This window comes from Oncorhynchus keta, chromosome 19 (assembly GCF_023373465.1).
Source record: "Oncorhynchus keta strain PuntledgeMale-10-30-2019 chromosome 19, Oket_V2, whole genome shotgun sequence".
Lineage (NCBI taxonomy): Eukaryota > Metazoa > Chordata > Actinopteri > Salmoniformes > Salmonidae > Oncorhynchus > Oncorhynchus keta.
Genome location: NC_068439.1, coordinates 41,373,226 through 41,661,583, shown reverse-complemented (window position 1 = coordinate 41,661,583; position 288,358 = coordinate 41,373,226). Strand labels below are relative to the sequence as shown.

The 288,358-nt window shown below is 42.8% G+C and overlaps 3 protein-coding genes and 1 long non-coding RNA gene across 8 annotated transcripts; 3 read left to right on the top strand and 1 right to left on the bottom strand.

The window, feature by feature from the left end:
- Positions 1-4,243: 4,243 nt before the first annotated feature.
- Positions 4,244-17,751, top strand: LOC118397766 (uncharacterized). Its single transcript, XR_004828483.2, has 5 exons — positions 4,244-4,458; positions 15,013-15,158; positions 15,826-16,016; positions 16,152-16,228; positions 17,261-17,751. It is a non-coding gene; the product is annotated as an uncharacterized LOC118397766 (long non-coding RNA).
- Positions 17,752-23,394: 5,643 nt separating this feature from the next.
- LOC118398317 (TGF-beta receptor type-2-like) lies at positions 23,395-53,257 on the top strand. Its single transcript, XM_035793527.2, has 7 exons — positions 23,395-23,663; positions 31,010-31,160; positions 31,871-32,061; positions 34,027-34,799; positions 35,455-35,596; positions 51,589-51,713; positions 52,079-53,257. Exons 1-7 carry the CDS (start codon positions 23,591-23,593, stop codon positions 52,268-52,270), a joined length of 1,647 nt encoding a protein of 548 aa, XP_035649420.1. The 5' UTR covers positions 23,395-23,590; the 3' UTR covers positions 52,271-53,257.
- A 23,536-nt stretch (positions 53,258-76,793) lies between these two features.
- On the top strand, positions 76,794-172,922 carry LOC118398316 (dolichyl-diphosphooligosaccharide--protein glycosyltransferase subunit STT3B-like). Of its 2 annotated transcripts, none has more exons than XM_052470593.1 (16): positions 76,794-77,276; positions 125,785-125,893; positions 130,671-130,958; positions 141,277-141,342; positions 147,355-147,454; positions 150,827-150,925; positions 152,674-152,820; positions 156,625-156,673; positions 156,992-157,146; positions 157,820-158,031; positions 160,957-161,144; positions 164,074-164,245; positions 164,589-164,762; positions 165,215-165,328; positions 165,914-166,120; positions 172,271-172,922. In XM_052470593.1, exons 1-16 carry the CDS (start codon positions 77,020-77,022, stop codon positions 172,301-172,303), a joined length of 2,370 nt encoding a protein of 789 aa, XP_052326553.1. In that variant the 5' UTR covers positions 76,794-77,019; the 3' UTR covers positions 172,304-172,922. The 2 variants fall into 2 exon arrangements, with proteins under 2 accessions (XP_052326553.1, XP_035649419.1); XM_035793526.2 differs by lacking the exon at positions 172,271-172,922 and adding an exon at positions 166,365-168,184 and having other exon boundaries at positions 76,795-77,276.
- An 892-nt stretch (positions 172,923-173,814) lies between these two features.
- On the bottom strand, positions 173,815-274,529 carry LOC118397694 (oxysterol-binding protein-related protein 10-like). Of its 4 annotated transcripts, none has more exons than XM_052470590.1 (13): positions 273,941-274,529; positions 262,476-262,651; positions 257,203-257,282; positions 253,433-253,504; positions 249,660-249,860; positions 241,617-241,842; positions 237,319-237,449; positions 190,782-190,931; positions 188,090-188,585; positions 181,957-182,143; positions 179,002-179,184; positions 176,196-176,349; positions 173,815-175,818 (listed from the first exon to the last, which is right to left on the bottom strand). In XM_052470590.1, the coding sequence occupies exons 1-13, from the start codon at positions 274,204-274,206 to the stop codon at positions 175,726-175,728; spliced, it is 2,415 nt and encodes an 804-aa protein (XP_052326550.1). In that variant the 5' UTR covers positions 274,207-274,529; the 3' UTR covers positions 173,815-175,725. The 4 variants fall into 4 exon arrangements, with proteins under 4 accessions (XP_052326550.1, XP_052326549.1, XP_052326551.1 ...); XM_052470589.1 differs by having other exon boundaries at positions 190,782-190,934; positions 273,941-274,528; XM_052470591.1 differs by lacking the exon at positions 273,941-274,529 and adding an exon at positions 267,336-267,644 and having other exon boundaries at positions 190,782-190,934.
- Positions 274,530-288,358: the final 13,829 nt, after the last annotated feature.

Genomic DNA, 288,358 nt, shown 5'->3' with positions numbered 1-288,358 from the left:
TAGCAAGTCAATAACACAGTAGAAAAAATGGGCAGTCTATATACAATGTGTGCAAAAGGCATGAGGAGGTAGGCGAATAATACAATTTTGCAGATTAACACTGGAGTGATGAATGATCAGATGGGCATGTACAGGTAGAGATATTGGTGTGCAAAAGAGCAGAAAAGTAAATAAATAAAAACAGTATAAAAACAGTATGGGAATGAGGTAGGTGAAAAAGGGTGAGCTATTTACCTATAGACTATGTACAGCTGCAGCGATCGGTTAGCTGCTCGGATAGCTGATGTTTGAAGTTGGAGAGGGAGATAAAAGTCTCCAACTTCAGCGATTTTTGCAATTCGTTCCAGTCACAGGCAGCAGAGTACTGGAACGAAAGGCGGCCAAATGAGGTGTTGGCTTTAGGGATGATCAGTGAGATACACCTGCTGGAGCGCGTGCTACGGATGGGTGTTGTCATCGTGACCAGTGAACTGAGATAAGGCGGAGCTTTACCTAGCATGGACTTGTAGATGACCTGGAGCCAGTGGGTCTGGCGACGAATATGTAGTGAGGGCCAGCCGACTAGAGCATACAAGTCGCAGTGGTGGGTGGTATAAGGTGCTTTAGTGACAAAACGGATGGCACTGTGATAGACTGCATCCAGTTTGCTGAGTAGAGTGTTGGAAGCCATTTTGTAGATGACATCGCCGAAGTCGAGGATCGGTAGGATAGTCAGTTTTACTAGGGTAAGCTTGGCAGCGTGAGTGAAGGAGGCTTTGTTGCGGAATAGAAAGCCGACTCTGGATTTGATTTTTGATTGGAGATGTTTGATGTGAGTCTGGAAGGAGAGTTTGCAGTCTAGCCAGACACCTAGGTACTTATAGATGTCCACATATTCAAGGTTGGAACCATCCAGGGTGGTGATGCTAGTCGGGCATGCGGGTGCAGGCAGCGATCGGTTGAAAAGCATGCATTTGGTTTTACTCGCGTTTAAGAGCAGTTGGAGGCCACGGAAGGAGTGCTGTATGGCATTGAAGCTCGTTTGGAGATTTGATAGCACAGTGTCCAATGACGGGCTGAAAGTATATAGAATGGTGTCGTCTGCGTAGAGGTGGATCAGGGAATCGCCCGCAGCAAGAGCAACATCATTGATATATACAGAGAAAAGAGTCGGCCCGAGAATTGAACCCTGTGGCACCCCCATAGAGACTGCCAGAGGACCGGACAGCATGCCCTCTGATTTGACACACTGAACTCTGTCTGCAAAGTAATTGGTGAACCAGGCAAGGCAGTCATCCGAAAAACCGAGGCTGTTGAGTCTGCCGATAAGAATTTGGTGATTGACAGAGTCCAAAGCCTTGGCGAGGTCGATGAAGACGGCTGCACAGTACTGTCTTTTATCGATGGCGGTTATGATATCATTTAGTACCTTGAGTGTGGCTGAGGTGCACCCGTGACCGGCTCGGAAACCAGATTGCACAGCGGAGAAGGTACGGTGGGATTCGAGATGGTCAGTGACCTGTTTGTTGACTTGGCTTTCGAAGACCTTAGATAGGCAGGGCAGGATGGATATAGGTCTATAGCAAAAAAAAAAAAAAAAAAAAAAAAAATGAGCCAGCCAGTTAACGTTAGCTAGCTGGCTACACTTTATCTTGAAATTAAACCACTTTCAAAATTAGAAATGTATAATATTGGAAAATGTAGCTAGCTAACGCTAGACTATCTTACTATCTTACAACATGCATGATGGATGCGTCTCCCTGTCATGAATGCCATGCCACGGTTGCCCTTAGTTTGAAGATGTAATCCTGAGACAGATGCTTTCTCAATTTCTTTAGCTATCATACTCTAATTCCACTGATATCAAAACTTGATTCTCAAGAATGTGGAGAGCAACACTTATGCAGCTCCACTACACAATACATTAGCTGCGTTCGACAGGATTACCAACACAGACTGACTTGCTCAAATAGACCCACTCATTATCTCAGCCAATCATGGCTAGTGGGAAGGTTGCTCACTTTTTCTGTGGCTTAACCATAATTTAACAATTGTATTCATATTTACAGATGGCATGCAAGTTTGTTATTAAAGCACATGAAAGTTCACATGTTTGATAAGGCATTTCTCGCCCGAAAAAATATTTTGATTAAAAAAATATTAGGTTCAAACGTCTCTTCTGTGAAGTCGTGACTTGCGACATACGCCTAGTTTCCTGAATCGGGTCACATATGTTGACGTTGGGGTGATGTTGGAGATGAAGAATGTGCTGAAAATGTTTAAATGTCCCTTTAAATCTGTCCCAATACCCTCACATCCATGTGTTTTTTAAAATTTGACCTTTATTTAAGAACAAATTCTTATTTTCAATGACGGCCTAGGAACAGTGGGTTAACTGTTAACAGTGGGTTAACTGCCTGTTCAGGGGCAGAATGACAGATTTGTACTTTGTCAGCTCGGGGGTTTGAACTTGCAACCTTCCGGTTACTAGTCCAACGCTCTAACCACTAGGCTACCCTTCCACCCCAATACTCCAGCAAAGTTAAGGTTCTGTCTCCTTTAAGGTGGTGGCAGCTCAGTTGCCACTAGTTTTAGTGTTTCAAAGCACTTAATTTTAACAGTGTTGTTTGTCTAAGGGGCAAACCTCCAGGGGATTAGTTAGTCTCACTAAGATATCATATTAACATTCCATAAGTCATTACATTGCAGGAAATTAACATTAAAACAGACATTTTTCTCTCCACCGTCAAGTGGCCACTAAAATGTTTTGCAAATCTTGCTTAGGGCACCCAAAAGGCTAGAGCCGGCCCTGTGCAAGCAAGTACTGCATGCATGTATGTATGTATGTGTGTGTGTCTGTTTGTCATATTTTTAACATGGTATACACGATGTCACAGCTTTCTTCCTGGGAAGGAGAGGTGGACCAAAACGCAGCGTGGTTATAGTTCATGGCTCTTTAATAAGACAACTCAAACATGTACAAACTACAACACAATAAACGTGAAAACTGTAACAGTCCTAACTGGTGCATAAAACTCAAAGACAGGAAACAATCACCCACAAAATACCCAAAGAATATGGCTGCCTAAATATGGCTCCCAATCAGAGACAACGATAAACACCTGCCTCTGATTGAGAACCAATCCAGGTAACCATAGACTTACCTAGACACCTAAAAGAACACAACCCCATAAATCTACAAAAACCCCTAGACAAGACAAAACACATAAATAACCCATGTCACACCCTGGCCTAACCAAAATAATAAAGAAAACAAAGATAACTAAGGCCAGGGCGTGACACACAGGCACACATATATGTATAACGCATGTGCGGACATGCACACAGGCAAAAACACACACCCACCATAAAACATAAAGGTTTGCACACTATAAACAAATCATATTTTATACAGGAAATCTCCTCAATGGGATAAACACAGAAATATTACTACTATGAGTATATTATGTCATTTTTATTGCACTGCAATGAAAGGCACCCATACCTTATTGTGTAGAGAGGTAGAGACGACATCTGTAGAGAGTTCATAAGGTCAGGTCTGAAGCATGACATCATGGCTTAAGTATTCCAAGCGAAAACATATGCTGGCGAAGCCCAGCAATAAACCAGTAATTTATGGTGTTAATAGTGGACTTAACCCCTGAGTACCACCCATCAAACCAACACAGGGGAACATCAAGGAGCACTCAGCCAGACCACTCACCACCTCTAACTGTCCCCCCTCTGATGAATAATAGCTATCCTCAGGAAGAGAGATATGCAGGAGGGGGACAATGTATCAGGGGTCCATGTGAAAAAGTGCTAGTAAAGCAAGTAAAGAAGTTATGTAATGTTGTCATTCATTTGCTGACAGACACAGCTGTATTTTGGCTGATCGATCATTTGTGTGTTATGGTAAATGGCACAGTGAAGGGTGTAAAAACGTCAAGAATGTGGCAGAATTGTAAGTCAAAGAGGTGTTAAATTCTTATGTTTTGTTTGGATGTGTACTTATCCTAACTTCTTTTGAAGTCATTGCCATCTATTTTGGAGCGTGTCATTTCAACTTTTGCCTTGCTATAGGTATTGTGGCCATAATAACATGTTTCAAGACCAGCGAGCCACAAGCCCAGAAGTTCAGAAGTAGCCCAGAGAAGGAGAAAAAAACAGTCCCGCCCTTTCTGAAGATTTCCTGTTTCATGAAAAGTGCATACATACTGTCTGACTCATATACGGCAAGTTCTGCCTGCACTATTTACTTTTCTAACCGGACGCTGCTTGAGACACGTGAGAACAACAAGTAGACCGGAGAAAATCTGAAGAACGTCTCGAATTAAAGTCTGGATATTTACTTTTATCCAGGCTTTAGTAAATGAAAAGAAGAGGAGTTTATAGTCCGTTTTTAAATGGAGCTACTTCGTTTTTCCACTTTCTGTTGGGGAACGATAATGTTTGGTAGTATTCTGTTATAACAGAAAAGTGAGTTATATGTTTATTTAAAGTAATCTATGAATGTTGGTGGTTGGTTAGTGTTATCGAGCTGAACAAGTAATTATTGAAACATTTATGAGGTTGTTGTAATGAACGTTGACACACGTTTCTTCAAAATTGTCATTCATTACAGTCCTGCACTACTCCTACCGAGTGCAACATGAGTATCACGCCCTGACCTTAGTATTCAATGTTTTCTTTATTATTTTGTTTAGGTTAGGGTGTGACAAGGGTGATTTATGTGTTTTTGTCTTGTCTAGGGATTTGGCAGGTTTATGGGGGTGTTATTTTTTATCATAGGTACATTTCAAGAATTTCAGGAAAACTAACAGGTCTGTTAGAGACAGAATTCTTACTGGTTGGTAGGTATTCAAATACTTATGTCATGCAATAAAATGCAAATGAATTACTTAAAAATCATCGTCTCTCACAGTTGAAATGTATCTATGATAAAAAATTACAGACCTCTACATGCTTTGTAAGTAGGAAAACCTGCAAAATCGGCAGTGTATCAAATACTTGTTCTCCCCACTGTACATAACACCTAGACTATTAAACACTACCAAACCCCTAGACAAGACAAAAACACATAAAATCACCCTTGTCACACCCTGACCTAACCAAAATAATGAAGAAAACAAAGACGGTAGGAGTGGTGCAGGACCGTACTGAACGCCATTGTCAGATTTCTAAAACAAATCTCAAAGAGAATAAGAATGCAGTTTAAACCATTTCCACCCGGAATTGGCCCTATCATCTTGGCGATCTCACTACAAAGTTACAGGGTCAGGGAGGCCAATCCTTAGGGAGACATCCCGACCCTACAGCACACCCAATCTGATGAGATTTGTTATGGAAGCAAGACAACAACAACCAAACAACATCAATGCACTTCTTCCTTTTATAGCCAGACATGTGAAGAAATACATTAGCATATTTACCAAAGGCCCCAGGGGACCGGTAATTAAAAACCAAAATCTAAAAATAAACAAAAATAAACAAAAAAAATTACAAATCAAATTAGAATTACAACTCTGCATAACTCCATAAAGAAATAATTGTATCCCATAAGGTAATGGTAAATAGACTAGAGACAGGTGTCCCTCATTCAGGGACAGAGCTCTCTCGCTCTCCTTCTCATGGTCACACATAGGACTATTGCGAAAATATACATTTCTTACTAATTATTAGTGTTTACATAACCCATTTAAATCTCACCCAATGTGATCAGGCCTCACCAGGAAGCCAGAACAGAGGGAGGTTATAGGTCAGTCAGCCTTATTAAGTATTTTCTTTCTCTTTTCTTTCCCTGGTCTTAAAAAAACCCAAATTAAAACATTTCAAATACTGCCATCATCACCTGTTTGGCAAAGTTGAAGTAGGCTGTGATTTGACGATAAAGTAACAGGCACCTCATTGACTATATGTAATGTAGGACAAGCCAGTTAACCTAGTAATATCATCAACCATGTGTAATTAACTAGTGATTATGTGAAGATTGGTTGTTTTTTATAAGATAAGTTTAATGCTGGCTAGCAACTTACCTTGGCTCCTTGCAGCCACAAGATCCTTTTGACACTGCACCCGCACAACAGGTGGTCAGCCTGCCACGCAGTTTCCGCGTGGATTGCATTGTAATCGGCTTCCAAAAAGGCTGATTACCGATTGTTATGAAAACTTGAAATCGGCCCTGCCGATTAATCGCTAGTCCTGACGTATGGTCCTAGGGCTCAAGTCCTCACAGAGAGAGAGAGAGAGAGAGAGAGAGAGAGAGAGAGAGAGAGAGAGAGAGAGAGAGAGAGAGAGAGAGAGAGAGAGAGAGAGAGAGAGAGTACTTAAATTCACAATGGGCATCGGTCAAGACAGGAGAAATACTCCAGATATAACAGACTGACCTCAGCCCTCCAACACCTCTGTCTTTCTGACCAACGTTTACTTTACCAGGTGAACAAAAAGTTTTAAATTACAGTCAAACAAACATGATAACTTCTGTCCACAGGGAGACCACTTTAATTAACATGATAACTTCTGTCCACAGGGAGACCACTTTAATTAGTCGTGACCCCTCGTCCCTTTCGTCAATTGTATAAATCTATTTTAGAAGAAGACGGAAGTGAAGACGTAAGTGAAGATTAAAACCCCTAGGGTTTTCTCGAGTCTACAAGGACTGTTTGGTTTTGCCAAAGAACATATTGTTCCTACTTGATCACGTGTAATGTGATTCGGGCCTTCAGAAATCCAAACCCCCAAATATGTTATCTCTTGTTCTATGCTGCCTTGTGACCCTGCTCTACCAAATAGTTTACTAATGTGGCATATGAGTTTTTTTATCTTTTCATGCTAATAATCAGTAACATGTGTAGTAGTCATATCGCTTTCGATTCTTCCTGTGTCCCCAATAAATATAATACTTTCCTGTTATACATTTTGCCAATATTGCCCCTACACTCACTTTTCCGTATTTTTCCGCTACCCCCTCAATATCCATTTTGATAGCAGGTTTAAAACCTGCAATCAAAACATACGTACACATTTTATCAATATCCTCACATACCCAAGCTGTGTACAAATAGCCAAACTAATATACTATATAACAGATACTCAATGAGTATATACTTCATAATATATACTATTAGTTCATTTTAGTATACTGTAAACAAACGGTAACCTTTCAGCTGAGCTTTGCATGTCTACCCGGAAGTTGATGCTGTTGCTATACGCAGCCTCTTGCTAGCTTGTTAACAAATTACTACAACAGGTGTTTGAAAATTCAGACGGTTCAGAGTGTACACTGGCCACTCTGGCCGAGGAGCAGGATTGATCTGAGAATGACGTGAATAATCAAGTCAATAAATGCAGGGTAGTTAGATTGCATAGAGTTAATATACAGGCAAGTTTGATGTATTAGTAGCCAACTAATGTTAGGTAGCTAGCTAACATATAATACCAGTAGATAGTGCTATAATTATATGCTATGCGGTTCATAAAGTTAGTGTAACTAACAAATTGTCATAATTAGTTGAAACAATGAATTTGTATCGGCTCTCGCATATTTCCAGTCAGCGGGGAAATGCTGCCAAATTTATCCATGATTGGATTTTTTCATATTTGAGCCGAATTGGTAGAATACTTTTGCGCTTCTTTTAGTACATCTATGGCTTTGCTACAGTTGACCTCTTCCTGACCGTGGTCAGAGTGTTTAGATTTATTCACTCACTCATGCCAATTTAACCATTTTCCATGGTAGTGATACCCACTTCCCCAGAGAGTAGTTGTGGTATTTGAGCCTTTTAATTGGTAAAGGTTTTGATACCTTGTATTATAACCAATCCTGGAATGTCTACCAATTTACTACTGGAGAATATGTGTTCCTTTATTCAATCACACAGTGCAGCCAGTCGAGCTGATAGGGTCCTTCGTCCGTCCATAATATAAATCTCTCGTCAATACACACACTCAGGAAACAAAAACAAACACACAAAATGAACAGTATTTGGTTAGGAACGTCATTCATTTCTTATAATTTGAAAAGAGTACATTTTTCTCCATCAGAATACTTTTGAATTAATCTATGTCATTTTAAATGTTGTACCCATATGGTAGTTCCTCCAATGCACGTTTCCGTGTAGGGTTTACATTTATATCTAGTTTCCCAATCATAACCAACTGTTTAGCAGTACAATACATTTTCTTGTAGAATGTTTTTTTTAAATTTCACATATATATATCAAATCTGCAGGAATATTTATGTTTGTCTATCTCAGGATTGTGCCCTGGAATCACATGACTCGTAGTTGTATCATATCATCCCATGGCCGCTTCTCTGCTTCAACAGAGTATCACAACCCGTCTCTAACCAGGATACTTCTCGAAAGATCCCAATCAGAAATGTCCCCTGCTCCTTCAGAGTCACGCTGCTTCAAAAGGATGTTTGCCCTATAATTACTTCTAAGACATCCCCTATTCAGAAATAACTCTACAACAATAACATTTCTAAATAGGGGTGTTTTTGCTACAAAAAAGACATAATGTGCACAACCTGTTCTTAGAACAGGATTTTCTATAATGTTTCAAAGAAAATCAGTTTCATCCGTATGTCACTCCCTGGCCATAGAGAGATTTTTATTCTCTATTTTGGTTAGGCCAGGGTGTGACTAGGGTGGGCATTCTATGTTCATTTTCAATGTTTTGGATTTCTGTGTTTGGCCGGGTGCCACGACTCCTACCGAAGGTGGCTCCCCTTCCTGTTCGGGTGGCGCTCGGCGGTCGTCGTCACCGGCCTACTAGCTACCACTGATCCCTTTTCTTCCCCCTTTTCTATTTATTAGTTGCACCTGTGTTTAGTTTAGGATAATTGGTTGGGCTTTATTTACCAGCCAGCCCACCTGCTGGTTGTGTGGAATTATTTTCAGTGTACGGTTGTACACGACTGTAGGTCACGGTTGTCCGTGTGTGTGTATTTTGCTGAACTGTTTCAGTTCCCCGTGTTTGGGGCGTTTGTTTGGGTTGGCGTTGTTTCACCGTTGTGGTGTATTAAAAGTAGCGCTACCCTGAACTCTGCTTCCTGTGCCTGACTTCTTCTCCACTACACCTCGGGCGTTACACCAGGTGTGGTTCTCAATCAGAGGCAGCTGTCTATCGTTGTCTCTGATTGAGAATCATACTTAGGTAGCCTTTTCCCACCTGTGTGGTGTGGGTAGTTATTTTCTGTTTAGTGTTTGTTTCACCTGACAGAACTGTTTCGGTTGTTCTCTTTGTTCTTTTGGTTATTCAATGTTCAGTTAAATAAACAAGATGAACACTTACCGCGCTGCACCTTGGTCCTCACCTTCTTCCACCAACGGCCGTTACACCGTAATTTATTGTCTGTTCAGAATTGCGTATCCACTCACTAAACCACGCCTAATGCAGCTCCTGCTGTGTGCAGTTTAACATCAGTCTCCTCGGGAGCAAATCCCATCCTCGTCACCAAATTGTGGTAGCAATTCTATAGGAAGAGAGAGACTGCAGATTCTTTCAAACTACAATTGTAAAACGTTTTTGAAAATGAAGCAACCAACCTTCACCAAGAATGTTTCAGAGTTGAAACCTTCACAAACATATTCAGGTCTCTGATTTTATAGAAAAATACATCATGTTTTATACATGGCAGTCAACAGACAGTATATAAAAGGCAATTAGTTGTCTGTGCAGATTTAAGATAGCACGAGGCCAGTTTGTATCAGGTTTGAAAAAACACTAGCATATAACAAGAGACAATTCTTTAAACAGTAAAACACGGGATAGCATGACCATTATGTAATTTTTCACGACAAAATAAAGCCCAACCAAAGGGAACATTCCTTTTGTCTGTTTCACATATCCTTTACAAAGTGAAATTGTCAAGTCTCACAATAATGATACATTCCTTCACGTAGTCTGGACTGAGAGGTGAGGTTAATGTTTCACTGTACTCACTGATGTTCACTGGTGCGTTCTGAGCCTTCTCCTGTACTCCCTGTTCACCCACGACTGCGTGGCCACGCACGCCTCCAACTCAATCATCAAGTTTGCGGACGACACAACAGTGGTAGGCTTGATTACCAACAACGACGAGACGGCCTACAGGGAGGAGGTGAGGGCCCTCTGAGTGTGGTGTCAGGAAAATAACCTCACACTCAACGTCAACAAAACTAAGGAGATGATTGTGGACTTTAGGAAACAGCAGAGGGAACACCCCCCTATCCACATCGATGGAACAGTAGTGGAGAGGGTAGCAACAACGCAGCCACTGCCAGCTAGCCTACTTCAGCAGTACTGTATCATTTTAATCATTTTAGTCAATAAGATTCTTGCTACGTAAGCTTAACTTTCTGAACATTCGAGACGTGTAGTCCACTTGTCATTCCAATCTCCTTGCATTAGCGTAGCCTCTTCTGTAGCCTGTCAACTATGTGTCTGTCTATCCCTGTTCTCTCCTCTCTGCACAGACCATACAAACGCTCCACACCGCGTGGCCGCGGCCACCCTAATCTGGTGGTCCCAGCGCGCACGACCCATGTGGAGTTCCAGGTCTACGGTAGCCTCTGGAACTGCCGATCTGCGGCCAACAAGGCAGAGTTCATCTCAGCCTATGCCTCCCTCCAGTCCCTCGACTTCTTGGCACTGACGGAAACATGGATCACCACAGATAACACTGCTACACTTACTGCTCTCTCTTCGTCCGCCCACGTGTTCTCGCACACCCCGAGAGCTTCTGGTCAGCGGGATGGTGGCACCGGGATCCTCATCTCTCCCAAGTGGTCATTCTCTCTTTCTCCCCTTACCCATCTGTCTATCGCCTCCTATGAATTCCATGCTGTCACAGTTACCAGCCCTTTCAAGCTTAACATCCTTATCATTTATCGCCCTCCAGGTTCCCTCGGAGAGTTCATCAATGAGCTTGATGCCTTGATAAGCTCCTTTCCTGAGGACGGCTCACCTCTCACAGTTCTGGGCGACTTTAACCTCCCCACGTCTACCTTTGACTCATTCCTCTCTGCCTCCTTCTTTCCACTCCTCTCCTCTTTTGACCTCACCCTCTCACCTTCCCCCCTACTCACAAGGCAGGCAATACGCTCGACCTCATCTTTACTAGATGCTGTTCTTCCACTAACCTCATTGCAACTCCCTCCAAGTCTCCGACCACTACCTTGTATCCTTTTCCCTCTCGCTCTCATCCAACACTTCCCACACTGCCCCTACTCGGATGGTATCGCGCCATCCCAACCTTCACTCTCTCTCCCCCGCTACTCTCTCCTCTTCCATCCTATCATCTCTTCCCTCTGCTCAAACCTTCTCCAACCTATCTCCTGATTCTGCCTCCTCAACCCTCCTCTCCTCCCTTTCTGCATCCTTTGACTCTCTATGTCCCCTATCCTCCAGGCCGGCTCGGTCCTCCCCTCCCGCTCCGTGGCTCGACGACTCATTGCGAGCTCACAGAACAGGGCTCCGGGCAGCCGAGCGGAAATGGAGGAAAACTCGCCTCTCCCTACGGACCTGGCATCCTTTCACTCCCTCCTCTCTACATTTTCCTCCTCTGCCTCTGCTGCTAAAGCCACTTTCTACCACTCTAAATTCCAAGCATCTGCCTCTAACCCTAGGAAGCTCTTTGCCACCTTTTCCTCCCTCCTGAATCCTCCTCCCCTCCCCCTCCTCCCTCTCTGCAGATGACTTCATCAACCATTTTGAAAAGAAGGTCGACGACATCCGATCCTCGTTTGCTAAGTCAAACGACACTGCTGGTTCTGCTCACACTGCCCTACCCTGTGCTCTGACCTCTTTCTCCCCTCTCTCTCCAGATGAAATCTCGCGTCTTGTGACGGCCGGCCGCCCAACAACCTGCCCGCTTGACCCTATCCCCTCCTCTCTTCTCCAGACCATTTCCGGAGACCTTCTCCCTTACCTCACCTCGCTCATCAACTCATCCCTGACCGCTGGCTACGTCCCTTCCGTCTTCAAGAGAGCGAGAGTTGCACCCCTTCTGAAAAAAACCTACACTCGATCCCTCCGATGTCAACAACTACAGACCAGTATCCCTTCTTTCTTTTCTCTCCAAAACTCTTGAACGTGCCGTCCTTGGCCAGCTCTCCCGCTATCTCTCTCAGAATGACCTTCTTGATCCAAATCAGTCAGGTTTCAAGACTAGTCATTCAACTGAGACTGCTCTTCTCTGTATCATGGAGGCGCTCCGCACTGCTAAAGCTAACTCTCTCTCCTCTGCTCTCATCCTTCTAGACCTATCGGCTGCCTTCGATACTGTGAACCATCAGATCCTCCTCTCCACCCTCTCCGAGTTGGGCATCTCCGGCGCGGCCCATGCTTGGATTGCGTCTTACCTGACAGGTCGCTCCTACCAGGTGGCGTGGCGAGAATCTGTCTCCTCACCACGCGCTCTCACCACTGGTGTCCCCCAGGGCTCTGTTCTAGGCCCTCTCCTATTCTCGCTATACACCAAGTCACTTGGCTCTGTCATAACCTCACATGGTCTCTCCTATCATTGCTATGCAGACGACACACAATTAATCTTCTCCTTTCCCCCTTCTGATGACCAGGTGGCGAATCGCATCTCTGCATGTCTGGCAGACATATCAGTGTGGATGACGGATCACCACCTCAAGCTGAACCTCGGCAAGACGGAGCTGCTCTTCCTCCCGGGAAGGACTGCCCGTTCCATGATCTCGCCATCACGGTTGACAACTCCATTGTGTCCTCCTCCCAGAGCGCTAAGAACCTTGGCGTGATCCTGGACAACACCCTGTCGTTCTCAACTAACATCAAGGCGGTGGCCCGTTCCTGTAGGTTCATGCTCTACAACATCCGCAGAGTACGACCCTGCCTCACACAGGAAGCGGCGCAGGTCCAACAAGGCACTTGTCATCTCCCGTCTGGATTACTGCAACTCGCTGTTGGCTGGGCTCCCTGCCTGTGCCATTAAACCCCTACAACTCATCCAGAACGCCGCAGCCCGTCTGGTGTTCAACCTTCCCAAGTTCTCTCACGTCACCCCGCTCCTCCGCTCTCTCCACTGGCTTCCAGTTGAAGCTCGCATCCGCTACAAGACCATGGTGCTTGCCTACGGAGCTGTGAGGGGAACGGCACCTCAGTACCTCCAGGCTCTGATCAGGCCCTACACCCAAACAAGGGCACTGCGTTCATGCACCTCTGGCCTGCTCGCCTCCCTACCACTGAGGAAGTACAGTTCCCGCTCAGCCCAGTCAAAACTGTTCGCTGCTCTGGCCCCCGATGGTGGAACAAACTCCCTCACGACGCCAGGACAGCAGAGTCAATCACCACCTTTCGGAGACACCTGAAACCCCACCTCTTTAAGGAATACCTAGGATAGGATAAAGTAATCCTTCTCACCCCCCTTAAAAGATTTAGATGCACTATTGTAAAGTGGCTGTTCCACTGGATGTCATAAGGTGAATGCACCAATTTGTAAGTCGCTCTGGATAAGAGCGTCTGCTAAATGACTTAAATGTTAAATGTTAGCAAGTTTTAAGTTCCTCGGCATACACATCACAGACAAACTGAATTGGTCCACCCACACAGACAGCATCGTGAAGAAGGAGCAGCAGCGCATCTTCAACCTCAGGAGGCTGAAGAAATTCGGCTTGTCACAAAAAGCACTCACAAACTTCTACAGATGCACAATCGAGAGCATCCTGGCGGGCTGTATCACCGCCTGGTACGGCAACTGCTCCACCCACAACCGTAAGGCTCTCCAGAGGGTATTGAGGTCTGCACAACGCATCACCGGGGGCAAACTACCTGCCCTCCAGGACACCTACACCACCCGATGTTACAGGAAGGCCCTAAAGATCATCAAGGACAACAACCACCCGAGCCACTGCCTGTTCACCCCGCTATCATCCAGAAGGCGAGGTCAGTACAGGTGCATCAAAGCTGGGACCGAGAGACTGAAAAACAGCTTCTATCTCAAGGCCATCAGACTGTTAAACAGCCACCACTAACATTGAGTGGCTGCTGCCAACACACTGACTCAACTCCAGCCACTTTAATAATGGGAATTGATGGGAAATGATGGGAAATATATCACTAGCCACTTTAAACAATGCTACCTAATATAATGTTTACATACCCTACATTATTCATCTCATATGTATACGTATATACTGTACTCTATATCATTACTGCATCTTTATGTAATACATGTATCACTAGCCACTTTAACTATGCCACTTTGTTTACATTCTCATCTCATATGTATATACTGTACTCTATACCATCTACTGTATCTTGCCTATGCCGCTCTGTACCATCACTCATTCATATATCTTTATGTACATATTCTATATCCCCTTACACTTGTGTGTATAAGACAGTAGTTTTGGAATTGTTAGTTAGATTACTTGTTGGTTATTACTACACTGTCGGAACTAGAAGCACAAGCATTTCGCTACACTCGCATTAACCTCTGCTAACCATGTGTATGTGACAAATACGATTTGATTTGATTTGTTCAACAGGCCATACTCTTCCAGTGTAGGAAATGTTCATATTAATATGTAATATATTAGATGAGAAGGTTCGCCTTTCTGATGTTTGTTGGCCTTTTGTTTGTCTGTGTATTTGGAGGGAACTGTCAGTTTCCTAAGTCAAGCAAAGTTATCATCTTCTCTGGGTCAATACAGTTTAGGCCCATTTAAGAAAGCAAATAATGACTGGGGTTCAAGCCAAAACATTTAAAGGTCATTTCTATTTGAGCCAAATTCTGCAGCGTTTACCTCGAATGCGATCGCCGCGAACACGGTAACATTGCCTTTAAAAGCTGTATTTGAGCGCAATCAAATGGAATCCCGGTGAAATGTCTTATCTTGTCAAAGTGACCTGTATTACTTTGGAATGGGGAAGTAAAAGAGCTGCAGTGAAGCGTGAACATATTTGACGACACATGAGTAACCTAAATGGACAAACTATTGACTGCTGTACGTAACCATATCCCTTTATAAACAATCAATCTAATGTCTTTCCCCCTATCTCTTTGTGTCTCCACCTCAGTGGCCTCATCAATGACTATGCTGAAGCTGAAGCGTCTGTGTAAATTCTGTGACGTTGAGTCTACCAGCTGCATGGGCACACTGTTTGACCAACTGTAGCATCACAGCCATCTGCCCCCATCCAGAGGACGTGTGTGTCAGCATTTGGTGAGTGACCACAGTACCCCTCAGTTGGAATGACCTTTAAACTTGACCTTAGGAGAGAATGCTGGGTAGTGGGTACAGTGACACACTATGAGCATGGTAATGTGTGACAGAGCAGAAATTAATCATCTTGTTTGGTGATTTGTAATTTAAATACGACTTTTGCTGTGAACAAGGTTTATTTAAGTAGCTAAACCCAAAAGTGCCCCATCCACTAATCCCACTAAAGAAAGGGGAGAACTAGATTTGGCCTCCTGTTCGAAGCTGAAGGCAATGCCACATTATCTCATTACATTTATAGCATTCAGAGCTGAAGTCAGCTGAACTCCTAATGCCATGTTCACAGCAACACCTCTTAAAAAGGCTTTCACGACATACGCTCCACACCACCCAGCAGGAGACCTGAGTATCCCATTTGTAGGTCCATTTGTGCACCTTCAGTATTATTCACTGCACGTGTATTGGTATTTTGTAACTGGGGGATACATTCTGTACAACCTAACCCGACCCCTGTATCAAATCACTACCATAATGCTTAGACTGTGTTTTGTTAGTTTTCAAAAAGTTACTTTCCCTTTTATTACTGTATTTATCACTAGCTTAAATTTTCTCTCTGTTTGTCAAAAATGAATTGGAGTGGAACTAATTGCTCCTGTTGTCTTGTTTCCAGGAGGAAGAAAGACGACAATGTCACCATAGACACGATATGCCACAACCCAGCCCATAAGCTGCATGGTCTGGTGCTGGAGGACTATAACAACAGCACGTGTGAGATGAGGGAGAGGAATGACATGTGCTCCTAGTTCTTCATCTGCTCCTGCTCCGAGGACGAGTGCAATGACCACCTTTTCTTCCCCCCCTGTGAGTCCCTCTGTAGTGCTATGTCACCAGCTATGTAGTGCAATGTCACCTGTTATGTCATCCTCAAGGTTGCCTTTTGTAGGCATTATGATTGGTCATGCGAGTGCAACAACCGTGTCTTCTTCACCTTTATAGGGCGGCAGGTAGCCTCGTGGTTAGAACGTTGGACCAGTAACCGAAAGGTTTCTAGATCGTATCCCCAAGCTAACAAGGTAAAAATCTGTCGTTCTGCCCCTGAACAAGGCAGTTAACCCACTGTTCCTAGGCTGTCATTAAAGTGTATTTTCTTAGTCTAAGTAAAGTGACAAAGGATGGTTATAATGCTTCATGACAGTGTCATAAAGTGTATTTTCTTAGCCTAAGTAAAGTAACATAGGATGGTTATAATGCTTCTGGATGTTGTCTTAAAGTGTATTTTCTTAGTCTAAGTAAAGTGACAAAGGATGGTTATAATGCTTCATGACAGTGTCATAAAGTGTATTTTCTTAGTCTAAGTAAAGTGACAAAGGATAGTTATAATGCTTCATGACAGTGTCATAAAGTGTATTTTCTTAGTCTAAGTAAAGTAACACAGGATGGTTATAATGCTTCATGACAGTGTCATAAAGTGTATTTTCTTAGTCTAAGTAAAGTGACAAAGGATGGTTATAATGCTTCATGACAGTGTCATAAAGTGTATTTTCTTAGTCTAAGTAAAATAACACAGGATGGTTATAATGCTTCATGACAGTGTCATAAAGTGTATTTTCTTAGTCTAAGTAAAGTGACAAAGGATGGTTATAATGCTTCATGACAGTGTCATAAAGTGTATTTTCTACACGTTATTTAAAATATGATTTTAAAAAACATGACTGGCAGTGAAACAACTAATTTCAATAAATGTAGGTGTCATAACCAGCCATAAAACAACACAATATATGTCACAGTAGGTCTTAATATATGGGTCATGACAGTGTAATGACCATATTATGACAGGTTATGACAAGTTATGTCATCTGTTAGGACATATTCTGGCATGGTTCTGACCATGTCATACCTTGTTATGACACTGTGTGTCAAGTAAAGTGTTACCTATATTGTTATCTGTTGCTGTATTTGCATAGCTTAATCACATATGCATTTTGCTTGCTGCCGATGTTTAATAATTGTATATTCATATTGCAATTTATTAATATTGTAACCTAATTATGCTTTCATGTAATATCATGATTGTTATTATTGAATATTTCTCTGTCTCCCAGCAGAATTTTATTTATATACCAACTATGTTACCCATCGGCTGGCCAGTCCTTAACCAAAGCCAATCAAGACAAGAATCACAGACTAATGTCAACTCAACTGTCAATCATATCAACTGTACTGTGATTCCATCTGAACAACTTAGCATGCCATGTACCATCATCTGAATATAGAGACTCAGGTCAGATGCATTCGCATGATGGATGACTGGTGGATTGCGTTGAGCCGTGGAGTGAAAGTTTGTACACGTTTTGTATGTGCTACTGCTAACATTGGCAGTCGCGGCCTGTATTGTTTTTCCATGAATGTGAAATATAATGCCATATTTCCATTCATTTGGAAGACTACTAATATAATAAATACTGTACCTCACAGATCTTGGAACTGTCTTACTTTGTAGATATAGAAAATGCGAAAGACCTGTAAATGTTTTGTTGTCATTTGACCAGTTGCAAAGAAAAGAGAAAGCATTTCAAGCTTCAAATCATGTCTTGAAAAAGTCATTTTGTCCTCAATAATTATTATCCTGGACAAAAAAAAAAGAGAGTATTTTCACAAAATTATATTTTCTCTTGTTCTTTGTTTGAGCATTATACTGAGCATTGGACCTATTGGAATTACCAATGAGGAGTTAATCAGTAATTACAGTATTTGGAAACTCCAGAAGAAGGGTTCTAATTCTGCACTAGACAAGACTCGAAACACCCTCATCGTGGTTAGGAGCTTTAGAGAGTGTAAACAACACTAAAAGAGAAGATATTTAATTCTGCACGACACGGGACTCAAAACACCATAATAGTGTTTTCAACCTTTTCTGGGTTAGTGCTCCAAGTCTCTGGCAAGGTGTTGCACAACACTTGATTAAGTGGCATTACAACATACCACGTCATGTTTCAGAACACCTCAGGATGAATGTTTCAGTACACCTTTAAAGAGAAAATGTAACAAAATGTCAATGTCATATTCATCATCTCCAGCACCACCCAAACATCAACATATGTGAAAATTGTGTTTGTATGTTTTGTAGTAAAAAAGATAGAGGAAGATAAGTGTTTCCAAGACATCATCAGTAAGCATTGTGTGATTTTAACCAAATATGTGTAGGCATTGCCTAATTGTCTATTAATTGGTTGATGATGTCAATGGAAATGTCACGCCTTGGTCTTAGTATTTTGTGTTTTCTTTAATTATTTGTTCAGGCCAGGGTGTGACATGGGTTTTTGTTGTATTTCGTATTGGGGTTTTTGTAGTCATTGGGATTGCGGCTGAGTAGGGGTGTAGCATAGGTTTGGCTGCCTGAGGCGGTTCTCAATCAGAGTCAGGTGATTCTCGTTGTCTCTGATTGGGAACCGTATTTAGGTAGCCGGGGTTTCACTGTGTATTTCGTGGGTGATTGTTCCTGTCTCTGTGTAGTTTCACCAGATAGGCTGTAATTAGATTTCACGTTGCGTTTGTTGTTTTGTATTTGTATGAGTTATTTCATGTATTGCGATTGTTTCATTAAAGACATGAGTAACCACCACGCTGCATTTCGGTCCGACTCTCTTTCTACAAACGAAGAACGCCGTTACAGAATCACCCACCACACGCGGACCGAGCAGCGTGTTAACAGGCAGCGACAGCATGAGCAGCGAAGGGAGGACGTTGTGGACAGCAGAAGTATGGAGTATACTACGTGGGAAGAAATAGACAGGTGGGCGGTCGACCCAGAGAGAGTGCCGGCGCCCGCCTGGGATTCGCAGGAGCAGTGCGAAGAGAGCTATAGGAGAATGGAGTCAAAGAGAAAGACACGGCAGCGACAGCATGAGCAGCAAAAGGAGGATTAATTATTCGGAGAATGGACATGGGAAGACGTGTTGGATGGTAAAGGTTGTTACACGTGGGAGGAGATACTGGCCGGAAGAGATCGCCTCCCATGGAAACAGGTGGGGGCACTTAGGAGAGCAGAGGCAGCCGGAGATAGGAGCCGACGATACGAGCGAACACGGTTGGCAAGGAAGCCCGAAAAGCAGCCCAAAAAAAATTATTGGGGGGGGGGGCCTTACAGGGAGTATGGCTATGCCAGGTAGGAGATCTGTGCAAACTCCCTGTGCTTACCGGGGGGCTAGAGAGACCGGGCAGGCACCGTGTTATGCTATGGAGCGCACAGTGTTTCCAGTGCGGGTGCATAGCCCGGTGCGGTTCATACCAGCCCTTCGTATTGGCCGGGCTCGAGTGGGCATCGAGCCAGGTAAGGTTGGGCAGGCTCGGTGCTCAAGAGCTCCAGTGCGCCTGCACGGTCCGGTCTATCCAGAGCCAACTCTCCTTGTTTATCGTGAGGAGCCAAGGTGGAGACCAGAACCAGAGCCGGTGTTAGAGGTGAGCGAAGCAGAGACTGTGAAGGAGTTCATGGGGAAAGTGGAGGAGAGAGTAATGAGGGAGTTGCTAGTATGGTGCTATAGGTACGATATTCGTCCGACGGAGTGTGTCGGGGATTTAATGGCACCTGGGTCAGCGCTCCATACTCGTCCTGAGGTGCGTGTTAGTCGGCTGGTGAAAAATGTGACAGCCTCACGCACCAGGCCTCCTGTGTACCTACCTAGCCTTGCACGTCCTGTGCCAGTCCTGCTCTCAGGCTCTCCAGTACACCTTCACGGTCCAGTCCATCCTGTGCCACCTTCACACACCAGTCCTCCGGTAGCAGCTCCCCGCACCAGGCTTCCTGTGCGTGTCCTCGATCCTGTAGCACCAGTTCCAGCACCACGCACCAGGCCGTCAGTGCGCCTCACCTGTTCAGCACAGCCAGAGCCTTCCCTCCCTCCTGCGCTACCGGAGTCTCCTGTCTGTTCAGCGCTATCAGAGCCTTCCTTCCCTCCTGCGCTGCTGGAGTCTCCTGTCTGTTCAGCGCTATCAGAGCCTTCCTTCCCTCCTGCGCTGTCGGAGTCTCCCGCCTGTTCAGCGCTATCAGAGCCTTCCTCCTCTACAGCGCTGCCGGAGCCTCCTGCCTGTTCGGAGCAGCCTGAGCTGTAAGTCTGCATGAAGCAGCCAGAGCTGCCAGTCTGCAAGGAGCTGCTAGTCTGCAAGGAGCTGCCAATCTGCAAGGTGCTGCCAGCCTGCATGGAACAGTCAGAGCTGTCAGCCTGCATGGAGCAGTCAGAGCTGTCAGCCTGCATGGAGCAGTCAGAGCTGTCAGTCTGTATGAAGCAGCCAGAGCTGTCAGTCTGCATGAAGCAGCCAGAGCTGCCCGTCTGCAAGGAGCTGCTAGTCTGCAAGGAGCTGCCAGTCTGCAAGGTGCTGCCAGCCTGCATGGAGCAGTCAGAGCTGTCAGCCTGCATGGAGCAGTCAGAGCTGTCAGCCTTCATGGAGCAGTCAGAGCTGTCAGTCTGTATGAAGCAGCCAGAGCTGTCAGTCTGCATGAAGCAGCCAGAGCTGTCAGTCTGTAAGAAGCAGCCAGAGCTGTCAGTCTGCAAGGAGCTGTCAGTCTGCATGGAGCAGCCAGAGCTGTCAGTCTGCATAGAGCAGCTAGATCCGCCAGTCAGCCATGATCTTCTAGATCTGCCAGTCAACCAGATTCTTCCAGATCTGCCAGTCAACCAGTCTCTTCCAGATCTGCCAGTCAACCAGAATCTTCCAGATCTGCTAGTCAACCAGAATCTTCCAGATCCGCCAGCCAGCCAGGATCTACCGGAGCCGGCTACCTGCCTGAGCTTCATCTCAGTACTGGGCTTCCACTCAGTACTGGGCTTCCTCTCAGTACTGGGCTTTCTCTCAGCACTGGGCTTTCTCTCAGTACTTGGCTTCCCCTCAGTTTTGGGCTGCCCCTCAGTCCCGAGCTGCCCCTCAGTCCCGAGCTGCCCCTCAGTCCCGAGCTGCCTCAGTCCCGAGCTGCCCCTCAGTCCCGAGCTGCCCCTCAGTTCAGTGGGGTTCTGGGTGAGGACTATTAGGCCATGGTCGGCGGCGATGGTGGATTATCCCAGGACGCGAAGGGGAGGAACTATGACTGTAATGGAGTGGGGTCCACGTCCCGAGCCGGAACCGCCACCATGGACAGACGCCCACCCGGACCCTCCCTATGGTTTTGAGGTGCGTCCGGGAGTCCGCACCTTAGGGGGGGGGGGGGGGGTTGTCACGCCTTGATCTTAGTATTTTGTGTTTTCTTTAATTATTTGTTCAGGCCAGGGTGTGACATGGGTTTTTGTTGTATTTCGTATTGGGGTTTTTGTAGTCATTGGGATTGCGGCTGAGTAGGGGTGTAGCATAGGTTTGGCTGCCTGAGGCGGTTCTCAATTAGAGTCAGGTGATTCTCGTTGTCTCTGATTGGGAACCGTATTTAGGTAGCCGGGGTTTCACTTTGTATTTCGTGGGTGATTGTTCCTGTCTCTGTGTAGTTTCACCAAATAGGCTGTAATTACATTTGTGGCAGCTCAGGTGGTGGCAGCTCAGTTGCCACTAGTTTTAGTATTTCAAAGCACTTAATTTTAACAGTGTTGTTTGTCTAAGGGGCAAACCTCCAGGGGGTTAGTTATTCTCACTAAGATATCATATTAACATTGCCTAAGTCGTTACAAAATGTATACATTTGCTGGAAATTTGCTTTAAAACTGTAAACATTTCTCTCCACCCAATGGCATAATGGGTATAATTGTAGGAAATGTGCTGTAAAACTGCACATTTCTTCTCTATGCCCATTACAAAATGAGTAAAATTGCAGGAAATGTGTTATGAAATTGCAAAGTTTTCTCTCCGTCATTGGCAAAAATGTGTAGAAATGTAGAAAACTTGCTTTAAAACTACAACATTTTCTCTACGCCCCATGGCAAAATGTATAGAATTTCAGGAAATTAACATAAAAAAATGAATTTTTTCTCTCTCCTCCGTCAAGAGGTGGCCACTGAAATGTTTTGCAGATCTTGCTTAGGGCACCCAAAAGGCTAGAGCCGGCCTTGTGCAGGCGAGTGCTGCGTGCATGTGTGGTGTATGTGTAAGTGTGTGTGTGTCTGTGTGTGTATGTCATATTTTTAACACAGTATACACGCTCATACACATGCACACATATGCATGCACGTGTAACGACGCGGCCGACGCACCTGCCCATAGGTGCCCTATGGCCCCTACTATATCCACTATATTAACGTCGTACAATTGGCCCAGCGTCGTCCGGGTTTGGCCGGGGTAGGCTGTCATTGTAAATAAGAATTTGTTCTTAACTGACTTGCCTAGTTAAAGAAAGTTTCAATTAAAAATGAAAATAAATAAAAATTCATGCATGTTCACACACACACAAACGCACACAGACAAAAACAGACACTTGCCACAAAACGTAAAGGTTTGCACACTATAAACACATCCTATTTTATACAGGAAATCTCCTCAATGGGATAAACACAGAAAAATAACTATTATGAATATATTATGTGACTTTTGTAGCACTGCAATGAAAGGCAGCCATACCTTATTGTGTAGAGAGATAGAGACGACATCTGTAGAGAGTTCATAAGGTCAGGTCTGAAGCCTGACATCATGGCTTGAGTATTCCAAGCGAAAACATATGCTGCAGAAGCACAGTAATAAACCAGTAATTTATGGGTGTTAACAGTGGACTTAACCCCTGAGTTCCACCCATCAAACCAACACAGGGGAACATCAAGGAGCACTCACCCAGCCACTCACCACCTCTAACTGTCCCCCCTCTGATGAATAATAGGTTTCCTCAGGAAGAGAGATATGCAGGAGGGGGACAATGTATCAGGGGTCCATGTGAAAAAGTGGTAGTAAAGCAAGTAAAGAAGTTATGTAATGTTGTCATTCATTTGTTGACAGACACAGCTGTATTTTGGCTGATCAATCATTTGTGTGTAATGGTAAATGGCACAGTGAAGGGCGTAAAAACGTCAAGAATGTGGCAGAATTGTAAGTCAAAGAGGTGTTAAATTCTTATGTTTTGTTTGGATGTGTACTTATCCTAACTTCTTTTGAAGTCATTGCCATCTATTTTGGAGCGTGTCATTTCAACTTTTGCCTTGCTATAGGTATTGTGGCCATAATAACATGTTTCAAGACCAGTGAGCCACAAGCCCAGAAGTTCAGAAGTAGCCCAGAGAAGAAGAAAAAACAGTCCTGCCCTTTCTGAAGATTTCCTGTTTCATGAAAAGTGCATACATACTGTCTGACTCATATACGGCAAGTTCTGCCTGCACTATTTACTTTTCTAACCGGACGCTGCTTGAGAGACGCATGAGAGCAACAGGCAGACCCGAAGAAACCCCCCGAAGAACGTCTCGAATTAAAGTCTGGATATTTACTTTTATCCAGGCTTTAGTAAATGAAAAGAAGAGGAGTTTATAGTCCGTTTCTAAATGGAGCTACTTCGTTTTTCCGCTTTCTGGTGGGGAACGATAATGTTTGGTAGTATTCTGCTAGAACAGAAAAGTGAGTTTTACGTTTCTTTTTTTAAAGTAACCTATGAATGTTGGTGGTTGGTTAGTGTTATCGACGTAATCAAGTAATTATTGAAACATGTATGAGGTTGTTGTAACGAACGTTGACACACGTTTCTTCAAAATTGTCATTCAGTTTTTTTGTAGCAGGTGGTCAAACATAATCCAGCCATAAAACTATACATTTTAGTGGAAGGCCAAATTTTCAGCTCATTTGAGCTAAAACTCGCAAATATATTAGCTGGTGTTACTACAATTTGTATGCATAGAAGTATTTAATGTATACAAACTACGCAGTCAGTGTTGTTCAATATCAGGAATTCAGGAACGGTGGTACGTTTATACCCAAATCCTCATTTTTGTACTAAAGTGGGGTTGGAATGTATGAACATAATGTCTATGTTCAATGATTCAAGTGAGCACTGGTATTTTCCAAGAGGAACTCACATCAGAAAAGCATTTGAGTGTGTAGAATGATGTTTTTGTAAAGAGGAAGTAGGTACAGTATATGTTGTGTGTTGAAGGGGTTGCTTAACACAGTGGGAGGAGGTTTAGCTACACCACCTGTTGCAGGAGAAAACATGCATGCTCGTCCGACCAATGGGACTTTTCATTCTGATGTGCGTTGTTGACACTGGATGTTGGAATTATATTTGGTCTATCATTTGCAAGGTAGACATATCAGAAATTGCCATCTATTTGCCTCTGTCTCCAACTCCAAACATGTCCCAATGGTACCAAACAGCGTTGGTTTCTTATAATCCTCTCTCCCCCACATCTGCAATTATATTTTGCCCTGGGTGACAATTACCAGCATTCATCCACACCATAGCCCGCCTCCTTGGGCTTAAATAACATACACTTTGAGAGGAGTTTTTCTAATGATATAATTACTCCTAACTCTACCACCTCTCACTCTACTACCAGCTCTCAGCCCAAGTTCATTCTTAGCTGTTCTGTTATAACTCTATAACACACTACAAACCACTTCAGGCCAAATTCAAAATTGTACTCCTCTGCAGAACTTAACTGTAATGCCTTTATTTGTTTGCTTAAGATTTAGCAAGTCAGACATGTATACTGCACCCTAGAAATAGCAATAACAGAATATAGCCTAGTATCCCTCTGCAATATCCTGACACCATGTTTACTTCACTGGCTGTACTGCCTTATGAATGCTGCCAGCTGCAGTGGATGTGGCTTCTCTAGATCTGCTCCAGTTACCCTGGTTTTCAGACTTGCAGGTTGTATGATCTGCTCCAGTTACCCTGGTTTTCAGACTTGCAGGTTGTATGATCTGCTCCAGTTACCCTGGTTTTCAGACTTGCAGGTTGTATGATCTGCTCCAGTTACTCTGGTTTTCAGACTTGCAGGTTGTATGATCTGCTCCACTCTGGTTTTACAGGTTGTATGATCTGCTCCAGTTACCCTTTTCAGACTTGCAGGTTGTATGATCTACTCCAGTTACCCTGGTTTTCAGACTTGCAGGTTGTATGATCTGCTCCAGTTACTCTGGTTTTCAGACTTGCAGGTTGTATGATCTGCTCCAGTTACCCTGGTTTTCAGACTTGCAGGTTGTATGATCTGCTCCAGTTACCCTGGTTTTCAGACTTGCAGGTTGTATGATCTGCTCCAGTTACCCTGGTTTTCAGACTTGCAGGTTGTATGATCTGCTCCAGTTACCCTGGTTTTCAGACTTGCAGGTTGTATGATCTGCTCCAGTTACCCTGGTTTTCAGACTTGCAGGTTGTATGATCTGCTCCAGTTACCCTGGTTTTCAGACTTGCAGGTTGTATGATCTGCACCAGTTACCCTGGTTTTCAGACTTGCAGGTTGTATGATCTGCTCCAGTTACCCTGGTTTTCAGACTTGCAGGTTGTATGATCTGCTCCAGTTACCCTGGTTTTCAGACTTGCAGGTTGTATGATCTGCTCCAGTTACCCTGGTTTTCAGACTTGCAGGTTGTATGATCTGCTCCAGTTACCCTGGTTTTCAGACTTGCAGGTTGTATGATCTGCTCCAGTTACCCTGGTTTTCAGACTTGCAGGTTGTATGATCTGCTCCAGTTACCCTGGTTTTCAGACTTGCAGGTTGTATGATCTGCTCCAGTTACCCTGGTTTTCAGACTTGCAGGTTGTATTTCTGTTGCTTTAAGCCGCAGCTCTACTCCACCCTGCAGATTGGGAACAGCTACAGTAGGTGTTTTGTCCTGGTACAGGAGTACAACATTCGCTCCTAAGTCAGTAGCCTTGATATTCTCTGGCATAGAGTAATACAGTATACTACTGCACTGTGAGGAAGTTGGAGGGAAGAGAACCATATTTGCTCTCTCTCCTCTACCGAGGAGAAAGAGAGAGAGAGAAGGTTGATTATTTTAACATGGTTGGTCACGTGACCTGACAAAGTGGCTCTATCAGGTTCACCCCCTGCCAGCCGGTCAAACACAGCGGAGACCCAAGCGCGTCCCAAATGGTGCCCTATTCTCTATATAGCAAACCACTTTTGACCATTGCCTGCTCAAAATTAGTGCTTTATATGGGTAATAAGCTGTCGTTTTGAACACAGACCCAATCCTCACCCATTTCGCTTGTCTGAACTTAGCTCTCGGCGACTGGAATTCTTCAAGAGGAAATCCCTGAGCTGCACATGCAGACAGGCCTAGATGACGGTCAATAATGCATTTTCACTATCGGTTGTGTCACGAGGACGCTGCTGATGCAAGTAAAAGGTTGAGCTTTCTCTTCCTATTTGTGCAGTCTATCATACTTAGACTTGTGGTTATGTGGTAGTGACGTCATTCAGTGTGTAAGATCTCTCCCTCCGTCTCTTTTCACTTCATTTCACCTCATCTCTGTTTTAACAATTAGGAGCATCTGATTTTGGTCCGTTTCTGGTTTTATACATGCTAAAGACACTCCATAAAGGTCTGGAAGGAGAGCAAATGGAGGGAAAAAAAGGGAGTGATCTGGCAGTTTGGGTGCAACATCTCTCTCTTTCTCTTGCTCTTGCATTTTCTTTCTCTCTTGCTCTCACTTTCCAACCCCTCGGTGAGAAAGTCCTGAAGATTGTTGGATCCTTCCTACCTTACCAAAGTGGACTGTTTTGGGGCTATAGTTGATTTTATGTTCAAAATGTGCTGTCCACATGTTATTGCGACAATTAAGTAACAACAGAGAAACATTTATGTAAGGTAATCAACCGTTCACTGGCGCCCTCCAAAGCAAATCTCTCTGAAGTATGATTAGCTTTTGTAACAGGTGGACAAACATAACCCAGCAATAGTAAATTACACATTTTTGCTGGAAGGGACCATGTTCCTCTCACCAACGATACAGTATGGCTATTCACTAAAGAGACCGTATGCGTGTCCAAAATGGCACCCCGTACACCCTTTATAGTGCACTACTTTTGACCAGAACCCTATGGGCCCTGGTCAAAAGTAGTGTACTATATAGTGAATAGGATGCCATTTCACACGCAGATAGTGTGTAAAGTTGGACCAAGTCTTCATATGATAACACGACCCCTGTGGGGTTGGGACTGAATAATGCTTGCACACATAGATAAAGTCGAAGAGAGATTTTTTTATTTGTTTAATTTAACTAGACAAGTCAGTTAAGAACACATTCTTATTTACAATCACATCCTACCCCAGCCAAAACGGACCAATTTTGCGCCGTCCTACGGGACTCCCGATCACAGCCGGATGTGATACAGCCTGGAATTGAACCAGGGACTGTAATGACACCTCTTACACTGAGATGCAATGCCTTAGACCGCTGCACCACTCGGGAGCCCTAAAGATAGAGATAGAGATGTCCTCTCCCCATCTCGCAGCCAAAATATCCCTGTTCCCACATACTTCACTATGGTGATTGCAGTGAAAACAGAATTCCCTCATACTCATTGTGATTGGAAGAGTTAGATTCCAGTTGTTGCCATGTGTCTGAGATTTGTATTCTCTTACATCAGCCAAACAGTAGCATACAGTCTAATGGTTATCAGGAGCAGCACACGCAGTGCAAAGACAGGTAGATAACCAATAGAATTTATTTGGGAGTAAAACATGAGCACGCACTCACACACGCAAATCAAATCAAACTTTATTTGTCACATGCGCCGAATACAACAAGTGTAGACTTTACCATGAATGGCTTCTCTTACAAGCCCTTAACCAACAGTACAGTTCAAGAAGAGTTGAGAAAATATTTACCAAGTAGACTAAAATAAAAAGTAATAATAAAAACAAACACAATAAGAATAACAATAATGAGGCTAATACAGGGGGCACCGGGTACATGTTCAGTGTGCAGGGATACAGGCTAATTGAGGTAATCTGTACATGTTGGTGTGGGCGAAGTAACTATGCATAGATAACAAACAGTGAGTAGCAGCAGTTTACAAAAGGGAGGGGGGTCTATGACTTGGGTGACTGGAGTCTCTGACAATTTTATAGGCTTTCCTCTGACACCACCTATTATATAGGTCCTGGATGGCAGAAAGCTTGGCCCCAGTGATGTACTGGACTGTTTGCACTACCCTCTTGTAGAATCGGTCAGATGCCGAGCAGTTGCCATACCAGGTGGTGATGCAACCGGTCAGGGTGCTCTCGATGGTGCAGCTGTTGAAGCTTTTGAGGATCTGGGGACCCATGCCAAATTTTGTCGTGCCCTCTTCACGACTGTCTTGGTATGTTTGGACCATGATAGTTTGTTGGTGATGTGGACACCAAGGAACTTGAAACTGTCAACCCGCTCCACTACAGCCCCGTTGAATAGTTAATAGGGGCCTGTTCGGCCCGCCTTTTCCTGTAGTCCACGATCAGCTCCTTTGTCTTGCTCACATTGAGGGAGAGGTTGTTGTCATGGCACCACACTGCCAGTTCTCTGACCTCCTCCCTATAGGCCGTCTCATCGTTGTTGGTGATCACTGTTGTGTCGTCAGCAAACTTAATGATGGTGTTGAAGTCGTGTTTGGTCACGAAGTCGTGGGTGAACAGGGAATACAGGAGGGGACTAAGTACACAACCCAGATGGGCCCCAGTGTTAAGGATCAGCGTGGCAGACGTGTTGTTGCCTACTCTTACCACCTGGCGGCAGCTACCGACTTCATGGCTACCGACGTGAGTGCCACGGGGCGGTAGTCATTTAGGCGGGTTACATTTGTTTCCTCGGGTGCAGGGACTATGGTGGTCTGCTTGAAAGATGTAGGTATTACAGACTCGGTCAGGGAGAGGTTGAAAATGTCAGTGAAGACTCTTGACATTTGGTCTGCGCATGTTTTGAGTACATGTTCTGGTAATCCGTCTGGCCCAGCTGCTTTGTGAATGTTGACCTGTTTAAAGGTTTTGTTCACTTCGGCTACCGAGAGCGTTATCACACAGTCATGCAGAACAGCTGGTGTTCTCGTGCATGCTTCAGTGTTGCTTGCCTCGAAGCATGCATAAAATACATTTAGCTCGTCTGGTAGGCTCTCGTCACTGGACAGCTTACATCTGGGTTTCCCTTTGCAGTCCGGAATATTTTTCAAGCCCTGCCACATCCGACAAGCGTAAGAGCCGGTGTAGTAGGTTTCAATCTTAATCCTGTATTGACACTTTGCTTGTTTGATGGTTCGTCTGAGGGTATGGCGGGATTTCTTATAAACATCCGGATTAGTGTCCCGCTCCTTGAAAGCAGCAGCTCTAGCCTTTAACTCAATGCGGATGTTGCCTATAGTCCATGTCTTCTGGTTGGGATATGTACGTACAGTCACTGCGGGGACGACGTTGTCAATACACTTATTGATGAAGCCGATGACTGAAGAGGTGTACTCCTCAACATATTCCAGTCTGTGCTAGCAAAACAATTCTGTAGTGTAGCATCCGTGTTATCTGACCACTTCCATATTGAGTGAGTCACTGGTACTTCCTGCTTTAGTTTTTGCTTGTAAACAGGAATCAGGAGGACAGAATTATGGTCAGATTTGCCAAATGAGGGCAGTGGAGAGCTTTGTATGCATCTCTGTGTGTGGAGTAAAGGTGGTCTAGGATTAGTTTTCGTCTGGTTGCACATGTGACATGCTGGTAAAAATGTGGTAAAACTGATTTAAGTTTGCCTGCATTAAAGTTATCTGCCACTAGAAGCGCTCCTAGACTTTAAAACACACACATGCGCACACACACATTTATACACTCTATTTAGTTATCTCTTTCGCTGTTTCTCTCTCTCTCTCACTCACTCACAAACACACACTCTGACATTATCTCCTGCTTTTTGATGTTCACAAAGTGAATTGGCAAGACGGCAACTAATCAAATTTGCAAATTAGAGACTACTCGACTGAAAGACATACTGATGTTCAATGTTCCCTTTGCTTGTTTTTTTTGTTGTCTGTCTAGCGGTTGTCTCAGTAGAGATGACTATCAAGCACACACAGGCACTCATCACACCACTGAGTCTGAGTCAAGTCTGAACACGACCATAGTAGATAGATGGCACTGCAGAATGTGCTGATTGTTCACCCGGTAGAATTTGCGCTCGAGGGAAATAGTTTTACATATGGTTGAAAAATGGATGTACCATGTTACACTGTAATGAATGAATTGGAGAAGAACACATGAACACAAATGCATCACTTGCTTTGAAAACTCTCTTTTGGAATAGTTATACTTAGAGACGTAGTACCGAAGGGAACATTCCTTTTGTCTGTTTCACACATTCTTTTCAAAGGGAAATGGTCAAGTCTCTCACTAATGATAAATTCCTTCACGTAGTCTGGACTGAGACGTGAGGTTAATGTTTCACTGTACTCACTGATGTTCAACAGGCCATACTCTTCCAGTGTAGGAAATATTAATATGTAATACATTTAGATGAGAGAGTTCGCCTCAGTTTCTGATGTTTGCAGCCTTTTGTTTGTCTGTGTAATTGGAGGGAAATGTCCGTGTCCTAAGTTGAGCAAAGTTATCATCTTCGTTGGGTCAATACAGTTTAGGCCCGTATATGAAAGCGAACAATGGCCCGAGGTTCAATCCAAAACATTTAAAGGTCATTTCCATTTGAGCCAACATCTGCGGCGTTTACCTCGAATGCGATCTCAGCGAACACGGTAACATTGCCTTTAAAAGCTGTATTCGAGCGCAATCAAATGGAATCCCGGTCAAATGTCTTATCTTGTCAAAGTGACCTGTATTACTTTGGAATAGGGAAGTAAAAGAGCTGCAGTGAAGAGTGAACATATTTGACGACACATGAGTAACCTAAATGGACAAACTATTGACTGCTGTACGTAACCATATCCCTTTATAAACGATCAATCTCATGTCTTTCCCCCTATCTCTTTGTGTCTCCACCTCAGTGGCCTCATCAATGACTATGCTGAAGCTGAAGCTTCTGTGTAAGTTCTGTGACGTTGAGTCTACCAGCTGTACGGGCACAGGGAACTGTATGGCCGACTGTAGCATCACATCCATCTGCCCCCATCCAGAGGACGTGTGTGTCAGCATCTGGTGAGTGACTACAGCGCCCCTCATCATCTCTCGTTGGGAGTTGGAATGGCCTTTAAACTTGACCTTAGGAGAGAATGCTGGGTAGTGGGTACAGTGACACACTAGGAGCATGTTAATGTGTGACAGAGCAGAAATGAATACTTTTTCTTTGTCATTTAAAAACTACATTTGCTGTGAACAAGGTTTATTTAAGTAGCTAAAACCAAAAGTGCCCCACCAACAAACCCCACCAAATATCGTTGTGAAATTTGCCTTGTGAATGTAAAAAAAGAGGAGAACTAGATTTGTCCTCCTGTTCGAAGCTGAAGGCAATGTCACATTATCTCATTACATTTATAGCATTCAGAGCTGAAGTCAGCTCATCTCCTAATGCCATGTTCACAGCAATACCTCTTAAAAAGGCTTTCACGACATACGCTCCACACCACCCAGCAGGAGACCTGAGTATCCCATTTGTAGGTCCATTTGTGCACCTTCAGGATTATTCACTGCACGTGTACGGCGGTATTTTGTAACTGGGGGATACATTCTGTACAACCTAACCTGACCTCTGTATCAAATCATTACCATAATGCTTAGACTGTGTTTTCTAAGTTTTTAAAAGTTATTTTCCCAGTTATTACTGTATTTAATCACTAGCTTAAATGTTCTCTCTGTTTAATAAAACTTAATTGGAGTGGAACTAATTGCTCCTGTTGTCTTGTTTCCAGGAGGAAGAAAGACAACAACGTCACCATAGACACGATATGCCACAACCCAGCCCATAAGCTACATGGTCTGGTGCTGGAGGACTATAACAACAGCAAGTGTGAGATGAGGGAGAGGAATAACATGGGCTCCCAGTTCTTCATCTGCTCCTGCTCCGAGGACGAGTGCAACGACCACCTTTTCTTCACCCCCTGTGAGTCCCTATGTAGGGTTATGTCACCTGTTGTGCAGTGCTATGTCACCTGTTATGTCATGCCTTTTGTTGGCATTATGATTGGTCAAACGAGTGCAACAAACGTGTCTTCTTCACCTTCTGTGAGTCCCTATGTGATGCTATGTCACCTGTTATGCCATGGCTGATTGTGTTATGTAGGCTAACTATGACAATTGATCATATAGTTTAATAACACTTTTGACGTAACTCACACATGTTCTTCGACCATATGTTGTACTAAACAATTATGCAATTCCTTATTAGGTTGTCATGTAAGGTGTCACACATGAATGCTGACATGTGTGTACTGTTGTACACCCACCAAATACAAGATTGCAAAAAGGTTTTGCATCGCCGAGGGCTTTTGGCTGTAGTCTTTCGTTACAATTTTGGAATCAAATGTATTTTGACTACAGCATCCAAGCAGTAATAACACAGAGATACATTTTCCAGACTTTACTTTCCCGGAGCCCAAAGTTAAAAGCATCCCGCACACCGGGAACATCAATGTCATGGAAATACATTTCCCCTCACTGCGGAAGATGGATAGCTCTGCTGCACACGGTCTAACTTCATGTTCACCACACAACAATGAATGGTGAAAAACAGCTCGTGCATGTATTAATACAATTGATATTCTCAAACCTGGCCCTAAGTGGTGTTAGTAACTAGGAAGCTTTCCTTTGTGGGCCGTATCTACTGAGAGATGGCAGAGGCACAGGGACAGGTTTGTTGTGACGGATCTCCTCTCTCTCGCTCTTCGAAAAAGAAAACAAACTCCGCTGAGGCCACGGTGGAAGATTTCAGACATGTGGTTTCCTGTCTGAAAAAAAGGAGCGAGTGAGTGAGGGCTTGACGGGTACTTGCTGTTCTCTATGCACAGAAACATTCGTAGACATACAAACACACACAAATGCATGCGCACACACACACGCGCGCACGCACACACACAATCCTCCACTGCCAAACATGTTCCTAATATCTCTGTCTGTATTTATAGAACCCCAGCAGCACTTGTCACATTCTGCCTGTTCAGACAACGTGTTAAGGACTCATTTACGATCCTTTAAATCCTAACTGATCTGGGATCTGGAATTGCACGTGACATGTTGTGTTTTATTATGTTTTTACGAGACTTCTGCCAACCCCAGAAATAGGATCATAAACATAGCATAAACATAAACGTTCACCAGATTACTCTGTCTAGCAGACACCGACATCACTCCTTAAAAGTATAAGAATCAGACATAGACTAGGTCTATAAAGGGAACACAATATGTGGTTGACTGGGGCATGGTTCAGCCTATTTGTGTGTTTAACAGACCAGCAAGCTAACTTCAGCTTCATAGCTTCGAGATGCTTACTGACATTCCTCATGGAAATGTTAGGTTCCTCTGCTTTGCTGGAAAGAAGCAGGCTACGTTGCGCGTAGCTAGATGCTCTGAGACGATATAGCTACTTGGCTACTTCCTATTGATTTCCTAGTGCTGAAGGAGTTGGAGTGTAATGTACAGTATGACGTTCAAGTGCAACTGAAATGTCAAACATCAAAGTATAGGCTACTGCCCACATCATGTATCCCATATAGTCCTTTGTGGTCATTGGTTTTTATGCAGTGGGCTCTTAAGTTCAATAAACAAACAGACAATTCTTTGATCTTCACCTTCATGGCCAGTCCAGCTACTCATAGTGAGTGAAAAGGTCATTGTGAAAATATGCTCAAGTTTCAGAGTAGATTATGATGGCTGAAGACTTCTAATAATTGTAGAGGTGGATCATTTTAAAAGTATTGTAGAATATACCTAACTAGGTGGTGGGCCTACTGTATGTTACAGAATAGGTATATTCTACAATATTTATACTGAATAGGCAATGTATTGTATAACTAATCTATAACATCTACCTTGTTGTCTCTTTTTCTCTCGTCTTACCTCTCCACCCTAGACTCCCTAGATTCCCAGGTGGTGTCGGTGATCCTGGTCAGCCTGGTTCCTCTGCTGGTTCTGGCCGTGCTGGTCATCACATCCTTCTATTGGTACCGCATCTACCACCAGCGCCGCGCCGGTGCCAAGCGCAAGAAGACGCCGCTCGACTTCAGTGATGCCCACGCCATCATGATGGACGACGACGGCTCGGACAGCAGCTCCACGCACGCCAACAACCTCAACCACAACACGGAACTCCTCCCCATCGAGCTGGACGCCCAGGTGGGAAAGGGCCGCTTCGCCGAGGTCTACAAGGCCAAGCTGAAGCAGGGCGCCACTGGAGCTGGCGAACACTTTGAGACCGTCGCCGTCAAAATTTTCGCAGACGAGGAATATGCCTCGTGGAAGAACGAGAAGGACATCTTCTCGAACGCCGACCTGCGCCACGAGAACGTCCTGCACTTCCTGACCGCAGAGGACCACAAGGTGGAGAAACAGTATTGGCTGATCACGGCCTACCACCCCCGGGGCAACCTCCAGGAGTACCTGACGCGCCACGTCATCAGCTGGGACGACCTGTGGGTGCTGGGCGGGTCGCTGGCAAGGGGCGTGGCCCACCTACACAGTGACCACACGTTGTGTGGACGCTACAAGGTGCCCATCGTCCACCGGGACATCAAGAGCTCCAACATCCTGGTGAAGGGGGACCTCACCTGTGTCCTGTGTGACTTCGGACTGGGTCTGCGTCTGGACAACTCGCTGTCCGTGGACGAGCTGGCCAACAGTGGACAGGTACAGGTTCTTCCCTCCTGTCTCTCCTTTCAACTCACAGTGCATCCAAAATGGTACCATATTGCCTATGATTAGTGCACTATATAGGGAATAGGGTGCCATTTCAGACTGGCTTACTTACTCATGGGGGCTCCTCTTCTGGACAACAGATTAGTAATATCCATAGAGCAAGTGCTGCTCGGCCTTTTTGTTTTATTACAGTAACTAGGTAAACAGGCCTGATGGAGTTCTAATAGAACCATTAGACTGTTGTACAGCAGTAGGACAGGTTCATTGTGACTTTGTTATGAAACGTAGTCATCGTGAGCTTCTTTAGAGGGTGCCCCTTTGGTATCTAATGCACCCATTGTCTCTTCGTAGTGTCTTATAATACAGTGGGGGGAAGAAACAGGGAAGACATGTATCCGACCAGGCTGTCAGTTAAAATTGCAGTTGAATTGTAGTGGTACATGGTACTGTACAGTACTACCTCTGGAAGCAATCATGCATATTCTACTGTAAATAGCATTAGAATCGAGTAGAATATAACAGAACAGAATACAATAGAACAGAACAAAACAGAGTAGAATAGAAAATAATAGAATAGAACAGAACAGTTTTGATAATGATCCACTGAATAGGCTAACATCTTGTCCTTGTTGGTCTTACCCTACAGGTGGGCACTGCCAGGTACATGGCCCCTGAGGTGCTGGAGTCCAGAATCAACCTGGAAAACATTGAGTCGTTCAAGCAGACAGACGTTTACTCCATGGCCCTGGTACTGTGGGAGATCACCTCCAGGTGCAATGCCATTGGAGGTAAAGTAACACCACATGACGTCTGACCAATCATGTGACTGAGCTGCTTTAGACTGATTGATTTTAATTTGTGACCTTGTGTAAGTGATATAGAGTAGGTGTACTTCTCCGTAAAAGGTGCCCGCAATTGTAGTCACACATTCCTGAAAGTCCTTCAGGACCTTGACAAAATGTCTGTACAAAAATACAGGTGTTCACTGTTAAATAATCACAGGTTTGTTTATCTGAAGTTATTCATGACTAGGGCTGTTACGGTGACCGTATTATCACCACACCGGCAATCACAAGTCAGGGCGGCAGTCAAATTCCACTTGACCGTTTTGTCACGGTAATTAGGCTTCTCCAAGCTCTGATGCTGCCGATGGTAGGTTACTAATGACCAAACTTGCTAACTGCCAAGTACCCAGCACTCTATTGTCCCTCTAATCACTCTGACACCAATGAAAATGTAATCGAAAATCGAATCAAACAATTAATGACGGCCCATGAGCTCATGTTGCGCAACATTTCTATAGGCTATGCAATTGCGTGAGGAAACAGAGGGATGGCCTTCATTAAAAAGAGGAGGATCCCATCAACTTTCAATAGGCTAGGCGTACTATATTTCTTTCTCAACTTTCCTAATATGAAGCACATTGCTTCTCTTTACAACAGGAGTGCAGCCTACCTGGCTGGCATAAAAATAAACCGTGGGAATAGTGTCCTCCATTCATTATTTAAATATACTGTAGGTGCATGATAGAGAAGTACATGATAATGGTCCATTCTAAATCAATTTCACTCATATATCGTTTAGTATATGTAAAGACAAGATTAAATCAAGAATAGTCTGATGGGTCACAATATTAGCCTGTCACTTGTGGATGATATATTATCCCTTGTGAATGATGTCCAGCTTAAGACAAGGATCAGGGCATGCCTTTTTTTTGCAACTTTTTCAAATCATAATCAGCAGAAGTCACATACCTAAAACCCCAAACAGCAAGCAATGCAGATGTAGAAGTTTTTCCACTGGCTAGGAAAGGCAGGAACCTAGGAAGAAAGCTCTAGGCTCTGAGGGGTTGCCAGTCCTCTACATGGCCATTCATTCCAGATTGTTTTTCAAGATGTTCAAGCGTTGATAGATTACCAGCAGGGTTAAATAATAATCATAGTGGTTGTAGAGGGTGCAACAAGTCAGCACCTCAGGAGTAAATGTCAGTTGGCTTTTCATAGCCGAGCATTCAGAGGTCAAGACAGCAGGTGTGGTAGAGAGAGAGCCAAAAACAACAGGTCCGGGACAAGGTAGCACATCCTGTGAACAGGTCAGGGTTCCGTAGCCGCATTATGAACAGTTGTAACTTGAGCAGCAGCACGGCGAGGTGGACCGGGGACACCCAGGAGCCATGATCCTAGGGCTCAGGTCCTCTGGGAGGGAGGGAGAGAGGGAGAGAGAGAGAATTATAGGGAGCATAATTAAGGTCACACAGGAAACCAGATAAGACAGGGGAATTACACTAGATATAACAGACTGACCCTAGCCCCCCGGCACATAGACTATTGCAGCATAGATACTGGAGGCTGAGACGGGGGGAATAGGGCCCCGTCCAACGATACCCCCGGACCGGGCCAATCCGGCAGGATATAAGCCCACCCACTTTGCCAAATCACAGTTCCCACACCACTCGAGGGATATCAGCAGACCACCAACTTACTACCCTGAGACAAGGATGAGTATAGCCCACTAATATCTCCCCCACGGCATGAGCCGGAGGGGGTGCAAAACCGGACATGATGATCACGTCAGTGACTCAACCCACTCAAGTGTCACACCCCTCCTAGGGACGGCATGGAAGAGTACTACTAAGCCAGTGACTCAGCCCCTGTAATAGGGTTAGAGGCAGAGTATCCCAGTGGAGAGAGGGGAGCTGGCCAGGCAGAGAACGCAAGGGTGGTTTGTCACTCCAGGACCTTTCCGTTCACCTTTGTACCGCTGGACCAGACTACACTAGGACCTACTGAAGAGATGAGTCTTCAGTAAAGACTTCTGCATCTCTCACATGGACAGGCAGACCATTCCATAGAAATTGAGCTCTATAGGAGAAAGCCCTGCCTCCAGCTGTTTGCTTAGAAATTATAGGGTAAATAAAGAGGCCTGTGTCTTGTGATCGTAGCATACGTGTAGGTATGTACGGCAGGAACAAATCGGACAGATACAGTTGAAGTTGGAAGTTTACATACACTTAGGTTTGCAGTCATTAAAACTCATTTTTCAACCACTCCACAAATTTCTTGTTAACAAACTCTAATTTTGGCAAGTCGGTTAGGACATCTACTTTGTGCATGACACAAGTAAGTTTTCCAACAATTGTTTACAGACAGATTATTTCACAATTCACTGTATCACAATTCCAGTGTGTCAGAAGTTTACATACACTAAGTTGACTGTGCCTTTAAAACTTCTTATGGCTTAGATCCCGCTAACGGGATCGATATGACAACAGCAAGTGAAAGTGCAGGGCGCCAAATTCAAAACAACAGAAATCTCATAATTAAAAGTCCTCAAACATACAAGTATTTCACACCATTTTAAAGATAAACTTGTTGTTAATCCCCCGAAAGCACACCAAACGATTATGTTAGGTCTGCACCGAGTCACAGAAAAACACAGCCATTTTTCCAGCCAAAGAGAGGAGTCACAAAAAGCAGAAATAGAGATAAAATTAATTGCTAACCTTTGATGATCTTCATCAGATGACACTCATAGGACTTCATGTTACACAATACATGTATGCTTTGTTCGATAAAGTTCATATTTATATCCCAAAATCTCAGTTTACATTGGCGCGTTACGTTCAGTAATGTTTTGCTTCCAAAACATCCGGTGATTTTGCAGAGAGCTACATCAATTTACAGAAATACTCATAAATGTTGATGAAAATACAAGTGTTATGCATGGAACTTTAGATTAACTTCTCCTTAATGCAACTGCTGTGTCAGATTTCAAAAAAGCTTTACGGAAAAAGCACACCATGCAATAATCTGAGTATAGCGCTCAGAGACCAAAACAAGCCATACAGATATCCGCCATGTTACGGAGTCAACAGAGGTCAGAAATAGCATTATAAATATTCACTTACCTTTGATGATCTTAATCAGAATGCACTCCCAGGAATCCCAGTTCCACAATAAATGTTTGATTTGTTCAATAAGGTCCATCATTTATGTCCAAATACCTCCTTTTTGTTTGCGCGTTTAGTGCACAATCCAAACTCACGAGGAGCGAGCAAGTCCAGACGAATGTTCAGACGAAAAGTCATCTTAAAGTTCGTAGAAACATGTCAAACGAAGTACAGAATCAATCTTTAGGATGTTGTTGTCATAAATCTTCAATAATGTTTCAAACCGGAGAATTCCTTTGTCTGTAGAAATGCAATGGAATGCAGGTCGCTCTCACGTGAGCGCGCGTAATCAGCTCATGGCACTCTGCCAGATCCCTGACTCAATCAGCTCTCATTCCCCCCTCCTTCACACTAGAAGCCTCAAACAACGTTCTAAAGACTGTTGACATCTAGTGGAAGCCTTTGGAAGTACAAGATGACCCCATAGACACTTTATATTTGACAGGAAATGACTTGAAAAACTACAAACCTCAGGTTTCCCACTTCCTGGTTGGATTTTTTGTCAGGTTTTTGCCTGCCATATGAGTTCTGTTATACTCACAGACATCATTCAAACAGGTTTAGAAACTTCAGAGTGTTTCCTATCCAAATCTAATACTAATAAGTTGCATATATTAGCAACTGGGCCTGAGTAGCAGGCAGTTTACTCTGGGCACCTTATCCATCCAAGCTACTCAATACTGCCCCCAGCCATAAGAAGTTAAACTGCTTGGAAAATTCCAGAAAATTATGTCAAAGCTTTAGAAGCTTCTGATAGGCTAATTGATATCATTTGAGTCAATTGGAGGTGTGCCTGTGGATGTATTTCAAGGCCTACCTTCAAACTCAGTGCCTCTTTTCTTGACATCATGGGACAATCAAAAGAAATCAGCCAAGACATCAGAAAAACAACTGTAGACCTGTAGACCTGGTTCATCCTTTCCAAATGCCTGAAGGTACCACGTTCATCTGTACAAACAATAGTACACAAGGATAAACACCATGGGACCACGCAGCTGTCATACCGCTCAGGAAGGAGACGTGTTCTGTCTCCTAGAGATGAACGTACTTTGGGGCGAAAAGTGCAAATCAATCCCAGAACAACAGCACAGGACCTTATGAAGATGCTGGAGGGAAAAAAAGTATCTATATCCACAGTAAAACAAGTCCTATGTTGACATAACCTGAAAGGCCACTCAGCAAGGAAGAAGCCACTGCTCAGAAACCACCATAAAAAAAGCCAGACTATGGTTTGCAACTGCACATGGGGACAAAGATCTTACTTTTTGGAGAAAAGTCCTCTGGTCTGATGAAACAGAAATAGAACTGTTTGGCCATAATGACCATCGTTATGTTTGGAGGAAAAAGGGGGATGTGGGGGTGCTTTGCTGCAGGAGGGACTGGTGCACTTCACAAAATAGATGGCTTCATGAGGAAGGAAAATTATGTGGATATATTGAAGCAACATCTCAAGACATTAGTCAGAAAGTTAAAGCTTGGTCGCAAATGGGTCTTCCAAATGGACAATGACCCCAAGCATACTTCCAAAGTTGGGGCAAAATGGCTTAAGGACAACAAGGGCAAGGTATTGGAGTGACCTCAATCCCATAGAAAATTTCTGGGCATAACTGAAAAAGCGTGAGCATACTATTGTTTGTACAAATGAACGTGGTACCTTCAGGCATTTGGAAATTGCTCCCAACCTCAATCCCATAGAAAATTTCTGGGCATAACTGAAAAAGCCGGAGCATACTATTGTTTGTACAAATGAACGTGGCACCTTCAGGCATTTGGAAATTGCTCCCAAGGAACAATTTCTATACTAGTTCTATTTCTGTTTCATCAGACCATAGGACTTTTCTCCAAAAAGTAAGATCTTTGTCCCCATGTGCAGTTGCAAACCATAGTCTGGCTTTTTTTTATGGCGGTTTCTGAGCAGTGGCTTCTTCCTTGCTGAGTCAGAAAGTTAAAGCTTGGTCGCAAATGGGTCTTCCAAATGGACAATGACCCCAAGCATACTTCCAAAGTTGGGGCAAAATGGCTTAAGGACAACAAAGTCAAGGTATTGGAGTGGCCGTCACAAAACCCTGACCTCAAATCCCATAGAAAATTTCTGGGCATAACTGAAAAAGCGTGAGCATACTATTGTTTGTACAAATGAATGTGGTACCTTCAGGCATTTGGAAATTGCTCCCAAGGATGAACCAGCTCTGTCAGGAGGAATGGGCCAAAATTCCCCCAACTTATTGTGGGAAGCTTGTGGAAGGCTTCCTGAAACGTTTGACCCAAGTTAAACAATTTAAAGGCAATGATACCTTGAAATCAGCCCAAGCCTCAACAGGAAGCCAGGGTTGAGAGGCTAGCACTGGATTAATATAATCAAATTTTGTGCGTTCTAGTCAAGATTCCAGCAGCAGTATTTAGCACTAACTGAAGTTTATTTTGTGTTTTATCCTGAAGAGTAGAGCATTGCAGTAATCTAATCTAGAAGTGACAAAAGCATGGATTAGCTTTCTGCATCATTTTTTTTTTAAGTTTGCGATTTTTGCAATGTTACGAAGATGGCAAAGCTGTCCTTAAAATGTTCTTGGTATGTTCGTCAAAAGAGAGATCAGGGTCCAGAGAAATGCCACGGTCCTTCAAAATTTTATTTGAGACAACTGTACAACCATCAAGATGAATTGTCAGATCCAACAGCAGAGTCACACACCTCATGTAACCTAGTCCATCCAGTTTCAAGTTTGGGGGGAAAAAATTCACCATAAATATGCACCTTTATAATAAAAGCATTACATGCATAATTGCATTTGCACTCACTTTTTAGAATGGAGTTTTCCTGCTAATGGAACAGTTGCACTTATAGCCTACGGCCGTGTACAACTAAATTGACATAAATAACTCTAAATGAAGCATGTAGAAATACCTGTTTCTTTGTTATACGCTCAACACAGAATAGCCGCCCTCAAATCGTTTGGAGAAATTGTATTCTTCATACTATAAAATAATGCCACAGATTTGTATTTATGTTCTTGTACCCCTTTTTCAATGTTGACTCATTGCTGCAACTCCCCAACGGGCTCGGGAGAGGTGAAGGTTGAGTCATGTCTCCTCCGAAACATGACCCGCCAAACCGCGCTCCTTAACCCGGAAGCCAGCCGCACCAATGTGTCGGAAGAAGCACTGTTCAACTGACGACGTAATCATCCTGCAGGCACCCAGCCCGCCACAAGGAGTCGCTAGAACGCACTGAGCCAAGTAAAGCCCCCTCGGCCAAACCCTCCATTAACACAGACGACTGTGGGCCAATTGTGAGCCGCCCTATGGGACTCACGGTCACGGCCGGTTGTGACACAGCCCGGGATCAAACCCGGGTCTGTAGTGACGCCTCAAGCAGTGCCTTAGACCGCTGCACCACTCGTGAGGCCAATGCCATGGAATTCTAAGCAAATATTGCCTGCTAAATGATGAACTAGTATAGCCCACAGCCATATGGCATAGCCAGACCAGGGCCTAACATAAGGACAACTCAGAGTATGCTATTCTGTTCTTCTGTAATAGACTACATTTTCTTCATATCATATTTCTTCAGTCTAGTCTATAATAAATAAGGGATTTATTGTGATGGTGTAGGCTATATTTCATTGATTTATTAAGACCTTTTAAAATGTAGATGTTCCAAAGGTCTGCATCAGTGGCTTGTAGGCTGTGCGTGGAAGCCAGGAGATGCTACATTTGTTTATGTTAATTCATGGTAAATGACCTTGAGACCAGCATTTATTTGCTTGACAATCACCGGCTGACAAAATGTCATGATGTCCACAGCACTACTCATGACTGCTTAAAGGGGCAATCGGCAATCGCTACATCCATTTTACCCATTGATTCTTGAAGAATATAACTTATGTCATGAGCGTAGTTCAACAAGCCAAAATATAAGCTTGTTTTACTCCAATGTGTGTAAACAAGTTAATGTAAACAAACACTATATAGCCTAAAAAATGGTCAGTCCTTGCATCCATAGGTCTTTCTACGAATTTAGGAGTCGTTACATTTCTCCAGTCCCATCCCTTAGCTTTTTACCAAAACGGGTGAGGAGTACGTAGAACAAGAAAATATCCCAATTCCCCAAGGGCAGTTATTGGGAACATTGCCCTGTGTAGGGTGCTGTCTTTCGAATGGGACGTTAAACGTGTGTCCTGATTCTCTGTGGTCACTAAAAATACGATTGCACCTATTGTAACCTGGCCCTCATACCATCATGGCCACCTAATCATCCCCAGCTTCCAATTGGCTCATTCATCCCCCCTCCTTTCCCCTGTAACTATTCCCCAGGCCATTGCTGTAAATGAGAATGTGTTCTCAGTCAACTTACCTGGTAAAATAAGGATAATAAAACAAATGTGGTGTGGGAACCATTTCAGAGAAAACAAATTGTGTCAAAAACATAATTCATCCTCAGGTAGTTCATAAATGAACAACAGCCTTCCCTTATCTAATGACCCTTCTTCCTGTTTGCCATCTCTCTGAACAACACGGAGAGGATATGAGAAATTAATATAATTGGGTGACTATCCAATGGGCATCCTACGGCAAGCCACATGGCCATATTTCATATTTTCAATCCACTCTGTGTCACTGTGGTCTACTTGGTCTTGCCGGTGATCCTGTTTGACCATTGTGTCAGAACGTTGTTCGATCAAATGTTAGTGTTGGTGCTCGCCTGCTTCCAGCATGGCCATTTCCTGTTTTCCCTTTGGTCCCTAGTGGTCCCTTGAACACCGTCAGAGCAGTAGCGCTGCCCCAAAGCCCTCTGAAGGACAACATTGTGGAATGGTCGGGCCTGTTAGACCCTTTCACCTTTTCCTCCACTGGCAGGGGGTGAAGAATATGTGTGCCCTGTGGGTACACCTCTGAAATGAAAATAGTTAATTTCCTGTTTTGCATGGAATGAGCAATGCACACACACACACACACACACACACACATATTGAAAGTACTATATTCAGTTCCATGGAGGGGCAATATTGGTCTTGTTTACATGAGGATGTGCTGTAGCCTAGAGTAGAAAGCATATTTGTGGTGATGATGATGAGTTTTAAGGGAATCTAGGCCCATGATTGGCAAAAATGCGTAGTGGCTTATGGTTACATTGGTCCTACAGAGCAAGGCATTCCACTGAGTAGGACAACTCAGAAACCGCATGAGTGGTTATATTTTTATGTTCGTTCATTCATTTGTTCACTCGCTCGTCCATTCATGAACTCATTCATTCACTTATCTCTCTCCAAACATTCAGATATTCAGTCGTTATTGTGTCCAAAAACTTCTCTCTCATTTCAGCTTCAAGGCAGTAGACATTCTTTACAGACCCAGGTCGGTCACTATGTCCTCAGGCCTCCTTTATCTAGGGCACAGAGTCTCTCTCTCGCTCTCTCTCTCAGCAGTCTCTTGTGCTGAAGCATATACTCTTACAGTAATAAATAACCCCCCCCACCGCATGATTACATTACATACATCCACCATGCATTTAGCTAGTCTCCCACCTTGATACAGCAAGCTGCCTTATCTTGTGTAAAAGCGTTACTGTGCCGCACTGACCGTTTATGTTTGGATATTCCCTTGGGGGCAAAATGTTTGCAGAGTTAGAATGACTATCTTATCAAATCTTCTATGTCAGCGAAAGTGGCACTCACATAACCACAGCACATTCATTTTTGGACCACTTGTCATCCGTTCAATAAAAGCTTCCCGTGCTATCATCCCAGCTCGGTGAGTCAATCTTGATGGCATAAAACTCTGCTCACCTGAGAACACACACACACACATACACACCCGATGGCATGAAACTCCTCTCAACTGAGAAGACACACACACTTCCCTCTTCCCCACACACAGTCAGACTGACACATCTCAGTGCATCATTATAATGAGTTGGGAGGTGAAGCCGCGTTGGCTTCCCTGTCTGTCGTGTTTGCTTCCCTGCCTCAGCCGCCACCGCCAGACAGATGTCAGAACAGTTCCTGTCGTCTCACTGCCTTATCTGGCAGACTGCCACATAACACAGGCAGTCAGTCAGCCACTTTGTCACAGTTTCGGGGCCTTTTGTATAATCTGGGATCTGTCACGCTGTCTGTCACGCGGTACGAATGTGCCTGTCTGTCAACAGGGCCAGTCGCAAACTCCGAGGAGGCAGCAGCAGCCAACACAATGCACTCTTTATCCTCTAAAGTAAAAGTAAGGACAAGTAAAAAGAGAAACTCTGAAAGAAAGTAATAAAGACAGCGTCCCGGGGCCGTCTTTTTCCCCGAAATGTCTCTCCCATATAATTTGCAGGGCTGGAATTAGGAGCAGGAAAGACAGGAGGGTGTTCCCAGGCGGGGTCAGGGAGGAACGGTGGTGTTGACCATCCCACTATAGGATAAATGCCTTCACTCCCCTGAGGGAGAAGACAGGGTTAGAGTAGAGTAGAGTAGAGTAGAGTAGGGCGGCTGCTATCCAGATGTCATGGCCTCACCTCAAGCCTGAATGGGCCCCACGCTGTCTGTCTGCCTGGCTAGCTGTCTGGCAAACTGTCTGTTTGTCTTTTCGGTCTGTCCTTACCCTTACAGAAAAACCACATGATTTCACATGAAATTTCACCTGTGAACTCATGTAAAAACGTGTTTTTGGAACACTTTTCGCGTGTCGTTTTGTGTTATCACATCTTACTTTAAATGTTGTCACATGTTATCACCTTAACTTCACATACATGTAAGAGCATGTGATCACATGAAAACGTGTTTTTGGAACACTTCACGTGTTCATGTGAAATTCATGTTTTTTTCTTCTTTCCGTAAGGGTATGTCTTTCTGTCTGGCTTGCTGGCTGGTTTTCTGTCTGTCTGTCACCCAGGGCTTTAACAACCTGTGAGGAACAGAAAACAAGTGTCAGAGCCATCGCCACACGCTTTCATCTTAATCAAAACCATCAGAAGAGAGGAGTATAATAGAATAGATTATCGTTCTCCAAGAGGGAGGGGGAGAGTGTCAAGCTGGATTGTCAAACTGTGACTCTTATTGAGACTACAGCTGCTCAAACAGATTCCTGCTGCTGTGTTGGCTTCAGATTGGGAAGCAGACTTTTGTTAGCCCTATGAGGATCTGTTTTCTTGAATTGTTTAAGATGACGGAAATCCTAATATCTACCAGATAGTGCACAAGAAATTAACCACAACAAAGTACTGTATGATGAATACCACATTCCTATGTGCCTGAGGGGTACTGTATATCTGTGGGTTTACATTGGTCATTCTCTCTTCCCCTTTTCTTTATCTTATTTCAACTTTGATGTGAACTGGCATGTTCTGGTTCAGATACACTCAGGTGGTTCAGATATACAGTGGCTTGTGAAAGTATTCACCCCCCTTGTCATTTCTCCGATTTTGTTGCCTTACAACCTGAAATTAAAATATATATATATATATTTTTTTTGGGGGGGGGGGGTTGTATCATTTGAAACTGACAAGAAATAAGACCAGAAAAACAGAAAACTTGAGCGTACATAACTATTCACCCCCCCAAAATCAATACTTTGTAGAGCCACCTTTTGCAGCAACTACAGCTGTCTCTTATGGTATGTCTCTATAAGCTTGGCTCATCTAGCCACTGGGATTTTTGCCCATTTATCAAGGCAAAACTGCTCCAGCTCCTTAAATTCAGATGGGTTCCGCTGGTGTACAGTAATCTTTAAGTCATACTACAGATTCTCAATTGGATTGAGGTCGGGCCTTTTACTAGGTCATTCCAAGACATTTAAATGTTTCCCCTTAAACCACTCGAGTGTTACTTTAGCAGTATGCTTAGGGTAATTGTCCTGCTGAAAGGTGAACCTCCGTCCCAGTCTCAAATCTCTTGAAGACTGAAACAGGTTTCCCTCAAGAATTTCCCTGTATTTAGCGTTATCCATCATTCCCACCAGTTTCCCAGTCCCTGACGATGAAAAACATCCCCACAGCATGATGCTGCCACCACCATGCTTCACTGTATGGTGTTCTCGGGGTGATGAGAGGTGTTGGGTTTGTGCCAGACATATCGTTTTCCTTGATGGCCAAAAAGCTTAATTTTAGTCTCATCTGACCAGAGTACCTTCTTCCATATGTTTGGGGAGTCTCCCACATGCCTTTTGGCGAACACCAAATGTGTTTGGTTATTTCTTTCTTAAGCAATTTATTTTTTTCTGGCCACTCTTCCATAAAGCCCAGCTCTGTGGAGTGTAAGGCTTAAAGTGGTCCTATGGACAGATACTCCAATCTCCGCGGTGGAGCTTTGCAGCTCCTTCAAGGTTATCTTTGGTGTCTTTCTTGCCTCTCTGATTTAACGCCCTCCTTGCCTAGTCTGTGAGTTTTGGTGGCGGCCCTCTCTTGGCATGTTTGTTGTGGTGCCATATTCTTTCAATTTTTAAATTATGGATTTAATGGTGCTCCGTGGGATGTTCAAAGTTTTATATATTTTTTTATAACCCAACCCTTATTTGTACTTCTCCACAACTTTGTCCCTGACCTGTTTGAAGAGCTCCTTGGTCTTCATGGTGCCGCGTGCTTGGTGGTGCCTCTTGCTTAGTGGTGTTGCAGACTCTGGGGCCTTTCAGAACAGGTGTATATATATATAATGAGATCATGTGACAGATCATGTGACACTTAGATTGCATACAGGTGGACTTTATTTAACTAATTGTGTGACTTCTGAAGGTAATTGGTTGCACCAGATCTTATTTAGGGGCTTCATAGCAAAGGGGTGAATACATGTGCACACACCACTTTTCCGTTTATTATTTTTTATTTTTGAAACAAGTTATTTTTTAAATTTCACTTCACCAATTTGGACTATTTTTGTATGTCCATTACATGAAATCCAAATAAAAATATATTTAAGTTACAGGTTCTAATACCAAGGGGGATGAATACTTTTGCAAGGCATTGTAATAAGGTGGTTCAGATATACTCAGGTGGTTCAGATATACTCAGGTGGTTCAGATATACTCAGGTGGTTCAGATATACTCAGGTGGTTCAGATATACTCAGGTGGTTCAGATATACTCAGGTGGTCCAGATATACTCAGATGGTTCAGATATACTCAGGTGGTCCAGATATACTCAGATGGTCCAGATATACTCAGGTGGTTCAGATATACTCAGGTGGTTCAGATATACTCAGGTGGTTCAGATATACTCAGGTGGTCCAGATATACTCAGATGGTTCAGATATACTCAGGTGGTCCAGATATACTCAGATGGTCCAGATATACTCAGATGGTTCAGATATACTCAGGTGGTCCAGATATACTCAGGTGGTCCAGATATACTCAGATGGTTCAGATATACTCAGATGGTTCAGATATACTCAGGTGGTGGCATGCTTGCTCAACCACAGGGTACAGTTTGAACAGAAGTCTCTAGAATGAGCCATAATAACAAACATATGACTGGGGCTGCACAGTAACTTAAACAGGTCAGGCTCTGAACCAGGAAACCAGACTGAGACCTGATGGTTAATAGCATGAGGGAGAGAGAGGCAGTGTGGTGATGAGATCCAATAAAGACACAACAGTCTGGCCATGAGTCTAAACCTATGGAAACATGTCTGAGCTGCCAAAAATGTACTGTATTAACATTACACACCAGCAAGAGGAAGTCAGTGGGAAACACCAGAGCGGGAATGTTGAGACATTTTCTTGATTCACTTGTTGAGACTATTTCAGACTTTTCTCACGTCCTATGACAACTCACAGTGAGTGATGCAGACAATATGTCAGTTATCATCAAAGGTGTTCTTAGCAGTTCTAATACAGGTATGTGAGTCAATAGGAAAGTGATATGCTTTAACCCGTTAGACCCCAATAGAATTCTAGAATGCTGCTGTAGTTTCTGAGAATTTTCGAGATAAAACTCATTTTCTCACACATTTCAAACAAACAGACATAGCTCAAAAACAAAGAACACGTGACAATGACAAGTTAACATACTTTTAAAGAGCACAACCTCTTCTTTTATATGACACCACATTCATGTCAATAGGGAGAATTAGAGAATTAGAAGGAGCATACTTAAGGTCACACAGGGCACCAGATAAGACAGGAGAATTACACCAGATAAGACAGGAGAATTTCACCAGATAGGACAGACTGACCCTAGCCCTGCAGCACATAGACTATTGCAGCATCGATACTGGAGGCTGAGACAAGGGGGGGCCCTGTCTGATGGGACCAACCAGGCGGGATATACCCCTGCCCACTTTGCCAAAGCAGCCCCCACACCACTCGAGGGAGATCACCAGACCACAAACTTACTACCCTTAGTCAAAGCTGAGTATAGCCCACAAAGATCTCCTCCACCGCACAAGCCTGAGGGTGCGCAAAACCGAACAAGAAGATCACGTCAGTGACTCAACCCACTCAAGCCGAGTATAGAGGGGGAAAAACCTGGCACGACGTGTCGCACCCCTTCTAGGGATGGCATGGAAGAGCACTAGTAAGCCAGTGACTCAGAATCCCAGTGGAGAGAGGGAAGCTGGCCAGGCAGAGACAGCCGTCACTCCAGTGCATTGCCGTTCACCTTCGCACCCCTGGGCCAGATTACACTCAATCATAGGACCTACTGAAGAGATATGTCTTCAGTAAAGACTTAAAGGTCGAGACCGAGTCTTTGTCTCTCACATGGATAGGCAGACCATTCCATAAAGATTGAGCTCTATAGGAGAAAGCCCTGCCTCCCACTGTTTGTTTAGAAATTCTAGGGCCTGCGTCTTGTGACCGTGGCATACGTGTAGGTATGTAGGGGCAGGACCAAATCGGAGAGATAGGTAGGAGCAAGTCCATGCAATGCTTTGTAGGTTAGCAGTAAAACCTTGAAATCAGCCCTAGCGTTAACAGGAAGCCAGTGTAGAGAGTAATATAATCAACTTTTTGGGTTCTAGTCAAGATTCCAGCAGCCGTATTTAGCACTAACTGAAGTGTATTTAGTTGTTTTATCCGGATAGCCGGAAAATAGAGCATTGCAGTAGTCTAATCTAGATGTGACAAAAGCATTAGACTTCTGAAATGCTCTACTCTCCGGCTCCCCAGATAAATAAAGGGTGTGGACTTAGTGATTCATATGGCATATTTTGGGAGCTCCTGTTTTAGCATTAAGACGATAAACAAAATTGCACAATTGTTTTAGAAATTGGCTCCCACTCGTGCACTCGTTACAGTACCCAGATCCTCTAACGTTATTCCTTTACTCGCTTAAATAATGACAGATGGGTGGGCGGGTGGATGGATGGGTGTATTTTTCTTAAACACTGAAACGAGGGAAGTCTTCTTGTCAAAACAGGATGCTCATGCCTGTGGAGTCAGCTGTTGGCCCAAGCCGTGACCTAGCGTCCAATTCCTGTCTGTGTGCATCTGGACTTCCTGCGAGGCCTCTCTTCTGGGCAGGGACCGCCCGTTTCTCAGCTGTCAGACAGAATTCACTCAGAATTGAACAGTATTACAGAACTGTACAGGGAAACAGCTCATCAGCTTTAAAGGGCCAATGCAGCAAATTTTATCTCAATATCAAATCATTTCTGGTTAATAATTAAGTACCTTACTGTGATTGTTTTCAATTAAAATGGTCAAAAAGAAACAAAAGTAGCTGGCCTGAGCTCTATCCGACCAAAACAGGCAGACATTTCAGGAGGTCTTTCCAAACAGCTCTTAAAAGGGCATTATCATAATTTTCACAATTTCACAGTATTATTCCAACCTCATAGTGTGTAAATATATATAAAACACAGGACAATCACGATTTTGTCTGCACTGGGCCTTTCAGTTTCTTAACAGGTCAGCTCGTCATTGGTTTGATTGATTGTGGGATTGTGTTAAGCGATGGGAAAGGTTTTCATTAGGATCCATATACTACTGTATTTCCATGTCTTCATTCTATTCACGATGGCATTATTAAACTAATGCAAAAGTGAAACAATAGTTACTGTACAGGTATTCATTGTGGAAATATGTATTAATACCACAGTGCCTATTGGCCCCTGAATAACCGTGTTGTTTTCAGTTGGCTCTGTCTCACGCCTGTTCCGTGTCATTGTACAGGAATGTTTTTGCGATATGGCGCTATTGAGGATAATTGACTTACTCATTTTTTTTATCGTCGGAAATCTCCCTGGAAAATGACTTTTAGTTCCGTTTCAGCGCTCGAGGTTCTCACGCAGTTTCCGTCAAGCTACTTTAATTACCCCTTTTGGACTTTCTGAAACTATTTTTTTATTTTTATACAAGAGCTCCACTCTTCATAGTACTCTTGAGTTTGATTTGTTGCTCTACCCAATTGACAGATCAGATCTATCTAAAGATAAATAGTTCTCTGCATCATCCCAAGCCAACTCTTTAATATTCTGCAAGAGTAAACTTTATTCCGGCGTAGGGCTTGACGAGTATCTTGGATGCCACGTTATAAGATAGCTGACACTGAGCCAATGCTGAGTTGGTGAGTTGTTTCAAGCACACTCTCAACGAGCCCAAATGCAATAATATTGACTGTTTTTCCTCCGGCAGGTTTTCCCTGGCCCCTCATCCTATAAACCTACGACATATGTACCTTTTGGATGTCTGTGTCTCTCTGTTTCTGTTTGCGTATACAAACCTTATTGTCGACTTTCATGGAAAATCATATAGTGAGGGTAGAGCTACATTTGAATATAAACAAAACAATACATGGCTCTGTGTGTGTGTGTGTATGTTTCTGAACCTACCTCCATTAACCTGTATCATATGTATATTTTGACATCTGTATCTCTCTGGCTCCTGCCTTAAATGTACAGCTCTGTGTGTGTTTGTGCACAGAGGTGAAGGACTACGAGCCGCCCTTCGGTAAGGTGAGGGAGCACCCGTGTGTGGAGAGTATGAAGGACAGCGTTCTCAGAGACAGAGGAAGGCCAGAGATCCCCAACAGCTGGATCAACCACCCAGTAAGTAACAAGGCCTGCTTTCATTATGCACTCACTGTCGCATCCTTACACACACATAGGACTAAATACGCACACACACACACACACACACACACATACTGCAGGTGCATGATGCACACAAGCGCAGAATAATTATTGCATAATTTACTTGCGCATTCCTCTTCTTCTTTTTTTTTTTGTTAACAATAACGAGAATTAAGTCGAAGTTGCCCCAATCACGGATACAGGTTCAGCAATTTTTTTCATAGTATAATCTGATCTTTGATCTGTGATTAGGGCCAACTTCTCTCTCTCTCTCTACCTACTCCAGTTTCTGTCTACTACTGCTGACTGTGTGTCTCTGTGCTCCACTGCACCTCCATCAGGGCATCCAGGTGGTGTGCGGCACCATAGACGAGTGCTGGGACCACGACCCCGAGGCCAGGCTGACTGCTCAGTGTGTGGCCGAACGCTTCAACGACATGGAGCACCCAGACAAGCTGTCTGGACGCAGCAATTCCGAGGAGAAGATCCCCCAGGATGTCTCTGTGACGGAGATTGAAGAGATTGAGAAGTAGGAAGTATGCCTCAGAAACTACAATGCCCCCTGCTGGGGAGGCTGATAACTACAAGCAACCAAGCAGCTGAGAGAGATCCAAGTGGAGAGTCTGTGTATGTGCTCTGTGTATTTGTCCTGCTTGTGACTCCGAGGAGCAAACAGATGGATGTGGTGTGTCATGCATGTGAAAGGTAACAAAACTGAACCGACCAATCAGAAAGGAAGTGATCGTGTTTTTAAAGATTTACAGCAGCTGCTCCAAAGACGGATCAAAGCCATGACTGGACTGGGGAAAATATACAGCTTTCGTAACTAAATGCTGTTTGCACTTTATTAATAGCTATGCATACCAAACTGTGTATATTCCGTTACTGTATATTCGTGATGACAATACAGTGCAGTTATAGGAAAGAGGGTTGCCAATGTGGAAAAGTAAGAGAGCAGTCAATACTGGTAACACTAATAACATCTTAGCCAGTTTTCGGACTGGGTGTTTTTGACATTTTTAAAGGTGGCATTGGATGACAAAAGGGACTGGAGGATGGCGCAATATAAAACAAAAACAAAGGTGAAAGTTTCATTTCATGGAAATGATAAAAAGGACCGAGCTATGAAATAGAAAATGATTCCAGGCCAATAAGCCCAGGGGGAAATGCTGATATCATATCCCAAGGACTATGAACTGTAAACTAAAGACTGAATTCAAGCCCTAGATGAGAAAAAGGGGAATAGAGATATTTTACTCAGAGGAACCCGGAGCTAAATGTAAATGTAAAGTGTATTTAATCAACGGAGAATGATAAAGGGAATCAAGCTATCATAACAAAAGGACTGAACTGGAAGTACTGTACATGGAGTTTCTTTCCAGCAGTAACTGATACAAGACATTTAAATATAATGACAAGGAAGGGAACTTGATCCTTTCTCAATTAAAGATCTCTAAACCCTGTCTATGTATAATATTAAAAGCCTTCATTAAAGATTTTCAGTATTCTACTCTTTTAAAGATGGCGTCTTTTCATTTTCTTGGCGTAGGATTAAATGTTTCTCTTTTTCTTGCTGTCTTGTTAATCACCTCGACCTAACTTTAGGTCTGCGGTTTGATTGAATAACCTCAGGCAGGGCACGTCCATTCTCTTTTAGCCAAAGGGATACCGTGTCTTCAGCTTGATCTCTACCCACAGTGTTGAAGGCTCACAGTGTGTGGACTACTCCAATGTGTGTACTACTGCCGGACAGGATATTCAGTCAAACCGCATTACAGTAACATGTTAGTTAATTTCACTGCCACTCTGAAGTGGAGTTCTATTTCCTCTCGTCAGAGTTTCCAATGCTGTCACTGGTCTACCAGACTGTAACACAAGGCTCTCTTAATTTGGCTCAACCTTTAGGTCATATCAGGACATGTTTTTGGAGGCTGTATGCTGGTACTTGAATATTGCCAAAGCTCATTTCAACAGCAGTAAACATGAAAAACAGGTGACCTCCAATTCATGATTTATCCCCTGCCTGTTTAAACTACATTGCCTTTCACTGAATATAAAATTGCATGTCTGCACCTCTGTAGAACCACACTGTGAATGTGTGACAGACAGTTCCTTATCCATGACCCCTTGGTGTTTGGGAGCTGTTTGTTAGGTTAGAGCAGGTTTAGCGCACTGAAACCTTCCTAGCGCTGACAGACCTTTGACCTTTGATCCCATTCCCAGCCGATAGACTCCGTCAGACAGTGCAGGTATGTCTCTGCCTGGGCCTCCGCAGCAACTGCCCTGGTTTAACCTAACGTATGTCTGCTGTTCCCCGCGTCCCCTAGCAACGCGGTTGAAAACAAGCTCCCCTGCCAAGACAAGAACCGCCAACAAGGAGCTCACTGCCCGGACTCCCCTACAAATCATCTCTAATTGGGGAATGCACGTGAATTATCTGCTATAGCACCAACGAAGAGGCGGAGGGCGGGGTGTGTTCGCAGCCGCCGCCTTGCTAAATTCAAGGTTAGAAGCCTCGGCTCTCAAGCTATCAATTAGAAATTGGCAAGTGAGAACTCGTAGCTTTGAAGTGCAGTCCTATTATATTTAAGCTATATAAATGGAGGCCAGGCTGAAATTCTCCCTCCAAAATACATTTACATACAGGCTGAGTAAAAGGCCTACTGAAAATGTATAGAGCTGTGAAATGAACTGACTGGACACACACTGGTTGAATCAACGTGGTATCCACGTAATTTCAATGACAAAACATGGAACCAATGTGGAATAGACGTTGAATTGACGTTTGTGCTCAGTGGGAATGCAGTTGGAGGGTATCAGAAGAACATTTCTATTCCTAGACCCTCTGTTTATTGGGTGTGTTTCTGTGAATGTTATATAGCACCCCTGGCACTGTCACAGTGTGGGCTGAACTACAGACATTACAAATTGGAATCTGGACTAAGCCTGGGGCTATTACACAGATGACAAATGATTAACTGTTTTTCATTAAGAATGGGCCAGATGGAACCCAAACGTAAGTTTAGCATGCATTTTTCAATATCAAAATAATGTTTGCTATGCTAAATATCCTGAGGCACTGAGGCAGGTGAACACAATCCTCTCTGGAGCTTAAAAATACAGTCTGAGCCACTAAAAGACTAAAGAGGATGTTTTTCCCACTGACAAAAACATTTGTTTATCTTACCAAAGGGGGAAAAAAGGAACCTCTTTGATTTAGTGCCAGGTCCAAATAAGCTTTTACTCTTTACCTCATGAGCCACAGAGTATTGGCATGGATCCCCAGAACAATTATGTTCGGCTGGGGAGAAAAACAGCCATAACATCTGGAATGGTACACTCCCTCACTGTCTGGTTCTGAGAAAGCTGCTAAGCATCTCCTTCGGACAGAGCGCATCCCAAATAGCATCATATTCCCCATATAGTGCACTACTGTTGACCAGAGCTCTTTGGGATGCCGACTATTTCTGAAGTAAATCCTCTCACCCCGTGTGCGTTGCTTGGTCCATCAACATGAAGACTTATTTGAGTCAGTGAAACCTGTTGCATGTGTCTGCCTTGTTACTGGCTACATCTCGAAGTTGGCATGCTGCCCTGAGAAGAGGATCTATTGACGGTACTATGTTGATTGATGCTTTATGGGAAACTGTCTTAACTTTACTGCAGCATAGTTGTTTGATGCCGTATTTGTTATAGGGCTTTGTATTCTTTTTAGTACGGAACTGGCTGACAGACTAAATAAGAGTTACGGTTAAGGAGATGCTTGGGCTTAAATAGCTTGCACTTAATTATGAATGGATGAACGAATGAATGAACGAATGAATGAACACGTCATTGTCCCATAGGGAAATTTGAATGCCTGTGTTGTTGCCAGACACATTTCCCTATGGGACAATAAAGTATTCATTCATTCATTCACTTGTTCATTTATCAAAAATGAAGCGCAAGCTATTTATGTCCAAGTTTCCCCTTAACTGTAACCATGACCCAGTTACACCAGCCAGTTACATACTTAAAGAATACAAAAAGTGTCAGTGAAGAGTGAAATAAAGTGCTAAACCGAAATGAGTGTTCCCTTTTTGTTTTGCTTATACTGGCAAAAAAAAGTTTCATTCATATTTTAGCATTTCGGCCTCCTTGGCTCCTTTTATGCTTTAAAAAAAATATATATATGGTTTGTTTGCAAGTAACTATTGTTGAACCCTATAACTTACCTATCTATATCTACCTATTCCTCATGTTAACTAATGTAAAAAATAAACACATGTGCTTTAATACAAATGTATATATATATATATATATATACATATATATATATATATATTTTTAAATATATATATATATATATATATATATATATATATATATATATATATATATATATATATATATATAATTTTTTAATATACTATGTCAATCTATTTTCTGTTGCTAAATAGTCTGAACAGTTGCCAGTAAGGCAGGCAAGCAGTTTTGAGTTATGAGTTATGAGTAACAAAACCATAGAGATCCTATTAAATTATTCGAATGAGTAATTCTATTGACAAAAAAAAAGACATTTTCAATAGCGTGACGTCATGTGCCAAAATGATTGACTCAAAAATGCACGAGTAACCGAGCTGCATATTTTGTTAAAGAAACACATGTACCGGAATGAGGAACGCCAAAAATAATACGTCATAAACCATTGCATTCAAAGGGCATTTTGTTTGACATATCAGAGCAGCTTTATTTAGCTCCCGGCACCTTGTTTTGAGATCTGTGTTCACAAACTTTGCCGTCTGTAGTCTGGCCAGCAGACAAAAGCCATGGTCATTTTAGGCTGAATAGGCCTACAGCTAGTCGGTCATGTATCAGGGTAATATTGGGTTGACAAAAATGGATGACCCATGAACGTGCAAATAGTTCTGTGCGCCAGTGTGTGCAACAAACCGAACCAAACTATGAAAGATAGCAACCTAGCAATGAAGGGAAACATTTGGAAGCGATGATTCAGCAAGAATTTAAATACTCTTTGCACCCTATGCTTTATCATATGAATATTACTTTATGAGTCCCTTTATCAATCAGCATCACACATTTTTCTGTACCACATTCACGAAACATGTTGAAGTAGCCTTAAAGCCTTCACTGACTGAGGACTTTCATAGTGAGAATAATAAAACATGTAAATGTGCTTATATATAATTCAGTAATCGATGCAGGACATTAATCAATGCAATATTCATAGCAAATATGATTATTTCATTATGAAATTTGATTGAGGATATTCTTCTTGTAATGTGTATTTCACCCAATAGAGGGCACAGTTGTCCTATTGGACATTTCCAAATATCTAAAGCATCGGCAGAAGATGTTGTTTAAACACAGTAGTACTTGCCTCCTTAATTGTCAGGAAAATAAAATAACTGTATCCTGTTTGTATACGACATTGTGTGCATTTTCATGACTTGCATATGTCTCATGAATTAGTATTAACGTAGGGGCTGAGGTAGAGAGAAATGAAAGACGTTTTCAACTCTAAATGTCTTACTCAGCCACTGACCAACCAAACAAACACTGGAGTCATTCTGTGTCCTGGTGAGTCATAATTGGAATGGCACCCTTTGGCACATACTGATGTAAACACACACGCACACACACACACACACACACACACACACACACACACACACACACACACACACACACACACACACACACACACACACACACACACACACACACACACACACACACACACAGAGGGACACTGTTTTTTTCAGTATTACATCACCATGCAATTCCACTTACCCTTTAACATTGCTGCCGGGCACAGTATAATATTTCACATAAACGCATGATAACTCTTTGCATAAGAGTTGCTGAAATACGAAACCCATCACTCCATACTCCCAGCCCTCCAATCACAGTGTTCACTAACCCGATTAACCCTTTGAGTGGGTGGCAAGAGAGGGCATGGAAACAAACACTCGGCCAAAACACAATTTCTTCACATTTCTGCTGATGTATAATGCCAAGCACAGCAGGAAACAAGCTAAGGCCAAATCTGCAATCATCCAGACATGGGGTTACCATGGCAACTCGTTGTACATCATCTGTCATAGCAAGCTGATGTACTGTATGTGTTGGTGAGAGTAACAAACAACCGCAGTGAAGCTCGATCAAGAGTAGGGAGGACAGCGTACACAAATAATTATAGCACAGTACAACTGAATATCAACTCATGCAGTGCGGCTTGGTTGGGTTGTGTATCGGAGGACGCATGACTTTCAACCTTCGTCTCTCCCGAGCCCGTACGGGAGTTGTAGCGATGAGACAAGATAGTAGCTACTAAAACAATTGGATACCACGAAATTGGGGAGAAAAAGGGGTAAAATTATTTATATATATATTTTTTTTATTTAAAAAAAGAAGCCCTCCTGTTCTCCACTCATTACCTGTATTAACTGCACCTGTTTGAACTCGTTACCTGTATAAAAGACACCTGTACACACTCTCAATCAAACAGACTCCAACCTCTCCACGACGGCCAAGACCAGAGAGCTGTATAAGGACATCAGGGATAAAATTGTAGACCTGCACAAGGCTGGGATGGGCTACAGGACAATAGGCAAGCAGCTTGGTGAGAAGGCAACAACTGTTGGCGCAATTATTAGAAAATGGAAGAAGTTCAAGATGACGGTCAATCGCCCTCGGTCTGAAGTTTGCCAATGACCATCTGGATGATCCAGAGGAGGAATAGGAGAAGGTCATGTGGTCTGATGAGACAAAAATAGAGCTTTTTGGTCAAAACTCAACTCGCCGTGTTTGGAGGAAGAAGACGGATGAGTACAACCCCAAGAACACCATCCCAACCGTGAAGCATGGAGGTGGAAACATCATTCTTTGGGGATGCTTTTCTGCAAAGGGGACAGGACGACTGCACCGTATTGAGGGGAGGATGGATGGGGCCATGTATCGGGAGATCTTGGCCAACAACCTCCTTCCCTCAGTAAGAGCATTGAAGATGGGTCGTGGCTGGGTCTTCCAGCATGACAACGACCCGAAACACAAAGAGTAAAGATACTAAAGATGCTCCGTAAGAAGCATCTCAAGGTCCTGGAGTGGCCTAGCCAGTCTCCAAACCTGAACCCAATAGAAAATCTTTGGAGGGAGCTGAAAGTCCGTATTGCCCAGCAACAGCCCCGAAACCTGAAGGACCTGGAGAAGGTCTGTATGGAGGAGTGGACCAAAATCCCTGCTGCAGTGTGTGCTAACCTGGTCAAGAACTACAGGAAACGTATCATCTCTGTAATTGCAAACAAAGGTTTCTGTACCAAATATTAAGTTCTGCTCTTCTGATGTATCAAATACTTATGTCATGCAATAAAATTCAAATTAATTACTTAAAAATCATACAATGTGATATTCTGGATTTTTGTTTTAGATTCCGTCTCTCACAGTTGAAGTGTACCTATGATAACAATTACAGACCTCTACATGCTTTGTAAGTGGGAAAACCTGCAAAATTGGCAGTGAATCAAATATTTGTTCTCCCCACTGTATTTTACCTTTAGTTGATCAGGTTGTCCTACTGAGACTAAGGTCTATTTTATAGATGAGCCCTAAATTACATACATTACAGAAAATACAGAAATGCAAGCAGAAAGCGAAGACACAGTCATAAAAAACAAACACGTCATCAGTAATAAAGTCCATTAGCTTTCTGAATTTCCCTAAAGGCACCAAAACAACACACTTAAGAACATTTTGAAGATTGTCCCACAAATAAGGTGCAAGAGAAGTAAAAGCGGATTTATCTAACTCAGGAGAGACCAAAGGATTTTCCAGAGTTAGCCATCCCTGAGTCCGGGTGTGGTAACACGTATGTTTAGTAAAGATGTTAGGTCCAGTGGGACTTTTTTTTGTAAAAGTGCTTTATAAATGAAAACATAGCAATGTATCAACCTAAATGACATCAAAGAGGGCCAACCAACTTTCTGGTAGAGAATGCAGTGATGAGTACTAAAATTGTCGCCCGTAATCAAACACAGTGCGCTATGATGAACTGCATTTAACGGCTTTAATGAAGTGGCAGCTCCGTTCATATAGATGATGTCGCCGTAGGCTAGGACCGATAGGAACGTCGACTGAATAGTCTACTTTTTAGCGAGTGGCAGGATCCATTTCTAAAGAAGAAGCCCATTTTTAGTCTCAGCTTCTTAATCAACCCATCATCTAAGATTTATAAAAGACAGCTTTTCATCTATCCAGATGTCCAGATATTTGGACACCATCCAAAGTATACAGTGCTTTTGGAAATTATTCAGACCTCTTGACTTTTTCCACATTTTCTTACGTTGCAGCCATACTCTAAAATGGGGGGGGGGGGTTCACTCATCAATCTACACACAATATCCCATAATGACATAGCAAAAACAGGTTTTTAGAAATGTTTGCAAATTTATGAAAAACAAAAAACTTAAATATCACATAAATACATAGAAATTCAGACCCTTTACTCAGTACTTTGTTGAAACACCTTTGGCAGCGATGACAGCTTCAAGTCTTCTTGGGTATGATGCTTCAAGCTTGGCACACCTGTATTTGGGGAGTTTCTCCCATTGTTCTCTGCAAATCCTCTGAAGCTCTGTCAGGTTGGATGGGAAGCGTCGCTGCACATCTATTCTCAGGTCTCTCCAGAGATGTTAGATCGAGTTCAAGTCCGGGATTTTTCTGGGCCACCCAAGGACATTCAGAGACTTGTCCCGAAGCCACTCCTGCGTTGTCTTGGCTGTGTGCTTAGGGTCGTTGTCCTGTTGGAAGGTGAACCGTCACCCCAGTCTGAGGTCCTGAGCACTCTGGAGCAGGTTTTTATCAAAGATCTCTCTGCACTTTCCTCCGTTCATCTTTCCCTTGATCCTGACCAGTCTCCCAGTCCCTGCCACTGAATAACATACCCTCACCATGATGCAGCCACTGCCATGATTCACCATGGGGATGGTGCCAGGTTTCCTCCAGACGTGACGCTTGGCATTCAGGCCAAAGAGTTCAATCTTGTTTTCATCAGACCAGAGAATCTTGTTTCTCATTGTCTGAGCGTCCTTTAGGTGCCTTTTGGGAAACTCCAAGTGGGCCGTCATGTGCCCTTCACTGAGAAGTGGCGTCCTTCTGGCCCCTCTACCATAAAGGCCTGATTGGTGGAGTGCTGCAGAGATGGTTGTCCTTCTGGAAGGTTCTCCCATCTCCACAGAAGAACTCTGGAGCTCTGTCAGAGTGACCATCGGGTTCTTGGTCACCTCCCTGACTAAAGCACTTCTCCCCCGATTGCTCAGTTTGGCTGGGTGGCCTGCTCTAGAAAGAGTCTTGGTGGTTCCAAACCGGAGGCCACTGTGTTCTTGGGGACTGTCAATGCTGCAGAATGTTTTTGGTACCATTCCTTTTGTAAATAAGGTATTTAGGTTTTTTATTTGTAATACATTTGCAAACATTTCTAAAAACGTGTTTTCGCTTTGTCCTTATGGAGTATTACATGTAGATTGATGAGGAACATATTTTATTTGATAAATTGTACAATATGGCTGTAACGTAACAAAATAGTTATTTTTATGTGCTCTAAAGCACAACATATACTTAGTCTTACTTGCATTCAATACTCATTTCAGGTCAATAAAGTTTTTCTGTAATACAATTAAGGCAGACTGTAGTTCAGATAGAGCCTGGTCAACCCTGGAGGCATTAGCACACAACAGTATTATCGGCATACAACTGCAAGATAAAATTTGTCACAGACAAGTCGATATTGTTGATGTAAAAAAGTAAAGGACGAATCGACCACTGCGGGACACATTTGGTAATATCCAGGAAACCTGATTTAACACCACCAGTAGATACACATTGAGTTTTATCTGTCAAGTAATTTTTAAAGTAGTTACATGCAGCCTGGTCCAGGCCAATTGAGTTAGCAGTGAGTGATCAACACTATCAAAATACTTTGACAGGTCAATGAAGAAGGCAGCGCAATGTTGCTTTTTATCCATACAGTTAACCACATAATTTACAACTAGCAGCAGAGATAGTGCTATGACCTGGTAGAAAACCCGACTGATGTACAGTACCAATCAAAAGTTTGGACACCAACTTATTCAAGGGTTTTTCTTTATTTTTTACCAGTTTCTACATTGTAGAATAATAGTGAATACATCAAAACTATAAAATAAAACATATGGAATCATGTTTGCCAGCAGCATACCACCCTGCATACCACTGCTGGCTTGCTTTGAAGCTATGCAGGGTTGGTCCGGGTCAGTTCCTGGATGGGAGACCAGATGCTGCTGGAAGTGGTGTTGGAGGGCCAATGGCAGGCACTTTCCTCTGGTCTAAACAAATATCCCAATTCCCCAGGGCAGTGATTGGGGACACTGCCCTGTGTAGGGGTGCCGTCTTTCGATTGGGACGTTAATCGGGTGTCCTGACTCTCTGAGCTAATTAAAGATCCCATGGCACTTATCGTAAGAGTAGGGGTGTTAACCCCGGTGTCCTGGCTAAATTCCCAATCTGGCCCTCAAACCATCACAGTCACCTAATAATCCCCAGTTTACAATTGGCTCATTCATCCCCCTCCTCTCCCCTGTAATTATTCCCCAGGTCGTTGCTACAAATGAGAACGTATTCTCAGTCAATTTACCTGGTAAAATAACAGATAAATAAATAAAATGTAGTAACCAAAAGTGTTAACCAAATCTAAATATATTTTAACATTTTGAGATTCTTCAAAGTAGCCACCCTTTACCTTGATGACAGCTTTCCACACTCTTGGCATTCTCTCAACTAGCTTCACCTGGAATGCTTTTTCAACAGTCTTGAAGAAGTTCCCACATATCCTGAGCACTTGTTGGCTGCTTTTCCTTCACTCTGCTGTCCAACTCATCCCAAATCATCTCAATTTAAAATCTCAAATATATTTTGATTTGTTTAAACACTTTTACTACATGATTCCATGTGTATTATTTCATAGTTTTGATGTCTTCACCATTATTATACAATGTAGACTGATACTGTACATTTAGAAAACATTTAAAAGATAATAAGGATCTTAGCTGAGAATGAATCCCTCAAATATTTTAACTAGGCAAGAAAGTTTAGAAATAAGATGATAATTAATCATATTAATAATATGATCTCCCCATAGCTATAGGATCATATGATGTTTAGTTGATGCTCTTCTAGGCATTGCCTCAGGCTTGTGCTGCTGTAGCAGTGCAAAGTCAGTTAGGTAGAAAAGCTACAAATCGTAAGTTAGTTGATTTGCCATTAGGATAAGACTCCCAGTCAGCCCGAACCCAGGAGAAACAGAGATGCGAAACAGATGATTCTACAGAATTAAGAGCCATAAGCCCAGTTCTTCGTTTCAGACATGTTGTTACTGCTTTCTTGTGGAGAAGGAGAGTCGGACCAAAATGCAGCGTGATGATGATTCATGATATTCTAATGAAGGAAAAAAACTATACATGAAGAAACTACAAAATAATGAAATGTGAAAACCGAAAAAGAAAGACAGGAACAATCACCCACAAAACACTCAAAGAATATGGCTGCCTAAATATGGTTCCCAATCAGAGACAACGATACACCTGACTTTGATTGAGAAACACTCCAGACAGCCATAGACTTTGCTAGATAACCCCACTAAGCCACACACCCAACACCCCACAAAACCCCAAGACAAAACACACCACAATAAACCCATGTCACACCCTGGCCTGACCTGAAATGAAGACAAACACAATATATTACAACCAGGGTGTGACACATGTCTCTTTGTTTGAATGGGGTCAGAGGATGGAGGGATAAAGGAGAAGAAGAGAGAGAGTGCTGCCCTCACTTCCTCTGTCTGTGTGGACTATCAAGTTAATGTGGCTTGTCCAGTCACTTGAATAGAGGAAGGACTTACCAAGAACACAGTCGTTGCATCATTAATTAAATGCCCCCACAGTCTACAAGCAGGTGACACAGCAGCACTGCTGTGAGGGAATGGTATCATGTTATCACTTTCGGCCACTGCGTTCTCGTGTCACAGACGCATAGTCACTAGTGAATTCACTGCCTAGCTGCCAGCCTTGTTGGCAGACAGCCTAACCCCCCCCGCCCTTCTTCTTTCCATCGCTCCCTCACTCATTTTCTCCATGAGGCCGGCTCAGTTTAACTTAATTTCAGAGATGTGAATGGTGCACTGTGAGACGGCGGAGCTAGGGCAACCGGGGAAGAAATGATTAGACACAGCAAGGCCATTGTGACACGGTCTGGGCCAAGGGCTGTTCGGTATTGAGTCTCAGTTGTTGCATGGCTTTTTGATAACACATTTTTTTTTTTTACAAACCCAGGCCTGCAGGTTATTCTGACTACAAATCGTGAGAAGACTGTTTTATTAGAAACCTGGAAGAGGAGTGGTCGGTTTCAAGAATGTATTCTGAATTTGAACCTTGAATTAACCTCTACAATCCTACATTTTGTATCATTATGGGAAGGCACATGGCACATTCTTTCACTGTCAGCTAAGGAAAGACAGAGGAAAGGTAGAGGAAAAGTAGGCTGAAGGGTTCATTCATGTATTGTGTCTTTGGTATGTATTATTCTCTTTGACCTCTAGAATGGCCTGAAGGGGCCCCCTTGTGGCCACTTAAATATTATGCGTTCCTAATACAGGTAACTACCCCAACACTTGCACACAAATTGCTTATTGCCTTCTGGCTCCTGCAGTTATCTCTGTTTCATTACGGTCAATACACCTTCACTAACAACCTTGCTTCCACCTCTTGCTAACAGTCTGGTTTGTGATATCCTACTGATTAAATGTCTGAGGTCAAGTACATGTTAGCTGTCAATGCTATCATTCATTCACATTCTTTTTCTATATCATTGACATTGACTTCAGAGTGAAATTTGTCCTTAAGGCCCCCATGCAGTCTTTGTAATTTCATTTTTTTATCATCACTATATGTCTAATAAATCACTGTATGTGTTAATTTAATGAGAATAACTGTACAATCATTTATATCCCTGAGCCTCCTTTGGCCCTTGAAATGCTCATTCTGACCTTGTGAGCATTAGGAAACAAATGTGAATATATTTGCAGTACCAGTCAAAGGTTTGGACACACCTACTCATTAAAGCGTTTTTCTTTATTTTTAATATTTTCTACACTGTAGAACAATAGTGAAGAAATGAAAACTGTGAAATAACACATTTGGAATCATGTAGTAACCAAAAAAGTGTTAAACAAATCAAAATATATTTTATATTTGAGATTCTTCAAAGTGGCCACTCTTTGCCTTGACGACAGCTTTGCACAATCTTGGCATTCTCTCAACCAACTTTATGAGGAACGCTTTTCCAACGGTCTTGAAGGAGTTCCCACATATGCTGAGCACTTGTTGGCTGCTTTTCCTTCCAACTCATCCTTAACCATCTCAATTGGGTTGAGATCGGGTGACAGTGGAGGCCAGATCATCTGATGCAGCACCATCACTCTCCTTATTGGTCAAATAGCCCTTACACAGCCAGGAGGTGTGTGTTGGGTCATTGTCCTGTTGAAAAACAAATTATATTCCCACTAAGTGCAAACCAGATGGGATAGCATATCACTGCAGAATGCTGGCAGCCATGCTGGTTCAGTGTGCCTTGAATTCTAAATAAATCCCAGACAGTGTCACCAGCAAAGAACCCTCACACATAACACCTCCTCCTCCATGCTTCACGGTGGGAACCACACATGCAGAGATAATTCGTTCACCTACTGTGCATCTCACAAAGACACAGCGGTTGGAACCAAAAATCTAAGACTCATCAGACCAAAGGACAGATTTTCACCGGTCTAATGTCCATTGCTCGTGTTTCTTGGCCCAAGCAAGTCTCTTCTTATTATTGGTGTCCTTTAGTAGTGTTTTTTCCCCAGGACTTCGACCAGGTGCTTGCCTACGGAGCTGTGAGGGGAACGGCACCTCAGTACCTCCAGGCTCTGATCAGGCCCTACACCCAAACAAGGGCACTGCGTTCATCCACCTCTGGCCTGCTCGCCTCCCTACCACTGAGGAAGTACAGTTCCCACTCAGCCCAGTCAAAACTGTTCGCTGCTCTGGCCTCCCAATGGTGGAACAAACTCCCTCACGACGCCAGGACAGCGGAGTCAATCACCACCTTCCGGAGACACCTGAAACCCCACCTCTTTAAGGAATACCTAGGATAGGATAATGTAATCCTTCTCACCCCCCTTAAAAGATTTAGATGCACTATTGTAAAGTGGCTGTTCCACTGGATGTCATAAGGTGAATGCACCAATTTGTAAGTCGCTCTGGATAAGAGCGTCTGCTAAATGACTTAAATGTAAATGTAAATGAAGGCCTGATTCACGCAGTCTCCTTTGAACAGTTGATGTTGACATGTGTCTGTTACTTGAATTCTGTGAAGCATTTATTTGGGCCGCAATCTGAGGTGCAGTTAACTGTAATGAAATTATCCTCTACAGCAGAGGTAACTCTGGGTCTTCCTTTCCTGTGGCGGTCCTCATGAGATCCAGTTTCATCATAGTGCTTGATGGTTTTTGGGCACTTGAAGAAACTGTATTGACTGACCTTCATGTCTTAAAGTAATGATGTACTGTCGTTTCTCTTTGCTTATTTGAGCTGTTCTTGCCATAACATGGACTTGGTCTTTTACCAAATAGGGCTATCTGCTGTATACTACCCCTACCTTGTCACAACACAACTTATTGCCTCAAACACATAACATTTTATTTTGACAAGGCACACCTGTTAATTTAAATCATGAAGCTGGTTGAGAGAATGCCAAGAGTGTGCAAAGTTGTCATCAAGGCAAAATAATCTCTTGAAGAATCTCAAATATAAATTATATTTTGATTTGTTTATCACTTTTTTGGTTACTACATGATTCCATATGTGTTATTTTATAGTTTTGATGTCTTCAATATTATTCTACAATGTAGAAAATAGTAAAAAATAAAGATAAACCCTTGAATGAATAGGTGTGTCCAAACTTTCGACTGGTACTGTAGAGACCACCTCCTTACCCAAATGAACAGTTATCGGTCTATTATAATCAGATCACATTGTGACATCATGATGTGGGCCAAATGTTCCATCCCTATCAGACCTCAGGATAAGACCCAGATGCAGAACGTTCGAAAGTCATAAAAGTTTATTACAAAAACAGGGTGCAGACAAATGACAGGTCAAGGGCAGGCAGAGGTCAGTAATCCAGATCAGTGTCCAAAAGGTAAAGAGAGGCAGGCAGAATGGTCAAAACCGGGAAAACTAGAAAACAGGGTCTAGAGAGGAAAAACAGGAGTACGGGAATAACGCTAGTAGGCTTGACGAGACACACAGAAAACACAGGTATAAACACACAGGGGACAATGGGGAAAATGGGCGACACCTGGAGGGGGTGGACACAAGCACCTGTCACGCCCTGTCCTGAGATATCTGTTTTCTTTATATTTTTGTTAGGTCAAGGTGTGACTAGGGTGGGTACGCTAGTTTTTGTATTGTATAGGGTTTTTTGTATGTCTTGGGTTTTTGTAGGTCTAGGGGATTTGTATGTCTATGGTGGCCTGATATGGTTCCCAATCAGAGGCAGCTGTTTATCGTTGTCTCTGATTGGGGATCCTATTTAGGTAGCCATTTCCCTTTGTGTTGGTGGGATCTTGTCTGCGTGTAGGTTCCTGTCAGCACTTATTTGTATTGTTCGTTTTGTTAGTTTGTTCAGTGTTTCATTCTTTAAATAAATATGAATGTACGCATACAACGCTGCGCCTTTTAATGAACGTGACAGAAGATCCCACCAAAAATGGACCAAGCAGCGTGTTCAGGAGGAATGGACCTGGGAGGAGATTTTGAATGGAGCAGGACCCTGGACGCAGGCTGGGGAGTATCGCAGTCCTAAGGAGTAGATAGAGGCAGCGAAAGCAGAACAGCGATATTACGAGGAGTTGTACCAACGAGACAAGCATGCGAGGCAGCCCCATAAAACATTTGGAGGGGGCACACGGGGAGATTGGCTGAGTCAGGTTGGAGACCTGAGCCAACTCCTTGTGCTTACCGTGGGGAGCGTGTGACTGGTCAGACACTGTGTTACGCAGTGAAGCGCATGGTGTCTCCAGTTCGCATTCATAGCCTGGTGCGCTCTATTCCAGCTCCTCGCATTTGCCGGACTAGAATGGGCATCCAGCCAGGATGGATGGTGCCGGCTCAGCGCTCCTGGTCTCCAGTACACCTCCGTGGACCAGGATATCCTGCGCCAGCTCTGCGTACTGTGTCTCCGGTGCGTCTGCACAGCCCAGTGCGTCCTGTGCTAGCGCCCCACAATTGCCGGGCTCAGGTGAACATCCAGCCAGGACGCATTGTGCCAGCTCTACACTCCAGATCTCCAGTGCACCTCCACAGTCCAGTACGTCCTGTGCCTCCTTCCCGCACTCGCCCTGAGGTGCATGTCACCAGCCCGGTACCACCAGTGCCGGTACCACGCACCAGACCTCCAGTGTGCCTCCAGAGTCCAGTACGTCCTGTGCCTCCTCCCTGCACTCGCCCTGAGATGCGTGTCTTCAGCCCGGTACCACCAGTGCCAGCACCACAGTCCAGAGCTTCCGGCGACAGTTCCCAATCCAGATCTTCCGGAGACAGTTCCCAGTCCAGAGCTTCCGGCGACGTTTCACAGTCCGGAACCTCCATGACAGGCCACAGTCCGGAACCTCCAATGACGGCCACAGTCCGGAACCTCCACCGACGGTCCCCAGTCCGGAACCTTCACCGACGGTCCACAGTACCAAAACTTCCTGTTTCCGTCACAGCTGTCGTGATTTTATTTATGTGGTATGACTTTACTCGCATAAAACCTGTGGATGTAAACTTGGTTAGAGTGTGGAAATATCATGAAAAAACAGGAAAATCATGTTTTAATTGCACTGCCCCTTTAAAACCGACATGGAATCTGTTTTGATAATTTGTCATCATGATTGATGTAATTCAGTGGAGCAGTCTTTTGCTCTTCTTGTATAGAATATTGCTGTCTAGTTTTGGGGGTGTCACCCAAGTAACATCCCATAAATCTGTTGTTTTTCAAATTAAATGGCAAGTGTTTGGAAGCTCAAGAATGTCAGAGCGAGGCTATTTGTCAGCCGAGGCAGCTCGGAAATTGGGAGGCACACTTGTTTTCAACATCTGAATCCTAGTTTTGTCCGTGGAATGATGTCAGGCGAAGTTCAACTGTTTTTCGCATGTAACGTTTCTCATTCCTGAATTGCAGGCCATCAACCCCAGGAGGCATCATGGGAAGCAGCTAGGTCCTAAAGACCTTTTAGTAGTATAGGAAGGCTTTTTGTTAATGGCTGTGCTCTGTAGTGTCCTCGGTCTTTGAAGCATCAGCTGTGTTTTTGTTTCAGTTGCCCTGACTAGCTGTGTTATTATTAATATAGTTTGAAAGGCAGTTGCATGCTTGATCTTGACCAGAACAAATTGTTTAAAGGACATTACAATTGAAAAGTAAAGCTTCTCAGATCTTTTCAGTCCTCAATCGTGGTCTTTTGCAACCCTTTGTTCTACGAGCGTATAGTACTCCTAACTAACACAACCCATTTTGGGGATGGCTGATATGATATTGCAAGTATGTCTTGGCATGTCGGGCAAGCCAGAGTCCGTAGTCTCACATTGTCAGCCTACTACTATGCAAAGTGCTGTAAATCTGTCCAAGTGAGACTATGGTCAACGTGACTCACTCTCAGACATACACACTTTCAGAGTAAATTTGCCCGCTTACGGTTGAGTGAATGAATGAAAGCTGCCAAACAGGGTTAAGACAGTTGATACCCACATATTAACACCAGAGCTCCTTTGGCTTCCTGCCCCCTTTAACACCACTTTGCATAACCAAAGGTTGTTTGTGTTAAAAGGAAATGAACAATGCTTTCGCGAAATTGAATTAGTATTACGTTGCCATAGAAACGTGATTTTCATTTGGGCAGGATTAACAGAGCATTAATACACTTGTATTTATTTTTGAACCTGTTCCTACCTTTGTAATACATGAGTAGAACCCAACTGTAGGTTGACTATGTGGACGTGTTGAAGAGGACACAACAATGGCTTGCATTTTTCTGTTGTGTCTGTCTCTATTTCATGCATTTTTACCTTGTAGAGTACTATAGGCTTTCCAGGTCTGTTTTCTGTTTTTTACATTTTTTGTTTGTTTTCTTGATAAAATACGGTGTCTTCGGTCAGCATAATTAGAGATACTTTTTCCACTGGTGACTGTGATGCACAGCTGCATATGCTGTGCCGTTCCAGGTACCCCTGTTAGAACAGGTACCCCTGTTAGAATAGGTAGAGCTCATTAGAGTCAACAGGCTCTGGAGCAACGCATGCTGCTTAGCCCATTATACTGTTAAAAGTCCCTGCTTTCATACATAAACATTGAAATAGTTTCCAACTCGATTTGGTAAATTGTCGAGCTTGTATAATAAGAGAACGAAGCTGCTAAAAAAGATTCTAAAGAATAGACTAAACATCTGGCTTTGTTATAAACCAATGGGGACAAAAACATCCTGTCTCTGTGTTTTTAACATGCAAGTGATGTTCGTTAAATTATTAGCCTTTTTAAATGATCATTTGGTAAGTCGCTTGCTGTGTGAAACCCCGACAAATTGCTTGAGCCGATCGATAGATGTAAAGAATGGTACTTCTACTCCAAAGCTCTCAGACAGACTATGTCTGTTTCAAATACCCATTCATTTGGATGGTATTGTAGTACCACCAGCAGGCCTCTTTATCTTCTCAACCTCAGAGCAGACCCTGCTTATCCCTTATGAGCCAACAGACAAATAGAGGATCATGACTATTTTCAACCAAGTGTTGCTCACCACCGATGACTGTAAATCTTTGTGCTTTGCTTGAGAGCCAAGAGCAAAGGGGGCCTTTTTGCCCCCCTTTTTATGCTTACTTGTGTACACATGTGAGCCATAACAAGTAAGTTATGAACCTCAGATTGCTCACTCAATTTTAAGCCCCCAACCCGCCATCTTGAACGAGAATGGCTTTCCAAGAGAAGATTCCAAAAGGAAGCTGAAGAGCGAAGGCCCAGCTGAAGTCCCGCCAACTTGAATCTTCGTATGCAAAGCCAGTAAACAAGAAACAATGAAAGAAAGAGAGTAACAAACATACACTCAAGGCTCTCTCTCAGGAGACAGAAGCAAGCAAATCTGCCCTGTCCGGCATCTGGACCCACAGCAGCTTGTTTTCATCTGTGCTGTGACAATGCAATTGAAACTATCTTCACAGCATTGTATTTTTCATAGATTTTATGGAGGCTAATGTTACTGTTGTGGAATATGCAGGCATTTGTGATGAATGAGAGACACTTTCTCTAGCTGAATTCGACCCTTTGGCTCTGAGCTGCAATAATAGCACACTTATGCAGTGGTTTGTCTGTATTATGGACCTAATCCGATTCTGGTCTACCTGCAAGGCATCACACTATCACTCTTTCTTCAATACTGTTCTCTCTTAGTCTATTATTAACGTTTACAGTCAGTAACGTATACCACACTGAGGCGACACAGATGTTGCATTGGAGGGAAGTGAGTTGAATAAAACGATTGTTAGATAGGCTATCTATTGAATTATGTTCATATCGTATTCTTCTTTATATCTATTAACATTCAATGTTTCTCAAGATCGCTGTTTAAAAAAATGATATTCAATGGCCTTATATTTCGTAGAAAAGCCTACTTTGTTATTGTTCAGGGTAAAATGCTGTGAAGAGATATTTTCAAGGGCAAGGACTGTGTATTTTGACTTGAATGATGAACCTAATATAAACATAGACAGCCAAGTATGCAACATATACTCTATTCCAGCAACGTGTCAAGTTATACCTTTTTTAAAATTTATTTATATCAGTTGAATATAAAGTGGTATGCATTATAGTAATAAGTACTGTTATAATACCCACATTAGTTTTCCCTCCAGGGATGTAAACTACCCATGAGTCTTTCTTGTCTCGTGGAAAATATTGTGATGAATGTGTTTGATTTTGCACAATGTTATATCCAATATTATAGCCTTTAAATCATTCAATCTATTGATCTTCAATCAATCGTATCACACTCAATTAAAGAAACTCACCCATTTTCTCTGTTGATGCCTCCTTATGTAAAAGGTGTAGAATAAAAGCGGTAAACTGTACTATCCAGAGAGCTACAGTGCATTCGGAAACTATTCCAATTTTCCCACGTTTTGTTACAGTACAGCCTTATTCTAAAATGTATTAAATACATTTGGATCCTTATCAATCTACACACAATACCCAATAACAGGTTTTTAGAAAGGTTTGCAAATGTATGAAACATTTAAACAGAAATACCTAATTTACATAAGTATTCAGACCCTTTGTAAGAGACTCGAAATTGAGCGCAGGTGCATCCTGTTTCCATTGATCATTCTTGAGATGTTTCTACAACTTGGAGTCCACCTGTGGTAAATTCAATTGATTGGACATGATTTGGAAAGGCACACACCTGTCTCTATAAGGTCCCACAGTAGACAGTGCATGTCAGAGCAAAAACCAAGGCATGAGGTCAAAGGAATTGTCTGTAGAGCTCCGAGACAGGATTGTGTGGAGGCACAGATCTAGTGAAGGGTACCAAAACATTTCTGCAGCATTGCAGGTCCCCAACAACACAGTGGCCTCCGTCATTCTATAATGGAAGAAGTTTGGAACCACCAAGACTCTTCCTAGAGCTGGCCACCCAGCCAAACTGAGCAATATGGGGAGAAGGGCCTTTGTCAGGGAGGTGACCAAGAACCTGATGGTCACTCTGATAGAGCTCCAGAGTTCTTCTGTGGAGATGGGAGAACCTACCAGAAGGACAACCATCTCTGCAGCACTCCACCAATCAGGCCTTTATGGTAGAGCGGCCAGACGGAAGCGACTCCTCAGTAAAAGGCACATGACAGCCCACTTGAGTTTGCCAAAAGGCACCTAAAGGACTATCAGACCATTGGAAGCAATATTCTCTCGTCTGATGAAACCAAGATTGAACTCTTTGGCCTGAATGCCAAGCATCCCGTCTGGAGGAAACCTGGCATCATCCATACGGTGAAGCATGGAGGTGGCAGCATCATGCTGTATGGATGTTTTTCAGCGTTAGGGACTGGGAGGGATCGAGGGAAAGATGAACAGAGCAAAGTACAGAGAGATCCTTGATGAAAATCTGCTCCAAAGCACTCAGGATCTTAGACTAGGGAGAAGGTTCCCCTTCCAACAGGACAATGAGAATGCCCCTCTCCACACAGATGTGATTACTACTTCTGAGGGTTAGCGCTTGAGGCAGTCACCTCATTCAAGTACTTGGGAGTATGGCTAGATGGTACACTGTCCTTCTCTGAGCACATATCAAAGCTGCAGGCTAAAGTTAAATCTTTACTTGGCTTCTTCTATCATAGTCGCTCCTCTTTCACCCCATCTGCCAAATTAACCCTGATTCAGATGACCATCCTACCCATGCTAGATTACGGAGATGTAATTTATAGATCGGAAGGTAAGGGTGCTCTCGAGCAGCTAGATGGACATTAACCATTCGGCCATCAGATTTGCCATCAATGCTCCTAATAGGACACATCAGCGCACTCTATACTCCTCTGTAAACTGGTCATCTCTGTATACCCGTTGCAAGACCCACTGGTTGTTGCTTATTTATAAAACCCTCTTAAGGCCTTACTCTCCCCATATCTGAGATATCTACTGCAGCCCTCATCCTACACACACAAAACCCCTTCTGCCAGTCACATTCTGTTAAAGGTCCCCAAAGCACACACATCTCTGGGTCGCTCGTCTTTTCAGTTCGCTGCAGCTAGCGACTGGAATGAGCTGCGACAAACACTCAAACAGCACAATTTTATCTCCAGCTCTTCATTCAAAGACTCAATCATGGACACTCTTACTGACAGTTGTGACTGCTTCGCTTGATGTATTCTTGCTTCTACCTTTTTGCTGTTGTCTGTGCCCAATAATGTTTGTACCATGCTGTGCTGCTGCCATGTCGTGTTGCTACCATGTTGTTGTCATGTTGTGTTGCTACCATGCTGTGTTGTCATGTGTTGCTGCCATACTTTGTTGGTGTCTTAGGTCTCTCTTTATGTAGTGGTGTGGTGTCTCTCTTGTTGTGATGTGTGTTTTGTTTTATATTTTATATTTTTAATCCCAGCCCCCCGTCCGCATTTTGCATTTTGGTAGGCCCTCATTGTAAATAAGAATTTGTCTTAACTGACTTGCCTAGTTAAATAAAGGTTAAATAAAATGACCCTAAGTACACAGACAAGACAATGCAGGAGTGGCTTCAGGAGTTTCTGAATGTCCTTTTGTGGCCCAACTAGAGGCCGGACTTGAACCCGATCGAACATCTCTGGAGAGACCTGGAAATAGCTGTGCAGCAACGCTCCCCATCCAACCCGACAGAACTTGAGAGGAACTGCAGAGAAGAAATCAAGAAACTCCCCAAATACAGGTGTGCCTAGCTTGTAGCGTCATACCCAAGAAAACTCAAGGCTGTAATCGCTGGGTCTGAATAGTTATGTAAATGTGATATTTCAGTTGATTCATTTTAATACGTTTGCAAAAATGTCTAAAAACCTGTTTTTTCTTTGTCATTATGGGGTATTGTATGTAGATTGATGAGGAAAACTATTCAATCAATTTTAGAATAAGGCTGGAACGTAACAAAGCTTGGAAAAAGCCAAGGGGTCTGAATACTTTCAGATACTTGCACTGTATACCTAAGTTACACAATGATGTCTTTGCTGGGGGACAGATAGTAATGAGAACACATGGCCAGTGACTTGAAATCACTGGTCACTTTAATAATGGAACACAAGTCACTTTAATAATGCTTACATATTTTCCATTACTCAACTCATATGTATATACTGTGTTCTATTCTATTGTATTTTAGTCTATGCCGCTCCGACATTGCTTGTCCAAATATTTATATATTTTTAATTCCATTTATTTACTTAAGATTTGTATGTATTGTGTGTATTGTTGTGAAATTGTTAGATATCACTGCACTGTTGGAGCTAGAAACACAAGCATTTCACTACACTATAACATCTGCTAAACATGTGTATGTGGCCAATACAATGTGATTTGATTTGATCTTCATTAATACCCATGCCCCAGCAGAGAACATCCAAGGGCAATAGAAATATCACTTCACATGAAAAATTATTCATCTTCACAATCTTACGGTCTCTCTCTTGTCTACAAGACAAGACAACCCATTCCATACCTTTTAACCTATCAAAGTCAACTGGGTTAAAAGGTACCTCAAAAATCCTCATAGTTTCTGGAATATTATACCTAATTTTGTTTTTCCAGAACTCAGAGGGCTTTTTTTTTGACTACAATGTCCATATATTGTGGGTACACTTCCTGTGAAATAGGCGGGTTTTCACAAGCAGGCTTTAATGTGCTGGGCTTTGTTGTATAAACCCAACTTTTACCTCATAAATGTTTTATATGGAACAATGGGTCGATATTACATAGAAACAAGATGTTATTTTACCGTAACTGGTTCTCGAAAAACATTGTCCTTGTCAGCCAATTAGTTAGTATTATGTGGGAATCTATATATGCAGAGAGAATTTATGGAAATACTTTCAAGCAAGGAATATGACACTGTTATTAAAGCTATACCTAGTGGGATAAAAACTTTACTTCAGAATAATGCATATTTTGGAATATCTCCTATTGTAAGCGATATCCAGGTGAATGGCATAGGTCTACTAGATACGAAATTCAACAATCGTTTATTAAGGGATATTTTCTACAGGAAGTCTATTCCCTCTGCGATATTTTGTTGGGCTTCATCGTTTGATGTAAACTGGCGCCATGCTTGGCTCACTCCACACGCATTTATGGTGATCAATAAAGTAAAGGAGATCTCCTTTAAGATTATCCATAGATTATATTCGTGTAATGGCTTGTTTTCTAAATATATACCTGACGTTACCAGTGAATGGAGTTTTTGTGAACTAGAAACTGAATCTATTGAACATTTATTATGTCATTGTTTACATAGTGAGGTGTTCTGGACTGATGTAAAACTATAATATCTTGGCCACAAAATGCATACAACCTTTGACAATTCTAAGTTTGACATATACCACACTGATTCCGCAATTGAACGTGAGTATGTCATAAATCTCTTAATTTTATTAGGAAAAATGTTCATACACAAATCAAAATTTATGAAGAAAAAGACCCTTTTCTTATTTTTAAAAATCTGATTTGGACAACTATTTTTAGAGTCATTAAAAAGTATATAAAACAAAAAGCAAAAAAATGTATTCACTACATGTCTGTATTTGAATTGATATAATGTGGATTTTTTGTTTTTTTGTTCTCTTATTTTTTTGTGGAATCCCTCTGTCTGTTCTGTTTCGCTGTTTAATAAAAAAAACAATACATTTCCATGGTTTCATGTTTGTGATTTTTATTTATTCTTGTTGCCAAATACTTCATACACAAACAAAAATTCCAAAATTCTATCCCAAAATTACACATTTTTTTGATTGAATTTAATGATCTTGTTAAGACATTATCCCTAGTAAATAACAACTATAATAACATCTTCCTGAATCATTATAATTCGTTTTTTTTTTCAGAGTGAATACAATTGCACTAAAATTGTTTATTTTATAAATGATTTTATTTATATTTTTTGTATGTTTGAGTATTTTCTTGTTAATACCTGTGTTTTTATTTTATTTTTTAGACGTGTTTGATGTAGCAATGTAAGTAGATTTTTGTATTATGAATAATAAAATATAAAAAAATACATTTCCAGGGTTTTCAACGTTCAACGTAGGTTCTGATATTTCATTGGTAATCAATTCGGTCTGTTATCATAGTACTTGCGCGGGATTGGTTTTTGAATATCCAACCGCTCAGCAGTCTTTGGCTCCGCCTTGTTGTACCTGTCGTTCTGTGAGAGGCTGTCAGGGTTTTCTATTGTCCCGCCCATTCCATCCCATCTGATTACATTTTACAAGAGCGTGTGCGATGTAATGGTGGTTGTCACTGACGAACGTGAATAAAAAAAAGCCGGTGGACACAGTGAAGATAAGGACACTAAACCACGTCAAAAAACCTTGGCCGCTGTACGGGAATAGCGGGAGATAGTGGAGCGTGCTCACTACTCTTTCAAACGCGACCGACGCCGCAAACCACGCAGAATATGGCGGAGCAGCACACAGCCACGGACGGCAAGCACAAAGCGTCTCCGAATGCCGGGGGATCGCTGCATGGTAACAGCCGACCCAACGCCGTGGGTGGAGGGGGGAAAGGAGGCCTCTCTGGCGGACTGGCACAGCCAGCGGGGTGGCAGTCCTTACTCTCGTTTACTATTCTTTTTCTGGCCTGGTTGGCAGGCTTCAGTTCTAGACTTTTTGCAGTGATCCGGTTCGAGAGCATCATCCACGAGTTCGATCCATGGTAAGTAACGTTAGCGAACTGCAGTATTAGCGAGCCAAAGCTAACGTTGGTTGCGTTAGTCAATAGGATTGCTAGCCAGAAGCGGAGTCATGTTTGCTGCTGTTCTAGATTGGTTGATGCCTAGCTTCATTGACTGTATTGTAATGTCTCGTGATCTGTGTCTCCCTGACCTCATAATGCTGTTTTTGTAGCCAACTTTCATGGCGCACAACTTCCCGGTTGTAAAACTTTCCCTGCTTTCTCCCGGACGGTCTTTGAAAAATGATGAGCTAGCTAATAACGAACCAGCTACCGTTATATAACTAACACGGGACAACCTGCAAATCAACAATTTGCTCAGTGTTATGAATAAGCTGACAGATTGTTAGCCAGCTGAATTAGCTAGGCAAGCAATGTCCTGAAGTCAGAACTTCCTGGACATTTCCTCATGAGGAATAGGCCTAGAACTTTATTTTTCTTGTCATTCATTCATTCACTCATTATTTTATTCACTCACTCATCAAAGTCGGGTATCCTAGTCAAAGTCGAGGTTATCGTGGCTCCAAGAGGACAGTCAGTGCCACTTCTCACTTCAGGTACAATATTGCCAACTATGTTGATCTGCGTCTCAGGTTTTTAGAGTTTTATTTATAGCCTCAAACATCCGACGTTTGTGGTAATTATCGATACTTTAGCATATACATGCAAGTACAGCTCTTTACAATTTTATTGGCCTCCTAACATGAATATGTGGCCACTGGCCAGCTTGAATATTTGGGCACTGCCAATTTATAATACAAATCAAGTTAACGTGACACATTTTATGACAGCAGGATTAAAACCCGGAAGCCAGGGGTGTCTCCCCTCGGTTTGTTCTTTGTAATCTCTACACACAATAGCGGAATAATCCTATCTGTCCAAACGGCTGCCTGCCCTGCCATTTTTTTAAAATCAGCATTGCAGTGTCCCATTCAAAAACCACAGCTGATTGTGCTTTTATTTCATGTTGAGTATTGGCTAATAACCCACACTGTTGTTACTGTAGTGGCACCATTTAAGTATTGGTTAGTAGTGTACATGATTGCACAAGGTGCAATAATGCCCCTACTGAAGTGAAACATCTGAGTTAATGCATTACCTTAGATGAAGTGCATGTTACTCTGCCTAGGCAGTGTTAGTGTGCACTTCTCTTTTAAATGGATTTGGGCAATGAGCCCTGCATTTACTTCTCCAAAGTCAGATGCCTAGACCTATGTGTGTGTTGTCTGTATCAAGTACCTTCAAGTATACTATATTCAAGGACTTCCTCAGCAAAATTGCAAGGAGACTCAATGCAGAATTGCAGTGAGCCCTGAATAACACCCTATGGGCCCTGGTCAAAAGTAGTGCACTATATCGGGAAAAGGGTGCCATTTGGGACAAGTCCAATGTAACAGGATTGCATTGTTTTGGCATATGTCTGATATGCTGCCTAACTGACTACCTTGGGTGGTCACATGGTTCCCTAGCCTCTCCATGGTAAATGGTTAGCTAGCTGTGTGGTTTACTAGGTAACCTGAGGACGGTGGGAAGATTATTAACCCATCTATCAAGCTCTTCCGGATGTCTTATTTGAAGCAGCAGCTTTTTTGTAACCCTCTTGCTATTCTTATAGGGTTCATTCAGAGCTTTCCTCAAATCAATTCTCTTGCATGACATCAAGTTTGTGTATAGCCTTGTTCTGTTAAAAAAAAATATATATATATATAAATAAATGTAGCATCCAAATGCTTGTGATCGATACATCACCAAGAGCATTTTACCCGACCGCGAGAACAGAATGCGGAGATTGGATTTGTCAGCAGTGTGCCAAGCTAATATTGAAATATGCAAACATTGTTTGTGATGGAACAGTGAGTGGCATGACAAGAATGTTATCTTCATCCCTGCTCTCGAAGACCAGGTTATTTCAGATATAGTATAGTCAATTTTATTTGCCTTATCTGGTCCATAGGCTACAGTTTTCAAACACCATGATACGTCAATCAGTGTCATGTTTCGTCTAGAAGTTTGTCATATTTTTATTGATTGCAGCTGACAAAACATCCCTTGGATCATTTAAACAATTACAGCACATCTCACTTGTCAAGATGCTGCATTGACTGACTGAGGGGATTGCAAGCGCGTCATTGAGCTTACTGAAACTCAAACCACAAGGTTGCAGTCCAAGCGATGGCCTACACACCATTTTTGGGGAAATGACACCTCTATTGCCAGGCGGCAATCCCTATTCTGCCAGGACAGATGTGCCCAGGTTATATGGGTGAATTACTCGGGCCTTAGGCCACAGCTATACCCTTTCATTACCCTCCAGAATGAAGATCTCCTAGGTGGATTAAACTGAAGCAATGCTTTCCGAGCTCTCTAGCAATCTCTTGTTGGTGTATAGGCCAGCTGCAGTGAGAGTGGCAGAAGTCATCAGTGATAATTGGTATTACAAAGAGTAGCCTTTAGATCACCCTTCTATCTACCTTTTCTCTTTGAAATATGCGACAAAGGTGCTACTTTTCAGATGTCCTCTAAATCACCCTGACGAGACGACGGTGTTTAGTGATCCCCCATAAGTCATAAATAAAGATGCACCCGGTGCTCATGTATTTCTTATGACACAGCCTAACGTACAACGTTCTCTTTATACAAATGTATCATGCACATTTAATGGCCTCTGAGCTGTCTAGGTAGAACCTGTTTTCAAGGTCCCCCTCGGCAGCAGACAATATGCCAAATGGAGTTGTTTCGTCAAGCTATTCGATCTCATTATTGGCTTAGTCATCAATGCCCCCCCATCGTACATGTATCAAAGCAAATTGCTTGAAGCAGGGAGAGTGCAACTCCCCGTGAACAGTTACTCTAATGCGTTATGTGGTGAGGATCTGATTCTGATAGATGCATCTAATAGAGGCTTGGCTGAAGAGTATCCCAAAACCTACATTTATTCCCTGCAGCATCTCCGCCGCAGCCATCTGTCCAACAGGTAATGCAATATGCAGTGCCCGATTTTAACTGCAGTGGGTGGCAAACTTTGTACAACAAATGTTCAGAATCCCTATAATGCATTGTTTGGAGCACAGGGCAGGAGGCTTGATTTGATGCCCGCCAATGAATTTGGGCCTACCGGAGCTGTGGCTCATGAGTTCCAGTTGAATTTAGCCTACATCATCAAATGTAGCCAGAGGCCAGAATTGCATATACCTCAAGAAATGGGTAATTAACCAAGGAGATTGATTTTTTTATTTTTTTTGTGTGATTAAAAGCGTCATTTAAACACTGGATAGTGAGTGCTCATGTTGAAAGAATCTATACCGCTTCAGAATCTTTAGTGTTCTTAGCATTGGATCACTCTACCCAACCTCTTGGAAGTGACTCATCGAATAAAAATCAGATTCATCCTGATGATCATTGAATTGACATGTGAAAAGGAACCTTTTGTTGGACTTGTATTGACACAGGGCAGCTTTGTGAGCTCGCTGTGTGTTTCTGTGAAGCACATTTTCAATGCCAAAGCTGCTGTTCTGGCTTCCGTTAGACTCCAGTCCCAGGCATAACCAAATTCATATCACACACCCAACACGGAGGTAATGACCAAATACACACTTTTATTCTCCTATTGTCTTCAATCATGGCCCTCGATGCTAGGCTCATGGTTAACTTCCATGGGCAGGGGCGTTGGGTGAAGAGATATTGCTGACGTATGTGGTTGTGGCAGCACGTGTAGGCGCTGAGCTGGCAGGAAGGAGCTTAGAGCTCAGGGGAGCCATCGGGGAACACAAAAAAGCCCTGCTGGCATATAAACATTTGTTTGTTTTTGTGTTATTTCATTCACATATACACTGCGGAATCTGGCAACCCACGACAAAGCACATGCATTCCTGTTTTTGTTGATTTCTACCTCGACTTCTGTCTCATTGAGTAAGCCTCGTGCTGTTTTTATTTTTGTTACGAATGCGTATAGTGTTAGACTGGGTTTTGTGGAGTCGTTCTTGGCTACAGACAGCAACAAGGTCCTCTCATCCATACAACCCTCATTGCAGTTCATGAGGATGGTTGACGCTATGCACAGCCGGGATGGGGATTGTGGTTGAGTTAATTGCACGGAATTGGCAATCACTGACGTTCCCCCATTGCTATACAAATTTAAATATACATAGGTGTGACTCTGAAAGTGTGCTCTGCGTAGGTTGCAACGAGAGCCTCTTCCTGACAACAGCCCAGATGCCACGCAGTTTCGCCGCGATGGAGGACACGCGTGTGTGTGTGTGTGGGGGGGGTTACTGACCTAGTGCAATGGGATAAAACGTATCGCTTGCAAAACATGTATGGGAGTATTCTGCCAAGATATCCCCAGGCTTGTTTTTCTTTTACATCTTCTCCCTCCGACTACACACACTTGCTGGACTTTTAACTGCCATTTTAAACGGCTACAGTAGGCCTACAGTCATTTTCAGATATTTTTGTATTTTTATTTTTATGTAGATCCACTTGACCTAATAGCTGGAGTGTTTGCTAATGATTAGGCTGGGTTTCTGTATAGCACTTTGACATCTGCTGATATAAAAAGGAGACTTATAAGCAATTGTTTTGTTAACTTTGTCTATTAAATGTTCTACCTCTCTTTCCAGCTGTCCTTTTTGATGCAGATTTAATTCTCACGTTGCTCCCTGAGAGGATGGTTCGTATTCGCGCAGTGCTGAATAATTAACCTTGCGGTGTATTTGAAGTCCACAACGACTTAAAAAAAAAAGAGAAGAGAAAAAAGTGTCAACTTCGTTTGCCTTTTTATCTGGGATATTGCTCATCTCTCTGGGATGGACTTGATGGGCGGAGGCCTGATTGTGCTAGAAGTTCTGACAGCCATCGGTCGGTGGGGGCAGAAGGGCACCTTCACTGACTGACAAGAGTCAGCAGTTTCACTATGGGAGAACGCACCTTTTATGGAGCGAAGGGGAAGGAAGCAGAGAAAAAAAAGTTGTCTATGGCCATTCAACCAGGCTGGAGAAGGTAGTGGAGGGGTCAAATAATCAATTGTCCAAAAAACTAATTGGCATAACTTTTGGAATTTTTTCCCTTCTTTTTGTTCATTGGGCTGGGAATCCAGTGGGAGTTATTTTCCGAAGTTATAAGATTAATATTGACTTTCTTGTAAGGCCGATGGGGTTGCCTAGTTAGAGCAGAGCTGCTTTTAATAAGATCAAGTGTTTAATCTATCTTGGCTGAGAAGTTAAAGCTGAGCGCTTAAGCGTGTTTTGTTTGTCTTTCATCCATTTTCATATTAGCCTACAGCCATTCTGTAACTTCTTACAAACTTGCTTTTGGAAGGCCTTAGGCTGCTGTTTTGAGTTTTAAGGTTGATCGATGGACTGAATGCAAGGATTATTGTGAAGGTTAGGCCATGGTTTCTCTTCGAAATACAGACGGTATGATTTTCCATGCTGTTTTTGGGTTGGGGGCAAAAACCGCCACTGCTTGTACCTATAAGAAATCTAAGATGTGTCAAATGATATGCAGCTCAGGGCTATAGCTTTGCATTTGGTTCGCCAACTTGCTAGCTTAGTGGCTAGATGTCAAGCTTCGTGGTTACAGCAATGACATTCTAGCCGAAGTACCAGTATCTTTAGCTAACTTTCCACTCCTTGTCATTGCAAAGTGACTGGATTTTCTGCCATCTTAAAATATGAACATTTCTATCATTAATGAGCTTGAGGGGTTGATCCTGATTTGATAGCCGTGAGGGTTATCTTTCAATCACAAAGATTATGCAAATATTGCTAAGCAACCATTTTTTTTTTTTTGTTCAGACTAAACCAGTCCGTGTCAAGTTACCAGGTTACATCTAAATATTGCAATTCCAACCACAACCTCTGTCTTTTGCTTGGCTTTTAAGCCTCAAAATAAAACTTGTTAATGTTATTTCCAACAACCAATGAGTTACTCTGCCGTAAATCCAGCTGCATATTGAACATTGCCAAAGAGACTTGCCTTTTAGCAATGACACGGAGTGGAATGTTGACTAAAGACTCTAGCCTGGGTACCAATTCTATCCCCTCTTGGATCAAGATCCATGTTGCCTAAATTGTTTTGTGCGTCGCAAGTGTTTTTGTAACATTATTTTATTGGAATTTCACAATTTTCACCCATATTGAGATGACAGAGCAAAAAAAAGCGGCACATACCGACACACACCCGCGTACATGTATACAATCTTCCTCTCCCCGCCATTCTCGCCCCTATCCCCGTCATTGCATCTCTCAATACATACATTTTAAATGAACATACAGACAGAAATTAAACACAAGCTCAGTTCAAATAAAGAAGTTAGGTCCAACACACAACTGTGGTGATCTGTTTCAGAATTACACTGTACGTTCCAAGAAAATCCTTGCAGCATAATAGCTGATAAATCAGCTTCTAGATAATTTAGATAAGGTTACCATACTTTGTAGAACCGACCTGTTTTTGAATGCAATGTACATGTCAGATATTCCAGTGGCACCCATTCAAATAGTATCTTATGCCAGTCTTTAATAGAGCGGACCCTCTCACTAATCTGCTGTAAGAGGATGTTTTTCCTCGCTGCAAAAGTAAGGAAAGAATGCCTACTAGGAGACCTGATGAACCCCCAAAAAAAAAAAAAAACAGAACACTAGACCAGTATCTTTAAAACATTTGGAACATGACTGTAAACTATGTGTTAGGGTGCTTTTATCAGTCTTACATTTAAGACACTGAGGTGAGGAGGATGAGGGTCTGAAAGCATGTCTGATTTGGAGTTATATGCAATCTGTATTTATTTTTTATTTATTTCACCTTTTATTTAACCAGGTAGGCAAGTTGAGGACAAGTTCTCATTTACAATTGCGACCTGGCCAAGATAAAGCAAAGCAGTTCGACGCATACAACAACACTGTTACACATGGAGTAAAACAAACATAGTCAATAATACAGTATAAACAAGTCTATATACGATGTGAGCAAATGAGGTGAGATAAGGGAGGTAAAGGCAAAAAAAGGCCATGGTGGCAAAGTAAATAAAATATAGCAAGTAAAACACTGAAATGGTAGATTTGCAGTGGAAGATTGTGCAAAGTAGAAATAAAAATAATGGGGTGCAAAGGAGCTAAATAAATAAATTAAATACAGTAGGGAAAGAGGTGGTTGTTTGGGCTAAATTATAGGTGGGCTATGTACAGGTGCAGTAAATATGTGAGCTACTCTGACAGTTGGTGCTTAAAGCTAGTGAGGTAGATAAGTGTTTCCAGTTTCAGAGTTTTTTTGTAGTTCGTTCCAGTCATTGGCAGCAGAGAACTGGAGGAGAGGCGGCCAAAGAAATAATTGGTTTTGGGGGTGACTAGAGAGATATACCTGCTGGAGCGTGTGCTACAGGTGGGAGATGCTATGGTGACCAGCGAGCTGAGATAAGGGGGGACTTTACCTAGCAGAGTCTTGTAGATGACATGGAGCCTGTGGGTTTGGCGAAGAGTATGAAGCGAGGGCCAGCCAACGAGAGCGTACAGGTCGCAATGGTGGGTAGTATATGAGGCTTTGGTGACAAAATGGATTGCACTGTGATAGACTGCATCCAATTAGTTGAGCAGGGTATTGGAGGCCATTTTGTAAATGACATCGCCGAAGTCGAGGATTGGTAGGATGGTCAGTTTTACAAGGGTATATTTGGCAGCATGAGTGAAGGATGCTTTGTTGCGAAATAGGAAGCCAATTCTAGATTTAACTTTGGATTGGAGATGCCTGATATGGGTCTGGAAGGAGAGCCTACAGTCTAACCAGACACTTAAGCATTTGTAGTTGTCCACGTATTCCAAGTCAGAGCCGTCCAGAGTAGTGATGTTGGGCAGGTAGCGATCGGTTGAGGAGCATGCATTTAGTTTTACTTGTATTTAAGAGCAATTGGAGGCCACGGAAGAAGAGTTGCATGGTATTGAAGCTTGCCTGGAGGGTTGTTAACAGTGTCCAAAGAAGGGGCAGAAGTATACAGAATGGTGTCGTCTGCGTAGAGGTGGATCAGAGACTCACCAGCAGCAAGAGTGACATTGATGTATACAGAGAAGAGAGTCAGTCCAAGAATTGAACCCTGTGGCACCCCCATAGAGACTGCCAGAGGTCTGGACAACAGGCCCTTTGATTTGACACACTGAACTGTATCAGAGGCTTTCGAAGAACTGGAAGACCTGGAAGAACTGGATTGCTCTGGTACGGATGCAAAAACAATATCTGTAAATCTCCAAATGTCCTCCCACATCTCTTCGTCAATAGTAACAGACAATTATTTCTCCCACACTCGTTTAACCCTCTGTGTCAACAGTAGAAAAGGACCTCAAAACATCAAAACAAACTTAGCTTTTTTTCCCCACAAAGGAAAATGTCTTTCTTTCAATGACTGACACATCATGGTTGCCAATCAAGGTGGTGCTCTTCAAAATGTCTTACTTGTCGAAAGCGGGAAAAAGTCCTGCTTTGGGAGTCGCTATTTCTCAACCATCTGCTCAAATGACAATCTTATCAAATAAACCATTTAGTCTGCGTATGCCCCTATCAAGTCAAAAGTTAAAAGCCAACATCCAGCAATCCTGGACCAAAATCGGGGTTGTTAAGAATTGGGGTAAGAGCAGAGGTTAGTTTGGACCTTCCCAAAAAACGTTGAACTTACTTCCATGATTTCAGTGTGTTAAGCATAATGGGGTTATTGCAGTGATCCTTTAGACTTAACTTCTGAAAAATAAAAGATCCTGTAAGGGGTATTTTGAAGAAGTCTCAATGTCTAAACGAATAGAGGAGTCATTTGTGATCCAGTCAGAAATATAACATAGGTGGGCACACCACTGATAAAGCCTACTTATTAGGCAGATTTAAGCCCCCCCACCCCCAGAGCCTGGCAGCTGCAAAACTGCCATCTTAAGTCTTGGCTTGCATTTACTCCACATGAGGAAACTTAGCCAGCGAATTACATCTGTTGCTACCTTATTGAAGAGTCGGAGTGGGATCATTTGGATTGGGTGAAGTAGTCTAGGTAAAATGTTCATTTTCAAGAGTGATGTTCTACCCAACCATGAAATCAGAATAGTTCCTGTGCTCCATATCCTGTGTTATTGTATCAAACAAGGGAACAAAATTGGCTTTGTACATTTGCTGGAATTTAGATGTTACAAATATACCCAGATACATGAAACCTGAGGGAGACCATTTTTAAAAGGAATGGGGGGTAGAGGTAATGGGTACAGAATGAAGGCTACCAAGTGGCACAGCCTCTGATTTGAGTTAAGTTAAATCTTGTAGCCTGAGAATTCACTGAATCATTTCATATTAACAAGAGATGTAATTGAAGTATCGGGTCTAGAGATGAATATCCGAGTATCCTCAGTGGACAAGCTTATTTTATGACGAACGTCACCAATGAGCAGGCCCTGTATAGCAGGCATTACGCCGATGGTCTCAGCCGGTGTTTCCATAGCGAGTGGAAATAGGAGAGGGGACAAAAGGCAGCCATGTCCGGTAACTCTGTGTGCAGAGAAGCTATTTGACCGTAGCCCATTAGTAAGGACAGCAGCCTGAGGGTCATCATATAAAACTTTAACACATTTGATTAAGTTGTCCCCAAGACCAAATTTAGTCAGAGCAAAGAATGGGTAGGACCACTCCACACGGTCAAATGCTTTCTCAGCATCTAGAGAGAGCACAATACCATACATAGTACTACGCTGATGGGATTGAATAACATTTTACGAAGCTGCCTGACATTGTTGCATGACTTACGGCCCTTAACCTCTTGCTCCTACCCGACACGCAGGCGTCCCATCTAGACATCTGGAAATGCAAATGCGCTACGCTAAATGCTAATAGCACTCGTTAAAACTCAAACGTTCATTAAAATACACATGCAGGGTACTGAATTAAAGCTACACTCGTTGTGAATCCAGGCAACAAGGCAGATTTTTAAAATGCTTTTCGGCGAAAGCATGAGAAGCTATTATCTGATAGCATGTAACACCCCAAAAGACCCGCAGGGGACGTAAACAAAATAATTAGCATAGTCGGCGCTACACAAAACGCACAAATAAAATATAAAACATTCATTACCTTTGACCATCTTCTTTTTGGCACTCCTAGATAATATATGCCATTTAGCAGACGCTTTTATCCAAAGCTAGATGTCCCATAAACATCACTATTGGGTCTTTTTTTCGATTAAATAGGTCCATATATAGCCTAGATATCGATCTATGAAGACTGTGTGATCAAGGAAAAAAATAGCGTCTTATAACGTAACGTCATTTTTTAAAATTAAAAAAGTCGACGATAAACTTTCACAAAACACTTTGAAATACTTTTGTAATGCAACTTTAGGTATTAGTAAACGTTAATAGGCGATCAAATTGATCACGAGGCGATGTATATTCTATAGCTGTACGTCTGGAAATAATGTCCGGTTAAATCTCAACCAAAATATCCGGTCGGAGACCGGAAGAAAGGCGCTACCTTGTGTCCGTTTGACCAAGAAACAAATCGTAGGCAAATGACAAGACTGTTGACATCGTGTGGAAGCTGTAGGTATTGCAACCTCGGCCCCATTTCATGTGGATCACATTCAACAATGGGTTCTAGTGGCGCATGGATATATTTTCCCATTTTCAGTGATCAGATTTTCCTGCGCTTTTCGATGAAACGCACGTTCCGTTATAGTCACAGCCGTGATTTAACCAGTTGTATAAACGTCTGAGTGTTTTCTATCCACACATACTAATCATATGCATATACTATATTCCTGGCATGAGTAGCAGGGCGCTGAAATGTTGCGCGATTTTTTTTTTTTAACAGAATGTTCGAAAAAGTAGCGGGTAGGAGTAACAGGTTAATGAGGGCCTATTACTGTAACTCCGGTAGGGCAACATCTGCAAAATAGCACACTTGGTAGTGTGTACTGTTGCTCGACCAGTCGGCGTAAACCAACATCGCTCGCGACAGAACGGTTGATTGTCAAGGGCAATGAAGTCCATTATCTTGGCTTTAATGGATTTAGCCTTTGAGTTGTCTCGCTGAAATTTTCTTACCCTTTTCAAACGATTGACTTTTGACTGCTCGATCCACACAGCAGACATTGTGTGGGCAAAATTTTACGTGGCATCATTACGTCATGTTATATAGGTATGCACGGTAGCTTTTACCTCGGCTTTAAACATCAGCGTTAAACTAGGCATTTTTATCTAATATCTACCGATCCAGTATATTGTGCATTTCTAGTTATCCGCCATCCTTTGAATCACCAGGTCCATTGTGCCTGGATCCGCAATGATTGTTTGGACATGATTTGGAAAGGCACACACCTGTCTATATAAGGTCCCAGCTCGTAGTGTCACACCCAAGGAAACTTTGCTGTAATCACTGCCAAAGGTGCTTCAATAAAGTACTGACTAAAGGGTCTGAATACTTATGGAAATGCTTTATTTAATACATTTTCACTTTTTTTTTTGTCATTCTGGGGTTTTGTGTGTAGATTGGGGTGGCAATTACATCTCTTTTAGAATAAGGCTGTAACATAACAATGTGGAAGAAGTCAAGGGGTCTGAATAACTTCCAAATGCACTGTTTCTTTGAAATGGCGTCCCTCGTGTGCACTTCCAGTAATACCATATACCCTAGTATGGTACAGAAACGGTATGACAGTATGAAAATCTGGATTCCGCCCTAGTGACCGGTGGATTTTGCAAGCAGATTAGCTCACTGATTCTCTGGGGTTGTTGATAGGCCCTTTTGGCTGGTTCCCTGACAAGCTGATTGGACAGCTGGCTGCTTGGCAGCGTAGCCTAGTGGTTAGAGCGTTGGACTAGTAACCGAAAGGTTGCGAGTTCAAACCCCCGAGCTGACAAGGTACAAATCTGTCGTTCTGCCCCTGAACAGGCAGTTAACCCACTGTTCCCAGGCCGTCATTGAAAATAAGAATATGTTCTTAACTGACTTGCCTGGTTAAATAAAGGTAAAAAAATATATAGATATTTTCCTGCCGCCTGAGGTATGACAGAGGCAGGGAGATTTTTATGGGGGCTGATGTACTATGTTCTCTGGAGATGGGTACCGTCTCAGTTTCTGCTGCTGTCTGTATGCACACAGTATCCTCTTGGCACGGCTATAGAGGCGCCTTGCCCATTTTAGCTCTGCCACTGCCTCGTGTTCAGTTCAACCGCCGCTACTGTTCAAGTAGTGTGTTCCAGTTCCTTCCCAAATGCATTGAACAGAGATGGCTTTATAGAATGTCGCTCTCACGTCACGTCTTTGTTTCAGGTTGACAAAACATTGACAGACACTCAAGGACATGGTCACCCAGGATAGTCATCAGCCCTCATAGTACATCCAGATGGAAGGAGAGGTAGAGGGCAGTGAGTAAAGGATGATGGGAACAGGAGGGAGGGGTGTGCTTGACATTCACCTTCCAGACTTCAGAGGTGAAAGGAAATGGGAGTCCGAGCAAAACAATTATCACTAGCAACGAATTAACACTGAAGACGAGCCCCTCAAATCCACAAGAGGCTATTTAATATCCAATTTGAATGTTTTGTTTGATTTTAATAGCCTTCCTTCAATGATCACTTTTTATGCTGTTCACTACATTTTACAATAGGTTAGTTCAGACTGCTGTATAAAATGTATATCTCCTTTTTGATATTCACCGGAGTCTTTCTTGGTGTTTGCGATTGTGTAGTTTTAATCAGTGCCCTGAACTGCCACATTTCTATTCTCATCCTGTCCTTTGAAAAGCAAACGGAAAGTAAATTGTCTACTTGTGACTTGCTTCTAATGACTGTCAGTGCCACAGATCTTCTATAGCAGTGGTTCCCAAACTTTTTAGTCCTGTACCCTTTCAAACGTTCAACCTCCAGCTGTGTACCCCCTCTAGCATCAGGGTCAGCGTGCTCTATAATGTTTTGACGTCATTGTAAGCCTGCCACACACACACACACACACACACACACACACACACACACTAGACAATACATTTATTAAACATAAGATGGAGTGAGTTTGTCACAACCTGGCATGTGGGAAGTGACAGCTCTTATAGGACCAGGGCACATAATAATAATAATAATAATAATCAATAATTTTGCTCTTTATTTAACCATCTTACATATAAAACCTGATTTTGTTAATCGAAAATGGTGAATAACTCACCACAGGTTAATGAGAAGGTTGTGCTTGAAAGGATGCTCATAACTGCAATGTTGTATTGGAGAGTCTCCGTCTTAAATATTTTTCCACAGTCTGTGCCTGTATTTAGTTTTCATGCTAGTGAGGGCCGAGAATCCACTCTCACATAGGTACATGGTTGCAAAGGGCATCAGTGTCTTAACAGTGCGATTTGCCAAGGCAGGATATTCTTAACGCAGCCCAATCCAGAAATTTGGCAGTGGCTTCTGATTTCAACCACTTTTGATGAGGCTCTCTTGTTCAGATATCGGTAAGTGGACTGGAGGCAGGGCATGAAAGGGATAACGAATCCAGTTCGTCATCTGTTTCGGGAAAGTACCTGCATAATTGCGCACTTAACTCCGGTGCTTTGCCTAATCCCATTTGACGTTGTCCGTAAACTTGAGTTCATTTGCACACAAATCAATAATGGAAAGACCTGTGTATTGTCCTTGGTAATGCAGACACATTAGCTACCACTTCTTAATCATAGCCTCAATTTTGTCCCGCACATTGAATATTTTTTATTTGACCTTTTATTTACAGTTTTTTTTCTCATTAAGATAATCTCTTTTCCAAGAGAGACCAGGTTCAATAGCAGCAGAGGGAACAACGTTTCAGACAGAACAACTTACATACAAATCAGATATTTATTTACTGACCTGACTAAAAAATAACAGGGAATGGCATTTGACCCAATATGGCCTTAAATCAGTGTATACCAGTGTTTAAGCCTTCGCAAGGTCAGTGACGACCATCCAACAGTGCTGAAGAGATCACAATTATCTATCTAATAGACAGTAATGTACATCGTACTAGCTCCTTCCTGGCCTCAAAATAAAAACATGCCGTATGCCGGTAATAAAATCCTATTTTCAGCTTGAGCTTTCTCAAGTTCTCTACATGCACAGTGGAGCTCACCCACACCCAAATATTTGTACACTTTAACTTGCCTTATAGTAACATGCCTGTCATTTGAAAATACCATGCATTTTGTTTTACCTGAATTTAGAATCACCTTTAAATCATACGGATTCTGTTGTATGTTAAATTCTCTTTGGGCATTTTCAAAAGCTAAAGATAAACTACTACCACTTGAATAAAGAACAGTATCATCTGCATAAAAATGAACATCCGCTGTTTCAATAAGATCCCCAATGTTGTTGATATACAAAATGAACTGTGGGCCTAAAATAGAACCTTGCGGAACACCTGAGCACACCTCTATGTACTCAGATTTACAACCATCCGCCATTTCACATTGTGTACGATTTTGATTGGTTTATAAATGACCTATCTAGAGCATGACCAGTAATTCCACAACATTTTAACCTTTGCACTAACACAGCATGGTCCACTGTCAAAAGCCTTCGACAAATCAATAAAAACAGACACCCAATCTAATTTCTTATCAAGAGCACAGTGGATATCATTTAAAACCTTGAATGTTGCTGAAACAGTGCTGTGGCCAGACCTAAAACCTGATTGCATTCCACTTAACCTCTTGCTCCTACCTGGCACGCAGGCGTCCCATCTAGAGCTCTGGAAATGCAAATGCGCTACGCTAAATGCTAATAGTATTAGTTCAAACTCAAACTCAACTCATTAAAATACACATGCAGGGTATTGAATTAAAGCTACACTCGTTGTGAATCCAGGCAACAAGTCAGATTTTTAAAATGCTTTTCGGCGAAAGCATGAGAAGCTATTATCTGATAGCATGTAACACCCCAAAAGACCCGCAGGGGACGTAAACAACATAATTAGCATATTCAGCGCTACACAAACCGCACAACAAAATATAAAACATTCATTACCTTTGACCATCTTCTTTGTTGGCACTCCTAGATGTCCCATAATCACTATTGGGTCTTTTTTTCGATTAAATCGGTCCATATATAGCCTAGATATCGATCTATGAAGACTGTGTGATAAACGGGAAAAAAATAGCGTTTCATAACGTAACGTCATTTTTTAAAATTAAAAAAGTCGACGATAAACTTTCACAAAACACTTAAATACTTTTGTAATGCAACTTTAGGTATTAGTACACGTTAATAAGCAATAAAATTCATCAGGAGGCGATGTCAATTCTATAGGTTGTCCGTCTCGAAAAAATGTCTGAAGAGAGCTCGACCAAAACATCCGGTCGGAGACCGGAGGGAATCTGTTCCCTTGATTCGGTTTGACCAAGAATCAAAGCTGAATCAAATGACAAGACTCTAGACATTGTGTGGAAGCTGTAGGCACTGCAACCTCTGCCTCATTTAATTCGGTTCACTTTGAACAATTCCTGGAAGTAGCGCAAGGATATTTATTTCCATTTTCAGTGATCAGATTTTCCTGCACTTTTCGATGAAACGCACGTTCTGTTATAGTCACAGCCGTGATTTAACCAGTTTTATAAACGTCTGAGTGTTTTCTATCCACACATACTAATCATATGCATATACTATATTCCTGGCCTGAGTAGCAGGGCGCTGAAATGTTGCGCGATTTTTAACAGAATGTTCGAAAAAGTAGAGGGTCGACTAAACAGGTTAACCTTCCAATCATCTGCCAAACCAGTCCCTGTTGCTTTAGACCACATAGAATTTCGTTCCCTTATGATTCTTGTAAGTTCCTTAGTAAACCAAGGGTTCTCTCTGCCCTTAATCCTGAATTTTTAAAAAGGGGCATGCCTATTGCATACATCCTGGAATGCACTGTGGAAGTAAGAAAAGGTTAGTTAAACATCGGGCATTAATCCCATTCCATTCAATGCTAGATACATCATGTAAAAAACCTTAAATCTCAAGCCGCTTCCAGTTTCTTTTCGTATTAACACGTGGAGAATTTTGAAATTTTCCCGTCTCTCACACAGGCAATAGCGCCGTGATCACTTATGTCATTTGCAAAAATACCAGAAGCATTAACTTCTTGACGCTACCCATCCCGTCATCAACAACCGCTGAATTGCAGAGCGCCACATTCAAATAACACTACTAAAAATATTTATATTCATGAAATCACAAGTGCAAAATAGCAAAACACAGCTTAGCTTTTTGTTAATCCACCTGTCGTGCCTGATTTAGAAAATATGCTTTACAGCGAAAGCAATCCAAGGGTTTAAGTTTCAGTCACAATACAAAACATGAACACCTAGCATTAAAGTAGCTTGGTCACAAATCAGAAAAGCGACACAATTAATCGCTAACCTTTGATCTTCAGATGTTTTCACTCACGAGACTCCCAGTTACACAAATGTTCCTTTTGTTCCATAAAGATTATTTTTATACCCAAAATACCTATTTGTTTGTCGCGTTATGTTCAGAAATCCTCAGGCTTGAGAGGTCACGACAACTCAGACAAATTCCAAATAGTATCCGTAATGTCCACAAACATGTCAAACGTTTTTTATAATCAATCGTCAGGTTTTTAAATCGATAATCGATAATATATCAACTGCGACTGTCTTTTTCAGTAGGAGAGGGAGAGACAATGGCTGCCCAAGCTCTGTTGCGCAAGCAAAACTCATGCGAACACATGACGCGATATCTTTCTCGCTCATTTCAAAATAAAAGCCTGAAACTATGTCTAAAGACTTGACACCTTGAGGAAGCGATAGGAAAATGAATCTGGTTGATATCCCTTTAAATGGATCGAAGGCAGGCTAGGGAACATGGAGCTTTCAAAATAGAAGCCACTTCCGGGATTGATTTTTCCTCGGGTTTTCGCCTGCAATATCAGTTCTGTTATATTCAGACAATATTTTGACAGTTTTGGAAACTTTAGTGTTTTCTATCCTAATCTGTCAATGACATGCACATTCTAGCATATGGGCCTGAGAAATAGGTTGTTTACTTTGGGAACATTATTCTTCCAAACATAAAAATAGTAACCCCTAGCTGAAAGAGGTTAAAATGATGAGTATAGGTTAAGATCAAATAAAAGAGGATTTCAGAGGATATTTTATATTCAACCTAGTTACACTGTTGGCAATCTGAGTGAGATTGTATGTATTGCACAGAATTTTAAGTTGATCAGAGCTAGATGCTAGAAAGTCCTGATTCAGATCACCCATCAGGACAAACTCAGAATTGACATTCTGTGATGGCAATTTGAAAATACAATCCAGGGAGCCAACAGTAGCAGATGGAGGTCTATAACAACAAGAGACAACCATATTTAAAGATGAGCCAAGGTTCGAAGACAGATATTCAAATTGCTTAGGTTTAGTAACAGAAGTCAGAACAACCACCGAGAAATTGTCTTTCACATATACAGCAACACCACCACCCTGAGATTTACGATCTGTACGAAAAACATTGTAACCATTTATGCCAATATTTTTTGTCTGTAATAGATTTTTTTTAAAGCCAGGTTTCAGAAAGCATAAATACATCCGGGTCGGCAGTTTTTATCCACATAATCACAAACTGTCAAGCTTCGGCATAAGACTTCTTACATTAATATGCAAAAACTTCAGGCCACTCTGACTACTTAATTCGGGCAGGGGTAAGAATGTCAGGACCTGGATTAGACTGGACATTTCCAGACAAAAGAAGCAGCAACATAATGGCAAGTCTACATTGAGGGTTACAACATTTGGAGTTACAGATGGCACTTGAACAAGAATCCATAGTCACCAGAGTCTCTAACACCACATATTTAAGGGGATATGTAAAGTCCAGAGACATGGTTAAGTACCAAGCGAACAGTCATGACATGTAAGCGCAAGAGTCCGATTTCTCCCATATTGTTCAGGAGAAATGTGCATAGTTCTCATGTGCATTTCTGGAGCAAGCGTGGGGTTTCTCACAATACTCGAGGGAGAAACAATCATATATTTCCCCATTCACAGTGCAACAGGCTCTAAAAGTATCGCCAACATTGTAAAAGCCAAGGGTGGACACCAGCAAAATGAACAACGGCATCATGTTTGTAAAATGCCCTAAAAGTCACTAATCAAATAATTCAATCGCTGATCAAAAACAAATCTGCGATGTAGATGAGCAAAGGTCTATGGAGAGAGAGAGAAAGTGGTGAGGGCATCTCTACAATAATGGGAGAGACAGACCAAAGCAGGCGGGGAGCAGACAGGCCGAGAGCTCTGGTCAACAGAGCACATGGATCCTTGGTCGGCAGGATCATTGAGTGCTCATGTATCTAGAGCACATTAAATCTAGTTGCGGAGAGTCCCTGTAGTCCTAGATTCAGATCATTCAGGTGAGGAAAAAACAGCACCCAGATAAGCCAGTCATGTGAGAAACTTGTCATCATGAAAGTGGTTAGACAAGTGAAAATGTTCAGTAAAAACTTTAAGCTTGTCTCTCAATTCCCAAGAATGTGTAAATACTTTGCCGCCTGATAACCAGCGCAGCAGTGTATGTTGTGAAATCGTTACATGGTCGCTGCTCATATTGCGTAGTGCAGAAAATACACGAGCGTTCAGGGGCCTTGCTTTAACAAAGTTAACCATTTTCACTATAGTATCTTTCAAACTGTCAGGCATTCCATTGGCAGCAAGAGCCTCTCGGTGGATGCAGCAGTGTATCTAAGTGGCATCGGGAGCAACTGCTTGCCTTACCACTCCACTATGTCTCCCTGTCATGGCTTTTGCGGCATCAGTACAGATATCAACACATCTTGACCACCAAAGTCCATTTGATGTCACAAAGCTGTTCAGTACTTTAAAAATATCCTCTCATGTTGTCCTTGTTTCCAGTGGTTTGCAGAAGAGGATGTCTTCCTTAATTGACATCCCATAAATGTAACAAATATATATATACACACACATACAGTTGAAGTTTACATAGGTTGGAGTCATTTAACTTGTTTTTCAAGCACTCCACAAAATTTCTTGTTGACAAACTATAGTTTTGGCAAGTTGGTTAGGACATCCACTTTGAGCATAACACAAGTAATTTTTCCAACAATTGTTTAGACAGATTATTTCACTTATAATTCACTATCACAATTCCAGTGGGTCAGAAGTTTACATGCACTAAGTTGACTGTGGCTTTAAATCACTTGGAAAATTCCTGAAAATGATAGGCTAATTGGCATCATTTGAGTCAATTGGAGGTGTACCTGTGGATGTATTTCAAGGCCTACCTTCAAACTCAGTGCCTCTTTTCTTGACATGGGAAAATCAAAACAAGTCATCCAAGACCGTAGCCAACTATCAGTGTCCATGCTAGTTGGGCTAACATGTAGAATAACTGATGCTAGCATTGGATGTGCTTGTGGAAGCAGAACTTGTGTAGTGCTGCTGGTATGTGTCTCTGAATGCGGGCCTTACTTTTTAAAAACCATGTATCAATTTTTGAGCAAACGGAATGGGCAGGAGCTACAAATATCAACATGAGCGGCAGCTACGTTTGCTACATACGGACCGTTAGTGGAATTCCCGCGAGAGTAACGGTTAATGTGATTGGATGTTAATTATTTGACTAGGCTACCTGTATTTGACATTGGTGTTATTTCACTGAACACGAGATGGTTTAATTTTTGGCACTGAAATGAGGCTACTTGGGCGGGAACTCACTCAAATGTATAGCCCCGTTGGAAAATATAAATAAACATTTGGCGTACCCCCGACGGCATTGAGCATACCCCCTGGGGTATGTGCAAATATGGCCACAAATCAGCAAGTTCTTGCTTTGAGCTTTCAATAAACATATTTGTTCTATTTTTCTCAAGGCTTATTTATCATAATTAGTTTCCCCTGGCTGCAATCTCTTTGATATATGTATATATTGTTTTTAACAGTTCAGTCTTTCTGACGGTCTTAGTTTTGATATCTCTTTTACAAGCAGAAACACCTACATATAATGTCCATTTTATTTTGCCACTTTCTCTGCCGCCTGAAATAGATTTTCTGAAATTAATAAATAACATAAATGCTCAGCCAGTTCTTCAATTTCATTTGTCTTTGAGATGTGAAATGTATTTGCTTTCCAAATGCTAATCAATGCCCCAAGTTTCATAATCCCCTGTGTCTGCAATGACCCCTCTACGGTTTCCAACTCCATAGGATGGACTGACCCTTTTGATTGGCTGTGTGTGTGTGTGTGGTTTCAAGCTAAGCAAGCCTCCATCTTTAGTGTGAGTTCGGAAAGACTGAAATGTATGTGTCTTTAGAAATAGTTTTCACACAAATGTAGGTGACTCACAATAACAAACTTTGTTCCTTTAACTCCGCCTTCTAGTGAGTTTATACACTGACATCGCCTACCATTCTGCCTTCCTCCTTGTGGTGATTTTAGTTCACTTTAATACCAAATTAAGGGCAACAGTTGATCGCGTGGTTGAGAAAAGTCACATCCAAACAGGGAGCACCTTGGATTTGTGAAGAAACAAATGACTTTAAAGAGAGATTGCAGAAAGGCAGAGCGGAAGTGGAGAAAGTCAGTTGCAGGTCCGTTATGATATTCAGAGCGCAAGCTGGCAGACGGTCTATTCTGAAAGTATTCACACCCTTTGACTTTTTCCACATTTTGTCAGACATGATTTTAAGTTATGTACTCAGTAGGTCCCTCAGGTCCTCTGGCGCTGGCCTTTTAACTATCCCAAAGCCTAGGATGGAGAGGCAACATTTAGTTATTATGCCCCCGGCCTCTGGAATAGCCTGCCAGACAACCTGATGGGGGTCTGAAACTGTGGACATGTTTTACAATCCTGCTTTTCCTTTTAGGATGTCTTTTTTTTAAATTTCAGTTTATTTTCATCTTTTGCCCTACGTTTAAATATTTCAGCTTTTAATTTTATAAAAAAAAAAAAAAATTTTAGCACATCGAACTCAATAAAATATGCTTCCCAAAAATAACTTCTGTTTGTTGTTTTGATTGGGGTTTCCTGCATTTATCAAAGAGCCACCGGTAGCCTGATTTCAGACGTCCATGTAAACAGGATTATTAGTGAAATCATTCTTCTCGCAAAGCATGTAAACATTTGGATCTATTTATATTTATTGGACTATACGCAATCACATTATTATGCGCATGTAACCGTACTCGCTGTCGCAAGAATCTATTCCCCGCTTACAAAGGTCTTGAGTGCTGCAAAAGTCTTATTTTTGTTAAGCTAATCAACACAGGACATTTTATTTAACTCGGCCAAAACGGGTTCTGTAAGCACCATCATTGTGCAACATGTCGTCCCCTGTATGTCTGCCTGACTGGAATGGGTTTCAAAATCAAATCTTCCCAAATTCCTTGGTATAAAACCCCATTGATACTTTAGTCATTACTCGTTGTATGTTACTTGATTACATAATCTCATGGCACGTTTTCAAATGCAACATTTTCCCTGGTTTCCTTTAGCTGTTTGTGCCCATCCCCCACCCAGCCTATATATGTGTGTTATATATATATAAATATATAAAAAAGGCACTGCAATCAAAGGCTGTAAAGCCCTTGTGGCAGTATTATCTTTGCAGCTTCACTTGGGATGAGATCTTCAAAGCACACTTTCCTGAGCCACTGTTGTGGCACTTGTTAGAGATCAAGGGATGTGTTCGACACTTTGGCATGAACTTCTCTCGGATCAAGCCGGACCCCTTTCATTAAAATATCTCCTCGGCTTCATTGGAATATATGAAGTAGCCTAAATCATTAGGCACTTGATGCATTTTCTCTGACTGGGATGAGTGACTTCAGACTCCACATTTCCCTTTCGAAAGAACAGAACAGTCTTTACAATTACCATCGTCATTAGACTGTAATTTATTATTACTGCTTATGGGTGACCTTGAAATATGCTCTGCTCCTATTGGCTGTGAAGTTGACTTTCTTCAGTCATGTTTGCTTTCGCACGTTCAGTCTTTCAACATTCTCGTCTTTCAACAAATGCTTTAACTCTCCAAGGGAGTTGTCTCTTGAACTGGGATCTGACTGTTGGCTGGTCTCTTTCATTCGTTATTGTAAAGCCACTTGATTGCTTTATTAGCCCTCTGTGCCTTACATTATGAGGTGTGTGTGAGCTTGTCACCTACTGTCAGTGACTGCCAACGGGATCCCCAAAAAGGGGGCATGAAACTGTCACGCACTGGTGTAAATCCAATTGCTCAGTCTTCCTCTGCCATTTTGTAAGACACTTTTCATTTTTGATAACTCTCTTAAATGGTGAGTTTTAGTTATACTAAATTCTCTTTGAAAATGGAAAGGGGGAGGAAAAGCTCTTTGACGGCCTGACATTTTGGCCTTTATTAGAGGGAAAGGAAGACAGGAATGACACTCGGACATGAATGTCAGTCTGTGAATTCCTAAAAGGCATCTTGGTGCCATTTTCCCTTTGTATGGGGCTGTGTGTGGAGCAGTATTAATATTGGCACTTTAGGCTACCCTGGGGCGGCAGGGACAGATTAGAGCACTATAAGCATAGAATTAGAATATACAAATGCTAATTTGGGGCGGCAGGGTAGCCTAGTGGTTAGAGTGTTGGGCTAGTAAATGGAAGGTTGCAAGTTCAAATCCCTGAGCTGACAAGGTACAAATCTGTCGTTCTGCCCTTGAACAGGCAGTTAACCCACTGTTCCTAGGCAGTCATTGAAAATTTGTTCTTGACTGACTTGCCTAGTTAAAGGTAAAAAAAAAAAAGTCTTAGTCATTTTGACTAAAATCATTACGCCTTAGTCCAATTTGTCAGTTGAATAATGATTGAGTCTATTGTAAAATTCACAACATTGGGCTGCTTTCATCAGCTAAATGCCCTTTTTTCATTCGAGTGATCACATTTGTATTGCCTGATTTTAACCTATAATAAACACATTCATGACTTCCATGTTACACAAACACACACAGCCTTGCCCTACCATATTTTTCTGAATAACATTCTATTCTCTTCCCAACAGCAGAAAGATGACAACATACTGTGCGTGTATATAATAATTTGTTAGCAATGTAAATTCCTAATTCAGACTATATAGAGATGGCACATTACATACAAAACAAACAAGCCCACCCAAGTGCAGAGAGAGGGAGTAGCACAATCACCAAATGATGTCGCGAAGTGGTATGGTTTGCATCACTCGGAAGGCCAATGCCATTTGTTGTCGACGTTCCACAGATGCCGCAGCCACATTGGTGTCCGATTCTACTGAACAAAAATATAAATTCAACATGTAAAGTTAGTCCCGTGTTTCATGAGCTGAAATAAAATATCCCAGAAATGGTCCATGTGCACAGCTTATTTCTCTCTGATATTGTGCACAAACTTTACTACATCCCTGTTAGTGAGCATTTCTCCTTTACTAAGATAATCCATCCACCTGACAGGTGTGGCATATCAAGAAGCTGATTAAACAGCATGATCATTACACAGGTGCATCTTGTGCTTGGGACAATAAAAGGCCACTCTCTAAAATGTGCAGTTATGTCACAACACAATGCCACATGTTTTGAGGGAGCGAGAAATTGGCATGCTGACTGCAGGAATGTCCACCAGAGCTGTTGCCAGAGAAATTAATGTTAATTTCTCTACCATAAGCCATCTCCAATGTTAGAGAATTTGGCAGTACTTCCAACCAGCCTCACAACCGCATACCACGTGTTACCTCGCCAGTCCAGGACCACATCTGGCTTCTTCACCTGCGGGATTGTCTGAGACCAGCCACCTGGACAGCTGATGAAGCCATTTTGTGGGGAAAAACACATTCTGAAAGGCTGGGGCTGGCTCCCAAGTGGGTGGGTCTATGCCCTCCCAGGACCAACCATGCCTGCACCCCTGCCAGGTCATGTGAAATCCATAGATTAGAGCCAAATGAATTGATTTCAATTGACTGATTTCCTTATGAACTGTTACTCTGTAAAATTTTTGCATGTTTTTGTTAAGAATAGAATGGCGGCTAAAGACTTTGAACAGGAGCTAATCGCTGTTCTGCCCAGGGACCTAGTGGAGTCCCTACATATTGAGTCTCACTCGAGTCCCCTGTGCTTGAGTCTTAGTCAGTCACCAATGGCTGAAGTCCCTATGGCTCATGTCCTGGTCGACGTGCTCAAGTCGGAGTCACTGGGTCCTCATTAACACAAAATAAAGTTATTTACCCATTCGTGTGTAGTCGCAAGAGGAATTTGTCATTGTTTGCTATCCTTTTTTCCTTTCTCTCTCTGCCACAATGTTTGCATATAGGCTACAGGTAATGTTACCAGGCCCATGTTCAGTTGCATAACATCCTCTAACATTGCAGATGGAAATACCACATGTCAGAGGCATGTTTGTTTTACATAGCATATTTCTATCTGAACGTTGCATTTTTAAATGTATGCAATTTATTTTTTCCTACCTTTATTTAACCAGGTAGGCTAGTTGAGAACAAGTTCTCATTTACAACTGTGACCTGGCCAAGATAAAGCAAAGCAGTGTGTCAAACAACAGAGTTACACATGGAATAAACAAACATACAGTCAATAATACAATAGAAAAAGTGTGCAAATAAGGGAGGTGAGGCAATAAATAGGCCATAGTGACGCAATAATTACAATATAGCAATTAAACACGAGTGATAATGTGCAGAAGATGAATGTGCAAGTAGAGATGCTGGGGTGCAAAGGCGCAAAAGGAATAAAATGAATAACAGTATGGGGATGAGGGTAGTTTGGATGGGCTATTTAGTGATGTTCTATGTGCAGGGATCTGTGAGCTGCTCTGACAGCTGGTGCTTAAAGCTAGTGCGGGAGATATGAGCCTCCAGCTTCAGTGATTTTTGCAGTTCGTTCCAGTCATTGGCAGCAGAGAACTGGAAGGAAAGGCGGCCAAAGGAAGAATTGGCTTTGGGGATGACCAGTGAAATTGACCTGCTGGAGCACGTGCTACGGTTGGGTGCTGCTATGGTGACCAGTGAGCTGAGAAGGCTGGGCTTTACCTAAGCAGAGACTTATAGATGACCTGGATCCAGTGGGTTTGGCGACGAATATGAAGTGAGGGCAAGCCAGCGACAGCATACAGGGCGCAGTGGTGGGTAGTATATGGGTGTAGAATAAGGCTGTAACAAAATGTGGAAAGTCAAGTGGTCTGAATACCCTCCGAAGGCGCTATAGTGGGTTCTCCTTCGTTGAGCACTTACTGGAACCTCCTGCAGCACAGAGTGATGGCAGTCTTTACTTTCTGCAGTGATGACACTGGGCTGCGGATGCTGAAGTATGTCTGGGGTGTTATTTAATTTGAGGGGAAACGTAAGGCCCATTGTCTTCCTTCTCCTGGAAATTAGAGTAGCAATTAAGCCCACATCTGACTAACTATTCATGCAGTCACATCCAGTAAAACAGATGGGATTTTTATGCAGTTTACAGTCCACTACCCCCTGTAGTAATTTTTGTATCCTGCATTGGTTACTCATTTAAATATTTTGTCTCATTAAGAAGAGCCTGTACATCAAACTCATGCCACTCTACATAGCGCATTGGTTTTCTTATGCATGTCTAAGCAGAGCCCATTCAGAATAGTCACTATCACCTAGCTTGTGCAAATGGGCCCAAAATGGCCGTCGGTTGTTGCCTAGGACTTTTGAAGAGTTTGAACATCAGACTAATTATTTGGGAGAGGAAAGGGAGTTGTTGTGGTAGTGGAGCCAAATCCATTGAGCAATTTGTGAGCAATTCTCAGTTGATTTAGCCTAATTTCCTTCCGTCCGTATTCAAATGCGAAGTAGTCCTCACTCAAGTTTGTGCACTCATTTCCCACATCGCACTCTAAATGGCTTTTAATTGCTGAGACGTTTACTTTGTCAGTTGCACGGTAAGATCTATAGTTGGGTAAACTTTTGAGGGAGGGAATAATGTACTCAATTGGGAGCACTCAAATTCGGTCTGTGTAGTAGCTCAGTATTCAGTGAGCATTTGCGCTGTCTGCCAATTATAATAAATGCTTCAGTCACTCGGTCCTCATTGTATTCTAAACTAAATTTGCTTCCATAACAATTGCCAAGGTCGCCCAGTTGTGTTATTTCCCTAGTCTTTTATTGGCTGGTTAAATGTGGCTCTGATGGTTGTGGCTAGGAACAATTGAGCTTTGTGGAGAGCTGTTGATCATTAACATTGAGAATGCTAAGGATCTCAAGTGTCATTGTCTGGCCCAGATTGGATAATAACGTTGCCACGCGGAGTTTCAATCCCTCATAACCATCAAGGACGTTTTGTGACATGAAGAAAAATGAGTAGCTACTTTCAACCTGTTGACTGAAACGAGCCAGGAGTGTTATAGGATAATAATAGTATCAAGTAGCTGCCGTCTGTACCGCTGGGTAAGTCGTAGGCCACAATTTAGGCTCGTTTGCCGGCTGCAAGAAGATCAGGCAGAGTAGACCCAAAATTGCCTCGAACTTTACGTTATTTTACGTTTGCACACAAATGAAACATATTTGCTTTTTGATACTTTCCAGTCCCCCTGGACGACCTTGTTGTCTTACTCCTTAGCCTCATTTATTAGTAGGCACATTGTCGCAGGGAGAAATTTGAGCCCCACAGATGGCCCGTGCCCCGCTTGACTCATTCACGGAGATACAGTCAAGGGAAAATGGTGCCGAGGCCAGTAAAGATGTGGATTTTATGCCTGTAAAGTCTCCCCTCCGAAGGATGAATCTCCTCCCTTCAGCACAGTGGCGACACCCCCTCCATTTGCCCATTTATCTCACAGCTATAGAATATGTAGTAGCAGCCATGTGTTTGGAAATAATGAAGGGTTGAGGGTGTACAGTGGAATTACTGTGGCCCCTGGCTGTAAATTCTCTGACCCCCAGGCTTGTGGAATTTGTGGTGCTCCTTTCCTCTGGACCTGGTGTCACTGGGCCAATGGTAACTTAACGGTCTCTGATTAGAACGTTTGCCAGGGAGCGAGCGCTACACTCGCTGTAATGTGTGTACTATCTTGACTGGCGCTTCATTGACCGTCTGGTTGATGTTTGAGCCAATGAGGCGTGCATGTCTTACAGACAGGCGTTGCTATCGGTCTCGGTGACTCCAGAACCCCTTAGGGTAGGATTGTAATTCTGATCTACGGCAGTATGATAATGATGCTTTGTCTATGGGGAAATAATAGCATTTTGAGAGACTAGCCTAATTGTGCACAGTTGTTTCTAACACCCTCTACTCCACATTAGTAGGCCTACAGGTTTTTGACATGAAGCTCTTTCTCCGAACACCCACTTTATTTTATTTCATAGTACACTGAACAAAAATATAAACTCAACATGTAAAGTGTTGGGCTCATGTTTTAATGAGCTGAAATAAAACATCCCAGAAATGTCCCATACGCATAAAAGGCTTATTTCGCTCCAATTTTGTGCACAAATTTGTTAACATCCCTGTTTGTGAGCATTTCTCCTTAGCCAAAATAATCCATCCACCTGACAGGTGTGACATAGCAAGAGTTTGATTAAACAGCATGATCATTATACTGACTGGTTCTGATCCACGCCCCTACTTATTTTTTAAAAAGCTGTCTGTGTGACCAACCGATGTGTATCTGTAATCCCAGTCATGTGAAATTGATAGATTAGGCTTTATTTAAATTATTTAAATTGACTGATTACCTTATGAACTGTAACTCTGTAAAAACCTTAATTGTTGCATGTGGCGTTTTGTACATTTTCTTTGTTCAGTATAGAGACACATCTTAACTACCTTGCCCACCTTAGACATTTGCTTATTTGTGTAGTTTGACATGTTTTATTGTTTTAGATTTTTATTTGTTTTTACCAATCAACATTGAATTGACAATTTCAGCTTTAGAAAGGTGAGTAAGAGGTGAAAGCTTTAGGTATGTGGGTAGTTGCCCTCAGTTCAGCCACAACTCAGGTAGTTCTGCCAGAAGCGTCAGAATGTAAGATTGTGTGGTGGGGGGTTCAGCAGCTCCAAGCTTTGCCAACATGCTCTGAAAGCTTAAGGCCTTTTCTACTGACTTGCACCTTAAGACCGAGCAGACCTGATCATGTTCTGGTTAAACTGCCACATCAGGAGAAGACTGAACGAGGAAGAATTTCATGCATAATTGTGTTTTGGGTGGTAGAACCAGAAACGTTGGCCATATGAAGTCATCATGAGCAGGCAGTTTACATTTTTTATTTATTTTTTAAACCTAATTGAAGAACGAGGGGGGGAAGACTGAAAGTCTTATCCAAATCACAGACCTGTTTGCCTATTCATTGAGGTGGTGATTTTAAATAGGATTGTAATGACCACTGTCCTTACTGTTTGCTATCTCGCATTGATTAGTGAGCAGTTATGACAGGACGCTCTTTGTCAGAGGCGGCTGCCTATAGACATAGATTAGGGATCACTGGCCACTTTTTTAGAAATGGATCACTAGCCACTTTGATGTTTCCATTTCCCACATTACTTATCTCATATGTATAAACTGCACTCCACACTATTCCACAGTATTTTAGTCACTAATTGTGTGTAAATATTGCATCACCCGTCTCTTAATGTATATACCTTATTACATACTACACCACTGACTGTTAAACAGCCATCTCCAGCACATCAGAGGCTGCTGCCTATAGACATAAATGAGCCGTTTCTGGACACGTAAAGGGAATGAAACACCAGCCACTTTAATAATGCCAATCTCATAATGTATAAACTGTACTATTCTACTGTATCTTAGTCTCTGTTAGGTATTTCTGCACTGTCGGAGCTAGAAGAACAAGCATTTCACTACACCCGCAATAACATCTGCTAAACACATGCATGTGACCAATATGTTTGATTTGTGACTTTTCCATGGCTGTCCTCAATGCCATGCCTAATGAGTAATCGAAACTGGGCTCCTCTATCAAAAACCCACTGTTTTCTTCCCTCTGAACTCCTTGGGTATATATCAAATCACCATCTCTTTTTATGCACTTGCTTTTACTCAACTACTGCAATTCAACGTTACAGTAGTAACTACTGCAATTCAACGGATACATGCTTTTGGGAATCGTTCAAGTAATACTTTTTTTTTATTGCCACAAAACAGGCTCGCTCTTATGATTTTGGTTTTGTTGTGTGGTCCAATTTATTGAGGGCAAACGGCACCATAACACTTGGTCATACACGGACATAGCTTCAACAACAGCCTTTGAGGATGTCGTGGCAGGTATTACCCTGTCCTTCAGCGTAATGTTGTAAATGATCCTTTCAGCGAGATGAATTTAACCATCAAATTCGTTGACTTTGACGTTCCCCCGCAATACGTGCACTTCACTGTTTGCAGATGAGCGTCAATCCCGAATTTCTTAAGGCATCTCAATTTTAGGTTGGGTATTATGGGCTCAATTTGTCTTAGGATTTATTTAGTGTCTGGCAGGTTGTTGTTGTGATGTGTAAAAAGGCTTTTTTTGAGCCATTGGACATGGTTTTAAAACCCCGCTCCATTTCACTGGCCAAGTGTGGCGTGTTCTCCTGCAGTACTGCTGCTGTAACGCCATGTTCCCACACAGATGTATCCCACAAACACCCATAACCACGATTTTGTTTCCTTTCTGCCCCCTCAAGTCTAACATTCCCTCTTCTGGGAGATGAAGAATGCCTCTGGTGTACTCCTTAAAAGAAGCAGCTGAAGTCTGAAGATTTGAATGCCAGCTCAGGAGACTTGCTATTTTGTAATGGGGTTGGTTCCTGTGCCAAACTGGAAATGATCCTTCTGGTTGGTTGGGTTTGGTCACTGGCTCCTTCAGCATAGTGCTGTAGGTGTTTTCTATTTGATTGTTTACAATCCACAGAGAGGCATCTCTGTTGTTTTAATCACCTCTGCTTTGTTCAAATGTCATGTCTGCTTAGATGCCCAAACCGAAGGCTTGAGCAAATTGACCTTGTCCCCCCACACCAAATGCGATCAGGTCACGTAGGTTGGAATATCAAACTCTGAACCAATTATATTAATTTGGGGACCGGTCAAAGCATTTATGGCAGGCTAGCTAGCTTGCAGTTGCTAGCTAATTTGTCCTGGGATATAAACGTTGAGTTGTTAGTTTACCTGAAATGCAAAAGGTCCTCTACTCGTTTCTAGTCATCTCTCCTCTTTCCAGGCTTTTTCTTCTTTGGACTTTATATGGCAATTGGCATCTAACTTTCATAGTAAGGTGTGTTACCACAACCGACAGACCTCAGTTCATCTTTCAATCACCTACGTGGGTATAACCGATGAGGAGATGGCACATGGGTACAGTTGAAGTCGGAAGTTTACGTGCGCTTAGGTTGGAGTCAATAAAAATATTTTTTAAACCACTCCACAAATTTCTTGTTAACAAACTATCGCCTTGGCAAGTCTGTTAGGAAATCTACTTTGTGAATGACAAGTCATTTTTCCAACAATTGTTTAGACAGATTATTTCACTTATAATTCATTGTGTCACAATTCCAGTGGGTCAGAAGTTTACATACACTAAGTTGACTGTGCCTTTAAACAGCCTGGAAAATTATGTCATGGCTTTAGAAGCTTCTGATAGGCTAATTGACATCATTTGATTCAATTCGAGGTGTACCTTTGGATGTATTTCAAGGCCAACCTTCAAACTCAGTGCCTCTATGCTTGACATGGGAAAATAAAAAAACATCTAGTTCATCCTTGGGAGCAATTTCCAAATGCCTGAAGGTACCATGTTCATCTGTACAAACAATAATAGTATGCAAGTATAAACACCATGGGACCACGCAGCCATCATACCGCTCAGGAAGGAGACGCTTTCTGTCTCCCAGTGATGAACATACTTTGGTGCGAAATGTGCAAATCAATCCCAGAACAACGGCAAAGGACCTTGTGAATATGCTGGAGGAAGCGGGTACAAGAGTGTCTATATCCACAGTAAAACGAGTTCTATATCGACATAACCTGAAAGGCCGCTCGGCAAGGAAGACGCCACTGCTCCAAAACCGCCATAACTTTTTGGAGAAATGTCCTCTGGTCTGATGAAACAAAAATAGAACTGTTTGGCCATAATGACCATCGTTATGTTTTTAGGAAAAAGGGGGAGGCTTTCAAGCCGAAGAACACAATCCCAACCGTGAAGCACGGGGGTGGCAGCATGTTGTGGGGGTGTTTTGCTGCAGGAGGGGCTGGTGCACTTCACAAAATAGATGCAAGCAACATCTCAAGACATCAGTCAGGAAGTTTAAAGCTTGGTCGCAAATGGGTCTTCCGAATGGACAATGACCCCAAGCATACTTCCAAAGTTGTGGCAAAATGGCTTAAGGACAACTGAGTGGCCATCACAAAGCCCTGACCTCAATCCAATAGAAAATGTGTGGGCAGAACTGAAACAGTTCGATCAAGGAGGCCTACATACCTGACTCGGTTACACAAGCTCTGTCAGGAGGAATGGGCCAAAATTCACCCAACTTATTGTGGGAAGGTTGTGGAAGGCTACCCAAAATGTTTGACCAAAGTTAAACAATTTTAAAGGCAATGCGATCAAATACTAATTGGGTGTATGTGAACTTCTGACCCACTGGGAATGTGATGAAATAAAATGAATCATTCTCTGCTATTATTCTGACATTTCATTCTTAAAATAGTGGTGATTCTAACTGAACTAAGATGGAATTTTTTACTAGGATTAAATGTCAGGGATTGTGAAACTGAGTTTAAATGTAATTGGCTAAGGTGTATGTAAACTTCTGACTTCAACTTTATATGCTTCTATAAACCAATGAGATGTGAGAGGCATGACTTGCACCGCATTCAGCGTCACGAATAGAACTGACTTCTATTTTAGCGTTTGGCAACGCAGACGCTCGTTGGTGCAATGATTTGAATAACATGCATGTGTAAATGTATTTTGCAGTGCATGCGACGCGAGTGGGCTGGTCAGCATGTGAGCTCTATGGGATTGGTCTAGTTCTGCAGCCCCACTGTGATAAGAAACTTGCTCTTAAAGCTGGAAGTCTTTAAATAAGAAAGGAGCATAGCAGTTCGCTTTGAACTCTAACTGCTAGAGAATTCTGCAATATCTGCATCTACTTCCATTGTTTTATAGGTTGGCAAGGCTGAATGATTATAGCATCCATGTAATGGTTGGTGTTTTCTAATACCTTTTTTTACAATAATAATTATGTAAATAGTTTAAATAAAATTGTGCTAACAGGTTGAAGTGAGACGTTGGCATATGCGTGTCTGGATATGTGTGTCTGGAGCGGAGTTGAGCGGTAGCAAATGTTGCTCATGGAGTGGCTCCGCTAAAAACCGGTCCTTGCTCACAGGGGGAAAAAAACTGCAGCTCCAAATTTGCGCCATTCATTAAAATCACAATTTAACCAACACCCAACAATTTTTGACTACCTGAACCTACCATTTGGTTTTCAATTATTGATTTGAATGGAAAGTATTTTAATAAACAGGAAAGGGTGACTGATATAGCACTCATCATTTAAAATAGACCACATGTCTTATTTAACAGCATATAAACACACTAAATAAGTCAAGAACTAGATAGGGAGCCTAAGAAGAACCAGAAATGAATGATTTAGGTTATATTATTTCAAGGCCTATAGCCTACAAAGAGATGGATTTGCGAGTGTAACACACTAGGCTGTCAGGGACTGTTGAGGCTCAGCATTTAAACAACATTTAGTTATATTTAATCATAGTCTATAAATTGTGCATATAGGCTGTGACTTTACTTAAAATGAAATACAAATTAAACAAAGGCCTTAGTAGGCTCAGTTTGCACCGTCTTTGAATTCATTTTTAGAAACACTAGTTTGGCCAGAGTGTCTTCAGGCTCATGTGATGGTGCATGGAGAGCAGGCCAGCAGCTAAAGATTACCCTCGCCACACTTGCGGAGCCACTAGAGATGCAAAACACCCTTTGGGCCACTCTTGGCTGGTGTGCAGGATGAATTTATTGTAATTCTGTAAGTAGGCCTAAAGGATTTTTAGGTAAAATAAGCCTATCAAAACAGAAAGCTCATTGAAAGAGGCAATATGCCAGGCCTATTGGGGTGAAAAATCACGGAACAAAAATGAACAACTCAAGATTTGATTTTTTTTATTTTTTTTTATTACTTTGCTACAATGAAACACTTAGCTAGCTACCCATCTTATTCTTTCTGTTAGCATGTGCACGTAGTAAGTGCACCATGCTTTTTAAGCAGTCAACACTTCATCATCGCACTCTTGGTCATCATATTTTATCAGTTTCTTTATGAAAATATTTAGCATACTTGATGACTGTAGCATAATTGATGACAGTAACTAAAGCAATGGGATATAGCAGCACATCACAAATGCATGCTGCCCTGAGCTTGTGAGGTGAGTGCCATTAGAAAAAGTAATTTGGAGTGGGCGAGAAGGCCGACCCTCCAGCCTTTGGTAAACTTGCTCCAGTCAAATTGGGCACGCTCCGCTCACATAATCTTGTACGGATGTTATTTAAGGACTGTTCTTAGTCTTTGACTTAGCGTCTCAGACAACCTCTTCCCACTCTCCCCCATCTCATGTTTCATGCTCATTTCAAAACGGCTCCTTGAAGTCTAGGGTGAGGTTTGCCAAGGAGGCTCCATTATGTGATTTTTAACAGTCTTACTGAGGATTTCGCAACAAAGGTTATAGCACAAAAGCGAGGGCATTTCAAAATCAACTTTTTCTTCCTTAAATCTGCGAGCAAGCTGCTTATTTACCCTGTGGTTAAACCCTTTTCTTCAGCAGGGATCTAAGTAGAAAGGTTTGTTATTAAACTGAATTATTCAATCTGACAATGACTTGGTCATTGCCTCTAATTAAATGTTTTTATTTTTCAATCTACATAAACCGTCCCATAGGTCAGACATTTTAATAACCCAACGGATGGTAAAGCAGATTTTATCACAGAGCAGGCTGCTGGCTGCTTCTGCCTTGATATTGTGCATCTGTAATAAATACCTCCTAAGTGGTAATACTTTATTTTTGTCCACTGACTGATTTCTGGTTTCCTTGAGTGTCAGTAAGGAGTCTAGATGAGCTGGCGTCCATTGAGCGGGACTGGCTGCTCACTTTGCTTTCCTTCACCCGATCAAAGGACGGGCCACAACACACTTGGCAACTGCTTTATTCATATCTCAATTTCCGTTTTTGTTCTGGAAAAACCGCAATCTATCGAGTGTGAAATGGACTTCTGCACCACACACCCTCTTTAAAGTGTTTTAATAGAGCTCACCAGCTGTGCTCGCTCCACTGCCAGCCGCTGATGCCTGTACCATGAGGCTAAACAACCACCGTTTCCTTTGTCAGAAGCTGTGTACACACAGTGTTTAGAGTTTGGTCATGCCGTGTGGAGAATTGCTGAGCAATATTTGGAACCCCCCCAGTCTGTCTCTCTCATTGGGCCAGGCTACTGCTGAACTGTTCCTTGTGTGCATCGTCCATGACTGAGCTCATAGTTCTGTTTCTGCTGAGAGACAAAGTAAAACCATGCAGGGAGTGATAACGCACTGATTCGATGGCATACTCAGTCAGACAGCTGGTGAGTCAGGCATTAGCTTTCGAAGTCTGCCTCCTGTGTAAGTCTCTGAGAATTGTGCATATATTAAAATCCTTATTTGAACATGTAAAATGTTTAGTATTAGCATAACTGGGCCTTTAGCAATAACACTGAATTGAAAGTAAAGTGTAATCTAGTGTCTAAATTCTCTTTTCCAGGAAAGGTTTGAAACAGTCAACTACTACGGCACACTCCTGTCCATTACTTCCTTTACTTGCCTTGGGGCTAAGGCAATAAGAATCGAGGGAAGTCTTTTATCAGACTGTGCCCCACTTTAAAATTGCCCTAGCAGCCTTTTACAGGCACACTGTTTTATTTGCTCTTTGTCTTCATTCTGTCAATCTGGAGCTGTGTCGAGCAAATCAATGTTGAACAGCTCTTTTCTGTTGCCTTTTTGTTGGGTAGAAAGTTGAAAATCTGGTATTGAGGGAGCTCCATTCAAAGGCCAATTTGCAAGCACAAAAGATTTGGGGAAACATGACAGTTGGGATGCAGGCATTTTTCAATGCAATTTCAAACAGCTTTCTTTCAATGTGTATATTTCTGTCATAGTTATGTCTGTGCTCGGCAGACTGCTTTACATAGCTTGTCATGTATCGATTTGAATAGGCTGTTAAGTTACTTGCTTATTGACATGATGGCAGTGTGCCCCAACTAGGAACTGAAGCAGCAGCCATCTGTTAGTTTTCCAACAACTCAGCCAGCTGGCTTGTTTTGAAAAGTAAAAAATGGTGACATTAGTTAGGCTTTAATGTGAGGAAATTAATGTGTTTAGTTGATAAATTGATAGTAGGTTTTTCATGGAATTAAAGGGAAGGTTCACCCATGTTGAATGTTATATTGTTTCTGTGCATCTGAGTGATGTTCCATCGATTCCCTGGTTTATTTCTGAGTTCTTTGCGTTTAAGCAGGCAGAAATCCGTACGGTATGACGTAGCACTGTGAAAAAGTCCCTCGCTACACTGGAAGTTGATAGGAATACAACTTTTAGATTGTGAAAAACCACATTTACCACATTTTACCAATTTTGTCTGAGTCTTTAGTCCAGGGTGCATTGCATGGTGCTGTTGCCTGAGATATTATAGAAAGGGAATCCAATAAATATCAACCAATTGCGTTCACGTTGTCATGCTGCGTCACGTGGTTGCTAAGCTAATTGTCACGCAATCCCTTCTCAAAGTCGGTGTGTATGTCAACTTGCCTATTTTCCTCAAGTATGTAATGCCACGACTCCGAAGCTGTACGATAGTAGATAGCATTGACTTTGTTCTTGATGTTTTTGACAACAAGGGTAATATTCTCACATATGAACAATTTATAACATTGAAAGTTTCCAATACCTTTTCAGAGTTTATTTCTGCGATCAAAGCTGTTCCCAGTGGTCTAACTACACTAATGAAAACTCATCTTAGCTTTGGTAATGATCACACAGTTTATCCAGAACTCAGTTTGGAAGGCGTGAGCTTACATGAGAAATCTTGTAATAAATATATAAGACATTCTTCATTCACAAAACCAACTTAGAGATTTTTCTCGAACATGCTTATTCCTGACATTGTCTGGAAAAATGCATGGATAAGGCCTTACAATTATTGTATACCAAATAAAGTTAAGGAAGTGCACTTTAAAATTTTACATAAGATATATCCATGTAATTCTATGATATCTGCATTTGTGGCTATTGATAATGTTTTTTTCTGTGAAAAAGGTGAGAATCTGTCTCACTTGTTCTTTGAATGTACATTTGTGTCAGAATTTTGGGGAAACCTTGCAAAATACTTATTTACCATTATGAACACTATGTTTTTGACATGAAGGATATAATATGTTACTATTGCAATGATAACATGACCATTGAAATGATTGAATGTTTTTATTGTGGCCAAATACTTTATACACAAGCAAAAATCGCCAAATTACACTTTTTTGATTGAATTTAACTATTTTATTAAAACATTAACCCTAGTGAATAACAACAAGAATAACATTTTTCTGAATCATTAAGATTTTTTTCAGTGACTACAATTGCACCAGAATTGTTTTTGTATTTTCTCGTTAATACCTGCGTTCTGTTTTGCATGATGTAACAACATAAATTGTTGATCCGTATTTTGAATATATATATTTTTTTAAAGATAGTAGCTAGCAAGTTAATTATCTCACATTTCATGAAAGATTTCTAATGTTGTTGACGAAATTAGTGTAAATGTTGGGTTTTTGAGCTAGTGCCCAATTGACTCCCATTCAAAAATAAAATAAAAAATACATTTTTTTTACTCCCATTCACTCCTTGAAGGAGAGAGCTCCTTGTCCCAGAATGCACTGAGAGGCCCATTGACGTAGCATGGGCAACGTTTCCCATCTCAACGGTATATCTGCCGTTGTGCCTCAGTGGAGTCTGACATTCACACCTATCTGCAGGCTGAACATGGTGAGATTGTAGACACCTAAATTGACAGTGCAGTTTGTTTTGGGTGATTTTACAGTTAAACGCCACTGACGTAAAGTAGCTAGTTATGAGCGAGGACGATTTTTCTTCCCATGAGCATGGCCTTATTTCTATTGTTGGATGACTCACCCAGTTCAATGTAACATCGATTGGTTTAGGCTAGCTGATCTAGGGTGTAGTCATTAGTCCAACAGTTGCAAACAAGTAAAAAAAAACATTTTTTTTATCCCTGTTTCGTTTGCTTCTGTTTAAGAAATGTTTTTCAACAGAATCGGCCCAATGAATACACCCCTGATCACGCATAAACACACTTCACTTTCATGGCTACGTTGTATTCCTACTCACCTCTATGCACTCTCTCGAACTTTTCCAAGCTAAACCATGTCATAACCGCTACACATAGTCTACGTCGTTGTCCCCATATTAGTTAAAGTAACGTCCTAGTCAACATAGATAATAGAACTAATGCTTTAGTTAACCTCTCTGGGATAGGGGGATGCAAATGTCCCACTTATAATAAATAATAATAATAACCCAATTGCCAGGGAAAATGCAGAGCACCAGATTCAAATAAAATTCAAACTTTCATTAAATTACACATGCAAATTAAAGCTACACTCATTGTGAATCCAGCCAACATTGTCAGATTTCAAAATGGCTTTTCGGCGAAAGCATAAGAAGCTATTATCTGATGATCGCAAAGCAGTAAAAAGTAGTAGCATATTTCAACCCTGCAAGGCGCTACACAACGCAGAAATAAAATATAATATATAATAATATAAATAATATATGCCATTTAGCAGACGCTTTTATCCAAAGCGACTTACAGTCATGTGTGCATACATTCTACGTATGGGTGGTCCCGGGGATCGAACCCACTACCCTGGCGTTACAAGCGCCATGCTCTACCAACTGAGCTACAGAAGGACCACAAAACATGCCTTACCTTTGACGAGCTTCTTTTGTTGGCACTCCAATATGTCCCATAAACATCACAAATGGTCCTTTTTTGTTCGCTTTAATTCCGTCCCTATATATCCAAAATGTCAATTTATTTGGCGCGTTTGATCCAGAAAAAAACAGCTTCCAATTTGCGCAACGTCACTACAAAATATCTCAAAAGTTGCCTGTAAACTTTGCCAAAACATTTCAAACTAGTTTTGTAATACAACTTCAGGTATTTTTAAACGTTAATAATCGATCATCAAATTGAAGCCGGGTCTATCTGTTTTCAATAGAGGACGAGAGGAAACGAACGCTACTTTTCAAGTTTTGGCCAACTCAACAGCGTTACCCCTTTTCCAGGATGGCCATACTTCTTCATTGCACAAAGGAATAACCTCAACCAAATTCCAGAGACTGACATCCAGTGGAAGCGGTAGGAACTGCAAACAAGTGCCTAAGAAATATCATTTCCTCATGAGAACCCATTGAACAGACAGCGACCTAAAAAATAAATAATTCTGAATGGTTAGTCCTCTGGGTTTTGCCTGCTACATAAGTTATGTTATACTCAGACATGATTCAAACAGTTTTTAGAAACATCAGTGTTCTAATAATATGCATATCTTATATTCTTGGCATGAGTAGCAGGAAGTTGAAATTGGGCACGCTATTTATCCAAAAGTGAAAATGCTGCCCCCTAATACCTTAAGTTAACCCGCTACAATCATGCAGTAACGTTAGTGTATAGTCAGTAAGCCGTTACACTGGTGGGCCCTGGTGGCAATAAAACCAAAAGCTTACCTTTACTTGGAAGAATTCCATTGTTGTGTTGGCTAGTCATAACCAGCTAGCTAACATGGCATCCCCTCTGTTTGAGCTGGGTGTTTGAGTAACTAAAGTCGCCGGCTGCATTTGCTAGGTAAGTGAACATTTTTTTTATCTCTTGCTTCTCCTTTTGTTAAACTTTTCATCACATTTTATTCACAGCAATGCTAGCTACCTGTGGCTTAGAACTTCTGTACTAGATTCATTCTCTTATCCTTTGATTGGGTGGACAACATGTCAGTTCATGCTGCAAGAGCTCTGATAGGTTGAAGTCCTCCGGAAGTTGTCATAAATACAGAAGGCAGTGAGAACCAAGCGCCTCCTAGATTTGTATTGAAGTCAATGTACCAAGAGGAGAACGGTAGCTAGCTGTCCTCTGGCTACATGGTGCTACCCTACAGATTGCTGTTTAGGCTACTGTAGACCATCATTGCAAAACAGTGTGTTTTATTAATTATTTGGTGACGTGAATATATTTAGTGTAGAATTAAAATGAAATGCATTGAGGATTGTCCTCCCCTTCCTCCACTGCTTGTTTGCTTGCCAGTCCGTAGAGAGACAGAATCTATTGTGGATTTTGTAGTCTACTTGAGCTGCAACAAATTTCCACAACAAATTTTCCATGTTGCTTCCAACCTTATTATAACACCAATGAAACACTTCTTCACAAAAATATTTTTCTCACATATTAGTGTTATTTAACACTGTAAATTTAATGGATTGAGTGGTTCTGGGGGGGATTTTTCCTTTAATATTTAACGATGTTCCACAGATGCTGATTTATCTTGAAGTGAGAAGCCATTCACATGATCAGATACAAGTTACTTGCTGAAACCGCAAATAACATGTTTACACTCAAATTGTGATTTTTATTGCTCATTCTGTAATCCCTGAAATGTTTGAATCATTAGCACCATTTGATATTCATCACTAGGGCTGTGGTGGTCTCACAATAATTGGACTGTTAATTAACAAACAAGTTTAACATCTCCAGGCCTCCACGGAGTCCACGCATGCAAGCTGCATACAAGCCGCTGGAACATCTACATGAATAAAAATAGTCTAAAACATTATGCAGAAGAACAGAGTATGGGTTCGCCTACTGTATGTTATCTGGTTATGCGCCATGCCATAGGCTGTAGGATTGTTCATTTACCTGACAGGATATGTCCATTTTTACATCGGATTTTACAGTAAGAAGAATATAATTTGACCTTGGCTGAATAAAATGGGAAGGATATGTTTCCCGTTCTTGAGCGAGGGCGCATATGAAATGGCTATGATGAGCTTAAGTTTTCATTTGAAATATGCCCTATATGCTAGATTTTAAGGGGAGGGGGAGTCATGAAATTCGTATTCACTCGAAGGTGTGCACTTCCCCACGGCTCCATTTTTCAATGATGCCAGTTAGTCTACCTAGGTTTTCACTCTATGCGTTAACTACTGTTTTGAGGAGCACGCTCTCACTGTGCGACAGGTGATATTCTGCCCAGGCTCTGTATGCCATGTGCTCTCCAACCCTGTTCCTGCTGCTACCCAGTGCTTCATTTGGGAAACCAAGTGAAATTTGTTCGCCAACATCAATAGCAATATGCTTTCGCAAACAAAAACATTTCACTAAATGTTGACATCCCCTCTGCACGCTAGAGAATGAAATAAAGGGAAGAGAGGAAGAGATTTAATCCCACCACTGTGCGCTTCTGTATAGCCGAAGGTAGTCACCCCATTATTATGAAAATTTAAAAAGTTCCCTATTACTAGGCAATTCTAAATCTAATACAAATTCATTAATGATGGGCTAACTGTAAGCCACCCTGCACAATCAATGAACCAAAAGCATCGCCTATGTTCTCTCCCAGACTCGTGGATATACATTTGAGCCTAGCATAAGGTAACCAGTCCATCCAGTATGCATAATTTAATAGTCCACATTCTTTACTCAAATGTATTTCATTTTAAAGTATAGGCTAGACCAATTTATGTAGCAAAGATATCTTAAATCAGTTTTTTTTCTGCCATGCCTAATATTTGGTATGCTATGCATTGTATAACAGCACAATCCTCATTTTAATACAGCTTATTAATACATTAAAGCCTAAAATGGATTTTTAACATTATCCATCTACACCCCATAATGGCAAAGCGAATACAGGTTTTTAGAAATGTTTGTGTGTGTATACGTATATAAAAAAACATGTCTTATTTACATAAGTATTCAGACTTTGTTAGGAGACTCAAAATTGAGCTCAGGTGCATCCTGTTTCCATTTATCATCCTTGATGTTTTTACAACTTGATTGGAGTCCACCTGTGGTAAATTTCATTGATTGGACATTTGGAAAGGCACACACCTGTCTACATATAAGGTCCCACAGTTGACAGTGCAAAAACCAAGCCACGAGGTTGAAGGAATTGTCTGTAGAACTCCGAGACAGGATTGTGTCGAGGCACAGATCTGGGGGAGGGTCTCAAATAATTTCTGCAGCGTTTGAAGGTCCCCAAGAACACAGTGGCCTCATTCTTAAATGGAAGATGTTTGGAACCACCTAGACTCTTCCTAGAGCTAGCCACATGGCAATCGGAGGAGAATAGCCTTGGTCAGGGAGGTGACCAAGAACCCGACGGTCACTTTGTTCCTTTGTTGAGATAGGAGAACCATCTCTGCAGCACACCACCAATCAGGCCTTTATGATAGTGGCCAGGTGTAAGTAACTCCTCAGTCACATGACCACTCTCTTGGCGTTTGCCAAAAGGAACCTAAAGACTCTGACCATGAAACAAGATTCTGGTCTGATGGAAACAAGATTGAACTCTTTGGCCTGAATTCCAAGCGTCACGTTCGGAGGAAACCTGGCACCACCCCTACGGTGAAACATGGTGGCTTGAACCCAATTTGAACATCTCTGGAGAGACCTGAAAATAGCTGTGCAGTTGTCCAACCAGACAACGCTTGTGAGGATCTGCAGAGAAGAATGGGAGAAACTCCCCAAATACAGGTGAGTAAGACGTACAAGATTTAAGGCTGTAATCCCTGCCAAATGTGCCTCAACAAAGTACTGAGCACAGTCTGAGTAACAATGTGATTTGTAAGTGTTTTATTTAATAAATTAGCAAACATTTCTAAAAGCCTGTTTGATTTGTCATTATGGGGTATTCTGTGTAGATGACAGGTGGGAGGGGGGACAATTTAGTACATTTTAGAATAAGGCTGTAACGTAACAATGTGTAAAATCAAACGGTATGAAAGCTTTCCAAATGAGACAATGAAGCTCTGAGTACCAGCCCAATAGGATAACAGGTTGGGTACTCCTAAAGCATGTCCAGAATGCATAAAACGAGATTGCGTTACTCAAGTCACAATTGTACTGCATTCATGACTCATGACTGCCAGTGTGTTGGAAATACGAACAACGTAACAGCCCTATTCATCACATACGGATCTTTATCAGCCACTTTTAATTTTCTCCCCTTTTTTTTAATAATAATAAAAAAAACTTGTCTGAAAGTTCAAGGCACTTGTCGTTGTATGCATTATACAGTAGCTCTCCTGGGGGATGGTTTGCCACCCTGCAACATTACAATTACAAACAATTTACTTTTTCTCTTTATAAAATAATTCCCTCATTCAATGAACCAGGAATCAAATTGTTAAGGTGGGCAAGGTAGCTAAGATTATCTATACTGAACAAAAATGTCAACGCAACCTTTTCAAAGATTTTACTGAGTTAGTTCATATATGGAAGTCATTCAAATGCATCAGGCCCTAATCTATGGATTTCACATTACTGGGAATACAGATATGCATCTGTTGGTCACAGATTTTAAAAATAGGTTAACGCTTGGATCAGAAAACCGGTCAGTACCTGATGTGACCACCATTTGCCTCATGCGGTGCGATCTCTCCTTTGCATAAATTTGATCAGGCTGTTGATCGGGGCCTGTGGAATGTTGTCCCACTCCTCTTCAATGGCTGTGCGAAGTTGCTGGATATTGGCGGGACTTGAGACACCCTGTCGTATACGTTGATCCAAAGCATTCCAAATATGCTCAGTGGGTTATCCTTACGACATGGGGCCTTGCATTATCATGCTGAAACATGAGGTGATGGCGGCGGATGAATGGCACGACAATGGGCCCCAGGATCGTGTCATGGTATCTCTGCGTTCAATTTGCCATCAGTAAAATGCAATTGTGCTGTCCGTAGCTTATGCCGGCCCACACCGTAAACCCACCTCTACCATGGGCCGCTCTTTTCACAACGTTGACATCAGAAAACACGCCCACAAGATGCCATACACGTGGTCTGTGGTTGTGAGGCCGGTTGAATGTACTGCCTATTTCGCAAAAAATAAAATGTTTTGAGGCGACTTGTGTTTGAGAAATTAACATTACGTTTTCTGGACATTTCTGCAGTCAGCATGCCTATTGCAAGCAATTGCACATTTTAGAATTGTTCCCAGCACAAGGTGCGCCTATAATGTTAATGCCGTTTAATCAGCTTGATATGCCACACCTGTCAGGTGGATGGCTTATCTTGGCGAATAAGAAATAATCACTAACAGGGATGTAAACACATTTCTAGGAATATTTTACATGGCCAGTATATGATAGAGGAGAAGCCTAACCAATTCTGAGCGCTTGAGATGTACAGTTTTACAACTGGCAATTCAGATCAGAGTAGCCTAATTGTTTGTGGTTTTTGAATTTTATTTAAAATGACTTGGCAATTCTGCCAACCTTTACCTATATTCTTGTCTGACTATTGTCGAGCCCTCGTAATATTTTTTTCTTTCCTGCTCTTGTTCATGCAAACACCACTACATCAGCAGTGACTTAACTTGCTCACCAGTATACAGGCTTGATTAAGTAATTACAGCTAACATTTTAAATCCAGAATGAACTAATTTCTTGTAGCATCTGCACGGTATTGCCATCAAACTTCCACAATGCAATTATTTAATGGGTTAAAGAGCATGGAGCTCAGTAATTTAACCATGTCATGTGAAACTATATAGGAATAGCCCTCATCATTCGCCAAAACGTCTTCTTGTCCTGCTTCTGTCGTATCCGTTGGACACTACAGTATTATATTAGTTTTGGCTCTTGTCCAGTAAACCAGTGCCACCCTCTTCCACAAGCATGGTCATGTGTGCATGCGGTCAGAAGGGGAACAGGCTGTATGTGCGCAGTCCTGACTAGCGGGTGGGGCATCCCCGAGTGCCATTGAGTCGGATGGAAAGTAGCCAAGGCTGGGTCCACTGCACGAGCCTTGCTTGGCGGTCCTTAATCGCCCAAGGGTCTCTTATATCCTACTGTAAGGATTCCACAATCAAAAGAAATCAGCTAAGACTTCAGGGGAAAAGATTGACCTTGGGAGCAATTTCCAAACGCCTGAAGGTACCACGTTCATCTGTACAAACAATAGTACGCAAGTATAAACACCATGGGACCACGCAGCCGTCATACTGCTCAGGAAGGAGATGCGTTCCGTCTCCTAGAGATGAACGTACTTTGTGAAATGTGCAAAATAGATGGTGTCATGAGGAAGAGATTGTGTGGATATATATTGAAGCAACATCTCAAGACATCAATCAGTCAGGAAGTTAAAAGCTTGGTGGCAAATGGGTCTTCCAAATGGACAATGACCCCAAGCATACCTCCAAAGTTATGGCAAAATGGCTTAAGGACAACAGTCAAGGTATTGGCGTGGCCATCACAAAGCCCTGACCTCAATCCCATAGAAAATTTGTGGGCAGAACTGAAAAAACATGTGTGAGCAAGGAGGCCTACAAACCTGACTCAATTACACCAGCTCTGTCAGGAGGAATGGGCCAAAATTCACCCAACTTATTGTGGGAATCTTGTGGAAGGCTATTCAAAACGTTTGACCCAAGTAAAACTATTTTAAAGGCGGTCCTACCAAATATTGAGTGTATGTAAACTTCTGACCCACTGGGAATGTGATGAAAGAAATAAAAGCTGAAATCATTCTACTATTTCTGACATTTCACATTTGTAAAATAAAGTGGTGATCCTCACTGACCTGAGACAGGAATTTGTACTAGGATTAAATGTCAGGAATTGTGAAAAATTGAGTTTACATACACCTTAGCCAAATACATTTAATCTTCTGACATCAACTGTACATAGTTGTAATCCTGTTATTCAAATGATAGTGGGCCAGGCACCCTGGCTACTTTAGGTGGCAACTCAGAATATTACTCCTAACCTCATAGAGATAATGCAAATGTAAACTATCTGTTTTGAAGGCCTGTCACTCTTATGCAGGAGTCAGAATACAAGTATGGATTTGTTGGTCCCCATAGAATTCATTTGGTATTTATTTGCATTTCTCGCCCAATACAATGCCCCCCCTCTATCTGAAATTACAAAATACCTGCCATAGGTGTGTGAAGTCGGTATTTGGTACCACTGTGTGGTTAATTCCCTAAACTGTCGCACTATTCATAGTGTGAGCTGAGCAGGCAGTTAGGCCTAGTCAAGGTGGCAAGTGCACTCCTGGAACTAAAGTCAGTTTGGTCATTTACCCAGGAGCAGGGCAGGAAAATCAATGATGCATTTGATTGTGGTTACCAAAGTGCGAGGCATTACCGGGTCATAAATCACAAAGGAATCCATGTTTTTCTTGCATTGAATGGGGGCTTTGTAACAATGGGTAACTTGTAACGGGCATCGTCAAAATTAGTTTTGACCCTTGAGGGCATCCTCAAATGCACAAGATGCTGTGAGTAATTTTCATTTTGCAATGAGATTTGCTCCAGAGTTGACACGTTAGACAAAATCCTGAGGCCAGAAGGAATTTAAATGGTAGGTGTTTTTTGACGCTCACCTGCTCACTAGTTTGTGATGCAGTGATGTTCTGTCAGCCGGGACCGACTCTGCAATTATGCATTAAATTGCTATTGCGCTTGGCCGGCCACATTATCCTCATCGAAGTGACAAGCTCGGATCTGCTCTCAATGAGCTCATTGGGAAAATGTGTTTTTGTGACGAAGGCGAGGCAGCGGGTGAAGTATTTTAAGTGCTTTCTGTGGTTCTCTTTATTTCCGCCTCTGTGCTTTGACAGTTGACAAACAATAGGTTTTCTGAGTGGGGAATGAGTGGTTAACTTGTGGCGATACGGTCTCTCTGCTGGGTTGCTCTTTATACCTGGCTGCATTTGACCCATTCTGGTCTCTCCCTGCACCAACGTTGGAGAAAAACACTGGTTTTGCTGGCTATTGCTCAGTGTTGTGATTTTTGTTCCAGCTGGACAAACTTGTGAAGATGTCTGGTCTCGGACCTCACGCTGAGTTCAAGGTTATCGAGTAATGTGATCTGAATGCTTGAGCCACAAAAAAAAAAACAGGTTGCACGGAAAACTGGTTATTGACTAGAGTTTGGCCACCAGGCACTTTTAGCAAAGGATTTTGGCGCCTCCTTTTCCCATCTGCAGACCTTCAGGTGAATCGTGTAGAAGAAAAAGCGCCACAGAGCGATTTTAGAACTCCTCTACATGCCAGCCATTTTGGGATGTTTGTGTGAGCTGCTCGTGTCGGGTCCTAGACCTCACGAGTCCAGGTTATAGAGTAATGTGATCGGAATGTTTATCCCTGTGGCTCAAGCAGTCTTAGTTCCTCACTGTGAATGAGCCAGCTTGTCAATGCTCATTACGTTCACTGCAATAGGTGTGTGTGTGTGTGTGTGTGTGTGTGTGTGTGTGTGTGTGTGTGTGTGTGTGTGTGCACCAGTAGCTTGGTCTCACTGAACTTGTCAGTCAGTGAGTGATGAATGAGCCATAAGCGAGGGCATGTCATATTCTACTTGAAAGTGAAGCTGCGACAGGGAGTTCACCAGCCCTGCGAGTATGAATAGTGTTCGTTTACATCCTTTCTCTTCTTTGTTCCTCACTGGCTTTTGTCATACTGTTCAAAGCCTCTTTCCTCAATACCAGAAATCCATGTAGAAGCGCCAAAACGTTAAATCTCCCATGTGTCCAAACAGAGAAGATGATAAACGATTTAAAAAAACACAAACCTAGAAAATACGCTAGCTATATTTCCTTCAAATTGACTTATTGCAGATAAAAGGCTATATGTGATGATGTTGTGCACAAAAATACCCTTTGCGGTTACAGTTCCATGTACCGAAATATTATTTCAGTTAAATGGGTTTCAATCGCATTTTCAACTCTACTGAAAGTTCCCTCACACTTATTGCGTTATGTAGCGAGTGTGCCCACTTTGCTATTGCCATGTACAGTCTAGCCAACAGCGCTATCGGCGTGCTGTTGGCAACAGCGCATGTGTAGCCTACATGAGATTGTTATGGACATGTCACCAGAATAAGACCCTCTATTGGAAAGGGTCATCAAGCTCATAGCCTTGCACTTTCACCCAAGTTTACTTTGATATGATGGTTATATAAATATTTGCTCATTAAAAGCACTACCACTCATTTCTGCAAGATTCGTTTTACCAAAGCAAAATCCTGCCTTTTTTTCGTATTTTGTCCTTTGTCGCTATTTTGTCAATTTTTACTGACGATTGTTCTGTTTCCATCAGGCCTGTAATGACATTTATGTCCGACATTAACTTTACTTGCGTAGAAAGGTTGCATGGGAACCTAGAATTAGGCCACCAAGTCCTTTATTAAAGGAAAGGATGTTGGCCTTCTCCTTTCCTCACCTGCAGATGCATGTCCTTCAGGTGAGTTGTGTAAAAGGAAAAAGCACCTTGCAGTGATTTTAATGAGCTTCTCCACACGACCAGCCATTTGTGTGAGTGTGTGAGCTGCTCGTGTCTCCCAACAGTTCAGTGACTGTGTGCTGGCCATCATCCTCCCCCCTCCACTCAAATCTCTTGCCTCCTGAATCATCTGCTATGGAGACAGTATTAGGGAAGGATGCTGCTATTTATTGTGCTTGGGGATTGCTGACATACCAGTGTCAGGGCTGTTTCTGCAGACAAGCGTGATCTATCACAAGGATGGATGTGCTTATTTCAGAGCCACGGGTGCATCACATTGATTGCACAACAATGACTCATGAAGTGTATTTCACTCTGGTTACATCAACTGTCCCCTACATATAAAACGGTTTATTTGTTTTTCACTTCATCTAAAACCACTGCCTTGCACTATCATGCTGAGCCATAGGAAGATTTCAGATATTATTCTAACTCATGGCCTAGCATGGAATCTAAGCAAGCAACCACGTATTAATCTATATGCACGAAACGTGGCTTTGAGCAGACATTTCACCACTTATTTATTTTATTTATTTATTTGAGAATTCAATGTAAACTAGATGTTTCAAGAGTGGAGATGTCAAGCGAACCAAGCCAACTCTGTTCTGGTTGGATTGTTTGGGATGTCTGGGTAGTGTTAGATAGTTGGGAATTGTCCAAACTTGCACTAGCAGTGGACTCTTCAAGGATGTCGTAACAGGTAGGTCTAGGCCTACCTGCTTTCTGTTGTCACTTAACTCTGTGGGCTGGGACATTGGCTGCCTTTTTGTAGAATATGGAAATAATAAGGCTATTCTTTCAAAATGAATATTTGTTTGCACATTCAACAAATGTCTGAGATATTTGTACTAGCTGCCTGCTTTGTGCCACTTTTATTTGCCTTGGTACCAACTTAAGCCATCTTCTCTCCCCACAGGTTCAACTACAGGTCAACACATCACCTGACCACAAATGGGTTTTACGAGTTCCTCAACTGGTTTGACGAGCGGTCATGGTACCCCTTGGGGAGGATCGTGGGGGGCACAGTAAGTTTAACATGTTCCCTGCTGTGATCATGCTTAAACCATCCCAATTTGAAAACAAACCAGGTGGGAAGAACACATTGCATATACAGTGCTTTCGGAATGTATTCAGACACCTTGACCGTTTACACATTTTGTTACATTACAGCTTTATTCTACAATGGATTAAATAGTCGTTGCCCCCCCCCCAAATCTACACACAATACCCCATAATGACGAAGCAAAAGCAGGTTTTTCGACACTTTAGCAAATGTATTAAACCCCCCCCAGAAATATCAGGATTACTTAAGTATTCTGACCCTTTACTTAGTACTTTGTTGAAGCACATTTGGCAGTGATTACAGCCTCAAGTCTTCTTGGGTATGACACTACAAGCTTGGCACACCTGTATTTGGGGAGTTTCTCCTATTCTTGTCTGTAGATCCTCTCAATCTGTCAGGTTGGACTAGGCGTGTCGCTGTACAGCTATTTTCAGGTCTCTCCAGAGATGTTTGATCGGGTTCAAGTCTGGGCTCTGGCTGGGCCACTCAGGGACATTTAGAGACTTGTCCCAAAGCCACTCCTGTGTCTTGGCGGTGTGCTTAGGGTCATTGTCCTGTTGGAAGGTGAACCTTCACCCCTGTCTGAGGTCCTAAGAGCTCTGGTGCAGGTTTCCATCAAGGATCTCTCTGTACTTTGCTCCGTTCATCTTTCCCTGCCAAGTCTCCAAGTCCCTGCCGCTGAAAAACATCCCCACAGCATGATGCTGCCACCACCATGCTTCACCGTAGGGAGGGTGCCAGGTTTCCTCCGGATGTGACTCTCAGGCCATAGAGTTCAATCTTGGTTTAATCAGACCAGAGAATCTTGTATCTCATGAGTCCTTACAGTGACTTTCAGCAAACTCCAGTCGGGCTGTGTTGTCTTTTACTTTGAGTGGCTTTCTGTCTGGCCAATCTACCAAAAAGGCCTAATTTGGTTCTGCAGAGATGGAGAACCTTCCAGAAGGACAACCGTCTCCACAGATGAACTCTGGAGCTCTGTCAGAGTGACCATTGGATTCTCGGCTAGTTCCATGACCAAGGCTCTTCTCCCTGGATGGCTGTTTGTATGAGCGGCCAGCTCTGGGAAGTGTCTTGGTGGTTCCAAACTTTTTCAGTTGAAATATAATGGAGGCCACTGTGTTCTTGGGGACCTAAAATGCTGCAGACACTTCATGGTACGATTCCCCAGATCTGTGCCTCGACGCAGTCCTGTCTTGGAGCGCTATGGACAATTCCTTAGACCTCATTGCTTCTCTTTTTTTGATTTAATCCGTTGTAGAATAAGGCTGTAATTAAATGTGGAAAATGGGAAGGGGTCTGAATGCTTTCCGAATGCACTGTAGATATAGGCCTAGACTCTGATGTTCTAGTGGTTGGGGGGGTTAGATGAGAAAGCACCATGGACCGTACCGGTTCATAAGCCTCCCCAGCGCTCTCCGGTCTGTCATGCATCGGCAGCAGCCACTGAGCTTTTAACTTGAGGGATTCCACATGACTGCCAATGATCGTGCGGTTTACCAACAGGACCTGCTGTTGAAATCACAACCTCTTTCACCGTGAGTTACTACCTGCCGATTCTGTAAGATTTATCGCCCACGCTCCTCTCTCGGCGGAGCCTCATTTTGGGGGGGGGGGGGCTGCCCTGTAAACTGTGCACTGAAGCGCTGTGAATAAAATACTACCCTGCTCTTCCTCACAGCTCCCGACATGTCTCTCTGTACTGTAATCAGATGCTTAATGGGGCGTTTTTTTTTTTTAACCAGCCTTGTTACGGGAAAACCTTTTAAAATGGCTCCCTGTGTTATCTCGTCACTTTCTCCACCTAGGTTGGCATCTGAAGTTTCACTCTGTTCCCTGTTGTGTACAGTGTACTTAGTCCAGGGTGGTGGGAGAGAAGCACCGAGCACTTAAGACAGCCAGACATGCCTGCACTCAGTACTGTCGGCAGTCGTTTTAGCAGCAGCAGATATTGCCCCGTCGGAATATAGGCTAGTAGCTGTTGCAGGTGTTGCTGTTTAGCAGCAATGGATTCAGTCAATCTGCACAAGGGATCCGAACTTCCTAACCTACATCCTAACATGTCTATATCTGTAGGCAGTGGACAGTACTGCTGCTCAGTGTGCCAGGGTTTAGCCAGCAGGTGTGTCAGATGCTGGGTACACAGAATGCAAATGCCCAGCAACATGCAAAGCGAGGGAAGATCCAGGTACAGTTCCTCTGCTGCTGCTAAACTTTTGCCATGTGTCAGCTACCTGGCTCAATAAATTCAGTTTTTATCTCTAGACCCCCCCCACCCCCCGCCCCCACCACCATCACCACATGATTACGCAAAGAAGGTGAAGTGCTTCCCTCAGCTGTCCTGATAATACTTACAGGCTATGAGGTATGAAGGGCCTTTGAATTTTATCAGGCAGCCTTAATGGTCCTCAAACCTGGATCGCTAATGGAATGTTACAAATCACCTCTTCTGAACACACTGGTTCTATGAAGTCCTTGTCAGAAATCACACCAGTTGTGGGAATACTGAAGAGTAGAAGCAAATTAGCTCACACTGTTTGTCTATGACAGTTAAGAAAATATAGGGAATGCAGTCCTACACAATGCATGGCTATTGCTTTTGCGGTGACCGTATTACAGCCATACCGGCAGTCATGAGTCATGACCGCAGTCAAATTGTACGTGAACGCCGGGTCATGGTCATCTCTTATGTGCTCTGGACAAGCGTTGGCAGGATCCAACTCGCTAATGTCCTTGTACTCAGCACGCTATTGTCCCTCAACACTGACAACAATGCAAATGCAAGAGTATCATGCTTTTAAAACTCCGCTCACTGTGATCGATCAATTTGAACAGGTTGGAACCAAGTCTCTTCCTAGAGCTGGCCGCCCGGCCAAACTGAGCAATCGGGGGAGAAGGGCCTTGGTCAGGGAAGTGACAAGAACACGATGGTCAGTCTGACAGAGCTCCAGACTTCCTCGGTGGAGGTGGTGGTGGCGGCAGCATCATGCTGTGTGGATGTTTTTCAGCGGCAGGAACTGGGAGACTAGTCAGGTTCGATGTAAAGATGAGCAGAGAAATAGAGATCCTGCTCCAGAGCGCTCAGGACCTCCGACCGGTGTGAAGGTTCACCTTCCAACAGGACAGCGACCCTAAGCACACAGCCAAGACCACGCTGGAGTTCCTGAGTGTTCCTGAATGAATCCTGAAATGTTCAACATTTTCATGACAATTTCATGACTAACCGGCTGATGGTTTCATGACTGCCACAGCCCCTATTCATGACAAATCCCCGGAAGGAATAACTGAGTTACAACACAATCTCCTAATGATTTGGATCATGTCGTGCATCTTGACGATATCAAATGGAATCCTTTCCGTGCAGTTGGTGAAATTCACCCAAGGTTTTCCTGACTTTCGCAGGCATTCCAGAACCACTTCCACACCTGAATAGTGTGTCACTCTGCCTTTTTCTTCAGTGGTATTCAACAACAACAAACATTTTCGCTAGTCTGCAGTAATTGTAGCACCTCTCCGAGTCTCCGAACAGGGATCCTAAGCAGTGTGCCGCCCACCACCTCTGCCTCGTTTATCCCGCCCCGCCATCATCAGCTCTCCTTCTCTCCCCTCTATTCAGTCTGCTTCAAATGAGTCTTGACAGCCCTCATTAATTGTGTATGATAACACGGGTCCCCCTTTTGCACATGATGGGTCACACCGTTTGGAGAGGGAGGAGCAGGTCTCTGTAAATGTCGTCAGTGAGTGCCTCTCTGCGGATCCCTTGTCTTTTCTCTCCCACTCTCAAGGGGGATTTCTGCCAGCCGCTCCCTCTCCAGAGTCGTAGATAAGATTTTGAGGGCTGAATAAATGTGACACTGCTTAACCATAGGGCTCTGTCAAGCCAATAAACCGCCCTTTGTTACTGTAGAGAAATGGACCAGGCACATTTTTCACGCTGACGGGCCTAAATGTGATGCTATATGTGGGTGGTGGGGGGGGTGCGTGCAGACTACAGAGAGCCCAGCATCTGTTCTGGGGGCAACTAAACAGTGATTACTTCAGCTTTTTGTTTTAACCGAAGTAGCGTTAGCCGAGGCTCTAGCTCAATCCCCAGGTCAGGGAAACTGGGTTGGATGATTTGGGAGAGAGGTGCAATAAGACTATGGTCGATAAAGTTTAGCACGCCTAGGCTACTACTAGCTAATTAAAAACGAGAAGCACGTCAGGCAGAGACGAGCCAAAGTCCGCTGGACTTGTCTCTGCGTGGCGTATAGCATACATCAGGGCATCACTCACACTTAGACACAGCCCCTCTGACTTCAGAAAGGTTTCACACGAGCCTAATTAGGCCCGGGTCTCATGAGTTTATAGGCAGAGAGCTGTAAGCTTTGGCTGTTTTGAGGCCTCCGCTTTGAACGGGGCAATTAGTCAGTATTTCGCTGGAGAAGGTCGCCTTACCTGGTTTTCCCAATTTGTCAATCCAGAGCAGATTCAATCAACTTGACTCACTCTTGTGGTATGTCAAGCATGTGGATGCAGAAAGCCAACACTTAATTGACGTATCACTCTCCTGCCTGACCTGTGGAGTTCCAACTAACTCGATGGATAAGTTACAGTACATTATGGTTGATTTTAAAAGTTTATTCCCAGTGTGGTGTCTTGTCCTGGATATAAAATGCAAGTATCCCATCCATATGCGTGAAGGTGCCATAAATGTTCCATTACAGCCCCTCTTATCTTGTCTCTCTCTCTCTCTCCAGGTATATCCAGGTTTGATGGTCACCGCAGGCCTTATACACTACGTACTGAACCTGCTCCACTTGACGGTGCACATCCGGGATGTGTGCGTCTTCCTGGCGCCCGTGTTCAGTGGCCTGACATCCATCTCCACCTTTCTGCTGACGCGGGAACTGTGGAACCAGGGGGCGGGGCTTCTGGCTGCCTGCTTTATCGCCATTGTTCCCGGGTACATCTCCCGCTCGGTGGCCGGCTCCTTCGACAACGAGGGCATTGCCATCTTCGCCCTCCAGTTCACCTACTACCTTTGGGTAAGCCTGCCTCTTCCGGTTTGAACTTCCATCCTTTAGAAATCCCTTTGAGATCCTTTATGGCTGCGGGTGTTTCTCAATATGGGTACTACCGTGTGCCGCTCTCTGAGGCTGTTCTCTTGAGTACGTTCTTGTGAGGACGACAGTGTGGAGAATGCGTAAAACATTGCATTTGAGATGCACTCGCACTCCCCATACTGTACTACCTCACGCTGCTCCTCCCCATTCACTGAGCCTTTTTTCCAGCCAGGGCAATGGCAATAGAGACAAGATATACACAAAGCAAGCATTTGACTTCAATATTATCAGCTAGCTAGCTATATGTGAATCATAATAATGTAATTAACCAGATTAACAGGCAAAAAATTTCCTAAAACAAATTATGCAAGGTTGATTATTTGTGGATAACTAGCTAGCTATTGACTTGCAATCTACACACACTACAGTAGGTATTGTAGACATGTAAGCATCACAAAAAGCATCACAAAAATTCACACAATACATACACAGCATGTATTAACATGTATTAACATTAAATATTGTAGTCCGGCATCATATGAGATGTGAATAGGCAACATTTCATTTCAAAGTCGGAGTGTATTTTCTCTCGCTTTCAGGTGAAATAATGACCACCATTAATTTCCCAAAAATGTTGCGTAATTTTTGATGTGGTTACGTCATATTTGTTTCAAAATATGTGCAAACTGAGTGCGCGTTCGTGAAGCGTGCTCCGTTTCACCAATTTTGATTTGGACTCGTACTCTGACTAAATTTGCGTGCTCGGAGAAAGATAGTATGCATTTAGAGAAACGTCCTACATTTAGGGGTCGGTTTCCGAGGCACAGATTAAGCCAAGTCCTGGACTAAAAGGCAAGTTCAATGGAGGATCTCCAAAATAAATATGTTTTTAGTCCAGAACTAGGCTACATCTGTGTCTGGGGAAAACCGCCTCTTGATCTTTCTCAGTGTGTTTTTCGATTTGTATACCCATGGCCCATTTGATGTGAAGAGGGACGTTCTATTTGACAAGATTTGCAGTCAATGCGCTAATAGCTGCTCTGGCGTGGTTAAATTATTGCTACACTGTGAACCTTCACTCAGCCTCCTGACTGTCTGCTTTCAGTCGCCTCCGGTGAGGTAAAATGCATTTATTTACCATACTTGGGAACAGTCCATTCACTTGAACAGTAACCCCTTTTTTCCTTTTCTCTCATCACCCAAAAAACTGCCCTGATAGGCTTAGCGGAATGTCGGAGAATATGACCAGACATTGGATAAGCTAACGTACGCGAGGTGAAAGGATTATGAGCACAATGGCTTACGACACCATGGAAATGGACCATCTGCTGTAGGAGGATTCTAGGCAAAAGACACTCCCATATTCACATTATTTGCCCTCAGTGCATGTCCTCTGCCTTCAATCACAATAGAGTCACAGCCTCGCGCACACACCGCTCTACTCCCTCACACATTTTGTACATTATGCTCCCTGATGACTTGAGGCCGAGGCAGGTGCATGCAACTTATACCCACAGATTAAATTGAAGTGCATTGTAAATGGGCAAATTTGGCATTAATCAGCATTCGTCTCCCCCCCTTATCAAAGTCGACCTTGGCAGGGGGCGCCTGGCTCCCCATCAGTTCCCTCTATTCATTTCACTCGGGTGGCATTTAAGCCCCTCCAGACAAGCTGAGAATCGTAAGGATCCCCTCCACACCAAGTTATCCTCAAGGATTTTTCAGGGTTAAAACTGAACAGCGCTCCTAACAAACGGGGAGCGGCCTTTTTATTTATTTACATTTTTTCCTTCCCTCCTCCCAAGGACACACCGGCATTCACTCAGGTAAATGTGGCGCGTGCTCTCTCGCACCATGCTTCACTTGTTTATTTTGTCACCAGTGGCAAGCTCTGCAGGACTCTGTGTGTTCCTGAACTTCTCTGTCTCTGCATTTATCAGTCAGTAGATTTCTTTCAGCTTGACACTTGACCAACGAAGTACGGACATATTGAACTCCCGAGGGGACTTGAGACCCCAAAGGTCGCTTCCATGTCATGCCTCTGGAGTGTCACGTTAACTCAAGCGAGTGCGACTGAGCTGACAACTCCTCCACTCGGTTTGAAGAGCCTCGGCTTTCATCAACCGGCCACACACCCTGGAGTTGTGCCACAGAGAACCTCCCACATTATGGGTGTGATTGTCAGTCATGACTGGCTCCTGACCCAGGGGGGCTCCACCACTGTTATATGAAACGCAGACAGACAATGTATAGTTTGCTCAATATTATGCATTTACTTACGTACCGCTAAACCGCTACCGGGGACATTGTCTTTAATGCTAGTATGATTTACTTGGGAACCTGCAGTGTCTGCTTGTGATGAAGTGTTTTCCTTGTCATAAGCCGCCTTCTCTGTCATAATTTCACAATGATTAGATACGGATCATTTTTCTATTTGGTTTAGACAGAGCTTTTGTATCTGCAGTGTCATAAGAGCTTTTAATTGTCATTTCACATGGACCATGTCTGTCTTAAAACGAACCAACACGACGAGTGCATCCCAAATGGCATCGTACTTCCTATATAGTGCACTTTTGTTAACCAGAGCCCTATGGGCCCTGGGCAAAAGTAGTGCGCACTATAGGGAATAGGGTGCCATGATTTGGAAGGCAGACAATGAGTGTTCCAGGTGGCCCCCACCGGCAAGAGCCCCGAAAAAACTATCATCCTGGCTACGCGTCACTGCTTTCCATTATAAGTCTCATTTACCCACTTTTATCTTAGTGTTTTCACCCCCCCTCTCTCTTTCTCTTTAGCCGATCCCTCCTTGCAGGCTGAAATAGGAGCCTCTCCCAGGCTTCTTCTCCAATCTTCATTATCCCTCTCCTTCATTTTATCTGCTAATAACCCATTCAACTCCAGCTGCTTAATCTGCCCCCCCCCCAATCTATAATTGAATCCTCTCGCACCCCAGAGACCTGCCCCTTTTAACACTAGCACTCCCCGCTACCCTCCCCTAACCCCTCTCCACTGTGCTTACATTGTTGTCACACTAATTTCACAGTTTCTCCAGGCTCACATTTAATTAGCCCCGCTTTTATCGCTGTGTGAGGGAAGTAAACGAGAGATGTATTTGAACATGAGCGATCACATGGCTGTGTGAAGAGTAGAGACGTATTTCGAACTGACCATGCAAATGCTCTGCATGGTAGTTTCGGGCCCTGGTAGGTTCTGTGCTAGCTCCCTTTTTTAATTGTCTGTGGCACTGAGGAGGCTAAAAAAAGGCTTCTGGTGTTCCTCAGTTGCCTACATCTTTATCAGTTCCCTCAATATTACCTGTGAGGAGATGTGTAGTTTCACACTTGGGTCAAAACCAGATGGAGCCTCATCGGCGAGAACGCGCGTGACATGGTAACTGTTTTGGGTTGGTTTTAAAAATCGATGGGAGGATGGAGGTGTTCGCTGCTCTGGTGGGTATTCGGAACCATGCCTGCTTTCCCCGCTGATCAATCAATCCTCGTCAGCGGGTCAAGTGACTGTAATGTGTCTCTCAGACGGCGTTCGATAAAACAGTCTGTGCCCCCACCTGCCCTGCACCCTTCCATCACTTTCCCACAGTGTCATGAAAGGTAAAATGGGGCTATCTGTCACATGGTCCCTTTTTTAATGTGTTGACTCAGGCTGTGGGGTGAGACCAGGTATCCAGAAGTCCCAGCTAGTGTGTCAGGAGCAGACTAATATGCTAGGAAGCCCTCTCTTTAAACACTAGCAAGGCCACTTGGCTTGAGTCAATAACAGGGTGCGTTCTCAGAGCATGGGCAGACCAGCAGGCAAGTGTCTTCACGGACATTTTCAATCTCTCCTTGTCCCAGTCAGTAATCCCAACATGTTTCAAATTGGCCACCCTCATCCACGTCGACGGGTCTGTAGTGGAGTGACTTTTCCCCTTCAGGAGGCTGAAAAGATTTGGCATGGGCCCTCAGATCCTCAGTTGTACAGCTGCACCATCGAGAGCACCTTAACTGGCCAAATCACTGCTTGATATGGCAAATACACCGCCCTCCTAAGGCAAAGCGCCACAAAGGGTGTTACGGGCGGATCAGTAAATCACTCCCAGTCATCCAGTACCTCCATCAGGCGGTATCAGAGGAAGGTCTGATACATTGCCAAAGACTTCAGCCATCCAAGCCATAGGACTGTTCACTCTGCTACTGTCCGGCAAACGGTACTGGTGAATCAACTCTCAGACCAACAGGCTCCAAGACTGCTTCTTACTCCAAGCCAGAAGACCGCTATAAATAGTTAATTACAGTGCCTTCAAAGTATTCACACCCCCTTGATTTAAAAATAAAATAAAAAAAATTGTGCACATTTTGTTAGCCTGAATTTGAAATGGAATAAATCTTTATTCTTTTTTTGAGTCAATTAGTATTCAATCCCTTTATGGCAAGCCTAAATAAGTTCAGGAGTAAGAATTTGCTAAAGTCACACGTGGACTTTTGAATGACTACCATTCTACCCTTCACATACAATTGGTCCCTCAAATAGGCAGTGCGTTTCAAAAACAGATTCAACCACTAAGATCAGGGAGGTTTTCCAATGCCTCGCAAAGAAGGGTACCTGTTAGTAGATGGGTAAAAACAGCAGACATGTAATATCCCTTTGAGCACAGCGAAGTTATTAAATTACACTTTGGAGGGTGTATCGATACACCCAGTCACTACAAAGGTACAGGCATCCTGTTTGCAACAAGGCACTAAAGTAATACAACAAAAAAATGTGGCAAAGCAATTCATTTTGTCTTGCATACAAAGTGTTATGTTTTGGACAAATCCGTTACATACATTACTGAGTACCACTCTCCATATGTGACCGACCTCCTTAATTCGGTCTTATGTAGCAAAATTTGAAATTGTGTTAATTACATTTAATAAAAGTGGAGACAGAGCTACACAATTGTATATTATACATGGCATTTCAGGAACAATGGGAAATTAATTTTGCATTGAAAGTTGATCAACTTGTAACCTCACTTTTAAGAAAATGGTCTTTGAATGTTTTGGTAAACCTACTGGAGAGCTCTTCGGTCTACACCCATTTAGCTTCGTTCACACCCTCTTAAGCTTTAGTCCCACCCATCTCTTTAAGGGTTGATCTGAGTGTTCTGCCCTAACAGCAGTCAAATCACCCAAGCTAACTTGGGGGTGGGGGAGAAGATAATCTATTTAATCAATTTTGACTTCAGGCTGAAACATGGGAATATGTCAATGGGTATTAATACTTTCTGAAGGCACTAATTGGTTACCCAGACTATCTGCATTGTGACCCAATCTTGAACTGACTCTGCACACTCGCAAGGGCATATACAGTATAACACTCACACAATACACTGACACGCTCTCAAACTCTCACACTACATACACATACTTTCACACTCATATGCTGCTGCTACTCTGTGTATTTTACTCATCTATCCTGATGCCTCGTCATTTTACCCTGCCTTTATGTAGATATCTACAGCAAATACCTTGTACACGGTGATATGGTACTGGGACTCCGTATGTATGTACAGTTGAAGTTGGAAGTTTACATGTATACACCTTAACCAAGTACATTTAAACTCAGTTTTTTGACACAACTCCTGACATGTAATCCTATTAAAAATTCCCTTAGGTCAGTTAGGATCACCACTTTTATTTTAAGAATGTGAAATGTCAGACTAATATTATAATTATTTATTTCAGCTTTTCTTTATTTCATCACATTCCCAGTGGGTCAGAAGTTTACATGCACTCAATTAGCATTTGGTAGCATTGGGTCAAATGTTTTGGATAGCCTTCCACAAGCTTCCCACAATAAGTTGGGTGAATTTTGGCCCATTCCTCCTGACGGAGCTGGTGGAATTGAGTCAGGTTCGTAGGCCTCCTTGCTCGCACATGCTTTTTCAGTTCCCACAAATGTTCTATAGGATTGAGTTCAGTGCTTTGTGATGGCCTCTCCAATACCTTGACTTTTTTTGTCCTTAAGCCATTTTGCCACAACTTTGGAAGTATGCTTGGTGTCATTGTCCATTTGGAAGACCCATTTTTGACCAAGATTTGACTTCCTGACTGATGTCTTAAGATGTTGCTTCAATATATATCCAAATCATTTTCCCTGCCTCATGAAGCCATCTATTTTGTGAAGTGCACCAGTCCCTCATGTAGCAAAGCACCCCCACAACATGATGCTGCCACCCACGTGCTTCACGGTTGGGATGTCCTTTGGCTTGCGAGCCTCCCCCTTTTTCCTCCAAACATAACGATGGTCATTATGGCCAAACATTTCTATTTTTGTTTCATCAGACCTGAGGACATTACTCCAAAAAGTACAATCTTTGTCCCCATGTGCAGTTGCAAACTGTAGTCTAGCTTTTTTGGAGCAGTGGCTTCTTTCTTGCTGAGTGGCCTTTCAGGTTATGTTGATATAAGACTTGTTTTTACTGTGGATATAGATACTTTTGTACTTGTTTCCTCTACCATCTTCACAAGGTCCTTTGCTGTTGTTCTGGAATTGATTTGCACTTTTCACACCAAAGTACTTTATTTTTGTTCATATAATTTAAAACGCAGGTGTAGGCAAAACCATAAGCAAATAGGTCAACTGTGATATGACTAAAGAGTTAATCAGGGTGATTTTTCCACATAGACAGGTATTTTCCTTTCCATGGTAGCAAGATCTTATCTATTTTTGCTAACTTTCTATAAAAATGTATTGGAGTAAGATCATTTCTTCCCTTTGGGATTTGTATACCGAGTATGTCCACATCTCCATCAGACCATTTAATCGGTGAAGTACACGGTAATATAAAATTTGCATATTTTTTTGTGATCCAATCCAGAGGTTAGCAAAAGTGTCTAGATCCTCTGAGGCTGTGGAGGGATTCTACGTTTTTTTTTCTCTTCCTAATGTGTTTTTAAGAGTATGAATCCTCAGCGTACAATGACACCTTAGTTTAAGTCACAGATTTGTAATCCCTTAATATTGTTGGATAATCCCAATTATTGTTGGATCTAATTTTAACAGCTAACATTTCGATGGCAATAATAAATAAATAGATATGCTGATCGTGGACAACCTTGTTTTTACTCCTCTAGATAGTTTAAAACTTCTGAGATGTAGCCATTATTTTACACCTAGGCTTACTATACGTAACGTTAACCCGTTTTATAAGAGATTCCCCAAAATTGAAATATTATAGGCATTTATATACAGTGGGGCAAACAAGTATTTCGTCGGCCACCAATTGTGCAATTTCTCCCACTTAAAAAGATGAGGCCTGTAATTTTCATCATAGGTACACTAACTATGACAGACAAAATGAGAAAAAAATCCAGAAAATCACGTTGTAGGATTCTTAATGAATTTATTTGCAAATTATGGTGGAAAATAAGTATTTGGTCAATTACAAATGTTTATCTCAATACTTTGTTATATACCCTTTGTTGGCATGTCAAACGTTTTCTGTAAGTCTTCACATGGTTTTCACACACACTTGCTGGCATTCTTTGTCCTCCAAACACGACGAGTTGAGTTTTTACCAAAAAGTTATATTTTGGTGACATCCTCCCAATCTTCTTCTGGATCATCCAAATGCTCTCTGGCAAACTTCAGACGGGCCTGGACATGTACTGGCTTAAGCAGGGGGACACGTCTGGCACTGCAGGGTTTGAGTCCCTGGCGGCGTAGCGTGTTACTGATGGTAGGCTTTGCCAGTTTTCTGCAGGTCATTCACTAGGTCCCCCCGTGTGGTTCTGGGATTTTTGCTCACCGTTCTTGTGATCATTTTGACCCCACGGGGTGAGATCTTGCGTGGAGCCCCAGATTGAGGGAGATTATCAGTGGTCTTGTATGTCTTCCATTTCCTAATATTTGCTCACACAGTTGATTTCTTCAAACCAAGCTGCTTACCTATTGCAGATTCCGTCTTCCCAGCCTGGTGCAGGTCTAAAATTTTGTTTCTGGTGTCCTTTGACAGCTCTTTGGTCTTGGCCATAGTGGAGTTTGGAGTGTAAGTGTTTGAGGTTGTGGACAGGTGTCTTTTATACTGATAACAAGTTCAAACAGGTGCCATTAATACATGTAACGAGTGGAGGACAGAGGAGCCTCTTAAAGAAGAAGTTACAGGTCTGTGAGAGCCAGAAATCCCCCCCCCCCCCCACTGTATAAACTCTAGTCGTACTTTATCAAAGGCATTTTCAAAATCAGCTATGAAAACCAGGCCTGGTGTTCCCGATATTTTATAGTATTATATTGTTTCCATTACTTGTCTTTTATTATCTCCAATGTATTGTCCATGTAAAAAAACTGTAAGTAGGAATAATATCTGACAATATTTTTTAAATTCTGTGGCAAGCATTTTTCTAAGATTCTTTGCATCACAACACTGAAGTGTAAGAGGCCTCCAATTCTTTAAATGGACTGGATCGTTATATATATATACCACTTGGGTCCTGTTTCAGTGAGAATGCCCTTGTGTGTTCAATAATCTACCATTTTATATATAGGAGTTGTTAAAACATGCTAATAATGGTCCTCTGAGTATATAAAAAAAAAAAGTTTGGTGTACTTACACTGGTATGCCATCCAGCCCCAGAGTTTTCCCAGCCTTAAAGGCTTTAATTCCATCAAGAAGTTCCTCCTCTGGAATTTGGCCTTCACATGAGTCTTTCTGTACAGATGTTAATTTTACATTATTATTAGGAAAGAAATCCATACAATTAGCTTGGGTTAGTGGGGATGGAGGAGACAAACGAAAACATATCCTTAAAGTACTTCCTCTTTCAAATAACATTCAGTTACTCATGCGTGACTACATTTTTAACAAGTTTCAATACATTTTTTTTGTTGTAACATTTCAGTAATGAAGATTTTGATTCAATGGGATTAGTATGCTGTTCCACTAACACTTTTTCCCCCACAGCCTTATTCTAAAATTGATCAAATCTACATACAATAGCCCATAATGACAAAGTGAAAACTCTTTTCTTTTTATTTTCTTTTTTTACAAATGTATTACAAATGAACAGGAACCTTATGTACATAGGTATTCAGACCCTTTCTATGAGACTCAAAATTGAGCTCAGGTGCATCCTGTTTCCATTGAGCATCCCTGATTTTTCCACAACTTGATTGGAAGCCACCTGTGGTAAATTCAATTGATTGGAAATGATTTGGAAAGGCACACACTATATAAGATCCAACAGTTGACTGTGCATATTAGTGCAAAAATCAAGCCATGAGGTTGAAGGAATTGTCTGTAGAGCTCCGAGACAGGATTGTGCCGAGGCACAGATCTGAGGAATGGTACCAAAATATTTCTGCAGCGTTGAAGGTCCTCAAGAACACAGTGGCCTCTATCAGTCTTAAACGGAAGAGGTTTGGAACCAACAAGACTATTCCTAGAGTTGGCTGCCCAGCCAAACTGACCAATTGGGGTAGAAGAGCCTTGGTCAGGGAGTTCACCAAAAACCCAATGGTCACTGAGTTCCTTTGTGGAGATGGGAAAACCTTCCAGAAGGACAACCATCTCTGCAGCACTCCACAAATCAGGCCCATGACAACCCGCTTGGAGTTTGCCAAATGGCACCTAAAGACTGTCAGACCATGAGAAACTAGTTTCTCTGGTCTGACGAAACCAAGATTGAACTATTTGGCCTGAATGCCAAGCGTCACGTCTGGAAGAAACCTGGCACCAGCCCTATAGTGATGCGTGGTATTGGCAGCATGCTGTGGGGATGTTTTTCAGCAGCAGGGACTGGGAGATTAGTCAGGATTGAGGGAAAGATCAATGGAGCAAAGTACAGAGATCCTTGATGAAAACAACCTGCTCAGGACCTCAGATTGGGGCGAAGGTTCACTTTCCAACAGGACAAAGACCCTTTAGCACACAGCCAAGACAAAGTAGTAGAGGCTTCGGGACAAGTCTCAATGTCCTTGAGTGGCTCAGCCAGAGCCCGGACTTGAATCTGCTGGAACATCTCTGGAGAGACCTGAAAATAGCTGTGTAGCGACACACCCATCCAACCTGACAGAGTTTGAGAGGATCTGCACAGAAGAATGGGAGAAAGTCTCCAAATACAGGTGTGCCAAGTTTGTAGCTTCATACCCACGAAGACTCCAGGCTGTAATTGCTGCATAAGGTGCTTCAACAAAGTACTGAATAAAGGGTCTGAATACTTATGTAAATATAACTTTTCAGTTTTCTGAGACATTTCTCAACTGTTTTTTGCTCTGTCAGTTTACTAGTCCTTAACCGTTTTGTCTGTTCTCTCCCTCATAGGTGAAGTCGATCAAAACCGGCTCGGTGTTCTGGTCCATTGGCTGCTGCCTCTCCTACTTCTACATGGTGAGTGTCGGAGCCTTAACTGTTAGTCGGAAACACATAAACAGTGTCATTGATTTACACTAACCTAGCATCCCATCTCTGGGAATTGGAAGTCATGATTACATTAAGATAGCGTTGAGTACGATCATAGACGCTGCTCGTTACCGCTTTTGACGTGAAAATGGAGTCTGCACCGGCGCGTTAAACCTTTTGGTCGATGGAGAGATAAGAGAAACTGCGCCAACTGCCTCCCAGACAGGTCTCTTTGTGTACGATTGGTGATGTTGAGTGCCTGCAATTATCTTCTGCTTCCAGCATCTTCAGTTAAATCTCCCCTCAGCTCGAGAAGAGACAGATGTCAAATGAAATGGATTATAGACATCCAGCTCCCATCGATCATGTCGGGGCCCAGCATCCAAGCTCCGCGGGAAGAGAGAAGGGGAAAGCCACTAATGACCACATTTGAAAAGAGATCAGAGCGGGGAGATTTTCTACAGCGAGAAACCACACCAATTTTATAAGCCCCTCTTGTTCTCTCTCGCTCCTCAAAGATCTAGAGTGAGACTATTTCGACCTTCCCCTCCATACGGTTCTGAGTAGAGGGTGTACAGCTACGACCGGAAGTAACCTTTTTTTTGTAGCTTGTTAGAATCATTAACATGGCAGGCTAGGAAAAGATTTACGGTTACGGTAAGCTAAAATGCTATCATAACCTTTTACAAAAATGTACTTCCTGTTGTTAGGTGTACTCCCTCTAGTCACAACCCCACTCTACCCTCCCACCAACAGGGTTTGTTGGTGACACGACAAGCCCGGATCACCTTTGTCACACTCTCACTACCCTCTTGGGCCCCATACTCAACTAGCGAACCGGAACCGGACCCAGAAGAGGGTCAATACGGACCGCGGCTTCAACACCTGGTATCATATAAACAGAAGACGTGGAACAATGCGTATAATTGCAAAACATGAGCTTTTAAAACAGCAAATTGTCTGCTTAATGTGTTCAACTGTATGAAATCTGGCTTTAAAACTAACATTTTCCTTCCGCCAACAAGAGGGGTGTGAACAGTTTCCGGGGTGGGGGTTTGTTAGTACGCCAATTTTTAAATGATATTATCCATCTGGACCTTTGCTACCTTGGAAATGTGTGTGACCCGACCTTTTCAAATAATACTTGATAGTAGTACCAAGCTACAATATCTACCCCCTCCATCGTTTCTCCCCTCCCACTGTTGATTTTAAAGATACTCACTCACCCATGAGGCTTAATTGAACACGACACATTTGCAATGCCCAGTGAGAAATTCCCTGCTCAGCTCTGTCATCAGGCCAGGGAGGGAGAGGGGAAGCTCGGTTGAGACGTCATGATTGACAAGACCTGCGAAAACCCCTACTGTGAGAGCTGCGTGACGTTCCCTCTCATGTCTCCCGGGAGAGATCGTGTTTTCCCTAAGTTCCTGTGACGACTGCCTCCTACCCTGCCAGAACCTCCCTTTCTCCCTCCCCCAACCACCAGCATCATGAGAGCACTTCTGAAGTTCTTTTCACTCATAAAGTATTTATGAGGCATTCTCAGCAGCACAACTCAGCTCTTCAGATGATTGTAAGACGTACTGCTTTCTGGAGGTTATTATTAGAAGTCGAGCGATTTTAAAATCTCAACTCAAGGCACTTTTTCTATACATTGAAGAAACCTATGCAGAGCTTTGCAGTGGTTCACCTACCTACCCAGGCCCCACCTGACTTTCAACAAAACAACTTTCTCACACAAATAATATTCTTTCTCAGTTGAGACTCCAGTCCCAGCTTATATCCTTCACTTATGTCATCTGATACCCCCTTAGGTGACCAACAGCATCTCAGGTTATTCTGTTTCCCGCATTCTACCCCCCGCAGAGGTCCCTGAGCCTCTTTATGCCGCCTTCTGAGGCAATCGAATTTAGCCCCGTAGCAAGACCCCTAAGCCCTTTTATCACTGCAATACCCTCCGTCCCCCTATGCTGCTTGATAGAAATAAGACCAGTGGAGCGTGGGTAAAGGAGAATGGCTAAAGTCGAATGGTGTCTGGTTCTTTGCTGACCCCATTATGACAGCAGTAAGACTTGTCCATTAGGGTCACAGGGCCAAATGCTACCTTGAGATGCACTTGTTGTAGTACACATACTAACAGGTTAGCGTTGGGCCCATAGGAAGCCCTAACATAGTGTAACAGCCCTTCCTCCTCGTTGTATTGTAACAAATTGCTTGTCCACCTGGTTGTAATTGTAACATACAGAGAAAGTTATTCCTCATTGTATTGTAAGGGACTCTTCTCGAAGGACAACTGTCAGAACATCCAAATCCTGTCAGAACATGGCATGAAAGCCTTACAAGGATGTCACTCAGATGTTTCAATACACCCAGATGATATGAGGATGTGGCTTATTTAATTAGGGAATCTACTAACCATTATCTCCAGCTTACAACATTCCTGATAGTTACTATTGCCAGAAATAAATATTCTTCACTCAAAGCCGGAGTAAGAAGGTAATTTCTTGAAATGCATTAAGCAGAATGCATAGGGGCCTAACCAGAAAAAGTTTTTTTGATTGAGGCCTTTTTTGTGATTTAAGTGACGTTTCCAGTTGAGCTATATTGATAAGTACATTATAAACTCAGTAAAAAGAAACGTCCCTTTTTCAGGACCCTGTCTTTCAAAGATCATTTGTAATAATCCAAATAACTTCACAGATCTTCATTGTAAAGGGTTTGAACACTGTTTCCCATGCTTGTTCAATGAACCATAAACAATTCATGAACATGCACCTGGGGAACGGTCATTAAGACACCAACAACTTACAGACGGTAGGCAATTAAGGTCACAGTTGTGAAAAGTTAGGACCCTAAAGAGGCCTTTCTACTGACTCTGAAAAACACAAAAAGAAAGATGCCCAGGGTCCCTGCTCATCTGTGTGAACAGGCCTTAGGCATGCTGCAAGGAGGCATGAGGACTGCAGATGTGGCCAGGGCAATAAATTGCAATGTCCGTACTGTGAGACGCCTAAGACAGCGCTACAGAGAGACAGGATGGACAGCTGATCTTCCTCGCAGTGGCAGACCACGTGTAACAACACCTGCACAGGATCGGTACATCCGAACATCACACTTGCGGGACAGGTACAGGATGGCAACAACTGCCCGAGTTACACTAGGAACGCACAATCTCTCCATCAGTGCTCAGACTGTCTGCAATAGGCTGAGAGAGGCTGGACTGAGGGCTTGTAGGCCTGTTGTAAGCCAGACATCACCGGCAACAACGTTGCCTATGGGCACAAACCCGCTGTCGCTGGACCAGACAGGACTGGCAAAAAGTGCTCTTCGCTGACTAGTTGCAATTTTGTCTCACCAGGGGTGATGGTCGGATTTGCGTTTATCGTCGAAGGAATGAGCGTTACATTGAAGCCTGTACTCTGGAGCGGGATTGATTTGGAGGTGGAGGGTCCGTCATGGTCTGGGGCAGTGTGCCACAGCATCATCGGACTGAGCTTGTTGTCATAACAGGCAATCTCAACGCCGTGCATTACAGGGAAGACATCATCCTCCCTCATGTGGTACCCTTCCTGTAGGCTCATCCTGACATGACCCTCCGCATGACAATGCCACCAGCCATACTGCTTGCTCTGTGTGTGATTTCCTGCAAGACAGGAATGTCAGTGTTCTGCCATGGCCAGTGAAGAGCCCGGATCTCAATCCCATTGAGCACATCTGGGACCTGTTGGACCAGAGGGTGAGGGCTAGGGCCATTCCCCTCAAATGTCCGGGAACTTGCAGGTGCCTTGGTTGAAGTGTGGGGCAACATCTCACAGCAAGAACTGGCAAATGTGGTGCAGTCCATGAGGAGGAGATGCACTTGATGCAGCTGTTGGCCACACCAGATACTTACTTTTGATTTGACCCCCCTAAGTTCAGGGACACAATTGTCACATGTCTGTGGAACTTGTTCAGTTTGTCTGTTGAAATTTATGTTCATACAAATATTTACATTTTTGTTTGCTGAAAATATTTCCAGTTGACAGTGCGGAAGTTTAGTTTTTGCTGAGTTTATTTACTCTAACAGGCATATTGATAGTGTATGCACCAGCTCTTTCAGCTACCTCAGTCTCTTAACTTTGGCGCACCGATCCCTTTAGCGGGATAATTTCCGTCAACATCCGCTGAATTGCAAAGCGTCAAATTCAATTACAAAAAATAGTTATATTACTAAGTGCAATATAGCAAAACACGGCTTATCTTGTTATTAATCCACCTGGCGTGTCAGATTTGTTTTTTAAATAAGCTTTTTGGCGAAAGCAAACCAAGCGTTTATGTAAGGACATCTATCTCAGCAGACAAAACATTACAAACAGCTAGCAGCAAAGTAGATTGGTCTGAAGAGCAATAAAATGAATCGCTTACTTTTGATGATCTTCTGATCTTTGCACTCACGAGACTCCCAGTTACACAAATGTTACTTTTGTTCCATAAAGATTATTTTTATAAGATTATAATACCATCCATTTGGTTGGTGCATTATGTTCAGAAATCCACAGGCTCGAGCGGTCACGACGGGGCAGACAAATTCCAAATAGTATCCGTTAAGTTCGTAGAAACATGTCAGTTTAAAAGAAAATCAATCCTCAGGTTGTTTTTACAATAAATAATTGATCATATTTAGACCGTAGCTTTTTCAATAGGAGAGAGGGAGAGAGAAAATGTCTGCTCCAAGCTGCTCGCGCATGTCAAATTCTGGCACCCAGCCATCCACTGACGCGATGTGATATTTCTCACTCATTTTTTTCTGAATAAAAGCCTGAAACTGTCTAAAGACTGTTCGGACCATGTGGAAGCCATAGGAAAAGGAGCCTGGTTGATATCCCTTTAAATTGAGGCATGCAATGGAACAGGGAGCTTTTAAAATAGAAGGCACTTCCTCTTTGGATTTTCCTCAGGTTTTCGCCTGCAATATCAGTTCTGTTATACTCACAGACAATATTTTGACAGTTTTGGAAACTTTTCTATCCTAATCTGACATATGCATATAGCATATTCTGGGCCTGAGAAGTTTCATTTGGGTATGTTTTTCATCCCAACATCAAAATACTGCCCCCTACACTCAAGAGGTTAACATACTTTTTTTTGGTAGTAAACAAGTTATTTTGTGCTTGGTGGTGCAGAGATTTCAGTCTGAGTGAAGAGTTGGTTCAAGCTTTGTGTTCGATATGGTTCGGTGACTCCAGAAGATTGCTGGTTGCTTATTCAACCCTCAAAATCATGTGGGGGCAGTAACACACACAACGGTGAGGTCATTAGCAGTACATGTGTGAGATGTTTGGTCAAATTACACTTCATGGCCGGGAGGCTGCGTCAAGCAACCCTCGCACATTTATACTAACCTCGCTCTCTCCTCACTGATACCCCCCAGCAGTCCCTCTGCGTCAGCGTTGTTTTCAATTAACAACCTCTTCTCTCACAGAGAACCACTGCGGCTGTGTCAACACAGAAAAGTAGCTCAAAATGGGAGTCTTCTCCGTATTCATTCAGGTTAGGCTTCGACTGCACCTAATTTAGCTCTCACCATCTGAAGCTAAAGATGTAAATGGCTGAAAAGATCATTTCGCTTAACCACTCCTGAACAAACTTGAGTCCCCCCACCCGCAATTAGCAGTAATTGCAAAACATATTTTTATCATAGATGAGGGATTTGTGAATGAAATGTGTGATTGTGTGGCTAAGCAGGTGTGAGTATTTTCCCTCTGACTGCTCTGCACATCCTACATACTGGAGTTGATGTTTTTTTGTAGAGTATTTTATAGGCCCCTTGTTTCACGTTCCAAGTCAGACAAAAGTGTCGACGCATCATTTCATGGAGCTTTTAAAGTTATTGATGCATTTTTACTTTGCGGTCATAGTGTTTAAACATGATTGCATTGGCTTTCTATTGGTCCACCGTGTATTCCCATGCATTCCTGGTGGCGTGCGAGTGCGTTTTGCTGATGGCTGTGTTTGTTGCAGGTGTCAGCATGGGGAGGATACGTCTTCATCATCAACCTGATCCCGCTGCATGTCTTTGTGCTGCTGCTCATGCAGCGCTACAGCAGGAGGGTCTACATCGGTGAGTGACCACAAAACACTTTAATCTGCCAAAGAGATATGATCATAACCCCCCCTCCTACACCGAGTGCACAAAACCATTAAGAACATTTACATGAACTGACCAGGTGAATCCAGGCGAAGTTCCCTTATTGATGTCACTGGTTTAAATTCACTTCGAACAGTGGTTCCCAAACTTTTTATAGTCCCGTACCCCTTCAAACATTCAACCTCCAGCTGCGTACCCCCCCTTTAGCACCAGGGTCAGAGCACTTTCAAATGTTTTTATTTTTTTTGTCGCCATCACTGTAAGCCTGCCACACACAATACATGTATTAAACATAAGAATGAGTGAGTTTGTCACAACCTGGCTTGTGGGAAGTCACGGGGCTCTTTATAGAACCAGGGCACAAATAATAATAATAATAAAAATCAATAATTTAGCTCTTGACCGTCTTACATATAAAACCTGATTTGTTCATTGAAAATGGTGAATAACTCACCACAGGTTAATGAGAAGGTTGTGCTTGAAAGGATGCACATAACTGCAATGTTGTATTGGAGTCTCAGTCTTAAATATTTTTCCACAGTCTGTGCCTGTATTTAGTTTTCATGCTAGTGAGGGCCGAGAATCCACTCTCGCATAGGTACGTGGTTGCAATAGGCATCAGTGTCTTAACAGTGCGATTTGCCAAGGCAGGATATTCAGAACGCAGACCAATCCAGAAATCTGGCAGTGGTTTCTGATTTAAATTTTAACAGAACCGCTTGTTGCAATTTCGATGAGGCTCTCTTGTTCAGATATCGATAAGTGGACTGGAGGCAGGGCATGAAAGGGATAACGAATCTAGCTTTTTGTCATCCGTTTCGGGAAAGTACCTGCATAATTGCGCACCCAACTCAGGTGCTTCGCTATATTACATTTGACATTGTCTGTAAGCTTGAGTTAATTTGCACACAAAAAAAATCCTACAATGATGGACAGACCTGTGTTGTCCTTGCTAATGCAGACATAGAGCTCCAACTTCTTTAATCATAGACTCAATTTTGTCCTGCACATTGAATATAGTTGCGGAGAGTCCCTGTAATCCTTGATTCAGATAGTTCAGGCGAGGGGGAGGGGCATCATCCAGATAGGCCAGTCGTGTGAGAAACTCGTCATGAAAGCGGTCAAACAAGTGTAAATGATGGTTAGTAAAAACTTTAAGCTTGTTACTCAATTCCAAAAAACATGTCCATACATTGCCCCTTGATAACCAGCATGTCGTTAAAGTGTTACATGGTCGGTGTCCATATCATTGCATAGTGCAGAAAATACACGAGCGTTCAGGGGCCTTGCTTTAACAAAGTGAACCATTTTCACTGTAGTGTCCAAAACGTCTTTCAAGCTGTCAGGCATTCCCTTGGCAGCAAGAGCCTCTCGGACCGCGTTTCGCTACATACGGACCGTTAATGGAATTCCTGCAAGAGTAACGGTTAATGTGATTGGATGTCAGTTATTTGACTAGGCTACCTGTATTTGACATTGCTGCTTCGTTGAACACTAGATGGTTTAATTGTTTTTGACAGTGAAATGAGGCTACTCAGACAAGGAAAAAAGTATGTATGTATGTATGTATGTATGTATGTATGTATGTATGTATGTATGTCCCTGATGGAAAATTTAAATGGACTGTTTGGAAATGTGAACCACATGTTTGTTTGGAGTACCCCCACGGCATTACGCGTACCCCGGTTTGGGAATACCTGGTGTAGATGGAGAGGGGTTAAAGAAGGATTTTTAAGCCTTGAGACATGGAGTGTGTATTTGTGCCATTCGTAGGGTGAATGGGCAAGAAAATATTTGAGTGCCTTTGAACGGGGTATGGTAGTGGGTGCCAGGTGAACCGGTTTGAGTTTGTAAAGAACTGCAACGCTCTTGGGTTTGTCACGCTCAGTTTCCCGTGTGTATCAAGGATAGTCCATCACTCAAAGGACATCCAGCCAATTTGACACCACTGTGGGAAGTATTGGAGTCAACATGGGCCAGCATACCTGTGGAATGCTTTCAACACCTTGTTGAGTCCATGGCCTGAGGGCAAAGGGGGGTGCAAATTAATATTAGGAAGGTGTTCCTGATGTTTTGTACACGCACAAAGTTTATCTGATCGCAAACCATCTGCTAAAGAGATGTGACCACACATCTGTTTTCCTCAAAACAGCCACAAATACTTGTTTGCTCTCCTGAATGTGACTGAGAACTGAGTTTAATTATGAATTTGACTGCGTATATCTTACTGTAAATTGCTTCTATTTCTGAGTAAACCACAGATCAAAAGAACCAGACTTATTTTCGTCCTTGAGGCTCACACAGAACACATCACATTGTCAGACAGGCAGAAATGCTGCAGCGTCGTAGGCAGTACATATTTAGCTAAGCTGAAGGAACAGCAGGCTAGGTGGGTTAAGATAAATGGTTTAGCATCAAGCATCGTTTACACTTCATTATATATATTACTCAAGGTAAACAGTACCCTGTTCTTGGGTGCTTTGAAAATAAATTACGTCCCTATTTAAAATTTAGGGCATTGACCCCTGCTATACGCAATCTCTTTGCATTTTCCTCAAAGGATATTGGCAGTGCCTTTGTACCCTTCCACAAGAACCATTTGTTAATGCAGAACATTTTCTCCATTAAAAAATACAAAAAATTGTTCCAAAATATTTATGCTTCGCAGAAGCTGTCAACTTCAAGCACCCTTTAATAGATTAGGGCTTTGCGTTGATTTTCAAGCAGCCATCTTGTGTAAGTCCTTGCTTCACAACCATCTCGTTTTGATCTAGTTTGAACCTTTCTCCTTCGTTATACCATAGAGAAAGCTCTTCTAAAAAAAGGAGATGCCTCATTGGCATCGGCGCTGGCACAATGAGTCCTTGAACAAAAGTGCATTGTCAGTGTTACTCACAACTCTAATTCACACAGTTCATCTCTTCATCTCTTACCTCCATCAGTCAACAGGCAAAAATGAATCAGTGTCAAGAGTGCTCAGGGCTCGCCAGTCACTTCAAAAGCCCCAGTGTTCAGAAAAGTGTGAAATCTTAATTAAGGCACATGCCTTAGGATCAGATCAGCTACAAAGGTGGGAGTTCTGCAGTTTTACTGCACTGTCGGCTCACGTTAGGCTCCCTCCGCACTTTTCTTTGCCCACTTCTATGTTCTCAGTAAATTTCTCCAGATGAGGCGTTAGTATTTAATCCCGCTCAGTCTCAATGCACATTAAATACCTCTAAAGAGAGAAGGCGCTTTTCCTTAACAACCCAAACTGAAGTGCGATTGGGGTTTTTGAATGGGACCGTATCTGTGTTCAACTTGTTTGTTTGATCTCATCTCCCTCTTTCTGTTTCTCTCTTTCAGCTTATAGCACTTTCTACATCGTGGGCCTGGTGCTATCCATGCAGATCCCCTTTGTGGGCTTCCAGCCAATTCGAACCAGTGAGCACATGGCTGCAGCAGGTAAGCCCCTCCCCCACCCACCCGCTTTTAGTCTACTGGGCGCTACGAGACGCAAACCGCTCTTAATTTATTTTTATTTAACCAGGTATGACCTCGTTGAGAAAGATATAAAAATGAAAAAAAATTTCCAACAGAGACCTTGGGCCATGACCAAGCAGTTGTTCTCTTGTATTCTGACTGAAACACTCCACTATTCCCACATTCACCAAAGCAGCATAGAGTTAGCCTCTTACTCTCTGGGTTTATTAATATGCTACACAGGGTTTTATTTTTGCATTTTAATTTCAGAAAATGTCCCTATAGCTGGCGCTAATAGTGGATTGATAACAACAGACGACTATCACAACACTGGCGGGTAAAGTAATAAGTAAACCGTGAAACGCCTTCATTCCACTATTAGCACCAGCTATATTATGGACATTTTTCTCTAATTACAATGAACAAATAAAACGATTATGTGTTGCACTTTAAAACCAGAGAGGAAGAGATTAACTTCATGATACTTTGGTGTATTTGCGAGGCGACAAGACATTGCAATGTACAGATTTCCAAAACATATGTGCACGGTTCTTTCTGCCTGCCCCTTTTCCCCCCTCATGCTCGCTTGCCTGGTCTTTCTCTTCACTCATGACAAGCGTGTGTTCCGTCCGTCGGTCTGTTGCGTGTAGAATATGCCAGCATACACATTGATGATAGGCCCTGCTTTACTGAAGCTACAGCTTTTGATTGCCGATAGATAGGCCTAGTGCACGGTTCTGCCTGGTGGCCGACCTGCCTATACTGTGCCTCTATCAGTCTCGTCTGTTAAAAAAATACTCAATCGGAGGAGTTGAGGAGTCGATTCTGCGTGCTTTTAGAAATGAGAGTCGAGGAATCAGTTATTTTGGAACAAAGTCTTGGAAAAATGGCAGAGAAAGTCAAGCGACAGCAGCAACGTCCTGTATGGAAGACATGTGATTAGGTGGTGAAATGCAAACTTTGTGGAGGTGGAATTTAGGTACCACATTGGTAGTACAGGTGCAATGCTTAATCATCTGAAAGTGATGCACCATGCGACCCAAACTGTTGCTGGCAGCAGTGCAACAGAATTGTGAATTAATGTTTCATTTTATGCACTTGTCTTATCGTTTTAATTTGTCACATCACTAGTAACAAGATTATGTACCTCTAAAGCATTACATTTTATGTTCCTCTTAGTCTAACGTAGCTTCAGTCTGATTTCTGAAGTGGTGTTTGTTATGAGGGTGACCGGGGCGGCACAGCACGGCAGCGACGTGGGCTTTGAGGAATGGAAAGCACTGTCACTCTCTCAAAGGTCTGGGCGTGTTTGGCTTCGGGCAGCAGCTGCTCGCAACATCTGGCGGTGTCTACAGCGACAGCCAGCGTGACGGGGACAGGAAGGGAAGAATAAAGCATCAGAGCGATGGGCTTTTTTACATTGTTCTGGTGGAGTTGTGACCTTGGAATGCTGGGGGGTTCGTACATTGGAAGTGAGCCTCTGTTTTGCCTGTGAAACTAGGGCTTTGTTCAATTAGCATGAAGTTCCACAAGAGAGCGACATCAGATAACAGAACAGAGATCCCATTTCAGTCTTAACTTAGTTCCTGCTATTCCGATATGTTGTGTTATTTGCAGCGTTAGTGTGTAAGCACATCTATAGTAAGACAACCGTCAAACCTGCTCGCACGAGACCCAAATGGTTAAGGTTGTTGTAATGCTGTGCTAACTCCGACATTCTGTGATTGCAGGCGTGTTTGCACTGCTCCAGGCATACGCGTTGCTGCAGTACCTGAAGGACAGGCTCACCAAGCAGGAGTTCCAGACCCTGTTCTTCCTGGGGGTGTCGCTAGCTGCTGGGGTGGTGTTCCTCACCGTCATCTATCTCACCTACACTGGTGAGTTCCTATTCCATTCCACATGCACGTGACTTACAGAGCAGCATGTCCTCCTATACCACATTGCCTTCAGAAAGTATTCAGACTTGTTCCACTTTTTGTTGTTACAGTCTGAATTCAAAATGAATGAAATCTGGGGGGTTTTCTCACCCATCTACACACAAAGTGAAAATGTGTTTTTAGATATTTTTTTTTGCAAATGTATTAAATTTAAATACAGATATTTACATTAGCTATCACACTCCTGAGTCAATACGTGTTAGACTCACCTTTTGGCAGCGATTGCAGTTGAGTCTTTCTGTGTAAGGGCTTTGCACATCTGGATTGTAATACATTTGTACATTATTCTTCAAGCTCTGTCAAGTTGGTTGTTGATCATTGCTAGACAATCATTTAAGTCTTGCCATAAATGTTCAAGCCGATTTATAAGTCAAAACTAACTAGGCCACTCGAACATTCAATGTAGTTTTGGTAAGCAACTCCAGTGTAGATTTAGCCTTTTAGGTTCATTTCCTGCTGAAAGGTGAATTTGTCTCCTGGTGTCTTTTGGAAAGCAGGCTGAGCCAGGTTTTCCTCTAGGATGTTGCCTGTGCTTAGCGCTGCTTCTTTTTATAAAAAAAAAAAAACTAGTCCTTGCAGATGACAAGCATACCCATAACATGATGCCGCCACTATTATGCTTGAAAATATGAAGTGTGGTACTCCATGTTGGATTTGTCTGAAACATAACGTTTTGTATTCAGGACATGAAGTACATTTCTTAGATACATTTTTTGGGAGTTTTACTTTATAATGCCTTATTGCAAAAAGGATACCTTTTTATTTAATTAGGCAAGTCATACATGATTTGGAATATCCGTATTCTGTACAAGCTTCATTTTTTCACTCAGGTTAGTATTGTGGAGTAACTACAATGTTGATCCATCCTCAGTTTTCTCCTATTACAGCCATTATTAAACTCTGTTTTAAATTCATCATTGGCCTCGTGATGAAATCCCTGAGCGGATTTCTTCCTTTCCGACAACTGAGTTAAGGACCCCTGTATCTTTGTAGTGACTGGGTGTATTGATACACCATCCAAAGTATAATTAATAACTCCACCATGCTCAAAGGCATATTCTGTCAGTTTAAATATATATATATATTTTTTTACCCATCTACTAATAGGTACCCTTTGCGAGGCATTGGAAAACCTCCCTGGTCTTTGTGGTTGAATCTGTGTTTGAAATTCACTGCTCGACTGAGGGACTTTATAATGATATGTGTGGGGTACAGAGATGAGGTAGTCATTCAAAACCTGTTAAACACTTGTTACACACAGTGAGTCCATGCAATTTATTATTTGACTTAAGTACATGTTTACGCCTGAACTTTAGGCTTGCCTTAACAAAGGGGTTGAATACTTATTGACCCCAGGCATTTCAGCTTTAAATGTTTAGTTAACTTGGAAACAGTTCTAAACATAATTCCACTTTGAAAGGAAGAGCTATTGTGTGTAGGCCAGTGACACTAAATTTAAATAATCCATTTTAAATTCAGGCTGGAACACCAAAAAAGGTGGAAAAAGTGAAGGGGCTATAAATACTTTCTGAAGGCACTGTAGTTAGTGGTCCTTCTGTGGCTCAGTTGGTAGAGCATGGCGCTTGTAACGCCAGGGTAGTGGGTTCGATTCCCGGGACCACCCATACGTAGAATGTATGCACACATGACTGTAAGTCGCTTTGGATAAAAGCGTCAGCTAAATGGCATATATTATTATATTATTATTATATTATAGTCACACGTAACACCTGACTTCCTCAATATATACTGTAGTATCAGGTATATACAGGTGAGTCCCTATACCCCAACATTGCACATACACCTTGCTTTCAAAAGCAAATCCTCATATACCATATACATACACCTGACCTACAAGTTCCAGTCCTTGTATACCATATAGTAACATACACTACATGACCAAAAGTATGTGGACGCCTGCTTGCCAAACATCTCATTCCACAATCATGGGCATTAATAGGAAGTTGCTCCCACTCTTCTGGGAAGGCTTTCCACTAAATGTTGGGACATTGATGTGGAGACTTGCTTCCATTCAGCCACAAGAACATTAGTGAGGTCTGGCACTGATGTTTGGTGATTAGACTTGGCTTGCAGGTGTTCCAATTCATCCCGACAGTGTTCGATGGGGTTGAGGTTAGGACTCTGTGCAGGTCAGTCAAGTTGTTCCACACCGATCTCAACAAACCATTCCTGTATGGACCTCACTTTGTGCACGGGGGCATTTTCATGCTGAAACAGGAAAGGACCTGCACCAAAGTTGGAAGCACAGAATCATCTAGAATGTCATTGTATGGTGTAGCGTTAAGATTTCCTTTCACTGGATCTAAGAGGCTTAGCCCGAACCATGGAAAGACAGTCCCAGACCATTTATTCCTCCTCCTCCACCAAACTTTACAGTTACACTTTACTATGCATTAGGGCAGGTAGCGTTCTCCTGGCATCCGCCAAACCCAGATTCATTCGTCAGACTGCCAGATGGTGAAGTGTGATTCATCACTCCAGAGAAAGCGTTTCTACTGCTCCAGATGGCAGCGCGCTAGCTTTACACTACTCCATGGCATTGCGCATGGTGACCTTAGGCTTGTGTGCGGCTGCTCTGCTGTGGAAACCCATTTCATGAAGCTCCAGACGAGCAGTTCTTGTGCTGAAGTTGCTTCCCGTATCAGTCTGGAACTCTGAGTGTTGCAACAGAGGTCAGACTATTTTTACACTCTATGCGCTTCAGCACTCGGCAGTCCCGTTCTGTGAGCTTGTGGCCGACCACTTCGCGGCTGAGCCGTTGTTTCGCCTAGACGTTTCCCCTTCACAATAACAGCACTTCCAGTTGACCGGAGGCAGCTCTAGCAGGGCAGAAATTTGACGAACTGACTTGTTGGAAAGGTGGCATCCTATGCCTGTGCCATGTTGAAAGTCACTGAGCGCTTCAGTAAGGCCATTCTACTGACAATGTTTGTCTATGGAGATTGCATGGCTGTGTGCTCGATTTTTATACAGCTGACTCCACCGGGTGTGGCTGAAATGGCCGAATCCACAAATTTGAAGGGGTGTCTCACATACTTTTGTATATAGTGTACATGTAGATCATGTGTACCACAGGTGTGTCTGTTACTCATACACCTGACTATCACAAACAGGTCCCCACATCCTGTATAGTTGCACATGCCTGGTGTACATGTAGATCATGTATAAACAACTAACACGTACAACTACACAAGCTAGTCCTCATACCATAATAGCGAAGTGTTTTTATCTCTGTTTCACGTTTAGCTTGTACTGTCGAGTGCCTTTGTTACTCATGTCCCTTGCCCAATAAACATATTGCTAACTTTCCGCTGGTCAACATTCCACTCGAGTCCCGACCCACATATGCCCTACTACTGAACAGATACCTGACCCACTAAAACAGGGCGATTTTTAATTCTGGTCCTGAGGGGCTAAAATGTATTGGTTCTCTACCTCGTAGTTAATTGCGCTTATTGAGTGTCCCAGGTTGGAATCAGTCCCTGGTTAGAATGGATGATAGTGAAAACCTGAAGTGTTCCGGGAACTCAAGGACCATAATTGAATGGCCCTACACCCAAGGGCCTCTATTCACTATGTCATTATATTTGTACACTACGCAAACTGTCTCATACTGTCAGACACCCACCAGTTTCAACCATACGCTAAAAAAGTCTGCGTCATAACCAATAATGTGTGTGTTCAAGTTCCCCAGTCCTTTGTATTGACTGTTTGTTCATTTAGGTTACATTGCTCCGTGGAGTGGGCGATTCTACTCTCTGTGGGACACCGGGTAAGCACGGCTAACCTTTCCTATCGACGAAACAGTTGTTGAATTGAACGTGTGTGTGTGTGCCGGCGAAAGGGCTTACGCCATCCATAGTCTCAAAGGAAATGCAAGCATTGTCTTTTTCTTCCCAAACACACTTAGGCTACATTCTGTACATGAACTGGAGCGTGTCTGATTTCTGCATTAAGCAATGATAAATCGGTTTGTTTGCTGACAGCAGCGCTCTAGCTCTCCGTTTCCGTTCCCTTTTTTTGAGGTGGTTTCTTGAATCTTCATATTCCCTAAATTACCAGATGTTTGTCTCCTCTATTCTCCCCCCAGCTACGCTAAGATCCATATCCCCATCATCGCGTCGGTGTCGGAGCACCAACCCACCACCTGGGTGTCATTCTTCTTCGACCTCCACATCCTGGTCTGCACCTTCCCAGCAGGCCTCTGGTTCTGCATCAAGAATGTCAACGACGAGCGCGTCTTCGGTAAACCCGGGGCTCGTTAAAACGCACAGATACTCAACATGCATACACATAATTTGAATACATCGGAATATTTGGGAGGGGAATCTGGTGATTTGAGAGGAATATGCATTAAAGCAAGGGCGTCCTCATGTTGTTGATATACTGTACACACCTGTTCCTAGGAGTTGTACTGGAAGAGGGAATTCTGAACAGAATCCCACTGCTCCAGTGCATTAGGGGCTACGCTTGAGCTGGTTTCTGTTTTTCCCTTGAACTGGAAGGAAAACTCCACCCAAAAACCATCCATTGGTATTTGTTTCATTAGTCAATTGTTGACAAGTCCCAAAATGTTTTGCTTGTCAGCAATCAAGTTTTCAAATGATGTAAATTTCAAAATACAGAAATCGTCCCCATATGATGCTGCGTTTTGCATCATGATTGCTGACAGTCCCAATGTTTTGTTTATGTCAACAATGGACTAATGAAACGAATGCCAAATGTAGTTTTCTTTTAATTGATCAATTGTTATTGATTGTCCCGAGAGCCTGCACAACTGATAACCAAGCTCTAAATCAGTTAGTCTCAGATAAATATATTTAAAAAACACCCCCGAAGACCTGAGTTGTGCACCGTGTACTTTTGACATGGGTTAAACGCTGTTTTAATTTGAACTCATCTTTCTTGCCCCCCCCAGTGGCTCTCTATGCCATCAGCGCGGTCTACTTTGCCGGGGTGATGGTGCGCCTGATGCTGACCTTGACGCCGGTGGTGTGCATGCTGTCGGCCATCGCCTTCTCCAGTGTGTTCGAGCACTACCTGGGGGATGACATGAAGAGGGAGAACCCTCCCGTAGAGGACAGCAGTGACGAGGATGACAAAAGGAGCTCAGGGAACCTCTATGACAAGGTCAGGAGGAGTCACAGTCCAGGGCCCGTATTCATTAATAGGCTTGGGCGATACCCCGGTATGGTGTAAACTGTATATTTTGAAATGCCAACGATTATGCTTTTCAATACTGTAAAAAAAAAAAAAAACAGGTGGGGTGGACTTTTTGGGGGGTTGCGGGCACCCTTTCCTCACGGAGGTGCGTGCTACGCCGATATGCATATTAGGTGCGTGCTACGCCAGCTATGCATATTATGTGCTTGCAGAAATTTTATCAAAAAAGTGAAAATGTCCTTTCCTCCATGCCAACTTTAGACCATGCGTACGCACATCTTCTAGTGACTGAAGTACCCTAAAACTTCCAATTAATAGCCCAGGCATTTATTTGATTAAATCACTGAACATAATAGGCACTTATTAGAGACGGGCTTCTATTCAAACCAGGCTTCTATTTCCTTAATGCACATGGTTTTTGCTGATGTGCATAGTTAATTGTTTAATTCCAGCATTCACTTTCAGTATTTTAATCAATTTCCTGCACTGTGTTTACACACATTTGCCATAGTATGCCTCTACAAAATATATATATATATTCCTCGGACTGCATTTTCAGAAGTTCTTACTTTTGCCACTAGAGGGCGATTTCTGGGCCTGTATCAAGGGGCCAGGGTGCACAAACTATCCATTGAATTATTCAAATTGTTGAGGCTGATATTATTTTTTATCAATCACAGATGAAGATATTAACATTTTATATTCATCCTATGTCTGCCATCTTTTTGGATGATGTGATGGCTCCCCATGCGCATGCGATATTGGTCCATATTAACCGGATATAGACGTACATGAATCAGTGTCTGCGAACGTGAGTAGGTTACCGCGAACAACGGTTGGACATCTTAGACTCAGTTTCTAATTCTTATTGTACCTCAGTGGCCTGTACTCCTGACGTTGACCGTTTTTGTGATTCCCATTTAGTTAGCAGTTTCGACTGGTGATAAAAACTGATTTCCATAATTGTTTTGAGTCATTACTGAATGATTTATTGTAACCAATCAAACATTTAACCTCGTAAGTAATTCATGTTAACATCATAAACAACTAATTTACACCCAGCGTTTATTTGAAACATATGTTTATTTGTTGCACTTTATGCTGTAGCCCAGCTATTAAAGGGGACAGGAAGCTATTTGAAGTTTTAGGTTATTGCAAGTGGGCCTAAGTATTTAGAGCCACTGGGTTGTGATGGCACTTATTCATAAAAACATAAGAAGCAGCCATTTGCCTTTTGGTGAGACACTTTTTGAATCTAAATGAATTAGGCATAGGAATCTACAGGTAAACCTCCCGAGTGGCACAGTGTTGGAGGTTCTGGGTTCGGGTCCAGGCTCTGTCGCAGCCGGCCGCGACCAGGAGACCCATGGGGCGGAGCACAATTTGGCTCAGCGTTGTCCGGGTTAGGGGAGGGTTTGGCCGGCAGGGATATCCTTGTCCCATTGCGCACTAGCGACTCCTGTGGCTGGCCGGGTACAGTACATGCTGAGACGGTCGCCAGGTTACAGCGTTTCCTCCGACACGTTGGTGCTGAGTGGATTCCGGGTTAAGTGGGCATTATGTCAAGAAGCAGTGCGGCTTGATTGGGTTGTGTTTCGGAGGATGCACGGTTCTCGACCTTCGCCTCTCCCGAGAATGTGAAATGTCAGAATAATAGTAGAGAGAATCTTTTATTTCTTTCATCACATCACAGTAGGCCTCCTTGCTCGCATGCGCTTTTTCAGTTCTGCCCACAAATTTTCTATAGGATTGAGGTCAGGGCTTTGTGATGGCCACACCAATACATTGACTTTGTTGTCCTTAAGCCATTTTGTCACAACTTTGGAAGTATGCTTGGGGTCATTGTCCGTTTGGAAGAGCCATTTGCGACCAAGAAAAAACGATGCATAACATTGTTGAATTCAAACGTTCTGCTGACGGGTCCAGAACTATTTTCACATTAAGCGAATGGAGGGTCATTTCCGGGCCGAGTTTTAGTGCTCGTTCACGTTTTACAGCCGATCTGATATACAGTGTAACGGAAACATTCGTATGTATGTGAAGTTTATAAACCTCCATATTTGACGTATTCTTTTCATAAACGGAGCACGCAGATATGTAGTGTGAAATGTACATAACGGTTATAAATGAGGAATTGGGTAAAAGTCAGTAAATTCGTTAAATCAAATCAGGTTATTGGTCGTATACACAGTTTAGCTGATGTTATAAGAATGCAGTGTAATGCTTGTGTTACTGGCTGGATGTCATAAGGTGAATGCACCAATTTGTAAGTCGCTCTGGATAAGAGCGTCTGCTAAATGACTTAAATGTAAATGTACTGGCTCTAAACAATTCAGTCAAATGTCAATCAAGTCACCCCCCAAAACGAAAATGTACATCAAGAAAATGTGGGAACAAAGTGATTGCGCAGAAGTGTTTCTAAATCTCCCCCCTTCCCTTTTTTAATTCAGTTTTCTCAAAGGAGGGAAAACATGCACGACTAGTTTGATGTAAACCATATGCCGTGGCTGTCTGTCTCCAGATCTCAAACCAATTGAACACTTATGGGAGATTCTGCAGCGGCGCCTGAGTGTTTTCCACCACCACCAAAAAAAACAAACAAATGATGGATTTCTCTTGGGAGACTGGTGTCTCATCCCTCCACTAACGTTCCAGACACTTATAGAATCTATTTGAAGCTGTTCTGGCTCCTGGTGGCCCAACGCCCTATTAACACACATTATGTTGGTGTCTCCTTTATTTTGGCAGTTACCTGTGCTTAGCCAATATACATATTCCTGTAAGGAGGTACAAAATAATGTCCAATTTCACTCTGTTTGTATTGCAACTCTGATAAGTCTGTTTTTAGTGGGCCAGTGTGTTGATGTGGTGTGCGTTTGTCTCCCTCTGCAGGCAGGAAAGGTGCGTAAGCACGTGTCTGAGCAGGAGAAGGCAGAGGAGGGCCTGGGCCCCAACATCAAGAGTATCGTGACCATGCTGATGTTGATGCTGCTCATGATGTTCGCCGTCCACTGCACATGGGTCACCAGCAACGCCTACTCCAGTCCTAGTGTGGTGCTGGCCTCCTACAACAACGATGGGTAAGGACAAACAATGTAATAATTACATGCCAGACACTGAGCCCCAATGGGAATCGAACCCGCAACCTTTGGCGTTGCAAGCGCCGTTGCTCTACCAAGTTTTTTTTTTTGTTTTGAGCCACACATGTTCAAACTACCATGCAGTTATGTAGACTAAGGCACACATTACACTCCGCGTAGAAGCGTAGCTCCACATATTTCTGACAGCAGCGTACATTCACACGCACACACTTCCTCACTCGCATATACCCACAGAAATGCACAGTCGTATTTCATCAGGTAAAAGCTGCGATGTTGATGAGCTCGGAGTGTTATATAACTCTGCATTGTTTTATTGCATCTTGTCCCATAACTCTCAACAGTGGTCTTCAATAATTTACCAAGTGTAATGTACGATACTTTCAATGTGAAGATGACGTGTGCGCTTGCAAGACTTTGTGTGCTGTTTACTTTCCAATTAGAGATTTAGACATTGAAGTGACACGTAAGTAGGAGAAAGTCTAACTCTTCGACTCTTAAGTCCTCATACATATATTTATTTGGGTACCAATGTTCCCTCGAAGCTGCGCGTGGGCGCAAAGTATCCCCGAGACTGCCACACAGCTCCCCAGGACCTCTGCGCAGAGTGCAGAAATATCAGCCCACAGAGAGATTGAACTTCACTCCACATCCTGGAGTTTTCCCTGCTAGTTAACACTATCAACGTTTCCCTTTTACTGTGGAAATTATGATCAACACAATATTAGCCACTTTCAAAGGAACTTACTGAAACAAAACGAACTATACAAGTTATTTTTGTTGTTGTAGGCAATACGCATAGGTTTAGGATTCTATTGCGCATGACTCAGCCCGTACTCTACACAGATCAGTGCGGCATAGCCAATTGGAGATGCAGTAGGCCTATATGCAAATACAACATTGCCATATATGGATCTGTGCCATTTACTTTGAACCGGACTGTGTTTTAAAGCTGTGGTCGTGAGTAGATGTGCTTGTTTTGAGATCAAATCAAGAACTGCATGTAGCAACGTGCACATTTTGTTTAGCTAGTTAGTGAGTTATTAGCTGAGTTATAGATCATTTGTAGTCGGCAATGGGGGAGTGATTGCTGCTTACAAGAGCACAAAACGTGTACATTTCTAGACATCTTTGAAAAATAAGATATTTATTTTTGCCTTAAAGGGGCAGTGTTGTATTTTGAGACAGGCTTGAATAAGCATAGTGTAGCATACTTTGGCATATTCTCTGTAATAATGGTATGAGAATAATAATAATAATGCATTTTATTTTGTGAAATGGTTTCTTACATCAAACACATTTTCAGTCACCTTGTCTGAAGTACAAGTGGATGAACAGGTTAACTTCTTATGGCTGGGGGCAGTATTGAGTTGCTTGGATAAATAAGGTGCCCAGAGTAAACTGCCTGCTACTCAGGCCCATTTGCGAATATATGCATAGTATTAGTAGATTTGGATAGAATGATGTCTGTGAGTATAACAGAACTCATATGGCAGGCAAAAACCTGAGAAGAACATCCAACCAGGAAGTGGGAAATCTGAGGTTTGTAGTTTTACAACTCTTTGCCTATCGAATATAGTTTCTATGGGGTCAAATTGCACTTCCTAAGGCTTCCGCTAGATGTCAACAGTCTTTAGAACCTTGTTTGATGCTTCTACGGTGATAGAGGGGGAAAATGGGAGCTGAATGAATTGGTGGATCGGCAGTGGCATGAGCTGGTCACGTGCGAGTTAGCTTGCGTTCCATTGCATTTCTGAAGACAAAGGAATTCTCCGACTTTATCGAACAAAACAAACATTTATTGTGGAACTGGGATTCCTGGGAGTGCATTCTGATGAAGATCATCAAAGGTAAGTGAATATTTACAATGTTATTTCTGACTTCTGTTGACTCCACAACATGGAGGATATCTGTATGTCTTGATTTGTCATCTGAGCGCTGTACTCAGATTATTGCATGCTGTGCTTTTTAGAAATCTGACACAGCAGTTGCAATGAGAAGTGTATCTATAATTCCATGCATAATAGTTGTATCTTTGATCAATGTTTTATGAGTATTTCTGTAAATTGATGTGGCTCTCTGCAAAATCACCGGATGTTTTGGAACGCGCCAATGTAAACTCATTTTTGTAAATTATCGAACAAAACATACATGTTGTCCTATGAGTATCATCTGATGATCATCAAAGGTTAGTGATTCATTTTCTCCATTTCGGCCTTTTGTGACTCCTCTCTTTGGCTGGAAAAATGGCTGTTTTTCTGTGACTATGTGCAGACCTGTCATAATAATTTGGTGTGCTTTTGTCATTAAAAGAAAAAGCCTTTTTGAAATCAGACACTGTGGTGGGATTAACAACAAGTTTATCTTTAAAATACTTGTATGTTTGAGGAATTTTAATTTCACTGGCTGTTGTCATATCGATCCCGTTAGCGGGATTCAAGCCATAAGAAGTTTTAATGCCAAGCCCTAGTGGTGTTTTTTTCCAAAAGTCTCATGGAAAGTAGGCCTACATTGGACACCACACATTGGCTGCTACTGTAGACTGAATGACAGATGTTCAAATGTTATGGGATTTGTTTTTGATGGTAGGCCACTCTGGTAGGTCTACGTTATGATCAGATAGCCAGAGTAGCCTACTTGGCAACTGTTAAAACTGTCATTTAAAGCGGGTACAGCCTCAGTGTTCACAGTAAACACACGCTGGAAGTTGCACAGACTTTTCACAATGTTCACGTTCTCTCAGCAGACCTGAAATTTGCTCGGTGCTGAAAATATTCAAGGGAACATTAGTAGATACAATTTGCGTCATCCCTGTCTCATAGATCACATAAGTTACCAAACCAATGTTTGCCTGGCTGTCCTTCCTGTTACTGTCCTTTCCGTATCTCGTCAACTCTGTCACTCCCCACAGGACGAGGAACATCCTGGATGACTTCAGGGAGGCCTACTATTGGCTGAGGCAGAACACAGACGAGCACGCGAGGGTTATGTCTTGGTGGGACTATGGCTACCAGATAGCAGGCATGGCTAATCGAACCACCCTAGTGGACAACAACACATGGAATAACAGTCATATAGCACTGGTGAGTCACACATCAAAAGGGGGCATTGGGGAGGTTTGAAGATTTGAGGGTTTTCGAGTCAACGCAGACCTCATGCTCCAAAGTAGATCAGCTTCTTGGCTCTCACCTTTCTCAATACATTTACTTGTAGGAGCTGCAGTAATGTGTGGGATTATTTTTGCTCTTATGACTTGATTGATTTTCCCAGAGCCAGCAACGACTTTGAAAAGCAAGTACTTACTTTTTTAGTCTTATACCGCCCTCTCATTTTCCCACCATCTCTATATACCTGCATCTCTTCTTTCCTCTGCTCTCTCCCTTTCTCCTCTGTACAAACTCCCGTTCTTCCCTCTCTCTTCTGTAGGTGGGCAAAGCCATGTCGTCCAATGAGAGTGCCGCGTACGAGATCATGAGGAGTCTGGACGTGGACTACGTGCTGATCATCTTCGGGGGCGTGATTGGTTACTCGGGCGACGACATCAACAAGTTCCTGTGGATGGTCAGGATAGCGGAGGGAGAGCATCCCAAGGACATTCGGGTGAGTGCCTGGTTGAGACTGCAACACGATACAGAAGGGCCCTTCATTCACTCCTATTTATGATCCTTTTTGTTATGCTGAGAAACCTGGGTAAACACTTCAATCTATCAGTCTGGAACAAACCCAAGGACATTGCTGTTCCTAGCAATGTTTATTTTAGACAATGACACTTGGTCGTTGAATAAAGTGTCCGATATCCAATGCAGATTTGTTAAGGTATTTATTTCCCCATGCGGGTTTGAATGTCAAAGAGATTAACTGAACTATTGAGGGTTGTAAGACTGCGTCATATCGTAGACGGCAATTTGGCAAAGTGTTTCAGTTTTTATTCCGCTGTTAAGTGCAGTCTCTATTTGATGAGATCAATAAGTATCCTCGAAGAAATGTGGGATTTGGTCTGAACCCCCAAGTGTCTCACTCTCACTGCCTTCTTCCCTCCTTGTGCCCTTCAGGAGAGTGACTACTTCACCCCTCAGGGAGAGTTCCGTGTGGACAAGGCCGGCTCGCCTGTCCTGCTCAACTGCCTTATGTACAAGATGTCCTACTACCGCTTCGGCGAGATGCAGGTGAGCGGTGGGGAAATACTTGAAGCTAAAGTAGGCTACGGTAAGCACTGACGGACGAGAGAGGGGCTTAAGGACGTGCTGACAGAAGCGTGGGAGGGAAAGCGCTCAGATGCACAGGCTTTTGGCAGGTACAGGCGAGATATGAGCGAGAAGAGCTGCCAGGTACTTAAAGGGAGCTGCGTGTTGCCTGGCCAGCAGCTCAGTGAAGAGGAGGAAGGATCAGTGGGCTGCTTCAGTAGTGTCCAGAGACAGCCAGGCAAGCAGAGTTCTGTCTCATGGCTTAACCCATGGAGGAGATGGAGAGATGGGTTTAGAGCAGGATAAAGGCAAGGGAAGAGATTGGTTTTGAGGAAGTGACTAGGACAAGATTGGAAAGACATAATTAGTTATCAGGTGGAGGGAGGGATAGGTGATGTACAGATTTAAAAGAGCAGGGAAAGAGCCTGATAATGAAGTAAGATGAAAAACAGCACTTGTTTGAAGGTAGAATCAACCTTTACACAAGCACCATACTCACTTTTGCTCAGTCAGTAGCTGACCTCGTCAACACCCTCAACCCCACCTACTGCTGTCCTTATCTCTCAGCTGGACTTCCGGACACCGCCTGGGTTCGACCGCACCCGCAACGCCGAGATCGGCAACAAGGACATCAAGTTCAAGCACCTAGAGGAGGCGTTCACTTCGGAGCACTGGCTGGTGCGCATCTACAAGGTGAAGAAGCTGGAGAACAGGGAGCCGCTGGAGCACAAGCTCCGCAGCATCGTGCCCAGGCAGAAGTACACCGCCAAAAAGGTACAAGGCTTCCATGTCTCTCAGCATTCATTGTGCTAATGAATGTAAGACATCTGATACTGGCGGAGTGAGTTTACATATTGTTCTCAAATTTTAGCCACCGAAAGGAAATGTTCATCAAATGTGAGCCGACTCACTTTTATTTCATACTGTTAATGTGTGCTCCAATTCAGATGAGTAGATATGTAGGAACAAGTTGCAAATTGAAAATTGATTTGTAAATCAAGTTTGTTTTATTGCACAGACTGCTAAGAGGAAGCGAGGACACATCAGGAATAAGCTGGTCCTGAAGAAAGGCAAGAAACTAAACAAGAAACAATGAAGATGGACACGACACAAAAATAAATAAAAAATAACTAGCTAAGAAAACTACCAATGAAAAAGAATGCCCATTGTATGGAATGCGAGCACTTAGCCTCGAGGGCTAGTCCTCTGAGCGCAGCACCCCCTGTGGTGGGGAGGGTGAAGTGTCATGTCTGGCTAGCCCCAGAACCTTTGTCCGTTTTATCCAGAGGATCTTTTGTCATGCTCTTTTCTTCTTCTTTGTACTTGAATGTGTGGCAAGGCACTGAGCTGCTGAAACCGGGGTGAGCGTACATTTTGTGGTACATTTAACTGTTATTCTAGAGAGGGGGACAAAACAAAGAAAGGAAACTGAGGAGGCTGGGAGCAATTGCACCAAAGAGCCCTTGATTTAGCTCCTTGGCACATGTAAACATGTTTCTTTTGTGAGGGTGAGGAAGCATTGGAATTGAGGACATTTTCCTGACACGCGTACGGAGGAATTCCACTGTCTAGGCCCAGCTGATTTACTTCTGATGGTTACTTTTAATCATTACTTTGTTTTGGCCCTAATTTGTGGTTACCGAGACAATTCTTTAGGAAATAAAAGGCCTAATATGTAAATATGTTATGTAAAGAAAATGTCTGATAGGGTTGTAATATATTGGATTCTTGTGGTGATTTTTTTTTAAATACGCAGATTTCTTCTCTTTACTTTGTTGTGATGTATTTTTCTGGCAGCAGCTAGAACAGTGAATGCAATAATTCTCCTTAGGAGGGACTTGAGATTTTGTTTAAAATGAATGTGAATTTAAGAAAACCCCCCCCCCGGAAATTGCTTAGATTGTATATTCTGCTGCTAGGTTTAAAAATGTAAGCAATTCTATATTTAAAAAAAAGTTTTGATTTAATAAAGAGGCCTCCACCCTGCGAGCCTATTGCCTCGTTGCTGGTCTCTTCGTCACCACGTTAGTATGTCCATCTGTCTTCTCATAGTCATTTTTGCCTGCCCACGTACACATGTTTATGCTGTTGAGTTAATGTAGCCAAGAGTAGGGTAATGCAGGGAAGTGTTGAAGATGGCTGCCAGTGAGTGGACAAAGCAGTGGTGCCCTCTGTTAACACTACTGGGCCTGTTGTTAAAAACCTGTGTTGAACACTGAAGGATCGTATGTTTGGGGGGGGTGATGCATCAGATGGTCTACACATAAACTTTCTAGGAATACAGAGTTTTTATTTAATTGACATCTTCAATCACTCAACAGTTTACCTCTTTTGTTTGATACTTATTTTGCGTTTCCTTTAAACGCAGAAGTGATGTCATTTCACCTTTTTGGATATTAAAAATGGCGCTGTTCGTGTCTCTTGAGCTTCTCTGAGAGACTGCATTGTCACTGCTTTCACTTAATGGCCCTCCATACGTCATATCGACCTTGCTCAAACACACACTCGAGAAACTTATGTTAAACTGCTTATATCAGAGATTTTCAATGTGTGTGAGGAGACGAAGGGATTGGATTGAGCCTTAATGTGATATAGAAAGTGTACAGGTTGTTCGCCCTCTTGTTACCTTGTTTATTATGTCTGGTTTTATTGGGGATGGTGGACTAGTTCCTTCTCTTCTGGGTTCTCAATGCCTTCTCTTCCTCGCTCTGCCACACCACTACATTGATTTTTATTTTTAAATTTTATTTTTAAATCTAACAACCCTGGTCCCCCTCACCTTCCAAGTTAACATGTTTAAATGTAGAGTAAATAAAAGATTCAACTTTGTAAGAAGAATTGGTCCTCAAATTATTCACTATCCCGATAGTAACACAATCATTGTAAGGTGTTTGCCTGAAGTATCTTAGGTTTTTGGGGGGCTGCTTTTACTAAAGTTGATCAGAGGCTTCAGGCAATTCCAGGAAATGCATGTATTCAGTGAGACGGGAATTACAAGGCCACTTTTTAAAGCGCAATACAATGGAAATGCATTCTAAAGCACAAAAGACACCTTTTTACATGGAATTCTCTCATCTATAACAGTGAAAGGCCTGGGTATACAGTGCCCTCCACTAATATTGGCACCCTTTGGTAAATATGATCAAATACCTTTGTTTATCCTCTTGGTCTTTCATTCAACCAAAAAAATATAACCTTTTTATTAAAGTCAACCAATTGAAAGTATTTTTAAAATGTTAATTATCATAAAACAAATCTCAAATTGTGGCACACATTTCATTTAATACTTTGTGCAACCTCACTGCACTGAGTCTTCTCCTATAATGTGTAATGAGGTTGGTGAACACATGGCAAGATATGAGACCATCCCTCCATGCAGAATCTCTCCAGGTCCTTCAGATTCCAAGGTCCACGCTTGTGGACTCATCTTCAGCTCATCCCACAGGTTTTCTACGGCGTTTAGGTCAGCGGACTGGGACGACCATGGCAAAACCTTGATTCTGTGGTCAGTGAACCATTGTTGTGTTGATTTTGAGGTGTGCTTTGGATCATTGTCCTGCTGGAAGCTCCCACCAAGGCCCAGTTTAAGCTTCCTAACAGGCAGTCAGGTTTTGTTTTAATATCTGCCATGATATGTATCCTAACACGTTGTCCAGGGTCTTTGGAAGTAAAACTGCCCCACAACATCCAATATACTTCACAGTGGGGATGAGGTCCTTTTCTGCATGGCCATCTTTCTGCCTACGCTCTCATCTGACCATAGAACCCGGTCCCATTGAAAGTTCCAGTAACGTTCCGCAGTTACTTGAGTTTGACAGCAAAGGATTTGTTTATGGCAACCATCCCAAGCAGCTTGTGGTTATGTAGGTGGCGTCTGATCGTAGCCTTTTGTCACACATTTACTGTATTCTCGTGTCATTCCCATAGTGATGGATGGCTATGGGAACTTGGCCTGTGTGTCACATTTATACCCCACTGAAACAAAGGCATGGCTTATCACTTGTGCTCCTAATCACTCAGGTGAACTTAAAGTAAAATAGAAATATGCTTCAGTTGGATTTTACTCAAGGATTTCTATGGGTGCCAATAATTGTGGCACGTGTGTTGTAGAAAAATTGTGAAATAAAATAAATATTTCTCTACCATTTTACTTCAATTAAAAGGTTAGATTTTGTGAATATTTTGAATGAAAGACCAAGCGGATAAACAGCAGACATATTTACAGAGGGTATATATATTAGTGGAGGGCGCTGTAAACTGAGGGTTCAGAGAATGTAAATGTACCACACGATGGCAGCACTAGCTTTCAAATTACAGCTGTTCTGTATTTTCATTTACTGACTCGTTACTTGGGAGAGTTTAACGTCTTATGACAACAGAGGCTTATTGTGATTGCCAGGGCACATTTTTTTTTAGAACAAGACAATGTCCCAATCCCTACCCTATTCAACCTACACTCCATGGCCAAAAGCATGTGGACAGGTGCTCATTGAACATCTCAATCCAAAATCATGGGCATTAATATGGACTCCCCTCCTCCCTTTGCTGCTATAACAGCCTCCTCCCCTCCTCCCTTTGCTGCTATAACAGCCTCCTCCCCTCCTCCCTTTGCTGCTATAACAGCCTCCTCCCCTCCTCCCTTTGCTGCTATAACAGCCTCCAGGATTTTTTCCCCTCACTAGATGTTGTAGCATTGCTGCGGGGACTTAAGCCACGAGCATTAGTCAGGCACTGATATTAGGTGTGGCTAATCAGTCAGCGTTCCAATTCATCCTAAAGGTGTTCAATGGGATTGAGTTCAGGGCTCTGTGCAGGCCACAAGTTCTTCCACACTGATCTCGACAAAACCATTTCTGTATGGACCTCGCTTTGTGCACGGAGGCATTGTCATGGTGAACAAAGTTGGAAGCACAGAATCATTTAGAATGTCAATGTATTCTGTAGCGTTAAGATTTCCCTTCGCTGGAAGAACTAGCTCGAACCAAGAATAACACCCCCACCAAACTTTAGTTGACACTGCATTTCGGCGGGTATTCTCCTGGCAAACCCAGATTCGTCTGTCGCACTGCCAGATAGAGAAACGTGATTCATCACTCCAGAGTCCAATGGTGGCGAGCTTTACACCACTCCAGCTGACGCTTGGCATTGCGCATGGTGATCGTAGGCTTGTGTGCGACTGCTAGGCCATGGAAACCATGAAGCTCCCGACGAACAGTTCTTGTGCTGACATTGCATCCAGAGGCAGTGTGGGACTCTGTAGTGTGTGTTGCTACCAAGGACAGAGCTTGTGTGGCCTACCACTTTGCGGCTGAGCCGTTGTTGCTCCTAGACGTTTCCACTTCACAGGGGCAGCTCTAGCAGGACAGAAATTTGGTGAACTGACTTGTTGGAAAGGTGGCATCCTACGACAGTACCACGTTGAAAGTCACTGAGTACAAGCCATTCTACTACTGCCTATGCTTGTCTATAGAGATTGCGTGGCTGTGTGCTCAATATTATACCAGTCAGCAACGGGTTGGGCTAAAAAAGCCAAATCCACAATTTTGTCCATGTCGTGTATGTTAAATGGTGTTGCATAGGTTTTTTTTTTTTATCCAAGTGAAGTTTGGTTCAAGCTCTTGGATACATTGCAGTGAAATGTTTATTAATGTACACACATTCATAATATCTATTTGTGAGCAGATCCTTCCAAATAAGCCACAGTCACTATCCTGTTTTGGAAACGCCAGTCCCATCAGACAGTGATCATGTATATTGACTGTATCAATACCTGCGCTTGTCTTGAGTTCGGTGTGCTGGGGACTCTAATCAAAATCATGCATCTGATTATTTCCAGTAGTTCTGGTCACGATCCCTAGTAATTCAAGAACACAATTGGGGCCCGATTCCAACCCAAGTTAATTAAGCGCTTGTAAATGGAACGTTATTCCTTTTTTTATGCACTTTGTATTCTGACCTTGAACTTAAGTATTAGACTAGCTTTCTATTCACCTGCTATTCATTTGGGGTGGAGATCGAAAAAGCGGAGGTACACTATCAGTCAAAAGGGTTTTTATTATTTTCTAGAATAGTGATTTCAAATCTATGAAATGACACTGATTACATTTGTTAAACAAATCAAAATATATTTTAGAATCTTCAAGTAGCCACCCTTTGCCAAGAGTGTGCAAAGCTGTCAAGGCATTCTCTCAACCAGCTTCATGAGGTAGTCACCTGGAATGCATTTCAGTTTGGAAGTCAGCCTTGTGGCAAGAACAGCTCAAATAAGCATTGCGAAATGACAGTCCATTACATGAAGGTCAGTCAATACAAAAAATGTCAAGAACTTTGAACATTTCTTCAAGCGCAGTCGCAAAAACCATCAAGCGCTATGATGAAACTGTCTCATGAGGACCGCCACAGGAATGGAAGAACCAGAGTTCTCTGCTGCAGAGGATAAGTTCATTAAAGTTACCAGCCTCAAATTACAGCCCAAATAAATGCTTCGCAGAGTTCAAGTAACAGATGCATCTCAACATCAACTGTTCAGAGGAGACGATGTCAATCAGGCCTTCATGGTTGAATTGCTACAAAGGAAACCACTACTAAAGGACACCGATAAGATGAAGAGACTTGCTTGGGCCAAGAAACACGAGCAATGGACATTAGACCAGTGGAAATTTGTCCTTTGGTCTGGAGTCCAAATTGGAGATTTTTGGTTCCAACATCCTTGTCTTTATGAGACACGTGGGTGAACAGATCTCCATGCTCCATACAGTTGGAAATACACATTCGGAGGAGGCGGTGTGGGGGTGCTTTGCTGGTGACGCTGACTTATTTAGAAATCAAGGCACGATTAACCAGCATGGCTACCACAGCATTCTGCAGCAACACGCCATCCCATTTGGTTTGTACTTAGTCCCACTATCATTTGTTTTTCAACAGGACAATGACCCAACACACCTTCAGGCTGGGTAAGGGCTATTTTACCAAGATGGAGTGCTGCATCAGATGACCTGGCCTCCACAATCCCCCGACTACCTGCCCTCCAGGACACCTACACCACCTGATGTCACAGGAAGGCCAAAAAGATCATCAAGGACAACAACCACCCGAGCCACTGTCTGTCTGTTCACCCCACTATCATCCAGAAGGCGAGGTCAGTACAGGTGCATCAAAGCTGGGAGCGAGACTGAAAAACAGCTTCTATCTCAAGGCCATCAGACTGTTAAAACAGCCATCACAAACATTGAGTGGCTGCTGCCAACATACACACTCAAATCTCTGGCCAATTTAATATATTTAATAAAGGTATTACTAGTCACTTTAAGTAACGGCACTTTAATAATGTCTACATATCCTACATTACTCATCTCATATGTATATACTGTATTCTATACCATCTTGCCTATGCCGCACGGCCATCGCTCACCATATGTACATATTCTTATTCTTTACATTTGTGTGTATAAGTCAGTCATTGTGAATTTGTTAGATATTACTGCACTGTCGGAACTAGAAGCACAAGCATTTTGCTACACTCGCATTTACGTCTGCTAACCATGTGTATGTGACAAATACAATTTGATTCGATTCATTCCTTGTGTTATTATTTTCTTCTATTTATTCCTTGGACTCTTATCATTTTCTCTCTGCATTTTTGGAAAGGGCCCGTAAGTAAACGTTTGACTGTTAGTCACGGCCATGTGGTTGTTGCTGTGGATCATTAGTAACAGTAAAAAAAAGACATGTAGGCTAATTCAATCGTTATGGAACGATCGTAACAGTTGGAACCCAACGAATGGCACAATACTTGGCTGTGTCATCACAGTATTGCCGGAACTGATCAGGTATATAGCCTACTATTGTGCACTTCCCTCTCTTACAATTCTATGTACACTTAATCTTCCAACATTACCTTGTGTTAAAGAACTGAATGTGGCAATTTTCTGAATGACTCAAACCACAGTTCTTTCTTTCGTGCGTAAAGGCTCTCCAAACCTGTTTTTTATGATTCATAAACACTTTCCGAACCCTAAATAATTTTAAAAACATTTTACTTTTTTATTTTACCTTTATTTTACTAGGCAAGTCAGTTAAGAACCAATTCTTATTTTCAATGACGGCCTAGGAACAGTGGGTTAACTGCCTGTTCAGGGGCAGAACGACAGATTTGTACCTTGTCAGCTCGGGGATTCGAACTTGCAACCTTTCGGTTACTAGTCCAACACTCTAACCACTAGGCTACCCTGCCGCCCCAAATAATCTACCCTGCCACCCTAAATAATCTACAAGATCTGAGTATTCTTAAATCGACCAATTGGTGCTGAAACTGAGACAAATGTTCTGTTCATTTCATTCTAACATTCTGTTCTCTCAATATATTCTATTGAGTCTTTCGACAAAATTCAAACTAAAAGGCACACCGTATTTAAAGGGATGGCTAATGTATTGAAAACCCTATTGAATGAAAACTCCACAAGAACATCTGTTGGCCAGGAAGTGGGATGGTAATTCAGCAGTTTAATTTATTCAGTGCGTGCAAGGGAACCACACCTGCAAAGCCCGGTAGGCACTTTCATAAGGTAAGTCAGTATACCAACTATTGAGAAGTGCGTAGGAAAGGTGTGCGTGAGAAATGCGCAATTTCTTAAAAGTTGGAATCGGGCCCTTCTCCAAATTACTCAGTAGCTGCAAGAAACTGGACTGCTACTTTTCCTCCCTGGTGATTTTCTCATTTGGACTGCAAGGAGATCCTGACGTTAATAGAGATACCATGATAGTACTACAATGTAATGCTGCAAGACACACAGTCTATAGTCATGGATGGTTGAAATGACTTCACAACCAGAGAATATAGATCACTATCACTATAATCTAGATCACTATTCTAAGACTAAAATATGGAGAAAACTAAAAACAAAGATGTTCCATTAGTTGTTTGGCTGAATAATAAATATAATAAAGGCAATCAGATACAGCGCATTTGGAAATATTCCGACCCCTTTTTCCACATTACATTTCCAGTCTCATTACAAACGGTCAGAATACTTATGTAAATAAGGTATGTTTAAAAAAATTGCAAACATTTAAAAAAAATAATAATAATTTTTGCTTTGTCGTTATGGGGTGTTGTGTGTAGATCAATGAGGAAATTGTTTTATTTAATCAATTTTAGAATAAGGCTCTAACGTTTGTTCCATTACAGCCTTATTTTAAAATGGATCAACATAATAAATAATCTACACCCAACACCCCGTAACGACAAAGCAAAAACAGGTATTTTTGCAAATTGTGGAGAAAGTCAAGGGGTCTGAATACTTTCCGAATGCACTGTATAATAGTATTTAACTAAATATATACACAGTATATACTGTACGTCAGTTAGTACATTTTGTGAAAATGTAAACGTATAATAGCTATGCATGACCCAAAACATCCCCTCCACCACCACCGTACCTCATATCCTGTCAACAATATAATTCAGAAGGACATCTGGAGAGACGGTGCCCCTCTGTGAGAATGTGGTTGTGTCTTCCTGTGCACCTCATCCATATTCAATGCAGAGGCAGCCCACTGAGATATTAGCATGAGGAGTTCGTGAGCTGGGTACAGCCCCAGCTTAATTATGTGACATCAATGCCAACCTAAGGACACGTCCCTGGAAGGAGGAAAGACCCCAATCGGGAGATGGACAGTCCGACACGACCGTTGGAACCTAAAGCAAAAAAACGGCGACGGTGTGGTATTACGACCGCAATAAGTGGGGAAGAGAGTGATGGGAAATCTGTTTGCATGGAAGAGCTGAGGCAGTCCGCTCCGTTCAGGAATGGTCGAAACTCCTTCCAAAGGTCGGGATGGGATAAGGATGGGTGGAATGGAAAAGTGGTAGGAAATCGGCTACTTCTAAGTCATCAGCATTTGTTAAAAACAGGACGGGAACTCATGTAACACAAACGCATCTCTGCCATGATCACGGTTGTATTCCACCAACACGGCAATGGACTCCTGATCTGATGCCATCTGCATTCTTCTACCATTGCATTCTGATGCTGTGTGACAAATAAAGGCGATTGGACCAAAATGGACCATTTGTGTCAACACAACTGGTACAAAAAAAAATGGTGGCAAATCATATCATACTGTGCATTTGCAAAAAAAATATTGCCTTGGGCAAAGTGAAAAATCGAAACGCTCTACCTTCGAACACTATAAAAAAAAATCTATATTTGTCCCGCCCCCACCCTCGTAGTTCAAGTGGAAACCACTTTGGCACCTTGATCCACATGAGTGTGTCCTTTGTCCATGTCATTAAGAGTCAGTATCTCAGGTCCCAATAGAGAGTGGCATCACTCCCTCAATACGCTGTTCCATCATTATCCTTCCCCTGGCCTCGTCCCTCATTTAGGGGGATAGAGGCACTCTGTTAGAGCAGTCTGGTTCTTGTGCCAGTGCGATTTCCACAGAGTATTGTGGTAGATCCAGCCTTCTCCCTAAAAGGCAAGAACAAAGACACAAAAACCAGATGAGCATCCGTGGTTAAATTGAGCCGGATTCACCTGGAGCCGGGCTCCTGCACCTTGGGACAAAGCACCCTTAGTGGAGGTACCAACAACCAGATGTATCCGGTTTTCAGGGATAGAGCTCATTCAACCTTGCTCCCTTTTCCGCTGAAAACCGGATGTGGGACCTCCGCACAGGCGTTATCTTTCAGGTTAGGTCAAAGAGCCGAGCTCCAGCACTTCATGGGTCCAGAGAGACAAGCAGGGTAAAAAGTCAGATAAAAAGGTATGATCAACCAAGGTAAGGGATACGATTGAACATATAGTTTTATATTTAACCCCGGCTCAACCTCCTCCTGGAACGGTACCTTTTTGCTGAAATATGTGGGTGTCCAGGGCGAGTTATCTGCAGCTCTCTGCATCTCCTCCCTTCTCTGGCGCTCCTCTAGACGATGCTTGTGTTCCGTGGCCTCGTCCATGTTCCCCTCCTTCAGTGACTTGGTGACATGCTGCCATAACCGCCTACACAGACACATAAACAAAATGTATATAATTGGGTATCACGAGCCCAAGAGTGGACAGAGCATGACATTCCATTCCAAGACCTACAGCTTCTGTAATTGACAGTGCCCCCCTTTCAACCAATCACAGAACAAACTGCTCTTCCCCATCATCCTGTTCCAACTCTGAATGCGCTGCTAGTTGTCAGCAGACCCTTTATGTCTTTTTAAGGTCATCAGAACCAAAGGACAACTAAACCCATTTCTTCACTGTATTAAAACTGCTGTTGGACTCTTGACATGTTGATATAACCTGGAAATATATATACTGAACAAAAATATAAAAACACAACATGCAACAATTTCAAAGATTTGACTGAGTTACAGTTCATATAAGGAAATCAGTTAATTGAAATAAATTCGTTAGGCCCTAAATCGATGGATTTCACATGACTGGGAATACAGATAGATATGCATCTGTTGGTTACAGATGCCTTCAAAGGAAGGGGTGTGGATCCCAAACATGCTCAATGTGTGAGATGTCTGGTGAGTATGCAGGCCATGGAAGAACTGGGACATTTTCAGCTTCCAGGAATTGTATACAAAAAGATCCTTGCTTACATGGGGCCGTGCATTATCATGCTGAAACATGAGGTGATGGTGGCAGTTTATTGGCACGACAATGGGCCTCAATAACTTGTCATGGTATCTCTGTGCATTCAAATTGCAATCAATAAAATGCAATTATGTTCGTTGTCCATAGTTTATGCCCATACCATAATTCCACAGCCACCATGGGCCACTCTGTTCACTGCGTTGACAATCAGCAAACCGCTCGCCCAACGTCTGCGGTTGTGATGCCGGTTGGAAGTACCGTCAAATGGTAGAGAAATTAACATTCAATTCTCAGGCAACAGCTCTGGTGGACATTCCTGCAGTCTGCAGTCCAATTGCACGCTCCCTCAGAACTTGAGATCTGTGGCACTGCAGATTTTAGAGTAGTGCACCTGTGTAATGATCATGCTGTTTAATCAGCATCTTGATATGCCACACCTGTCAGGAGGATGGATTATCTTGGCAAAGGAGAAATGTTCACTAACAGGGACGTAAAACAAATTTGAGAACAACGTTTGAGAGAAATGAGCTTTTTGTGCGTATGGAACATATCTGGGACCTTTTATTCCAGCTCATTAAACATGGGACCAACACTTTACATGTTACTTTTTGTTCAGTGTACATTGTGATACTTTCCCTCATGTTATTAAAAGGTATCATGTGGATTTTATAAACATAAAATGTCTGGACTTTAATCATGGTCAAATTTGGACTCCACAGACTACGTATTTTATCAAAACTCCTTTAAACATTCTGTGAACACTTATGAGTGTTCAGTAAATGTGTTTTGTTCCCCGGGGTCGACTGGGCGGTCCCAATGACATTGTCTGTCCGTTAGAGCCCGCCTTCTCAAAGAACCCCTATAAATTAGAGGTCTTACTAAACAGAAATCAGATCAGGTGCCGAAGGGCGAGGACACATCATTGGAAAATATGATCCCATCTTCTTGGAAACCACACGCAGATCAAGGAAGCCTTATCCAACTCAGACAGAACAATCCCCTAACAGGAACTCTGCTGAAACCGAAAAATGGTTCACTCAATACGAACCACAGTCTTCAATACACTCAAAAGGGGAACTGAATCAAAATGATATTGCACCCGAGTGCCTTAAAACACTATCCGTTTGGACTGAACAAACTGAGAGCTGGACTGAGAGAGACAGGGAGCCTATGCTTGAGCTCCGAAGAGGGCCTTCTTCGACTGAAAGCGCCAAACACCAGGACCCCTGACCGACCGTTTTTCCCTGTGTACCGCTCTATCACAACAGAAACTCAATTGAACCAGATGACAATCACATTCAAGTAAATACCTCATTGCATTGACGCTGTGTCTGTGTAAAAGTGGTGGCAGTAACTGATTATTGTAAGACAGACAGCCTAGCCAAGCCCACTGGCGACCCCTGGTGGATGAACCTATAATTTCACAGTTGTGAGGTTCTCATTTCCCTCTCAGTTGATAAGACCATCTCGCCCTCAAAAGTCTGGTGAATGTATGTAACTGTGTTGTGGAGATTCTCACCTCGATAACTGTGTTGTATTCCGTTAGCCTATAACCCTGTTAACTACCTCATTTTCCAGCTTTAGTCTAGTGAATATAGACTACTTTCAGAACGAGAATATAGTAACTGACGTTTTAAGACTGTTGTTGATATAGGATTGGTGCAACGGTTAAGGGTAACTTACTGACAGAGTTCATTAAAAGGGACATCTATGTAAAAACCCTTAACGATGCTCCAAATGAAGTACTAAACATTAGATCAATTCATTATTCCAGTAATTAGTCAATAAATGATCTTGAATATCCACAGCCAGCAAAAAACACACATAGGTAACAAGATGGCTACTATAACAGCTACTGTTCTCAGTATACACAATAGCAAAAACATTGTAAAACTTTCTGAAACGGAAAACACAAAATGTATATTTCTTATTGGACAAGTCCGGATAGTCCCTCCTCGTTTCAGTCCTGTTTACTTCTGTTTGGTGCCTAATGAACACGACCCTGGTCCACTAGGAAGGGACCGTAAATACAGCATTTTGGACCCAGGAGCATCTTACCTGGACTCATTCCGTCCCTGCTTTTCCACAGGCCGGAGCTTCTTCTTGATGATTGGCAGTTTGGTTGTGTCAATCACTTTGGTCTCCCCACTACTATAGGTGAACTCCAAGGTTCCGTTCCACTCCCCCTGGGCCTTGCACACAATAGTGTTGGTCGGATTGTGTTTGATCTCTGCAGTCACCCTGAGAGGAACATAGCAGCAATGTTCAGAAGATTCATTTTGTGGCAGCCCATCGTTGCTCAACATTACTCTTATGATATATTGTGCTGCCATAGTAATATTGAATGACAGTGAAGTCCAACAGTATTTGGACAGTGCCATGTTTGTTTATTTATTTAAATAACAATAGAATGTTTGAAATGTATGTAACTTTCTCACTCATCATGATTCACAATTCACCTGTGATTATCCGTAATCATGGTAGCATCCACATTCATGTAGAAGTGTCGAGAAACATATTATATTCTTATTTACAATCGGAGTGGCTCCAAAATTAGACAATGCATTATACACCATTCATTTCTCATCTGCTCAAAATAATCTGAAACGCAACCCAAAACAAACTGCAAATGCATCCAACAAGTTTATAGTCAGAAGCTTGATGTGGTCATTTGCATGTTAGAAATATTGGACCAAATAACTTCACCTTTGACTACTTTAACACACATAAGTGAATTTGTCTAAATACTTTTAGTACCCTAAAATAGGGGGCCTATGTACAAAAAGTGTTGTCATTTATTAACGGTTTAACCCTAAAAGCACCAACAGGTGATTGGAACAAAACTAAGGAGATGATTGTGGACTTCAGGAAACAGCAGAGGGAACACCCCCCTATCCACATCGATGGAACAGTAGTGGAGAGGGTAGTAAGTTAAGTTCCTTGGCATACACATCACAGACAAACTGAATTGGTCCACTCACACAGACAGCATCGTGAAGAAGGCGCAGCAGCGCCTCTTCAACCTCAGGAGGCTGAAGAAATTTGGCTTGTCACCAAAAGCACTCACAAACTTCTACAGATGCACAATCGAGAGCATCCTGGCGGGCTGTATCACCGCCTGGTACGGCAACTGCTCCGCCCACAACCATAAGGCTCTCCAGAGGGTAGTGAGGTCTGCACAACGCATCACCGGGGGCAAACTACCTGCCCTCCAGGACACCTACACCACCCGATGTTACAGGAAGGCCATAAAGATCATCAAGGACAACAACCACCCGAGCCACTGCCTGTTCACCCCGCTATCATCCAGAAGGCGAGGTCAGTACAGGTGCATCAAAGCTGGGACCGAGAGACTGAAAAACAGCTTCTATCTCAAGGCCATCAGACTGTTAAACAGCCACCACTAACATTGAGTGGCTGCTGCCAACACACTGACTCAACTCCAGCCACTTTAATAATGGGAATTGATGGGAAATTATGTAAAATATATCACTAGCCACTTTAAACAATGCTACCTAATATAATGTTTACATACCCTACATTATTCATCTCATATGCATACGTATATACTGTACTCTATATCATCGACTGCATCCTTATGTAATACATGTATCACTAGCCACTTTAACTATGCCACTTTGTTTACATACTCATGTCATATGTATATACTGTACTCAATACCATCTACTGTATCTTGCCTATGCTGCTCTGTACCATCACTCATTACTATATCTTTATGTACATATTCTTTATCCCCTTACACTGTGTATAAGACAGTAGTTTTGGAATTGTTAGTTAGATTACTTGTTGGTTATTACTGCATTGTCGGAACTAAAAGCACAAGCATTTCGCTACACTCGCATTAACATCTGCTAACCATGTGTATGTGACAAATACATTTGATTTGATTTGATTTTATAATATATATATATTTGAACTGATGGCAAAATGACACTTTGTTAAACAAAACAGTAACACTTCTTATTTTATTAATCTTTCGTAACACAAGTAAATGGTTTCAATTGAATCCCCCAAAATAAGCATATCATTTAACACTTTCACACATAGTCAAATCTCACGTTTAAAAATAGACGGTTTTTTTGTATGCGTTTTCATGTTTCGAACAGTTATTTTAATACATTTCATCCATAGCAACTTGCCATTAACATGTCTTTGTTATCCATTCAAAGTGTTGTGTTCCTGTGATACTCAGGAGGTTGAGAAATTGGCGATTGAGCTCATCTGACATAACGGTACAACCTTAAACAGCCACCGATATATTAGCGATATGGACACTGGTGCTGTCAGACTTTTAGCTCTAACTTTGGGATGCTATGGGCTATCAACTCAGTTCCAAATGCACCCGAAAGATGAGACTCAACTTGATATAGAGACATCGACTGGAATCTAAATATGTATTTACATTTGAGTCCTCTTCGTTATACTAGTGGGTGCCACGTCCAAATTGACAATTTCCCAAATCTGGGGTGGCTCAATAACTATATCTTTTCAAGGTACATACATCTAGCTATATTCCAAATGTGGTGCTTTAATCACAAACTTGTTTTTATTTTATATATTAAGTCCATATTTTCAGGGACCATGATTATACAAAAGAGAGATTATTTTTCGTTTTACACAGATATCAACCTTAAATGGTGTTTTTATGTCGGTAACTAGTTGCTTGACAAAAAATGTCAAGGATAAATAAAAAAGAGCATTCAAATAATCACTCTCACACAGAGAGACAGAGAGACAGAGAGAGAGAGATTGAGACAGAGAGACACAGAGACAGAGAGAAAGAGAGACAGAGATTGAGACAGAGAGAGAGAGAGACAGAGACAGAGAGAGACAGAGACAGAGAGAGAGAGAGACAGAGAGAGACAGAGAGAGAGGCAGAGAGAGAGACAGAGAGAGAGAGAGAGAGAGAGAGAGAGAGAGAGAGAGAGAGAGAGACAGAGAGAGAGAGACAGAGAGAGAGAGACAGAGAGAGAGAGACAGAGAGAGACCCACCTGTGTACCTTCCCTCCATAGAAAGGTTTGGTGTGGAATGTGACTGTGGCTGAGTATCCACTCTTGGCACAGTTGATGGTGACTTTGCCACCCAGCTCCACCCATGGCACGGTGAGGATGGAGCGGGCGTAGGCACAGGGCAGCGTGAAGACATACTCCTCGTCATGCTCCAGAAGGCATAAGGTCCCTGGGGAGCAGAGAGGGAAAGATCAGGGTCAGGTCAGGTCAGATAAAGGTCAGCATCTTATTGGTGCTGGTCTGGTCCCAGGCTGTTTCCGCTCTCTTGGAACCTCTTAATAAAAATGTACAGTGCCTTGCGAAAGTATTCGGCCCCCTTGAACTTTGCGACCTTTTGCCACATTTCAGGCTTCGAAAATAAAGATATAAAACTGTATTTTTTTGTGAAGAATCAACAACAAGTGGGACACAATCATGAAGTGGAACGACATTTATTGGATATTTCAAACTTTTTTAACAAATCAAAAACTGAAAAATTGGGCGTGCAAAATTATTCAGCCCCTTTACTTTCAGTGCAGCAAACTCTCTCCAGAAGTTCAGTGAGGATCTCTGAATGATCCAATGTTGACCTAAATGACTAATGATGATAAATACAATCCACCTGTGTGTAATCAAGTCTCCGTATAAATGCACCTGCACTGTGATAGTCTCAGAGGTCCGTTAAAAGCGCAGAGAGCATCATGAAGAACAAGGAACACACCAGGCAGGTCCGTGATACTGTTGTGAAGAAGTTTAAAGCCGGATTTGGATACAAAAAGATTTCCCAAGCTTTAAACATCCCAAGGAGTACTGTGCAAGCGATAATATTGAAATGGAAGGAGTATCAGACCACTGCAAATCTACCAAGACCTGGCCGTCCCTCTAAACTTTCAGTTCATACAAGGAGAATACTGATCAGAGATGCAGCCAAGAGGCCCATGATCACTCTGGATGAACTGCAGAGATTTACAGCTGAGGTGGGAGACTGTCCATAGGACAACAATCAGTCATATATTGCACAAATCTGGCCTTTATGGAAGAGTGGCAAGAAGAAAGCCATTTCTTAAAGATATCCATAAAAGGTGTCGTTTAAAGTTTGCCACAAGCCACCTGGGAGACACACCAAACATGTGGAAGAAGGTGCTCTGGTCAGATGAAACCAAAATTGAACTTTTTGGCAACATTGCAAAACGTTATGTTTGGCGTAAAAGCAACACCCTGAACACACTATCCCCACTGTCAAACATGGTGGTGGCAGCATCATGGTTTGGGCCTGCTTTTCTTCAGCAGGGACAGGGAAGATGGTTAAAATTGATGGGAAGATGGATGGAGCCAAATACAGGACCATTCTGGAAGAAAACCTGATGGAGTCTGCAAAAGACCTGAGACTGGGACGGAGATTTGTCTTCAACAAGACAATGATCCAAAACATAAAGCAAAATCTACAATGGAATGGTTCAAAAATAAACATATCCAGGTGTTAGAATGGCCAAGTCAAAGTCCAGACCTGAATCCAATCGAGAATCTGTGGAAAGAACTGAAAACTGCTGTTCACAAATGCTCTCCATCCAACCTCACTGAGCTCGAGCTGTTTTGCAAGGAGGAATGGGAAAAAAATTCAGTCTCTCGATGTGCAAAACTGATAGAGACATACCCCAAGCGACTTACAGCTGTAATCGCAGCAAAAGGTGGCGCTACAAAGTATTAACTTAAGGGGGCTGAATAATTTTGCACGCCCAATTTTTCAGTTTTCAATTTGTTAAAAAAGTTTGAAATATCCAATAAATGTCGTTCCACTTCATGATTGTGTCCCACTTGTTGTTGATTCTTCACAAAAAAATACAGTTTTATATCTTTATTTTCGAAGCCTGAAATGTGGCAAAAGGTCGCAAAGTTCAAGGGGGCCGAATACTTTCGCAAGGCACTGTACATGCCGTAGAATACTGCAGAAGCTTTTGCAGAGACCACTAGGGAAACACATCCTCTGCAAAATACAGTATTTCCATACCATAAATATATACATTCAGCCTCACTAACAACATCAATGGTGTGCATCATTAGCCAGGTCCCCCCCTGTTACTCAGGAAGAACAGAGGACGCCCACTGTGCACGACCCCACATCGCCCCATGCATTGATTTCTCTCCCTTTGTGATGTTCACAGTACCATCTTTTGGGATACGCGGACTGGATTCCCCATAAGAGAGGACATTAAAGTTAATGCACAACATCTCTTCACCTACGTCACCATACACAGCCTGTTGGGTCATAAGGTCATGGGACATATAGTACAAATGAGCATTCCCACCAGCCCCTGCTCTGTGGGTTGCCCATCTTTTGCTTTCATGTCTTACTCGTAAAACCAATTATCTTCCACTGCAAAAACACCTATGGGGGTTATCACTTAACCCAAGAGCAAACCATAGGAAAGCATAGAAAATGGCATAAGCATCTTGTCAATGCTATCGCCCTCTACTGTTAACTATTAGCTTTCGTATAAGCAGTGCAATCTCCCTGAATGAAACCGGTTTGAGTTTGCAACCGTAATTACCACAGAACACCTGATTAAATGAATGTCATGCCTGTGACATGCATGTATTACTATAATTGAGTCAGTAGAGAAATCATGTGGAAGTTCATCCCATGACTGGCTGGCATATACTCTTTTGGCTATATTACAAGTGGGGGGAAAAAAATATTTCGCAATCGATCCTTCTCCCCGACCCTCTGGTCTTACCCTGTCCACCTCTCCATACTGTGTATGCAATGTACTGTCCAATGTCACTGAATTAATACGGTCTTTGGTTGAGAGCATAAAAGGCACAAAAATCGAGCATTTACAAACCTCACATTGACCCACCGTGCTGTCCATGACAACCCACAGCCACCGCAAATCACAGCAGGACAAGATTGTATCTGATACATGCTTACAGTACTCTCTTCTCCACCAAATATCATCTTACTCAGCACCAAGCAACGCAGCACTAAATATCGGCCGCTCAAAAAAAGTTGTATCTTTTCATTAGAGGCGCATTACTCATCAAGATTCCAAACCACACAGGCCTCTAAATGCGAGAGGGTCACCGTCGTGCTTCGAAAGCAATCCCACGGTGAACGCACAAATCCTGTGGTATGATTCACCAGTTATTAAAAAATGTACGTCAAACATTTTCCTGGCATGGACAAGTAACAGGAATTTGTGGGAATTCAGGTAATCAATTTATTGTAAAATGTCAAAACGTTTTCTTAGAATGCACTCAAATATACATTTTCTAATGGTATCAAGGTTTTAAAAAATATATTTTGTGTAAAAATAAAGAAAATGATAAGTGCCTAATTTGCATAAATACATTGGGAGTATTTGCATATATGAAACATTAACATAAAGTGGTGGAACAGGACTTCAACCACCAAAAACCTGCACTGCCTAGGCACCTCAAACTCAACTCTTGGACCTCAAAGCCTGTTCCGCTCCATGTTTTCATGATTGCCCTCTAATCAGGGACTGATTTAGACCTGGGACACCAGATTGTTGCAATTAATTATCAGGTAGAACAGAAAACCAGCAGGCTCCGGGCCGTGTCGGGTAAGAGTTGAATACCCCTGGCCTAGGTCTACCTGCACTCACCTGCGCCGTCTCGACTGCCTCTGTTGCATAATTCAACAAGTGTGTGTCACAGCAGCCTTCGCTTTGGCTCCCCCTCCTGGCCAGCTCAGGAATTCAGCGTTGCCGTCCTTTTAGCTGATGCCGAACCAACTCCTGGCAAACGCCCTTCACTCATCAACCCTGAACTTGTCTCATCATCATTACACACACCTGGTTCCAATCCACACTCTATCACTGTATATATACTCCATCTGCCATTTGTCTTTGTCGGTCATTGCAAATGTTACTTGTTTTCCTGGGAGAAATCTCTTACTATTTCCTGAGTACTTTATATTTTGTACTTTGGGTTCGCCCTGTGCCTTTTTGTTTATGAAGATATATTTTGAGCACAACAGTGCTTGGGTTTCGTCCCGCTTTGATCTATGGTGCTTAAATAAATTCAGTAGTTCTACACCTGTGACTGCCTCCTGCCTACTCCTCTCGACACCAGTGACAGTGTGCCAATAGCAAGATAGAGGATTGGATTGGCTCTAGATTACACCTCTCTATACATACTTTATACTGTTCGCGAAACCAGAAATAATATCACTATAATCAGAGTGTTCATTTTCAGAAGTTTTAATTTCAGTGCATCGAATTTGTAAACATTTAAAATGTATTAAAATGATTACTTTTTTCAATTCCACAACACCCAACAAAATAAAGCTGTCTGTCTTTTGTGATGTGTCGAGAAGATGTGTTAAATGACCCTGTGCATCTTTCTTTCTGTGTTTTTCAGAGTCAGTAGAAAGGCCTCTTTAGTGTCCTACGTTTTCATAACTGTGACCTTAATTGCCTACCGTCTGTAAGCTGTTAGTCTTAACGGCCGTTCCACAGGTGCATGTTCATTAATTGTTTATGGTTCAGTGAACAAGCATGGGAAACCGTGTTTAAACCCTTTACAATGAAGAGCTGTGAAGTTATTTGGATTTTTACGAATTATCTTCGAAAGACAGGGTCCTGAAAAAGGGACGTTTCTTTTTTTGCTGAGTTTATGATTTGAACTCAATCATGTACGTACTTATGGTGTCAGCGTTTAACTTCTTATGGCTGGGGGGCAGTATTGAGTAGCTTGAATGAATAAGGTGCCCAGAGTAAACTGTCTGCTACTCAGGCCCAGAAGCTAAGATACGCATATTCGATTTTGGATAGAAAACACTCTGGAGTTTCTAAAACTGTTTGAATGATGTCTGTGAGTATAACAGAACTCATATGGCAGGCAAAAACCTGAGAAAAAAATCCAACCAGGAAGTGGGAAATCTGAGGTTTGTAGGTTTAAGTCTTTGCCTATCCAATATACAGTGTAAAATGTGGTCCGATTGCACTTCCTACGGCTTCCACTAGATGTCAACAGTCTTTAGAACCTTGTTTCAGGCTTCTACTGTGAAGGGAGAGCTAATAAGAGCTGTTTGACTAAGAAGTCTGGCAGAATGCCATGAGCTAAGTCATGCGCGCCGCCGTGAGAGCGAGCTCTGTTCCTTTTCATTTCTAAAGACAAAGGAATTGTCCGGTTGAAACATTATTGAAGATGTATGTTAAAAACATCCTAAAGATTGATTCTATCCATCGTTTGACATGTTTCTACGAACTGTAATATAACTTTTTTGACTTTTCTTCTGGACTAAGTTCCTGCACCTCATGAATTTGGATTTGTGAACTAAACACGCTAACAAAAAGGAGGTATTTGGACATAAATGGACTTTATCAAACATTCATAGTGGAACTGGGATTCCTGGGAGTGCATTCCGATGAAGATCATCAAAGGTAAGTGAATATTTATAATGCTATTTATGACATCTGTTGACTCCACAACCTGGCAGTTATCTGTATGGCTTGTTTTTGGTGCCTAAGCGCTGGACTCAGATTATTGCATGGTGTGCTTTTCCCGTAAAGCTTTTTTGAAATTTGATACAGCGGTTGCATTAAGTATATCTTTAATTCCATGTAAAACACTTGTATTTTCATCAACATTTATAATGAGTATTTCTGTAAATTGATGTGGCTCTCTGCAAAATCACCAGATGTTTTAGAAGCAAAACATTACTGAACATAATGGATTTTGGATATAAATATGAACTTTATTGAACAAAACATACATGTATTGTGTAACATGAAGTCCCATGAGTGTCTGATGAAGATCAAAGGTTAGTGATTCATTTTATCTCTATTTCTGCTTTTTGTGACTCTCTTCGGCTGGAAAATTGGCTGTGTTTTTTCTGTGACTAGGCACTGACCCTAACATAATCGCATGGTATGCTTTCGTCGTAAAGCCTTTTTGAAAATCGGACACTGTGTTGGGATGAACAACAAGTTTATCTTTAAAATGGTGTATAATACTTGTATGTTTGAGGAATTTTAATTATGAGATTTCTGTTGTTTGAATTTGGCGCCCTGCACTTTCACTGGCTGTTGTCAAATCAATAACTAACGGGATTTCAGCCGTAAGAAGTTAACTGAGCCTCAACAAACCCGAAGCACATCAATTGACTCACCTTCCCCTATCATGGACACACCAATGGACATGCCCATGAACTTGCTTCTTGTCCACACATGGGTGTTGACACACATACTCCTCTCTGGGCACTCGCAGTAGAATCCTGAGACGGGCGGGTGGTGTGACACCTGCTCAGCCACGAAGCGAACCCGGTAACACTCAGTCCCCGATGGATCGTCCTGCTGTTGGGTGTTGTTGGGGCCCCTGGAGGCTGCTTCCCTGGGGCCCTGAGACCTGAGGGGCCTCACTCTGTCCCGAGGCACCTCCCAGGAACAGTGGAATGTCTCGCCCAGTGCCGGGTTGTAAGGCTTCTTGGCCACAGCGCCTTTGCGTCCCTCGTGGAAGGCGGTAAGATAGTACTCCACGAAGCGTACGATGCGGTCCTCCGCCGTGGCTCCAGCCGTGATGGACAGGAACATGTCCGGGTGGGCCATGAAGTTAGCGTACATCTCCAGCAGGGAGCGCTTCTCCAGGATGAACGTGGGCAGCACCACCTGGTAAACAAGGCGGGAGGCAACCGTTAAACTACATGAGGGAGACACTTCACTAGATTGCTGGTAGGGAACAGCAATAAGGAGGCGGACTAGTCATAACTTAAACTAAAAGCTTTTTTAGTGTCATTCCATTGCCGTTTTGATGCTATTGATGAATTTACTCAACTGAGAAGGCTAGTGAAATGTACATACCAGTACATAAACATGGCATTCCTATTCAGTGAACTGGTAAACATTGGCCATAGCAGCTCTAACATTCCAAGGGAAAACTACAGTGCCTTGCAAAAGTATTCATCCCCCTTTGGCATTTTTCCTATTTTGTTGCATTATATCCTGTAATTTAAATGAATTTTTATTTGGATTTCATGTAATGGACATACTCAAAATAGTCCAAATTGGTGAAGTGAAATGGACATACTCAAAATAGTCCAAATTGGTGAAGTGAAATGAAAAAAATAACTTGTTTAAAAAATAAATATTGTTTGTTTAAAAAATAAATATTGTTTTGAAATACGAAAAGTGGTGCATGCATATGCATTTACCCCTTTGCTATGATGCCCCTAAATAAGATCTGGTACAAGAAATTACCTTCAGAAGTCACATAATTAGCTCAATAATGTCCACCTGTGTGCAATCTAAGTGTCACATGATCTGTCACATGATCACAGTATATATACACCTGTTCTGAAAGGCCCCGAAGACTGCAACCATGAAGACCAAGGAGCTCTCCCCAAACAGGTCAGGGACAAAGTTGTGGAGAAGTACAGATCAGGGTTGGGTTATAAAAAAATATACAAAGCTTTGAACATCCCACGGAGCACCATTAAATCCATTAATTTAAAAAATGAAATAATATGGCACCACAACAAACCTGCCAAGAGAGGGCCGCCCACCAAAACTCACGGATCAGGCAAGGAGGGCATTAATCAGAGAGGCAACAAAGAGACCAAAGATGACACTGAAGGAGCTGCAAAGCTCCACAGCGGAGATTGGACAATCTGTCCATAGGACCACTTTAAGCTGTACACTCCACAGAGCGGGGCTTTACGGAAGAATGGCCAGAAAAAAGCCATTGCTTAAATTAAAGAAAACAATAAGCAAACATGTTTGGTGTTCGTGAAAAGGCATGTGGGAGACTCCAAACATAATTGAGCTTTTTGGCCATCAAGGAAAATGCTGTCTGGTGCAAACCCAACACCTCTCATCACCCGAAAATACCATCCCCACAATGAAGCATGGTGGCGGCAGCATCATGCTGTGGGGATGTTTTTCCATCGGCAGGGACTGGGGAAACTGGTCAGAATTGAAGGAATGATGGATGGTGCTAAATACAGGGAAATTCTTGAGGGAAACCTGTTTCAGTCGTCAAGAGATTTGAGACTGGGACGGAGGTTCACCTTCCAGCAGGACAATGACCCTACGCATACTACTAAAGCAACTCTCGCGTAGTTTAAGGGGAAACATTTAAATGTCTTGGAATGGCCTCGTCAAAGCCCAGACCACAATCCAATGGTGCACTATTGTAGGAGTACCTCTGTGCTCTGTTCTCGCTCTTGCACTATTGTAAAGTGACTGTTCTACTGGATGTCATAAGGTGAATGCACCAATTTGTAAGTCGCTCTGGATAAGAGCGTCTGCTAAATGACTTAAATGTAATGTAAATGTAAATGTAAATGAGAATCTGTGGTATGACTTAAAGATTGCTTTAAACCAGCGGTACCCATCCAACTTGAAGGAGCTGGAGCAGTTTTGCACCAGCTCCCTCCAGTGGCTAAATTTGCTAAGCTTATAGAGGCATACCCCAAGAGACTTGCAGCTATAATTGCTTCAAAAGGTGGCTTTACAAAGTATTAACTTTGGGGGGGGTGAATAGTTATGTATTATTTCTTGTTTGTTTCACCCCAAAAATGATTTTGCATCTTCAAAGTGGTAGGCATGTTGTGTAAATCAAATGATGCAAACCCCCCAAAAATCTATTTTAATTCCAGGATGTAAGGCAACAAAATAGGAAAAATGCCAAGGGGGTGAATACTTTCGCAAGCCACTGTATGAAGAGAGCAGAGAGTGTTGGCTGTCTTAAAGAGAAACCATGACATCCCTACATAAATCTCTTCCGTGAACCAGTAAGTGTTGCGTTGGCCATACCAGCTCTAACATTCCAAGGAAAAGACATGAAGAGAGCGTCAGCTGTCTTACCCGGGTGAGGTCCATGCCCAGTTTGAGCTGGGAGAGGAGGTGCAGGATGATGCTTCGCTGGTCGTCCAACACTCCCAGGTCCTCCTCGTCATTGTCCTCCATGTCAGTCACCTCCTCACTGGGGCTGACGGCCTTCAACCCCGCTGGGTGCTGCTGAAACGACAAAGCCAACAACACACAGACACAAGACTTAGAGTGATCTGACATACAGTGCCAGTCAAAAGTTTGGACACGCCTCCTCATTCAAGGGTTGTTCTTTTTTTATTTTCTTCTTACTATCGTCTTCATTGTAGAATAATAATGAAGTCATCAAAACTATAAAATAACACACATGGAATCATGTAGCAACCAAAAAAAGTGTTAAGCAAATCAAAATGTATTTTATATTTGAGAATCTTCGAAGTAGCCACCCTTTGCCTTGACGACAGCTTTGCACACTCTTGGCATTCTCACAAACAACTTCCTGAGGGAGTCACCTGCAATGCATTTCAATTAACAGGTGTGCCTTGTTAAAAGTTAATTTGTGGAATTTCTTTCCTTCTTAATGCGTTTGAGCCAATCAGTTGTGTTGTAAAGGTGATTATGATGCAACTCTGATAGTGATACGATATGGATTACAATCATCATCCTGAATATTAAGCATATACTCACTTCGTGTTAGACAGATAGACACTCAACCATGCAAATTGGCTGGGTTATTATTTATTTGGACATCGCACATTATAGTCTCACTCTTATCCAGACATCATACACACTAAATCACATCCAATATCACACACATCAACCTACTCAGATGTACTATACAGATAATATCTTGACTACATTTTCTGTGGCATTGGCTCACAGGCAAGGGAATAAAACCAAATATTGCTACATTTGTATCAGACATTTGAAATCTCTAATTTTGACCGTCATAATGCCTCTTATGGCAGTAACTTCACAAGCACTAATTATGGTAAATTTAGAATAGTGTCTAGCCATGGTAATTGGTGAAATAAGTATAGCCAGTTATAATTGTAACTGTTTAGCAGATGATAAAAAAGATCAGTCTTTATGTGGCTAAAAGAAAAGGAATATAGCATACACTGTTTACAAGAAACTCACTCTACATCCTTAGATGAAGTTGCGTGGGAAAGGGTATGGGGCGGTGAATTAATTTTCTGTCGTGGACAAAGGAACCCTTTAAATACCAGGCAGGGAACACAACCAATTTAGTAGTTCCATACACTCGTGTTCCATTTATCACATCTTTACATTTTCTTCCCTAGAATGACGGTTCAGCAACATGCAGGGGTTCAAGGTAATCCTCAGAGAATTTCCCCGAGAGTGCACTGCCTGATTCCTTGCAACGGCTTAGTGCCTCCAGCACGGACTCACAATGCCTTCACAAGCCTTTGATATGGTTGATATGGTGCAGTGAACGTGGACAGGGTTGTGTCCTCCATTTGTGTTCCAGCATTCAGCTGGTGGCGGATCCAATATAGGTTAAAGAAGAGCCCCAGTGCCTTCGATATCTCAAAGGCACAAAGCATAATATATAATGTAAGAAAGTGCTCTGTGGCCAACCAAAACTGTCTTCTTCTCCTCCTTCCTTCCTTCTCCCTGCCTTTTTCACTCTCCCTGCCTTTTTATTTGTTTTTTTCTAACCATGTGTCAGATGCATATGCATCTGACACGTGACAGACCGCAATGAAAAGTAAATGTAACAAAAAATGTCACTGAGTGTGGGACAGAACACGGTTCTCTGCAAATTACAGCCTGTGTGATGCATTATACAAACAGAATGAACCATTCCTTGGCAAATACATACATGACTCACTCAGATATCAGGAGCTTTATACTACTTGTGTGGAGAACAGAGCACAGGGGTACTCCTAGAGCGACATGGCGGAGCGAGAAGAGAGCACAGAGGTACTCCTAGAGCGACATGGCGGAGCGAGAAGAGAGCACAGAGGTACTCCTAGAGCGACATGGCGGAGCGAGAAGAGAGCACAGATGTACTCCTAGAGCGACATAGCGGAGCAAGAAGAGAGCACAGAGGTACTCCTAGAGCGACATGGCGGAGCGAGAACAGAGCACAGAGGTACTCCTAGAGTGACATGGCGGAGCGAGAACAGAGGTACTCCTAGAGCGACATAGCGGAGCGAGAACAGAGCACAGAGGTACTCCTAGAACGACATAGGGGAGCGAGAAGAGAGCACAGAGGTACTCCTAGAGCGACATGGCGGAGCGAGAAGAGAGCACAGAGGTACTCCTAGAGCGATATGGAGGAGCGAGGGAGAGAGCACCAGGTACTCCTAGAGCGACATGGCGGAGCGAGAGCTGAGCACAGAGGTACTCCTAGAGCGACATTCAGAGCACAGAGGTACTCCTAGAGCGACATGGCGGAGCGAGAACAGAGCACAGAGTACTCCTAGAGCGACATGGCGGAGCGAGAACAGAGCACAGAGGTACTCCTAGAGCGACATGGCGGAGCGAGAAGAGAGCACAGAAGCGACATGGCGGAGCGAGGAGAGCACAGAGGTACTCCTAGAGCGACATGGCGGAGCGAGAACAGAGCACAGAGGTACTCCTAGAGCGACAGCGGAGCGAGAAGAGAGCACAGAGGTACTCCTAGAGCGACATGGCGGAGCGGAGCAGAGCGGCAGAGACATGGCGGAGCGAGCAAGAGAGCACAGAGGTACTCCTAGAGCGACATGGCGGAGCGAGAACAGAGCACAGAGGTACTCCTAGAGCGACATGGCGGAGCGAGAGAGAGCACAGAGGTACTCCTAGAGCGACATGGCGGAGCGAGAACAGAGCACAGAGGTACTCCTAGAGCGACATGGCGGAGCGGAGACATGGCGGAGCACAGAGGTACTCCTAGAGCGACATGGCGGCACAGAGGTACTCCTAGAGCGACATAGCGGAGCGGAGCGAGCACAAAGCGACACAGCACAGAGGTACTCCTAGAGCGACATGGCGGAGCGAGAACAGAGCACAGAGGTACTCCTAGAGCGACTCCTCTAGAGCGACATGGCGGAGCGAGAAGAGAGCACAGAGGTACTCCTAGAGCGACATGGCGGAGCGAGAACAGAGCACAGAGGTACTCCTAGAGCGACATGGCGGAGCGAGAAGAGAGCACAGAGGTACTCCTAGAGCGACATAGCGGAGCGTACAGAGCACAGAGGTACTCCTAGAGCGACATGGCGGAGAGAGCACAGAGGTACTCCTAGAGCGACATGGCGGAGCGAGAAGAGAGCACAGAGGTACTCCTAGAGCGACATGGCGGAGCGAGAAGAGAGCACAGAGGTACTCCTAGAGCGACATGGCGGAGCGAGGTACTCCTAGAGCGACATGGCGGAGCGGAACAGAGCGAACAGAAGCACAGAGGTACTCCTAGAGCGACATGGCGGAGCGAGGAGAGAGCACAGAGGTACTCCTAGACAGCGAGAACAGAGCACAGAGGTACTCCTAGAGCGACATGGCGGAGCGACAGAGCACAGAGGTACTCCTAGAGCGACATGGCGGAGCGAGAAGAGAGCACAGAGGTACTCCTAGAGCGACATGGCGGAGCGAGGACAGAGCACAGAGGTACTCCTAGAGCGACATGGCGGAGCGAGAACAGAGCACAGAGGTACTCCTAGAGCGACATAGAGAGCACAGAGGAGCGAAGAGAGCACAGAGGTACTCCTAGAGCGACATGGCGGAGCAGAGGTACTCCTAGAGACACGCACAGAGGCACAGAGGTACTCCTAGAGCGACATGGCGGAGCGAGAACAGAGCACAGAGGTACTCCTAGAGCGACATAGCGGAGCGAGAAGAGAGCACAGAGGTACTCCTAGAGCGACATGGCGGAGCGAGAAGAGAGCACAGAGGTACTCCTAGAGCGACATAGCGGAGCGAGCGCACAGAGGTACTCCTAGAGCGACATGGCGGAGCGAGAACAGAGCACAGAGGTACTCCTAGAGCGACATAGCGGAGCGAGAGAGCACAGCACAGAGGTACTCCTAGAGCGACATGGCGGAGCGAGAAGAGAGCACACTAGAGGACATAGCGGAGCGAGAGAGAGCACAGAGGTACTCCTAGAGCGAGCGGAGCAGAGCACAGAGGTACTCCTAGAGCGACAGTACTCCTAGAGCGACATGGCGGAGCGAGAAGAGAGCACAGAGGTACTCCTAGAGCGACATAGCGGAGCGAGAAGAGAGCACAGAGGTACTCCTAGAGCGACATGGCGGAGCGAGAAGAGAGCACAGAGGTACTCCTAGAGCGACATGGCGGAGCGAGAAGAGAGCACAGAGGTACTCCTAGAGCGACATGGCGGAGCGAGAAGAGAGCACAGAGGTACTCCTAGAGCGACATGGCGGAGCGAGAAGAGAGCACAGAGGTACTCCTAGAGCGACATGGCGGAGCGAGAAGAGAGCACAGAGGTACTCCTAGAGCGACATGGCGGAGCGAGAACAGAGCACAGAGGTACTCCTAGAGCGACATAGCGGAGCGAGTAGAGAGCACAGAGGTACTCCTAGAGCGACATAGCGGAGCGAGAAGAGAGCACAGAGGTACTCCTAGAGCGACATAGCGGAGCGAGAACAGAGCACAGAGGTACTCCTAGAGCGACATGGCGGAGCGAGAACAGAGCACAGAGGTACTCCTAGCGAGAGTACTCCTAGAGCAGAGGTACTCCTAGAGCGACATGGCGGAGCGAGAACAGAGCACAGAGGTACTCTAGAGCGACATGGCGGAGCGAGAAGAGAGCACAGAGGTACTCCTAGAGCGACATGGCGGAGCGAGAAGAGAGCACAGAGGTACTCCTAGAGCGACATGGCGGAGCGAGAAGAGAGCACAGAGGTACTCCTAGAGCGACATAGCGGAGCGGAGCAGAGGTACTCTTAGAGACATGGCGGAGAGAAGAGAGCACAGAGGTACTCCTAGAGCGACATGGCGGAGCGGAGCACAGAGGTACTCCTAGAGCGACATGGCGGAGCAGAGAGCACAGAGGTACTCCTAGAGACAGCGACATAGAGCGACATAGCGGAGCGCACAGAGTAGAGAGAGAGGTACTCCTAGAGCGACATGGCGGAGCGAGGAGAGAGCACAGAGGTACTCCTAGAGCGACATAGCGGAGCGAGAACAGAGCACAGAGGTACTCCTAGAGCGACATGACAGCGGAGCGAGGAGAGAGCACAGAGGTACTCGACTAGAGAAAGAGCACATAGACATGGCGGAGCGAAAGAGACACAGAGGTACATAGCCTAGAGTACTCCTAGAGCGACATAGCGGAGAGAAGAGAGCACAGAGGTACTCCTAGAGTGACATAGCGGAGCGAGAACAGAGCACAGAGGTACTCCTAGAGCGACATGGCGGAGCGAGAAGAGAGCACAGAGGTACTCCTAAAGCGACATAGCGGAGCGAGAACAGAGCACAGAGGTACTCCTAGAGCGACATGGCGGAGCGAGAAGAGAGCACAGAGGTACTCTTAGAGCGACATGGCGGAGCGATAAGAGAGCACAGAGGTACTCCTAGAGCGACATAGCGGAGCGAGAAGAGAGCACAGAGGTACTCCTAGAGCGACATGGCGGAGCGAGAAGAGAGCACAGACGTACTCCTAGAGCGACATAGCGGAGCGAGAAGAGAGCACAGAGGTACTCTTAGAGCGACATGGCGGAGCACAGAGGTACTCCTAGAGCGACATAGCGGAGCACAGAGGTACTCCTAGAGCGACATAGCGGAGCGAGAAGAGAGCACAGAGGTACTCCTAGAGCGACATAGCGGAGCGAGAAGAGAGCACAGAGGTACTCTTAGAGCGACATGGCGGAGCGAGAAGAGAGCACAGAGGTACTCCTAGAGCGACATAGCGGAGCGAGAACAGAGCACAGAGGTACTCCTGGAGCGACATGGCGGAGCGAGGAGAGAGCACAGAGGTACTCCTAGAGCGACATGGCGGAGCGAGAACAGAGCACAGAGGTACTCCTAGAGCGACATAGCGGAGCGAGTAGAGAGCACAGAGGTACTCCTAGAGCGACATGGCGGAGCGAGGAGAGAGCACAGAGGTACTCCTAGAGCGACATAGCGGAGCGAGAACAGAGCACAGAGGTACTCCTAGAGCGACATAGCGGAGCGAGAAGAGAGCACAGAGGTACTCCTAGAGCGACATAGCGGAGCGAAGAGAGCACAGAGGTACTCCTAGAGCGACATAGCGGAGCGAGGAGAGAGCACAGAGGTACTCCTAGAGCGACATAGCGGAGCGAGAACAGAGCACAGAGGTACTCCTAGAGCGACATAGCGGAGCGAGAAGAGAGCACAGAGGTACTCCTAGAGCGACATGGCGGAGCGAGAAGAGAGCACAGAGGTACTCCTAGAGCGACATAGCGGAGCGAGTAGAGAGCACAGAGGTACTCCTAGAGCGACATAGCGGAGCGAGAAGAGAGCACAGAGGTACTCCTAGAGTGACATAGCGGAGCGAGAACAGAGCACAGAGGTACTCCTAGAGCGACATGGCGGAGCGAGAACAGAGCACAGAGGTACTCCTAAAGCGACATGGCGGAGCGAGAAGAGAGCACAGAGGTACTCCTAGAGCGACATGGCGGAGCGAGAAGAGAGCACAGAGGTACTCCTAGAGCGACATAGCGGAGCGAGAAGAGAGCACAGAGGTACTCCTAGAGCGACATGGCGGAGCGAGGAGAGAGCACAGAGGTACTCCTAGAGCGACATAGCGGAGCGAGTAGAGAGCACAGAGGTACTCCTAGAGCGACATGGCGGAGCGAGAAGAGAGCACAGAGGTACTCCTAGAGCGACATGGCGGAGCGAGAACAGAGCACAGAGGTACTCCTAGAGCGACATAGCGGAGCGAGTAGAGAGCACAGAGGTACTCCTAGAGCGACATGGCGGAGCGAGGAGAGAGCACAGAGGTACTCCTAGAGCGACATAGCGGAGCGAGAACAGAGCACAGAGGTACTCCTAGAGCGACATAGCGGAGCGAGAAGAGAGCACAGAGGTACTCCTAGAGCGACATGGCGGAGCGAGAAGAGAGCACAGAGGTACTCCTAGAGCGACATGGCGGAGCGAGTAGAGAGCACAGAGGTACTCCTAGAGCGACATGGCGGAGCGAGAAGAGAGCACAGAGGTACTCCTAGAGCGACATGGCGGAGCGAGGAGAGGAGATAAAGAAACAGAGGGAGCAAAGAGAGAAATCACCAGGAGGAATCTGCCTTTGTCACCTGAATATTTCATTCCATGCAATGACACACACACAGTCCCAGGAGGTAGCATGCCCCAGAAGCAGAGGGATATAAATAGCTAGAAAGAGGGAAAAGAAGGAGGTGGGAGGTCTGTTGCGATTCACACTAACACATTTTTTTTTTTAACGGCTCTTAATAATGAGCAGAAATTCCTTGAGAGGCCAACTCAGTTCTACCTCTATCCATTGAGTCATGCAAGCAGGTCTACTCTCCTCAACACTGTCAACATGACATGTCGCTAGCCTCTGTTATTGTACAACAGAAACAGCCAAAGCATTCAGCTAGATAGGAATACCTTGTTGGCCGCCAATACCACTTGACTACCAGGTCACTAAATGTGTCCACTTGTTTTCATGGAATTGGGGTTTGGCACAAAGTCTTCGGGGTTTCTGCCTTCACTGTTTTAGGGTCTGACAGTTGGTCAAACTACAGAGGGATAGATAGCTCAGCAAAAGCACTTCACGGCATGGCTCATCAACTTCTATCCACAGCATTGATTTTTATCAGTGCAACAAACAAAATGAAAAAAGGACTGCATTCTGCAGTCAAATGGAGGCAGAGTAGACACTCCATTGGTCAATATCACAGAGACAGGCAAACTCATGTGTCAGGATGAAGGCTCAACGACCCGTAAAACAATCAAATGCTATTTGAAAGAAACACGCTGAGCGTCACTCTCCGTTCCATAAAACGTTAGAACGGCTTTCAAAAGCTGTGCCACAAAATGTGCAAAGCACAGAATTAGCTCTTGCTGCAATCTCACTGTCTTTTACCTCGAAAACACATCTATCCCCCTCGGGCATACTAAATACTCTCACACACACACACACAGTCTAACTAACAGTCTAACTTTAAACACCCTCGCTTACGTTGCAGGGCTGAGAAGACACCGGCTTGCTCTCAGTACAGCTGGATCTCATCTCCGGTGTGCTGTTTGTGTATGGATGAAAGACGCGCCGATCACAGACACACAGTTCCACAATGTCCTGCTACAGTGTTTCTACCCACCGCCGTCACTGTTGCAGAAAGGTACGACTACAAAGACAACGAGAAAGTCTCCGGAACACAATGCTACCGTTAGAATGATGTTCAGTTAAAGCTCCTTCAGCCGTCTTCCCATGCCATTTGTAGAGCGAGCCTTTATAGTGCTGAGAGGCTCGTTCTGCCGAGAGAACTTTGTGCAGAGGCAGAGTTGTCCGGCTGGAGAGAGACATGCGCTGTGTGTCGGAGGTTGTAAACACCCTAGTCCAGTGCGTGTCGCGGAGTGAAAGTAATGGCACTGTACGACTGCATAGTTAGTCTCTACCTCTCTCTCTCTCTCTACCTCTCCCTCTCTCTCTCTACCTCTCTCTACCTCTCTCTCTCTACCTCTCTCTCACCTACCTCTCTCTCTCTCTCTCTCTCTCTTACCTACCTCTCTCTCTCTCTTACCTACCTCTCTCTCTCTACCTACTCTCTCTCTCTCTACCTCTCTCTCTCTCTACCTCTCTCTCTCTCTCTCTACCTCTCTCTCTCTACGCTTCCCTCCTCTCGCCCTTACTTCTCCTCTCCTGGCTGTCACACAATGGTGTGGATCAGCCGGCTTAATTAAGCAGCAGTTTGGCAGCTCTGGAGACCTCATCAGCCCTGGTTCTGCAGGAGCTACTGTATCGCTCTTTTTCTCTCTCTCCCTTTCACACTCTTTATTTAGCACTTTCACTCTTTCTCTCATTTTTTTTTTCCGTCCCACAGAATGTCATTGAACACTGCAGGTCTTTTTCATTCATCCTTCCTCTCTCTCATTCACCACACTCTGTTTTCTTATCACACGATCCCTCTACTTAACTAGCTCCCTCTTCTGTTACCCTTCCCATGCCCCCCTCTCTCTTTGCTCTCTCCCTCTTAAGGCGTCAGGGGAGTGTGTGGGCGGATAGCTGGGATAGGGGAAAAGTCTGGTCATGCTCTCACTTCAAAGGCAAACTCTTTCTTCCACTTGACTTGAGCAGATTAACCTTTTAGGTCCATTCAACATCCACCTTCATCCCTATTCTCTTCCTACTCATCCTCCACTTCTCCGCCAAATGTCATGACATCCCCCTGTTCCTCTGTTGCTGCTCCCCTCCCTCGCTCATTCCTTCTGCAAATACTGACCTTTTTGATATAATGGAAGTGTCCTCGTTTCACCTTCACCTTCTCAGCACACAACTAGCCCAGGAGCTTTTCTCCCCTCTGTTCCACATGCTGGAAAAGTCACTAAATTAGTTATTAGGTCTTTGGAAACGCAGTGAGATGTCAACTTTGTTGTGGTAAATGACATTTGATTTTCTTGTGTGTTCAGTCAGCCGAAACAACGTCTTCATTAGTTCTGAGCCGTTTATTTTTTGTTGTCGTCTCTGAATGGCTCGCTTAAAACAGCTGCTTCCGTTTTTACGAATTTCAAACAAAAAGGAGCTAAACACCCGGAACTTTTGTCCGATAACAACCTAGAAAATAATGTCGTCAGAGAACGGATCAGCCTCGGAGCCCTCGACAGACACACCGAGAACTCCAGTTCATACTGTGCTGTCTCGCTCTGTTTGGATATTGACAGATATAACAGAAGCCGTGGGGTTTCACACCCTGGCACGTTGATCAGCACAGGCGGAAAAGAGCTGCGCTGTCTGCCTCTCCAACACTGATACATATCCGTAGAGAGGAACCTGGATCAGATCGGAGCTGCTCAAGGCCCGTATTTATACTGATCTCGGATCAGGTCCCCCCCTTGTCCAAGTAAACTTATTCATCTTGATCTAAAAAGAAAAGCTGGTCCTAGATCAGCACTCCAACTCTGAGACGCTTTATAAATACAAACTATGTCACTCCTGAGCCTATAGGCAAAACAATGAGACATGTTATTGGATGGGTTAAAACAATTGATGACTATATCTTTAGCTGTCTAATACTGTAAACGGTCTAATAAGCCATTATATATAAAGGAGCCACACAGGTCTTCTAATGGAGAGGTCATGAAGGGATGTAGGCTCTACTTTCTTACTTTCAAAACAAGTGAGGAGAGTGCATCTTAATAAGATAGCAGGCATTGCTAGTGGGGAGAGGGGGGTGAGCAGGGTAGTAGCAGCTGGGAAGGAAAGCCCTTGGGAAGAAGAAGAGTGGCAAGCGTGTTGGTGTTTTTAGATGTTGCATTTAGCCTGACAAGGAATTGCAATAAAAACAGAGCCAAAATCTAAGACAAAGAAAAGTACTACGAGCCCTCCAGGCTGAAGCAAAAAAATAAAAAACTGAAAAAAATAACCTGAGAAGGGAGCGTGGTTTCAACATGGCTACGTAAAAGACATGTTCCGAGGCCTCTCCGCTAAGGGTAGATACTTTTATGTTTGAACCTTTTATCTATCAAAACGAGCACACACTTTGCACAGCTCCTTGGCTCTAGCAACATTTGGACGGCATTCTCGAATGTGCCTGGAACTGGGAAAACCAGATGAAACGTTAAACAAGAGGACGCGACGAAGACGAGCAACAAGATGGCGGATGCTAGCGTTATGGAGATGCTATTCACTATTTGCGCAGTAATGGCTACACTACGCTCTAGGGTTGAATGGCGGGAACCCGATTCCCGAGCTTTATCATTTTCCTAGGATAAATACAGTGGGGAGAACAAGTATTTGATACACTGCCAATTTTGCAGGTTGTCCTACTTACAAAGCATGTAGAGGTCTGTAATTTTTATCATAGGTACACTTCAACTGTGAGAGACGGAATCTAAAACAAAAATCCAGAAAATCACATTGTATGATTTTTAAGTAATTAATTAGCATTTTATTGCATGACATAAGTATTTGATACCTCAGAAAAGCAGAACTTAATATTTGGTACAGAAACCTTTGTTTGCAATTACAGAGATCATACGTTTCCTGTAGTTCTTGACCAGGTTTATACACACTGCAGCAGGGATTTTGGCCCACTCCTCCATACAGACCTTCTCCAGATCCTTCAGGTTTCAGGGCTGTCGCTGGGCAATATGGACTTTCAGCTCCCTCCAAAGATTTTCTATTGGGTTCAGGTCTGGAGACTGGCTAGGCCACTCCAGGACCTTACTGTTTGACTAAATAAATAAAAAATGATCTTCAATCTACAAACAATACCCCATAATGACAAAGGGAAAACAGGTTTTTAGAAATGTTTGGAATTTTTTGAATGAAAAACTGAAATACCTTATGAACTTGAATATTCAGACCCTTTGCTGTGAGACTTGAAATCGAGCTCAGGTGCATCCTGTTTCCATTGATCATCGTTGAGATGTTTTCACAACTTGATTAGAATCCACCTGCTGTAATGTAATTGATTGCACATGATTTGGAAAGGGACACACCTGTCTATATAAGCATAGTTGATAGTGCATGTCAGAGCAAAATTCAAGCCATGAGGTTGAAGCAATTGTCTGTAGAGCTCCAAGACAGGATTGTTGTCGAGGCACAGATCTGGAGAAGGGTACCAAAATAGTCCCCAAGAACACAGTGGACTCCATCATTCTTAAATGGAAGAAGTTGTAACCACCAAGACTCTTCCTTGAGCTGGCCGCCCAGCCAAATTGTGCAATCGGGGGCGAAGGGCCTTGGTCAGGGAGGTGACCAAGAACCAGATGGTCACTTTGACAGAGCTCCAGAGTTCCTCTGTGGAGATGAGAGAATCTTCAGGAAGGACAACCATCTCTGCAGCACTCCACCAATCAGGCCTTTATGGTTGAGTGATAGCCCCTGCTCAGTAAAAGGCACATGATAGCCCGCTTGGAGTTTGCCAAAAGGCACCGAAAGACTCTCAGACTATGAGAAACAAGATTCTCTGTTCTGATGAAACCAAGACTGAACTCTTTGGTCTGAATGCCAAGTGTCTGGAGGAAACCTGGCACCATCCCTATGGTGAAGCATGGTGGTGGCAGCATCATGCTGTGGGGATGTTTTTCAGCAGCTGGGACTGGGAGACTAGTCAGGATTGAAAGATGAAAGTTGAACGGAGCAAAATACAGAGAAATCCTTGATGAAAACCTGCTCCAGAGCGCTCATACCTTGTCATTATGGGATATTCTGTGTAGATTGGTGAGGGGGAAAAAAAACATTTTAATCAATTTTAGAATAAGGCTGTAACATAACAAAATGTGGAAAAAGTCAAGGGGTCTGAATACTTTCCAAATGCACTGTATATACTCTCTTTGGTAAATAAATTAAACTAGCTCCAGTAGGCTAATCTTTTTGAGTGTGAACTGTATTAATGTACTGTATTATACTGTATTATATGGACTGGAATTACACACATCGTTCAAACCATGATAAAGCAGAAGAGAACATGTGTTTCTGGTGCAGCACATGTGGCCTACAAAGTTACAAGTATAGGCTAGCAAATTTGATTTTGAAATATAATGGGCCTATTTATATAATCAGTAGGCTGACGCATACTGTACATACCTTTCATAATATTTCCCCTAAAGTTATTAGCCTACCTCTTCTTTCTCTCTCTACGGTTGCTTCATTCCTTCCTTGCTTTCAACAGTTAAATGTAATACTTTTCATTGTCCTTATCTTCATCATTATAATGACATCCTTGAACAATATAGGACTATAATTAAATGCAGAAGGGTTATGGGTCTGAATAAATAGCTGTTATAGCCAACCACCATCACATGTTCACTCTTCTTTCAAACTACCTGTGAATTCTATTGGCTGATGTATTTAACATTTAGAAAAAAAGAGCTTGCATCCCTAGTCTTATTGGTATAAGAAATTGAAAAAAAAGATGTTCAGCAAGCTATTCTAGTCTAGTTTTTCCTGTATGGGACTCCAAGAGCTAAGGAGCGTTTTTTAATGAGAGGCCAGCAGAGCACAGGTGCTTGCGTATTGCACAAGAGACAGAGGCTATAATTTAAGCTTATTATGCATAATCCATTATTAATTCGCTAAATATAAGGCTAATTATAAGACCGAATACAAACAGTGTAACTATTCCCTCCGCAAGGCAATCAAACAAGTTAAGCGTCAGTATAGAGACAAAGTAGAATCTCAATTCAACGGCTCAGACACAAGAGGTATGTGGCAGGGTCTACAGTCAATCACGGATTACAAAAAGAAAACCAGCCCAGTCACGGACCAGGATGTCTTGCTCCCAGGCAGACTAAATAACTTTTTTGCCCGCTTTGAGGACGGCCCGCAACTAAAACATGCGGACTCTCCTTCACTGCATCCGACGTGAGGAAAACATTTAAACGTGTCAACCCTCGCAAGGCTGCAGGCCCAGACGGCATCCCCAGCCGCGCCCTCAGAGCATGCGCAGACCAGCTGCCTGGTGTGTTTACGGACATATTCAATCAATCCCTATCCCAGTCTGTTGTTCCCAAATGCTTCAAGAGGGACACCATTGTTCCTGTGCCCAAGAAAGCTTAGGTAGTGAGGTCTGCACAACGCATCACCGGGGGCAAACTACCTGCCCTCCAGGACACCTACACCACCCGATGTTACAGGAAGGCCATAAAGATCATCAAGGACAACAACCACCCGAGCCACTGCCTGTTCACCCCGCTATCATCCAGAAGGCAAGGTCAGTACAGGTTCATCAAAGCTGGGACCGAGAGACTGAAAAACAGCTTCTATCTCAAGGCCATCAGACTGTTAAACAGCCACCACTAACATTGAGTGGCTGCTGCCAACACACTGACTCAACTCCAGCCACTTTAATAATGGGAATTGATGGGAAATTATGTAAAATATATCACTAGCCACTTTAAACAATGCTACCTAATATGTTTACATACCCTACATTATTCATCTCATATGTATATGTATATACTGTACTCTATATCATCTACTGCATCTTTATGTAATACATGTATCACTAGCCACTTTAACTATGCCACTTTCTTTACATACTCATATGTATATACTACACTCAATACCATCTACTGTATCTTGCCTATGCCGCTCTGTACCATCACTCATTCATATATCTTTATGTACATATTCTTTATCCCCTTACACTTGTGTCTGTCTATAAGGTAGTAGTTTTGGAATTGTTAGCTAGATTACTTGTTGGTTATTACTGCATTGTCGGAACTAGAAGCACAAGCATTTCGCTACACTCGCATTAACATCTGCTAACCATGTGTATGTGACAAATAAAATTTGATTTGATTTTGATTTTTAATTCGGCATTGCATGTATTACCTGAAAGAGGCAGGCGAGGGCATCTTTATATATAGGGCTATATATAAATCTGGAACAGGATAGTCTATTTTAGATACAATTTGAATGGAGTTGATGAGAGGGAGAAAGAGTGCTCGGCATGCACTGATTTAAAGCAGGCTGTTAATTCTTAGGGCTAGGCACCTTTTATCTCAATTTCCGCCTGAATGACGTGCCCAAAGTAAACTGCCTGTAGCTCAGGCCCTGAAGCCAGGATATGCATAGAATTGGTACAATTGGAAAGAAAACACTTTGAAGTTTGTAGAAATTTTAAAATAATGTAGGAGAATATAACACCATAGATTTGGTGGGAGAAAGACCATTCTCTTAGAAATGCAAGAGTAAGCTCATATTGTAAAATGCTCCCTGGCTTCCACAGGGTTTCAGCAGTCCATGTTCAACATTTCAGGCTTGTAACTTAAAAAGTTACCATGATGAGATGATAGGTGCATTGTGAACTGTGCTCCATACTGAGATGGACTGTCTGTCCCCACCCTGAGCGTGGATTCATCATGCAGAGACTGTAGAGAAGCCATATTTAGACAACGCATATAACTTAACAGTTCCAATTCCAGGCATTATCCAGGCTGTATCGCATCCGACCGTGATTGGGAGTCCCAAAAGGCGGCACACAATTGGCCCTGCATCTTCCTGGTTTGGCTAGGGTAGGCCGTTATTGTAAATAAGAATTAGTTCTTAACTGACTTGCCTAGTTAAATAAAGGTTTAAAAAAAGTGTTCAAAAAAATACAAATCACGCCATGCTGTTCTTATAAATAATGTTACAATTTATCGGTTTCTCATAGTTATTTATCCCTTTAAAGGGATTGGTTGGGGTGGTAAATCCTGGTTCCTGAAATTCAACCCTAACTGGGTAGGCCAGGTGTATTTTTCTTATTTTAGTTCAAACAAAAGAGAGACAGATATCCGTGTAAATAGACCTTTTCCAATTCAGGGACACAGATTTTGATTGCAGGAAATATTCTGGGTTAATATATTACTATACTAAACGTCTGCCGATTTTGCAGGTTTTCCTACTTACAAAGCATGTAGAGGTCTGTAATTGTTATCATAGGTACACTTCAACTGTGAGAGACGGAATCGAAAATAAAAATCCATAAAATCACATTGTATGATTTTTTTAATAATTAATTTGCATTTTACTGCATGACATAACTTAATATTTGGTACAGAAACATTTGTTTGCATTTACAGAGATCATACGTTTCCTTTAGTTCTTGACCAGGCTTGCACACACTGCAGAAGGGATTTTGGCCCACTCCTCCATACAGACCTTCTCCAGACCCTTCAGGTTTCGGGGCTGTCGCTGGGCAATACGGACTTTCAGCTCCCTCCAAAGATTTTCTATTGGGTTCAGGTCTGGAGACTGGCTAGGCCACTCCAGGACCTTGAGATGCTTCTTACGGAACCACTCCTTAGTTACCCTGCCTGTGTGTTTCGGGTCGTTGTCATGCTGGAAGACACAGCCATGACCCATCTTCAATGCTATTACTGAGGGAAGGAGGTTGTTCGCCAAGATCTCGTGATACATGGCCCCATCCATCATCCCCTCAATACGGTGCAGTAGTCCTGTCCCCTTTGCAGAAAAGCATCCCCAAAGAATGATGTTTCCACCTCCATGCTTCACGGTTGGGATGGCGTTCTTGGGGCTGTACTCATCCTTCTTCTTCCTCCAAACACAGCGAGTGGAGTTTAGACCAAAAAGCTCTATTTTTGTCTCATCAGACCACATGACATTCTCCCATTCCTCCTCTGGATCAACCAGATGGTCATTGGCAAACGTCAGACGGGCCTGGACATGCACTGGCTTGAGCAGGGGGACCTTGCACGCACTGCAGGATTTTAATCCATGACGGGTTAATGTGTTACTAATGGTTTTCTTTGAGACTGTGGTCCCAGCTCTCTTCAGGTCATTGACCAGGTCCTGCCGTGTAGTTCTGGGCTGATCCCTCACCTTCCTCATGATCATTGATGCCCCACCAGGTGAGATCTTGCATGGAGCCCCAGACAGAGGGTGATTGACTGTCATCTTGAACTTCTTCTATTTTCTAATAATTGCGCCAACAGTTGTTGCCTCCTCACCAAACTGCTTGCCTATTGTACTGTAGCCCATCCCAGCCTTGTGCAGGTCTACAATTTTACCCATGATGTCCTTACACAGCTCTCTGGTCTTGGCCATTGTGGAGAGGTTAGAGTCTGTTTGATTGAGTGTGTGGACAGGTGTCTTTTATACAGGTAACGAGTTCAAACAGGTGCAGTTAATACAGGTAATGAGTGGAGAACCGGAGGGCTTCTTAAAGAAAAGCTAACAGGTCTGTGAGAGCCGAAATTCTTACTGGTTGGTAGGTGATCAAATACTTATGTCATGCAATAAAATGCTAATTAATTACTTAAAATTCATACAATGTGATTTTCTGGATTTTAGTTTTAGATTCCGTCTCTCACAGTTGAAGTGTACCTATGATAAAAAATTACAGACCTCTACATGCTTTGTAAGTAGGAAAACCTGCAAAATCGGCAGTGTATCAAATACTTGTTCTCCCCACTGTATATGGCCTGAACACAGACTCCCCCAAATTTATGTCTGACATAACTTTATTATTTAATCAACTCCCTCAAGGGACTTGGGTTTATAGCAGGAGATTTTAACTGTACTGTGGGTAAACTGAATAAATCATCAACTGCTCTAGTCTTGAGTCATAGAGCCTGAAATACTCTTAGATGCATGTGTGATTCATCTGGTTTATAGTAGACATTATGGAGAGAGCTACACTACATGGCCAAAAGTATGTGGACACCCATTCAAAGTAGTGTATTCGGCTATTTCAGCCACACCCGTTGCTGACAGGTGTATAAAAAAAAACATTGGCAGTAGAATGGCCTTTACTGAAGAGCTCAGTGACTTTCAACGTGGCACCGTAATAGGGTGGCACCTATCCAACAGGTCAGTTCGTCAAATATCTGCCCTGCTAGAGCTGCCCCAGTCAACTGTACGTGCTGTTATTGTGAAGTGGAAATGTCTAGAAGCAACAATGGCTCAACCGCAAAATGGTAGGCCACACAAGCTCACAGACCAGAACCGGCGAGTGCTGGAGCATGTAGCATGTAAAAATAGTCTGTCCTCGTTTGCAACATTCACTACCAAGTTCCAAACTGCCTCTGGAAGCAACGTCAGCACAATAACTTTGCCGGGAGCTTAATGAATTGGGTTTCCATGGCTGAGCAGCCGCACATGCCAAGCGTGGGCTGGAGTGGTGTACAGCTCACCGCCATTGGACTCTGGAGCAGTGGAAACGCGTTTTCTGCAGTGATGAATCACGCTTCACCATCTTGCAATACGACAGACGAATCTGGGTTTGGCGGATGCCAGGAAAATGCTTGCCTGCCCGAATGCATGGTTTGGGCTAGACACCTTAGTTCCAGTGAAAGACAATATTTATTTTTATTCTGAACCAACAGTGGCAGTTAACACAAATGGTAAGCTATCAGAAAGAATTCCTATCGGTAGGGGCTGTCGTCAAGGCTGTCCTTTATCTCCTGCTCTGTTCTCATTTGTCATATACAGTAACCCCTGGCTGAGGCAATAAGGTCTAGTCATAACATCAGGGGCATCTATGTGAGTGACGAAGAGCATAGAATTTCATTATTTGCTGACGATGTGCCTTTATATATGTCTAAACCAGAGACCTCTGTCACTGCAGTAACGGACGTCATATCTAAATGTGGTAACCTATCAGGGTACAAAATTAATGTGGATATATCCATGGCTTTACCTTTGAATATCCCCTCTACAGTCAAACGATATCTCCATTCCATTCCAAGTCTTAAAGACCTGTTCACTTCAAATTATATGCCTTTGCACAAAGATTAAACAGGACCTGGTTAACTGGTCTGCCCTCCCAAACACTCTTTTTAGCAAGATTAATGTGGTCAATGCCAAAAATATAGAAATATATCTGGAACAATAAGAAACCTAAAACCAAATTGACCAAACTAATTAAGCCTAAGGATTTAGGAGGGGTCTCTGCCAAATCTGCAACTATATTACTGGTCTGCTCAAATCAAGCACATGATTAGTTGGTTCCTAGACAGGCTCAACTCACTTTGGGTTGGGATGGAATCAATAACATATCAGCCAAGACCAATAGCTTCCTTACCATTTATTAATAGCTTTGATAAGATCCAGGCCTTATCTGACAATTGTACAGTACATAAAACACTCTTAGCTTGGAAAGAGGCAAGGAGACACTTGCAGATTCCAGACCATATACAGTATCACTCTGGTCACCGATGTCCCGTAATCCTGACTTCCCCCCCACACATAAGGAGTAATGGACTTTTGGACTGGAAGATAAAGGGTATTGCTGACCTTACGCCTTTATTTACTCAGGACACTCTTAAATCGTTCCAACAAATAAAAACGGATTTTGACTTACCTACTGTAACAAATACTTTTTTTTAAGTACCTAAAATTTAGACACTTCATAGAGGGTCAGAAGAAAGTGGATAAACTACGTTTTCAAATGACCGAAGTTGGAAAAAACGAGTTAACGAATCTTACTGTCCGGAGAGGTTTAATCTCCAATTGACATTCCATTTTATTGAACAGAAGTGTCACCCTGTGATGCATTGAGACATGTTTGGGAGAGACATTGGACATGTATTCGGTGAGGAAGACTGGACTTCGATCTGCAAAAGGGTCTACCCCAAATGCACCCCCATAAGCATACGATAACTACATTTTACCTGTCCCCCACATAATGTTTTCTGATGCATCAGTGTAGCAGAATCCACTTCTGTTGGAATTATATTCATTTACACTTCCAGAAGATCTTAGGTAGACAATTTGCTCTTTGACTCAATTTATATTTACTCAACTTTGATTGTAACGTTGTGTTTGACCCTGACTCTGAACGTCTGTTCAATAACCTTGTTAACTTATCCCAAAAAGGTATATTGTTATTGTGGTCCACACCTGAAGTACCATCTGCTATTCTACCCCTAGAGAAACTTACCTTTGATTTACACCAGAAATCTGATCCATTTTGGAAAATCTGATCTCCATTGTGGTCCTATGTAGATAACCTCTCATAAATGCCCCATATTATAATTGTCGCGTTTGATTTTATGACCGACATTTTGTATAATGTTTTACTGTATCCTTATTCCTTTTATTGTACCTAGTCTGTGTGGTGCACTTTGCTTGGTCGTCTATGTAACCCCTGTTAAGATAAAATACAATTCTAATAAAAAGATAATTACAAAAGAAAATCACCTAAGAAAACCATCCAGACAGAGAGTGAATGCGCGCACTCAACGCACACATCTCTCTCTTCACCCATCTAGCTCCATCAGCTCTCCAAAATTACAGTACCCCAGCAGATCTTCCATCCTTACACCCTTACTCGTCTGCCTCACAACAACAAAAATATACGTTCTGTTTTACAGTATATGTATTAGACTGACCTTTTTTAAGCTGCATTATTGGTCAGCGTGTCAGGCCAAATACAACATCTAAAAACACCAACACGCTTGCCACTTCTTCTTCCCAAGGGCCTTCCTTCCCAGCTGCTACTACCCCGCTCATCCCCCTCTCCCCACTAGCAATGCTTGCTATCCTAAGATGCACTCTCCTCTCAGTCTCCATTCTCCACAGGCAGCAGCCCTGTCAGGACCACGGGTCCAAGCTGCAACCTCAAACAGCACAGGCTGCTACCCAACCAAAACAGACCGAGTGCCAACATGCATACAGAACAGCCCCCCCCAAAAATGCACAGGGACATGTTACCTGCAAAATGTATGCATTTGAAATCTAGGCCATACTAATCTAACAGATCCAACGCCAAGACTAGAATGAGATCTACAATGATTACGGATGCATTGACTGCATCAAAGCCCATATCAATTGGGCTAGCTAGTATCAGACCAAGTAGAGCTGGGAGCAAGGCCTAGCTTCTTCATTTATAAATAATCATGAGGGGTTTCATCAGGGAGGCATTTCATGAGTGGACCTTTTCTCATACACACACAATTGTTTGACTAAACATATGCGTGCGCACACACACACACACACACACACACACACACACACAGACAGAGAGAGAGACAGAGAGCTCAAAGACATTACACTGGACTGAATACCATTTTCTTACAGTGCATCATTCGTTTCTCCCAATGTCACAATTCAAATTAATGTGGCCGAAAGTTTGGGATAATGATTTTAGACTAGATTTTCTCATCAACATGATTATTTTTCTTAACCTTATGTGCTGCTCTGTGGTTCTCATTGGAATCACACAGCTCATCATGACAAGTACGATGACAGAGTTCAGGGCCCTGTACAGGTCATGGCAGCTGAACTGACAATGAGTCAATTGTTTCCATTTCTCCCACACAACTCTAAGTTCTGTCTCAGACAAGCCAACAGTTACGTAAAGGTTATAGTTTCACATTTTGACATTTCCAAAGTCCTAGTTGCTCTGATGTAAAAACCTGAATAAAGCCACACAAGAAGGATTAATTAATACATAACGATCACATTTTACAGCACACACTTGTACAAGCACCCCATATTCGAACAACAACTCCTAGCTAGAGGATTAGCGTAGAAGCATCACACCCTCAACCCCTTTGAAAACACAGGGCTGTCAAAACACAGTACAGAACCAAAACCTTTCTACTTTCTCTCAGAAGACACAGACAAATATGGACAGAAAACTCAAAATCAGAGACAGACAAAGTGGGTTGTGAGCCCTCTGAAGTCTCAGAGCCGTCTCAGCCAAAGTAATGAGCATTCTAAACACAGAGCGGGAGATGGTGCCGGAGCTTTGAAGTGAGACAACTTTGAGGAAGTGTTTCTAATTGTCAGGTGTCCTATTAGGTCTCGTGATGAGGAGCATTGAGAGAGTTTATATAAGGGAGTGAAGATAAAGTACTCAGGATGAGTCACAGGTGGATCCCTCTACCCGTCCACCTGTCTGAAAGACGATAGAGGGAAGCGGCTGATGAAGAGGCTGTGACGTGCTGTGCTGTTTTCTGACAGGGAACTTGCTTACGGGGATACAGTTGCTTCTTTTTTTTTTCCCTCGCCGGAATTAAAACCGATTAAGGCTGTTTATTTTACTCCCATAATGACGGTATATACTGTATTACCATGACAACTACGCAGTGAATGTTGTTTCAGATCTGACATCTCACGCTTGTACTTGGCAGTATCCATTCACTCACATCATCTTTTGCTACCCTCTACTGGAGAGGAATGATCACTGAATGTATTCGTGTGTGTCTAGGTCCAAGTGCAATGTGCGAGGGCTGTGTGGGTAGGTTTAGGTGGGTGAATGTAATAAGCCTGTCAAATGTGTGTACCAAAGCCAATGTCTGCCTCAATGTATTTAGTTGAATGTTTTATCTTATACCCTGTGGGTTCCAAGTCAATAAAGGGGAAGATCATCCAAAAACACTTCTGGTCCCTTTATAAACACTTTCCCGAACGTTAGTCAGTACCCCAGACAGTGTTTAGGTCCATTGCTTGAGTATTTAGATTTCTGTATTTTTATAACAAAATGAGACATTTCTGAAATTACCTCAAATGCATTAAAAACTATAGCCGTGTTTGAATACCCATACTAACATACTGTATACTACATACTTAATGAGTATATATTACATAACATTAGTTCATTTTACTGTAAATGAACGGTTTTCTTTCAGTTGAGCTTACTAGTGCTTCGTCTGTCTACCCGGAGTTGATGCTGTTGCTATGCAACATCTTGCTAGCATAACAAATGACTAGCTATACATTTTGTGACTTGGGGTGTGCTCATAAATTAAATCTGGAATGGCAGAGTGCGCTCAGAGTGGGGCATTTAGCTCTCGGGGGTTCAGAGTGCACACTTGACGCTCTGGCCGAGGAGTAGGGTTGATTCGAGCATTCTGACCTTAAAACGGCAGTAAAGCACCCAAGCTAACTAGGCAACGTTGGCTAGCTTGCTAGCTCCTTCCAGACACAAATGAGAGAACAACTCAATGTGACTATTTTACTCACCCTAGCAGAGCTGGTTAGGCAGTTTTCATGTTCTCCAAAGCATTGGTGACTTTAACTGTGGTGCTGGCAACAATTTAATTATGCTTTTTTGTTTTGTATCGTGAGATTTTGAGTGAAAACCTCCTTCCATCAGCAAGGGCATTGAAGATGAAACATGGCTGGGTCTTTCAGCATGACAATGATCCCAATCACACCGCCTGGGCAACGAAGGAGTGGCTTCGTAAGATGCATTTCAAGGTCCTGGAGTGGCCTAGCCAGTCTCCAGATCTCAACGCCATAGAAAATCTTTGGAGGGAGTTGAAAGTCCGTGTTGCCCAGCAACAGCCCCAAAACATCACTGCTATAGAGGAGATCTGCATGGAGGAATGGGCCAAAATACCAGCAACAGTGTGTGAAAACCTTGTGCAGACTTACAGAAAACGTTTGACCTCTGTCATTGCCAACAAAGGGTATATAACAAAGTATTGAGATAAACTTTTGTTATTGACCAAATACTTATTTTTTACCATAATTTGCAAATAAATTCATTAAAAATCCTACAATGTGATTTTCTGGATTTTTTCCCCTCATTTTGTCTGTCATAGTTGAAGTGTACCTATGATGAAAATTACAGGCCTCTCATCTTTTTAAGTGGGAGAACTTGCACAATTGGTGGCTGACTAAATACTTTTTTGTCCCACTGTAGTATGGTTAGTGTGGTTAGTATGAGCATTCCAACACAGCTTATGTGTACTTATCGTTACATATGCAACAATTGGTGTCTCCGGATTGAAATTGCAAATAAATGTGCTTTTTAATGTAAAAACTTTTTTTTTTTTTAAAGACATGGGCTGTGTTCTGAGACCCATACTAACGACACTAACTGTACTATTTGTGGCGTAAAATGAGTATGTAGTATGCTTTTTGGTCATAGTATAGATATAGTTAGTTCCCGGATTTCCCATTTGTGTCTGGAAGTAGCTAGCAAGTTAGCTTGTGTGCTTGACTGCAGTGCCGTTGTGATGGTCAGAACGCTCGGATCAACCCTACTCCTCGGCCAGTGTTCACTCTGATAGCACCGAGAGGGGAAACACAGAATTTACAAACGACAATCTGACACAGTCAATTGCTTTCATTCAGTAGGCCATTGCAAAACAATTACCAGTAGATCATTTGTAGAAAAGGTGACACAGTGTTGTTAATCACAAAGTCATTGTATTATCCTCATATTTCTCAACGGTAGGCTAGCTAACAACTAACGTCAAATGGATATATAAGGAAATTCTTCAAGACTAGTGCCAGCAGCTCTGCTGGAGGCCAGTCCGGTGAGAAATTAAGATTTTACCAGTTCAAACAAACACATTAAAACTTAGTGATTAATGAGTATAATAACAATACATGTCAAAGCACAGCAGACAAGGAGGGAAAGAAGCTGGAGGGTGACAGGGCTGAGGGAGCATGTCTGATGAAGGTTGGTGATAAGAAAAGCTAGTAGATGTTTAAGCTTTCAGTTAAATTTGTACAGCAAATGGCAGCATATGTCTTACTTTTGTTAGGCATAAATAAATGATGTTCATGATATCTTAAAGGGTCAGACAGAAAGAGAGGGTTAAACTTAAATATATTGTTTCTAATGGTATAATATGGTGTGTGTGTGTGTGTGTGTGTGTGTGTGTGTGTGTGTGTGTGTGTGTGTGTGTGTGTGTGTGTGTGTGTGTGTGTGTGTGTGTGTGTGTGTGTGTGTGTGATATATATCACACAAAAGAGCATTTTGCCTACATAGTACAAGCCATTTTTGTGCCTTTTGTTGGTGATGGATGGGGATAAAGTGGACATTATTTAAATAGAATTTAAGTAAGTCATATTAGATCAGTGTTTAACACAAACTATGAGACAGTTGTACTTTTAGCCAAACTTGACCAAAAATAACCTTATTTTGATAGATTTTACACCCGCTGTTACTCTAAACCCTGCCTGTGCCATTAAACCCCTACAACTCATCCAGAACGCCGCATGTTCAACCTTCCAAAGTTCTCTCTCACACCCCGCTCCTCCGCTCTCTCCACTGGCTTTTGAAGCTCGCATCCGCTACAAGACCATGGTGCTTGCCTACGGAGCTGTGAGGGGAACGGCACCTCAGTACCTCCAGGCTCTGATCAGGCCCTACACCCAAACAAGGGCACCGTTCATCCACCTCTGGCCTGCTCGCCTCCCTACCACTGAGGAAGTACAGTTCCCGCTCAGCCCAGTCAAAACTGTTCGCTGCTCTGGCTCCCCAATGGTGGAACACACTCCCTCACGACGCCAGGACAGCGGAGTCAACCACCACCTTCCGGAGACACCTGAAACCCCACCTCTTTAAGGAATACCTAGGATAGGATAAAGTAATCCTTCTCACCCCCTTAAAAGATTTAGATGCACTATTGTAAAGTGGCTGTTCCACTGGATGTCATAAGGTGAATGCACCAATTTGTAAGTCGCTCTGGATAAGAGCGTCTGCTAAATGACTTAAATGTAATGTTAAATGTAAAAATACATGATGAAAAGACGTTTTGGGGGCTTTAAAAAAAATCCTGGGGGAATATGCACAGACCCCCCTAAAAGAGGCTTAGCCCCCCTATCCATGAATCTCTAGTAACGTCCCTGGTATGTAGTATATACTTAAGTATGTAGTATACAATATGTTAGTATGGGTATTCGAACACAGCTCTACTTTGTGCTAGTGCTAATGTCTTCCATTAGGCTAGCACAAAGGTCTTTGGGTCTTTTACACCTGCATTGTTTGCTGTTTGGGGTTTTAGGCTGGGTTTCTGTACAGCACTTTGAGATATCAGCTGATGTACGAAGGGCTATATAAATACATTTGATTTGATTTGATTTGATTTGTCTTCCACTAAGCTACCTGGGGCAGCAGGTAGCCTAGTGGTTAGCGCGTTGGGCCAGTAACCGAAAGGTTGCTGGATTGAATCCCCGAGCTGACAAGGTAAAAATCTGTCGTTCTGCCCCTGAACAGTTAACCCACTGTTCCCCGGTAGGCCGTGATTGTAAATAAGAATTTGTTCTTAACTGACTTGCCTAGCTAAAAAAATTATCCATATTGTCTGTAATTCGTTGATACTCTTGTTCGTGGATCTAAGATAGATAATTACGAAGGAGTGTCTTTACTATTGGTCTTTAAGAAAGGATGACAGGAAGTAAACAAAGAGATAGCTAGCACTAGTAGCTAGGCTAGCGGTTAGTAGTGGTTTCCAATCTCTGAAGAAAAGTAGTAGTTAAATAGTATTTCATTTATATATTCTGAAAACTCTGATCAATCTTTTTGATTACAGTGCCCTGTCCAGATCAATTTGGACTGCAAATACATGTGTTGTTCAGCCATTATCCATGTTTCAAAGTTACAGCAAAATACAGTTGAGTTTCTTTGCCTCTCTGGTATAAGGAATTGATTGAAATAGCTGTCATTATTCCTCTACTGTATACAGACTAGTGATGCAGGGGCTATTGTAGTATACCTGTCCGGGATTGCAATGGGTATTGGAAACGCTTAAACCCACCTGATTTCTGCAAACACAAGCACCTTCACTCACGTTTTTCCCCTGCACACTCTGGCCCACTGCCAGACGATGCGATGCTTTCTCTTTCAGACCACATAAAGAACTGATGTCAAATGCCATGCTTGTACTGCTTCTGTGTTCCTGAAGGAGACAGATGAACAAGTCATCTGATGCTGCTCTAAAACAAAGAATAAGCATAGAGTCAAATGTTTACAGAAACTCCAAGAGCTATCCATTTAACCTTGGCTTGTGTATGTATGGGGTTACAAAGGCAATGCCACAGACTAGTCAAGGTCTGAAAGGACTTAAGATGAATACTTCATGGTCCCTCTGTAAATCTCTGTGCATTTAAGAGCCATCAAACCACATCTGCTGTGACACAGTCATGTATATGTCCTACAGTAGGCCATGGTATAGCCTATGTTGAGTATGGCTGCCATAGAGTAAAAAGAACATCAGCAAAGATGCTGTGGCTACTTTATATTTCAATGCCACCAGGTGGCAGGCTTAACACCAGCTCCTTCTGACAAGTTTATTCCTGCAGTTCTGACAAGCACATTTACCCTGTCATTCATTATATTCACATCTATCCGCTACCTCTATCATCTCAACTACTGAAAATCACTATATTTCAATGGCCCAAAAAAGAAAAAGAAAAAAACACAAAAAAACACTTGAGATGAATCCTTTCCTCATATCTCAATCTCATTCTCTCCTTACTAAGGCAGGTGCAGAAGCTCTGTCTTCCATGATTGGGGCGAGAATGATGAAGAGCTAATATATGAGGGTGTCAGCTATCATTAGAAGATAAAAGTCTGTGTCAAGCTGGTCTAATGAGCCCTGGCAGTTAGCTCCATCTCCTGTCTGCCCTCTTCCTCGACAGGCCACTCCAGTACTAGACCCGCTAATGAAATTCTGATTTCCTATTTCAGAAAAAAGGGGTATTGGAGGAGTAGCTAGCTGCTAGTCTAGACACACAGTCTGGTTGAATTAGCAGAAAGTTGCGAGCTGTGATTGTTCTTGGTGGATTTCTGTGACCTACTGTATGAGTACATGTAGATATATAGACAAAGACTCTAGAGATGCAGTCTAGTCTAGATACACAGGACCGAAAGTCTTGACCTATGAACTCTCATGAAATATTTGCTTTGGAGGTCGACCAATTAATCGACTTGGCCGATTTAATTAGGGCCGATTTCAAGTTTTCATAACAATCAGTAATCTGCCTTTTTGGACACCGATTATGGCCGATTACATTGCAATCCACGAGGAGACTGCGTGGCAGGCTGACCACCTGTTACGCAAGTGCAGCATCAAAATAACCTTGTGGCTGCAAGGAGCCATGGTAAGTTGCTAGCTAGCATTAAACTTGTCTTTTAAAAAAACAATCTTCACATAATCACTAGTTAACTACACATGGTTGATGATATTATTAGGTTAACTAGCTTGTTTTGCGTTGCATATAATCAATGCGGTGCCTGTTGATTTATGATCGAATCACAGCCTACTTCAATTTCGCCAAACGGGTGATGATTTAACAAAAGTGCATTTGTGGAAAGAGCACAATCGTTGCACAAATGTACCTAAGTATAAACATCAATGCCTTTCTTAAAATCAATGCACAAGTATATTTTTTAAAACCTGCATATGTAGTTAATATTGCCTGCTAACATTAATTTCTTTTAACTAGGGAAATTGTGTCACTCCTCTTGCGTTCAGTGCAAGCAGTCAGGGTATATGCAGCAGTTTGGGCCGCCTGGCTTGTTGCGAACTTTGTGAAGATCGTAATTCATTTGCCAGAATTGTACATAATTATGACATAACATTGAAGGTTGTGCAATGTAACAGCAATATTTAGACTTAGGGTTGCCACCCGTTCGATTAAATACGAAAAGGTTCTGTATTTCACTGAAAGAATAAACGTTTTGTTTTCGAAATTATAGTTTCCGGATTTGATCATAATTAATGACCAAAGGTTAGTATTTCTGTCTATTATAATTAAGTATTTGATATTTGATCGAGCAGTCTGACGTTTTCGTCTTTTGAGCTTCTAGTCATGAAATCTATGCAGCCTACTCAATCACTTTTTATAGCTACTGTTTACAGGCCTCCTGGGCCATATACAGCGTTCCTCATTGAGTTCCCTGAATTCCTATCGGACCTTGTAGTCATAGCAGATAATATTCTAATCTTTGGTGACTTTAATATTCACATGGAAAAGTCCACAGACCCATTCCAAAAGGCTTTTGGAGCCATCGTCGACTTTTGTCCAACATGTCTCTGGACCCACTCACTGTCACAGTCATACTCTGGACCTAGTTTTGTCCCATGGAATAAATGTTGTGGATCTTAATGTTTTTCCTCATAATCCTGGACTATCGGACCACCATTTTATTACGTTTGCAATTGCAACAAATAATCTGCTCAGACCCCAACCAAGGAACATCAAAAGTCGTGCTATAAATTCACAGACAACACAAAGATAACTTGATGTCCTTCCAGATTCCCTCTGTCTACCCAAGGACGCCAGAGGACAAAAATCAGTTAACCACCTAACTGAGGAACTCAATTTAACCTTGAAAATAAGCAATACCCTTCGACGCAGTTGCACCCCTAAAAACTAAAAACATTTCTCATAAGAAACTAGCTCCCTGGTACACAGAAAATATCCAGCTCTGAAGCTCAAGCTTCCAGAAAATTGGAACGTAAATGACGCCACACCAAACTGGAAGTCTTCCGACCAGCTTGGAAAGACAGTATCGTGCAGTACCGAAAAAGAGCCCTTTACTGCTGCTCGATCATCCTATTTTTCTAACTTATATATATATATTTTTCTAATATATTTTACCTCTTGAATGGTTTGGGATGTTATTCGAAAACATAATGTTAACTTTCACTGCTATGCGGATGACACACAGCTGTACATTTCAATGAAACATGGTGAAGCCCCAAAATTGCCCTTGCTAGAAGCATGTGTTTCAGACATAAGGAAGTGGATGGCTGCAAACTTTCTACTTTTAAATTCGGACAAAACAGAGATGCTTGTTCTAGGTCCCAAGAAACAAAGAGATCTTCTGTTGAATCTGACAATCTTAATGGTTGTACAGTCGTCTCAAATAAAACGGTGAAGGACCTCTGCGTTACTCTGGACCCTGATCTCTCTTTTGAAGAACATATCAAGACCATTTCAAGGACAGCTTTTTTCCATCTACGTAACATTGCAAAAATCAGAAACTTTCTGTCCAAAAATTATGCAGAAAAATTAATCCATGCTTTTGTGTGTTTTGTAACTGCTATCAAACAAACACCAATTCTGACCACTCAATTGAAATCCTCGATAAATCACAGTTATAAGGGATATGATCATAGGGAAGCCAAAATATCACCATGGAAGCCCTAAGCCAAATGGGAGAGTCCAGATGAGACTGGCACCAGCATACATACTGTAAGGGTTGATTTGTCCTGTCAACACACACCAAGTCAACTGACCATGTCAAGCATCCCTATTGATTTATCTAAAATCCTCTGCAGAATGAGACAACGTGTGGAAATGACATCAGACGTAGCTCAATTGGCAAATGGAATGACATCAAAGTACATACACTACATGACCAAAAGTATGTGGACGCCTGCTTGTCGAACATCTCATTCCACAATCAATGGCAGTAACATGGAGTTGTTCCCCCTTTGCTGCTACAACAGCCTCCACTCTTCTAGGAAGGCTTTCCACTAGATGTTGGAACATTGCTGCGGGGATGTGCTTCCATTCATCCACAAGAGCATTAGTGAACTGATGTTGGACAATTGGCACTATACATTGGGGCAGGTAGCATTCTCCTGGCATATGCCAAAACCAGATTCATCCGTCGGACTGCCAGATGCTGAAACCTGATGCATCACTCCAGAGAACGCGTTTCTGCTGCTCCAAAGTCCAATGGTGGCAAGCGTTATACCAGTCCAGACTACACTTGGCAGTGTGCATGGTGATCTTAGGCTTGTATGCAGCTGCTCGGCCATGGAAACCCATTTCATGAAGCTCCAGACAAACAGTTATTGTGCTGACGTGGCATCCAGAGGCCGTTTGGAAATCGGTAGTGAGTGTTGCAACCGAGGCCAGACGATTTTACGCAATACACGTTTCAGCACTTGACCATCCCAATTTGTGAGCTTGTGTGACCTACCACTTTGTGGCTGAGCCGTTGTTTCTCCTAGACGTTTCAACATCACAATAACATCACCTACAGTTGACCAGGGCAGAATTTTGATTAACTGACTTGTTGGAAAGGTGGCATTCTATGACGGTGCCACGTTGAAAGTCACTGAGCCCATAAGTAAGGCCAATCTACTGCCAATGTTTGTCAGTGGAGATGGCTGTGTGCCGATTTTAAACACAAGTCAGCATTGGGTGCTGAAATAGTCAAATCCACTCATTTGAAGGGGTGTCCACATACTTTAGTATATATACCTACATTTGTAGGCCTTGTACAGTTGAGTTGGAAGTTTACATACACCTTAGCCAACTACATTTAAACTCAGTTTTTCACAAATCCTGACATTTAACCCTAGTAAAAATTCCCTGTTTTAGGTCAGTTAGGATCACCACTTTATTTTAAGAATGTGAAATGTCAGAATAATAGTAGAGAGAATGATTTATTTCAGCTTTTATTTATTTAATCACATTTCCATTTACATACACTCAATTAGTATTTAGTAGCATTGCCTTTAAATTGTTTAACTTTGGTCAAACGTTTCAGGTAGCCTTCCACAAGCTTCCCACAATAACTTGGTTGAATTTTGGCACATTCCTCCTGACAGAACTGGTGTAACTGAGCCAGGTTTGAAGGCCACCTTGCTCGCACACACTTTTTCCATTCTGCCCACACATTTTCTATAGGATTGAGGTCAGGGCTTTGTGACGGCCACTCCAATACCTTGACTTTGTGGTCCTTAAGCCATTTTGCCACAACTTTGGAAGTATGCTTGGGGTCATTGTCCATTTGGAAGACCCATTTGCGAACAAGCTTTAACTTTCTGACTCATGTCTTGAGATGTTGCCTCAATATATCCACATAATTTCCCTTCCTCATGATGCCATCTATTTTGTGAAGTGCACCAGTCCCATCTTTTTCCCCATGTGCACACCGTAGTCTGGCTTTTTTATGGCAGTTTGGAGCAGTTGCTTCTTCCTTGATGAGCGGCCTTTCAGGGTATGTCAATATAGGACTCGTTTTACTGTGGATATAGATACTTTTGTACCCGTTTCCTCCAGCATCTTCACAGGGTCCTTTGCTGTTGCTCTGGGATTGATTTGCACTTTGCGCACCAAAGTACGTTCATCTCTAGGAGACAGAACGCGTCTCCTTCCTGAGCAGTATGATGGCTGCGTGGTCCCATGGTGTTTATACTTGCGTACTATTGTTTGTACAGATGAACGTGGTACCTTCAGGCGTTTGGAAATTGCTCCGAAGGATGAACCAGACTTGTGGAGGTCTACAATTCATTTTCTGAGGACTTGGCTGATTTCTTTTGATTTTCCTGTTATGTCAAGCAAAGAGGCACTGAGTTTGAAGGTAGGCCTTGAAATACATCCACAAGTACACTTCCAATTGACTCAAATGATGTCAATTAGCCTATCAGAAGCTTCTAAAGCCATGACATCATTTTCTGGAATGTTCCAAGCTGTTTAAAGGCACAGTCAACTTAGTGTATGTAAACAGTGAAATAATATGTCTGTAAACAATTGTTGAAAAAAATACTTGTGTCATGCACAAGACTAGTCATTCAACTGAGACTGCTCTTCTCTGTATCACGGAGGCGCTCCGCACTGCTAAAGCTAACTCTCTCTCCTCTGCTCTCATCCTTCTAGACCTATCGGCTGCCTTCGATACTGTGAACCATCAGATCCTCCTCTCCACCCTCTCCGAGTTGGGCATCTCCGGCGCGGCCCACGCTTGGATTGCGTCCTACCTGACAGGTCGCTCCTACCAGGTGGAGTGGCGAGAATCTGTCTCCTCACCACGCGCTCTCACCACTGGTGTCCCCCAGGGTTCTGTTCTAGGCCCTCTCCTATTCTCGCTATACACCAAGTCACTTGGCTCTGTCATAACCTCACATGGTCTCTCCTATCATTGCTATGCAGACGACACACAATTAATCTTCTCCTTTCCCCCTTCTGATGACCAGGTGGCGAATCGCATCTCTGCATGTCTGGCAGACATATCAGTGTGGATGACGGATCACCACCTCAAGCTGAACCTCGGCAAGACGGAGCTGCTCTTCCTCCCGGGAAGGACTGCCCGTTCCATGATCTCGCCATCACGGTTGACAACTCCATTGTGTCCTCCTCCCAGAGCGCTAAGAACCTTGGCGTGATCCTGGACAACACCCTGTCGTTCTCAACTAACATCAAGGCGGTGGCCCGTTCCTGTAGGTTCATGCTCTACAACATCCGCAGAGTACGACCCTGCCTCACACAGGAAGCGGCGCAGGTCCTAATCCAGGCACTTGTCATCTCCCGTCTGGATTACTGCAACTCGCTGTTGGCTGGGCTCCCTGCCTGTGCCATTAAACCCCTACAACTCATCCAGAACGCCGCAGCCCGTCTGTTGTTCAACCATCCTAAGTTCTCTCACGTCACCCCGCTCCTCCGCTCTCTCCACTGGCTTCCAGTTGAAGCTCACATCCGCTACAAGACCATGGTGCTTGCCTACGGAGCTGTGAGGGGAACGGCACCTCAGTACCTCCAGGCTCTGATCAGGCCCTACACCCAAACAAGGGCACTGCGTTCATCCACCTCTGGCCTGCTCGCCTCCCTACCACTGAGGAAGTACAGTTCCCGCTCAGCCCAGTCAAAACTGTTCGCTGCTCTGGCTCCCCAATGGTGGAACACACTCCCTCACGACGCCAGGACAGCAGAGTCAATCACCACCTTCCGGAGACACCTGAAACCCCACCTCTTTAAGGAATACCTAGGATAGGATAAAGTAATCCTTCTCACCCCCCTTAAAAGATTTAGATGCACTATTGTAAAGTGGCTGTTCCACTGGATGTCATAAGGTGAATGCACCAATTTGTAAGTCGCGTCTGCTAAATGACTTAAATGTAAATGTAAATGTAAATGCACAAAGTAGATGTCCTAACCGACTTGCCAAAACGATTGTTTATTAACAAGAAATTTGTGGAGTGGTTGAAAAACGAGTTTTAATGACTCCAATCTAAGCATCTGTAAACTTCCGACTTCAACTGTATATCCTTTTTTTCACAATTTAAAATTAGATTGGCTTTTGGCCCAATATAATTGCCTTAAACATTTGCAGTCCTATTATCGATGTTTTACAAAGAAAAAGTACAGAGAATCCATCTTTGCTAAATGTTACCACCGAGCCACATTCAGCGATTACACTATAGAGCCACATCAATCATTCTAAATTACAAGTCTGGTTTATAATACCTGCCGTAACCTCATGGTGGCATTTGTTCGTGTTGCAATTATTCTCAGCACGCATCAAGATCAAAAAGTCCCTATCCCCCCCCCCCCTGCATTCAACCCCATTGTGTAATCTGATAGAGATGATGTGCTGACATGGGGTGTTTAATTAATCTAGCCTCGCATGTCACCTGATCCTGTGAGCTTACATTAAACGCTGCACGGATATGATAGCGCAACGGTAATCATGAGGCGGGGAATTAATCTGTAATGACAAGAATTTATGACAAAGTAATGTTATCATTTTTACATTTGAGAGGGTTATTATCATCTAGCATGACAGCTAATATGTTAGAGGAGGCAATCTTATCAATAATCTCATTCTGAATGTAAATGATCATTAAACTGTGATGATGGAATAACAAAATGTCAAAATCAAAGTTCAATGCGACTCAAACGACAGAGCGATTTCTTTGACATTGTAACTCTACTGCTCTATTAGATATGAATTTTTCCTGACCAGGAAATAGCCCTCACTTTGTGCCCTATGCTTGCACACACGCACGCACGCATAACCCCCTCAAAACACACACATTAACCTGGCTGTCTATCATTGATACAGTCTAGACACAATTCAGTCATACCATGTAGCATTTTAACCCAGCATTTATAAAGCATCCTCCTGGGATCTACTCATCTATTCTAATTCAACTCCTTACTCTGTGACCCACTTATTTGACAGCAGCACTGTTAACATTTTCAGAAGCCTTGAGTGCCTACACCCCTCTGAGCAACAGTCATGGCAATGGAATTTCACAACAGAGGCTAAATGCAATCGCATCATCATGAGTCTTGGTTTTCATGGCCATTTCATCTTTTCATTGTTAGTACCATGTGCAGGGAAATGCTTCTAAGCAGTAAATGTGATTACATACTGTAGCTTTGTAACCAAGCCAAATCATCTGCTCCTACCTTTGTATATTACATATAAATGTTCAATAAGTGCCTTTCATTTGCATCATGCAAACTGCCTTTTTTGTAGTTTTTGAAATGCTCTAAGCACAGATATGCACTGTCAGGATTTGGCCAGGGTTGTTCCGGTTTTTGGTCACTAGATGCCCCCATTGTGCCTTTTGACCTTTTGTTTTCCCTTGATCCCCATTATTATTTGCACCTGTGCCTCGTTTCCCCTGATTGTATTTAAACCCTTTGTTTTACTCAGTTCTTTGCTCTGTGTTTGTATGTTAGCACCCAGCCCTAGTACTCTGTGAGCTCTTGTTGATCCCGGTGGACTCTCTTGTGGAGTTCTGTTTTTTGTTCTTGTTTGTTTGTTTTTGAGTATCTTTTGAGGCTTTTGTGCTGTGCCTTCCACCTTGGCCTTTGTTCTTGTGGAATTCCTTTTGAGGTTGTGGAGTTACATGTTTTCCTGAAGAACTTCACTTTTTACTTCATTAAATACACTGTTTCAAGTACTGCTGTGTCTGCCTCATCTTCTGGGTTCTGCTGACTATTCGTGGCTCAGTTGGTTTAGTGACTGTTTCTCACTCCGGAGACCCGGGTTCGTAACCGGGTCCTGACATGCACAGCCATCACACCACAAAAGCTCAGCATTTAACACCATAGTACCCTCCAAACTCGTCATTAAACTCGAGACTCTGGGTCTCAACTAGGTCCTGGACTTTCTGACGTGCCATCCCCAGGTGGTGAAGGTAGGAAACAACATCTCCACCCCATTGATCCTCAACATTGGGGCCCCACAAGGGTGCGTTCACAGCCCTCTCCTGTACTCCTTGTTCACCCATGACTGCGTGGCCATGCACGCCTCCAACTCAATCATCAAGTTTGCAGATGACACTACAGTGGTAGGCTTGATTACCAACAACGAAGAGACGGCCTACAGGGAGGAGGTGAGGGCACTGAGACTGTGGTGTCAGGAAAATAACCACTCACTCAACGTCAACAAAACATAGGAGATGATCGAGGACTTCAGGAAACAGCAGAGGGAGCACCCCCCTATCCACATCGACGGGACAGTAGTGGAGAAGGTGGAACGTTTAAGTTCCTTAGTGTACACATCACAGACAAACTGAAATGGTCCACCCATACAGACAGCGTGCTGAAGGCGCAGCAGAGCCTCAGGAGACTGAAGAAATTTGGCTTGTCACCTAAAACACTTTTACAGATGCACAATCGAGACAATCCTGTCGGGCTGCATCACCGCCTGGTACGGCAACTGCAAGGCTCTCCAGAGGGTAGTGCGGTCTGCACAACGCATCACCGGGGGCAAACTACCTGCCCTCCAGGACACCTACAGCACCCGATGTCACAGGAAGGCCAAAAAGATCATCAAGGACAACAACCACCCGACCCACTGCCTGTTCACCCCGCTATCATCCAGAAGGCGAGGTCAGAACAGTTGCATCAAAGCTGGGACCGAGAGACTGAAAAACAGCTTCTATCTCAAGGCCATCAGACTGTTAAACAGCCACCACTATCATAAAGGCACTGCGGCCAACATACAGACTCAAATCTCAGCACTCTTTAACCAGTTGGATTTAGGGGGCGCTATTTTAATTTATGGATGAAAAACTTTCCCGTTTTAAACAAGATATTTTGTCTCGAAAAGATGCTCGACTATGCATATAATTGACAGTTTTGGAAAGAAGACACTCTGACGTTTCCAAAACTGCAAAGGTATTGTCTGTGAGTGCCACAGAACTGATGTTACAGGCAAAACCCAGATAAAAATCCAACCAGGAAATGCCGCATTTTTTGAAAGCGCTTCATGCTAATGACTCCTTATATAGCTGTGAATGAGCTGTGAATGAGCTTACGTTTTCCACGTATTCCCCAAGGTGTCTACAGCATTGTGACGTCTTTTTAGGCATTTCCCTTGAAGAATGGCTGTAAGGGACCATATATGGCATGTGGTCACATAGTGTCTCCCGCAGAAAACCTTGTGTAAAATACTGAGGTAGCCATTTTTCCAATCGCTTCTTATGAGAAACCAACTGCCTCGACGGATATATTATCGAATATATTTGTTAAAAACACCTTGAGGATGGATCCTAAACAACGTTTGCCGTGTTTCTGTCGATATTATGTAGCTAATTTTGAAAAAACTTTGGTGTTATAGTTGTAGCATTTTTCGGTCAAGCATGGTGAAGAAACCTACAAAAATTATATTTTGGGAAAAAAGGAACATTTGCTATCTAACTGGGAGTCTCCTGAGTGAAAGCATCCGAAGTTCTTCAAAGATAAATGATTTAATTTGGTTGCTTTTCTTATTTTCGTGAAAATGTTGACTGCTGCCAGCAGAGCCTAGCATAGCATTATGCCATGATAAACTTACACAAATGCTTGTCTAGCGTTGGCTGTAACGCATATTTTGAAAATCTGAGATGACAGTGTTGTTAACAAAAGGCTAAGCTTGTGTTTGAATATATATATTTCATTTCATTTGCGATTTTCATGAAAAGTTTATAGGGGAATTTATGTCCGTTGCGTTATGCTAATGCGTTTGAGGCTATGATTACACTCCCAGATACGGTTTGCTCGTCGCAACTGGTTAATAAATGGATTAATGAAGGTATCACTAGTCACTTTAAATAACGGCACTTTAATAATGTTTACATATTCTACATTACTCATCTCATATGTATATACTCTATACCATCGACCGCATCTTGCCATCGCTCATCCTTATATTTATATGTACATATTTGTATTCATCTCTTTACATTTGTGTGTATAAGGTAGTTGTTGTGAATTTTGTTAGATATTACTGCACTGTCGGAACTAGAAGCACTTGCATTTCGCTACACTCGCATTAACATCTGCTAACCATGTGTATGTGACCAATAAAATGTAATTTGATTTGAATCAACAGTAGGTTGCATACTCAACTGCTGTACATACTAAAGTCAACTTATGAATACAGATATGCAGAGCAATTAAACATAATTTTAATTAGGCCTGAAGAACTGCACTAGACTTATGTGCACTGAAAATAGACCATCATCGTAAAGTAATACAAGCACATCTGATATGCAAATGATCTGCAGTAATGTGTGAAGATAGAAGTCAAACCAAACATGTATCATGACTGTCCTGTGAGGATCCAGATGGGTCGGATCAGCTTTGCAATGGATGACTTTGGCCATACCCCCTCTCACCCACAGGGGGGAGGAGAAGGGGGGACAGTTCACACCCTGTTGTAAATCAATGATTAGAACATTCAGCTATCTCCCTCTCCAAATTCACACAGGAATGTGCCTTTGTCTACACAGACATTTTCCCGCTGAAACTAACACGTTCTAAAGCAAATACTTCTAACATAGAACGTAAGGAACGGTCAGTGGCGATCTAAAGAATAATAATGTAATTTAGGTTTTTTAGGTCACTAGGGTAACAAAGGGTTCAATGGCGATCAAATCATAGCAGAGCTTCTAGAGAGCATCGGTCTAAGAGAAGTACATAAGCGCCAAAAATTTGAGAAAGAGGAATAAGAAGTCACCATGACTGGTCATGGAATTGCCGGAGAACAGCACCGCCGAAATTAACACCATTAGCGAGGACGTGTAAACGGTCAATTTGCCCCCGCTCTCACTCAAGACCCTATCCAGGGGGCGCTCGATCAAGAAACAAGTCCCCGGGCTTTGACTATAGACTCAGATACAAATGTTTCAACGCACAAGGTAAACTACATCACAACAGCCAATTCCAATCAAACTCCGATAAGTCGATCTGTTTTCACCATGAACACAAATGACATCAGACCATTGCTAACAATCACTCCACTTTGTGGGGAATATGACCACAACTCAGAGGTATGGCAACTCAGAGGCCATACCTCAAAACAATCCTTGACGACTGCTTAACCTGTGATGCGCTAATTGATTCGGGCTCGACAATATCGCTCATCTCTCAAACGTTATTCAATGATCTCAAAAGGGCTGGGAATCCAGCTGAACGTTGGTTAAAAACATAACGATGCGACACTAAAATGTATGGTTTCACTCAGACTACCTTGCCTCTCACAACACGATTCATGCAGAAACTACACTTCCAAGACGTGTCGCTTGTTCACCCCGTGTATGTTACCAACCTCGACATTGAACACCTGCTACTCAGAGCAGACTTGATGGATCATTTGTTCCCACTGATGGATTGGAAAAACAACCAATTGTGGTCACAGGTACCAGTGTCGTCTCCACTCACCACACTGTATTCTCCAAACACTGGCTGCAACAGTCAAGGAGTATCTGTCGACAGGACCCCTTGGGAAACAAATGTCTCGACACCTCTTGATGCAGAATCTGACTCAAGCTGATTTTACAATATCTCATCACATTCGCTCTAGGCGACCAATTTTGATAGCCTTTAGCCGCACCCTCATCCTACTCCTCCTTCTGTTCCTCTGTTCCTCGGGTGATGTGGAGGTAAACCCAGGGCCTGCATGTCCCCAGGCAACCTCATTTGTTGACTTCTGTCATCGAAAAAGCCTTGGTTTCATGCATGTCAACATCAGAAGCCTCCTCCCTAAGTTTGTTTTACTCACTGCTTTAGCACACTGCCGACCCTGATGTCCTTGCCGTGTCTGAATCCTGGCTTAGGAAGGCCACCAAAAATTCTGAGATTTCCATACCCAACTATAACACTTTCCATCAAGATAGAACTACCAAAGGGGGAGGAGTTGCAATCTACTGCAGAGATAGCCTGCAAAGTTCTGTCATACTTTCCAGGTCTATGCCCAAACAGTTCGAACTTCTAATTTTAAAAATGAATCTCTCTAGAAATAAGTCTCTCACTGTTGCCGCCTGCTACCGACTCCCCCCCTCAGCTCCCAGCTGTGCCCTGGACACCATCTGTGAATTGATCACCCCCCCATCTAGCTTCAGAGTTTGTTCTGTTAGGTGACCTAAACTGGCATATGCTTAACACCGCGGCAGTCCTATGATCTAAGCTAGATGCCCTCAATCTCACACAAATCATCAAGGAACCCACCAGGTACAACCCTAAATCCGTAAACATGGGCACCCTAATTGACATTATCCTGACCAACTTGCCCTCCAAATACACCTCTGCTGTCTTCAATCAGGATCTCAGCGATCACTGCCTCCTTGCCTGTATCCGCTACGGGTCTGCGGTCAAACGACCACCCCTCATTACTGTCAAACGCTCCCTTAAACACTTCTGCTAGCAGGCCTTTCTAATCGACCTGTCCCGGGTATCCTGGAAGGATATTGACCTCATCCCATCAGTTGAGGATGCCTGGTCATTCTTTAAAAGTAACTTCCTCAACATCTTAGACAAGCATGCTCCGTTCAAAAAATGCAGACCTAAGAACAGATATAGCCCTTGGGTCACTCCAGACCTGACTGCCCTCGACCAGCACAAAAACATCCTGTGGCGGACTGCAATAGCATCGAATAGTCCCCGCGATATGCAACTGTTCAGGGAAGCCAGGAACCAATACACGCAGTCAGTCAGGAAAGCAAAGGCCGGCTTTTTCAAGCAGAAATGTGCATCCTGTAGCTCTAACTCCAAAACGTTCTGGGACACTAAAGTCCATGGAGAACAAGAGCACCTCCTCCCAGCTGCCCACTGCACTGAGGCTAGGTAACACGGTCCACACCAATAAATCTGTGATAATCGAAAACCTCGGCTGGCCATGCCTTCCTCCTGGCTACTCCAACCTCGGCCAACAGCTCCCGCCCACGCCTCCCCAGCTTCTCCTTTACCCAAATCCAGATTGCAGATGTTCTGAAAGAGCTACAAAACCTGGACCCATACTAATCAGCTGGGGTGACAATCTGGACCCTCTATTTCTGAAACTGTCCGCCGCCATTGTCACAACCCTTATTACCAGCCTGTTCAACCTCTCTTTTGTATCATCTGAGATCCCCAAGGATTGGAAAACTGCCGCGGTCATCCCCCTCTTCAAAGGGGGAGTCAGTTTGGGTCCAGGGTGTTACAGACCTATATCCATCCTGCCCTGCCTATCTAAGGTCTTCGAAAGACAAGTCAACAAACAGATCACTGACCATCTCGAATCCCACCGTGACCATCTCGAATCCCACCGCAATCCGGTTTCCGAGCCGTTCATGGGTGCACCTCAGCCACGCTCAAGGTACTAAACGATATCATAACCGCCATCGATAGTGTGCAGCAGTCTTCATCGACCTGGCCAAGGCTTTCGACTCTGCCAATCACCATATTCTTATCGGCAGACTCAGTAGCCTCGGTTTTTCTAATGACTGCCTTGCCTGGTTCACCAACTACTTTGCAGACAGAGTTCAGTGTGTCAAATCGGAGGGCATGTTGTCCGGTCCTCTGGCAGTCTCTATGGGGGTGCCACAGGGTTCAATTCTCTGGCCGACTCTTTTCTCTGTATATATCAATGATGTTTCTCTTGCTGCGGGCAATTCCGTGATCCACCTCTACGCAGACGACACCATTCTGTATACTTCTGGCACTTCCTTGGACACTGTGCTATCTAACCTCCAAACGAGCTTCAATGCCATACAACACTCCTTCCGTGGCCTCCAACTGCTCTTAAACGCTAGTAAAACCAAATGCATACTTTTCAACCGATCGCTGCCTGCACCCGCACGCCCGACTAGCATCACCACCCTGGATGGTTCCGACCTAGAATATGTGGACATCTATAAGTACCTGGGTGTCTGGCTAGACTGCAAACTCTCCTTCCAGACTCATATCAAACATCTCCAATCCGGCCTCCCGGGTGGCGTAGTGGTTAAGAGCGCTGTACTGCAGCGCCAGCTGTGCCACCAGAGATTCTGGTAATGATGAGGTTGTAGATTCGGGAGTTGTAGCGATGAGACAAGATAGTAGCTACTAAACAATTGGATACCATGAAATTGGGGAGAAAAAGGGGTAAAATTCACAACAACAAAAAACATCTCCAATCTCCATCTCCAATTTCTTTGCCCATGGGAGAAATATATTTTGCACCCCCAGTTCCTTTTTCAAAAACTTCATCTAAAATTGTTGAATGGTTTCCTGTAAACAATAGATATTATATTCATTCTCTTTTAGCCAGGTAAATACTGATCGTCATTTCTTATTATCTGCTAGGCCATTACAATTGTAACTGGCTATACTTATTTCACCACTTACCATAATGAGACAACTTTCTATTTATCAAAATATATGTTTGTAAACGTACCATTAAAACGTAACATGATGATTGAGTGTCTATATAGCTGTACCATGATATTTGCATTGCTACTAAGTAAACCTCCAATTGGTCCCCAACATTCCACCCGCTAAAAGCCCTCCTCATCCCGAGCTGGGCCGCCATCCCAATGCCCAGAAGACCACCTCCGACCCCCCGCATCCCATAGCCCTGAACAGACTGGGATCCATCCTTTGAAAAGAGCACACGGTGCCATTTACCGAATTGAAGTAGATCAACTGTCAAATGCATTTCCATCGCAACACACACACACACAAAAAACATCTCCAATCCAAAATCAAATCTAGAGTCGGCTTTCTATTTCGCAACAAAGCCTCCTTCACTCACGCCGCAAAACTTACCCTAGTAAAATGGACTATCCTACCGATCCTCGACTTCGGCGATGTCATCTACAAAATAGCTTCCAATACTCTACTCAGCAAACTGGATGCAGTTTATCACAGTGCCATCCGTTTTGTTACTAAAAGCACCTTATACCCCCCACCACTGCGACCTGTACGCTCTAGTCGGCTGGCCCTCGCTACGTGTTTGTCGCCAGACCCACTGACTCCAGGTCATCTACAAGTCTATGCTAGGTAAAGCTCCGCCTTATCTCAGTTCACTGGTCACGTTGGCAACACCCACCCGTAGCACGCGCTCCAGCAGGTGTATCTCACTGATCATCCCTAAAGCCAAAACCTAATTTGGCCGCCTTTCCTTCCAGTTCTCTACTGCCTGCGACTGGAACGGATTGCAAAAATCTCTTAAGTTGGAGACTTATCTCCCTCACCAAATTTAAACATCTGCTATCTGAGCAGCTAACCGACCACCGCTGCAGCTGTACATAGTCCATCGGTATATAGCCCACCCAATTTACCTACCTCATCCCCATACTGTTTTTATTTGATTTACTTGTCTGCTCTTTCGCACACCAGTATCTCTACCTGCACATGTTCATCTGATAATTTATCACTCCAGTGTTAATCTGCTCAATTGTAACTATTCACTCCTATGGCCTATTTATTGCGTACCTCCTCATGCATTTTGCACACAATGTATATAGATTTTTTTTCCTACTATGTTATTGACTTGTTTATTGTTTACTCCATGTGTAAATCTGTGTTGTTGTCTGTTCACACTGCTATGCTTTATCTTGGCCAGGTCGCAGTTGCAAATGAGAACTTGTTCTCAACTAGCCTACCTGGTTAAATATAGGTGAAATATAAAATAAATAAATAAAAAATTCAATCAGAAAACATTAGTCTATCAGGTTTTCATGATTTCGAGCCAGCAGTCTCCGTGAGTGAGCACTTTCACTCCTCCTTGGAGTCATGAGATACTGTGGATAAGATTAACTTCTCTTGTTCTTCAGACACTTCCGCAACCACCGCAACGGTCTCAGGAATCAAAGCATCAATGTTCAGAGTGGAATGGATACATTTTTCACTTTGAGGGGGACTGAAACCCCTTACAGCGCAAATAACGGAGTCAGTCGTAACATTGACCCTGTGACTCCAACTGGTGAAACACTGTGCGATATCGCCGAAAGATATTCTTGTCCCAAGTTAGCAGGTACTAGAACGATTGCCAAACGCAGACGCTGTGGTGAATGATAGGCCACAACAGCCACTGAGCGTTTTGGAGCACAAACACTAGGAGATTTGGTTGAAAGGTTAAAGGGTCCAACCTTTTCGTTTGTACCTCTCAAATTCCAGAAAATGATGTCATGGCTTTAGAAGCTTCTGATAGGCTAATTGACATCAATTGAGTCAATTGGAGGTGTACATGTGGATGTATTTCAAGGCCTACCTTCAAACCCAGTGCCTCTTTGCTTGACATCATGGGACAATCAAACGAAATCAGCCAAGACCTCAGAAAACAAATTGTAGACCTCCACAAGTCTGGTTCATCCTTGGGAGCAATTTCCAAACGCCTGAAGGTACCACGTTCATCTGTACAAACAATAGTACGCATGTACAAACACCATGGGATCACGCTGCCATCATACCGCTCAGGAAGGAGATGCGTTCTGTCTCCTAGAGATTAACGTACTTTGGTGCGAAAAGAGCAAATCAATCTCAAAACAACAGCAAAGGACATTGTGAAGATGCTGGAGGAAACAGGTACAAAATTATCTATATCCACAGTAAAAATGAGTCCTATATCAACATAACCTGAAAGGCCGCTCAGCAATGAAGAAGCCACTGCTCCAAAACCTCCATAAAAAAAAATACGGTTTGCAACTGCACATGGGGACAAAGATTGTACTTTTTGGAGAACTGTCCTCTGGTCTGATTAAACACAAATAGAACCGTTTGGCCATAATGACCATCATTATGTTTGGAGGAAAAGGGGGAGGCTTGCAAGCCGAAGAACACCTTCCCAACCGTGAAGCACGGGGGTGGCAGCATCATGTTGTGGAGGTGCTTTACTGCAGGAGGGTCTGGTGCACTTCACAAAATAGATGGCATCATGAGGCAGGGAAAATGATGTGGATATATTTCGAAGCAACAGCTCAAGACATCAGTCAGAAAGTTAAAGCTTGGACGCAAACGGGTCTTCCAAATGGAAAATGACCCCAAGCATACTTCCAAAGTTGTGGCAAAATGACTTAAGGACAACAAAGTCAAGGTATTGGAGTGGGCATCACAAAGCCCTGACCTCAATCCAAAATACAATTTGTGGGAACTGAAAAAGCATGTGGGAGCAAGGAGGCCTATGAACCTGACTCAGTTACACCAGCTCTGTCAGGAGGACTGGGCCAAAATTCACCCAAATTATTGTGGGAAGCTTGTGGAAGGCTACCTGAAACGTTTGACCCAAGTTAAACAATTTAAAGGCAATTATACCAAATACTAAATGAGTGCATGTAAACTTCTAACCCACTGGGAATGTGATGAAAGAACTAAAAGCTGAAATAAATCACTCTACTATTATTCTGACATTTCACATTCTTAAAGTGAAGTGGTGATCCTAACTGACCTAAGACAGGGAATGTTTACTAGGATTAAATGTAAAGAATTGTGAAAAACTGTGATTAAATGTATTTGGCTAAGATGTATGTATGTATGTATGTATGTATGTATGTATGTATGTATGTATGTATGTATGTATGTATGTATGTATGTATGTAAACTTCCGACAACTGTACATTAATCACCAGTTTCTCCCCAGAGGTCCAGAGGTCATCCATGTAGTGTAGACGAAGCTAGTGCCTTACAGCTGTAGACTTATCATACCACACCCCCTCTCGCCCAAAGAGGGTGGGGTTGACAGTTCACACCCTGTTGTAAATCAATGATTAGAACATTCAGCCATCTCCCTCTCCAAATTCACACAGGAATGTGCCTTGGTCAACACAGACATTCTCCTGCTGAAACTATAACATGTTCTAAAGCAAATGCTGGAACAATATTTCTAACATTGAACATGGGCAATGGTCAGAGGTGATCTAAAGAATGTAATTTTGGTTGTTATTTTTTGATGTCATTAAAAATGTTATAAAGGAAATACTGTAACCTTTAAAATATACACAATAGAATAAAATACACAATATCCTCTACATTATGTATGAAATATGAACAATGATGAAAGTGTTTTTGTTAAGAGAGTGATGTGATCTTAGAAACTATAAGAGGAAATTGTTTCTATAACTTTGTACAAGTGAGGAGTCACCGCCCCCTTGAGTGAGGTCAGAGTGTGTCAGCCTCACGAAATGCCCCTTCTGAATGAACTGTATAAAACAATGGGTTAAGAATTAACATATCAGACTAGAAAGGTGTTGAGCTGCAGCTCACATCCAAAGTGATTTGAACTCTGAAATCTCAACGAGGTAGAGACGATAGTCACCTCCCGGACAGTCACTGGTACGGCTGATTAGATGTCCTAAGTATCTAGAAAAGTGAACTTAAAATGGGACCATTCTACTATTCCTCTCAAATCACCATAGTACGCTACTCTCATCACCCAATGGGAACCATCGACACGGCTGGCTAGCCTATCTTCAAAGAGGCAGCTTCAAGAGCGAATGGAAATCAACTCTGTAGTTCTGTTCAGAACTACACCACAAACCAAGACATTTATACGTAAATACATTCATGATTTCTTACTCCAAACGGGCGGTGGTTTGTGTGCAAAGTATATGATTACTGTGAGAGTAGTTTCTAAATGTATCAAAGTATTATGTCTCTGTCCCTCTCTCTCGCCCTTCCCATCTTTTTTGTAACAAGCCGCCATATTGTGTCAGTGCGCTAGGGACCTGATTTAATGTATTAAGTGTGTATGTTTATCCCGTGTTACCTTTTAGTTAGCTAGCAAATAAATAATTAAACCAATTTGTGTAGTACGGAATCATAAGGCTGTTTTTTTTTTACAAACGCAGGTTACAGCTGTTCAGAATGATGATATGATACAAGATTATGATTCATCCGTTGACTGTTTATGGATGTGATAGGTAAAGACATTTAGAGTTTAATTCGGGAGATGGTAACTTTTTAAAGAACCGCTCTCGTGGTGCCCCAATTCCTAATAAGTTAATTGTTAGGTGATTAATTTAATCGCGTAACAATTAAACAAATAACAGTAATCAGATTAATGAAATTAAAGTCACAACAATTCTTTAAACATTCATTATGACTCTAGTTGTCTCTGGGACCCACTACACAGCAGATCCTCTGAGACTATCTCCACTCCTTGCTCTGACACAGGACATGACTAAGGTAAGGTGGGGACATACTCAGAAAACATGTGTACAGAGATGCACAGGGACATCCTAATAGGTGAGTATACTGCACATGGAGAGTAATTATGATTTACACAGAGCGAGAGAGAGAATGATAATGAGACCGAGAGATAATGAGAGAGAAAGCGAAAAAAGGAATTATCCCCTTTACCTCAGCACCATGGGCAGGGCTTTTTTTCCTGAGGGCTGGGGAGGGCTCGGCAGAACGTAGAGGGGTTGGGCCGCCGTTCTTCAGGTGCTCCCCCGAGGGCAACTTTGGTACACTCCACACAGGAACACCATCTGCAAAGGGAGCATATGAGAGGGTCAGAACCAACTGATTTCTAACCACGTTTAGGGGGGTACACTGACAGCTGGGATCTATGAGCAATTGGCCAGATCTCAAGCTTCATTGATTTGTATTGACTGATATTGATTGCTCTGCTATGAGGTTGTTGTTGCAGAGAAGGAATTCAGGAAGGAGATGGTAGCGAGTTTGGGGGGAGCTCGTGACCTATCCACATAATTCTCTATTTCTTTTCTCAATCAGATAAGCTTTTCCTTTCTAGCACAAAACAACAGAGATAAATATCGGATTGGCTCACCTGGATCACCCTCATATCCCTATCTGCCACACAGAGACAACAGGAAATTAAATTTGAGTGCATGTCTGACGATGGACTTGCGGCGCTGACATACAGAATCGGACTCAAAAGGCCGTATGGCTCGGCGCTCAAAATGAGAAACAAAATGTACTGAAAGAGCCTGCAGGACTGGTGAGCAATCCTTGTCCTGAGGGTCACCAGCCTGGTTGTTTTGTTGCTACTATTTTGTGAGAATATTTGCTTGTTGTTGGAGGTTGATTAATACTTTTCTGTTGTAGCAGTGTTAATCTGAAGGCCGTGTCTTTTCATTTGACAAGGTGTTTTGTGTCTTTCCATAAAAAGGTCTAATTGAAAACAACACCATTTACAGGACTGCCGCAAGGAGGCTATAGAATATGGGAAGGAATGAAAAATTGAAGAGAGAGTAGAATAATCCCATTCTTCCACTAAGGGACGAGAGTGTGCAGTTTGCAAAATCATAGGACGAATCAAAGTGGAACAATGCATTCTGACGGTGGTCATTCGTAAAATGTGTTTGATATGAAATAGACCTGCATACTGTGTGAATACATTTAGGAGATTAACAAGTTACGTCTTTGTGTTGCGTTTGTGCCTATGATTTGGAGGTGAAAAAAACGTGTGATTTTTTTTGTTGGTTTTAAAACAATTCCTGACTTCCCAGAAATCAAGGACTAGAAATGGATCGGATGAGGTAATTGTAACCCGTGTATTGTTCCACTTCCACCTGCATGTCATTCAGTGGCCACCTTCACACTACGTGTGTATTGCTACATCTTCGGAACATGACCCATCAGCGACATGGGACCGTTTCAGTTGTAACACTTTTGATGAGCACAAATAACTGACCAAATGAAAGACCGTGCAATCAAGACACTGCAAATAGTGTCTTGAGATGCTTAAGCTCTGCAGGGCCCACCTTGACATATGATTCAGGTCTATAAATAGTGTACACCCACACAAAGCTCAGCTACTTGTCTAGTATGCAGCCTACCTAACGCAAGTCTGTGCGATCAAAACCCTGCAAGTAGAGTGCTGCTAAGGAACCTGTTTCCAAGTTCCATTACAGTTCAAATTGGGTTAACGCTAATGCACCCGCATCGCTCTACCCTCTCGTATCCATTATTGAGGGACCAGTTGTGCTGAGTCGACTGGCGAGGTGCCCAGGGTCTTTCTACCTGACAGTGCTTTGATACTGCCTTCCAGGCAGGCTTCCGTTGATTTGACAGGCAGAGCCCTCAGTAGTGTGGGCAGGCAAACCATGCTGTAGCTGATGGTATCCTCCATTAAACAAAATACATGCACATAGGGGATAGTACTGTATAAGAAGTGGCAGCACTGCTGAGGTCCAGCATTTTGCATTGCTGAGGTCCCTGGTTTGTTGCATTTTCTCTACGTAATGTAATGTATTAGTTAAAGGAACAAAAATAAGAGGAGACAGAAGTAAATGAAATATCTTTGTACAAACATTAAATATTTTCTTGATGTGATGAAATTTGGGCTGTTATTCTATAAGCAGCTATGCAAATGTTATTCAGGATGACCATGATAGAGAGATAGGGATTGTAGGGAGAGAAATAAAAAATAACAAAATGTAATTCACTGCAGCTGTCCATTCTTATGGGGGGGAAGGAAAAACATACATTTCTTGAGCCAGGAATTAATCAGTTTGTCCTCCCTGATGTGGCAGTCAATGAACAGCTGTGAGCATAGCAATGGGAGTCCCACAATGAAGATGTTGCACGACCAGAAATGGAAGCAGCACCTAAAACAGTGTGTTTCATTGAAAACAGGCATGCATGTGAAATGGGTTGTGTTGCAAGCCAGAGGTATTGTATGGAAAACATTCATGCACTACACGTTTACAATGGCCTTCCATTACAGGGCTTGGACCTCAATGCTCCTCATTTGCGCTGTTTTACCCACCCAACTCTACCAATTTCCCCTCCTCCCATACAAGTCAAACGCATTCAGCGCTCTAATTCATTTCAGGTCTCAGTGTGACATGCTGTTTGATTTGCCCCTTAGTTCCATTCTAATAGAGACATGGCACATGTGCTAGTTCTTTCACGGTGGGGATAAACTCTTGGCCAGGCAATTCATTCCTTTATGGATTGTGATCTCCAAAAAGGAAACGCTCCACATTAGGCATTTCAAATAAGCCGCCAGCAAGCTGTTTAAAAGTGGGTGCACGAGGACAAAGAGAGCAATGAGCAGCCAGATCCTCCATGACATCACTGAGTAGGCAGCCCAATATAAAGTACAGGGTTTGTGGAAGTTCCACAAAGACCCTAAAAGCTCCAGGCATACAGTACTCACAGGGCCAAACGGATTCAAAGGGGGTGGTCCATTGCGTTCGAGCCCTGAGGGACCGTGCCAGCCAGCCAATTCGTGGTCCGACCTCATGCTTGGCGCTTTTTGGGCGCCATGCAACAACGTGACCCTGCCCATGCAGTGGGTGTGGCAAGGGTTGGCCCAGGACAGTGTGGAATGGATTTTGACCCCCGCCCCTGCCCCCCGCCCAACACTCCAGTGCGCCACAGTCCTAATCTGGAACACATCCATGCCAGTGCCACCTTCATCCCGGTTACCCTTAAACCCAACACCCAAAACAACCCTTCTAGGGCGTGGGGTGTACATGCCGGAGCCGGGGTACAGCAGGTCCCCCACAAGACGACGCATTGTGAGCCAGGCAGCGGAAAGAAACTGGTTTGTACTTGCGGCCTGGCGGTCCCACTCCACACCACCCCCTGTCTGACGTACAGGGCAGGGTGACTGTTAGGACATAAATAAGGAGAACACCAGAGGAGAAGACATAAGGAGACAGAGAAACAACCTCCAGATCCCAACCCTCATTCCCACCCAAATCATTACATCTACTTGCACCAGAGGGAGGTTGGTTGTCCATAACTACTGCTCTAGAGTCAGCTTCAGCCACAACCTTGTGCCAAATATAACCATGTATTTGAAAGATTGGGAAAAGCTGGAAGGTTTTCTTGGGAAAAAAAGGGGGCGAATTCTAACTTCCACTGAAGTCAACTTTTCAGTTCGTCTTCCACCGACATCAATGCATCTCCGAGTGAAATTGAGACTTAAGTGGAAGTTATGATTCACCCCTTAGTGCTGATCCAGGGAATTGAATGATCAATATGGGTGGAGAAAGCGGAGTCTATAGCAGGACATTAATTGAGTAGTACTTTCCACCTTCACCCATCCAAGCAAGTCCTTTTATTGTACATTCCAACACCCATCAACCCACCTCTATGCCCAAGAGGGGCCATAGACATACATGGAAGCACCCTAAGGCTGCAAGATTTTTGCTTTGAAAGATCTTTATTGGATCCATGTTCTGGCACAGAGAGGGTTAACATGGCAGATAAACTGAGTTGTAGGCACCTTTGTGTATTTGGCATAGATGAACTCCAGTGGAAACTTTCAAGTGCATAGTTGTATTGTAGTAGGCCCTTTCATACACACATTCAAACGTGACATGCACTGACTAAGGGACACAGATAAATGCTTTTGTTAACCTGTTGTAAACCATATTGATCATAAATACACACATAATTATTAGTTTGAGAAGGAATAACACCAATGCCATTCATCAAGACACAACAAAACAATTAAGGAAATACATACAACATCCATAAAACAAGAACTATGAATAAACAACACGGATGCAACATTCAACAACATTTATGACAGACACTCAAGTTCAAGGCTCCGGTTAGATAAGGACAAGGGCCACAATCCACCTCCATGATCATGTGGCCCTTGCTGCTGCTGTCGGGGTCTGGAAGAGGGGACGGGGCCAACGGCAGGAGGGGGATGCCCGTGGCACACTCACCGGAGGGGGGACCGCGGGGGTGGTTGGGCTGGGAGGCCTGGGGCTGGCTGTGGGTTTGGGTCTGTTGCAGGATGTTCAGGCACTCTCCCAGGCAGCTCAGGGTGGCGGCCGACGTGGCTTTGAGGAGCAGGAGGTCCTGGTCCAGGCAGGAAAGGGGTCCTCGCGTGGGGAGGGACTCGATGGACTGGACCAGGTTCTTCTGTTGGCCCTCTGCTTGGCTCACCGCCTGAGGGAGGACAGGACAGAGTTAAAAGGGTTTGTGTCCATTTCAAATCAGAGTGGAGGGTGTTGGAGAAAATAGTGAACTTTTAAATAGATTGAAATCATGTGTTTGACTTGAATAATGAACTAATAAAAACACCTTTTCAGAGTAAGTTTCACATTTAGATACAATACATTGACACATTCATGTACCTCCTCAACTTTAGCTCGCCCTCCTCAACCTTAGCTGCCAACTTTATCAGTGACTAAACGTTGAAGAGGTCATATCTGACCGATGAATAGAGGATTATGTGGAATACATGTTCTGCAGCTCTTCTCACTCCCCATGTTGTTATGTTCTAGTTTCTGTGGGAACGGCTGCAGCTGCTCCCTCAGCAACAGATGCACTGACCTCACCGCAACCCTGAGAATGCCAGGGCAGCAGACACAACAAACTTTACCTTGGGAAATCTCTACGAATCAGCCTAGTGTGGTTCTATTAATATTGCTACATGCTCGGGAAATGCTTGCCAGAATATGCCAGATGTTGCTTAATAACCAGCTTCTGAATGAAGCCTAGGTAAGTTGAAAATGAGGAAAAACTTCATATTTGGCTAACTATTCCTTTTAATATGAATCATTCCTTATGAATTGAATAAAATAAGTTTTGACTAACTACTGAGGAAATCAAAAAAAGGTATTGTGGTTTTCCCCCATGAGTCATAGATTCATGGGGATCCCTGTATGGGGAGGCTGATAAGGACATGAAAAGCCTGTAAACCATAGTGAAGGTTCTAGCTAGTGGCTACTCTATGGGTATTTATTTTATCCTGCAATTGGTCACTATTACTCCTGACCACATGTATATATTAGTATCTATTTATATTGCTACTGGTCACCATTACTGCTGTTTACATGTGCCTTCAGAAAGTATTTGCACCCTTTGTCTTTTCCCACATTTTGTTGTTGCAGCCTGAATTCAAAATGGATTCCATTTATTTTCTCTCTCTCCCCCATCTATTCTACACACAATACCCCATAATGACAAAGTGAAAACCTGTTTTTAGAAATGTTTTCAAATTGAAAATGAAATATGGAAATACGGAGTCAATACATGTTAGAATCATTTTTTACTGCTCTAATTACGTTGGTAACCAGTTTATAATAGCAATAAGGCACCTCAGGGGTTTGTAGTATATGGCCAGTATACAATGGTTAAGGGCTGTAATCACTGTAAATTTGGTATCGGCACTGACCTGTATATATCTTCCCATCTTATTCCCCCTTTTTTTTATTTTTTTTATAGTTATACTATTGTGATATTGATTACTGAACTGTTGTGTAGAGCATGCAAGTTAAGCATTTCACTGTACTTGTGCATGTGACAACACTTGAACTAATGAATCTGGGTTGTTTATCATGCTTTAAATATATTTCAGTGAATTAATATTGTATAGCTTCCCCAACACACAGCTTCAATGGCACATCTGTTTTTTTTTTCGCTGACTGACAGATTCAGTGAGAGCCATTACAGCCAGGGTTATATTGTGGTACTTCCACTGATACGGAATAAGTAGCTAATCCAACTACAATACAAACAGAACAAATGTGATGTTATTGATAGGACTAGCCTCTGGTAGATGTTTTTTTACAAACAATGAAATGAATCAGTGACAAAATGCTTTTATATGGGGACTGCACTGCAATTCTACGTTCTCCTTCAAAAACACAAACGACTGACCCGCAGCAGGTCAGCATATGTGAGTTAAGTAGCTGCAGGTCAGTGGATCAGTTGTAAAACAACTCGAATCCATCCCACCACTCAGACAGAGGCCCTGTGTCCTAAAATGAGGAGTGAGCCCTGATTTTCACTAGGATTAGCATGGGTTTAGTGTATAGAGGCCAATGGTGTATATAAACCCCGGACTGCTGATGCTCTGTATGGCCATTGAGAGGCTTTGAAGCCACTGGTCGGCCATATTGGCACTCCCCAGTAGGAGCAGTCCTCCATAGGAATGAATGGAATTCTACTGCATTTCAATTAAATGTCTCAAGGACAAAATTACATGTATTTAAGTACAGTTGAAGTCGGAAGTTTACATACACTTAGGTTGGAGTCATTAAAACTAGATTTTCAACCACTCCACAAATTACTTGTTAACAAACTATTGTTTTGGCAAGTCGGCTAGGACATCTACTTTGTGCATGACACAAGTAATTTTTCCAACAATTGTTGACAGGTTATTTCACTGTATCACAATTCCAGTGGGTCTGAAGTTTACATACATATATTGAAGCAACATCTCAAGAGATCAGTCAGAAAGTTAAAATCAAAATAAATCAGTCAAGTCAAAAATTGATCTTTCAAATGGACAATGACGCCAAGCATACTTCCAAAGTTGTGGCAAAATGGCTTAAGGACAACATATTCAAGGTATTGGAGTAGCCATCAAAACCCTGACCTCTAGAAGATTTGTGGGCAGAACGGAAAAAGCATGTGCGAGCAAAGAGGCCTACAAACCTGGCTCAGTTACACCAGCTCTGTCAGGTGGAATGGGCCAAAATTCCCCAACTTATTGTGGGAAGCTTGTGGAAGGCTACCTGAAACATTTGACCCAAGTTAAACAATTTAAAGGCAATGCTGCCAAATACTATGAGTGTATGTAAACTTCTGACCCAATGAGAATGTGATGAAAGAAATAAAAGCTGAAATCAATCAATCACTCTACTATTATTCTGACATTTCACATTCTTAAAATAAAAGTGGTGATCCTAATTGACCTAAGACAGGACATTTTTACTATGATTAAATGTCAGGAACCGTGAAAAACTGAGTTTAAACATATTTGGCTAAGGTGCATGTAAACTTCTGACTTCAACTGTACTTTCTTGTTGTAGTGGGGACAATAACATTAGTCGTCTCTAAATTACACCAAGGAAAATGTTTTTTTTTTTATTTAGCACACATAATATAATGTAAAAGTATACATCCAGAGAGAGAGAGAGAGAGACAGAGAGAGAGAGAGAAACAGAAAGAGGGAATCGTAAGAGAGAGAAAGGACTACAAGGAGAAAGAGAGATACAAAGGACTACAAAGAACCAGAAAGAACCAGGAGTCCAGGGCCATATAGCATAACAGTATTTCCTACAGAGCCAATACAGTATGCTGCATTGCTGCATCCATCTCATGTGGCAGACATGAGACTTCACACTCACGGTTGATTCAACATGACCTTGACATAGACAGAGAGAGAACAAGAGACAGACAGCCCATCAGTAAGAGATAGCCTGACTGAATTAGGCCAGTCTCCCTCGGTCAGGGACCAGGCCCCTTACTGAGGCCTACAGCCACAGATACAACAAAGACTGTGTCCACCAGGGGTGGCCTCTATACTACAAACCTCTGCAACAACATCCTTCAAAATGGTGACTCACAATAACAATTCCCAGCGAGTTGCATACAGGAGTATGCTATGCACTTTGTATACACAGCTCATCTCTTTGTCTTAAGACTCCAAGACTCAAGGACACAGAGGGTCCACAGAGAGTGGACCAACTAAAATAGCCCGGTCCAAAACGACCACCAGTGTGGAGGTTAAAGCGGCGCAGAGACTGAAACTGCCTCCCTTCGTTTCCCACTTGGAGAGACGATGGGTCTAGAAATAAGCTGACCCGAACCATTGAGCCATGGCTGCCTAAATGCCTAGTGGTGCTGCTCTACTCAGGGGGAGTCCAGGTGTCTGATGGATTCACGTCAGCCAGTCGTGACAGGCAGCACTGCTGGAGTCAAGTCATGTGGTCTAGTCTCCGAGCTGGTCGGATGGTGATGGAGCCTGCGAGTGAAAGGCAACAGCATGATGGCAGCACTCCCAGTGTTCACATGGAGGATGTGGTGGATGTCATCCGGGGGGGGTTTGATGCCTAGTGAGTGTTAGTGTGCCGTGTTTCCATAAGACTGAGCAGAGCTGTTGGCTCATGTAGAGATTTACTGGGGTGTGATATATGCTACTAGTGTTTACTACTACAGCCCACCAAGTCACAGCTACTTACAACTACACTAAGCAGCAGTCTACCTCTACAACCTACCAAACCACTGCCATTCTCATGGGATTTCAGACGTATTTGACCAATTGATTATCTTGTGTACCAAATGATTATTACAGGAGCTAGGAAAGTTCATTTAACCACGAGTGAAAATTTGAGCCTAATCCTATATGTAGCAAAAAATATGGATGAGATGCCAATGGCGTGACAGTGACAATAGATGTTGCAAAGACAGCACAAACTAATCTGGGACCACTGTCCTGTGTCATCTCATAAATCTCCCAGTAAGCAGGGCAGGACAGCGATGCCACCTCCCATCCCAGAGCCTCTACGAAGGTGTATAAATCTGCCTCCAGGCCCCAGCTCCATTCCCTCTCTGTCACCACCTGGCCTGGTGCCAGCCCCCTTTATGAGACTTCATTTCCATCGTGAACAGAAAGGCAGCACAATAACATACAGACGAGGTGAGGAGGAGAGGGAGAGGGGAGGGAGAAAATGGAGGGACGCATGGAATGAAAAATCAGGCCAAGGATATAGGGGAATGTTACAGGACTGTTATTGGGCAGAATGCAGGTTAGCATAACATTGAAACAGCATAAAGAGAAGAGAAGAGAAAGACAACCCAGTTTCCTATAATATAAGTCCAAATTCAGAAGGGCCCAAATAAGTGTTTGGGTTATTTCACGATCAAACCATGTGCTTGAAATCCCCCTGGGTTAATTTCAGGTAACAAGTCTACTTTCCAAGTGGTGAGAAATGTTGCCACTCCTGCAGTAGTTCCATGTTTTTTTAAATACACCCTATCGTTCTCAGACAAGATCTCATATTAAACAGTTATTTTCAGTGTTAGGAGTGACGCAGCATAGGGCATCTGATCTGATTGAGTAATTGAAAGGGCATTATGAAAAATTGGCATTTTTACAAGAATGTCAAAAACCTGTAGTGCTGATCGATTTACCAAAATGTTGGTTATTTTTCCGTTCATTTTCTTTTTTTTTTACAATTGACAAATCGGATCTAACCTTAACTGTGCAATGTAGTAGGGAGTTGTAGTTTCCAACAGGCCAATATTTTACATAGTTTAGCGCATAAAACATGGTAATTAACAACCATAATCCATTGCGCATATATTTACCCTGTCTGTTTTTTTTACGCTTGCTATTGAAGAGAAAAGAACGCGCAATCGTGAGGTGATAAAGAGAGCAGCTGTTGCTTCGCGAGGTACCTCAACCTGAAAATACATGACCTAAGTGATTGATAGCTGGTATTCAGCTGTCATAAAAGTATGCCTTATTTACTTTGAAGAACTGCAAAATAGTGATTTTGTCAGACATCTCGATAGAGCTGCTGCCTATTCTGAGATGATGTGGAATGAAAAAATAAAGTTTTAAAAAAAATGTACAAAAATGAAATATTTTATTAATGTAATGTGAATAAATAATAAGCAGTAATGGGCAGTCACTACCATCATGGGACATACATTGTTTTATTCTGTGTTGTTACAGAATAAAACCCGCATTATGCATTTTTTTTATTTTTTAAATAATCGAACCGAAACTACCTAAAAAAATAAATAAAAAACACTAAATCCCTCAGCACCAAAAACCTGCCACAGTGTTGTTTGAACACAATGCCTTTGAGGACAAATACGAGAGCTATAGTTTCACGAGGTGACGTGGCTCCGTACTCACCTTTGTTCATATTAACTAGCTGAGTCCCTGTCGTTTTAGGTGATCCAATTCCAGCAAAAATGTTATTACATGACTTACTTGCTATCCTGCTAGCCGGTGTACTATTCACCAATGCCCTTTTTAGAGCTCCAGGTTTCTGAGAAACTGTACAAAGCCACCTTGTTCCAGAAGCAGAGCCTCAAAAGAGAGCAACCTTTGCTGTTGGCTCTCATACCTGTGCATTGATACGGTGTCCGGTAGCTACAATAGGAATGATATATTCTGAACATTCCTGTCCTTTACCCAGTGTCTCAGAGAGTGAATGGGGGGGAGCAATGGTACAGCGCACAAGTGTGTCCACGACCAACACTCCATACACCATGCCAGTCTTGTCCTGGAGGCAGAACTAAGCGTTTTTCCCCTAGATAGGCCAGCTGCAAAATTGGCTATATCGTAAAAATTCATGAAAACAAAAATTTGCTTTTTCGTCTTAAGGTTAGGCGTTAGGGTTAGCAGTGTGGATAAGGTTCGGTTTTAAAAGGAGGTTTTATGACTTTGTGGCTGTGCCAGCTAGGGATCACTCTGTAGAGCTGCCTCCAGAACAAGATTTATGACAAAAAAAACTCTAACCTGCAAATAATTCAGGGCAAAGACATAATAAATGAACAAACATAACAAAGCCGATATTTTTCTAAAGATCAGAGTATACACAATCTATCACTCATTCCAGTAATTTCCCATTTTACCCGATGTACCTACCGACGCTCCTGAAAAAACATATTAGTCCTACTTTTTGCAAAGATTAGACAAAAATCTGTTTCTCGTCTGATACTAGAACACGCTTTGTCATCAGTTCGGGAAGTCTTCACATCAGCTGAAATGTATTCAAGTCATCTTATCTATATAATTCAGCAGACAAGTACACAGCCCACTGACAATAGCAGGAACAAAACTAGACCGCTAGGGATAACTAAACAAAAAGCTAGAAAGTCTTTCCAGGGCGAAAAACAGACATTTGTGAATGAAAGCATGTGAGCAATAGCCTGGTTAACCCAGATTGAATGCTGTGCTCACAATGATAAGTGCAGTGTTCAGTCTGATTTAACCAGGCTATCCGAGCATGAAGGCAGAGCAGATGTGGACCAGGCTGTGGCCGGAATTGGCAGCTTGGTAACTCCATGGGGTATAATTGATACAGTACAGGGCCCGCTTAGCACAGTCTGACTGATATAATTTTCCCCTAAAGAAAGGAGACAACAACATACAACATACAACAAAGTACAAGAGTGCGTTTTGGAGGATGACTAATGGCAATCGGAGGGGTTCTCAGTCACGAAAGTACTACTCCAAAATGTCCATGCAAATCAATGCCAAATTCCGCAATTGGTTAGTCAACCATTTTAGCAAACACTGGAATTACCGGTATAATGCTCTTTCACCCTCTTCACTCCATAGGCACACCATCAGCTTGCGCAGTGTTTCCCCAAACTCGGTCCTAGGGACCCCAAGGGGTGCAGGTTTTGTTTTTTAACCCTAGCACCACACCGCTGATTCAAATAATCAAAGCTTGATGGTGTCATTATTTGAATCAGCTGTGTAGTTCTAGGGCAAAAGCCAAAACGTGCACCCCTTGGGGTCCACGGGACCGAGTTTTGGAAACGCTGAGCTAGCCTTTTAGCTAGCTTTCCCCTTTGTCGCATGCCATTTTAAGCAGTATGGATATATACAGAGAAATGCCAAGCCAGCTAAAGCTACAGACATAGAGCGCAGTGCAGTCATTGTTGATAGGGTCAGAAGCCTAGGCCCAACATTTTTTGTTGAACTCGTTGCACCAACGGCCAACCTGAGGGTAAGCAGAAACACTGAACACATAGGACAAGAAATATGGTGCAGTATGAAAATAAGTTGTTGGGGTCGATGTTGTGGTCAATTTAAAATGACAGCGTCATGTACTTTGAACAGAAATATTCCCTATTGTGTACATAGTACATTTAAAAATCCAAACTCCACGGACGCCAATCTGTCTGACATTGATGAATTTGGCAGTCTCCCTAGCGCCTACGACAATGAATTATCAATACAGCCATGATGATGTCATCACAGAGGGACAGTTTCAGGTTCCACCCACCTCTTTGACCTCCAGTAGTCGGCCGGGATACTGGTTCTTGGCCCGTCGAGCAGCGGCTGGGGACTTGTGGTGGGTGATGGTCACAATGTTGCTCGGTGTGCCCGGGCACGCCAAGTGCCTCTGGATACCAGGCGATGAGGAGGCTGGTGGGAGGTGGGGGAGGAGGGAGACGCTACGGGACCGACCGGAAGACGACGAGCCCTGAGAGAGAAAGACACACAACAAAAAAAAAAAGTGTGAGGAGGGATATGTGAACTGCCACACCACTCAGCTACTTCCTACTACCATTTTCATATTCACCTGTATCCTATGGTTTGCGAGTCAAAAAAAAAATGGGTTTAGCCTTCTTGAATAAGCTTGGGTACGATATGAAAGCCATGTTGGGACCTATGCCTGACGACGGACAGCAAACCGAAGACTGCACCTTGTGGTTTCCTTAAAAAGGTCCACATTTCAGTCGTATGAGAAGAACCGTGACTAAACCTCAGCCTGGGCCTCCTGTTATTACAAACCCCAAACAAAAACCAGAGCAAAAGCTACCACCTTTCCAGTGAACTCAACTCCTAAATTAGCTTCAGGTTATTTCCCTCCTGGCAAGAGCAAATAAGGTACGTAGAGGTGAACGAACAGAAATTTAAGAAGCCATCAACCAAACTTAAAAAAGTGGACCTTTGCCTTCCGTCTTCTTTATAGCTCTACACCAAAAAAAATACATCTAATCCGGTTCTCTCCTTCCTTCTGTCCCTCTTTCGTCTCTCCATTTCCCTGCCCTGTATATACTGTCTGCCATGTCTCTCAGTCGGAACCCTCAATCAATTTACAGCAGTTCCAGAGAGACAGTGCCCCTCCACCCTGGATACCAGAGGCCTGGGCACAGCACAGCACATTTGAGAGAGAGAGAGAGAGCAGAGGTAAGATAGATAAATAGATCAAATAAACGACTGCCTCCCTGAGCACTGCTCACCGGAGGAGAAACAACTCTGCTTCCATTTTGGAAGCAGCAACTCTCACTCCCAGGACCACAGAGCCATAATAGTCACAAACGGAATAAGGCACATTGTGACACTGCAGGAAAGTGCAGGATACTTTATTTCCCAATGGCCGCAAGTATGTATGTGAATCATTCAAATTCTCACCCTAACGACGTTTCAAATCGCGAGATGGCAGCTTTCTGTGAGAACAAGAGCATGAAGCTACAGCAGTGAGTAAATCAGATGGGGGGGCACTCAGCATTTAGATGTGTCCAACAGCAGCTCAGGTCTCTCCTCTCTAAAACTGGCACAGAGCTGCAGGAGTTTCAGAAAACTGCAACAGTGAGAAGATGGCAGAGTCATGGAGACAGAGAGAGGGAGCAAATGAGGGATAATGAGAACAAGTACTGAACCCAGAGAGAGAGAGAGAGGGAGCAAATGAGGGATAATGAGAATGAGTACTGAACCCAGAGAGAGAGAGAGAGAGCAAATGAGGGATAATGAGAATGAGTACTGAACAGAGAGAGAGAGAGAGAGAGAGAGAGAAAGAGAGAGAGAAGAGAGTACTGAACCCAGGGAGAAAGAGAGAGAAAGAGAGAGAGAGAGAGAGAGAGAGAGAGAGAGAGAGAGAGAGAGAGAGAGAGCAAATGAGGGGTAATGAGAATTAGTACTGAACCCAGAGAAAGCGAGAGAAATAGAAAGAGAGAACCACCTGTATCACTGAAGCTGGGAGAGGAAAAGTTACTGTCATGCATGGCTACCGTTAGCTAGCAGATTTTAACGGGCTAATGTGACGCTCCATTAGCCATTACAGGATAGGTACTGTTTGTGGAGTAGCACAGAGAATTTGACCAACCTTATCCTGGCCATACAATCTTAGTTCTTGATTCAGCCAAACATGCATCTTCTAAAATGTGTGTGTCTAGTTGCAGGTGGTTCATTTGAATTTAGAAAATGCGCTGTTATTAAAACACTTTTTTTTTTGCTCCATGAAGTAATCCAACAATGTGTTCGAATGTGTACAAATCTTTTCTCATTGATTGAGACAGGTGGTAGCCCAAAGTGCCACATGTCACTCACCTGTTTCAATCAATGAGATAAGATTTTAAATAAACAAGATGGAGGCATACACATACAAATGTAGCATTTTCTAAATTCAAACAAAGCACCTACAAATGGATACTGACATTTTTGAAGGTACATGTTTGGCTGACTCGAGAATGAATATAGTATCGCCAATTTAAGGTTGGCCGAAAATTCTCTGTGCTACTTCAAACATGACCTATCCTGTAATGGCTAATGGAGCAACACATTAGCCTGTTACAATCTGCTAGCAAGGCTAACTTACAAACCCTGCAAAGATTATTCAACCCTGTGAACTATGCAACTTTTTCTACCTTTCAGTGGATACAGAAACAACTTCTCATGAGGGTACAACAACAACAAAAAAACTCAAATTTCTGCATTCTATTAGGTCTCCAATTTGGTACGGGTAAAGATTTACCACCGCTTGGTTCACGCCTTTCCCTATTAGGAAACACTTGAGTGACTGACTCTACCTACACTGTACACATAATGCACATCACTCTCCACTTACACAGCCTCAGCAGTACTTCAACAAGCTCCCATTCCCCTCCTCCCAACAGGCACGTCTGCCCCTCACAGGTGTGCCCATACTGCTTAGGCTGACTTGGCCCGCCATAACAGAACGTGGAGTGGTGGGCACCACATAAGTCAGGAGACGGTATCAAAAAAAGGCAGAAATAATCTACTGAAATGCATCTACAGTGGGGCTGAGCTGGGCCGGTTACGAGGAACCCGAAAGTGATGTATAAATTATATTCTGAAGGTTCGGTAGGGAATTACTTCCCACTAAAGAGCCGGGATGAGAGGAATTTCAAACATCAGTGAGAGTTATTTTAGAACACAGTAGAATCCGCTCTTCCACTACAGTGTGGTACAAAATGTAGCCTCAGGCGATGAGAGATGCCTTTCTACTGTTCTACTGTACAAAGAAAGTCATTGTCAACACACCAGAGAAAGGATTGCCATTTGTAACTGGTGACCGACACATTGAACGAAACGGTATGAAATGCGTGACAGCTTTTTGAATACAAAAGTTTAAATCTCCACCGAAAGCGTAAATAAGCAGCTAAACTGAGGAAAGCGCAGTTTACTTATCAGTTGTACACCCAGCACTGGCAATAATAAAAACTATATAACAGAAATTGCCCTCATTCCCCAAGTGTATTTCGGCACTCAGGCTATTGTAGATTGTTTATGCTAAGCCAGGAATACATCTTAGACTTTGGAAGAGATGTGATACTGATCTCGGAGGCAGAATGGGAGGCTTAGACACGATTAGATACGGTTGTCTGTCACGGTACAGGAACCCAAAAAAGCTCACCCGCTTTTGACAAGAGGGAGAAGAGAAAAAAAACTCCTCTTTTGGGGAGCCTTCCCCTTACTGATCCAAGTTAAGGAGTATAATTGGACTTCTGTCTATTCAACTGTGTAGCACTTTTTTGAAAAAGTGAATAGCTACACGCTGGGTGTGAGAGTTTGCAATGAAAGTTTTCAAGCTGGTATCCAAGAACATAAAGGCTTTTTCTACACTTTCAAATATATGGAGGAGGGCAGAAAGTGAGAACCGGGACACAACGAGAGGTGAAGACATGGACAACCCTATAAGTGTATTTATGTCTACAGTATATAGAGATCTGAACATTTAGAAGGCAGGTGTTTGTACATTGTTGGTACAGGGTCAGTAGCTCAGGTGTGGACGGGTGCATCTTGACTCACCAGCCCCTCCTGGCTGCCTCCCGTCGTTCTCTCCACACTCAGGTGCTCATCCGATCCCTTAAGCTTCCAGACCTAAGGCCAAACACACACAAAAAAACCATAGAACTCAGTACAGGGTCGTGTTCAGTAGCTGGGGAAATGGAGAGATACAACCTCAACTTGTCTAGTAAGAAAAGCTCAGCTTGTTTTCCCATTACAAAACTTATGTGCCCTGATGAACATGACCCAGGTGCAAAACTGATGACGTTTCTTCCTTCCACTGTTAAGAAAGGAACTGGTCGGTAAACTGCTACGCAGTAAGTTCTAAATCTTCACCGTTCCCTTCACAACCCAGCGACTTCCAAACCAGGCTGCCAAGGCCCACAGCAGAGATCCAGAGGATGGGGTAACTCCATAATGAGGCTGATACTCCACTGTTCCACTGTCACATGGAGACTGGCTTTAAAATGTTCCCCTGGACAGACCAACAATAGGGCTGTACGGGAGCTCCAGAGATGGTGAATGCATGGTCTGCTACCCTCGTATCTATTATACCAAGAGAGCAGGAGTCCATAACCAGCCGTACTGCCCCAAATTCTATTCACTCTCCAAATCAAGTCTACGTCGGCAATGGATTAACACAAACTCATTCACATAAGGAAACGTGTCCGATTGTCTTTTTTGACAGGAAACAGGAACCATATTTACGAGAGTTATTGTGCCACGAGGCAGGGGTGGAGGAAATGGAGGTGATGCGTGATAGGAGAGCGCGAGGAGATGCAGACAGGGAGAGCATTGTTTGTAGACCGCTGCGGTGCACTCACACAATCAGTCTGTAGACATGGGGAGATGGAGAGAGAGAAAACGAAGGAGAGAGAGCGAAGGAGAGAGAGCGCGAGTGAATGAAAGGAAGAGAAAGAGCAAAATATAGTATGCTGAAGAATAGGCCATTTGCCGAAACAAATTTTCCTACAAAAGGAAAAAAAACTTTGCTACAAAAAATAATATGCTGCAGTAAAAAAAAAGTATTTTTTTAAACTCTCCGGTGGCAGTCCGGATTCAACATGACCTTGACTTGAATCTGACTTTCACAGACTTTTCCACAGAAAAACTTCTTTTTTTTAAAATTAGAGTTCATAGGTTTGGAATGGTTCCACTTGAAAGTTATTGCCAGGTGGCATGTACCCAGGTTACCTCTCACTCTCAAACAGACAGAGGATCAGGGATGATACTCTATTTAAAAAGGGAATAGCTGACTCCCATAAGTCCTACTGTAGCAGCCGCAGAGCCCTATGGGAGGAGATAGCAGGAGCGTTAGAAGGGTAGAGGAGGGAGGAGCAGGTGTACGAGCTGTGCCAAGATAAGATGGGATCTACAAGAGAGGATAATTCTGCAAGGTGATGGTGAGAATTCATGTCTACACCAGAATTACTCACCTGGTATACAGTGCCTCCATAAAGTATTCACACTCCTTGACTTTTTCCACATTTTGTTGCTTTACAGCCTTAATTTTAAATGGATTACATTGAGATTTTGAGAACTGGCCAAAAACACAATTCCCCATAATGTCAAAAGCGGAATTATGTTTTTAGAAATATTTACAAATTAATTAAAAATGAAAAGCTGAAATAGCTTGAGTGAACAATTATTCAACCCCTTTGCATGGCAAGCCTAAATAAGATGCATGGACTCACTCTCTGCAAGAATAGTGTTAAATGTGATTTTTGAATGACTACCTCATCTCTGTACCCTACACATACAGATAATTGCAAGGTCCCTCAGTCGAGCCGCGATTTTCAAACAGATTTAACCACGAAGACCCGGGAGGTTTTCCAATCCCCAGCAAAGAAGGGCACTTGTAGGTAGATGGGTAAAAACAAAAGAAAAGCAGACACTGAATATCCCTTTGAGCATGGGAAGTTAATAATTACACCCAAGATGGTGTATCAATACACCCAGTCACTACAACGATACAGGCGTCCTTCCGAACTCCCGAGCGGCAGGTAGCCTAGCGTTTAAGAGCGTTGGGCCAGTAACCAAAAGGTTGCTGGTTCGAATCCCCAATCAGACTAGGTGAAAACAAATCTTGCCCGAGAGCAAGGCACGTAACCCGAAATGTCACTCTGGATAAGAGCGTTTGCTAAATTACTGAAATGTAAAACTCAAGATGCCGGGAAGATGGAAGGAAACCAATGGTGAATTTAAAACAGTTAGAGTTTAATGGTTGTGATAGGATGGATCAACAACATTGTACTTACTCCACAATACTAACCTAAATGACAGAGTGAAAAGAAGGAAGCCAGTACAGACTAAAAAACATATTCCAAAACATGTATCCTGATTGAAATGAGGCACGAAAGTAAAACTGCAAAAAATGACCTGAATACAAAGTGTTATGTTTGGGGCAAATCCAATACGTCACCGAGTATCAATGTTCATATTGTCAAGCATGGTGGTGGCTGCATCATGCTATGGGTATGTTTATTGTCGGCAAGGACTAGGGAGTTTTTTTAGGATAAAAAAACAGAATAGAGCTTAGCACAGCCAAAATCGTAGAAAACCTGGTTCAGTCTGCTTTCCAACAGACACTGGGAGACAAGTTCACTTTTCAGCAGGACAAGAACCTAAAACACAAGGCCAGATATACACTGGAGTAGCTTACCAAGACGACATTGAATGTTCCTGAGTGGCCTAGTTAAAGTTTTGACTTAAAATTGTCTTGAAAATCTATGGAAAGACTTGAAAAAGACTTGAAAATGACCAACAACCAACTTGACAGAGCTTAAATCCTTTTTTGAAGAATAATGTGCAAATATACAATCCAGGTATGAAAATCTCTTAGAGTCTTACCCAGAAAGGTGATTCTAACATGTATTGACTCAGGGGTGTGAGATAAATGAGATATTTCTGTATTTCATTTTGAATAAATTTGGTAACATTTCTAAAAACATGTTTTCACTTTGTCATTATGGGGTATAGTGTGTAGATAGATGGGTGAGAGAAAACAATATATATATATATTTTCAATTAAGGCTGTAAAAAAATACATGTGTAATAAGTCAAGGGGTATGAATAGTTTCTGAAGGCTATGAACGTTATCAACTGTACCTGCTGTGTGCATTGAGACTGCATGAACGCGAAGGAATTCCAAAATCCAACCACTATAGGAAAGAGCATTTGCTGTTTCAGTGTGCCAACAGTGCACCCAACAAGGGTTTGCAACAAAATCTCACAACCACAAAGCTACTTTCTCTCAAACTACTTCACTTCTCCCGCTATCGACCCCTACACTAATACCATAGTGGTCCATTCAAGCCATCTGTCAAAAGCCATATTTACAGCAATTTAAATGTCCTCCAAGGTGCCTGAACCCATGGAATTCAATCAATCGGCAGAAGTGGGAAATACCTGCGATGAGATTTGTAAACTCAGTGGTATATTCATCTCTAATATCCAGGCTGTATCACAACCGACCGTGATTGGGAGTCCCATAGGGTGGCGCACAATTTGCCCAGCGCCGTCCGGGCTTGGCCGGCGTAGGCCGCCATTGTAACTAGGAATTTGTTCTTAACTGACTTGCTTAGTTAAATAAAAAGGTTAAATAAAAGGTTAAATTAAAAAATAAATTAAAAATTGCAAGTGAAAGTCAAGGCTTCCCTGTCACTGCACCGCTCTTCCTGAGGGACATATTCCAGGAGCTAGAGCTTAGTAGTGACTGCAGTGTGTGTGTGTGTGTGTGTGTGTGTGTGTGTGTGTGTGTGTGTGTGTGTGCGCAAGCGCGTTGTACACACCTTGGCACTGCTGTCGGAATGGCGTCTGGCGCACGCTTGGAGTTGGTTCATCCAGAACTGCTGCTCTTTGGCGTCGGATGCTACGGAGACACAAAAGGAGCTAATTAATTGTTCATTTCCGATAACCATCATTGTCACAATGGGAGAAATAGGAAACCGTCATCATATGAGTTAATGGTCAGTTCGATATGTAGGTAGTCGTCACAAAATGTGTCATGTGTTGCATATCACTTTTCAGATTGACATCCAATTTGTGTCTGTATCAGCCAATGTGCTGTGTATTCTGTTACAGGGTCTGATAATTGTAGTACATCAGTACTGTAGTGCATCAGGTTTGTTTACGTTGATCCCAAACTCCCTGTGTAGGGGCTTTTAAACTACTGAACTTTACAATAGTATCTGTGTCCATATTCTACAACTCACTAAAACATATTCTAAGACACATTTTCAGATTGATGGAAAGCTTGATCTTTAACCTAAACTCTCAATGATGGGGGCAACAGTGTCTGTGCGATTAGCTAAAATGGCAGACATTTCACAGGCACAGAGGCAGCCTGCTATCCAAACACCAACCATGGAAAAAGTGACTCACTGGACCCCTTTTGTTTTACAAGACAGTAAACTGCCCTCCGAGGCCAGACACGTCAATAAGCCCGTTTCATTTCATTAACCGATTAATTGGCAGAGCCTGCTTTGTCCAGCCTGACGTCTACAAAATGGTAACCTCTTTCGACTAGACTAGCTAGACCAATTGGGGATATCATTGTGACTGACTGGGAAAACTTTAATTCAAGAGCAATTCAGCATCTCAACCTATTATTCAGTGAGATACTATCAAATTGTGTGTACCAAAGTCTCCAGTCTCCATGGTAACGCTCCAAGGAGAAAATAAGAACATTTCATTAGCAACGGAACCGAATATAGCAGCCTTGTCTGGACTCATGGAGTCCTTAATAGTGATTTTTATTTTTTTATTTCACCTTTATTTAACCAGGTAGGCTAGTTGAGAACAAGTTCTCATTCGCAACTGCGACCTGGCCAAGATAAAGCATAGCAGTGTGAACAGACAACACAGAGTTACACATGGAGTAAACAATTAACAAGTCAATAACACAGTAGAAAAAAAGGGGAGTCTATATACAATGTGTGCAAAAGGCATGAGGAGGTAGGGGAATAATTACAGTATTGCAGATTAACACTGGAGTGATAAATGATCAGATGATCATGTACAGGTAGAGATATTGGTGTGCAAAAGAGCAGAAAAGTAAATAAATAAAAACTGTGGGGATGAGGTAGGTGAAAATGGGTGGGCTATTTAGCAATAGATTATGTACAGCTGCAGCGATCGGTTAGCTGATTAACTGAAACAAATGGGCACGATCATGAACGGTGGAGTGCGGAATGCTGAATCTATTCATGAGAGTTGTCTCGAGAAAGAGTCATTTCTTGGAAGGGTAATGGCCTCATTTGAACACCGTGACGTGAGTTTCTGTCATTCACTTAAGACCTACACTATTTTTCAAGCACCTGAAATTGTCGCTTGAGTGAGGAGGCAGGAGGAGGAGACACACCCACACTAACAAATGTCAAATGGGACACTTAGAACAGTGAACAGCTCCTCTGCTCTCTCAAGAGAACGCTGTGTACATGTAGGCCATTCATAATGAAACACCTGTACCCAGCTGTCTGTTAAGACCCTTCCTCCCATGGGTTCCGTCTACATCAGCAGCATATTTTTTTCCCCCTTTCAAAAACGTCTCAGTTTAGAATCTGCGACACATTTAGAGCAGCAATTATGGGGTCTTGATACAAGCGTTGCCGGGATTGTACATAATTAGCTAGCTGTAATGAACAGAGGTGGGTCTGGCAGTGCTGAGCGGTTATTGTTTATATGCAAATATGCACCTGTTTTGAATGGTGAAAAGGACACTAAAGTCGCTAACATGAGCTACTTGCACACTAATCCTTACTTAGCGAAGACCAGGTCGTTCTTGTGCTCGGTCTAAAAAAAGGTAACCCCAAAAGACTGCCAATGTTCTGTTCAAAAAAGGTCCCTGGTTTGGAGTTGGAGGGGTGGCAGTTCCCTTCAGCTGATGGACGAGCCACGCTTGTTTTGGCAAACGAGAACAAGCAGCAGAACACAGTCTGACCCATTTGCAATGGACAGTCACATGCCATTTAAATAACACCATCTCTGCATTTCAATAAAGGGGGGTCAAAGTACACTTCAATATAGACTCTAAAGAGAGGGCACTAATGTCTATCCATTGCCATTCAAGCATTTAACCATGACCATGTAATTACACCGATGCTAATTACAGTGATCGAGTGGATGTTGTTGGCTAAAATAATAGTCTCATACTTTTGAGGGAGCTGGTGGGGGATCTGATTAAGGTGAATGGAGATAATATGACAAGGCAGCACTCTGAATATGTACTTCATAACTGATGGTTATTAAACATGACTGCCATGGGAGAGTAGGGATTATTGCAGTTGCTGGGAAGAACATAAACCCAGGGCTTATCCTACACAGTGCAAGCGTAAAAAATATATCACTAATTTGTCTTTTGACCAATCAGATCCACTCTGAAAAAGATCTGATGTGATTGGTCAAAAGACCAATTAGCGGAAAAAAGATCAGAATTGGGCTACCTGTGTAAACGCAACCTTTGTCACCAGATCTCAACCAAATTGAACACTTGTGGGAGATTCTAGCGTGGCGCCTGACAGCGTTTTTCACCACTTTCAACAAAACAGGTCCAGACACTTGTGGACTCTATGCCAAGGCGCAATGAATCTATTCTGGCTCGTGGTGGCCCGACGCCCTATTAAAAGTCAAACACATCGTTCAGCGAGCTGTGTTTTTGCTACCACCCGCTATAGACGTGTGACTTGAAATTGTCACTTGATTCTACGTGTAAAAAAAAATACAATTTAATTTTATTTTTATTTTTTTTAAATCAGTGTGCACTCAGTTTGCAAATTAAAGCTATCATCTCTGAACAGAGTGCCAAGTACACTCTGCCAGCAAATGCTATTGGTGTGTCTGAGCCCTGAGACACTATGTTGGTGTTTCCTTTATTTTTGCCATCCCTAGTATGTAGAAGTAATATGGATCCTTATTCTGGATGAGATTGAATTTGTTCTAGGCAATATTAAATATTTCATAAACTGGATGGTTCGAGACCTGAATTCTGATTGGCTGATAGCCGTGGTATATCAGACCGTATACCACGGGTATGACAAAACATTTATTTCTACTGCTCTAATTACATTGGTAGACAGTTTCTAATAGCAATAAGGCACCTCGGGGGTTTGTGGTATATGGCCAACATACCACGGCTAAGGGCTGTATCCAGGCGCTCCGCGATGCGTTGTGCGTAAGAACAGCCCTCAGCCGTAGTATATTGGCCATATACCACAGGCCATCGTGCCTTACTGATTAATAATAATAATAATAATAATAATAATTCACAATAATGCCTGATATGCAGTCAGGCATCTCAATTAGCCCCCTTGAAAAGCCGTGAAAATAACTTGACCCTTCTAAACAGCCCTCGTGTCTTATTCCAGGCATCATCTGATCAACAGCTTTAAAATTTGCCATTTGATCATTCAAACAGGATATAATTCATGCTGGTTTCACCTTTTAATTTCATACACTCTGGAGCAATGAGCATGGCTCCGGGCAAAGCTCAAAACATAATGCTCCCGCTTATTCGACTAAAACTAAATTACCCTATGCTGCCTTGGTTGGATATCAGATGAAGCCTGTGCTTTAGCGTCTGTATCAAATCTCACATAATTCCACATGGCTTGAATACGACATTCTTAAATTTAACTCAAAATGTTTACTAAGAGTTGAGATCAAATGTTCGACCAAGGACACCTGAAGGGAGATTATTGGCTTGCAGAAATATGCACCTTCTCCAGTGACTTGACGTTTGACAGTTTGTGAAGGGGGATTCAAGGACATCCACCTGAAAAGGAAAGGACACATTCACAGCTGGGCTGTACAAACATCACCTGTAAGGCACTACTACTAGAGGTCTGTTGTTGCAGAATCACCAAACAGGAAATGTGTTCCTGGTTGAACCTTGAACTTCTCCCTTCCCAGTAGAAGCCTGGGTTTCCATGACAACCCGTGTGAGATTTAAGGTGCACCTACTAATTCTTAGTCAAAGACTCATGAAAGGTTGCTACACTACAGGGTGGTGGGTATTCTTCCCCGCCATTTGGCTTAATTCAAATGTCACCATCCCAATCAGACTCGTATGCCACTAAGTATAGTGTTTAGACCTTCCAAAAAAAACACACCAAACTAGCTTCTTTGATAAGGATAGTAATTTAACCTTTTTATTTAAGCTGCATCTAGTTCCATCTCTACATCAATAGATGGATCACTGAGTCACCCACAGATATAGGGCAAGTTATTCTGATACCTCCCTTGGGGAATGTACAGGGACATTCCACAAACTAAAGCGACAGGGAGTCTCTTGCTTCGTCAGTGGATACAAGAATTCGGACTAGGGCCGGGACAAACTGTGATTACAAACTGCGATTAGTATTGTGGCAAGGAAACTAAACACAAAGCGGATTCAATTTCTTCAGGTAAACAGCCCTAATGTTGGAAACAAACATCATTATGTCGTCATCCAGAGTCACATTTCTTCTTCTTTTTCTCCGAGCTGTAGCACACTATATTTTACATACAGCAGGTTTTTTTAAAAAAAGGACCAAAAGAGTTGTCTGCTTCGTCTTTTCATTTTTTTGCCATGGAAAAAAATATTGCGGTACTGGTATCATCCCACCCCTACTTCTGACAGAGCGAGCCTAGTGGCCAGTTTAAACCCAATGGACCTAGGCCTCAACCGTAGCTCAGAGGGGAGTGTCCCTTTTGACAGGATGTATCGACCAGTACAGTTACGATGTTCAAACTTTCAGCAATGCGACAAGGCAGCTTATATAGAATGCCCGTGTAGCCCACTCATGCAAGCTCAAGAGAACTCCTGTCAAGTGTGGGAAATGGAGTTGGCAAAATGAAAGTGAACTCGTGAAATATTCATGAAGCTAAGTTACAACACCACAGGTTCAATTCCAAAACAAAGACTGGGTTGTTGGGAATGTTTTTTGCCGGTGCACAATTTAAGCTGCTTGAAGTGGTATCGCTATATTGAGCAACCGCAAAACGCCCACAAGGCAATGCAATCTTCCCACTGTCCCCACGCAATCTCCCTGAATACCCAACCTCTGACTAATAAGGGTTAGCGTACCTCTGAGCTTGTAAAGCTCGCCATGGAATGAGTTGACGATAAACATGTGTGGTGCCTCATCACTCTGGACAACCGACGCACCAATCAGTGGCAGGGAGCCCCTGGGCTTCTGGCTCTTGCCATGTTCATGTACAAAGTACTGCAGCTGTCCCAGCTCTGGGTCCAGCACAAAGTACCTGTAGGAGAGGGTGAGAGAAAGGGAGGGAGGGGAGAGAAACATTTATATTAGCATTTATTTGTATGTTCTCATCATTGTTTAATGCTAATTCTATTGCTTTAGCAGTAATTGCAACCGCTAAGTAATGTAGTGATGATTGATACAGGATGGGTGAAATCCCCAACTAAACTCCTCTCACCTTTCATGCAAAAAGCTTGCCAGATATACAGGAGCTCTTCATTATAGAAGCGTCAGGCACATTACTGAGCGTATTAAGAAGTGACATCAACACCTTCCCACCAACTGAATCTCAAACTACCCAAGTAGTCGTTAGTGTATTGGTACCATGAGTGGAGCAGCTGGAGCCCACAGCTCGCAGAGTGGAAATTTAACAGAATCAGACAGGTTTGGAACCTTTGATGAATAAATGCCTCCTAGCTTAGGCCTAATTGAAATACAGTCAGAGCCTGAGAGCCTGCAATATGACACACACACAGAGCAAGTAAAGGACACACACACACATCCTGGCTATGGGACATAGCCTATTGGACGGACTTGTCACAACAAAGCATTCATGACATAGATAGCGGGTCACCCTGTTTGGTTGGCTTTCATTGTACGGCCATCTAAACCCGGAAGTGTTGTTAACCGGAAATTATCTTGCAGCCAATCAATCGCCTCGTTCCGTGCGCTATTAGAGGAGCAGCTCTATTGACCAGGCTTTGGAACAAGCCGAGTGAGCACTTACTTACAGGTCAATACAACCCAATCCTCCACACTGCCACAGCCGAGAGCATCATCATAGACCGTTTTCACATTGACGGATGGCAAAGGGATATTTTCGAGAGCTATCGATTCTCGAGAGACAATACCGTTGTGTAAAACTTGGGAAAAAAACATCATGTCTCGAGCGCTACCTCGGGAGGTCGCGCACGGCACTGGCCCAACAATTGCCGCCCTTTGAGCATGGCAGTGTAATCAGAATTGTCTCGTTGAGCTGAACACTACTGCAGTATAAAATGGTAATAGCAACGTTTTTTTTTATACAGCTGAAATGTTTTTGATAGTAGATCATACAAATATAATGTGTTTTTTCAATTTGTAACATTGCGTGATGATTTTTGAGGTGGCACCACAGGTCCCAGAGAGGGGAAGTAGTTTTGCTGGGGCCCAGAGCTTTTCCCGTTCTGATAGGCGAACTTCACCAGGTGAAACTCTGAACCCTAGAACCCTAGTGGTATGGTAGGACATAGACATAGTCAGCCATAAAAAAAAGAATTTAAATAACAGTTTTATATGAGCATGGCCCAGATTCTTTCTAATCGGGTCAAATGGTTAAAAATCCTGGAAAAAGTTCTGGCCCTAGGGAGGATGAAAACAAAGTCCTGTCAAACAAATCATGAGGCGAATCAGTCTAAAAAGCAGTACTTTGTCCCTTTTTATTAACGCTTGTGTCAATATTTTCTATTAAACCTAACCTGCTGTGCTCATTCTCTGCAACATGGATGAATGGAAATCGCCACACAATGCAAAAACAAAAAGTAAACACTGAGTGTACAAAACATTAACAACACCTCCCTAATATTGAGTTGTGTGCCCTCATTCTTCATACATTTGGATAAAATAGATACATAATGCCATTTTACCACCATCTTTATATCACTAAACATAATATCATAGGAGATACTGTGTAAAGCACTAACTGCAAGCTCAAGTCATGTTAAATAAACAAAAAATCTAGACAAAGCGCAGTAATTGGACCGAGTGTTCTCTACTACACCGGCTCTGACGCTCGTCAGATGTGGCAGGGCTTGCAAACTATTACGGATTACAAAAGGAAACCCAGCTGCGAGCTGTCCAGTGACGTGAGCCGACCAGATGAGCTAAATACCTCCTATACTCAGGTCGAGGAAAGCAACACTGAACCATGCATGAGAGCACCAGCTGTTCCGGATGACTGTGTGATCACGCTCGCCGTAGCCAATGTGAGTAAGACCTTTAAAACAGGTTAACATTCACAAGGCAGCAGGGCCAGATGGATTACCAGGACACGTACTCAGAGCATGCACTGACCAGCTGGCAAGTGTCTTCACTGACATTTTTAACCTCTCACCGACCCCGTCTGTAATACATACGTTTCAAGCAGACCATCATAGTCCCTGTGCCCAAGAACGCCAAAGTAACCCGTCTAAATTACTATTGCCCCTGTAGCACTCACAAATACTTTGAAAGACTGGCCATGGCTCACATCAACATCATCCCAGACACCCTGGACCCACTCCAATTTGCATACCGCCCCAATAGAGCCACAGATGATGCAATCTCTACTGCACTCCACACTGCCCTTTCCAACTGGACAAAAGGAACACATATGTAAGAACGCTGTTCATGGATTAAAGCTCAGCACTAAACTAAAGACACAGGGATTAAACGTCTCCCTCTGCAACTGAATGCTGGACCTCCTGACAGGCCACCAGCAGTAGACCTGTTCAGTCCCTGGATGGGAGACCAGATGCTGCTGGAAATGGTGCTGGCGGGCCAGTAGAAGGCACTTCTTGCTCTGGTCTAAAAAAACTACCAATTCTCCAGTGCAATGTGTAGGGTGCCGTCTTTCAGGTGGGACATTAAACAGTGTCCTGACGCTGAGGTCACTAAAGATCCCATGGCACTTATCTCGGAGTCCTGGCTAAAGTCCTAATTTGACCCTCATACCATCATGGTCACCTAATCATCCACAGCTTCCAATTGACTCATTCGTCCCCCACTTCTCTCACCTGTGACTATTCCCCAGGTCTTTGCTGTAAACGAGTATGTGTTCTCAGTCAACTTACCAGGTTAAATCAAATAAAAACTGGTGAGGGTGGGCAACAACACATCCCCAACTCTGACCCTCAACGCGTGGACCACTCAGGTGTGTGTGCTTATGCTGCGTTCAAAACAACTCGGAAGTCAAATCATGACGTTAGTGATCCTAATGTTGGAAAGTCAGAGCTCTACAAAAGAGGACCTGAGTTGGATGACTGTTCAAATAGATTTTTTTTCCCCCCCCAGTCGGAGCTATTTTTTTGTCCAAAGTTCCCAGTTGTTTTCAACACGGCATAAGTCCCCTCCTGTACTCCTTGTTCACCCACAACTCAACATGGCTGTATGTAGTGGAGCTCGTCAAGAGCTTAAAGTTCCTCAGGTGTCCATATCACTAAGAACCTATCATGGTCCAAACACACCAAGACAATAGTGAAGAGGACACGACAACACCTCTTCACCCTCAGGAGGCTCAAAAGATTTTTACATGGGCCCTCAGATCCGCAAAAAGTTTTACAGCTGCACAACTGAGAGCATCTTGACTGGCTGCATCACTGTTTGGTATGGCAACTGCTTGGCATCCGACCGCAAAGCGCCACAGATGGTAGTGCGTACTGCCCAGTACATCACTGGGGCTGAGCTCCCTGCCATCCAGGACCTCTATACCAGGTGGTGTCAGAGGAAGGCCCTAAAAACTGTCAAAAGACTCTAGCCACCCAAGTGATAGACTGTTCGCTCTGTCGCCACACGGCAAGCATTACCGGAGCGCCAAGTTAATGAAATTGTAATGGTTTTGACATGAATTGAGGTTATGCTTGGTTAGGGGTGCCAAGTATGTCGTGCCTAGCAGAGAAAAAAAAGTTTGATTTCTCCTTTTGTTTGTGAGTTGGTCTCGTGTCAGTCAAGTCCTTTTGCATTGGTGTAAACTTATGTAAAAGTCAGCATTGTAAAAATTTGCTTTGCATAAACGCTTAAACATTGAAAGGAATAACTTAAAAAATATATATATTTTGCGTTGGTTGCATTATGAAAATAAACGACCACACAAATAATACATGTCGCAACACAGTCTCAAAATAATAACAACTTAGGTTCACTTGTAAATGTCCCGCACCTCGGGCATAAAATAAAACTGTCCGGACAGGTAAATGGTTGAGTGAAATCCAGGTGACCTCAGCCATGCAATTGTCCCAAATAAACAGTGCATGAAACTAACATACCAAACCCAGCACCATAAACACTCCCAAACACAATTCAAATTATTAGGACTCACAATAGGCCTACTGTAACAACTTGGTGTTTAACACACACACACACACACAGGAGACTTAAATAGAACCTCCTTATGTAACCCAAATCCTCCATATTATACTCTCAGATCCTAACCAGCCCGGCCATAGCATAGCTACTGAAAGGTGTACAAGTGTCCAGAAGAACAGAAATCTTATAATGAAGTGTGTCCTGCGAGATCACACCAATTTTAGAGTAAAAGATATCCTCCTCTCTGCAACACATGCGATACATCATGAAGACCTGAATGTGACCAGGACATTGGTTTTACAAAGTACAGTAATATTATAGTGACTACAGCTAGGTAACCTTTCTGCCAATGTAGTTAAACGTGACAGAATAAGTATCTGAAATGTTCTTGCGACCTTTTCCCCCACATATTTCAAATAAAAAATGGGAAGCAACGAGTGAAATGTGAAAGTGCAGCGTCATATGCAACAACAAAAATTGTTCATCTGGGTTGTTTTTAAATGATTTCTCCTCCTCAGGTCTGTGCCATCCATTGGAAACCAGCCTCGAGTTTCGCTACACTGAGGACTAGTTCTACTTCAAAAAAGAAAACTTTTTGGAGTTGTGGTAAAACAGAAACCCTGAAAAAAAGGTTGGCTTACCACACATTAAAGCGGACACTTAAGTCCAAGTTCTACAACAGACTCGACAGCTTAGCTTCCAGCCCACAGTATGCATTTGATAACTGCAACTTTATTGGATGGCACCCCGCATGCCACAATCATCCATCTTTTCAATTGAAGTTGCAAGTAATGAGGCCCATGTGATGTGGGAGGTCCTTCAGTGTCTCTCTCTGTGTCACAGTCCAGTTTCTCAGAAAGCTTTCATCTGATCATTGGGGCCTAAGAGACTGGGGAGCCGTAATGGAGGGGTAACCCTAAAGCACATGCAGCCTCTCTCTCAAGGTGACGGTGTGTTGCACAATTGGAGGACCTAGTTAAGGGATGGGCAACTTGGTTGGGGGTGGGGGCCACACCCCAAAAAAAATCTGAATTTATGAGGGACCGCAGTTGAACACAGGTCTGCGTACGCACATCCATATATATATATGATATATATGTGATATATATGATATATATGTGATATATATATATATATGATATTGTTAGCTAATCCAAGTTGATCATTTTAAAAGTCTAATTGATCATTAAACCCTTTTGCAATTATATCAGCACAGCTGAAAACGGTTGTGCTGATTTAAAGAATGAATAGTCATTTCCAACATTAACGATGTCTACACTGTATTTCTGATACTTTTAAATTGACTTTGTTTTAGCTTTTCTTTCAAAAATAAAGACATTTCTAAGTGACCCCAAACATTTGAATGGTAGTTTTTATAATAATTGTACATTTTGTGCAATTCAACACTTTTTGCCATGGCATGTAAAGAAAATGTTGCCGTTTTAAAGCAAGTGTGCTGCAAATACACACATTTCGCCATAGCGTGGAGAGAAATGTTTGCAGTTTGACTAACAAAATTAATGAGGGCCCACCGGTCGGTAATTCGACCATGATAAAAAAAAAGTTTCGCTGGCCGCTAAACTAACTTAGCAATTTAAAAAATATTAGCTGACATGGGCTAATTGACTGACATAAGAGAGAAACTGCTACTGCATAACCAAATGTCAAAATTGCACCTCACGTATCCTACTATTCTAACTCACAACAGTAAGTTGAAACCCTGACAGAGTTCCCACGGGCTGCTAGTTTCACTCCAATATGTGCATACGTGTGAGACAAACACACGGAAACTAAGTATTCAGTACAATACACCTACACTTGAAAAAACTAAACTAAAATAGCAATCGACATTAACATGATCACCCAACACACAGCGCAAACATGGCACAGACCCACTCTCAGTGAAGTTCACAAGCACACAGCATAGCCAAGTACATAGCCCGACAATGTTTATGCTCTTTCACAAATAGAAACAAGGATGTAATTGACAGACCTAGTATTACAGCAACACAGTGCCATTTTTTAACAACTGAGGCATGGTAGGTTTGCTGGTGGAAAACATGTCAAAAAAGGACATTTTCCTGCAACGGAATACTTTGGACGTTCCATTTTTAGCTTCCCCCCAAAAAAATTGTGGGGGTCCAAAAACGTCACACAAACTAGGTCCGACAATATTTAAAAACTGCAATTCTCGAGGCCATGAGATCTGTGGTGAAGGGAAAATACACTACTGGCTTTTGAAGCCTATAGCCAGTGTCACATGTACCGTTACAGTATGCTTTACTTGGTCCATTATGACACATCAAATAATGTCAAGAATAAGAGGGCTATACTAGCAGAAAATAGTTGAAGTGGCACACACCGCAACACAACAGTACAGCAGGAAAAAGCCGTCAACTTGGTTGCTCTCATTATTTACAAGTAGCAGGCAGTTGAGCACACCACTGCCAGGATTCAGGTAGGTTCAATGGGCCAGCATTATTCTCCCTTGACAGAAGGAAAACAAAATGACACGGATCAGTTGAGTTTTGGAATGGGATTTCAGATCCTCTTCAGCTCACTGTAGCTTACCGGTCTTATTTCCATGTACACATTTACATGGGCCCTCAGGACATGGCAACAACCCAGATCAATGAACCAAAAACTAATTTGAAACTTGAAAGCCAAGACACCCAGCGTCCAGCGCTCTTTTTAAATTGAATATGGGACAGTTACCATGAACTCCAAATAACCAATTTGCTTCTAATACACCTAAAAAAAAAGTCATTTAGAAATAAAGTAGTATTTTGTTCTTGTGGAAGAATCATCTTGAAACCCAACTCCTCGTGGAGTTTTACACTGCTTGATGTGTAGTACAAGCTAACCTTTTGAAAGAGGTAGATAATTTGTGCATATATGCATCTCACTCAGGTTGTGGTGAGAAAGGGCACATACCCTTCAAACACCTTTGGGTTTGAATCGATAACCACTATGAATCCATAACCACTCACCTCGTTCTAAAACACACCACATGTGCCAGCCCAAATACCTGGCAGTCCTCATACACTACACTGCTCCAGTGTATGAGCCCAGGACTGGGAGTCTGGGACACACGCATCACTGTGTAGGGGCAGCTCAGCCAGGCTGGTGCATTTGGAGGTGGACTGGGGACAGAAGGCCTGGAAGAGCAGCCATCCTAGCTGGGTGTTTGGGGCTGTGTCCCCAAATGAATAAGATGCCATTTGAAAACAGCCACTATGTCAAATCACCTGCTGCTCTGTTCTCCTCTACCAGCTTCCCACTCTCTCCGACCTCTTTCGCCGACCATACAGTACAGCGTATGTGTTCTAGCACACTGCTGTCCCTCAGCTCATCTCTGCAGCCATATAGATAGTGGGCCACACTGCACAGTGATCTCACCATGAATAATACCAGGATTCCCTGTTTACAACTGTTGGGAGTGTAAAGTCCCACAGAAGAAAATACTAGTTTGTTTGTCATCATACTGGCCATTTTTTACTGTGAATTTGATGTATGAAACAGAATCCCCTTTGGTTCTCTTTTTGTCGAGAAGTGTATTCAAGTGGCCAATTAGGCACTATGACCATAAACCTTTTCTCTGTCATGACGACTTCTTCGTCCAGAAACAGACGCCTCGCAAGTTGTCAACTGGCAGCTTCATTAAACAGTATCCGCAAAACACCAGTCTCAACGTCAACAGTGAAGAGGCCACTCCGGGATGCTGGCCTTCTAGGCAGAGTTCCTCTGTCCAGTGTGTGTTCTTTTGCTCATCTTTTTATTGGCTTTTTTTTGACACATGGCTTATTCTTGGAAACTCTGCCTAAAAGGCCAGCATCCTGGAGTCACCTCTTCACTGTTGATGTTGAGACTGGTACTATTTAATGAAGCTGCCAGCTGAGGATTTGTGAGGGGTCTGTTTCTCAAACTAGAAACTCTAATGTACTTGTCCTCTTGCTCAGTTGTGCACCGGGGACTCCCAATCCTCTTTCTATTCTGGTTAGAGACAGTTTGTGCTGTACTGTGACTGGAGTAGTACACAGCGTTGTACGAGATCTTCAGTTTCTTGGCAATTTCTCGCATGGAATAGCCTTCATTTCTCAGAACAAGAATAGACTGACGAGTTTCAGAAGAATGTTCCTTGTTTCTGGACATTTGAGCCTGTAAATCGAACCCACAAATGCTGATGCTCCAGATACTCAACTAATTGTAAAGAAGGCCAGTTGTATTGCTTGTAGTAACCATAAAAAGTGTTAAACAAAGCTAAATCTATTTTATATTTGATTTTTTTAATATTTGAGATCATCCGTACTCTGCGTCTCACAAAGGAATCAAAAATCTCAAATTTGGACTCATCAGACCAAAGGACAGATTTCCACTGGTCTAATGTACATTGCTTGTGTTTCTTGGCCCAAGCAAGTCTCTTCTTCTTATTTGTGTTCTTTAGTGGTGGTTTCTTTGCAGCAATTTGACCACGAAGGCCTGATTCACTCAGTCTCCTCTGAACAGTTGATGTTGAGATGTGTCTGTTACTTGAACTCTGAAGCATTTATTTGGGCTGCAATTTCTGAGGCTGATAACTCTAATGAACTTCTCCTCTGCAGCAGAGGTAACTCTGGGTCTTCCTTTCCTGTGGCGGTCCTCATGAGAGCCTGTTTCATCATAGCGCTTGATGGTTTTTGCGACTGCACTTGGAGAAAGTTCTTGAAATGTTCCATATTGACTGATCTTCATGTCTGAAAGTAATGATGGACTGTTGTTTCTCTTTGCTTATTTGAGCCGTTCTTGCCATAATATGGACTTGGTCTGTTACCAAATAAAGCTACCTTGTCACAACTGATTGTCTCAAGGAAATAAATTCTAAAATGTACTTTTAACAAGGCACACTTAATTGAAATGCATTCCAGGTGACTACCTTATCAAGCTGGTTGAGAGAATGCCAAGAGTGTGCCAACCTGTCAAGGAAAGGGTGGCTATTTGAAGAATCTCAAATATACTTTGATTTGTTTAACACTTTTTTGGTTACTTCATGATTCCATGTGTTATTTCTTTGTTGTGATGTCTTCACTATTATTCTACAATGTAGAAAATAATAAAAATAATGAAACCCTTGAATGAGTAGGTATTCGAAAACTTTTGACCGGTAGTGTACGTACATACACACATTTTTTGTCTGCAAACAATGTCAAATTAAAAAAAATTAAAAACATGGAGTTAATAAAGCCGCATACAAACATTCTCTTTTTCTTTCTTGAGTAAGGCAGCTCCAAAATGCAGGTGTTTCAGCCGAGCTCAGTTCTTTGTGGTGGTGTGGCAGGCAGCAGAATATACAGAGCGTAGGGGTTGGTAATGTTCTCTAGTTACGCTGTGATTGGCTCAGTGTTCTGTCACTCATGGGGACACTATGTCACTGAAAAATGGTAGAGCTTGAAAATTCAAGCACCATGGGTGCTGCCATAGAGTTACATTGGAAGTGCCCATTCAAGATGGCTCAAGGTCATTGGCCACAGATAAAATTATGTCAAATCATGTTATATCTACTGTAACTTTGATTGGACTGATCAAGTCAACATCATACTTTCAAAATCTTAGCTAGAAGTCATCATGAATCAAGTCGACAATCTACGGGAAAATCCTTTTCAAATTAAGAGAAATTATAGATAAAACGACCATGAATATTACACAACAAGTTGGAAATCGCAAATTCAACAATGAGTGGTTTGGAAGGAATCAGTGGCTAACTGCAAGCATGGCAAAGCAATCACTAGCCTGCTATTCGGTGGAGTGGGTGTGTGGTCCAATACTGGGTTTAAGGGTCTCTTTTCCATACTTAAAAGGATAAACATTCAACATTGGCCATGCTGTCAATCCAACATGACTTCTGAGGCACTCAAAACAACTGGAAACTCAGAAAACTGACTTCAGAGAGTTCAAGAAACTGGAAACTCGTTAAAAAACTAGCTCCGACTCGGAAAATGTATTTTGAGCGGTCATCCAAATTGAAATTGCAATCATGATTTCGACCTTGTTTTATTTCTAGTTCCCAGTTGTCTTGAAAGCACCATAAATCCAGAGAATGCCAGACTTTGATAAAAGTCTGATGACAAAATTTGCCCACAAAGGACTGCTGCACCACCTTCCTGAGCACAGCACAGCACAGCAAGATGAGTCCAAAAATATCTGGTATGCAGCGGCATAAATTATGTAATATGCTAGGGAGATATGTACACTGTAGCTAAGAAAGTAATACTAAGTGTATGTTATGTAGTGAGCTGTTAGTAGCCCATGTGCCTCAACCTCATAATTGTGTCTACCGTTCTGACTTGGTGGTGAACATTTAGCCTATTTTAGAGAAATGTAAACATCAAATATTGTAAGAGCTTTCCTTGTCTGCTTAAATGCCCCCTTTATTTATCCTACGGTTCTGACTTGGTGTACAGGGAGAATACTGTAAGATAGCCAGGTCTAGCGGTGGTAAGGTGTTGGGACAGCTTTATGTAGGCCCTAACAGTTTGTGGGCACTGTTTGTCACCGTTATAGTGCAATTAATGCATTGTTTAGTGTTGTGTTGGGTCTTTGCTGGCATGCACCTAAAACTGTTGGGGGGGGGTTTACCCCACCAAGATTTACCAGCTAAAAATCGCCACTGGTTGTAGAGAAGGCCTGTCCCAGTATCTATGCGTTAGAGACGTTGACTATGCAGACAGATACTGGGGCAGGGAAGGCCTACAAATGCTAAATCATGCATGAGCAACTTTATTGTTATCCATTATGCACAGGCTCTGTAGCTGGCAAAATTACAATGTTTCAATTGTCTAGTCTATGGCTGCAACCTTGTAGCCCTTGAAACAGTGACACGTTATCACTCCACACACCACTGACCTTTGCAGTGCAAGGTGGAGGAAAAACTAACAGCATGCATGCACCAAGGAACATTACACTTTATGACACTACCCACAGACGTCAGTTCAAAGTCTAGTTTTGATTTACATTTGAGTGAGTTGTCAACCAATGTGAATTCAACGTTTAACCAACAAAAAAATCTCAATGTCATTGGATTTAGGATAAAAGTTTGATGGAAACCATGACGAAACGCCCTTACATTGATTACTTTTTGCAAATCCAATCAGTTTTCCACGTCGATTCAATATCACATAGATTTATGGGGCTGAAATGACGTGGAAACAACGTTGATCCAACCAGTATTTGACCAGTGGGTAAGAACCTCATGATTTAAAGGGCTGCTTACCTGTTCTGCCATCCTTGAATTAAGTTTGTGTATTTGCTCAACACTCCTTCTAACTGACGCTTACACGCTTGCTGAAAATGCATACTGTTTCCCAATAAACCTCCCCGACTCACTCCTCCACCGGCCCCATTCCCAAGCGAAGCCGAGCCGGGGCTGTGAGAACCAGCTCGTCCGATCTTTCTACCCGAATTCCCCTTGTCCGAAAGCAGTGAACCAGAGTTCGTTTTATTTGTCCCAGGATGCGGACTGCAGATCGTCTTCTCCATACTGACGACGGGACAGACGGTGTCGAGCACAGCAATTTGATTTTTTTTTCTAGAACATTGTGGTTAACACAGTAATGTATGTCTACTGGCCTAAATCAAAAGGTTAAATATGTAATATTCATGTTTCCCTGGTGATTTGAGCGTCCCTCTCTGCCCAAGAAACCAGGCATAATTTCCCGCATGAAGAGCACTGCTGTAGTTCCCTTGCTGCCGTGGCGCTCTAACGTTGACGTTTCGTTGGGAAATCACAGTGCAGACACCCCCTCTCCTGACTCTCTCAGCCAACCCCCTCATATAACAGTCCAATCTTATTACACATCACAACCAAGAACACCGCTACAGAATGCCCCGAGGCGCACCGCTCACCATCATCCCCAAAATAGCTGAATAATATTATCTTCTAGTAATTCCAATCAGCTATACAACAAATTCACGTGTTATTCATCCATATGATGTAGGCCTAAATAGGCTAATGAACATTTTATTTTATTTTACGGGGTAACCTATCTTAATCACAGTAAATGAGGGGTATTGTCAGACATACCGTATCTGACAATAGGGTTCCAATTAAATTGTAATTTTCCATGAAGAAAAATTGTGTGACTTGCTTCAGCTCTTTGAAAGTACTGTTGTGGTAATGTAAGACGTTTAAAACGTTTCACTTAATTGAAGCGGTGAAATATAGTCAAAGTAAAAGAAAATCTGAAAATATCTGTCTGGTCTGATTACTTCGACAGACTACTATATCAACCTTATTACTTTGGAGTGTGGAGCAGTTGGATCGCATATTTCAACACAAATAAGACTACTACACTTTTATACACTCTTCTACTAGACTACCGTAATATATGTAATATTTACTCATAAGGAATTAGAAAAGTTTTAGGCTATCATTTGGAGAGAAATATGATGGTGCCTCTAGTGGAAGGTTGTTTTACAGTAGCTACAGTAACCTCCCCTCAACCATACATTGACAGTGCATTCAGAAAGTATTCAGACCCCTTCCCTTTTTCCACATTTTGTTACATTGCAGCCTTATTCTAAAATAGATTGAATATTTTTTCCCCCTCATCAATCTACACACAATACCCCATAATGACAAAGCAAAAACAGTTTTTTAGACATTTATTCTAATGTATAAATACACAAAAACAGAAATACCTTATTTACATAACTATTCCGACCCTTTGCTATGAAACTCGAAATTGAGCTCAGGTGCATCCTGTTTCCATTGATCATTCTTGAGATGTTTTTACAACTTGACTGGAGTCCACCTGTGGTAAATTCAATTGACTGGACATGATTTGGAAAGTCACACACCTGTCTATATAAGGTCCCACAGTTGATAGTGCATGTCAGAGCAAAAACAAAACCAGGAGGTCGAAGGAATTGTCCGTAGAGCTCCAAGACAGGATCGTGTGCAGGCACAGATCTGGGGAAGGATATAGTATCTACTGTAGATATTTGATTGGACTGATCATGTCAACATCATACTTTCAAAATCTTAGCTAGCAGTCATCATCATGAATTAAGTTGACAATCTACAGGCAAATCCTTTTCTATCCTTGTCATGTGAAGAGAAATGACGAAGATAAATTATAAATAAAATATATCGGTGCTCATCGACCATTGGACATGAACATTACACAACAAGTTGGAAATCGCAAATTCAACAATGAGTGGTTTGGAAGGAATCAGTGGCTAACAGCAAGCATTGCAAAGCAATCACCAGCCTGCTATTCAATGGAGTGGGAGTTTGGTCCAAGTCTGGGTTTAATGGTCTCTTTTCTAAGCTTAAAAGGATAAACATTCAATTCTGGCCATGCTGTCAATCCAGCATGACTTCTGCCACGTTCAAAACAACTGGAAACTTGGAACTGGGAAATCTCAGACCTCAGTGAGTTCAAGACAATAGGGAACAACCTACGACTGGGAAAATATGTTTTGAACGGATATCCAACTAGGAATTCCAAGTCGGGAACTCGGGCCTAAAGATCACTCATGTCATGATTCAACCTTGTTTTTTTCCGATATCCCAGTTGTTTTGAAAGCACTATAAATCCAGAGAATGACCGAATTTAATGACAATGTTTGATGACAAGATTCACCCACGAAGGACTGCCGAGCCACCTTCCTGTTCAAGTGAGCACAGCACAAGGTGTGTCCACAAATGCATTGTATGCTGCTGTATAAATCATGTAATATGCCAGGGAGATATGTATACCGTAGCTAAGAAAGTAATACTGAGTGTGCGTTGTGTAGTAGTAAGCTGTTAGTAGCCCATGTGCCTCACCTTAATAATTTGGTCCCTTTTCACCTCATAACTTAACATACTGTTCTGACTTGGTGGTGCACATTTATCCTATAGCCTGTTTTAGAGAAATGTCATCATTGAATATTGTAAGAGCTTTCATTGTCTCCTTATACGCCACCTATTTATCCTATGGTTCTGACTTGGTGTACAGGGAGAATACTGTAAGAACGGCCCATGTTCTGAACTCTGTCGCAGTACATTTAAAAATTGCTGGACAAATATTCAGATTGACTTCGTCTGTCCTAGCTCGCTCATTCATTTCTTAATTGAAATTACAGATTGCCTCTTATCCTCTCGTCATCCCCTTATGCCATAGTTTGTACATCTCAATTATCAGTAGAAACCACATTTGCTTTAAGCAAGTCAGCCATATCAGCTATGTTTTTTTAAAGCATTAAATGAGGCTGAATGAACTGTTTCGATGCCTGGCAAGGCTCCGCTGATAGCAAGGTGTAGCAGTGGTTGGGACTGTTGGGACTGCTGTAGGCCCTAACAGTTTGTGGGCACCATTTTCACCATTATAGTGCAATTAATGTATTGTGTAGTGTTGTGTTGTGTAGTGGCTTTGCTGGCATGCATCTACAAAAAAGGGTTCACTTTGCCCCACCAAGATTTACAAGCTAAAATAGGCACTGATTACTTCACAATACTAACCTAAATGACAGAGTGAAAAGAAAGTAGCTTGTACAGAATACAAATATTCCAAAGCATGCATCCTGTTTGCAATAAGGCACTAAAGTAAAACTGCAAAACATTTGGCAAAGAAATTTACTTTAACTACTGAATACAAAGCATTATGTTTGGGGCAAATCCAACACCATACATCACTGAGTACCACTCTTCACATTTCCAAACATGGTCGTGGCTGTGTCATGTTATGGATATGCTTGTCATCAGCAAGGACTAGGGAGTTATTTAGGATAAAAAGACTCGGAATAGAGCTAAATCCTAGAGGAAAACCTGGTTCAGTCTGCTTCCAACAGACACTGGGAGACAAATGCATCTTTCAACATAAGTCCAAACGTACACTTGAGTTGCTTACCAAGATGACATTGAATGTTCCTGAGTTGCCTAGTTACAGTTTTGACTTAAATTGGCATGAAAATCAATGACAAGACTTCAAAATGGCTGTCGAGCAATGATCAACAACCAACTTGACAGGGCTTGAATCATTTTTCAAAGAATAATGTGTCAATATTGTACAATCCAGGTGTGCAAAGCTCTTGTGTTTGTACTCTCCCACTTGATTTGGAATGGAAAGACCGAGTCAAATGGAATGTTTTACACTTACCTTATAAAGCTGGAGGTGTCGGACAACCTCATATGAAAATGTCTTTCTGGGCCACACAACCTCGTTCACTTAAACAACGGACAGCAGACTATCCTTGTGCTTGGAGTAGTATTGAAGACATAAATATGATTTCAAAATATATTCACTACTTTGGGTCCAAGGCTGTAAAGAAAACAAAATAACAATCAAATGGATTTTCAATTCAATTTGTGCTTGGAAAAATGTACTTCAATTCATGAAATGGAAGAAACCCATAACGCCAGGCACCTTTGTGTGGAACAACCCCACATTACCTCCAGCATTTAATGACAACACCTAAGTCCTGGTTCTTAAGTGGCATTGTGAATTTTGAACATTATATACTATGAAGACTCTGTACTGTCATTCAATAAATTCAAAGAAGAAATTGGGTTAAGTTCTTACAACTAAGAAATGTTATTCAATCGCTTCAACAGAATCTGGATGAACCTAAAGCTTTTAAAAAGCACTGAATGAAGATGCAATGCCAAAGAAGTTGATTGCAAAGGTATATCAAGAGTTGATTTAATCTCTACCTGATAGCTCAGAACCTATAAGGAAGAAATGGTAAACAGATCTCAAGGAATAAATTGATGAGAACTATTGGTCAAATATACACTATGGTTCAATAGTTTGGGGTCACTTAGAAATGTCCTTGTCTTTGAAAGAAAAGCACATTTTTTTGTCCATTAAAATAGCATAAAATTGATCAGAAATAAAGTGTAAATATTGTGAATGTTGTAAATGACTATTGTAGCTAGAAACGGCTGATTTTTAATGGGATATCTACATAGGCATACAGAGGCCCATTATCATTAACCATCACTCCTGTGCTCCAATGGCACGTTGTGTTAGCTAATCCAAGTTGATCCTTTTAAAATCATTAGAAAACCCTTTTGCAATTATGTTAGCACAACTGAAAACTGTTGTGCTGATTTAAAGAAGCAATAAAACTGGCCTTCTTTAGACTAGTTGAGTATGTGGAGCATCAGCATTTGTGGGTTCAATTACAGGCTCAAAATGGCCAGAAACAAATAACTTTCTTCTGAAACTCATCAGCCTATTCTTGTTCTGAGAAATGAAGGCTATTTCATGAGAGAAATTGCCAGGAAACTGAAGATCTCGTACAGCGCTGTGTACTACTCCCTTCACAGAACAGCGCAAACTGTCTCTAACCAGAATAGAAAGAGGAGTGGGAGGCCCCGTTGCACAACTGAGCAAGAGGACAAGTACATTAGAGTGTCTAGTTTGAGAAACAGATGCCTCCCAAGTCCTCAACTGGCAGCTTCATTAAATAGTAACCGCAAAACACCAGTCTCAACATCAACAGTGAAGAAGCCCCATGGCCCTGGTCAAAAGTAGTGCACTATTTAGGGAATAGGGTTCCATTTGGAACGTAGTTCCAGTCTCCCTTTGGAAGATGCAGTGGCATGCTGGCCTTCATACCTTTGATTTACCATGGGTTCTTGACACAAGAGGACTGTGTCATTCATTGCTCAGTCTTTCTGTTCATCCCCTGCATTCATAAAACCCTTCATTCCTCTGCTAGCAGTCGTAATGTATATTCATGGTTCCACCCTTCAGCCGTATAGGCATGCATACACAAATGCACACACACCTTGTCAGTATGCAGGTGTAGTAGCCCCCTCTAGTCCATTGAGTACTTACTGTGGACTGTGCTGGGCTTTGTGAATAATGCATGTGTAGAGCAAACATCCACAATCTTCGGCAGGCCTCACATGACCAGATGTTATGTCTTTCAGGAGGCTGCATGACCCAGATAATAACAAAATGCCACTAAAATGCCACTAAAATTAATGACTACGTAAAGATTAAATCCCAATATTACGCTAACTGTTGTCTGGATTTCATGTTCTACTCCCCCAAAGATATGAGAGTGAGAGAGAGAGAGAGAGAGTGTAACGTAGACGCAGGGAGTCAGGAAGCAGGTGCAGTTAGTGAGTTTAATGATAACGAACATGGAATGATACAAAACAAGAGAATCATCTGACATGGAAACACAAACAATACTACCTGATGACTGACAAAACAGAGTGCTAGATAAATGGTAAGTAATGAAGGTAGTAAGGAAGTCCTGGTGTGACTGATGATAGGGCGCAGGTGTGCGTAATGATGGTTGCCAGGTGTGAGTAAAGATGGGTTGCCAGGACCGGTGGTTAGTAGACCGGTGACGTCGCACGTCGGAGCTGGATAGCGGGAGTAGACGTAAAAGAGGGAGAGATGAACCTGGAGAAGAGTCCCCTAAGCAAGCTGATCCTGGGGCTCTGTTCACAGACACAAACAGACCCCACAGAGCCTCAGGACAGCAACACAATTAGACCCAAACAAAATCATGAGAAAACAAAAAGATAATTCCTTGACACATTGGAAAGAATTAACAAAAGAACTCAGAACAAACTAGAATTCTATTTGGCCCTAAACAGAGAGTACACCGTGGCAGAATACTTGACCACTGTGACTGACCCAAACTTAAGGAACAGACTCAGTGAGCATAGCATTGCTATTGAAAAAGCCACCGTAGGCAGACCTGGCTCTCAAGAGAAGACAGGCTATGTGCACACTGCCCACAAAATGAGGTGGAAACTGAGCTGCACTTCCTAAATTCCTGCCAAATGTATGACCATATTAGAGATAAATACTTCCCTCAGAATATACAGACCCACAAAGAACTTGAAAACAAATCCAATATTTGATAAACACACCTATCTATTTGTGAAATAGCACAGTGTGCAGTCAGCAGCAAGATTTGTGGCCTGTTGCCACAAGAAAAGGGCACCCAATGAAGAACAAGCACCATTGTAAATACAACCCATATTTATGTTGATTTATTTTCCCTATTGTACTTTAACTATTTGCACATCGTTACAACACTATATATACACATAATATGACATTTGAAATTACTCTATTCCATTGGAACTTTTGAGTGTAATGTTTTACAGTTCATTTGTATTGTTAATTTCACTTTTGTTTATTATCTATTTCACTTGCTTTGGCAATGTAAACACATGCTTTCCATGCCAATGAATTGAATAGAGAGAGAGAGAGAGATTCCTCAAGTCGCCAGACAAGGACAGGGATAGCATCAGACAAGGTGTCTGAAATGGGATCACGTTGACTGGGATTCTGTTCAATTTCAGCCACCTTCCTGGATATGTACGTAACTCTTACTGAGCCTTATATACATGTTATCCTTGTTCCTTTTCTATTTGGCTGTTGTGTACAGAACATACACTGATGCTTGTAAGAAATGACTGTACAATGAAGAGTACTTACACAGCACTTCGGTTATCACTGCAGGTTTGCAAACCAACAGAGACATTGAGGTTGTCTCAGTTGCTGCCCGTGTCAGGCACCATATAACTCCTTTACGGGCACAGACCTTGCCAACAAACTTTGAGAACTGGCAGTCTCTGAAATGGAACATTCAGACAGTAGATGCTACTCTAGAATGGCCCATATAGTCCATGGCTAGAGGGCCAAATATCCCATATTTTTCCACTTTGGGGTGGCAAAGTCTATTAAGATTTTCATGAAGGTCCATGTCTGTGGGTTATATTTTGGTACGATAACCACTTATCGGAGGTAGCTGGCTAAATGTGGTTATCCCTGGCATTAATGTTATGACCAATACGTGGTTAGTTGGGCCAACAGGAATGAGGGTATGACATTTTATTACCAGGGGACAATCTTTGAAAACTAAGGACATTTAATAAGGTATAAACAAATGAAGGTATGAAACGATAGGAATGGTAATGCTATCTTCAAGGGCCCATCCTGGGAGGTCAAAGGTTATACATGTAAGCATTTACATGGGGTATATCAAGACAGAATGGGCAGTATTGGGATGAACTCTATTATCACATGGTACTCTAGATCACGGTTTCCCAAAGTCATAGAGCACACATCCATCAAATCCCCATAGACAAGCATTGGCAGTAGAATGGCCTTACTGAAGGGCTCAGTGACTTTCAACATGGCACCAACAAGTAATTTGGTCAAATTTCGGCCCTGCAATAGCTCCCCGGTCAACTGTAAGTACTATTATGATGAGGTGGAAAACACTAGGAGCAACAACGACTCCGGCGCAAAGTGGTAGACCACACAAGCTTACAGAACAGAACCGCTGTGTGCTGAAACGCGTAGCACATAAAAATCGTTTGCCCTCGGTTGCCACACTCACTACCGAAACACAACCCTGCCAAGGGGTCTACCGGTCGTGGTCGGCTGCAACAGCCTGGGATCGAACCCGGGTCTATAGTAACGCCTCTAGCACTGCGATGAAGTGCCTTAGACTGCTGCGCCACTCGGGAGACCCGCTCTGTCTTTGTATGGTTTCTTTGGCAGAGATAACTCACATCTGGAGAAAATTAGAATACATGTAAAAAAGAAAATGTAGAGGGCATTTTCAACTGAATCTCTACTCATCTTAAGTCTGCCTCTTTTTCACCTTATCAAATTATCTCATCTTTTAAGATCGCCCCATTTAGATTGGAAATTAGACAGACAATTACCTTGACTAGTTACTTTAAACAATGCCTCTTTAATAATGTTTACATATCTTACATTACTCATCTCATATGTGTATACTGTATCTTATACCATCTATTGTATCTTGCCTATGCCGCTCGGTCATCACTCATCCATATATTTATATGTACATATTATTATTATTATTATTTATTTTTTCACCTTTATTTAACCAGGTAGGCCAGTTGAGAACAAGTTCTCATTTCCAACTGCGACCTGGCCAAGATAAAGCAAATCAGTGCGACAAAAATAACAACACAGAGTTACACATGGGATAAACAAACGTACAGTCAATAACACAATAGAAAAATCTGTATACTGTGTGTGCAAATGAAGTAAGGAGGTAAGGCAATAAATAGGCCAATAGTGGCGAAGTAATTACAATTTAGCAATTTACACTGGAGTGATAGATGTGCAGATGAGGATGTGCAAGTAGAAATACTGGTATGCAAAAGAGCAGAAAAACAAAAACAAATATGGGGATGAGGTAGGTAGTTGGTTGGATGGCCTATTTACAGATGGGCTGTGTACCGTTGTAGCGATCGGTAAGCTGCTCTGACAGCTAACGCTTAAAGTTAGTGAGGGAGATGTAAGTCTCCAACTTAATTCCAGTCATTGGCAGCAGAGAACTGGAAGGAAAGGCAGCCAAAGGAGGTATTGGCTTTGGGGATGACCAGTGAAATATACCTGCTGGAGCGCATGCTACAGGTTGGTGTTACTATGGTGACCAGTGAGCTGAGATAAGACGGAGCTTTACCTAGAAAAGACTTATAGATGACCTGGAGCCATGGGTTTGGCGACGAATATGTAGCGAGGACCAGCCAACGAGAGCATACAGATCGCAGTGGTGGGTAGTATATGGGGCTTTGGTGACAAAACGGATGGCACTGTGATAGACTGCATCCAATTTGCTGAGTAGAGTGTTGGAGGTTATTTTGTAAATGACATCGCCGAAGTCAAGGATCGTAGGATAGTCAGTTTTACGATGGTATGTTTGGCAGCATGAGTGAAGGATGCTTTGTGGCGAAATAGGAAGCCGATTCTAGATTTAAATTTGGATTGGAGATGCTCAATGTGAGTCTGGAAGGAGAGTTTACAGTCTAGCCAGACACCGAAGTATTTATAGTTGTCCACATATTCTAAGTCAGAACCGTCCAGAGTAGTGATGCTAGTCGGGCTGGCGGGTGCGGGCAGCGATTGGTTGTAGAGCATGCATTTCATTTTATTAGCATTTAAGAGCAGTTGGAGGCCACGGAAGGAGTGTTGTATGGCGTTGAAGCTCGTTTGGAGGTTTGTTAACACAGTGTCCAAAGAAGGGCCAGATGTATACAGAATGGTGGCGTCTGCGTAGTGGTGGATCAAAGAATCACCCGCAGAAAGAGCGACATCATTGATATATACAGAGAAAAGAGTCGGCCTGAGAATTGAACCCTGTGAAACCCCCATAGAGTTGCTGCGGGGGGTGCAGAGCTGTTGGGGTAGCCAGGTTGAAAGCATGGCCAGCGGTAGAGAAATGCTTATTGAAATTCTCTATTATCATGGATTTATCAGTGGTGACAGTGTTTCCTATTCTCAGAGCAGTGGGCAGCTGGGAGGGGGCACTCTTATTCTCCATGGACTTTACAGTGTCCCAAAACTTTTTGGAATTAGTGCTGCAGGATGCAAATTTCTGTTTGAAAAAGATAGCCTTTGCTTTCCTATCTGACTGTGTGTATTGGTTCCTGACATCCCTGAAAAGTTGCATTCCATTCTTTATTATTCCATCCCTTTATATTTGTGTGTATTAAGTAGTTGTTGTGGAATTGTTAGATTACTTGTTAGATATTACTGCACTGTCGGAACTAGAAGCACAAGCATTTCGCTACACTCGCATAACATCTGCTAACCATGTGTATGTGTCAAATAAAATTTGATTTGAAGGAAGCTACAATCTATCTGTAATATTAAAGCTGATCTACTCCCCTCTCCCAAAAATACAAAAATAAAAGATTGCCTCATTTATTATGTAATTTAAATTGGCCCCATATACTGAGGCAAAGGTTAAGGTCAAAGTTGTAGTTTACGAATGATCTTGGTCCCTTCACCTTGAAGTCAGTCTAGGTAGCCCGTCCTGTAAAGTTAGGATTGTAAATGGAAAACATGGCTGCCTTTTCAGCTAATGGATATCGATAGGAAGCTCCATGACAGGTCCTCAGTTATGAGTGTTAGTTTGTTCTCTGTGGACTCTTATCTCCCAATGAACAAGAACAGGTTCCCAATTAGAGCTTCCTCTCGACACCTCAGTCAGTCCTAATCTGTGTCCAAAATGGCACCCTATAACCTATACACTGAGTGTACAAAACATTAGGAACACCTTCCTAATATAGAGTTAAACTCCTTTTTGCCTTCAGAACATGGACTCTACAAGTTGTCGAAAGCATTCCACAGGGATGCTGGCCCATGTTGACTCCAATGCTTCCCACAGTTGTGTCAAGTTGTCTGGATGTCCTTTGGGTGGTGGACCATTCTTGAGACACACGGAAAACTTTTGCAGTTCTTGACACGCTCAAACCGGTGCACCTGGCACCTACTACCATACCCTGTTCAAAGGCACTTCAATATTTTGTCTTGCCCATTCACCCTCTGAATGGCACACAATCCATGTCGCAATTGTCTCGAGGCTTAAAAATCCTTCTTTTACCTATCTCCTCCACCTTTATCTACACTGATTGAAGTGGATTTAGCAGGTGAGATCAACAAGGGATCATACCTTTCACCTGGATTCCACTGGTCATGGAAAGAGCAGGTGTTCCTAATGTTTTGTACACTCAGTGTATAGTCCACTACATTTGAACAGGGTCCATATATAGGGAATAAGGTGCCATTTGGTACACAGCCGTACAGTCTCCACAAGCATGCACCTTCAAATGTGAAGATGACATTTAATTGGCCCCTTGATTTAAAATGTATAATTTTCTGAGGATGGCGATGATGACCTGCTAATGACTGGCTAGTGAGACTTGTCTCTGTCAAGAGGCCCCAGTAAGTCATGATAATGGAGAATGAACGGTAGACAAATGGCCTAATGAGAGGAGAGCTTTGACGTGACTAGTTACGAATCACATAATGGTGAGATAATAGACATTACAGGTAAAATAGGGAAATATTTGAGGTAAAATACCTGAAGTAATCAAACCACCAGTAGTTTATAATCACATTTATTTGAGGTCATATTTTTAATGATACATGACTGATAATAACAACAGTCCCTTTTATAATGGTTCCAGAAATATTTTCTGCGTGTTTTTCAGTTTATCCAAGCAGTCACTTGTGAAGTGCATCACATATTCTGGGTTTACATACTTACTTGCATACATTCGAGGAAGATGTCTGCATTCAAAACTCATTAACTGCTTGATTTCTGTAGACATGCTGTTGCTTGAAGAACATTAGAGACATCTACTGGCCAGAGGTAGGATCAGTTGAATAATGGGAATGGATGGATAAAGTTTGTTTCAGTTTGTTTTGTCTTTAACCATTTGTGACCTTAGAATTATTAATTAAATAGGCACTGTGCAAAAATCCACACAAAAGTAAACTGCTTGACACAGCTGAGAAAAACAGTGGCCCAGTGTTATTCTGATGGTACTTGGAACGCATTTATAGTATTGTTAGGTTCATGTTTGGGCTCCCAAGTGGAGCAGAGGTGAAAGGCACTGCATCTCAGTGCTTGAGGTGTCACTACAGACACCCTGGTTCGATTCCAGGCTGTATCACAGCCGGCAGTGATTGGGAGTCCCATAGGGCGGCGCAAAATTGTCCCAGCGTTGTCCGGGTTTGGCTGGGGTAGGTCGTCATTGTAAATAAGAATTTGTTCTTATCTGACTTGTCTAGTTAAATAAAAAAATAAAAAATCAATGTTTCAGATGGGGTATCTTAGATCGATCTCATACAGTCTCAAGTCTGTAATACAGATAAGATTCTTCTTTGATAATAGATAAGAAATGGGAGGAGCGGACACTTTATTCCCTTTCTGTCTGCACATAATGAGAATTTCATGTCTTGTCCCAGTTCCATCTGTGACAGCTCCATCAATCTGAAGGGCAGAAATGTGGCTGAACTAAGTGGCGTCACTCTCCCCTCCAATTATGAGTCCTAAACGGCACCCTATTCCTATGGGGTGCACTTATTTTGACCAGAGCCTATAAGGATCTGGTAAAAAGAAGTGCACTATATTAAGAATAGGGTGCCATTTGAGACGGAATCAGGTGGAGTTTTTAGGTAATGAACCTCTATGATCCATGTCATCAGTATGCTGAAGGGGACATTTATTCTGAGGGCCCCACTGTCTGGATCAGGATTGGGCTGTGAGTGAGTGAGTGAGTGAGTGAGTGAGTGAGTGAGTGAGTGAGTGAGTGAGTGAGTGAGTGAGTGAGTGAGTGAGTGAGTGAGTGAGTGAGTGAGTGAGTGAGTGAGTGCGGGCGTGCATGCAATATAGGCTACTGGGCTGATTTACTGAGAGTAGCCCTGCCTTGCCCCACTCAAAGACATTACATTAGCATTGATCCTCCACTCCACCCAACATTAAAATCGAGTAGATTAAGAAAGTAGTAGGCTGTAAGGCTAACCTGCCTATTGCCTAATGCAGGGGTGGGCAATTCCAGTCCTCGAGGGCAGTGGCTGTTCTAGCTCCACCTTCAGCCCCCCCATCATCATTCTGCACTAACTGTAATTTTTATTCAGACATTTGGAACAACACAAATAAATAATCATAACATTTAAAAAGATATAAATATACATATATTTGTCACTCGAGCATCAATACATTTACCCATCCCCCAACATTGTCAACCAAGAGTCAAGACTAAACCAATTCACCTCGGTGGTGTAGCAGACTGGTTTTATATTATTTTTAACGATTTCGCACAAACCAGAAAAAAAAATCAAAAACATGTCTGTGAAACTATATATTCACAGTATTATGAATGAATTGTTTATTCAGTAGCATTTTATAGTGTGACTGACTTTACTAATTGCATTAATATTGTACAAAGTTACACGTGAACTATTTGATAGATTCCCCTGCTCCCACAACCTCAGGCTTCCAGTGGGGAGACCTGAGATCAACCGACCCCCGCTCCCCTCCCCATCTCGTACTTTTGAGTGGGAGACCTTCCCAGGCAGTGACCTGCCCAGCTCACAAACTAGAATCAGGGCGCCCACTCCGACAAGGTTAATTGACCCACAGTCCCACACGGTAACATGATATCATTGACGTGACGTGCAAATGAGCGATAGAAAACCGCGCAAATGTCACCATTCTGATTTTTTTTGTGTGGGTGCCCCGTGCCATCCCTGGCAAGATGCCGCCCTGGGCGGCTGCCCATGTCACCTATACCTAAATCCGCCACTGCTTGACGGCCAGTGTGGTGTCACAGTTTTTCCCCAGCCCCAGCTAACACACCTGACTCCTATAATCAACTAATCATGATCTTCAGTTTAGAATGCAATTTAATTAATCAGCTGTGTTTGCTTGGGATGGAGAAAAAGTGTGACACCAATCAGGCTCTGGAGGACTGGAGTTGCCCACCCCTGGCCTAATGTATGATTATTTTTGTGATTAAAATAGAATGTCTGCCTTTTAATTTGATTTAATATTCTGAATATTAATCACACTAATTAAAGGTTTATTAAACGCCTCGAATGCTCAGCGTTCAACAACACAGTGCCTTCAAAGCTCATCAATAAGCTAAGGACCCTGGGACTAAACACCTCCCTCTGCAACTGGATCCTGGACTTTCTCACGGGCTGCCCCCAGGTGGTAAGGGTAGGTAACAACACATCCGCAACGCTGATCCTCAACACAGGGGCCCTTCATGGGTGCGTGCTCAGTCCCCTCCTGTACTCCCTGTTCACTCATGACTGCACGGCCAGGGAAGACTCCAACACCATCATTAAGTTTTCCGGTGACACAACAGTGGCAGGCCTGATCACCGACA

Excerpts from the sequence above, each read along its gene's own strand:
- LOC118398317 (XM_035793527.2), top strand. The coding sequence starts at position 23,591 with ATGGAGCTACTTCGTTTTTCCGCTTTCTGGTGGGGAACGATAATGTTT. Across the intron at positions 32,062-34,026 it reads CCACCTTTTCTTCACCCCCT|ACTCCCTAGATTCCCAGGTG; the intron begins GTGAGTCCCTAT and ends TCTCCACCCTAG. Across the intron at positions 34,800-35,454 it reads AGCTGGCCAACAGTGGACAG|GTGGGCACTGCCAGGTACAT; the intron begins GTACAGGTTCTT and ends CTTACCCTACAG.
- LOC118398316 (XM_035793526.2), top strand. The coding sequence starts at position 77,020 with ATGGCGGAGCAGCACACAGCCACGGACGGCAAGCACAAAGCGTCTCCG. Across the intron at positions 130,959-141,276 it reads AGTTCACCTACTACCTTTGG|GTGAAGTCGATCAAAACCGG; the intron begins GTAAGCCTGCCT and ends TCTCCCTCATAG. Across the intron at positions 158,032-160,956 it reads CAGGGAACCTCTATGACAAG|GCAGGAAAGGTGCGTAAGCA; the intron begins GTCAGGAGGAGT and ends CTCCCTCTGCAG.
- LOC118397694 (XM_052470589.1), bottom strand. The coding sequence starts at position 274,206 with ATGGAGAAGACGATCTGCAGTCCGCATCCTGGGACAAATAAAACGAAC. Across the intron at positions 188,586-190,781 it reads TGGGCATGGACCTCACCCGG|GTGGTGCTGCCCACGTTCAT; the intron begins GTAAGACAGCTG and ends CTTGTTTACCAG. Across the intron at positions 176,350-179,001 it reads CAGGGACGGAATGAGTCCAG|GCGGTTATGGCAGCATGTCA; the intron begins GTAAGATGCTCC and ends GTGTCTGTGTAG.